Genomic DNA, 242,846 nt, shown 5'->3' with positions numbered 1-242,846 from the left:
TTTGGCAAACCACATCTCAGCTTTAGTCTGAAGCGTCTTTCGCTGGGGAAACGGCGTTGAGCCGAGCTGCCGGCACAATCCCAGCGTGGAGGGGAGCACAACACTGCCAGACATCCTGAACAGGACCTGCTGGTGCTGGGGTGCCCTGGCTGGGGGGCACTGGGACCACAGCTGGGCAGGGTGACTGGTGAGCAGTGAAAGGGCCAAAAAAAGGTGTTTCAAGGTGACTGTAAATGGTTTGTGAAATCAGGCTGAACAGGGAAAATTGTATTGACAAGAATAAGAAAACTCTGAAAAGTGATTTTTCAAGTCTCGATTTTGGCTTTTTGTTCTGAAATTGCCCTGCATTAAGAAGAGAATAAAAAAAAAAGGGAGGGGGGGGGGGAAAGGCAGCTCTAAGTAAACTAGAAATAAGGGGACTGTATTTTTTTTTTTACCAGCTCATTGGAAAAATGAAACATATTTGTTCTGGGTCAGACCAAAATGAGCAAAGCAATCAGTTATCCACAGAGCCACGCTGAAGGCTGGCTTTCCTTCTGCTCTCTCTCCTGGGCATCCTTGAAAGAATATCCAATACCTTTTTATGATGTTTGAAAGAAAATATCTCTGAGGAGAGGAAAAAAGAGCAAGGTGTGATCCCAAAAAGTCTGCTTTCACAGCTTGGACAGACCCATCTTTCCCTCCCGCAGCCGCTGCTCCTTCCTCCTGCCTGTCACGTTGTGTGGTTAGAGCACACGTACTCACAGCCCCAGCACCATGATGGGTTTTGAAAGCCTGAGAAATCCTCCCAAAAGTCTGGTTTCCGGCCAAAAAAACCCGAGGTTATGCAAACATACACAGAGCTTGCAAACAGGCTGTGTGTGTTGGATGGAGAGCAGCTTTGCAAAGCAGGTGTGAGCTGATGCGGGAAGAGCTGCGCTGCCTGATGTCTGTGCTGAAATCCAGTGTCAGCCCACAGACTGAAACCAGGGCTCTGGAATTAAAGGAAAAAACAACCAAGGAATAAAAATCCACCGTTGCCACAGCATCCCAAGCACAATCCCACTGGATCCCAGGCCAGTAGGCAGTGCAGTCCATGCAGGTTAGGGCTGCAGGGCCCCTTTTGGAAACTCCACCAGCCCACTTGGGAGCAGTGGGGTGACCTCTCCCCAACCCAGCTCACCCATCTGCATCCCGCAGCATGCTGCCACTACCCCTTGTTGTGCCCCTAGAGCTCTGCTTGTGCCTCTGTAGAGGTTTAAAGGTGAATGGCTCCTCAGCAAAGGCACCCCTGAAGTCTTGTGCACCAGTGAAACCTCCTAAAAAACCAGTTTCTGTCAGCTGCCAGTAAAAACCTTGTTTGGGTTTAAAATGTGTTCAGAAGAGTCATTCTCTTATGACAAACTGTGGCTGTCAAAGCACCAAGGTGGAGTTGCATTTATTACATATTAATGATTCCACATCAGCTGTGCTTGTTTTACAGTTCCCAAATATTGGAAATATCAATGTATGAGCATTCCCCAATGTGAATTGTCAGACATGCAAATCTTGGGGTCTGGAAGCCCAGCAGAGCCACTGCATTACCCACAGGAAATGCTCCCTGTGCTGGTGAATGCCATCATGGCAGGGGGAGATTGGGTCATCCTGGAGCTGGGCACCCATAACCATGTGAAAAGTGGGGAAGATGTGAGTCTGTCTTGCTCCATCCTGGAGCTGTGAGCTGCACCAACCTCCCATTTGGATACTTTTAACAAACACGGGATGGAGAGGCTCGAGCCAGTGTGATAACGTGGAGGGAGGCACGTGGTGTGAAAAGCTTTTGGGGAAAAGGGACAGAGGTGTTTGCTCTGTGGGATTTCTGACACCTGGTGTTGGAGGCTGGCATGGAGAGGGTCATCCTGAGTATATAAGCCTTTTCCTCATTGCTCCCTGGAGGGACTTGTTTGGGGGTTGAACCTTATCCCTTGGGTTGTTCAGTGGAGAGGGTCTGGGATTGTCCTGTGCAGGGACAGAGCCTGTACACAATGATCCTTGAGGGTCCTTTCCAGTTCAGGATATTCTATTCTATTCAGGATATTCTATTCTATTCTATTCTATTCTATTCTATTCTATTCTATTCTATTCTATTCTATTCTATTCTATTCTATTCTATTCTATTCTATTCTATTCTATTCTATTCTATTCTATTCTATTCTATTCTATTCTATTCTATTTCTCCAAGCCCCTGGGGGTTACCTGGCCAGAGTAACATCTTGCCCCTTCACCTCCCTCCTTCAGGGCAGGGAGGGATGCTGCTTGGTTTGGGTGAGTTCCAGGCAGAGCTGATCCCCCTGGGGCAGAAGCAGCAGAAATGGGACCAGGGAAGATGGAACCCTGCTGCTTGTGCCTTTCTCCAGTCTGATAAAGGAGACTGAAGCATCTCTTCTCACTCATTCCTTGGAGGGCAGGCATGAGGAATCATCCCTTGAGATGGCTTTCTGCAGCCTCCACTGTCCCCACCACCAGGCATCAGATTCTGAAGGAGCACAGTCCCAGTCTCTCCCAGACTGCTCCCAGAAGGAAAAACAGACAACCCAGAGTAGTTCATCAATAACGTGTGTTTCCCTCACTCATCTCTCCACAAGATCTTAGTGGGTGTGGACATGCTTCCCAGGCTCTCTGCTACTCCTGTGTTCATCGGGGAAACTGAGGCAGTATGGCAGGAATGTGAGCACAGGCATCTCCTCCAGAACAGGCAAGGCTGCAGCAGAGCTGGCACCACAACCCAGGGGGTTCAGTGCTTCACCTTGTGCCTCTGCTGTAAATCCACCTTCTTGCACCACTCACTGTGCTCAGCATTAGTGTGATATTAGCTTGAAGGAGACATTGACACTCCGTTGGGGTTTTTGTTTTTTTTAAAAGCACATCATGTGGTAGTTATTAAAAGAGCTGCCTACATTTTACAAATATTTCCAGGAAGAAATTTGCCAGTGTCTAGGGCTGCAGAAGAGGGAGTGTGAGGATGACCAGCACAAGGCTGGCTGCCAGACTGTGCTCTTTATCCATCCATCAGTCTGTCCCCAAAACCTCCCTTCCCCCAGTGAATTGGTAACAGCAATGAGCCAAGGTGCCAAAGCCTCTGTGTGTCCTGCTTTCCCCCTCCAGCCTGGCATGGGGGGCCAGTGGCCCCCTCCCTCAGTGTGCATCCAATCTGGGGCATTTGCAGCATCCCTCATCCTCAGGGAGGGTGGTGCCTAAATGAGGACTGCAAAGCCGCCAGGCTCCTGCCTGTGAGCTGCCGTTCCCCGGGGAGCTGAGCCTTCCTGGGGGCTGCCTGTGATCAGCAGCGCACTGACTGCTGAATCTGGGCAATGGCTGGGGCTGGAGGGCTCCTTCCAGGGCACTGCCAGGGAGAAGAGGGAAGAGAAGCTGTGCCTAGGGAAAGTGCTTGTTAAAAACCTGGGGGGAATCACAGACAAACAGGGGGAGTTGTGTGCAGGAGATCTCCAGGTAACACTGAAGAGTAATGGCAGCTCTTGGTGCCACTGAGAGCTCTGATCCCCCCGGCCATAACTTACACACTCATGACTCAGTGAAAAGTGCCTCCTGCACCTGCCTACCTCTATAACGGATAAACAATAATAGTTTGTGGTTAAAATATTGCCCTCAGATGATAATCTGTGGGACATGGTTTATACAGAACAGCTGCACTGGGAGCAGGGGTAACCTCTCTGTCCTTGGTGAGAAGTTTTTGCAGCCGTGGTGCTGGATCCAGGCGTAGGGAGAGGGATGCTGTCAGATGCAGGGGTTTGCAGTCACTGTATGTGGCTCTGCACTCCCCAAAGCAGGCAAGGTGCAGGGAAGGATCCTTTACCATTCACACTAAGAGTGGTCACTGTGCTTACAGATAGAAATGGTATCAGTGAAATCTCAGCAGAAGTCCCACCCAGAAAAACAGCAACATCAAATCCATGCAACACCGTTTTCCCAGGACTGTTACCTCCCTCCAGGATGGCGGCTGCTTGGGGCTGGGTGACTGGGGTAACACTGGAGCAGGATCTCAGCCTGGAGATCTCAGCAGGATCTCTTGAGGCTCAGAAGAGGTTTGGGGACAGACAAAAGTCTCCTGCAAGTGGGTGGCAGTGACGCAGGGCAGAGCATTGGTATTGCTGGTATGTCGAGCACCTTGTTTATTATACCTCAGACATGTCGCAACAGTCCTGGGTTGTGTAATGGTTTCCAGGAGATTTTCCTGCTTTCAGCTTTTGGAGCTCTCATTCCCAGGGCTTAGTTTCTGCCAGAGATGGGTTGTGGTAGAGAGAATGAGTTAAAATCAAATTCTCCTTAGGTGGGGTTTTGTGTTGAGATACCAAGTGTGTGATGGAGAGAGGGAGGAGACCTTTCTAAATTGTTTTCTCTTCTTTCTCAAGAGCTTACAGATATGGGGTGAAAGCTGGGTGCAGCTTCCCCTCTTGGTGGTCTGATGCTACTCTATTTCATGAAAATTGTAGGCCCTGACACCAGGAATTTCACTCACAGGGAATTAAATACTTCTTCCTAGCAGAAATAAGAGGTTGTATTTGACAAATGGCCTTGCCTTCCCACTCAGGAGGTTGAGGATCCCGTGATCCAGCCTGAGTATTTCTGTGGCACTTCTGGGGCACTCCTCTTGCCCCTGCCTCAACCAGGTTCTGGCACATTCCTCCATTTCCCCTGACACGTGCAGTTTTCCTCTCCCTTCTCTCCCTGCCTAGGATTTGGAGAGTTTGCACCACAGGATGGGAGTCACCTCAGCCTCTGCAAGGTGCAAGAGCAGAGAGAGCTCTGTTCTCCCAGCATCCAGTTTGGGGCTTGGGTAAATCCTCTGAGCTGTCAGTCAGCAAAGGCAAGCTCTTCATTTGGCACGGGTGACCCAGGAGTTTCAGAAGCTTAAAATATTGCACAACTTGGAAGAATTATCACTGGGAAAACTGCTGTAGCACCCCAGGGAAATTCAGAGCTTCACCACAAATGCAGAGGAATTCAAGCTTCTCCTTGAAGCGGCTGCAAGAATTTCTCAATTTGGCCATCTTTGTTTTCCAGAATCTCATTTGGCACATTGGCTGAAATCTTCCTGGCCTGGGTTATGCCCCAGCTCCAGGGGCTTTTCTTATTTTTGAAAATTAAATGCTGGCACGGTTATAAGGAGTTGAGGGAAGATCTTAAAACGGAAAATGTTGGGCAAGCCTGAATAGTTTTGCAGCATGCAGCGTGGTGAGTGGAACCTCCTTGCTGGGGAGGCTGGGTCCCTCGTGCTGCTGTGCTCAGCTGGACTGAGCAAGGATGGGCTCTGAGAGTGGGAGGATGCTCCTGTCCCCACGCCAAAGGAGTGCAGCAAATACCAGGGTACAGCAACGCCAAACCTGCTTCCCACTGCATTTCTCTGCAGGGAGGTGCTGGGCAGAGGCTGAGACCTCTCCAGCTCGCTGCCATGTCCAAGCTCCTTCCATATCCAGACTTGAGGCCTCAAAGGATGAGTTGCACCACGTTGCTAAGCCCACAGCAAGGTCCCCCTCTGCGCTTCCCTTGCAAAGAATGAAATAACCTGGAAGCTGTTGGCCTCTGGAAGCAATTTAGCATGGGACGTGGCTATTAATTTAAATAGATTACAGAAATTTGAACTAAGCTGCATATAAATCTTCTGACCAGCTCTTTGGGCTTTGGTCTCTGTTGTTTACACTTTTTTTTCTTTCTTTTTTTTTCTTTGAATTGTGTTTTATTGATTCCTGAAGCTGTGATGGTTGGGTCAGAGCTCACTGCTTGGATGGCAGGAGGCTTCTCTCTTCCACACATATTACCTTTCAGAGCTACTGTGAGTAGGACACAGATGTTGTTAGGTCTCAGGTAAAGCCATCAAAGGTGGACATTCAATCAAGTTTGACATCATCTTCAACCTGAAGGCAAAGGGGTTGGTTTTGATTAGCAGCTCACGGGGTTGAGCCTAACCCGTATCAGCGCTGCTGCTGCTACTTTACCTGAATGGCAAAACCACAGATGGTAATTATAACCATAAGTGCTTACAGATTTCCTAACAACAAAGATAATTTGTTTGCTCCATGCCTTGTTAGAAGGGGAATTTTGTTCTGGTGACTGGGTGGTTTGTGGATCAGTCGTTGCCCTTTCACCCCTCCGTCCCCAGCTCGGCTGTTCCCCCCAGCTGTGGCCATTAGATGTTGATCCAACCAGAAGGGTCTTGCCGAGTCTGGTCCCTGCAGTGGCCACAGAGACGCCAGCCCGGTGCAAGGAGCAGTCCTGGCCTGGTGGGGAGTGGGATGCTGTGCTGACACCCATGGGATGCCCTGGGATGCTGGGCAGTGAAGGTCCTCCTTGCTAAAGTCCCCCTTTTCTCATCCCAAGCACATAACTTCTAGGGCAATTGAGGTGAAGACTTGCTGTCAGGCTTCCCCTGACAGAGCTGAGCAGAGTAAAGCTTCAGCTGCATCCCCCCTGCTCACCCCACCGCCCTGCTGTGGGGAATGACAAGACAGCATGTGAACAGCCAGGCTTGCACCTCTATTCTGGGAACCACTGCCAAAATCCATGGCTTTCCTCCCATCTGAAGGTGACCCAGCACCTGAAATCTCCGGAGGAAACTGGGGGGAGCTTATCCCTGTTGATCCCTGACAACCAGAGGTCTCTCTGCACCCTGCGGCCGCTCTCTCTCAGGGTTACCTGCGAATTAAAGCAGCTGGTGCCTCGCTGGCAGCCCTGGCCCGTGTCCACAGCCATTCCTGAGGGCAGAAAGCCTATGGGTTCGGCTTGGACCCCGGCTTGGCAGCAACTGAGGGCAGCGTCTCGCCTGGCAGGCAGGCAGGCAGGCAGGCAGATAACAGCTTTGATTTCTGGGTCTCACTTTAATTATAATGGAAGGACGCGGCTCGTTAAGTGCCCGCTTTGCTTTCCAGCGATCCCTCCCGGCTGCCAAGAGCGCTGGGCTAACAAAAGCATTCCTCTCCCCGCCGGGGCCGGCCGCAGCAGCCCGTATGGCGAGCAGACGGAGGGGATTAATGCACACGAGAACAGTCTGCCCGGCTCCTGGTCCCTGCACACAACCCGAGACCTCTGAGCAGTCTCTCTGGGAGGAGAAACTCCCCTGGAAATGGAGAGACCTCCTCCAAAAAACACCCTTACGCCTTTACAAGGGCTCATCTCCACCTCTCTGCCTGATACCAGCAGAATACCTGCAAGGTCTTGCCCCAGAGTGTTTCTTCTCTCCCACTGCTCGGATCAGATGATTTTTTCGTGCCAATCATACCTGGAGTTGTTCAAGATGGTGATATTGATCTTGTTCATATTTGTTGCCTTAATGAGTCACAAATTCTGTCTGTGAGCAGAGGTGGTTTGGAGGTGCCGGCTGGCTGCTGCTAACCTGCCTTTCTGGAAGGGTAGGAATTTCAGCAGATTTGGAGAACTGGTGTTTTCCTAGATTCCTAGAGGAAATTACACTAATTGCAACAACCCCCATGTGCCTGCAGCAAGCAGAAGCGATAGGATCTCCCCAAATGTCTGCTCCTGAAGCCTGTAACCTTCCTAACAGCCCTTCTCCCCCCCTGCAGCACGGAAGGACCTGCGGCAGGTGATCTGCCAGACCCAAACACTTACGGCTGCTTTGAGGCTAAATTGTTCCTGTGCTGGTTCATCTTCTGTCTGCAAATGGTTCTTGGGGCTGAGCAGAGGTGTCAGCTCTCCACATGGGCAGGGGACTCGAGCTGCTGTCCACTGCCACTCTGATCTTGGCTGGGGCCAAGTTTTCCTTATTTTGAAATGATTTTAATATTCAGACTACACAAATATCCTCACATGGGCACGGTGCATGGGGTCACATCGCAGTGCTAGTGTGGAATTAATATAAATGCTCTATGGGGTATGTCTAAACAATGGACCCATATTAATCAAGCTTAATATTAATCAGCTTCCTCCTCCACTGAGATCTAGCAATTCCCCCCTCTCCAGACCCAGACTTGGAGCTGGTTTGGGGATGCAGGCTCTTTCCAGAGCAGGACAGTGTGCTTCTCACATCTCTCAGATGCTCCTCAATAGGCTTAATTTAAACATTAACTCACAATTTGCCTCTGGGCTCAGGGCATGGAAAAAATTAGAGCAAAAGGAGAATTTTTCAAGAAGCTCTGAGTGAGCAAAGCAGGGTTATAATAGAAATAGTTTTGGACCTTAATTATGGCTTCTAATGGAAATAGTTGTGCAACCTCAGCAGTGGGGTTTGGTATGTGCAGCAGATCTGAGCCGAGGATGTGACGGGAGGACAACGAGGGCTCGGCAGCCTTTGGTTTCCTTCTCATGGGAGGCTCTTGGAGAGCTGGGCTGAGGCTGGTGGGGGAAATGTTCCTCACTTCCACCAGCCACAGCTTTGGATTGCTCCAAACAGAGCTAAGGCTTTGCCCCTTTTCTGCTTCAGACAAAAACGTAGGCAGCCTCGAGTCCCTCACCAATGCCAGCAGAATGTACAGGCGGCACCCAGCCTAGCACCTCCGGACAGAGGAGCAGGGAGAGAGCCTGGAATTCCCTGCTGGGATCAGCACGGCTCGTCCTGCTCAGCTTCCCCCCAGGGCAGGGGCAAGCAGGCTGACTGCCTGCCCCTCTCAGCTCCTCCAGGAAAGTGATTCCCAGCTGTCAATGCCGATACAATGAACTCCAGCACTATCCTGATAAATGATAAATGATGCCGATGAGAGCAGAGATACTCGTTTGAAGGATCCAGATTGCAAAATAATGACACAGCATTTGCGAGGGGTGGGAGCAAGACGGGTCAATTACTTTAGAGGAAGCACATCACCTTTGGTGTAGGGTCAAACCTCCTCGCTCTGGAAATCTGCTGGTATTACCCTGCTCTAAGGGGTCACTTGGCACCCCCGGGAGCAGTGACGTGTGCAGCTAATGTGATTTGGAAACCTCTGGTTTGGGCCATCAGTGGATGCTGGCCCTTCAAGGGGGAAGGGATCACCTGGTCCATCTCTTTTCCTGCCATAAAGATCTTGGGGCAAAAGGTTTCCTTGTGGCTAGGGAAATTCAGGTGGGATGAGTGGCTGATTAGCATAGCTGCAGGGCTGGAGGATGCCAGCCAAAACCACTGCCATCAACTGGGCAGACTGGGATGATGGGAGATCCAGAGGGACTTGAGGAAGGCGTGACCTCCTCCTGTGCCTGCACACTGCCAGGAACAGTCTTGGAAAATGATGGTGACATCTTGCAAAGGACCGGTCTCCATCTCTGCAGTGGTGTCAGGGTGGGTGGGGAATGGCAGCCCCTCTTCCCCAGTGTGCTGTGCAGAGCTTCCTGTCACACTGTCCCCTTGCCAGACCACAGCCAGCTTTAGGCTGTCTCCAGGGGGAGCAAAGTCACTTCCCAAAGATATCCATATGTCTCTTCTGGATATAAATGCAGAAAATATGGGTTGGTTCCACAAACCCAGGGCCCAGCAGCCATTGCCAAGACACATGTCCTTGCATTTTCAGCTCTCAGTTCTTGAAAACTTGGGGAATCCTCACAATTTTGGTCCTCCAAAGAGTGCTGGAAAACCCTGGCCTCAGTGTGGGGGTTGAGTTGTTTGGAAAATTCAGGCTTTGTGCTGAAGACGCAAACATGTTAGTTCCCCTCCATTGCCCATGTCTCTGTGTAGGCTGCAGAAATAAAGCAAGTGTTAAACATGCAGGCATTTAACCCTTTCAGGATGCCGGTTTATTCATAGCATTAACTAACATAAAGAATCGCCCAGTGCGTTTTGACAGCTACTGTTTTAAAGCTCTTATCATAGTTATTTTTTTCCTTTTATCACAGTTTTTGTATTGTGTGGTGAAGATTCGTCTCTATCCTTGCCTAGTTTATCTATAATTCAGGACGTTTTTACACTTAGGTTATAATTGACTTTTCCATGCTGCAGCAACTCAAACAATAACTATTAATATTCAGCAGTCTATAGTGATAAAGATTTCCATTTACTTTCTTTTACTTAACCGTGTGAATATACGACATCCTATCTCACAGGGGTAATATTGAATTCATTCATATTTACTCTCCATTTTCCTGTATAACAATATTGAAAGAGTGAGCACTGCGGTTTTGGGGACATCTGACTCCCACTCTCAGCTGGCCAGCCCTGCTTCCATAGAAGGGAGCCAACACCTGCAGGTCCTGGTGAGGCTGTGACTCTGCCTGGCCATCACCCCTCAGGCCTTCCCAAGGCTGAGGAAGAAGGTGGAGCAGAGTACAAAGCGCAGTACCCCAGCCTTCCTCCCCTCAGGAGCAGGACCCTGGTCCTGATGAGGACACTGCATTTGCACCCAAGAAGTAGTTGCCTTAAAAACCCAAAATGGTGTTAGAGGGCTGTGAGCTGAAAGAGGGGAAAATGCCTCGGTACCCTGCCCCAGGTATCCCTCATGGTGTGGGGTAATGCCATAGATGGATGGGTGTGCAGGGTGGATTGATGGTGGAAGGAGATAGGAGCTGGGCTGGGAAAGCAAAACAGTTAATTCTTTAAGGGGATTATGCTGCAACACAGAACCAGGAGTCCCCTGCCCTGGGCTTTACAGTGTGACCTTACACAGGACAATGAAGGGAGCCTGAGGACACACGAGGCTGATATCCCATCCCTTTTTCTGCTGCAAAATACACGGTGGCAAGTTTGGTGGGGAGGCTCTGAACACCAGCACTGCAGCCTAGGCTCTGACCCACCACTGTCACCACCAGAGATAGCAAAGGTGTCCTAGCTCTGCCTCGGGGGCTTTATTCTGCTGCACAGCCTCCTCCTGTGGTGCAAAGACACCCTGTGACTGGGTGCTGCTGGGATCAGTGCCAGGCTGGAGAAGCAGCCAGGAGGGGAGCCAGCAGGAAACCCCAAACACACTCACCATGATTCTGGGCAGCAGATGATGAGCTGGCTCTCAGCAGAGAGAATGGAGGGGTGGGAGGGTGAACAGTCCCTTGTTGCTGGGGCTTGGGGATGGAGCCGTGTGCATTTCCTTTCTATTGCCCCTCGAAGGCTGCATGCCTGCCTGCCAGCCGTGTGTGGCACCCTACTGCAGAGCCTGGATGGTCACCAGGCCCCTGCCCGGGCTCCTGGCACACAGCTGGCACTGCCAGCATGGCAAGCACTGAGCGGGGAGATGCCCTCTCCTCCACTCATCCCCTAACGGAGGGTGGAGCAGGGACCGGCTGCAAAGCCAGCAGCAGGCAAGGTATTAACTGCAGCTGTGTCGAGCTGTTGTGACTGAGCTCTTCCTTGTAATTATGAAAAATGTCCTGCACAGAGGAGAAGTGGCAGAGCTGCTCCCCCCTGCTTGGAGAGAATTACTTTCCCAGGCAGCTTTCTTCCAAAAAAGAGGGGCTCTTCATCCTCTCCGTCCCAGCCACCCACAGAGCGGGACTGTTCCCACCGGTGCTGTTGGTGAGCTGTTCCTGTGCTTCACGGCTAGTTAAGGGCTAGTGGGGTTAAACGGAGAGTCCATTAATCTCGGCCCGCAGAGGTCACAGCCGAGGGACACACATGTGGCTGGTGATTTATGGGCAGCCTGGGCCCGTGCCCCTTCCTGGGGCTGCTGCCAGAGCTGCCCAGCACGGTGGGCACTTGCCAAGCCTGGCAGGAGGGCCAGCGAGCTGCTCTGGCTGTGGCCGGTGCTGCTTCCACCCTGGCTCAGACCTGGCAATAACTCACCTTGCAGAGACACCTCAGGAGCAGCGCTCCCCACGACAAAGCTCACACCCCCTCCACTGCCCCCCACCCCGCCTCAGTTTCCCCATCATTAGGAAGAGTCCCATCCTCTCCAGCCTCGCAGGACCCGATGCCCATCACACCCTGTGCAATTCCCAGCCCAGTGTGAGGAGGGCTCCGTGTCACCAGGGCAGCTGTCCCGGGGTGCAGCAGGTGGGATGGAGACAGGCAGCACTCCGGGGACACCGCAGCCTCTGGAGCTGGGGGCTGCCCCTGTGCCACGTGCGGAGATGGGATTCCCTCTTCTTTCATGTTCCTCTTGGCCTCTGATCAGAAGTGCGCACTATCTGCCTGCTATTAGCCTGCCTGCTGCTCTCTGCCCCGGGAGCAATCACAGGGTGAATGAATAAACACAACAGCATTTAGTGAGATCTGAAAGGAGATGTGATGATAATTTCTTCCCTGCAAATTGTAGGCGCTCATGTTTTCAGCTTGCTGAAGGCAATTAGAGAGGAACGGAGCTGGCAAGACCAGGGACAACGCTGCAGAAGCTGCGACTATGGAGCCGTAATAACAATTTAGATTCTATTTAGATACAAGTGGCTACAAGTCGTGTCTCAATATTGAATCAATCGACACAGACAAATGGTTTAATATGGAGGTTTTTGCTGGAGAGGAAGGGCTTTAGAGGCACCCAGATGGGATGGACATCAGGGACAGAACCAGAGCTTCTGGCTGCAAGAGGGGAGACAGAAAGGGGTGATCCTGTGGGGAACAAATGCCCTTTCTCGCAGCTCTTGGCGTTCTGGGCTGGCTTATGCTCGGCATCGATTGAGGAGGTATTTTTAGAGGCAGTCTGGTATTTGTTAACCTTCTTGTGCAGAGTGGAACTCACTTCTCTAAAGCATGTGTGCGCGCACGCGTGCGGGAGGCAGGAGAGATCCCGCCAGAGATAAAACCTGAGTAGCCAGCCCCAGCCAAAGGCCGGGCGCAGCTGTATAAATACGAGGTGGCCCCCCTCACCCCCCACCTCCTCACAGTCAGTGGGCCTGGTGACACTGGAGAATGCTTTGCTGTCATTAGTTAATTGAGCTGCCGATGTTAAGAAAAGGTTATGTATTTCTCCTGGTAGTTTTTCTTTGTAAAACTCTGACAGGGATCTCTTGCAATAGCAGTGGTAATGTCCCAGCTGGGGAGTCCAAGCAAATCTTCCCTATGGTGAGGATTTTTTTTCCTTTTCTTTCCCTTCTTGTCATATTTTCCCTCCCATAAGGAAGTTGCTCTGTGGAGGAGCAGAGAACCCCAAGCCACCCTGTGTGCCTGCCTCCTGTAAGTGATACCCCTCACTGCAGCCCCATGCAGGGTCTCCCCACCAGCCTGGGACCACCAGCAGCGTGGGCCCTCCACCCCCTTACCTGCCTCAGGAAACAGCCCAGGGATCCATGCACAGTGTCTGTTGTCCCCTCACAGCCGGGCACAGAGTACCTGAGAGGGAAAGGGGATTGGATCCTGTCTCTGGTGCTGGAAGCGCTGCAGAAGCATCGCAGTTCGCTCGTAGGGAATCTGAGAGGCTTCACTAAATTGGACCCATGTGCATGGCACTGTCAGAGGGGCCCCTGAGCATCCATGGCTTGGCTGATGCCATGAAACTCATTTCACTGCAAGCATTTTTAATGTGCACTTCTTGAGACCAAGTGCCAGGGACCTGGGAGACAGTCTCCTTCCTCTGCCTTGGCTCCAAGTTGTTCTGCTGGGAAGTTTTCCCAGCTGGAGGTGGGTCTCACCTGGGATGGCTGGGAGCAGTGAGGCAGGCTGCTCTGCAGGTTGGGTATGGGAGGGAAATGGGAATTCAGGGTCCTGGGAGCTGCAGCAGGTCTGGCTCAAGCAGCCTGTGTTTGCTGCTGCAACCTCCAGCACTTTGTTCCTGGCAGAGGGGAGCCCCTTGTGCTGCTCCCGCAGCAGGAGGGGGTGAGAGCTGTCTGTAGGTGCAAGGATGCGCTTGTTGGGACCGCAGTGAAGGTGCGTCTCGCATTCGTGCTTGATGATCACCCGAAGCTCCTGTGCCTGTGAAGCACCGCCCAGGTGTTCAGCTCTTCCTGGGGACAGCAGGACCGGCTTTTGTAATGATTCACCTTCCAGCTGCCGTCCCGCAGCAGCTCCCAGGCGTTCACATCCACATGAAACAGAGGGCTGTCATTATCCTCCCCCGGAGCACCGAGGCGGAGGAGCAGGCTGGGCGAGCTCCTGCCTGGGATGGCTTCACCCACGGTGAGAGCAGCTGCAGCCATGAAGTGCAGCGTGGCCCGGGGCCGGTGCTACGGCCATCCCCACCCCTCGCAGCAGGAGCATCCACCCCCATCCCGCCAGGACTCACTGCTCCTCACGGGGGGGATGCGTCCTCCCACTGGGACCAAGGGGGAATGACAGGGGATGGCAAGGTGGTGTGGAAACCCTGAGCAAGTAGGATTTCACCTGCACTTCTCTCATGGGTACCTTATACCAGTGTAGCACATCTTATTACAGCTTTTGCTGAAACTGCTGCCTTCCACCTCCTTCAGGTTTCCACTGACTCTGCCTAAGCCTCAGTGCTTTTATTCCCCAAAACATCTCCGTTCAGTACTCTCAGTTCCTGAACCAGGTGATGATTTGGCAATGGATCTGCCAGTGAGACAAACCTGCACCTGCCTAACAGCTGGCACTGCCCACTCGTGGCAAGCTCAGCTGAGCCAGCACAACTTGCCCCTGTCCTTGCAGCCACCCTGGTCAAGCAGCAGAGCCTGCTGCCACAGAGCCTTGCAAAATACTTGCCACAAACCCAGTACTGAGGTGGGGGGAGACCCGTAAGAAGTGTCCAGGTGAAACATGGGAGTGATGCACTGCTGTGCTCCTGCACACTGCCCTGGCATTGGGTCTCCACAGGATGAAATGTGACCCAAGCAGTCATCAGGTCAGCACAGCCAGGGTCAGAGCCTGGCCCAGCGGTGGCTGTGTCCATGGAGGAGGTCACTGACCCCAGCTTCCCACTACTGCCTGTGGTGAATGGTGAAGAGGTCACCAGGGCCCCCCCTGCACCAACACAGTGGTCGCTGGCTGATCCTTAATTAATCCCAGGCAAAATTAATCAGTTGACATCCGACAACTGAAGAGCGGATGGCAACCGTTCTGGGGCTGTGCCTCCTCTGAGCAGCAGCCCTGGGCCCGTCTGGGCGTCTCTGGCCCCAGTTCTGGGGGATACAATCAAGATTTCCTGGAATTGTGTCTGACAGTCTTCATTCCCAATAAAAAGATGCTTTCCCACTGCTGCAAAGCAAATCAGTCCTGGGACCACAGCAGCAGCTATTTCAGTGACAACACTGCATTCCCCCCATCATAGGGATGACCATGCCTTCCCATTTCCCACTGCCTCACTCCCTCCTCCTGGCCCAAGTCTTTAATCCTTACCTCACAGGCTCTGCCAGTTTGGGTTTTTAATCACGGTCAGTGCATGCTGGAATTAATGATCTGATCCAATCGACATCCAGGAATCCGTAACGAGACTCTGCTTTAGATTAATCAGTCATTAGGCCAAAATGCCAACACAGTGCCTGAAAACTATTTGTCTTTCCTGCCGCGCTTTCTTTTTATTTCTTTCATTTTAAATAACTCCAAAGGGCTCAGCTCTTCTCCCTTTCCTTCTCAGGAGAGGGAGCAGCTTCCCTGTCACAAGTGCCAGCCCCAGGTCCTGCCCCTCTCCTGTCCCTTATGTACAGTCTTGGATGCTCTGGCTCTGCTTCCCTGCAGATTAGCTAATTTGGCACATAAAAAGAGGAAAGTCTTAAATACAATGATGAGGGCTTGCCTCGGAAGCAGGCACACACCTTGCTGGTACGAGAGCTGCCGGAGGGTGCTCCAGCCCTCAGCCGTGCTCTGGCCATCTCCAGGTGTGGGGGATGCTGCACAGCCTGGGGCCTGTGGGGTTCCCACCCGCAGAGGTGATGGCAGTGCCGGCATGCGGGGCACGCACAGTGGATGCTGCTTCGGAGGAAAGAGGGAGAGCGGCGAGGGTCCAATTTTAGTGACCTCATTCCTGCAAAGGATATTGGAAAACAGTAACAAGATCAGAAACAGGCTGAGATACGTGGCAGGGCTGCTCCCCGAGACCTGCTTACCGTGAGAAATTTAAGGATCCCAATCAGTTGATCAAAGGAGAGGAGACCTGAGCTGCGCCAGGGGAAGATATCTGATAGCAGAGGCTTCTCCAGCTCAGCAGGTAAAGCAGGATGCCACAGCTGGAGGTTTCAAAGGAGGGGAAAAAAACTGAATCCAGGCACAAATATTTTTTGGGGAGAGGAATTATCTGCTGCAGCAAGGGAGTGCTGCAGGTCCCTCAGGTACGGGGTCCTTAAATCTGTGGGTGTCACTCAAATGCTGAGGTCTAATTTCCTCCACACACTAAGGGAACTGATGGGGTGTTTCCTTTGCCACGTGCAATGCAGTGCTAATGCCTGTGGCCTCTGCTGGCTCTGAGACATGAATAAAACAAAAGCAGTTCCCAGCTCCTTCATGCGCACCTCTTTGGAGTTGGAGGGGGCAGGAGCAGGGTTTGCAGAGCGTTTCTGTGGCTCATTGTATCCTCACCCCAGCACCCTCCTGCCAGAGAGCTGGCTAAATCTGATAAGTACCTGGGTTAGGCTTTATTCCACTTGAGTAACTTCTGAAACATGACATTTTTAGCCAGACCTGCACCTTTCCCTGGGGAGCTGCAAATGAACAGCACTGAGAGTACAGGGAATAGGTGCTGATCTGTCAAATGCTACCAGGAGCGCTGTGGTGGGCTAGGAGGGTGCAGGGGTCACACCAGGGAGAAAGCTGTGCCCAGCATCCTGGGACAGCGGCAGCAAAGCAGAGGGAGTGTGCAGCCTGCTCTGGGCCCCTGTCACCAGTTTAATTGCCTGATGCTGAGCATGGCTCAGCACTGCTTCTCCTCAGCTGCTTTAAAAAGCAGAGTTTTCTGTTCTGCAAGATCCAAGCATCCTTCAGGAGCAGGGCCACAGGCAGGGATGCAGGTGGGCACTCTCTCCCCAGCGTGATCCATGTTCAGCACCAGGGTGAGGCATTGCCAGGACAAAGCCTTTGTCCCGGACCTGGTAGCTGAAGGTGTCAGAGATACCCCCGGGGGCAGCACTGTGCTCATGGCCATGGGGCTGGACACCCTCTGGAAGCAGCAGACATCCCATGGCCATCCATAATGATGTGGGGAGAGGAGAAGGGGCTGTAACAGGCATAAACAGCATCCCCCCCTGAGAGGTTCATCTCCCACTCAAAACCTGTTCCATGGAATACCCCCTCCCATCACCCTGGGAGCCAGCCAGGCTGCAGAGAGGTAACCCCCAGAGCTGCCCTGCGCCCCTCAATCAGCAAAGCCCCCCTTTGCAGCATCAGCCCTGGCTCCCAGCCTATATTTTCAGCCTCAGCACTGAAGGCTGGGAGCAGGGGATGCCTCACTGCGTTGGTCACCCTGGGGGCCAGCCCCTTCCCTCTGGCTGCTCCGAGGGGGATGAGGGAACGAAAGGTGCCTGGAGCTTATTCAGTCTTCTCACTGGAGGAGGGGAGTTTATTGGAAAACACCTGGAATCTATTAGGCCTGGAATATGGAGTCAAGGTTTTGCCGCCTGCAGGCAGCCCAAGTATAAATAGCGGCAAAGGGTTTGTTTTGACTACTTTAAATTGTGCAGGTTTCGTGCCCTGAGAATTGGGAGTTTGAAGCTGCTCCTAACGTAATAATCCACCCGCTTCCCCCTCCTACCCCAGTGGCCAGGAATCTGCACCTTGTTCTCTTCTCCTTCTCATTCCTCTCTTTGTTTGACTATTTTCCCTATTTCCCATCTGTTTATCACAAACCTCTCTCTTCCTGGAGCCTTCGTGAGTCTCCAAGGAGGGGAGAGTTGGAAATGTTGTTGCACACAGGGAAGTGGAGGGGAAAGTTTGGAGCTTTACAATGAAAACCAGAGATGGGGAGGGAAAAAAAGGAAACAAAACCAAGTGCCAAAACACTGGGACAGACCCTCTGTGTGACAGGGTGACCCACCAGTGATGGCCATTTCCCCCCAGGTGATGACATGAGCATTGCCACTGCATCCTGGCTGGGAACAGAGCAGGAAGGTTTGGTGAGGAGCTGCTGCCTCACCACAGCCAACATCCTCTCCCATTCCCAGGGCTGCAGCAGCATTGTTCCTGTTAATGCCATAGTAATAGAGTGGTATGAGGCTCCTAATGGAAATGCTACATCACTGCCAGCACAGAGTCCTCAGTCCCAGCGCTAATGATTATTGCTACTGTCTCGTGCCGATGCCACCACGCTGATGTGTCTGGCAGTTCCAGGCAGAGACTGATGCAGCCTCCACGCAAAGGAGTTGCTGTTCCAAATTGGACCATATATCTGTGAGGAAAAGGAGGAAGGGAGCTCTGAGGGCTGCAGGCTTGTGGAGGAGAGGATGGCTGTCATCACTACTGCGTGGAGTAAAGGACAAGCTTCACCACTGAGGTTCCCCAAGCTGCTCCAGCCTTCTCCTGGCACAATGTCCCCTCAGCACCACTGTGCTCCCTGCCCAAAGTCAGCCCTCACATCTTGCTCTTGGCGTGGTGCCTGGCTGAATCGCTCTCAAAATGTTTTGGCATCACCTGGTGCAAACAGAGCAGCACAAGAGACAGCACACCAGGGCATTGTCACAGCATCACCCATACAGTGTGACAGCCACGTGAGTGGGGCCTCTTCTGAGCACACCATGGTGGGACTTACGAGACCCTGATGCTGAACCACGGCCCCTGACCTCGGAGGAGAAGCGCCCTGAGGGCTGGGAGCTGCCGCACACGATGGGTAGCAGCTCTTCCCCTGGCTTCAGAGCCATCTGTGCTGTAGACCTGAAAGTCAAACCCTGCTGACAAGCCATCTGGGGTGTCCAAACGACTGCACATGGTGCAATTTATTTTCCTACTTTTCCTTTTAATCATTGGTTTATTTCATTCATCTGGGGAGAAGACAGCCTTGAAAACCAAGGGTTTATATCCAGGAAAGAGCTTACAGTGGCCAGGGTGACTGGGTGCACCGTGAGCACAGATGTTGGCTTCTCAGCACCTCGTCACATGTGGCCAATGGCTGAAGTCACGCCTGGAGGCTTCGGGGTCCAGGAGCCCCAGCTGGGACCCCAGCATGGGGACTGGGGTCAGACTGCCTGCAGACAATAACAAAATGCTAATCCACAGGAATAACAGTAGCCACAAACCACCCAGAAACATCCTGGTGCTGTGCACGCCTGTGCAGGGGGACAGGGAGCACCACCGGATCAATCCGTGTTGCCTTGGAAATGGAAATTGGGGACTGTCACTTCAAAACATTCCACCACAAGGCTCAGGCTCACTGGGGGATTTCCCCAGGCTTGGTTTACCTCTTGTACACATTTCTGCTCTTCATGCTCTTTGTCCTAATCTCATTTAAGAAACAGATTTGGAAGAATGTGGTTGGATGTGAGCTGGGCGCTGGAAGATGCTCACGTTCCCCCTCAGTTTGTGAACATCCGTGCCCATCACTGGGGACATGACTGTGCCCCGGGCATAGCGTGTCCAGCTGCTGGGGTTTTCCCTGCTGGTGTTTGTCTGCAGCCATCCCATGGGTTGGCCTTGAGGTATGGGCACAGGGCTTCAGTGGTAGGCAAGGCTCAACAGCATCCTTCCCTGAGGCGCTGTGATCAAGGACAACGCTGTATCTTTGTACCGGGAATGTCCACGGAGCCCAGACAAACGCCAGCCACGGGCTATCCCTTCTGCACTGCCAGAACTCTGGCTTCACTCTACAGCTTCCCAAGCCGGCAGTGCTCCCTGACACGGACACTCCTGGCACAGGCACCTCAGGGTGCCCCGGAGCCGCGGAACTTCCCGCACGGGACAGCTCCGCCCGTCACTCCCTGAGCTCTGGAGCAGCCTCTGCCACTCACACCCGGGCTGAGCATCACGAGGCAGCCCCGCTGTGACCGGGCCATCGTGGGGAGGGGGACACTGCAGGCTGGGGTCCTGCACCCACCGTGACTGCGCACATGCTCAATCTTGTCTCCTTTTTCGTGGAATTAGCGTGACACAATTAAAGCATCTCGTTAGACGGCATTATTTACTCCAAAGGAAGCGTGGGGCCGGCCGCGGGGAGCTGGCAGCTCGGCGTTTCGCACATCATTATGTTCCCCTCACAGCTTTGAAGTCGGAGAGCCGAGGCAGCTCTGATTCCCTCGGCGGACTCCCGAGCGCCGGGGAGGAGGCGGTGGCAGCAGGGCCCCGGGGAAGTCGTGTGGCATCCGCGAGTTTCTCCTTTCCTGGGTCCTCATCCTGCGAGCATCTCCCGAGGCCATCACGGCAAGGTTTGGCACCCCAGCGGGGCGGCTTTTGACCGCTCCCCGGGGCTGCAGGAATGCAGACATCTCCCTCCAATCCTCAAATGCGTCCCTTTTCCAGGCACCCTTGACATGTCACCAGTTTATGCAGAAGCTTAACAAGCCTCCAAATCCCCGATGCCTCCTTGTGCTTCATCCCTGGGAGCACTGGTGTGCTCTCCCCGGAGTGGTGGGCTGGGATGGGTGCACAGGGGCTCCTTTGATGCCGCGGGTTTATTTACAAATGACGTGCGATATCCTGTTCCTCTTGGCGCAGTGGGAATTGAGCAGCCTGTGGGTTTTCTCAGCCTGCCAGGCCTCCCCAGGCAGCTGAACCCAAACGCTCCTTCACCTCTTCTTCTTCTCAGGACTTATTCCACCCCTTTTTCGATCTTCCTCTGCCTTTGCTGCTTCTCCATTTTTTTTTTTTCCCAGTGTGACTTACTGCTCTGTGCTGGCAGCATGAATCCTTTTATCCCTCCGTGCCCACGCAGCGGGGCTGGAGGAAGCTGCCTAGGCAGATGGGTCATCTCCAAGGTTAAGCAGCATCTCGGCGTCGCTCCCAGGCACCGCTTTCCTCCATCTTCGCTCTAAGGTTGGAGGATCTGCCAGCGTGCCTGGCTCTGTCCCGGCTGCAGGGATTTCACCAATCTTTTCTTTTAATAGGACTAGGGATAAAAACAAACCAAACTGAAACAAAATGTTATTTTCACACCTCTTTAACCAGCCGGCTCATCCTTTCTGCTGGGCACTGGCTGTGGGTTGCTTTCCCCATGGCATTCCTGCCTGGCGTGGCTCCCAGCCAGGGCTGGGCCCTGTGCACCCGCGGTGACCGCAGAGCTGCCGGGCAGGAGGGTCACAGCGAGGAGACAGCAGCACACCACGGGAGCAGAGCATCGCAGGGTGTCCACCCCTGTCCTGGGGTGCCCCGAGGGTCCCACCCCTCCAAAGGGACCCTCAGCAGGTTCCTGGGAGCGGCTCCAGTGCCGGCTGACCCTTGAGGGTTTCCACCAGCCACCGCGCCTGAGCCGCCTCTGCCAAATGTTTGGGGGAGAAGAGCCAAGTCAGGCAGTCGGGAGATAAATCTGAGCTCTCTGGCTGCACTGGGACTTTGCTCAGGATTAATTGGAGGCAGCGGATCTCTTCCTGCTCCTCTGCCCCCCACAGGGCCGGGGCAGCCGAGCTGGCAGGCCGGGCTGGCCCAGCTCCTCGCAGGAAGCTGCTGACATGTTTTCAGCATGAGGAAGGTGTGTGTGTGTTTGAGCTCAGGCACAATCACTTGTGGAGGTGGGAGGAGGCGAGGGATGTGCTAAACTATGAATGAGAGCAGATCGGAGACGTTCCCTGCAGCCCTGACAGACTCTCTCCCTGAAATATTTAGAGGTGCTTGCAAGACGTTGTTAGATCTGGCTGCTCAAGGGATTGTGTTTTTTTTCCTGAACAAAAGCCTGGCGTCCACCTGAAGTTAAAGCTAATCTAAACAATAGGGAAAAATAAACACCAGGATGTAAAAGATGGACAACAGCCCCAGCAATAAAAAAGCTGGAGTGGAAAAGGAGAGTGGGAATTGCCAGCGGCTGGTTTATTAGCCACACCACACCAAAAACATCTGACGCATGATACAAGATGCAAAACACAGCTTTAGTGCAGCAGGATAAGGCAGGGGGAGATGTCAATGCTTGTCATCCCAGAGCACTGCAACCCCACTCCTCACAGCCTGAATTAATCAGTCTGCCAGGAGCAGCCTTGCTTTGACCTCCGGCCTTCCCTCTGCCCTCCCCAGCAGCCGAGAATCTGGGAGTTAAACACAATTTAAGCACTACCCCTTCCCAAATGCAGAGCCTGGGCTAACTGCAACCATCCTGAGCCTCTGGCAACGCCCTCCTGCAAAATCCTGAGGGTGCCAGCACGCATCCAGCAGCGTCGCAGCCCGTGGCCGCCCAGCATCCTCCTCCGGCATGTTATGGCGAGGATGTAATTTCTAAAATAACACGTTACTCTTGCTTAATTATCCCACTTTATAGAAGTCACTTCCGGCGCCAAGCTCAAGTTATGAGATGCATTTCTGAGCTGTTGTCTGGGTGCCAGGAAAGGAAAAAAAAAAAAAGAGAGTCAGAGTTATGATTGTTATTGGAGTGTTTTATTTTGGTTTTTAGATGTCTGGATTTCTGTTATAAAATGTATGAACTGCAAAGGAACTGAAATCTTTATGCTCGCAATATTAGTTTCTCATTTCTAGACTGAAATGCTTATGGCTCTTCTTAATTCTCTCAGAAATATTCTGTGTGTTTATTTTTTTCCCCCAATATGTTTATGTAACTTCCTCTGGAAGCTCAATTTTTAGTTAATTAACTTTTTTTTTTTGTGTAGAAATTCCTTAGCTTGGTTTCTTTATTAATAAACCTGGCATTTCCAGTTAAGACCATGGATGTGCCTCTGCTAAGTTCCCTTGGTTTCTACCAGCTCAAATAGATTGCTTGAAGGGTTTTGGCTTTCCTCTGAGCAGACCCAGACCAGACAGAGCTTCAAAGATGCTCAAGCAGCCACAGGAGGTGCAAGTCCTCGGTGGTCCAGTGTGATTGGAGTTAACACAGCCATGGGGGCAGCGAGGCAGGAGGAGCAGGTGCCATTCCATGGTGATGATTTTGGCAGCACCAAAACCTGCTCAGACAGGAATCTGGGGGTCAAAGGATGCTGGGGACAGAGCTGGCAGGTTGAGGTCTCTCCCACATTCATCTCTGTGGATGCAGCATGAGGCAGAGGGGGAAAAAGGGGTGCCTAGAGAATGCAGCTTGCCCCAGGTCCTCCTCCTGAATGGCATCGCTGAGTCAGCCGGGCTCACTCCACCTCCTTCTGCTTTGCATGTCCCTGTAAGTGTCTAACACCTTTTCACTGTAATGTCATTTGAAGATTTAATTAAGGTGCTGTTTGTTCCCTCTCCCAGATAATTAATTGAAGGTGTTAGATAAAACCAGGCCTAACACCAATCCTTGCTGGGTCTGAACAGCACCTTCCAGCTCAAGATATTATTGTTCCCTTTTGTTTCAGATCCTTCTGCTTGTTCTCAGCCCTGTGAAAAGGCTTATATCCAAACCAATTTGAATTAATTTTTCAAGCAAGATACCACAGGACCAAGATACTATTAAAGGCTTTGCTAGAAATCAGGGTTCATTAGAACACACCCGGCTGCCGTTCCCTCCCCTGCGCATTCTGCCCTTCAATAAAAAGACAAAAGACAAAAAGAGTTTTACCTGCCAGTGCTTTGGTGTTTAAGCCAAAGGATGTGCGTGGCTGTAGGGAAACTGATCCCTCACATGCCACAGCAATGAGAAGGCTTTTGGTGGTGACCTTGAATGTCCTCAGCAGTGCTGAGCCTGGCACAGCCCAGGGCTGGTCCTGGCAGTGGGGGTTCCCTGGGGTGATGTGGGGATGTGGGAATGCTGACATTGCCTTGGGCAGTGAAAACCCAGCCTCCATGTATGCTGCCCCATTCCCATCACCCATGGCTTCAGTCAAGGCTGGGACCCAAATTTTGACATTTTTCAGCTTTGTTGAGCAAACTGCACAGGCTCCTCCAAGTATATTCCCCTGTACATCTCCTGTCCTTTCACCAGCTCGTCCCAGGGATCAGGGCCAACCAAACCTCACCAGTTGCACCAGCAATGCTGGGCTCTGGGAACATGTCTCTGATGGCAAGCAGTGCTCTGTGCATGGCTGAGGGATTTCTCCTTGGAGATGTGAGGAGACCCCAGTGCAGCCACCCCCACCGAGCACTTCCCTCAGCTCAGCACCGTTCCCTTTTTCTTCAAGTCAACGTCTCTCTCCCACACTGGAAAGGACCCTTAAAAATGATCAAAGGAGCCAGAAAGCTTTTGCAATTTCTCCTTTAAATGGAATTTTATAAAGCAAGAAAAATCCCACGCTTATTATTTAAAAAGAGGGCCCTATCAGCAATGGGGATTTTGTAATGAGTCGATTTGAGCATGTTCTTGCTGACCACCTGTGTGCCTTTACCCTCATCTCAGTGTGAGATTTTTAGTGCAATTAGTAGAAAGTGTTCAACAGAAAATGTACTTGCAGCACAGAGCCCCCTGGTTTGCTGCACTGCCTGCACCTTGCAGCCCACACGGGAAGATGGATGATGTCTGAAGAGGTTTGGTCCCTATTTCTTGCCTCTCTCCACCAGGATGAGGGTCACAGCATCAGTACAGTGCTGGACTGGGCTGCTCCAGCACTTGCAAAGTGTGGCAGCACGCAGGGCAGAGTGGGGCTGGGAGAGGGTGCCTGGTCTGTCCTGATAACCAGGAGGGAGCAGCTTGGACGACCCATGTCTGAGGTCACTTTCAATTCAAACACCTGGCAGAGCTGACAGCAAAATGACAAAAATCCTTATTTTTGGTGTTGGTGTATTCCAGCCATGCCCACAGCCTGCCTCTGCTGTCAGGGAAAATGCAAACCACCCTTCCCAGCTCCCCAAACCACTGCCAGGAGGCCAGGGGTATTCTCCCATTCCAGCTTATATCACTCGCACATTGCATTTAAATGGAACCCTTTCTGTCTCCTTAACAAGAACTGTACCGCTTTGCTTATTGCCTATTAACTTGAGAGGCAAACACATCGGCTGGCAGAATCAGAAACATTTACCATGAAAAAGAAAAGCTGAAATCCCATTTTCTTCCCGAAGCTCAGTGGGAAACAGCCTGTCAGGGCCAGGCAGGGCTGCGAGTAGCTGCGCTCCTTAGGCACCTCCTCCACAGACAGCACTGCTCAGCCATACTGGAGGCTCCCACCAGAGGCTCCCCATGAAGGACAAGCACCTCAGAGTGCCAGAGCTGAGGGACAAAGGGATGAACTGCTCCATATCTTCCCAGGTTCCACCCCCAGTGTTCCCATCCACCCACTGGTACCCTCACCCATGAATCCCCCCTCTTCTGAGGACAATGGCACCACACAGTGAAAGCCGGAGAAGGTCACACAAGTGTCCAGGGACAATGACACAGGAGACCTTTGCTCCCTTCCCTCTTCTCCAATCACAGCCCGTTAGTTCTGGGGATTTGGGTTTCCATTAGTGCCTGTCTGGTGGCCTTTCTCCTTTACACTGGCATTTCCATGGCTGCTTAACTTCAGTGCATTTCATTAGCACAGAGGTTTCTGTCGATATTAGAAAGTCACTGTAATCATCAGGGGGATTTGCATGGCTGTTAGCCCAGGAGCTTCACTCTTTGCAAGTATTTTCAGCAGCATTTTTGCAGAAAAGTGCCTTTGATATGCACCCTGTTGGCAGTCTCCATACCCGTGTCCCACTCTGCTCCAGCGTGCTGCACTCTTCTCCCCCAGCAGTGAAGATGCCAACCCCAGCCAGAAGCTGCACATGCTTACCAGGTTGGCCATTCATATTGGGACACTCTTGCCCCCTAAATTCTTCTGGGCTGCCCAGCAGGATGCCCATGCCCTTAGGGGTGACCATGCCCACCAGGGCACCTGTACACACCATGGCAATGATACCCCCATCACCAAGCACTGTTGCCTCTTCCCTTAGAGCCAGGTCATCCTTCCTCTGATCCATCGCTGTCACCCATCTCATTCCCCCAGCACCCATTTGTTCCTCATCCCCTCTTCCCTTGGCTGGTATTTTGTGAGCTGCAGGGGTGGAAGGACATGGCAGGGGCAGGGCAGTGGGACAGTGGAGATGGCCTCCCCTTCCTTTTCACTTCCCCGCGCACTTTGGGGCCGGCCAGCCTTTGGCGGACAGTGCAGTTCTGTTTTGCATCACTGCTTTGAAAAGCCCTTGGAGAGAGCAGTGATTTATGAGAGGTTTCTTGTACAAGGGGAAATAAACCTCTGACCAGACCCAACTGAAATCCACACTGCTTCATTTTCTGTGGAATCAGGATTTTACCCCTATCTGAGGATTTTGCTTCTTTCCAAGAAAAACAGCCAGTGACTTTCTCATAAACAGCCATGCTCTCTCCCTTTTCAAAAGCCAGGCTGGCTGGGAAGGGCTCCTTTCCCTGCCGGCCTGCATGTCCCGGTCCTCACTCCTCCACACCGGAGCCCTGCGGTTCACAAATCACCGCGTTTCCGACCAGTGCCGAAGCGAGAACATCTGCTGGGAAAGTCAAGAGTAATTAATTGGCTTTTAACTGGGAGATAGAGAAGCAGGAGAGAAGCACAGCCCCCTTTAATGAGAATAAAAGGTGTTTAAGTTTAGAGGAGTGCAGAGGCGCCCCGATTACTTTGTAATGTGATAAGGGGCTGGGAATTTAAACCAGAAATGGAGGGGCTAAGGGGGAGGGGGGTTGCGGGTGCTCCGGCAAAGTCGTGGAGCCTGGAAGGGAGATGGAGCCGATGAGCTGCGGTTGCTGGAGCAAAGGGGTTCCTGGTGGGAGCAAGAGCAGTTCAGCCCCTGCCTTGCCTCCAGCTGTTGCAGATGTGGTGCTGAGGGTGCGGGGCTCAGGGGCTGCCGGCAGCCAGGTGATGCTGGAGCGGGACCGAAGGTGCTAAAGGGCAGTGAGGGCGAGACTGGGGGAGGGCTGTTGGAGATGGTGGCAGCAGTGTCAGCCTTTCCTGAGTGTGACAGCGCCGGCGTGGCTTGTCTGTGTGAGACCGGGTTTGCTGGGACTGCGTGGCTGGGCTGGGGTGGCTCAGCAGAAACCCCTCACTGGCTTGGGGAGTTGAGTGTGGGTGCGAGGAATGTGCCTGGAATTTGACTTGGCTGAGCTGGAGAAGAGTCGCTGTGAGCTGCTGGAAGCAGAGACCTTGGCATCCTGGTAAAAATAGCAGCACCGGGAGGGATAGAAGAGAAGGCAGCAAGGGGAAGGGAGGAGAAAGAGGTGATGCTGGGAGCGATGGGGCTTTTGGGGGTGGAGGTGGAAAAAACCATGGGGGCCTGGGAGGGAGAGGCAGAAACTGCATCCAGAGATTGCTCTGCATGGGCTGTGGGTCAGTGGTGAGAAAAGGGTGCTGAGGCAGCAGCAGTTTTGGAGAAAAGGGGGCAGTTCTTTCTGGGACAAAAAAATTAGCGGCAGGTGTATAATTACAATTATGATATATAAGTGCTAGTGCAATATACCCTCTGCAAAGGCATGGCATTGAAACTGTGAGGAACAGGCTACTGTAGGAAGAAACTCAGTTAATTAGTTAAGCAGAGCTCTTTGGGAAGTGTTTCCTCAATTGCTTTTTTCACCCCTATATTTCCGTAACTACCAAATGGCTTGTTGCTCATCCTTATGGTGAAATCTTCCCTGAGCCTGCCAAGGGAGGCTGCTCTGTGTGGAGCAAAAGGAGGAAAACCAAAGAGTTCTGCTGTGGATAGGAATATTCATGCACAAGATTTTTAATTTCTTTGAAAACCCTGATTTTTAATTTTTTTTTTTTTTTTCTGATACTGAACTTTGGAGACTCCTGTGTATTTAAATCACCTCACCATCACCCCATCTCACTTCTTGTGCTGGAGTCTGTCCCAATGTGCCTCTTGAGCTGTCCCTGAACAGGAGGGGTGTGAGCTCCTGGCACCCCCAAACCAGCCCCAAGCCCCCAGCACTGCTGGCACTCAGGGCTGCCATAGTCCTGCCAGGGAAGCAGAGGGAGAGCATTACCCAGCTTTGCACAGGGGAAATTATATAATTGGAGCTGTTTGGATTTAGAAATTAAAATAATTTGAGTTTGCTCAGAAAGGTTCATGCAACGTCAGCTTCCATCAGGCAGATGAGAAGCAGAGGTGCCCCAGGAGTGAGCACTCTGACAGCTCTCCCAAATAACACCCGCTCTGCTGGGACTCCTTTTATTTGCCCTGCCCTGTTCAGGGTGATGGCAGGAGGGAGTTTCCTCCCATGCTGGGGAAATCTTTGTGCCCTTTCCCAGAGTGGGGATGTCATCTCTCTTGTGTGCGCATTTAGCCCTGGCCGTGCCACAGGGGAGAGCTGCCATCCCAGCTCCCTGGAGCTAAGGGAGTATCTTTCTCCTGGCCCCCAGAACTGCCCTTTCTACCCCAAAACCTGCTGGCAAAGCAGCAATCAGTGTCCTCCTTGTGTTGCAAAAGGCCTGGCTAAACCCTGCTATGCCACTCGTGATTTCAAGGGACCCTGACAACTTTCAGAGCTCTGATAGTGCAGGAGAGATTCATTGAGAAATCCCAATTAATCTCCTGTTTCCAGCCTCCTTCTGCTCCAGGGTTGTCTCCCAGCACTTCCCCTCCACCTACATTGAGGACACCTTCTCCCTGAGGTCCCTGCATCCTTCCAGGCTCATCACTCGCCCGGTTCCACCTGTGTTTCAAACCTTCCCAGTTCCTGTTGTGTTATTGCTGTTCGCAGCGTGACCTAATTAAGCATAATCTGCAAATGCAATTACTTTGCCATTTATCTTCTCAATCATTAATGTTCATCCCAAACAAGATCAAACCTAGTGCTGGTTCCTGCACTGGCCACTGTGCCACATGGGCTCCTATGCCAGCCTTGCTTTGGAACCAGTTAATTCCTCCAGGAACTGTCCATGAGACACAGGATGAAATGCTGTGTGTCCTGCCAGGCTTTATCCACCAGTGCCTGCCTCCAGAGAGGGTGCAAAGCTCTGTTTAATACCAACTGGCTTTGACCGCCCTAGTTTGTCCTTTAATAAATTCATCCTTGGCATTGCTTGTGGCTTTGCTCTCCTTCGAGAGCATCAAATGCCTTTTCCTTAATCCCCAATCTTTTTGGCATTCCTTGCTTGGCAGATGAAACAAATTTCCTGGCTACTAATTGTCAGTCTCCTTTTCCAGTCTCTTCCTTTTATTTTTTGTTTAAATTTTGTTTGTGTTTATTTCCTTTTCTGGCAGTTCCCACCATCACCACCCCCCGCCCCCCCCAGGTCCTTCACTAATTTGTTACGCCAGCTCAGAATTTGGCCAGCTGCAGTTTTATTTCAGTGCTGGTGGTGGGTTTTAAAGTGGTGGAGGCTCACTGAGCCTGTTAGTGAATTCCCTTAATAATTCAGAATGCATGTTGCTCACCCTGGCTGATTTGTGCACATTAGGCTTGTCAGGGCTTCCCTTACGTGCTTTTATCAGTAAGTGTATTTACAAGGTCTTCATTAGTTCCTAATTGACCATGCCTCTTCTCTTTAGTTATCACCTTAAAGAGCAATTTAAAAAAGCAATTCGACAACAGCCATTTTAAAGTTCTTCATTCCTTCCAGTCCCTTTCTCGTTTATTATGATCCTTCTGTCTCTCTAGTGCTTTTTTTCCCCAATGTCTTTAAAAGCCCTTCATATTCCCTGGAACATTTTGTAAGTTCCAACTTATTCTGCTGGCCAGCTGCTATCCCTGTGGCTTCACTCAATTCATGCCCCTGCCTTTGGTGCTTCCCAGCTCCTCACTGACCGTGTTTATTCTGGGATTTCTCAGCCCCAACCTGCCCCAGAATGAGGTATTTGGCAGAGGAATTTCTTAGTCTGTCTATGGGCATTAGGGAATGAGGACTGGTGCCACCTCTTCTGGTGTCCTGTGCTCCCATCTTGCATCTCCTTCTGGTCCCACTGGTCATGGGGCTGATCCTGGCCCAAAGCAAATATTCCCTCCTGCCCCAGCAACTGCTGCTCTTTCCCAGTGTCCTCTCACTTCTGTAATTCACTGCAGCAAATCCTTCTGTCCACCAGCTCCAAGGTCAGTCACACGTTGTGCAAAACCCAGCATCTTCATCTGTGGCTTTTAGGTTTTTCCAGTGCTTCTCCCTGAACCTCCCTCATCCCCTTCCTCACGCCAGTGCTGTGTCCACTGCCTGTCTCTAATTTCCCTCCCCTCCTGCTGCACCATAATTTTGCAGGCTGGGGGACTGGAACTAAACAAGTATTCCCCTGATTTATTCATACCTTCATAGGCTTTAAGGCCAGGAGAAACTATTAGCTCACTTAGCCCGACCTCCTGCCTATTACAGGCCATTAAACCTCATCCGGTTATCCCTGTGCCGAGCTCCATCATTTGCTTGGCTGGAGTGTATCTTTTTGGAAAGGCCCCCGGTCTGGATGTGAAGACAGCTTTATATAATAGTATTTTCTATCCCACCCTTTATGTATTCTATAATGTTTTATTTGAGTTTTGAATGCTGCTTCATTATGCATAGATGTGTTTGGGGGAATAGCTGCAGCGATATTCAGGCATTTTCTTTTCCACCTCAGCTGTGTTCAAGCCATTTGCTGTGCACATGAACAGGACATCCCCATGCCAGGCAGTGTGTCCCCTGCGGCGGGACCCAGCCGTGACAGGGCCTCATTGTGCCCTGCATCATGTTCACTGCCCTACATTAACCCACCCCAAAGAGTTTGCAAGTTTTCATGGCTTTAACTCTGACTTCCCAGCCCTGGTAAAGAGGAAGACAAGTCTGGTTCTGGTGGAGATCTCCAGGCACCCCATGGTTTAATGTTTTCTTTCCCTTTTCTCTTTGAAACTGGTATTTTTCCTTTTTTTTTCTTTTTTTTTTTCCCCTGTGTTTTGTCTTCTGTGGCTTATGTTCCTTGACATGTTGGCTGGTTTTGATCTTTTTTCTCTTTCTGCATTGCAAAATTGTCAGCTGTGTAACCTAGAAACGGGGCTGGCTGAATGATGCGTTTGCAAATAATGTTTGTTAGAAGTTTATCTCTCTATAGTTTGTGAATCATGCCTGCCCTAAACCTGGTTTCAGGGGAAGTTGCCACCAGCCAGCTGGGGAAAACAGGGGTTGCTCCCATTTCCTACATTGATTTCCTCCAGGACTTGGTGTGAATCTCATCATCATCCTCCTCCACAGCACTCCTGCCTTTCCAAGCCAAACACAGATGTGTCCCGTTCCCTTTTTCTTTGGGTTTTTTAGCAGGAGAGCCACAGAATGGCATGGCTCTCTGCATTGCACCCTCTGGGGCCTGAAGGCAGAAATTCACATGGGCACCACTCTTCTGCAGATCACTAATGCCCAGCTCTCCTGATCCTGCTGCAGTATCAGCTGCTTACAGCACATGCCAGCTGAGCCCCTATCTTAAAATGATCCTTGGGAGCTCAGCATGGAGCCAGGCACTTTCTTCATTCCCACTGCTGGTGTTTGGGGTAGAAGACCAGCTTTTCCTTTGGGCTTTCCTTTTGTAGTTCCTTCTCAGCTTTTCCCTTGACTCCTTTACATGGATTTTCAAAGCCTCCAGCTTTGCCATTGCAAGGCTGGTGTGTGCTCTTCCACCTGCCCAGTGCTCCCTGGAACTTCCCATCCTTCTCCTCTCTCCTCATGGCAGCATCCTGCAAAGCTGCTTCTGGATTTGGGCTGCAACTCTTGCCCCAGCTGTTCTTCCTCCCTCCCCTCACCCACAGAGACAATGGTGGCACTCTTGTAGGCACTTCCTCTCCTCCTGCAGCACACACCATCATCAGCCTCTGCCTTGTGCTAGGTTTGCAGTCCCAGGTGTTTCTGCCAAAGCCAGAGTATCTCTGTGTCCATCCTCATTTAATTTAAACACTGACAAATTCTCCTGGCCATGGTGTTCATTTATCTCCTAAGCTGTCCAGTTCCTGCAGCCGCCCCACAGCTCTCCCTGACTTTGCACTTAATATGTCCCTGGGTTGGCTGAGCATTGGAGCTGGCTGGCTATATTTATTTTTCTTGCAGCTGGCTCTGGTTCTCCAGAGCAGGCATCCACCTGTACCCCACCGTCTGCTTGTTCCTGGTGGTTCAAGCCTCTCCGGTTAGGTCTCGAGTTTCTAATTGCAAATATCATTCCTATGCCTTTCTTGGGATGTAATGGTGAGGACGTGCTATGGGCAACAGCCAGTGGCACCTTGGCAGTGATGCTGCCTGTCCTCAACCCCACCTTTGAGAAAACTCCAATATGCAAACTCCTGGGTGGAGGAACACGGTTTTCTTTTCTGTGCTTCCTCACATCTGGCCACCAAAGCCACGTTCCCTTCTATGGGTAAGAGGCAGTAGGCATTGGCCATTCAGTCCCTCTGGGGCTGTATGGCCCCCTCACCACACAAAAATAGCTCTGCCCCTCTCCACATCATCCCCACTTGGCTCTGTGGGTAACACTCGCATCTCAGTCAACACTTCATACTTCAAGTGCTCACCCTTCACTTGTTGGAGCCTGTTAATCTTGGCAATTAGCTGTTGCTCTGATGCAATTTTCATGCACGCCGTCCCTCTCCCAAATCCCTCTAAGACCCCCTCGGAGCGTGTTCCTGTGCTGCTGCAGCTGCCTCCTTGGCTCCACACCAGCCTTCCCCGGCAGAGCCCGAGCACCGTGGGGAAGCCAGGCATTTATTTAGGTGTTATGTGCACTTCGACGCCTGCTCCCTGACACTGCATTCTGCAAATCTGACAAGAGCAGTGTGTTGCCCTTCTACCTTTGCCCTCTCATCCTGCTGGGAAGCGGGGAGAGCCGAATGTCTCCTTTCAGTCTGCGCAGCCCGAAGGCCTGATAAAGATTCAGGGTGAGCTATCGCTGGAATGAGGAGCAGGAAGAAATCTGAGCTGCATAATTAGGTACTTTGGGAACTGTATCAAAATGCAGCTGACTATAGATTTCTGTACGGTACGTGCTCTTCTGCATTGACTCCTGCTCCTTCTTCCACTAACGCACCGGGAGGGGGTGAGAAGCCCCTTGTCCAGGCCCCTGGAGATGGAGCTCAGCATGATCCCATGAAAAAGCTGAGCAAGAAGTTGGAGGTGAAGGGCAGGTTGGATGTGCTTGGAGCCTGGAGTGAGGAAACTTCATACACTTGCTTCCCAGCATGCTGTGGGCTGTGACTTTGAACCCCCTCTGTAAATAACCGGGGTTCATGGAGGGACTGTCCAGTGCCACCATCAATGTCTGTTCCTGGCAGGAATAGCCCAGAGGACCTAGCTAATGGCTTAGGTTAAAAATATGTAATTACTTAAACTAGTTAAAAATTGCAGTGTTTTCCCTCTCAAATCAAGACAAAGTTGAAATATCAAAAATGTTCGTGGAATGGGAACAAAAAAGAGATTAGGAAATGTCAGATTTCACCGCCGACATTTTTGATGGAAATACTTTGACATTTGCAAACTCAAATGTTTAGTTTGTCAAACCAGATGGAAATGTCACACCGAGACAAGTTGAAACATTAATCTGTCAGCTCATGGGAGGCTGTGATCTCCCATGGGACCCCCTTCCCAGCTGCCCCCCGGGGTCCCAGGAGCTGTTTGTGCCCTCCAGCAGAGCAGGGCTGAGGTATGTCCCTCTGGATTGAAAGCTCCAGTGTGGCTGGGCAGGCAATAACATCCAAAACCTTGGTGGAGGAAGGCCATCCATGGGGATGGGGAGGAAACAGCATATTTGGTACTAAGATGCTAATCCTAGAGACAGAAAACCACATCCCTCTCACCTGCTTCGATACAAATTTCACCGTGGATTTGGGCAAGCCATCCCTGCTGTGTTGTGGTTTCCCCTCTGTAAACTGGAATAATAACTCTTCCCTGCTTCAGCTGGAGGTTGCAGGCTTAAATCCATTTCTGTTGGTGAAGTGCTCGAATGTCAGTAATGGGGGTCCTGTGAGCAGCACAGAGAGCTGAGCTGGCGGTGTGGAGATGGCACTACGTGATCCACGGTGGAGGGCGGCTGCAGCACTAAATCCTCACTGTGGGAGCAGCATTTGAAGTGCAGAAGTGAAACGTGAAGTGAAAGCACACAGCGTAGTGGGAACTTACAGGAGCATGACTGGACTCGCAGCTCAGGACTGGGTTTGTCTGGGAGAAGATGTTGAGGAGCCCTGGCCACCAGCATCCTGTGGCCATCAGGGTGCTGCTGTGCCCCAGTTGTGACACCAGCTGTAATCCTGGTGAGAGCTGGGGTTTGCCCATCCCACCCACCAACACCTGAGTACTTTGTTTTTATTATTATTTTTTAACCTTCCCTTCTGCTAGTTGCAGAAAGAGTCTGAGGAGAAAAGGCAGAAAGATGTGTTTGAATTAAGAAACGCTTCCTGGAAAAGAAATTCACAGAAGCAGCTTTTATTGTATTTTGCTATTGTCTGGCAAAAAAAGAAATTGCCAGTATTTTTTATCTGCTCTTACATTGCTAGACTGAAGGCTGTAGGTGAAACACAACCCATTGTGTGGACAAACCTCTCATCTTTTATTGCTTTGTGGACCAAAACTACAGGGTAAACCAGCAAAGCTGTCGCTGCTCTCCTACCCATACACATACCTCAGGCACTGGCCTCTGTTAGTGATGCCTTCCTGCTGTTGAGTTTTCTTGCCTATAATTATCAAAACCTTTGAACTATTTAAGCCTCCAATGGCTCTTTTGGGCTGGTGACCCCCAGAGCTGCCCTCACCTCGTGAAAGGGCAGCAAAAGTTGTGGCAGAGGCCGTGGGGTGAAGGCAGCCCGCGATGCTCTGTCCCCACTGCCGTGTGGGCTGTCTCATGGTGGTTATTAATCCCTCTGCTTTGCTTACCCAAGTGCTTAGATGGTTCAATACATTTTCAGACCTGTCCTTATACTATTGTTGGGAAAGATTCATTAGGACTTTGGCTGGAAATTATAGTGACAGAGCTGGGTAATTTATGGCTTTTCTTGAGGGTTGTGCAATTATTCAATAAGTCTTTCCTTCCTCTACCTCCCACCAGCCACTTGTTGGAAATAAATATTGAATTTATTTGCGGAAAAGTAACCATTGACAGAGCTGTGAATGGATGGGAAAAATCCAGCAAGGCTCTTGGGGTCTCTTTGCTTACTTTCCCCTGTGGGGGTGAGCACTCCCTCCCCTGCTCCTGGCTGTGTGTGCGTTGTTCCTTGGCACTGTTGCCCCCAGGTCTTTCCCATCTGCTCCTCACAAGGTCCCTGCTCACCCCAGTCTGCCCAGTGGTATCCAGTTTGGTCTATTTATTGCATTATTGATGGTAACCTCCCTAAAGCCAGTGCTGGAGTGCCCAGCTCTCAAAGCAAAGCTCCCACCAAAGCCTGGTGTCTCTCAAGTGTCAAAGCCACTTGTTAGGACCCTGGTGGCATCAGTCCCCCAGCCCTGGGGCCACCCCCTTCCCCCACAGTGCTCCCCTGTTCAGTGGCTGATGCCTCTCAACATCTGCATCTCTTTCAAAGGCACCTTAGATCTTTGTCACTTCCAAGCACCTGCTGATGGGACCTGCTAATGCTGATGGAGTCTAGCCCCAGCTCCACAGTTCCTCTCTGCTGGTTTGGGCAGCACCAGAGAGAGGGGAGAAGTGGGGAGCTGGGGCCATGCCCAGCTGAGCAAAGAAGCAGCTCACCCAGTCCCAGGAGAGTGACAGCATCAGGGTCAGGCACCACATGGACCTCACCAGACCGGCTGATCCTGCTGAACCTGGGCTCCACGTGGGACTTCCCACCTTCCCAGTCTGCTTCAGAGCAGCTGTCCTCTGGGACAGGTGATCCCTGCGGGGAGCAGCTACATGGTACTTCACCTTCCCTTGCTGTCAGGTTCTTCAGCTGGATAATGCCTGGCAGGCCTCGTGGGGCTGAGGAGAGTCCCTCTGAGGGCAATCCCAGACTGCAAAATTAGGCTCTTGCTCAGCAGTTCCTGACAGAGGAGATGCTTAGCCTCACCTGAAGACCTCGTTCAGCTGTACTGATACCGTGCCTAACCATGGGCAGGGCTCCTCTGTGCCTGTGCAGCCCCTGGGCTCCTTCGGGGGAAAGTGAGGCTGAAAAGTGCCTCTACCAAAGTGAAGCACCCAGGGCTGAGCATGGCACCCTCTAATCCCACTGCAAGAGGGATTTCTTTGAGGGGGTGCCATCGATGGAGGTATTGGCACCAGAGCATTTCCCCTGTTATCTCTCCTGCTCCTTTGTGCTTCAACATTCTGTTTGAATTAGTGGGGCCTGCTCCTCGCAGCGTGCATGACTACGCATTTGTCTACTTTGGATTTCATCCGCCATTGACTGGCCCATCCATCAAGCTCTTTTCAGGCCTTTTGAAGTTCCCTGTAGCCTTCGCTTATTCTGAACACTCTGTGCAGTTTGGGTCCTCTGCCAGGTTTTTCTTATGACATTTTTCATTCTCCTTTTCCAGATCATTAAGGCATCTCTTTAACACCCGTGGTATTGACACAAAAACTTGGGGAGCTTCCCCATGGGTACCATAGCCTTCTGGAAGGTAGCCCTAGTTAATATATGCTGTTTTGCCTCTTTGCTTCCAACCATTAGTGTTACTTTTTCCATTTGCTTTGCAAGCGTTTAATTCCCTTAATAGTCTCTCGTAAGGGACCCTTGTCAAAGAGTTTTGAAAGCCTAAACATATGATGTCAAGTAGTTCTCCTTAGTTTGCCCTCCTGACAGTGGAAGAAGGCATCCCAGCAGATAGAGGCATGAACCCCTTTCAGGAAGCCAGGACTGCTTGCTACTTCTTACTTAGTTAATTTACGGGTTTCAAAATTCAGCTTCTTACGAGCACCTTCATCTCTAACCACCGATTCAGTTCTCACAGGCCTAAAGAGAGTCACGTCTCCATGCCTGCCAGAGAGCAGGCTTTTTCCCTCACTGGCTCTTTTGTTAGCAGCCAGGTCACTTGGCAAGTGAGAGCCATCAGAGCCTTCGGGTATTTCGCTTTCAACTTCAGAAGCTTTGTGCCGGCCAGACTCAGACAATTTCTGCTCCTTTGGCATGGCTCTTTGTAGAAATATTTTGTTGTTATCACCTGAAAATAATGGGTATCTCTCTGCTATCCCTGCTAGGCATCAGCTGGTCTAAAAGAAAGCCCTCCTTGGCTCTCCTACAACACCTTAGCCTGCCCTGGCTCTTCCCATCACGCCCCAGTGATGACGATGCTGGCAAGTCAAGTCACGCAGCAGTGCCGAGGGAGCAGCACAGGGCTGATAAGATCCCTGCCGAAGCTGGGCTGGCTCTGCATTACAGGTACAGGGTAAAAACCTGTTTCACCCGCCGTGGGTGATTCATGCCTCTCCACTCCCATGAATCATCCTGGCTGTTGTGTAAGGCTGATGCTGCTAGTGTGGCAGGGATGTATTTTTTGTGGCTTTTATAAAGTTCTGCACAATTTATACATGCTGCTTCTGCCTAAAAACATTTACTCTCTTTATTCAAGGCTTTGGAACTTATGGTCCCTTTACCTGGGACCCTGGGAATGGTATCACCAGTGGGATAATCCTTGGACCAAGACACTGTTTATTGTTATCAAAAATAATCCTGCGCTGCGGAAATTCCTAACCACAAGGAAGGAAAAGCTGCTGTTTTTCTCTCCAACACCTATGCCCATGAATCTTTAAACAGGAGGAATTATTTCCCCGAATACTGCACATTGAAGACATTTAACTCTAAGAATATGTGACAGTTCATCAGACAAGGAAGCAAGATGGTTTTGGGGCTGTGGAGGGAACACCAAGTGCCTTTGCTGGGAACAACCCCTCTGCTGGGAATTTCTGCAACTGCCAGGCAGGAAAACCAACCATGTTTAGTAATGGGGTAATCCCCCTCCTACCCAGGGGTACCCTGTGCCCAAGCAGCCGAGGGAATTCCCTGGTGCAACCACTTGCAGTGGCCAGGGCTTGAGGTTTTGTGTTTTTTAAACAGTGTGTGGCGACTTTTGCCTAAACTTCTCCAGACAGACCTTTTGTGCCAGATTACCTGTCTAGCTGGGCTCTTATCGACGTGTTTATCACTACTGCCTCTCGCTGTCAGCACTGTTTATAGGCAGGGGAACCGAAACCCTATGCTAAGAAATTTCCTCCTCCTCTTTTCTTTCAAATCTGCATCTGTTCCAGACTCCCTTTCATTACAGACCACATGAAAGACAAAATAATCCCAGGCTATCAGGCACAGAAACCTTCGCAAGGTAAACTCCTCTCTGCTGGTAAATAAGGCACACCCTGGCTGGGGCTCTGCCCTGGCACTCAGGGAGGTCCTGTCCAGCTCCTGTCACCTGCATCCCTATTCCTGGGTACCTGCAGCACCTTCAACACCCACAGAGGCATTTGCAGACCCACAGTGAAAATTCAGAGTGCAAAGTAATATTAGACCCCAGGGATTTCTTCTTGCACCTGCATCCCTGTTGTTGTGGTGGTGCACAGCGAATGCCCCCAGGGAGGCTTGGGCAGGGGGTGGGGGAAGGAGTTCTGTGCCTTTTTTACCTGTTGTAAAAATATTTGTAGAGTTCCAGCAGGCTGTAAAGAGCAATTTTTAGGGAGGGAGGAGCAGGGCTGATACCGATTAGGCAGGAAATGGCTCAGTGTGGATGGCATCCATATGGGAGAGCTGATAGATTTGGCGTCTTGAAGGCATCCCTTGATGGATCCACTGATAACCTGGCAGCAAAACAGACCTGGGCTCTCTGATTCCCTGCCAGCAGCTGAGCTGCAGCCTGCTTGCTTGGCCTTTGTTAACACCTTTCTGCCATGAGAACTTGTTGCCCTGCCCTGGGGACCGGTGGCCCCATGGAATCCCTGGGGGGCTCAGCTGGCCAGTCCCCACTGTGCTGCCTGCCGGGGATGCTGCTCCAGCTCCTTCCCTTTGATGGCTCGGTGTGAAATCTGGTCGGAGTTTAGGGAGGCAGAAGGGCAGCTTGCAGAGCAGCCTGCGTCCTTGGGATGAAAACCGCTTCATTTTGCAGCTCTGGAAAGAATCAGCGCGTTTCCAGGCTGGACTCCTGCCTTCCATTGGAGACAGATGGAGAGTGCAAAACACGGGGAGGGCGTCCGGCTGCTCCCGCCACACAGGGGACCAGCTCTCAGGCATGGCTCCTGCTCCTTCTTTCTCTGGCCAGTTTAATTTCATGGCCCACCTTTTGTGCACATCCATAATGTTCAAAGCCAGCATGGAGGTGGTGGGAAGCCAATGGCCCAGATGTGTCACTGGAGACCCTCAGGGTGCCTGGGAGCCCAGTGAGGCCTTCCCGTGCCAAGGAAAGCTGTTGCATCCTACTCTGTGGTGGCTTTCCCTCTCTGGAAATTGGCAGCAAAAACAAGAGGATTTCAGAGAAAAACCAAGATGTAGCAGGATGATGACTGGAAAGGAAGCAAGATGGAGAAAATGGTCATGTAGCAGAGGGCAATGGTCCCTTGCAGAGATGAACTGGAGACTTGGGAGGCAGAAGCCATTTTGTGTGTCTGCTGGTGCTTAGTGCTGCTGAGGGTCTGCAGCCTCCTTCACCAGCCCCTACCAGGTTGATCAAATACAAAACATGAGACTGAATGGTTTGACAGGAAAGTTTTGTATGGTTTGGTAGGAAAGTTTTTTGCATGGGCATAATTGCCATCTGCATGACTCACTGGGTAATACTTTTGGGGAAAAAACCCTGTCAGCGAAGTTGTGCTTCATTCCATGCTTCCAAACAGGTCGAGATCAATGGATTGTCCTGACACCTCCTTGAACTCCCCATCCCTCCCTCCCTCAAGCACCCATGGGGTTCCCTGGTGAAGTGTGACTGGGCTCTCCTGTGCTGTTGACAAATTTGTGCTCAGATTAAAATGAAGCTCTTGTAGCAGAAGGTGAGCTGTGTGATGGCTGCCCTAAAGCTGCCCGAGGTTACGGCAAACCTGATGGTTAAAATAGATCCCCCAAAAGTGCAGGCAGCCCTCCCACTCACTGGCTGCATTAGCCACAGCAAAAGCTGCTCGCTCCTGCTCCAGGGTCGTGGCCTCCTCAGCTGTGAGTTGGGACAGTAATTTCCCTGTGGTTATTTCTGCAATAACTTATTTCAGGTTTTTATGATGCTTACAAATTGGACAACATCTTAAAACATAATTCTAGCCTTAACTGGCTTTAAATGTGTGTGATTTTACAGGGATGTGTAAAATATTTTTAAGTGTTGGTAAATTCCAGGGACTTCAACTGTGGGCAGATGGGGAGGGATGGAGGGTCCAGCCCAAAAATGTTTTTGGAGACACAGGCCAGGAACCAGCAATTGGGAGTTGTTTACGACCATGAGGAGCTATGTGGTTTGAGCAGGTTGTAGACCGCATAGCAAAATGTTTATGGGGAGTGAATCTGCACCTCCTCTTCCCCTTAAAATTGGCTTAATTTGTACAAATTAGCTGTGTAGCCAAGCACTTGAGACTGATACACGAGAATTGCTGTGGCAGGGAGATGGTTCCCAGGTGCTGGAAATAAAAGGGAGCAGATGAACTGGACTGAAGTTGTGTTCCTCAGGAACATCAATCAGCATGGCAGGAGCTGGCCATGTGAACTGTCTTGTTCCTTTGAACACTCCTCCACCAACTCCTTTCTGCTGGGAAGGTGGCTGCTGCACTCCTGCTGGTGTGGGTGGGAGGCAAACCCGACCCTGAGGATGGTTGGGTAGGGGATGGGTGTGCAGCAGTGAAATAGGGCTGCAGCCACCCCACCTCTTGCCTGGGGCAGGCACAGGATCTGGCAGAGCCCTGGTGGCTGCAGTCTCTCAGGCAAGTCGGTGGCCACACAGGGGACGGGTTTGCTGCCACACGTGTTACACAGCAGCTGAGTGAGGACAGCGTCCCCAGGGTGGCTTGCAGAGGTGGGTAGGGAGGGTTCTGTCAGCTACTACTCCCTTCCTTAATGAGCGGGAGGCACCGCTCCGGCTGGGATTGGATTTGCCAATACTGACAGAACCAGGGCTGCTAACACAGCGCATGGTCCTGGAGCAGAGGCAGCCAGGCGGATCACACTGGTGAGACCCAGCTGGGATTTGGTTCTTGTCCTTCACAAGCAAGGAGGTGCTTCGGGTAAGCAAACATCATCCCGCGGCAAGGAGTTGGAGCTGATCAGTGGGCAACGCTCCAGGAATGGTGCTGCTTCCAAGCAGGGAGGCAGGAGGACTGTCCCAGGCACACTGGCTGCTTCAGGTGAAATCTTGGTGAGCAGAACTTGGGAAGGTGGGAGCTGCACAGACATGGCACCAGCCTGTGTGCCCTCGTCTCCAGGAGGCAAGGAGCTCCGTGGGTGTTGGTGTTTGCAGAAATAACACCCTTGTCTTGCTCTTTCCTTTCGTGAGGGTGTGGGCATTTGACTGAAATGCAATCCCAGGAAAGGCCGAGGATTTTGGCTGTTGTTGCAGGCACATAAGGAAGATGTTATTGTCAAGTGCTCCCCTCCATCCAGGCAAGAGGTGTTGCGGAGGTGGCTGGAAGCTGCAGGAGGGCAGGGGGAGACAGGGGAACCCCTGGGCAAGGCAGGGTGGCAGCAGAGAATCCGGGGGAGCTCTTTGGCAGGTAGTCTGCCACCACAACAGCACCATGGCCAGGCTGGCCTGGCCGCCAAGCTCTCCTTCTGCCGGGCTCGGATGACTGCAGCCGCCAGTCTCATCACCAAAGCCCACGTGAGATTTCCTGCCTGCATCTCTTCCAAAAAAAGCAACTTCCAGCCCACGGGAGAAAACCGAGCGTAATGGTAGAGACGCTGTGATGATGCATCGTCTCACCGACACCTACCCACGTCTGCGGGAGGAGGGAGGGACCCGCCTGGGCAGCCCTGCACCCTGCTGCAGGGGATGGGGTGAGGGGGCAGCTGTGGCCCTCCGGGAGCTTTCAGAATCCCATCAGTGGAGCAGGAGAGAATGTGTGATTGACATCCCTCCAAAGAAGATTGCTCCGAGAGACATCCCAAGAAAGCTCTGTATGAAGCTCCCTGGGGACAGGCAGAGTTGGGGGATCCCATACTTCACGCACTGCTGATTCCCATGAAATGCACTGAACCCCTCCAAGGCTGCCCCAAAGATCAGTGAGTGGTTGGGGAGCAGTGAGACTGTTCTGGACTCTGGCCGTGTGCTGCCAGCAAGTGCAGAGTGTCCCAAACACAGCAGCTGGAGGGAGCCTGGGGGTGCACTGTGGATTTGGGGAGGGCTCCATCCCTGAGTTTCCTGCAGGGCAGGTTTGCAGGCAGAAGGGAGCATCTTAGGGATGTGACAAGGTGCTGAGAAGCACCGGATTGTTTTTCGGGATGGTATTTCACAGCTCCCTGTGGAGCTTTCAATGGGGACAGGGGAGCACCGAGGCAGGGGAGCACCCCACAGGGCTGGTCTCGCTCACAGGAAAGAGCGCAGGAGATGCTGGCTGTCGGTATGAACGCAGCCTGGCTCCGCCATAAGGAAGTGATTGAAGCTTTCACGATCTGTTTAAGCAGTGACATATGTTTCCTGCAGGCGCTGCGTGCTGCATGCCAGCGGATGAGATACGGCCCCGCGTCCCTGCCTGGCTCTGCCAGGGGTAGGGCTGGCCCCATCCCCACGGCCGCGTTTGATACCGCCACGGCCGGCGCTGCCTGTGTGGGAAGGGGAAATTGCTCCCAAGGCGAAGGGAAATAAACATGAGGAGACCGGCCCTGACAAAAAGCGTGTGTTTCTCTGGTCCCGGGCCCTGCTGCAGGCGAGAGCCACATGATGCACAGTGGGGCTGGGAATGAGGGAGGGGAAGCTGCGGAGTCTGCAAACCCCCTCTCGTTTACAGGGGATCCCTCCCTCCAGGTCTCTGCTTCCAGTGCTGAGACACCAGAGAAACCAGTGCCAGGGGAGTTGAGGGATGTGGAGAAGGTCTAACTGCCCAAACCATCGAGCCCAGGTGAGATGCTCTGCCAAATTTAGAAGCAGCCAAAGTGGGCTGAGTGATTTCCCTGGGGAGAGGACTCCTCTGGAAATTGCAGTGGCTGAACACCCAGGCACTGATACTCAGGCTTGCATGGATTCCAGATCCATCCTCACCTGCACAGCTCAGCTCTTTCTGCCCCATCCTTCAGCACAGGGGAAGTAATTCAGAAGATAAAAGACCAGCTGGGGACCTGGGGCCAGGAGTGTGCCAAGCTCATGGAGTGCTGGGGATGCCATGAACTAGGCAAGCTGGGGATGGCTGAGACATCAGGCAGCTGTGAAACCATAAGCAAGAGAATTTGGACATCATTCAGGAGCTGGAAGCAGGTGATGGTCCCCAGGTCTAAGAAGGGTGTAACCAGCCAGGGTCTGTGGGAACCTTTGCCAGTAACTGAGGCCATGCAGGGGGGCTTAGCTGGAGAAAGGGGAGAAGGCAAAGTGTTGGGAGAGATGCATGGCTGGGGGCTGCCAGAAGGAATGCAGGACCTGTTGTGGGGCAAGATCCATGGTGGCTGGTGAGGCTGAACCCCACCCAGACACCCATGTAGCCTCCAGCCTGTCCAGGACGAGCCTAAAGATGGGTTTGTGGCAGAGGTTGTAAACTTGGTGTGAAAGTGAGAGAGGGAAGGGATGAAGAGGCTTTACAGTTGAGCTGAAAGCCCCAAGTGCTTCTTTGTGATTCCTAAAGATCAGTGTCAGTAGTCTGTTGACTATACAGAAAAGAGACAGCCAGGGCTTCCCATCCCTTACTGGGGATTTGAGCTGTAAAACATAGCTTTCCTCTTTAGCTACAGGGCACAGTGCCCTGCAGCCTCCCTGTGCTGTAGGGCAGCACCAGCTCCCTAGTTCTCCCATGAGCTCCCACATCCTTCAGCAGTGAGGCACCAGGCCAGTGCTCACCTTCAGAGAGCAGTAGTCCATCCTCACCGTGTGCCTTTCCAACAAGGAGGCGCGATTTTATGAAAGGACTTCTGTCCTTCTAAAGTTTTCTTAGAGAGTACTTTTATCCCCTCGTTTCTCCACATTGGGTGCATTTATCTGCAGGATTAAAGGTATTTCTTGGAGCAGTTGGGAATATCTCCTTGCCTGGGGGTTCAGGAGCCTCCAGCTTGTGCCTGATAGTGCTAATGCCGGATGTCAAGTGGTACCTTGCTCCAGGAGGCTGCGCTGAGCCGATGAGACACTCTGAGCACATGTGTGTGTTGGCAGGACTTGTTTTGTCAGGGATTGGTGTCACCCTCATGAAGTTTCATGGCTGCAATCAGCAGCAGCCAGAGCTCTCCCGTCTGCACAGCCAGGGCTTTCTCTGCGGCTTTCAGACATGCCAGGCCCATGTTTGTTAGCAGGTAGCCAAGGTTTGCTGTGACTCAGTGCAGCAGTTTGCTCCAGCACTGGATTACCTTCACACATTACAAATCAGTGCCGAATTTCTCCACGGTTTTGGCACTGGGCAGGTGCCTGGAGCACGTCGCAGGGAGGAAAAGGCTGGGGGAGGCGGAGCAGGTGAACTTCAGTCTTCCAGCTCTGGAACAAAGCTCCTGCTCCTGGTTGTAGCCTTTGTAGGGAGAGATGACGTTCTTTGCCCTGCTGGCAGCACCACAGCGAGCTCTGCAGTGCCATGGCTCTGCTCAGGCACGTGGAGCCTCACAACAATGGGAATGCTTTCCCCAGAAGCTGCTCCCTGGCAGGCACTGAGGCAGCCCACACTGAGCAGTGGTTGATCGTTCTCCATGTAACTGCTAGAGATGCCTAAATAATTCATTAATGGCTTGGGGAAACAAAAATATTTTGCAGTGAGTAATTTCTTGCCAGTGATGTGCACAGCTGAAGCAACTCACAGGCTGCCACAATGGTGTGGTGTTTGTGGGACATCATAGGACCAGGTTTTTTTTCCTCTGACTTTTTATTCCTTTTTTTTTTTTTTTTTTCCCATGTGAATTGTCCTGACTCTGTCTCTGCACAAACATGAAGATTTATTATTTCTCAGGGGAGCGGGGTGAGGTGGTTGAAACAGAGTGAGGGCTGGCAGCAGGGAATGTGGGGAGCAGGCAGGGGCTCATGAGACCACCACAGCCTTGCTTGGCCTGGCTCTTTGCATTGCACACAGGAGCCAGGGGGACATCAGAAATTTCTACTCCCAAAACCTCATTTCCAGCAACGGGACTGGTGGCACCAAGCCAGGCAGAGCCCTCCCCAGCCAGTCCCCATGCACTGATGACAAAGAGCTCCAGGAAACCCGTCCCAGACCAAGCGTGGGCAGGGGAAGGGCCCAAGAGCTTCATGCTGATAGCAGTGACAAGGAACTTCTGTTTCTCCAAAGGCATCTGGGAAATGTCCCCAACTGTCTGTCCCTGGCATGTGGCAGTGCTGGAGGCGGCAGGCTAAAAGCAGGGCTCCTGCTCTCCGTGGGTGCCCCAGGGCAGGGGGCAGGAAGTTCCCTGAACTGCTCTGGGCAAGCATCAGTTTGGACATGGTGGGAAGTTCATGCTCCAGCCCTAAGCTGCGACTGGTGTGGGTTCCTGGAGGAAGCCCATGCTGCATCCCCTGCAGCTCCTGCTTGTCACTGTTAAATTTCCATTTCAATGTGGAAACAGCTGTTTTCATGGTACCTCTGTGTTATTTAGACAGTCATGCATTCAATCCTTGCTGAAAACCACATTATACACTCTAGCAGTGCCCCGTTGTCTTGCAGGTACCAAATGGGTGGATGGGGAAGTGATGCCAGCCCTGGGGTCAGGCCACCAGCCCTCCTCATGCCTTGCCCATGGCCACCCTGGCAGTTCATGGTGAAACTGGGATGATTCAAGGGGGAAAACCTGTCTCAGAGTGTCCCTGGTCCAGAGCAACGGCTGTGGATGAACCTGTCTCCTTCCCTGTGGACCGAGCCCTCCAAGCCTGAGAACGGGATGCTTGATGCACATCAAGGGACAGAGACAACAACTGTTGGCTGTGCTCAATAGTGCTTTGTTCTTGGCCCAGGAAGCAATGAAAATCCGCCTTCTTTGAAGCCTGAGGAGGCCTTTTTATTATATCCAGGGCTTCTGGAAAAGGAAACTCCAAGTGCTTTCCCATAACGTGATAAAAAGCTCTCCAGGCTGAGACCTTGGCAATTCCTTACACATGAGAGCAGTGAGTCAGTGCAGCATGAGGCTGAGCTCAGTGCTTGCCCAGCCACTGGAAATCACTGATTCTTGGTATGTACATAACTGGGATTTGAAAGAACCTTGGTGTGAGTCCTTCTGACCTTGCACTTCACCCCAGAGACCTGGCAGCTGTGATGCCTGGTCCATTTTAGTGCCTGGTCCTGCGGCCATAAAGCAGTGGGTGTTGAGCAGGCCCTGGACCCTCTGTGCTGTTTGGGAAGCACTGGGAAGGTTCAGGTCATGCAGCAGAAGAGAGTCCACAAGTCTCCCATGTCTGCACCTGAGAGCAGGCAGCTGTGGGCGAGTGCTGGGTTGTCTGGCAGGATCTACTGCGCTCATGCAGGGGTGCTCCTGGATCAGAACACTGCCAGAGTGCCTGTGGCTTCAGAGGGGGCCCTGGAGTTGCTCCCCATCCTTTCTCACAAGGCTGGGGCACAGTGGGTCCTCCTTGGCACAGCCCCCAGCCTGGGTGGGTAACTCCTAAATGGTAAAGCTGGCCTAATTAGTCTGTTTAATCTTCTCCCATAAATCACTCCTCCCCATCCCCTGCAGACTATCGGCAGCATCTGAAGTCATTAGTTAATTTAAACCTGGGAGTTCACACGTTGGCTTATCAGAGCCATCTCCTTTCCCCGCTAAGCGCTTGCTCGCTGCATCCCTGGCTGCTGCTAGATCCGATCTGCGCCCGCTTTGAAGCCGTGATGGGCTGCCAGCAGGCGAGGTGCTGCCTGTCTCCCTGCCTGCTTCACTGCCTGCATGCAGGTGGGAGGAGAGATGGAGATCCTGCTTCTCCCCTTCCCCACGCTCCCCGTTTTTTGAACTTCTCCTCTGACTCATCAATTTGATTTGATGCTTTCACCTTTGTTTTACAAATAGCAGTTTGCCCGAATGCTGGAAGGAGAAGGCAGCTCTGATGCTGCTGCAGCTTCCACGGCTGCCAGGGAAGTAATAGAATCTTAGAATCATCTGTGTTGGAAAAGATCATCTGTAAGATCATCGAGTCAGGTGAGTGGGGTCCTGGGGAGGGAGCTGGTGGGCACCCAGTCTGCCCTTGAACCTGGCAGGGGTGTGGGAAAGCTGGGATTACTGCAGGTTGACCATGGGGAAGTGCAGACTTGGCCAGGCATCCCACTAATGGCTTCTGTTGCCCATTGGTTGTGCTGTTACTTCTCCATCCTCTTCTCCTCTTCCTCCCTGCGTCTCCGGCCCGATGGGAGCAGGACTTCCCAAGTCTCCAGGGTGGGATGTCCCCATCTACATGGGAATCAGGCATTCCTAAAGTGAGCTCTGTTGGTTTGGAGGCAGTGCTGACAGCCTGGGCATACACCTGTCCTTCCTTCTGCATGGGCAGGTGGCAGACAGCCCGAGGGTTTTGGCAGGGCCAGCAACACAAATGCTCAGCTCCTGGTGCAAGATGGGAGGGGAAAGTGAGGGGCTTGGCAGCAGGAGTGAGATAGCTGGGCTGGGGAGACCTGACAGCAACAGGGTCTGGTGGCTCCCAGCTGTTTTTCCAGGGAGCGCTGTGAGGTGGGAGTCATACCAGGCACTTGGTGCCACGCTGCACCCATGGTCAGGAAGCACCCAGGCTGGGAAATGCCTGGCAGGGTGCCCTGCACAGGCAGAGCCCTGCTCACAGAGCAGCCCCCTCCCACAGCAGCATCCCCAGGGCAGCCCCACATGGGGCAGCAGCCAGGACAGCACCCAGTGGCACAGCACACATGACCCACTGCCCCCGAGGGGGCTCTGGCTGCTGCACGAGCTGGCACCTCGAGAGTGGGGTGATGCTGTGAATCCAGAGGGAGGGTACATGTCCTCCCAGTGCTTTCTCTGCACCTCTGGGCTCTGCTCCTGGTGCTCCCAGCTGGGGGAGGGACAGCTGCTCACCCTGTCAGTCCAGGCTGCTTCCAAGAATGCTCTGAGCATCCCTGCGGCACAGTGACTGACAGCACAAAAGAACCAGCACGTGCAGCTTTTTGGGGACACATTTTTGCCAGAGCACCCTGAAGCAGGCCCTTTAAAGCATCCTGGTGGTTTCAGGAGGGGACACGGTGCCTGTGCTCCTTGGCTGGCTTTGTGGCTACCCTCTTCCTCCCACTTTCCTGTTCCAAGGGGGAGCTGCAGCCGTGTTTGGTTTTGTAGTCCAAGCTCTGGATTTATTGCTTCCAGGTCTTCATGTGTTTGTTCATGAAATGAAAGACGGCTGGGTGAGCCTGCTTTCTACTCCTCTGGCCTGCCTTCTGCAGCCCACAGGGGATCTTTCTGTCTCGGGATGATGCCTCCCTTCACGTCTCACAGGCACCCACACCTGAGTGGGGGACACATCCGTGGTGGGAGGTGTCCTGGGCAGATGTTGAACCTGTGCCCTGGGTGTCAGGGATGACACGGGGGAAGGCGCTGGCAGGACCCTGCGTGTCACAGGCACTACAGACCATGCTGGGCACAGCATGGGGGGACACGGGGCCCTGTCTGGTGTGCTCGAGGTGTCCCCTGTCCCCAGGCTGCTGCTCCCCTTCTGCTGTGGCCAGAACACACGAGCTCCCCATTAAAGGATATTTCAACCAGACGGAGGGGCTGCGGCAGCCGGGGGATGGGGACAGGACGCGTGAGAGACCAGAGGAGAAGCTAATTTACACTGGAATGTAAATACAGCAGCAGCACGCTGCTCCACAGGGCCTGTCACCCCCCTCCTGGCTCTGGAGCACGGGTTATAGCTGCCCAGGATGGCTCAGGCCACGTCCCTGCTGTGACAGAACTTGCATCTCACCTGGGCACAGTGCAGAGGTGAGGAAGAGGAGGAGGAGAGTCAGGGGCTGTTGCAGCAGTCCAGTGCCACTGTTGCTGTTCCTGCTGTCTGCCTCGAGGTACCACAGGTTACACATCCGCTGCAGAGGGATGGAGTCTCAGCCTTCCCTAATAATCCTAAGAATCAATAGCAGTGTCATGGATGTGCAGAACTACAGCTCCGAGTTGAGAGGGGAACTTCTCAGCAGGATTAACTCTGAAACCTAGTGACAACACTTTAAGTATCCCTGCTATCTTCGTCCCCACTGCTCGTTCTAGCAGATAGTTCTTACTAATGAGCTTTACACAACAGCACTAGATTTGTCTGTAAGAGCAAATTCCAGGGATCAAAAAATAAGGTTTAAGATGCAAATATTCTGTGAGATATCCAGATTTAAATGTTGGGGTTTTTTGTTTGGTTATTTTTTTGGTTCTTTTTGTTCCTTACTCCAGGTATAATTTTTGAAGGAAGCATGGAGAGATCCTCTGGAATGTGAGACAGAGAAGTTTTTTTTTTTAAATAAAAGACCAAATAACATGAAATAACAGTTTTGGTTTGTCTGGGGTTTACTTAGCTTATAACCATGGAATTTAGAATAGCTCCCTTCTGTTCACCCAGGGCAGTGTAAGCAGGGATGTCCCTGTCTTGGGGAGCAGATCAGGCTTGTCCACTCCTCTCCAGTTACAGAATATCACTGGGGAAGCCATGGGCAAGCTGATGGGTGCCAGGACTGGTGGCACAGGGTGAACCCCAGCCAGCCACCTCCCTTCCCAGGGCAGAGGAAGCTCAGCACATGGGTGGTCTGTGGCAGATGACAAAAAGACTCAAATAAGTCCCTAAAATGTCCAGCCCAAGCTGGTAGTGGGCTCCTCCTCTGTCCCGAGGTTGGACCCCAGTGCAAGGACCTGATCTCAGACACAGATGCTGGGAGAATTCACACCCCAAGACAGGTTGTTTTTCAGTTTTCTTTAATCTTCCACATGGCTTTTTTCTTTTTTTCATTTTGAGGCAGGAGTACTAACTGCTAAGGATGCATATGGAATTTGAATATGAATGATAAGAACAGCTGTGTATATCTATTATGAATGAACATAAACAGAAATGTATAAACTGAGATTTTGGGGCTTTTGGAAGAATTAGTGCCTTTGTTCCTGGATTTTTTTCCTATCAAAGTTTGAACCAAAGCCCATTAGCCTGGACTTTCCCGCAGCCGACCAAGCCAGGAGCTTCATTTCGTCCTGGCTCTGAGCCATGCTGAATTCTCCTCAACAGCTCAGTGAGCCCTAATCCTAACAAATTTACCCAGAGAAGTGGGTCTCTTATTACACAGTCTAATTTGAATGCTTTCCAAGGTTAATTTCAGCTCCCTCTCCCTCTCCAAACACGCCTGCCCCTCCAGAGCCAGCTCCCCCCTTCCCCAGCTCCCCCCCGTTAGCGCCAGCCCAGGGGGAGCAGCCCCCTTCACCACCGAGATGGTTTTTAAACGAGAAAATAATGGGATGTGTGTCCCTGGGTCCGGACTCTGCCTGGGGGGTTTCTTAATGCCGAGCGACTTCCTCCGCAAATTAATTGCAACTTTCGTTGGGCGAAAATAGCCCTGGAAGCCCCTTCCCCACAGGCTCTTCCGCACGAGATATTGCTCAGTTCATAATCTGATTCCTATGACTCTATTCCTTCCTTCCTGTCCCCAGCGTGCCGGTGAGTGCCCAGGAGGGGCCAGCAGGGTGACCCGCCTGGCAGCCGTGCCACGGCCGGGGAGCATCGCTGCCACCCGGCCCAGACGGGCCTGGCTCTTGCTTTGCAACAGACTGTGCAAGAAAACCTCAGCGTGGGGAAACTGAAACCCGGCCCAGTGCAGGGAGCAGCTGTCAGATCCATTAGGGAAGGGATAGAGAAGGAACCAGCTATGCCTGGTGGACAGCAATTGCAGGAGAGGGGTGGTGGGGTGGCAGGGGTTCACAGCGGGGGGTTAAGAGGGACAGAACAAGGGGCAGTGGGTTTAGACTGAAAGAAGGTCAATTTAGACTAAATACAAAGAGTTTTTTTTACATTGGGGATGGTAAAACACTGGCACAGGCTGCCCAGAGAGGTGGTGAATGCCCTGTACCTGGAAGGCCTAGCTGGATGGGGCTCTGACTACCTGAATTGGCTGAAGATCCCTCTGCCCATGCAAGGGGGTTGGACTAGATGGCATTTAAAGGTCCAACCCAAATGATTCTATGATTCTATAAAAGGAAAGGTTAAGTGGAAAAAGTGTACAGAGAAGCCAGGACCCAACCTCACCCACCAGCCCACCTGGATGTGGCCCCAGGGGTAATTTCTGCTGGCTTTTACCTGCAAGAAGCAGAGACTTGCACCACCAGCTGGGCCTGGGGGGTTGTGCTGGGTCATGGTAGGTGTGGAATGGCAACTCTGCAGCTCTGGGACAGGGGTTTTCCACATGTCCTCAGGCAGGGAGGTCCCAGGTGCATGGGGCAGAGTGCCCTGCCTGTCTCCCAGCTGCCATAGAGCTGAGATTCACCCTGCTTCCTCTCCCCTTCTTTCCTCACATTTTTCTTCTTTATACTCAGTTAATGCTTTTATATTTGCTCACTCTGACCATCACAGGTAGTGCAATATTTCATCACCCTGGCAGGAGATGGGGCAGGGAAAGGGCTGGGGATGTGCCCTGTGCCATGCCAGGGCAGCCAAGCTGGAGTGCCAGTGGGATGAGAACAACGCTGGGCTCTTCCTGTCAGTGATTCCATGAAGATGTCCTCTCTGAAGTGCCTCCACAGGTCACATCTTTCCTGCTGCCAGGTGACCTCCTGTGCCTGCTCCCTGTCCCTCGAAGCCTTTCTGCCCAGCGGTCACCTCGCTGATCCATGAGTGGATACCCACGTCTGATGATTTTGCTCCAGGTGTACGAGCTGCACGCATGAAAGGTGAGCCACATCTTATCTCCTGGCTGCTCCTGCCTGCTCCCAGCCTGAGAATCCTGGCTGTGGGGTGTTTGCAGTGCTTCCCCAGCACTGTGTGTTGTGGTGGATTTGGGGTGTCAGCTCCAGGGTGAGGGGCAGCCTGGGGCAGGTCTCTGGGGTGCAGGTTGGAAGGGCCAGCACAGACACGGCCCTATCTGCTGGTCATTGCTGTAAGGTCAACCTTAAATAATGGGAATAATAAAAACAAAGCTGCCTGGAGGAAAGGAGAGAGCAAACTGAATCCTAATGAGGTTGCATGGAGACATCAGCATGACCATTTAACAGAACTTAAAAAAAAAAAAGCACCATGTTTAGATCAAAGGATTTGGGACACGGCAGTTAGGGCAACATCCCACAAGGACACCCTGGGAGAGGACATCCCCACTGAGATCCCACATACATGAGCTGCTCCTGTCCTGTTGTGCTAGGAAAGGTCCAGGGCAACCCTTGACTAGAGGGTGTGGGAAAAGAGCCCAAAGGACTGAGAGCAATGCTGCTTCATTCAGGATGGGGACTGGTATCTTGTCACCAGCTTTACTGCAACTGGATACAGTGCCTGGTGTGAAGGGGCAGAACATTTGCTTTCATGGATGGCCAAAATTTACCAAGTCGTGGTGGCAAACATTGAAAGAGGAAGTTTTAGAAGGGAAATAAAACATTAATATTTCAGGGCTTAAGGCAATTAGTGCAAAGGCAGGAAAGTAATTAGTGTTGTAGATGGGGAAATAACCAGCATTAAATGGAAGTGGGTAGAGCACAGGTTCAAGGGGCTGCAAGAAGGAGGATGGGCAAGGGCTCTCCAGGAGATGGCAAGGAATGAGCCTGGAGGCCCCCAGGAATCCCCCCAGCACACCAAGCCTCGGCAGCACCGCATTTCAGGGGGGGCTGTGCCTGCAATAACCCAGCCCTTCTCCTCCTCCTTGCCTCGGCTCCGCTGGCCACAGGCCAGGTGAAACGCTCCCCCGAGCACGGCGGGGACTGGTCCAACCCCGCACAGCTCCAATTATCCCTGGCTGGAGGCTTTCCAGGAATCCCATCCCCTCTCCCTCCGCCGACCCTGCCTCCCCCAGCCTCCCCCCCTCAAAGCAATTTGACTTTTATAGTAATAACTTCTGAACCCTGGACTGGGGCCGTGCCAAGGAAAGCAGCAGAAAACAATGTGATGGGCCTCGGCAGGCGCGGAAACTCCAGCGACCGAGACCAGCCCTAAAATAACTTTTGAGCGATGGTTATTTATTCTGGGAGAAAGTTCGTTCATTCACAATTTGGAGGGGAGATAAATGAGGGCGGGCTAGGGCTGCACAGCGGCAGCACGCCGTGGCTGCGGATGCAGGGCGCCTGCAGCGCCAGGGCAGCCAGCTCACCACGGTCCTCCTGCACATGTCCTGCTGGGAAACCCTTTTTAAAAGTATTTGGGTTCATCTGAAAGCCCTGGGCTCAGGTGGAGGAGTCCAGCTCGAGGCTGGGGGTCTGCATGTGCCACCAAGTGCAGGGGGCTGCACTTTGTGTGTTTGTGCCTGCACATCTTTCAGCTGCCCTGGGTATGCTGTTCAGCATGGTGGCTGTGCCCCGTGCACCTGGGCTCTTCACACTGAAGCCATCATTGTCCAAAGTACAGCAGGTGGTGCAGGCAAACTCCAGGCAGGAACAGACACCATCCTACTGCTGGTTCTGCTGAGTATCAGTGTGTGCATGGCAGCTGTCAGCCAACATCATCTGAGCAAACAAGTGGTGCAATCTCAGTAATTCTGCAGCTCTGAGCTGCCACAGCTTCCCTGCAATGCACAGGAGCTGAACCAGAGCTCCCAGAGGAGCCTTGAGCAACCTGGGCAACCCTGGACACTTCTGGATCAGGGACACTCCAAAGAAGGCAGGCAGCCAGCCCTCAGCACTGCCACACATCTGCTCGTGCAAGTGTTTTATGGTCCCTGTCACCATGGGCTGGGCACTCGCTGGATCTGGAGTGCAGTGGTGACTCTGCCAGACAAGGCTCAGGCTGCCTGTGTTATCCTCAGGGTGGATGGCTGGGCTTCCTTGGCAGAAAGGAATGGAGAAAAAATGCTGGGCAAACCTGGTCTCTGCTTGCTGGGTGACAGAGATGACAGACACCTCACGCTGTGGCTCTGTGGCCAGGAGAGGGACAGACAGTGACTTGACTGGATATGAGTGCCTTACCAGCTTTGTGTGCAGAATATCTCCAAGAATGACATCCAAGACTACCTGCCCATGAGCATCTCAGGGGCAAGGGTTGATCCTGGTGTCATGATGCTGAAGTGACAGGAGACAGCATCACCATCATCACCCACCCTGCACATCAGATCTTGGTCAGTGCACTGTTCTGGAGTGGGAAGATGCTGCCATATTCCCTCCCACCAAGAGAATAACTGCACTTGCCTGGGCCACCCCTCTCCTCCTATTGCTCCAGACTGGGGGACCTTGCTGAGTGCCACCTAACATTTTTGGTTTGGAATGACATGTGGACACGTTGGAGCTGGAGCTGCAAAAGGGCTGCCCTTTGCAGAGTGAGGAGGACACCACTTTATGTTCAGCAACACAGTTACTCTGGCACTGGATAAAATGTCACCCAGCTGCCCTTGCGTGGGGACAGCAGGGTTAATACAGGGTCACACACAGGGCAGCAGCAGCCCTTGGTGGCGTCCAGCACACGCAGCTTCCTCCATGGCACAGTGCCCGCGACGGTGAGACTGGCCCTGCTGGGCCACATCCCTCATCCTGCCAGGCAGGAAAGGCTCCGGCCCCACGCTCCTCCTCGCCTCTCCACATCCCCTGCCCTCTGCCCCGCCACCGCTGTGGACAGCCCCATGCTTGCCAGATGACTTCCAGCCTCGCTGCTCTTCAGGCTGTCTGAGCAGCTCGTGATCTTGGCAGGCAGCTCAGAGTCCTACCAGTCATCATTACTATGATTATTTGTGTCTTCCCAGCTCAAAAGGGCTTTCCTCTTACCTCACCCCTGGCTGGCCTTGAGCCAGGTGGGACTGTGGATGGAGAAAGGGGAGAGGGCAGCATCCTGCACTCAGAGCAGGGGTCTGCAGAGGGATGCAGGAGATGGGGCAGGGGGAAGGACAGCTCTTGTCCCTCCTCCTGAATGCTCAGATTGGAAATCAACACTCTCTTGGTTAATTCATTAGCTTTGATTAGCAGCTCTGAAGCTTGGACCAGCTAATAGGCTCCCTCCTGCTGGTTAATCTCCAAGAGGAGTTCAGCAAGGTTATCTGAACCAGGAATGGCAAGGGAAGGGTGGGGATGAGCGCAATTGAATTAGGGAGCTGTTAAATGAAGAAGCCAAACTGTGCCAGAACAGGGCCATTGCAAAATGTGCCCGTGGCTAAAACATGGGGTAGAGCATCATTAAAACATGGGGCAGAACACAGCACTATGCTTGCACTCATCTGGGTCAGGGCTGGGGGCAGAGGCAGTAAGTCCCTGTGGACACCAGCCCAGCCTGGGGCTTGGGGTCATGTTTGCCAGCTCCATCCCATGCAGATCCCTTCACCAACACCTTCATCTCCCTAAATGGGCTGCATCTTCCTCCAAGCGGGGGTTCCTCTGCAGCCTGGATTTTGTTGTTGGTTAAATTAGCTCAGCAGTAACCTATTTGTGATGATGATGTGAGGTAGCGACCTTCAGTGTTTTCATTAAAATATACATGTATATATTTGTTTTCTGTGGTTATGAATGTAATTCCACAATCCACTGAGGAGCCGGTAATTTTCTGGCTGAGGTGGGAAGTTGCTGACATCTTGTGATACATGACAAGATTGATTGTATTTGCTTACCCTTTAACCTAATAAAGAAAAATAATGTTCCTCAGCCTCACTAATTCTCTATAAACTTGGACACTGCTTTACATCGGCTGGAAGTGCAGGCACTGAACCATATCATTGCTGGGGCAGGAATCTTGCTCCCCAGGCCCTCCACAGTTCCCAGGTGAGGGGGACCAGCATGTCAGCATTGTCCCCAAGAGCACCCAGCACCTCTGGGTCTGAGAGGACTGTGGTGGTCATGGCAGGGAGGTGGCCTCTGCACCCTGTGCGTCCTGCTGGCTGGGAAAGCATTAACCAATTTACTGCTAATCGTGTTATCACCAGCACATCTGAGCAGCTGCTGGGGCAGCACAGGCCAAAGCAAACACAGCCCAGTGCCCTGAGGACACTGAGCAGTCAGAGGCAGCTGCGCCTGCTCTCAGTTTTCCAGGTCCCATCTCTCCCACCTCAGTGGTCCAGTTGACCTCTGGAAGGAAGGGGGCTCCACAGGACAAGCTCAGACAGTACTGCATTGCTGCAGGAGGGAGGGTGGGAGCTGCCCTGGTCAAAATTTGGGCTGGTGCCCTGACACGAGTGCCTGGGTGACCTTGGTTGTGCTGCACAGCGGGCACCGTGCCAGCAAAACATCTGCCTTCCTTCACTGGGAGATCAGATGTAGGAGGTGAAGGAGCAGGCTGGGTGTCAGGGTGCATGTGGCAGTGGGTCTGCCATCCCAACACACCATCTCCTCCATTCTCCCTTCCTGGGGACAGCCCGCTGCAGCAAAAGAAATTCCAGCAATGCCTGTACAATGCAGCTCCTCTCAGTTACCCATCCATCCTCTGGGAATCATCAGCCCTGAGATGTTCTTAGTCCTTCAGCCCTGCACTCTTGGCTTCTCCGACCTTCTCCACAGCACAGCACACAGCAAGCAGGGCACACGTGTGTCCCCAGGTCAACAGCATCGGGGCGTTGTGCTATCCCAAAGCAGTGGACTGTGCCCACGGCAGAGTGTGCCTGACCTGGCCATGTGTGGGTGAAAGTGCTGAAAGCCTGGGGAAAGCTTCTCCCTGCCCTGAAGCAGAGCTGGCAGGGGGCTGCTCACCTGCCCAGCGTGGTGGTTTGCCAGCCAGCTGCCAACCAGCTGGGAATTGCCTCTGCTGGTGTGCTTAAAAATAACCCGCTAGCTTGTCAAGGTTATAAAGAGAGAGAGAACAAATTGCTTTCTGAGTTGATTAAACTGCTCAGCGTGGCTGCGCACGTGGCGCTCTCCGTACGGCTGGGACAGAGTCTGGCGCGTTAATTTGCACTCGGCAGTTCCTGTGCTAATAAGGGCTTGATGAGCTGCCTCCTCATACCCTCATCATCGACCCCTCTGAGCACCAAGCAATGCTTGACTGGACCCTGAGGCAGTTGGGGCACTTTGTCTATTCAAAATACCTTTTTTTGTTGCCTTTCTGTTGCTTTTGAGCAGTGCCATGTCCGGAGCTGCCCTGGAGCCACTGGACCAAATCTCCGGAGGATTTCAGCAGGTCCCTGCTTCATCCTGGGACAAATGAGGGAGTACAGGCAGAAGCACACTCCAAAACTCAGCTGCAAGGAGAAAAACCCACCTGTGGCCACAAATTGCTGCCAGATATTTCTCCATGCCAGTGCAACAGCCGCCCTCACCGCTGCACCGCTCAGCATCACCCCACGATGCTGCTGCCACAACGGGGTCTCAATGCTTGAAAGAGGTTTCCAAATATAACCAGTCCCTTGCCTACCCCCACCCTCTCCCTGCTACTTTCTGGGAAAATCCCTTTCTGCCTAAAATTATCCAGATGTTCTTTACAGCTCGAGGGGAGTTTGTGGGAAAAATACGAGGTTCGCTGGATGAGATGTTTCCTGAAGTGTGGGGCTGGGAGCTGGTTCCACTTTGGAGCAGACCCCGCGCCACTCACGCGCCGCCACTGCCAGAGCTTGGCTTAGTTAGTTAAACCAGATTGAGTTTATCTCTTAATGAGAACTAGGGAATGAAAGCGCTTTTTCTTTTTTCTAACCTTTCTTAAATTCATACTCTGTGTTGGGGAAAGGCAGAAAAGGATTTACTAAGCAGATTGGTGCTTCCTAGCGCTCTGGCTCTGGTGTCCTTCTGGTAGGTGTCCCTTGTGGTTTATGTAGTTTATCAGCTCTGTGGGCTCCTACTCAAACCCTGCACCCCAAAGAGCATCCCGAGGAGCTGACATCAGGGATCCATCCAGGGGCCAAATTGGGGACCAAATTGTGCAAAGCAATCCAGGGGCTGCGTCCTTCAACTGATGAAGGAATTTTCAGTGACGACAAAGCAGCAGTGGGTACAGACCCTAGGGTAGGGGCTTCACATAAATCGTAGCAATTTGCTGGCTCTGCCACTCTAAATCCTGTCTAATTATACCAAGTGCAGCATCTGACATTAATTTGTTACAGTGTGTGTGTATAGAGCACCAGACATTTTGGGGACATATTTAAGAGCAGCCTTCAGATCTTTGCCCTTGCAATCCACTGCCAGTCACAAACGACTGCATTTGGCCTCCTAGTTACCTACCTACATTGGAAAATTGGTTATTTTGAAGTCTAAAATGTTATTATTACTTACACCTACAGTCGATTTACAGATGCAAAATTCAAGACTGCATTCAGGCACCTTTGGGGGGTGAAAAATAAAAAATAAAAAGAAATATTGGCCCTCTTTGCTCCTAGCTGCCCTTTTCAGTCTCTGAGCTGTAAAATAAGATTGACAGTGACTTCGAGACACCAGCAGCAGAGCACAGCCCAGGTCACAAGCCTGCAGAGCACTCTGGAGGGGAGGATGCCTGGGAACCAGGCTGAGCAGTAGCTGGTGGGGACTGAGCTGTGCGATGTCAGGTTTTTAACCAGCTTGCTGGAGCTCTTTGAGGATATTACTGCTTTGCTAGATAAGAGAAATTCAAGGGATGTGCTATACTTAGAGTTTCAAAACACACTTGGCATCAGTGCAGATCAAAGCCGAATGGTACAGGCAGCATCCCGGAATAGAAGGTGAAAGAGGGAAAAGATTTGGAATTTACTGGGAGGAAAAAAAAATAAAAATGCTGAAACCAACAGCACAAGGCTGCTGAGCTAAAAATAGCAAAGAAGGTATTAGCAGTGGCTCCACACACAAACTGACATTCGACTCCACTTTCCAGCTTGGGGAGAAACCTTCTGTCCAAATGGGAGATGCTCAAGGAAAGCACAGCAGTCCCTGAAGAGTCCATTGCCCCAGCCCAGCTCCCAGCTGAAACCAGCAGGAACCAGCAAGGTTTGGGCAAACCCCAGCAGGGTGTGCTCTGTGCCACTCTGTCACCTCCAGCAGCACATCATGTCCCTGCCATGTCAAGTTATCTGTGCCCCACCAGCAGCTGTTTCCAATCCCATAAACTGGAACAGCGCTGCTTTGTCAGCTCCCATGCCGGTGGCCAGACACAGCCAGCGGCTTTTATACAATCCTGCTCTGCCCTGGGACGTGGTGCACCATCACAGCAGGGCTGGGCATTCATGCCCTCCCCACAATGTCACACACCAAGTGCTTCTTCAGCCCTTCCCCTTCCTCACTGCCACTTGGCGCTCATGGCAACAGTGACAAGTCTGCCCCTTGCCACCTAGGCTGGCTCAGGGAGTCCAGGGAGGACAAGGTGACCACATCCCCCACATCTCTGTGTTGTACCCCTGGTCAGGGCTGTGCCTCAGGACAAGCTTTCCCTACAATGTCCAGCCAGCAAGGAGGAATCACATTCTTCAAACCTACTCTTGAAGCACCACAGTTGTATCACAAACCTGCAGCAGAGCCAGGAGTACTGGGAGAACCCCTCTAAAGCATCAGCTGCTGGGTGACAGGGTTCAGCTGGGGGAGATCAGAGGCAGGGAAAGTCCCATGGAGGGACACCTGTGAGTGATGGATGGCTGTGGCTCCTATAAACAGCTCACATGGCCCTGGCCGTGTGATGGAGTGTTCCTCGTAGAACAGAATGATTTGGCCTTGAAATTAAGGAGGGGTTTGTCTCCTGTGTGCTCTTCCTGACCCTCTTCTGCTTGTGGATTCAAAGATGAAAGTAATTCTGCCTTCTCTGGGAGGGAGGAGTATATCTGAAGCACCTCAAGCCATGGAGCCCCTCCTCTAGCTAATTGCCACTGAGCTAATTGCAGCTCTGCAGGAGCAGGCAGGCAGTCCCTGCCACACAGGACACTCTAATTCCTGCTATGCTGAAAGGGACAAGTCTGCTAGAGCAGAGCTGTCTGGGGCTGGTGACACATTCCCCATGGGTCCTGGCAACTCTTCTCATGGCTGGAAAGGACTTAATCCTGTACCCCTGCAGCAATGCAAACACCTCCCCGGGGATCCCAGGGTGCTGGTGTGTACTATTTCTGAGAATGGGCATCTTGGGGCACCCCTGAGCCAGACCCCATCCCGGGGGTGACAGTTCGCCCTGCCACGTGCCTGGCACTGGGGCCTGCCTGGAGCACAGGGACTGCTCCCTGGGCTAGGGGTGGGCGCTGGAGCGGTGCCGGGAGCCAGCCGTGCCGGCCCCACCACGCGCCGCCGGGTTTCCTCTCGGCCGTGCCAGGCTCCTGCCAGCCGAGTTTGAGGTGAGGCATTAACACTGGTATCTCTGTTAATATTGCTATAAAGCAATAAAGGTAACTTGATTGCGGAAAGGCAGGGAGACCAGTGGGTTTGGAGCCGTTCCACAGCACTGCTATTAGAAAGCTCAAAATGAGAGTTATTAAATTACTGCCAGGTACTGCAGGTTTTTCCTAACAGGGAGACTTCAGCTTGGCTCGGAAACTTAAGCTCTGGCTTGTTCAGGTTAATTAAAAGAGAGCTGGACATCTTCCAGGGCCTTGCTTCTCATTCCTGATGGCCACCCCCTCCCCTCCAAGGCATGGGCAGAGTGTGCCGCGAGCACCCATGACATTACCCCACTGAGGGATGCTGAGGGGGCATTGGCCATCAGCACTGGGCAGTGTTGACTGGCCAGGGAAGCCAGGATGGCTGTCCTGTAGGATGGTGACCTGAGTGTCACTTGCAGGTGCTGGGCCTGAGATCCCTGCCCTTTTCCACAGGTAGAGGCCTCAGGAACCCAACATGAGTAGCAGCCAGAGGTGTTTGTGATGCACTTGCCCGTTGCCCCTGGTCCCCAGCAAATTCCTGATTCCTTTATAGGGCAACAAGGGGCAAGTACAGCACAGTGAAAGAATGGCTGGTGGGAGGCAGGGGCCAGGCAGGCAAACAATGCCCACGCTGTGCCTCTTCCCACCCTTTTTATTGCATTGCTCTTGGCATCTGACATGTTCTTGCTGCTGCACAACTGGCACTTAGGGATTCATGTGGCCTCTCATCAGAGAAAGCAGGAAACACAGTGCAAACAGGGAAGAGAGGGTAATTTGGGTGGGTTTGGAGGGGATTGCCTTCTCTGACCGGGAGCAATTTTCCTTTCACCTGTGTTTAGTCATCCCCACTGCTGCTTTGACTCCTGCCTCAGCTTCTGCAGGTATTTTCCTGCTCCCTCACGGGGTGATGGAAAGTTTTCTGCAGCCCCTCTCCTTGCCCTGGAGCAGATCACCTGCAGAGTGGCCTTTGTGGGGCTGGGGGTGCAGGCAGGTGGCTGCTCTGCCTGTCCCCCTCTGGCTGGGAACTACAGACAGAGGGGCTGGGGACTCAGGGCTGCCCTGACCCTCCCTCCCCTTGCCTGTCTTTGATTCCCTGGTGCTGGGGAGAGAGAAGAGGGCTTACACAGCAGTTCAGGCCCAAAGAGCTCCCACTGTGTTCTCCCAGCACAGCTCTCACCTGCTCTGCCTGACCTCCAAAGCCAGTGACACACCTGAGAGGGGCTGAGCTGGATCCCCCCAGTTTGTCCTGCTGCCCCTGGGGAAACAAAAAGCAGCCAGGGACGTGTGGTGCAAGGAAGGTGCATCCCACTGCCGATTGAGCACTCCAGATAGAAGGGTGTGGACCCCCAAGCCAGGCTGCCATGGTGGGGAAGGATCCTGTCTCCATCTCCTCCCCAAAAACAGCTTTGGGAGAGCAGGGAAGACTCCCAACTCTGTGACTCCTCCACCCACCCCAAAACTTCCAGGTGGCAGAGGGCTGCCTGGACTTGGGACCAATACCGTGGAAGGGCTGGGGCCAGTTGCCCTGTGTCTGAGCACTCCCAGATCCCGGCAGGACAGTGGGAGGGGGTGGGTGAAGAGGGATGCTGTAGCTGCTTGCCAGCCCTGGGCAGCACCCGCCCCGCTCCTGCCCTGGCCAGGCTGCCGGAGGTGAGGATAAATGCTGCTCACAGCTCTGGTAGTGACTCAACCCCCCAAAACACTTCTTGGACTCATTTTCCCAGAGAGAGTTTAATGGGGTTTGTCGTGCCAAAACCCCAAGCTATGCCTCACTTTCATCCCCTAATGCAAGCCATATATCAAGAGACACTAACAGAACAGGGAGGGTTTCTGACAAGGGGATCCTGGGAACAATCAGCCTGCGCCCCCCTCCCCAGCCTGCGCCCCCCTGTTTTGTGCATTCCTAGTAATGTAAATAGAGAGGCGAGCGCTCGCAGCCCTCCTCGGACCCGAGGAGCCCGTCTGGGGACGGCGCCAGCAGCTCTGCTGTCAGTCTGCTCTCGGGGGCTTCGGCTGGTACCGTTTGAAGTGTCTCAAGTATCAGCGTCAGCGTTGTGTCCCTGGGGAGAGCATCCCCGGGGCCAGCAGTGCCCCGGCGCTTCCCTCTTGCATACAATCCGCAGATCCGAGGTGGGAAGATCCAGCTCAGCCTAAATAGTCCCTTTTCCCCCTTGAAAAGCCACCCATCCTGCCAAAATATCCCTGCCTCTAGCAAGCCATGAGATGAGGATGGAGGATGCAGCCCTGGCACTGACAGCACCCTGAGGGCCCTTGGGACCCTGAGCTCCGCTGGGGTAGCAGCTGCCGGCTCTGCCTCCTTCCATGAGCACCCTGGGGTGCCTCCATCCCCTGGCTCTCATGAGGGGAGAGATGCAGCTTCCTTGCTGAAGCAAGGTGGGGGTGGCTGATGCAGCAGGTCAGGGCTCTCACACCCTATTTAGTGCAGCATTGGGTCCTGGGGGGCAGGTGGTGGTTTGACACTGAGCACCATCTACAGGGTGGGTGGGGGCCCCTTCTGTGGTGATTAATGGGAAAATCTAGAAGATTAAAGTTTCTTAATTTAAACACCCATGCATTTGCTTGCTGTGCATGTCAGCAGTGCGGGATTAAGCTCTCCTGGAGGATGTTGGGCTGTGTATGGCATTGTGTCACTTGGAGGGGACCTGCATGCCAGCCTGGACATGCAGTTTTGTTCCCACAAACTTCACTCACCATCCCAGCAGCAACCCAAAGCTTCCTCAGGCAGGGCCAGGGAACCCAACCAGGCACACTTCATCCTTCTAAGGGAAAAAAAAAAAAAATCAAGCCAAAAAGCCTCCCCTGGGAGAGTTTCCAAAACAAATCCCAAGCCTTGGCTCACCACACAAAAGTAGGAAACCTCCTGAAGGTTTTCCTTCAGCTTGTCTGGATTAGAATCCTCAACAGCATTGCAGCCAAGGCAAGGGACATGAGACTCAAGGTGCCACCAGTACTAGTTCCTGACCCTCAGGGCAGGAGGAGCAGACACAGCTGGGAGCATCAGGATGTAGAGGAGGCTCATGTGCTCGGAGCAGGGCGGGCTCTGGCTGTGATACACTCACAAAGTCCCAGGTCAGCAGGAGAAATCCCTGAGCTGAGGGCCTTGGTGATCACAGGCAGCCCATGGGACCATGAGTGCCTGTGAGAAACTGAGGAGAGAAGGAGCTCAGATGGTGGCAAGCAAGTGGGCTCATGATGAGGAGGAGAGACCCCAGTGGAATTAGGGACCCCTCAGGGCCACCTTCCTGTTCCCCAGCCTGCCAGGCAATGGGGACAGAGACTCAGTGGAATGGAGCTGCTCCCTTCCATCATCCATGTGTCCCCAGCAAGGCTGGAAGGAGGTCTCCCAAAGCAGGGAAGGGATGACACCTCTGAGCTCCCTCCTGACTCTGTTGGGTTTCAGTAATTCAACCAAGGCTGGGGAGAACAGGAGGAGGAGGAGGGCTGCAAATTCCTCATGCAGTGATTGCTTAGGAAACATAGGAGAGGTTGCCCCTGGCTGCAGTCGAAGCACTCGTGGGGCAGGAATGGCACTGTACCAGCTCATGGCTGAACCAAAGCCGTTCTGAGGAAATGCCACTCAGCTCCATGCCAGTGAGGGGTGTCCCCATGTGGGTACCTCTGTGGGAGCCTTCCCCAGGGACCAGCCACCAGATCAGAGTGGCACTGATGTGGCTGTCCCTGGCCTGGCCCTCTCCCACGCGCCCACAGGGAATGCTGTGATGGGGCCAGTGATGCTGGGTGGCCCTGGGGGACCCCAGGGAGCACATGGAGTGGAGGGGATCTGTGAGGGGTTTATTTGCTGGGACCAGCCCTCGGCGGCCCTGAGCTTTACGAGGCAGCCGATGCGGCTGCTTCCTTGCGAGCTGCAGCAATAAAGCTTGCCGGGGGGTCAGAGGTGATACCGACTGCTCTTAAGTGGCCAAAACCAGTGGTCTGTGATGGAAACTGAACTTCTGGAGCCATAATCAGAACCAGAGGGGTTAAATTCCGATGGTTAAATACCAAGGACTTAGCCTAAACATCTCTCCCATCTTGCTCAGTCTGTCCCAAACAGGATCCTGCAGTGTGCGGTTGTTTGGGCAAGGTCAGGCTGCTGGCAAGCAAGGTGTGTGTGCCACATCTCCCAGCTGCCTTGGGATCAGACATCACCAGGGCCACTGAATTTCCTCCATCTCGGTGCGCTGTTGCACTGGGTAAACACCTCTGCAGTGCTTGGGAAATTCAGAGCAACTTGCAAATGGATGCAGAGTTAAGCATTTGCTGGTTTCAGAGGTCTCCAAAGAGCCAGGATGAGGCTGATGCTGGAAACCTGAGCCCTGTAATTGTATTGTTCTGCCTGAGTGGTATCTGAAGGGCTGGCTGGTTTGTTTGTGTGTTTGTTTGTAGTGCAACTATCAAAGGAGGTCTCAGAAGTGATGAACGCTGCTTCTAAAAAAGGGCCTGCCCCGGAGCCAGCACCAGCCCTTCTCCAGGTCGAGCCACTACATGTCCCCATAAGCATAACTCGTCCTACCAGTGGCGGCTCCAGAGGCATACCAGCATTCCTGTAGAAGTGGGGGATTGCCTGCCATGCCTGAAAACAGGTTCCAACATCGCTGAGCACTTCCAGGAGAACCCTGAGAGGAGCTCTCCACAGGGGCCAAGCAATGGTGAGAAAAGATATTGCCAAAATGTGGCTGTGAAGAGGCAGAGGGAGCAGGGAAGCTGACGGAAGCAGGGCTGAGCAGATGCACCATTGTATTTCCTCAGTTGTGGAAAGCTGGCAGGCACTTCCCTCCACCCTAGAAAAAGACACCAAAGAAATGCAAACACGACCATACATCCCAAGGTCTGTGTGGACCTCTCATGAGCTGATTTTCCTGTTGGCCAGCCCAGTGGGGAGGAGGGAAAGCCCTCAGCAGCATCCACTGCACAAAGGCACCCCCCTACCCCAGCGGCATGTCCAGAAATCCAGGCAGCTCCACCTCTCCAGGTCCTGGTTTCTACCTCCAGGCTGTGTGAACAGCCACTACTCCCTGTGGCAGGAGGTTAGCAGAGGGCCAGGCAGGCTGCTGAGCGTTAGCATCAGTGTGGTTTATTACGCTCATTAATGATGTGGAGAAGGCAGCATGTTAGCAAAAACGTGACATATTTAGGTTAGTTAAGGCTGAAGGACTTTGCTGCTGTGGGAAAGGATTGCACAAAGATATATGACATTCACCATGGGCCTGTGTGAGATGATGCATCTTGGATAGACTAATCAAGATAATTCACATATATTGTCCTAAATTAATTATAGCCACTAAGTACAAGCCCAACATGTCAATGCAGACAGCTCAATTAACAGCTCCTATTCGATATATGCTGATGGTCAAAAGAGCAAAGAAAAGATTACAATGCGCAGAGAGCATGGAGCAAAGCACTGGAAATATTGCAGTACCACTGCTTAAATAAACAGCTTTGCCAGCACGTGAGGGAGCAGAGGGTGAGAGTGACTGGCACAGGGCATTGTGGAGAGAGGTTAAAAGGGGACAACAAGGGACCTTCTTTAGCCCTCTCTTCCTGATAACCTCTTAAAAATGGAATAGATCAAGTATATGAAGCAGATTTTTAAATAGCAAGGGAGAGGGGAGGGAAGAAAAGAGCTATTTTAGAAAGCAAGTGCTGTTTGGGTGGAGCAGGAGCAGAAGTTCCCGTTCGTGCAGAGCAGTGACCCCAGGGCTCAATGCCCGTGTGCTGGCCAGGGTGTGACTGTCCAAGGAGAAAAGGTGGAAAGAGAAAGATGAGTCCAGCTCTGTGTACAGTGGGTGAGACAAGGACTGAGTGCTGCATCCTGGTTTGATAAAGGACGTGGAAAAGTTGGAGAGGGCTCAGGAATATGGGAAACTGCCTTTGAGTGGGAAGTTGAGTCAGGCCCCTGCCTATTTTTCTATGACAGCAGAGGTAACTCCATTGCAGTCAGCCCATGCTGAAAGGAAGGGATTTCTTTCAGTCAAAACCATGTAATGAAACCCAGCGACCAGGACTGGCGCAGGTCTTGCACCATGGCAGGAGCTCACTGGGGCTGGGAGACCTCTTTGTCACCCATTCCATGCAGCTGAGAGGCTTCCTGCAGCCTCACTTCAGTCAAGCTCCCTTTCCCTGGATTCTCATCAGGGAACCCTGACACAGGTGCCCTGTGCCCTGAGGCAAAGGGTTTCATATCTAAGCCCAGAAGTAGCTGTGGGAAATCTTTGGGCTGATTTCCCTCCTGTGAGGTTCCAGCCAGCATCATGCAATCTCTTTTCATTCCTATTTCATGAGATGTGAATAATTAATGAGAAACACAATGCAGGGAGGATAAGATGAATATATATATGTATACATATACTCACACACATGCATGTATAGTGCTAGAAATAATCAGGGCTCAAATATATAGGAAATGTTGTGGTACAGCAGCCATGAAAATGAGGGGTAAAGAGCAGGAGCACAACAGAGTCATAAAAAGCAGACAGAGGGGTTTGAGGGGTGTAGAGGATGGGATACAAGTGCTGTCTCCTATGGCAGCAGGAACCTCCAGCCTTCCCAAATAGCCCAGGAGCTCGTCACAGGCAGAGGCATCTCTCCCAGCTCCTCCCCAGAGCTGTGCAGTGCCAAAGGGAGGGCCATGCCAAGGGCTACTCCTGCATTGTCCTGGGGAAGGGGTGACATCCTGGTGGGCACCTGTGCTGCAGTGGGAGGCAAAGCCCAAGGAAGGCAGAGATGTAGCATCTCTGGGAGCTGGATTTTGCATCCCTGACCAAACCACCCTCCACAGCCTCTCGGCAGCCATCCAAGCCCATGCTGCCGTTGCTGTGTCTGCGTGCAGGTGAGTGTCTCGCCATCCACAGGCAACTGAATTGTATGTGTGAAACCCAGAGACTCTCCCTTCAACTGCACAGAAAATCCCATCACCTGCTGCATCCGGCTCCCAGCCACCAGCCAGGCCTGACTAGTGCTAATTGGCAGTCATTAATTAGCCTTCCAGCAGGCTCTCACCCTGTAGACTTGCTGGCAGAGCCCATTGCAACCTGCTGATGCAAGAAGAGAGCTGGTGTCCCCCTGCCCCATATGGACTGCTGGAGCCTGCCCTGAGGAGGGGAGAATCCCCCAGGCTCACTGCAGTCTGGGGGATGGGGACAAGGAAAGGGGTGTCTCCTGCTGCCCGCCCACAGCCCCAGCTCTCTGGGGTTAGGCACCAGAGTCATGGAAAACCAGCTGCCCTCCATGGAGCTTCTCTGAGCTAACCTGGAATGATCCTGTGGTGCAGCTCCTTGGCTGCTCTTCCAGCTCGGAGCTGAGCCATGGCAGAATGGAGGTGGGGCGAGGGGCAGACACAGGGGACAGGGAGAATTTAGAAGCTGGATGATGATGATGATGATGATGCTGCTGCTGCTGATGATGATGATGATGATGATGTAGCTGTGGGTGACAGAACTCAATCATCAGCATGGTCACACCTTCACTTGCTCTTGGGGGTCTCTTGGGAGACCCCCACAGCCCTGCCCCTCTAACATGAAATACATTTGAACGGCCTCTGCACCCCAGGAGTTTGCCCTCATGGCCCACAAGGATTCTGTTACAAGGATTGGCCCCTTGTAACAGAAGGGTCTGTGCTGGCAGTGTGTGTGGGGTCCCCACACAGGGACAGCAGCGATGCATGGCCACACGCTCACTGTCACCTGCACCCCAGCCAGGCCCTGTGTCCTGGTGGCACTTGGAGCAATGGACATGGGGATTCCATAGCCCTCTTGACAGCACATTCCCCAGGCAAAGCATGTGGGGCTGTGCCTCAGCCCCAGCCATGAGCTGGCTTCATGCTGGGACACAGACTGCATTTGCTCCCCCTCACAACCTGAGAGCTGGGTATTTTCTTCTTTGTCCCCACCCTGGATTTCCAACTTCTGAATTTGCTTCACCCCAAAACCTCCCTATTATAAATAAACTCCCAGGAGTCCTACAGTTTCCTACCCAGTGCCAGTTCCCTTTGCCACTAGCTCGTGCTCCCACCACAGCAGGGACCATGTGCCAGGTTGGCATGACCAGCAGGACAAGGTTTGTCACCCCTTGGGTTTGCCCAGCCTGGCTGTACCTGCACCGGGGCTGGGGACAGGCTGGGGCCGACGGCCAGTCCGGCCCATCCTGCCTTTTATCTACAGTCGGTGGCTCCCATTTCCCAGGTCTAATTTATCACCTCACTTTTTATAAACGGGTCATTTCCCATCCCCAGCCCGAGAGACAATTGCAATGGGCCCTGGCACCGCGCCACAAGCTCCTTTCAACTTCATAGCGAGTTCATCAAAGGCCCGAGACACCATTTCCCCAAACAGTAAAAGTGTCAGGGAAAGAGGCGTGTTGGGAAGCCTCAGTGACAGCCAAGTGCTTAATTAGTGGTAATGCAGAGTTTACAGCCCCCCTCACTGCCTCCCCCCGCCCCTTGTTTCTGGGAAGCGTGTGAAGGGTTAGACAGGTCTCTCTGCTGCTCGGTGACCCGTGATGTCCCTCCAGCGATACGGCGCTGGCGGAGGGGATGGGGACGTGCCAGCCTGGCTGCTGGGACGAGGAGGAAGACAGGGAGAGATTCGGCCACGTGGCACTCACTCAAGAGCATCCACGTCCCCTAGGTCCCACTTGTGCTACAACGCACCCCAGCACCCATGGGTGCCCTGCACCCGCAGGCATTCTCTTCTCCCTGGCTGCTGGGTGACTGGGGAATATGTGGGAAAGACCCACTGCAGTGGAAATGCTGTGCCCCACCCATCCACCCCCATCCCAGCCACAATCTCCTGGCTCCTGTGATGCCTTGCAGTCCCATGAGACCCAGTGGCAGAGCACTGAGCTGGTGCAGGAGACTGTGTACCATCCCTTTCACTCCTCTCCTTCCTCTCATTCTTTTTTCACAGAAATCACCTTCCTGCCTGTCACACTCCCTGCCCCTCTCTGGGCTGTTTTTAATGTATCCTTTTGGCAACAGAGCAGACAGAGCTGAGCATGGTGACTTTGGCGCTCAGAGACAGAGCATAAGTATTAACAGAGCTGATGGCATTACAATGTTGGCACTCACTCTCTCACAGCTTCCCTAATAAAGCTGAACATCAGCCAGGACTTTGAGCCACGATGGGGCATTTAGCAGGGACTTGTCTCTGTCTCCACAGCCGCCAGACCTATCCTCTCATTGTTGACTTTTCTGGGGGTCAAATTTTCCATCAGAAGTTGCCAAATACAGGTAAGGATCAGAAAGAAAATCAAGAGATTTGGTGATACGAGGCTTTATCTATTCCATACATGGGGGCCCAAGGCTCCCAGGGGAGTGGATCACCATGGGGAGTGAATCACCTTGGGGAGCACTGCTGTCACTGCAAAGCTGGTGGTACAGGGGGCAAGCACAGAGGCCTCTATGGTCATTCGGTCAACCAAGTACCACGTCCTGCACTAGGATGAAGCCAGTCCTAGCCAAAGCAGCACCTCTGTGCCATGGTTTTATGCTTGTGAAGGTGCCACATTACCCTCTGAGGACATGCATGTGGCTAGTGGAGATGAACAAGGTGATGGGCTGTATCATGGCACTGCTTGTTCTCCAGGTTCTTCCTCCCCCCAGGGCTGGAGCAGTGCTGCACTGATATAAAGCAGATATAAAGCTGATTTTCATTAGGGAGGAGCACCAGGTTTCATGGTGGGGCCCTGCTTGTACCCAGCAGGGCTCTGACGCCAGCAGCTCTGCCCACTCCCCAGGCATGTTCCCCATGCTGGGTGACAGTGGCATCTTCCCACAGCACACAAACAGGGCTGGCCCAGATCCACGCAGGGATGGGATGAGATCTGTGATGGACCTCATCCCCACATGCAGGACTGTACCATCCTCTGCACAGAACATTCCTGCCTGGATGAGCCCACAAAGTGCCCTGGCAGCTCCCTGGCACATCCCACCAAGCCACAGTTCCCTGCTTCGCCTCCCTGGCCTCGAGTTCCTGAGTGCTGGGCTCTCCCCCCGCCACCCTCCTCGGCACGGCTGGGGCCTTGCAGCTACAACCAGGAAACTATAAAACTTTACAGAGTGCGGCTGGAGAGAAACAGGAATTGCTGCAGTGACTGCCAGAAGGGCCAGCATTAGATTCACAAGATTTTCCAGGGCTTGGACTCGCCAGGAAGGGATTTATCCACCTAGGAGGAGCTGTAAAAACTAAAATTAAATTCTTCATCTTGGAAAGGGAGGGGGTATAGAATGAAGAAACTGCTTGACCTCCCCCCAAATGCTCTTCTGGAGGCCAGGAACCTGGGGGGATGTGGAGCACCCATGGCTGCACCTGCCCATCCCCTGGCTGAGGGGTGCTGGCACCGTAGAGCTCCGTGACAGTGCTTGTCCTCAGGGCTGCATTCAGCACCCCTCACCCTTTAGGGCATAATCTGGAGATGTGTGTGGGTGCCACAGGGGAGGACTGAAGTCAGTGTCTTCTCCCTGGTCCTGTTCCTCATTAGTCCACCCCATGTACTGCCATACCTGCTGCAAGTGGAAATGGTGCTGGGCATGATGTGGGAGCAGTTTGGGACTCCAGCAAGGAGTGAGCAGTGATGTTCCACCTGGCATCCCAGCAGCTTCATTGAGGTGGTTTTCCATGGTGTTCTGGCATTAGACTGGCATTAGTTCTGGCATTAGACTGGCATTAGTTCTGGCATACCTGACTTGGTCAGGAACTGCTGCTTTCTGATGTGGTGCAGCTGATTTGGGGACCACAACTGGCCCTCTCCTGCCAAAGGACAGCAGATCCCCTCCTGTGCCAGGGCCACCAGCTCTCAGCTGGGGGGTATTCTGGGACTCAGCATAGTCCCAGGTGCACCTTTCTGCCTGTCAGCCTTCCCTGACTTCTCCTCCTGGTGTGGAGTGGACAGATCCTCCCCCACCAGCCTTCTCCTTCCCATCCCATCAGGCTCACATGGAGATGGTGGGTAAAGGCACACCAGGGTCACCCAGCCACAGGCCTGCTGAACCAGCCCTGTCACCCACAGGCTGCTGGAGCAACACATCTCACATTCCTCTACATCTCCTCACTGGGTTTTCCTCAGTCTAATGCTGCACACTAATGCTTTTAGGAAAAGCTCACACTGCTGCAGGCTTTGAGGGCCATTTCCCATGTCAGGAGAGCTGGGATGGCCAGTACAGCATCCTGGTCAGTGTACTGCAGGGAGGTCTGTGCTGTGACAGGCTCTTTTCAGGAAGAATTTTTAGGGCTATAAATCTTATATCACAGCTCTCTTTACAACTAGCTGAATCCTTGGAGCCTCACTGCTGAGCAGCATGGGAAAGCATCCCAACACAGGGAGAAGTCAGGCTGCTCCTCCAGACGTGTGGAGGCAAAGATCAAACAGAGCTTACTTGGAAACCTCAGCAGAATTGTGCCAGAGGACACAAAGGATGTCCGGGTCATGCCAAAGCTGCAGCTCTGCCATTGCTGGCTCCCAGGGTGAGCCAGGCTGTGCTGGGGCCCCAGCAGGTCCATCTGCCTGGCTGGTGGAGTGAAGCATGGCATGCCAGCAATTTGTTTTGTACTCAACCTTTCAAGCTGGAAAGCCAAGGGAAACCTGAAGATGTGAAGTCTATGTGCAAAATCCCATCAGCTGAGTGCCTGGCAGTGCCATATTGCTGGCATCCTGCTCCACTGGGACACCCAGGTGCTGTTTTATGGAGGGGCTTTGAGGCAATTTTCCTTTTATTCCAATTTTTTTTCCCGCAGTAAATTCTACACCAAAAGCGTGGAAGCACTGCTGAGAAAGTATGTATCAGGGAATGCTCTTTTGTTGCTTATTCTGGTTTTCTTTCTATTTTCCGCTTGTCACTGCCAGTGCAGGCTCTTAAAATAACTGGCTACTTTAAACCATGCTCCTTTGTTCCCTGGCTGAGCACCGCTGGCTGCCAGCTGGAGAGAGAGTGAGGTGAAGTGTCAGGGCCCTGTGGAGAGTTTTAAAGGAGGTTTGTGGTGATGGGGACAGTGTGTTACACCCTGAGTCCTCTGAGCTGCTCTCTCCCTTGTTACCAGCAGGCTCATGTGTTGTGGGATTTCCCAGGGAAGCACTGAGGTTGCAGGTTCTCAGCTGCCCCCCTGTCTGCCACCACCCAAACTTCATGCAGGTTCCAAGAGGGCAGCCGTGGGTCTGCATCCCAGCTTTGCAGCCTGCAGACATCCCCTATGGACTCCTCACAGTGTCTGAAGCCACCCACTTCAGACCCCTGCCCTCAGGACTGCCCCTCTCCCACCCTCACACCATCTCCTTTGCAGCAAGTTGTTTAAACCATGAAAGCTCCTGAGCGCTGGAGGGAAGAGGTGGGATGGAGGCCACACAGCTCCCTTGACCCCAGTTAGTGTGGGAAAGGGCTACGGCAAAACTGGTTAGGAACTGGCAGCAAGCCCCAGGGGAAGCAACAGCTAAGCCTGGGCTTATCCCTCCCAAGCCAAGCGCCAGGGCAGCGGATGCAAATCCCAGGCAGGCCAGGAATTGCCTGGCACCTCTCCCAGGGTGTTTGCACCTCCATCCTCGGGCACCCTAGGAATGTGGTGTGACGGGGAGAGGGGATTCCTGCAGCCAGGGGGGAAACTGGGGCGGGGGTGCGGCCGGCCAGGGCGCTGCCAGCAGGCCGGGCTCCACCACCTGCAGGCACCGGGGCTGGGCCAGAGCCCGGCTTGGAAGTGCTACGTCGGAGGCTTGTGCCATGCCTGGGCACGTCCCCACTTTGTTTATTCCTTTGACTTATTATTTTATTTGACTATTTATTCCTGGCTGCCTTTTTCTCACGGTGGCTGTGTTTATTTAACACACCAGGCCTGGAGCCCGCCGGGCTCGTGCTGCTGCCGAGCGCAGCCATAACCCGGGTGCAGCAAGTGCCACGACAGCAACCCCAAGCTAAAGTTTCTCCCAAGGGCCTGGTGGGGTGTTTGCAACTGGATGGGACAGTGTTTGGAGGGGACAGCGGACAAGAGCGAGGTCACATATGCTTGCCACTGTTGATGCTGCCGGCATGCAGCCACACCAAAGGGCTCCAGCACCTGCCTGCCTGCCCACCAACACAACCCAGTGGGGCTGTGGCAGCTCCGCCAAGCAGAGAGACTCTAGGCTGGAAGGAGGCAGGTTTGGAAAGCACGAGGGTGGTCTGCAAAGTGATGCCATCCCCATGCCATCAATGATGTTCCCACCAGCCTCCCAAGGTCCCAGGTGGTCCAGAGCCCAAACCTCAGTGTGATGTGGAGATGCCAGCAAGCCATCAGTCCTCCTCCCTCCCAGGCCCTGTGTGGCTTCTCCCATGGTGACAGCCTCCAAGGACCCAACTCACTGGGTCCTCTTGATGCTGAGGATGTGGCTGCGGCTGGGGCCCAGGGAGCCATGGCAACCCAGCAATGATGGGGGTTGCCATGGCAATGAGAGGCACAGCATCCGGAGCTGGCTTTGGGCAAGGGATGTTCCAGGTGGGATGGGAAGCAGGATCAGGGCACTGCCCCAAGGTTGGGGAAGGCCAAAGCCTCACCTTAGAGTCCAGGAAAGCTGCTCTGCTCTGAGGGCTTCCCCTGGCCCACAGTGCCTGGTGAGGGTGGGCAGGTGGAAGCTGCTGGGGTTCAGGCTCTGTGCTTGGCCCTGCTGTGATCCCATTGTGCTCACTGCGACCATCACCTCTGGCTGTTCCCAGGCAGCCTCAGAAGGACATAGTGATAGTTCCTGTTCAGCCCAGAGGAACAACCATCTTTGCAGGGCATGCAGGGTCAGGAAAGGCCTCTTCGATTTTTGCAGCCAGGAGGTCTGCCAGCATCTCTTATTATGAGCATGAACCCCAAATATCTTGTCACCCCATTTGGGGGTCACTACTCCCCACCTGGGAATGTCTCTCTGGGGTCAGGCTGTGGCACAAAGCAGTTTCAGCCCCTAAATCTCTGGGTTTGGAGATTATCTGCTTCCTGTGACTAAGGCGGGCACCCAGCTGACCCCAGCTCAGGGCTGAGCATGCAAAGAGCTTCTGCACTGGCATTTCAGCTGCAGTCCCCTAAAATTTCCCTAATGGGAGACACATACAGGGACTAACAGGTTAATAGCCCTGTTAGCAAAGGTGCCTGAGAGAGCAGTGGGCTGGATGAAGGTGCTGCATCACCTGCCTTGTCCCCCCAGTCCCATGGCCACCCACTCACCAGCATGTCCCCATCCTGACGGCCCCGTCCTGCTGCAGGGCTGGGAGGCAGAGAGGGGAAGGGGGCGATGGGAGGAGGAAACGGACCTCCCAGCTGGGAGGCATGCGGGAGAGTGACATTTGCCAGACACTGATGCTGCTTTTGATAAAGAGCAGGGGGCACTTTGCTGCCCACAGGCACCCGTGTTTCCCACACCTCCCAGCAGCTGCGGGACAAACCTCGTCCCCCAGCTCTGGAGCCTTTGCCTCCCACAGAGCCAGAGTCACGCGAGGCTGGATGCCTTCCTTTCCCTTTCAGCCCCAATGGACTGCAGAGCAGGGAAGAAAAGGCAAAAATCATGATTTTTATTTATTTTTTGTGTGATATTTGTCAGCACCTGGATGAGAAAGGGCTGAACTGGACAGTGTCACTTGGACAGCATCAGTATAGTTGCAACATGCACCCTGCAGCACAAGGACAGGGCTTGCTCTGCAAACACACAAGCCTCATCAGATTTTCCCAAGGGCACATCCCTGGTTTAGGAATGAGCCCAGAAGCCAGGATGACAGCCACCCTTCCTTCTCATGCTGCCTCCCAGGGCTCCTGCACTTAGCAGGCCCTTTCCCCCTGCAGAAACAGTGGATGAGTTCTGCTGCAAGCGTGCGCCAGCGAAAGGGGCTGGCGGCCGCTGGCAGCCGCTTCCAGCGATTCCACCCTGGAGCTTGTGGCTGGGCTTTAGATCTGCTAAGCCTGCTTCAAACTTTGCACTGGGAGAAGTGATTTGTCTGCAAATGTTATGTGGTTAAAATAAATGCAGAGAATTTTAATCCTGGGAATTTGGAAAGTAGGAGATTTAAAATAACAAAACCCTTTCATATGGCACTTAATCCGAAATTAGCTGGGTTTTAAGTTTTACAGCAGTAGCTGATCATTCCTCGGCCACCTCCCGCTCAGCGTGGGAAGGGGGGGCTCCCCAGATTCCCGGAGCAGGGGGCAGTGGGGGCTGCAGGATGGGTTCTCTCGGCCATTCCTTGCCTCTCCGTGCCAGGGCGGTGCTGGGGTAGTGACGGCACTTTTTTTGTTGACGTGGAATGGATCTCCCACAGCTACTTAAGGTTTTAATTGCCCTGTGATTAAAGTTTTCATTACTAAGCAATTAGCACCTGAAATTTTAAGTGCTGAAGTGTTTAACTGCATCCTGAAGCTGCCAGAGGTGAGGGGTGGTGGATGTGGGTGGGACAGGAGAAGGTTTTGAAGTAGGGACCATGAGCAGCACAAGGTGGCTTCCTTGCTGGGCCCAACCGGGCTAGCACGAGTGCTGCCGGCCGCCCCGACCCGCTGGCAGCGCCAAACTCTTGGGAGCACAGGGAGGAGCTCCCGCAGGGGCAAGCGCCCAGGAAGCCTGGGAAGGAGACAGGCTGGAGCCGGTGCTGGTCTGGCGGGGAACACGCCGGCTAGGCGAGCTGGCACCCGGCAGTGCTCCCTGCCCTGAGAACGGGGCCCCGCGGGGCTCCCAATGCACTGGAAATGGCACAAGGGACCCCCCAGCAGCCACATGGCTGACCCAGGTGCCTGCTCAGTGTCGCCCCTCCGAGCGCAGCCCTTTGGACAGAGGACTTGGAGATGTCACTTGATGCCATGATGGCCCCTACTACAATGGTATCCAGCCCAGAAACATGGGGAAATTCCCACTCAGCTTCCCACATCCCCAGCACAGCTGTGCTCCAGGTGAGCAGACAACAGAGGCCTTTTGCAGGGCTTTTTCTTGCATTCATCCAGTTCCACCCTTCAAACACAAGTCCCCATACATACCTTATGGCAATGCACTCCTGGGACTGGCTGCCTGGTGAGGAATGTACTCCCTTCTGTTTGTTTTTAGACTCTTGCTGGGTAATTTCATTTGATGCCCCTTAGATCTTCTGAGAAAATAGGAATAAGTCTTCCCTAATCACCCTTCCTTATGAAATTGCAGCTGAGGTTGCCACATGCAAAGGAGGTGAGGGGCGGTGGCTGGCGCAGCAGGCAGGGTGTGTGGGTGCATCCGTGTGCGGGGCCATGGTCTGACACACACCGTGCGTGTGCCTGTGCGACACGGACCCGCCACTGGCGCACATCAGGGCTGTGTTTGGAAATGGGGAGTGAAAGTCAGGCTTGCTCCAGCAGGATGGAATCTCTGGGTGAGAAATTTCCTACGGAAAGAGGGCTGGGCTGGGAGGTTTGTCCTCTGAACCTTCTATGGCCGTTGCTGCTTTTCGAGGTTTTCCTTTCATGTCTGCCACTCCCTGTCTGCACAGGAATGCCTCCCAGGGACACCGTGGGCACCGCAGCTTTGCCGTGCAGGCTGGAGGCTATTCTAAGGCAGAGCATCACTAACTCAGCTCAGTGCTGCAAACGAAAAACTCCCCTGCCTATCCCACAGCCCCACATTTCATCTCTCAGCCCATCCCTGTCCACATCTTGCCAACACTGCTCGTTGCAGCCCTGTTCGTCTCCAGCTGTCACCCCGAGGTTCCAGGGAGGGCATCAGGGCTGAGTGTGTGTGCAGGGACATTGTGTGACTGGGAGCTGTCTGTGTTTACACAGACATGCCTATTCCCCGGCCACGCCATCACCCCGTCCCTCGGGGGCCACAGCAGCGCCATCCTCAGCATCGAGTCCGTGCCCAAGTAGGCGGGTTGGCACTAAACACCCAGCCCCTGCCAGCAAATACCACGCAGTTACCACAGTTATTTGGTATTGTGCAGGCATCGGAGCCCTGCCAGCACTGCTCCCCAGGCTGCCCACCAGCTGCAACACACAGGCAGCGACCGGGGCTCCCTGGCCAGCGAGCTGCCCTGAAATCCTCAGCCACCAGCCAGGAGCGCGGCGCTGCAGCCACCGGCACCAGGGAGCCTGAGGTCCTGGGCAGAGGCCGGCTGGCAGCACCAGCCCATGGGAGCGAGTGGAGGCTCATTAATTACAGCACGTGGGGAGCTACACGATCGTATGGAGCATCCTCCCCCGGCCCGCGAACCCCCGCTGCCTGCTCCAATTTCTCATCCTATTCTGAAATAAATTCCTTTTGGGCTGAAATTTGCCAGGCATGGCTTGGCTCCAAGGGGAATTCTTGGAGAAAGTTTAAGTAAAATTGGTTCAGCCATTTTTGAGTTATTCAAGTGTGAATAAGCAATTTCTCCATGTGCTCCGTTCAGAAATTTTGTGCTTGGGTAACTCAAACCTCTGGAATTGCAGAATAAACGAGGTTTCTGCATCTCACTAAGCCAGCAGGGAGGGATTTCCCGGGAGTGACTTCACAGGGAGACAGCAAATCTTCCCACCCTGAGCCTGGCCTTTGGTTAAGATTCTCAGCATTTGCATCAGTCCCTATCCCTCTCCTTCCCCACTGATGCTGCATTATATCCCCATGCACGTGTTAACAATGCCAGCTTCATCACTCACTTCTCTGCTGCTTATCTCCTTGAGTGGCAGCAAGTCCAAACCAACAACTTCTTCTGCTTTGCTCAAACTTTGGTGTTTTCCACAAGTGCAATCCCCTTACTGCTGCTTTGCTCCCTGGCCACTTCCCTTTACCTGGAGAGTGCAATGCCCCACTTGCTGCACCTCCTGTCCCTCACAGAAATTTATCACAGTCATATGTCATATGTCCTGTCTTAAATTAGCACCCTGGCTCTCTTGGGCATGAATTTTCCATCAGGAAATAAGTGCTGAGGCACTGTGGCAGTCCTCAGGGCACAGCATCCTGCCAAGGCTCCCCACAGCTCCTGGAGGATGCCAGCATTACTGCAGTAGGAATCGGTCATCTCCAAATTTTCAACTGCCCAGGCAGAGCTCAGGTCTATGCCAGCCTCTCCAGCCAAGACTTGGGAAGCCAAATCCTTCCAGGACATGGAAGGAAAATACCCATCCACAGCCGTGGTGGGACTGTACAGCAGAAGGCAGAGAGGATATGGATATGCTCTGCGTCTGTCCTCACAGAACAGAGGTCAACCATAGCCAGCCCTGATAACCTTCCAAATTCCTGCTCGTGCCAGCAGCCGTGGGGAAGGTGGCCAAGAGTGTGATCCTGCAGCCTCCCCGCTGCACCAGTGCAGGACCAGGGCTGGGGCTGTACAGCAAGGGAGTTTCTGGTTCAGGTTTCTGGGGCAGGAGCACTGTGGGGAGGTGCCACTTGCAGATGGCAGGTGTCTGCGGGGACAGCCCAGATGGCTCTGCCAGGGTGACGAGGCTGCCCCAGGGTGAAGCAAGCAGCCATGCACCCCACTGCCCCTGGACCTGCTAGAGTTCCAGCCACTCCCAGGGACCAGGGATATCAGCATTACCCAACATCAGGGACTTGGGGGATTTTGCTAATCTTTTAAGGTAAAGCCTCCCCAGGTATCTGAGGGGCAGATGCCGCGCAGAGGTCCAGGACAGGTCACAGCTCATGTCCCACACACATCACTGCAGATATGTGTCTGTCCTGAAGGATGTGGAAGTGCCAGCTCCAACCACCAGGACAGTGTGTGTGGATACACCATCCCAAGGGAGCAGAGTCTGTGCCAGACAGGGCCCCAAAACCTTCCCATAGCAAAGTCAGGACTGAGGGGAAAGAAGACTGAGCTACCCACAAGCTTGGAAGCTGTGGCTGCATGCACGGCAACCAGCACCTTCTCCCACAAGGAATGTGATGGGGAAGGCACCTTGCGGGGTAGGTGTAGGGGTCCTGGGAGAGGTCACTTCTCTCTGTATGATTTCAGCTTGGCCAGGATCACAGCATTCATCTCTGTGTGTGTGGTGGGAATCATGGTGTGGTGTGGATAGCATAGGGAGGCTTAGGATACAAAGAGATGGAACGAGTGAGGTAGGATGGGATGTATGGGATGGGCTGGGGGAGCATGAGGTGAGATGGGTTGGCAAAGGGTGGGATGCATGAGAGACAGGATGTGACTGTAGAGAACGGGATGGCAATGAGTGGCCAAGTAAACCAGGCTGCCAGTAGTGTGACACGGAGTGGCTCACGGTCCCGTCATCACACACGCTACCAGGCTCACGCACTCACCAACACCCGGAGGGGCGGGGGACAGGGCAGCGCGGGCCGGGGGTCTGCGGGGCAGGTCGGGAGCGCGGCCCCTTTAAGAGCCCAGTTCCGCGGGCGGCCGCTGGGTGGGGCGCGCTCCTCGCCCTGCGCCTCCCGCGCCAGGGGGCGGGGCCACGGGGGGCGCGCCGGAAAGTGCCCGCCCCCTCCAATTCATCTTTCCGCGGAGGCTCCGCCCCCCGATGCAGCACCGCCCAATCGGAGCCGCGCTCGCCGTCGCCAGGGGCGCCGGGTTGCCAGGGGCGGGGTGATTGGCGGACGGGCCCCGCCCCGCCCGGCTCAGCAGCGGCGGCGGCGGCGGCGGCGCCAGAGCGCGAGCGTGGCGCGGCGGCGAGAGGAGCCGCGCGTGGCGCCGAGCTCGGGACTGCCCGGCGGGGCCGCCCGCACCGCCCCCGCCATGGCCGCGGCCCGCCCGGGGGCCCCCCCGCCGCCGCCGCCGCTGCTCCCCCCCCTGCTGCTCCTGCTGCTCCCCGGTGGCCGCCGTGCTCTGGAGGGTGAGTACCGGGCGGGCGTGCCCGTCCGCCGCACCGGGGCCCGGGCGACCGCGCACGGGTGCACGCATCCTCCAGGATGTCCCAGGCCCGTCGTGGCTCAGCGCGACTCGTCGTCGCGCCGCGGATGCCCGGTTGTACCCGCGGAGAGCTCGCCGCCGCAGCCCCGCTCCCAGCGCTCAGCCGCCCTCAGTAGGTTTCAGAGTCAACGCCCCGTGGAACCGAGCCCGGCGCGGCAGAGCCGCGGCATCCGCGGCCGGCGGCTGCTGGCAGGGAGCGGCGCCTCTTTGGATACTCGGTTCACGTTTCGAGGCTTTTCGCCACGACCGAGAGGGCTGGAAAATTAATATTTCTTTCAGTGGAAGCTCACGGCGTGCCAGAACTGGTGGGGCCGCGGAAGGAGTGTCCGTGTGCCGTGTCCGGCTCCATCCCTTCCCCGGCAGGGCTCGCCGCGCCCGCTGCCTTAACCCCCGAGGCTCCAGCGTGGGACCTCCGGGGCGAGTGGCCACGCGTGCCGCATCTACCCCCGATCGGGTCTGCGCTCCGCGGCTCACCCACCCTCGAGCTCCGATGGAGTTGGGAATAGAACGGAGAGTAATTCTCTTCCCCTTGGAGAGAGAACCCAGGTCCGCGGGGCAGCGCCGTTGCACCCCCAGCTTTGAGCGAGGAAAGAGGCTTTTGGCCCCGCTGGGGTACCGGGGTTTCCCGGGCGGGCAAGGCGGGTCTCACCGGAGAGAAGAAGGAGAAGAGGGCCCGGACGGGTTTTTGTCTCTGCACAAAGTGTGCGGGGCTCCAGCCGGAGTGCCAGGGGCGGCGGCGTTCCGGTGTCCGGTAACCGAACCCGCTGCCGGAGCGGCGGGAGGGGGCTGGGAGGGCGGGAGGGGGCTGGGGAGGGCGGGAGGGACGAAAGGGAAGGGAGATCCCCCAGCAGAGCGGAGCTGTGGGTGCCCCCGCCCGGGCAGGGGGCGGCGGGGGCTGCTCGCAGGCGGTGTCGTGCTTCGGGCTCTGCTGCCGTCGCCCAGCGTTGCGAGGTTCGGGCCGCGGCGCCGGGGGTGGTCGTGGGCAGGAGCCCTCCCCCGCTGCGGTGGCTGGGGGACGTCTTTCCTTTAGCTTTGGGCTTTGTAGAAAGTTTTGGGGGGTGCTTGTTGTCCGCGTACCTTTTCATCCTTTCTCCGTGCGACGTTTTGGTTTTTTCTTTAAAAGGAAAAAAAAAATTTAAACCCCTCGCCCTTTGTACGCTGTAGGATTCAGAGCTGTGGGCCTGCCGGGTCTGGGAACTCCCGGCTAAGCGGGAACCCCGCAGCAGGAGGGAAAGGGAGAAGCCATCGGCACTCAGCCGTCGCAGGATGGAGGCTCCCGAGCACCCGCCCGGGGATCCCTGCCTTTTGGAGAGCTGCCGGAGGACGAAGTTGTGGGCAGGGAGCCCGGTGGGGCCCCACGCTTGTGGGTAGCCCCTCGCAACCTGCTTCCCATCAGCGCTTTAGGAATTTGGGAAGGATAGCTGGCGTGGGGGTTGGCAGCACCAGTGTCACCTGGGTATAGTCCTTCCAGTCCTCGGGGAGACAGGGAGCCCCAACATCTCCCCCACTACCATCCGAGGATGGAGCAGTGCGAAGTGTCAGATGGAGAGAAAATAAACAGCCCCTGCTGGGTTTTTTCAGCTTCCCGAATGTGTGGAGGGGTCAGGGGCTGAACACGCTGTCTGAGAGGTCAGGGCCCAGCTGGGTGCCAGCCCAGTGGGACCACTTCGGGGCCGGCTGGCAGCTGCCCAGCAGTTTTTGGGCTGGCCCCAATTCCCCGTGGGATTCTCTCTCTCTCTCTTTTTTTTTTTTCTTTTTTTTCGGTTTTTTTTTCCTCTTTTTTTTTTTAATTCCTTTTTGTTTTCCCTTTGCTCTTGCTGGAGCTGGAGAGAAAGTTGCAGCTGGCCTGGAGAAGCTTCTGCCTTGCCCAGCTTAGGGAAGCCACTGCTCACATCAGGATCAGTGAGCTCCCGCTCTTCTGCTACGTTTGGCATTTCTGTCCGCGCTCAATGCTGCTTCCTGACGGGGACTGGCGCGTTCCAGAGGTTACTGTAAATCTCATGTGCACGTTTGTTTGGATATTTTAGTGCTGATCATAAATCTGGCATGGCCATAAAGCTGTATGCACGTCCTGCAGACAACGGCAGCAAGCAGTCCCCAGACCCGGCCACTTTACCGTCCCCTCCGAGGTGCAACGGGCTGGGCTTGCGGCTGGTGCCGGGCTAGAAGGGCAGGGGGCTTTGGGGGTGGATGGCGCTCCCCATTCCCGAGGGGATGGCAGGGAGTTGGGTTTCTTTACAAGGCCCCACGGGGGTGGAGGAGAAAAGCCGCGCTCAGCAGCAGCTCAGTGAGGGCTTTGTGCTGCCGAGGAGAAAATGGTTTCTCTCCAGATCCTGTAAGTGCGCTGGGTCTGTTTGAAGTCACAATGTGTTTTTCTTCTCCGGTTCAGCAGTCCCTGGGCCGGCTGCAAAAGGAATGCTCTATCCGGGGGCAACAGCGGATCCTTTCTCCAGCGCAGGGGTTTGAGCCGAGAAGTTTGTTCCAGCGGGGCTGTGGGAGCAGAGGCCCTGTGGGGAGTGGATGCAGTGGAACAGCATGGGGAATGTGCTGCGTTCCAGGCCCTTGCCGACCATCCAGGGGTAAAATCCCAGGCTTCAAAACACCTTGTCCCAAGGGAGCATGGACAGCCACAGACTGGATCTGCCTGTCACCCTGGGGGTGCGGGTAGACTGGGACAAGGACCTGCTCTCCCTAGGAGCCACTCTCCCAGGCTGTTTCTGTCCTGAGCTGCCTCTCTGGATTCAGGACTCCATTTAAACTTGGAGTTTCCCATGTGCTTCCCCGTGAACTCCCATGCTGAAGCACTTTAGTTTGCTGCACGTAGTCCTGAGCAGACTTAGGCTCTAGTGACATAGCCAAACCCCGCAATACTGCAAGATTTCTAGGGGGGATTTTCTTAATCTGGGCTCTGCCCAGTGGCACCTCCCAGACCCCAGCTGGGTGTTACACAGATTGACTACACTCCGTTCTGTACCAGCAAACCCCTGCTTAATTGACCCTGTGCTGGAACTGCCAGGTATTTTCTTGGCAGAGAGATCTGCTTTCTGTTTAATTACTTTTCACAGAAATGGCGTGTTTCTTGGTGGGGCAACAAGTGAAGTTGGCCCTGCTGTTTTATGGATGCTTGGGGTATGGCTGTGAAGGAAAGTGGATTGTGGGGCTCCACAATGCTCGCTGGATTCATTAAATCTTCCTTTCCTTGGTAAACGCTGCATTCGAGGAAGTCTTCCTGTCCATGGTCTGAGGAGGGGAGGAGAAGGGCTTTCCTTTGTGTCAAGCAGAGCATGCGGAGAGCTGGCGTGAGGGAGAATTTAGAGTACCAGGGGCCATTTGCAGCCCCACATTTCTCCCTCAGCGTACAGCGAGGTTGTGGCTGCCAGGCCATGCCTGCCCAGACCTTGCAATTGGAAATAGCGGCCTCTGGTTTTTAAGGAATGAACCGAAACTCCTTGTTTTGTTATGATGACTTACTGCAAGAGATATTTGGGGAAACCAGTTTGTTGCATTTTCTTTCCGTGAGCCGTTTGCTGCTGCTGCTGGAGCAGGGGAGCTTGGCGTTTAATTAAAACAGCCCCAGCAATCTGAATCACAGACTTGCATGTTTTTAAAATTGTAGCTGTTCCTGTTGTGCTGAGTCAAACTGGTTTGTCAGGATTAAGCGTCTCCGCCTGGGAGCCGCGCTGGGGGAAGGGTGCTGGGGTGGCCCCGGGGTCGGAATCCCCATTCCCAGCTGGTGCAGACCACAGGGTGGGTGTCAGCCTCCCCCGGAGGAGAACCCTGGGAAAGGGGGACTATACCCAAGGGCTGCGGTGGAGCTGGTGGTTTCCATTGCCACAAGCTTCTCAGTGGTTGAAACCATAATGAGCTGCTGTTGTTTCTGGGTCCAGCATGTTCCCATGAAGCATTTGGGGGATGGTGGAGATGGGGGTGTCCCTCCACAGGCAGGAATCTCCTTGCAGAGCCAGGCAGAGCCCCATGCCCCAGGGGATGGACTGCCATCTTGAAGTCCAGGCAGCCTGTTGTAGTGACACTCCCACCCGACTGGGACGTCCCATTTGAAGTCATGTTCTGGTTTTTTTATTGCATTTTTGTTGTTGTTGTTGTGGCTCCAAACCCAGCCCTGTGCTCTGGCTGGGCGGTGCTGGCAGCGGGGCATGGGCCGTTCCCTCGCAGAGCTGAGCCCCAAGTGGGAGCCATTTTGTAGGGAGGGCAGGTGGGCATCCTGCCTGTGAAGGGACAGGCTTGGCACTCTGGTGAAGCCTCATCCTCCTGTGCTTGGGGACCATTATCACCCCCACTCAGCATGGTCGCAGAGGAGTCATGGACCTGAGCTTGGGAGTGGGGCAATGTCCCCTTTCCGCAGAGCCGCGTCCCTTTCCTACAGTGCCACCACTCTCAGAGGGGCTGCATGCCTCCCCCGGTGCCTGCTTTCCCCTCGGTGCAGCTCAGCCTTCCAGTCTGTGCTCCCTGAGTCAGGAGGTAGCGATCCCAGTGCTGTCTTCGCATGGCCACCCGCTGAAGAGGAACGGGAGCCATCTTGAGAGGAGGCTGGAGCGCAGCAGCAGGGCTGAGCACCGGCCCCATGGCCGCTCTCCATGCACGTGCCAGCATGTGCTGGCTGAGGGTCCCAGGCTGGGACGGGGGAGAATTTTGCTGGGGGGTTCTCTTTATTTTATTTTTGCCCATTGCTAAGCCCTGCTGCGCTGCGGGGCCTGGCGTTTCTCATGCATGTGGCAGGAGCTGTTGACAAACACCTGTTTCTCAGCTCCCTCCCCAGGAATGCCCCGGGGGCCCTGCGGGGGCTGCGGTGCTGCAGGGGTGGGCAGCAGGGATGTCCCCTCCTAGGGGAGCCCTCCCCCAGGATTCTCCTGCCCAGCAGCAGCTGCGGGGGGATTTGAGCCTTGCTGTTCCTCTGTGAGGTGTGGCTGTTGCGCAGGGCTGCCAAAATCCATCCCTGTCCCCGGGAAGGGACACTGCTGTCCCCATGTCCCCTGCACCCAGTCCAGCATCTCTCGGGTGCTGAGTGCCTGCCCAGCAAGGGCTGGGGCGCAGGGGGACCCCGCAGGGAGGGGGGGGCACACACACGGCGTGCTATCCAAGGCCTTTTTTTTATTAATGAGAAAAATGTGCAGGGCTTGAACGATCGCCAGGAACAGATTTATTCTAGTTCCCCAGAAATTAAACCGAAATGAAGGAGCGAGTCAGCCCGGCCCGGCACCCCCTCCTGACTCTGTGCTTGTTTTAACTTTGGAAGAATCTGAGTTTGGGGGTGGGGGAGGTGGAGGAGGGACGGGGGGGCAATATTTGGGTTTAAGCAGTTCCAGATGGGCTTGGTGCTCTCGGAGAGCTGAGGAAGCGAGCAGAGAGCAGCGTGGAGATTTGGGTAACTGCCCCAGGCAGTAGAGAGGAGGGATATCTTGGCAGAAGCTCCCACTCTGCGCTGCCGGGATGGGATGGAGCTTGGCAGCCAAGCTACCCGTCTGTGGGGCGAGCCTTTGGATGTGCACGGAGTAACCTTTTTTGGGGAAGGGGTGGGTTGTTTTGTTTTTTTTTTTTTCTTTTAAATATCATTACTCCTTCTCTGGGCACTTTCCAAAAGTACAACCTGGAAAAAAATGGAGCTGGAGGGGGAGAGGGGCCTTTTGGATCTCAGCCTGACGCAAACAGTTGCCCTGCGGAGGCAAGTCTGCAGTACCCACCGCCTTTTCTTCCTTCCCCTGGGGACTTTGGGGCTCTTCATCCACCCGCCCAGCTCAGCTTGGTGGCCCCATGGGGACTCTTGCCCCATGAAACCATGGCCACAGGACAGTGGGGTCACAAGAGAGAGGGGGCAGGAGTGTCCCCATCATAACATGTCCTGGAAACAAGCGTGGCTTTGCTGATTTGCTGCCTATGTCCTAGTCAATGGCATTTGTGGCTCTTAACAGGTCTGGTGTCTCCTGATCAGATGAGTTATTTCTGTGGCAGCAGAGGACGGTGGCATGGCCATTCCTGCTGGGAACGGCGACCTATAAATCTGTCCTGCCTGCTGGCCATAGAGCTCCTGCCTGCCTGGCACGGTTGGTCACGTTGTCCGTATGGCAGAGAGCTGCAATGGGCAACCCCTTCCCCTGGGCCAGGCAGGGACATTCCTGTCCCAAGTGGGCAGTCTGGCAGCAGGCAAGGATGAGAGTCTGTCTGTGGGAAATGTCCATTCCCCTTTGCACACAGCCTGGCACAGCAAAAGCATCTTTTCCCCCTGGACAAGCTGAAGCAGCAAGTACCGGGGCACATCCACCACACGGGCAGGGATGGCAGCTCTTCCTTGGCCAAGCTGACCCTGGCGTAGCACACTGGGCTCTGACATCCGAAATCCCCGTGGTATTAATAGAACAGTAATTGCAGTGCAGGGCTGGGCTCGGGCAGCTGGCTCCCATCCTCTCTCAGTGTCGGTACAGCCTTTCTGCAGGACCAGGGCCTGGCAGCAGGACCTGGCAGGCTTTGGACAGCAGGCTGCACGTGTCCGTAGCGTGCAGCTGGAGGGCAGAAGCTGCTGTCCTCCTAAAGTCCGAGGCTCCAAGTTCTGTGCTGTAGAAGGGGGTGCACACGGTGTGATGCTGGTGAGCGCTAAAGCCCAGCTTGGCATGGCTCTGCTCATAAAATGGCAGAAATATGCCCTTCCTGCCTTGATCCAGTGTGTGACCAGGCGGGAAGGAGCACCCATCCCTCCCTGCATCCCAGCCGCTGCCACTTGATCTGCCTTTTGCAGAGCTGGCACCTGTCCTCTCTCACATGCTTCAGTCTGTCTCGCAGCCGTCAGGAAACAGCTCCTGGTGAGGAGCACGTGGCCGGAAAACCCTCTTCAGCCAGTTAGCGGATGGTGGGTGAGCAACAGGGCAGGGCTGGATGGAGGGAGCATTCCTCTCCCCCTCCGCAGCTCCCAGTCATCTGGGATCTGGATCTGGCCAATGCAGAAGGTGCAGGACATTGGGATCGGATGAGGAAGGCTGTGAGAGAGATGCAGTAGGCCAGTGGCTCAGAGCCATGGGACTGTCTCCTGGCTTGAGGTTAATACTCCAATGTAGGTGTGGGATTGGGAAATGAAGGATGCATCCTTGGAGCATCATTGGAATTGGAGTTTTGGGCCCTGCTGTGAGCTTACCATGATGCTGGCAAGGCTGGAACTGGCAGTGGTGAATGATGCCAAGTCTGGCAGTGCTGCCCACCACTGGCTGGGTTCTCTGTGCAGAGACTGCCTGGCTTGGTGTGTGCATGCACCCTGTGTGCGCAGAGGGGCCTTAATCTCAGTTGGGGCCTCTGGGCCCTGCCATAATGCAGAAATAATGAGTCTATTATTAAGTGCCCACAGTACTTCTTCACTCCGGTGGCTCGCCTCCAGCAGCAGGCAGAACCTGCCCCGCTTGAAGTGGATGTGTCATCATTTGCCTCAGCAAATCCGATCCCCTTTGATGATGGGCCAAACGCCCTTGGCATGAAGGGCCACAGCTGTGATACAGGCCCCTTTTTTTTTTTTTCTTTCTTCCCCTCCTCTCTTCCCTTTGTTCCCAGTTCATTGACAAGTTGCTGGCTTGCCTTGGACCTGGGACAAGTGGCCAGGACGTTGGTGGTCATGAGCGGTCAGAGCCCCTGTGCCTCCCTGGAGAGGGATGAGGTGGGGGGCCAGCTCCCATGGCAGCCTCACGTCTCTCCCCTCGGCGCTGGGGAGCAGCAGGCGCCCTGCTCGTCATAAGGTTCCCAGCGTGGGCGGTGATAGGGAGTGCTCCAGCCCTTCCCTTGGGCTGAACCACACGGCCTGGCCTGCCCAGCCTGACAGTCGGGGAGAACAAGGGTGGGACCAGCACAGGCCCCTGGCCTTGCACCGGGCACTGGGGTAGCTGGGTGTGCAGGGGGTCCCTGGAAGAGATGGGATTCATGAAGGAGGATGAGGGCATGTGAGTTGTGCAGCATGCTGGCAGTGCTGCGAGCCCCATCTCTGCAGAGAGAACTAGCAGAGAGTGCCTGCCTGAACCTTCCCCAGGCTCCCAACCCCATGCCTGGCACCTCCACCTTGGGTAGCCCCTGACCACTGAGGGTGCCTGCTGGTGTTCTGCCTAATGCCTCCCACGCTGGCTGCAGCCTCCCTGCTCTCCTGGCTCTTGACTGCATCAGCAAGAGCCTCTCCTCCCTGCAGTGCAGCTCCGGCACAAGGGACTGCCAAGTGCCGAAACCTCCCAGCACGCCATCTCCTGTGCTCCAAAGCTGCTGTCTGTGGTGTGCTCCATCCACGGAGCACATGGGCTGAGCGGGATGAGAGAGCTTCCTAAATGCAGGCAGCATGTGGAGTCCCCTAGCAGGGACATTCCCTGCCTGGGAGGAGGATGGCTACAGGGTTTAGCTGGGGCCAGAGGGGGAAGAATCCTCCTGGAGGAGGAAGGATCTGGGTGAGCTGCACACTTCAAGAAAACGTGTTGCGGGGTCTCCCAGACCTGACACGCTCACAGGGCTCTCCTGTAGCTCAGCTTTTGTGTACAGAACGCTTGTCAGCAGGAAAAGTGCAACCTCAGGTTCTCTCCCACAGGCAGCTCTTTGTTCCCAGATAAAGGACCTTACACCAAAGGCCCTTTGTGCCGCTGCTCAGAACAGTGCTGGGATTAATTGTACCGATAGGTACTTGAATGGGGAGCACGCAAGGCCACTCACTCCTGGTGTAATTATCTTCAAAACTGAGAAAGAAATTAAAATATGCAGAGATGCCCCTTTTGGTGGCTTTTTGACTAGCAGGCAGTCTCCAAAATTAGAAGTGCATCTCTAAACAAGGTAGCTTTCCTTCCAGAAGAAAAAAGCATGGCAGTGAGAGGAAGAGGCATCTGGCGCCACTGTTAGCAGCCACCATGGTGGAAGCCAAGCCATGTCCTGGAGCAAATGACCATTGATGGTGTCTGCAGGAGCTAAGTGTGGGGCAAGTGGCCACATAAATTTGGTCTAGGCCACTTGCCCCATGCTGAGCTCCTGCAGACATGGTGCCATGGTGTGCATAGCTTATGGAGAGCATGGGCACGTTGCAGAACAGGTTCCTCTGTTTGCAGCGAGGCTGCGTGGGTGTCTTTACTAACTTTTCTCCCTTGCCTTCTTCCAGGATGCTCTGGACTTGCATGAGCTGCCTTCTCATCGGGGAAAAGAGTTGGCGTCCTATATTGCCAGTGTATCCTGATAAAAGCCATCAGTCCATGTATTCAAAGGAGAGAGTGTTCAAAGTGGAGCTTATTGGTGGAGACGATTGAGTCTTCCCCAGTGGCTTCATCTTGAAAGAATTTTGATATTTCCCCCCCTTTTCTGGCTCAGCCATCACTGCCGCGCGCGTCTGCCGCTCAACAGCGCGAGACGGGCTCTCTGGGCCTCTTAAGGGGGGAGTTCAAACGTTTTCACTGGCCTCAGACCATGCATGCTGCATTCCTGCGCCTCAGCACCGGGAGAAAGAGGTCCCCGGCTCCAGATGGGTCCTTGCCAGGGCTTCAAACACCTAGTGAACTGCTGGGGACTCCGTGGAGGTGATGGGAGGGCTGCTGGTAGGGGAATGCTCATCTTTGAAGCTCAGGGTGTGCTTGGAAGGAGAAATGCAGGGAAGGGAGGAGACAGCCAGAATGATGCTCACAGCCCTGTCCAAGGAGTAAGAATCTTCCCTGTTCTGAGGTCCCACTCTGCCATGGAACTCCTGCTTCTGTGTGGAGTCAACCCTGGCCAGCTGCACTTGCTGAGCATAGCGAGGCTCCTGCTCCATCCCTTGCTTTTGCCCAGCTGAAGGTAAGGAGAGGACAACTCCCAGAGCTGCAGACAGTGATAAAGCAAGCCTTAGGGTGACTTCCCCAAGCTGGCGAAATTGGGAGCCAATTTCCCGTTGACTAATGGAACCAGGCTCTTGCTGTGGTGTGCGGGATTGAAGTGGCTTTGACTCACTGTTCAGCCAGCCCTGACGCCGTTCACGTCCCTCCACAGCACCTGTAAACCTGAACCGCACCGGGAAATCACCAGTGACACCTCTCAACCCGCCTCTGGCACCATGGGCCAGAGGGAGAGAGTGGCTGCCTGATCCTGAACCACTGAAGCCCAGTGCTTGGGCTCCCCAGCCCAGGATGCTCTCACATGCCCTTTCATGGAGAGCCAGTGCTTGGTGTGCCCCAGTGGTTTTGGGAGAGAAGACCAGGTTCACAATGGAAGGCTGCAAGGGTCTGGGAGGCTCCACTGACCTCACATGGATCACTCCCGTGGCTGCAGGAAACCCCCTCTGCCCTCTGTGCTCAGCCTGTTTCCTTTAGCTGAGTTGCTCAGTGATTTTTTTTTTTTTTTATTATTATTTCCCCTCCCCACTCTCTCTGTGTGGTTTACGTGGCTCTCACACCAACAGCCAGCTTGGCTCTGTCAGTTTTTTTTCTCCTCTGCTGGTCAGATGGCAGATGCTGCCAAATTAGGATGCAGGCAGCAAGCCTCCTGTCCAAGCTGAGGTTCTGCCCACGGCCAGCACTCGAGGAGAAGGACGCTGCCGGAGGGGACAACTGCCTTGGCAAGGGCTTCCTGCATGGGGCCTGCTGCCATGCAGGAGAGTTCCCGCATACCCTGGACAGGTTTGGGAAGCAAACACCCACTGTGGTCTGGTCAGTCCAAGCTATGCTGTGGCTTGCCACAGCATCCTTGTGTCGTTCTATTTGCGGGCACACCCTGCCACCCAGATCCCCATCTCCCCAGCCTGACTCACTGCCACAGCCGCTCATCCATCAGCAGCCCCAGCCCTGAGAACACGGGGCATCCCTTCCCCGCTCCTCCTGCAGAAACACCCCCAGCTGGCCATGCTGGCAGCAGGGCCCTGCACTGGCTGGACCTGCACAGAGTATCTGCACCGGGAGTTGGCAGCCCCGCACTGTGAGCGCACGCTTGGCTCTGCTCACCGCCAGCACGGCGTGTCTGGGCCCTCACAGCACCGCTGTGCCCTTATTAGGGCAGCCAGTACAGGGCCTGTCCCTCAAAGAGGTGTGGGCAGCCCCCTTCTGGAACCTGCTCCCCTGTCATCTGGCACTGCCTGCCCGCCCTGGCAGCTACCCCATGCAGGGGTCTGGAAGCACAGCAGCATCTCCAGTGACTGGTCTTGTGGTTGTGCAGAGCCGTGCTTGGGATCCCGCCGGGGTTCAGTAAGTGATGGTGTGGGAAATGGGAAGGGAAAGAGCAACTTGCTGTGTTCCCTGGGCAGGTACTGCCATGGGACCAAACAGAGGCTGCCTTGTAGGTGCACAATGCCCATCCTGTGTCCCACCCCTCCTGCATTACCTGTGTGACAGAGGACTTCTTCCTTCTCTCCCTCTGTTTTTGCCAGATGCCCCTAGTTTGTGTTCTTGAGAAACAGCAAATAACCACTGCCCAGTAATCATCTCTGCACTGGTGTCTGTTGTAGATGCTGCCCCTCTGCATCTCTCCCGATGGGGAGCTGGCACCATGAGAGGTTTTCCTCCCTCTGTCTTCAGTGCCATGTCCACTGCTAGTGCCACCAGCCCACAGTGGGACTGTGTGTTTGCTTTAGGCAAACAGCTTGGGCAAGAAGCTGGCATGCTGGCCCAGCTAGGAACCTGGCGAGCCACGAGGCAGGTCAGAGAGCCCACGTGTCCTCAAATGTGCTTGTTTATCTGTGCCGCAGTGGCACCCACAGCCTGTGCTCCCAGCCTGCCTGTGGGTGCTGGCCTGGGAGCTGCTGGCGGGTCTCCCCAGGGTGGGACGCGGGAAGAAGGTGTTTACCTCCAGTCAGGCTTCATCCAAAACCCTGCAATGCGTGAATGCTTCCTTCCTCCTCCACACTTCCTCCCTGGCTGGGTCAGCCTGGGGTTTTCCTGGGGTGGAAGGAAAGAAGCTGAAACTGCCTCTTGCTGTGGTGCTGAGCCATGGTGCTGGTACAACTCAGCTGCCCTGGCACATCCTTGTGCCCCAGCTGGCGAGAGTGAGCAGTTCCCAGCCCGCTGCTGGGACTAGGAGAGCCATGGCTCCCTGCCCTTAGTCTTGAGCCTGGGTGGGCTGAGAAGTGGACAGATGGATGTCCTTGGGGAGCTGCATAAGGTTTGGGATGGGGCCATACTTGCAGCTGGGGAGGGACAGGCCCTCATCAGGGAGGTGTTTTGGTGCTGGTCCTGGATCCTGCTCAGTGCAGGCAGCAAAGCCCCCCTGAGCACACCAGGGTCTCCAGGCATCTGCACCCCTTTTCTTCCAAACCCCACCTAGGCAGAAGAAGGTCCAGAGGATGCCGGGATGCCTGTTCCCCTCCAAACAGCCTAAGGACCATCCCTGGAGCAGGGCTCACAGGGCCAGCTGCTCACAGAGGGGCCATTGGCCCCTGAGCATGTTGGTGTGCTCTCATCCTTGTGTTTCACTCCTGGTTTTTGTGTGTGGTGCTCTCGCGGAGCCACGCGGCTCTGCCTGGGATTAGCGACAGCTGCCTGCAATTGCAGCTCTTCCCAGACAAGCGTCTCGCTCCCCCAAGGCTGGGGCTGGGGCTGTTTGGGGAATGCTGCCGGGGTGGTTTGTCTTGTAGTCTGCTCCAGGAATGTTGGCCAGACGGTCAAATTCTTCTCCCCTCTTGTAAAATGAGTGATGTGGGGCGTCTCTGGGAGAGCAGCCTGCCAGTCCCTCCTCCTCTGGATAAACCTGCCTGGCCCGCACCACCCTGTCATGGGAACAGGCCCTTTCAACCCCAGCCACAGTAAATACGCGCCCTGCCAAAGCAGAGGGGGAGTGTGCGGACAGGGGCACCCCGTCTTCCTCCTTTGGCACCCCCTGCACTGCCTGGGGGCCAAGTTTGGCTGTGTTAGTGGCTGGGGATGGCAGCCTGTCCCCATCTCCCCCTTGCCACCTGGCCAGCTCTTCGTCCTGCTGCTTGCCTGCTCCAGCACAGCTCTCCAGGGACGCCTCGCTCTTCCTGTTCTCTTGACAGGAGAAGAGAAATCTGGAGTCTGTCTGCGCCGCTCCCCCCTCCTCCCACCATGTCTCACCCCCCAGGTTGCTGTTTTCCACAGAAATGTCAGGCTCAGCTCTCCTCTCCCCCACTCCTCCTGTTTTTTTTCCCCTCTAATCTTGGCCTTCATCTCCAATTACTTCTTTCTCTCCTTCCTTTCTCTACAGAGACCCTGATGGACACGAAGTGGGTGACCTCTGAGTTGTCATGGACAACTCATCCGGAGACAGGGGTAAGTTCTGAACCAGCCCTGGTCCTAACCTCCAAAGGGCAGAGCTGGCCCTGGCCCCATGGGAATCATGGTTGCTCACCAGTGCCTTTGTGAAGCTGGCTGCATCTTTCTCCTTCCCTTCTGTACATATCCTTGCCTCATGGAACGATCTCCTCTTGACTCCATGCCAGTGGAGTGGGAGTGCCATGGTCCCTGGCCTGGGTTGCTCTTAGTCACCTTGATAACCAGGAGGGTTGTGACGGGTGGAGGTGCAGCTGCTGCTCTTCCCTGTTGACTGGTGCCTGTTCCCCCTGCCCCTGTGCCATTCACAATGTGTCCATGGCAGTGATGTCCCTGGCTGGAGATCTAACCCTTTCCCTCTCAATCACAGTGGGAAGAAGTCAGTGGTTATGACGAGGCCATGAACCCTATCCGCACGTACCAGGTCTGCAATGTACGGGAGGCCAACCAGAACAACTGGCTTCGTACCAAATTCATCCAGCGCCAAGATGTCCAGCGTGTCTATGTGGAGCTGAAGTTCACTGTGCGGGACTGCAACAGCATCCCAAACATCCCTGGCTCCTGCAAAGAGACCTTCAACCTCTTCTATTATGAGTCAGATACGGATTCTGCCTCTGCAAACAGCCCTTTCTGGATGGAGAACCCCTATATCAAAGTGGATACAATTGCCCCAGATGAGAGCTTCTCCAAGCTGGAGTCTGGCCGCGTGAACACCAAGGTGCGCAGCTTTGGCCCTCTCTCCAAGAATGGTTTTTACCTTGCCTTCCAAGACCTGGGAGCCTGCATGTCCCTTATCTCTGTCCGGGCTTTCTACAAGAAATGCTCCAACACCATTGCTGGCTTTGCTGTCTTCCCGGAGACTTTAACGGGGGCTGAGCCCACTTCCCTGGTCATCGCACCAGGCACCTGCATCCCCAATGCGGTGGAGGTGTCTGTGCCCCTAAAGCTGTACTGCAACGGCGATGGAGAGTGGATGGTACCTGTGGGAGCGTGTACGTGTGCTGCTGGATATGAGCCCACCATGAAGGATACCCAGTGCCAAGGTATGTGCATGGCAGAGCGATCGTGGCTTTTGCCCCCATGGATAAGTTGATGTGAAGGAGGTGGTTTTGTGTTGAGCTCAGTCTGGTTTTGGAGGCTTTTCCCTGATGAGTGAGGAGGGTGTTATCTCAGAGGTCTGGTCTACAGTTTGACTCCGAAACCTTAAAACCTTTGTGGTCTGGACTCATGCAGTGTCTGCTGGGACACACTGGTGAGCAACCACCAGTGCTACCCTCTGTGGGATGCATCTCCTTGAACGGAGCTGCAGCTCAAGGCATGGTCGTCAGCAGGGATCCAACACATTTAAGCCCTTGAGAATTACCAAGTTCTCTCATCACTGCTGCCATATCCAGCATCTTCCCTCTCTCCCTCCTGCAGTGCTCATGGCTGGGGCGAGGGATTGTTCTTGGCAAGTGTGATTTCACGCTGCTTGTGCGGAGGCACTCGGAAGCCCTGGTGGTGAGCAGGGCTCCACTGTGGGAGAAGCCATGCTGGTGCATGTTCCCCCTGCTGATGCATGTTCCCCAGTGCTGGAAGCTTGCAGCAGGGATGGTAGGGAACAGCACAAAGGCAAGGGATCTGAAGCTCCTTGTTCTTGCTGGAAGGGAAAGAAACATATCGTGCAAATGGAGATACTGGGGATGGAGAGCCACCATAGGAGCAGGATAGCTCTGCGTGGGTCCTGCAGCTGCCATGTTCTCCCACGATAGCTTTGGTGTTGCTGTTTAACCCCAGTTCGGGTGTGTTGATAAGGAAAAATCTGTTTGGATGAATGTTGCACTCCCTTGGGGTGATTTTTTTCTTGGGAGCTGTCTCTGGCAAGCAGGACCCTGCCCGGGGGTGGCTGGGGTTTAGGGCAGAAAGGTTGCCATTCCCCTTGGCTGCAGGCATTGTACAGGAAGTGGGATGCTGGCTGGGCCCCCAGCACTGGATGCCTTGTCCTCGCCAATGACGGGATGCTTGGCGCCGGCCCTTTGCTCTTGGCAGGGGCCATATGATTTGGGATGGCCTGTGATGTGGGGCTCGGGTCAGGCTGGCTGCCCCGTTGGCTTTGGGAGCAGCTGACAGCCATGCTGCTGTGCCTAGTTAGGGAGAGGTCAGTCTCCATAGGGCCACAGCTCTGCCGAGTTCCAGAGCCTCCAGCACCATCAGTGCCAGCACAGCTCATCAGTGCCATGGCCCCCTGCATCAGTCTTGTGAGCAGCCAGTCTGGCTCCTCTTGAGCAGATGGACACCAGTGCCAGGCATCCATCCGCACTTCAAGCTGCACTGAGGTCCATGCTCCTGGGGAGCTGCTTTCCTTCTTGCTTGGACTGGGAGATCTTAGACCATGCACAATGTTGGCTCTTTCCCAACAGAGTGGGGTTTGGACACAAGGTGACACAGTTACCAGCCAGTACCAGGACTTTACTGAGAGGAGGCATCCCAAGGCAGGACAGAGCTCCTCAGATTAGGCTCAGGAGCCTGGGGCAAGGTCCCATCTCCACATCCCCAAGCTGGACAGACCCCCATGTGGCGGTTTTCCCAGCGCCTTTGATTTCCCACCAAGCCCCGGCTTCTGCTGCAACAGGCAGGGAAGCCACGCTGGGCCATGGGCACGTCTCCATCCGGCAGCCTGCCTTCTTGCTAGGCAGAAGCGGCGGTGTCCTCACGTTTCTCTGGGAAAGTTGCGCTACGCTTGTAGGATCAGATTTTCCGCCATATGATCGTGTGTTTTAAGTGGAAACAGCTGAAGAAGGGCTGGGAGAAGCCGGAGCTGTAGCTGTAGCTCCTTTTCTCCTCTTGACTGGATGTTCGCTTACCCCATTTCCACAGTCCAGCGCCACCAAGAAGTCTCTGAGCCCGTGTCATGGGCAGCAGTGTGGATGCAGCCCCCCAAAGCCAGGGTTTCATCACTCCCGCCCCAGGGAGCTCACAGGGGCTTCACCGTGCGGGCGAGCAACGCTCCAGAGTGCCAGATGGCATTTTAATAAATAACAATACCCAGTTACTGCTTAGAAGGGATAAGCCCTGTTGTAAATCTCCCCCTTTTCCCAGACTTCTAGTGGCCTTTGAAGACCTCCTCCTCCTCCTCCTCCTCCTCCTCCTCCTCCTCCTCCTCCTCCTCCTCCTCCTCTTTATCTCCATCCAGAGCCAAGATTAGAGCTCGCATTCAGACCTGTTACAATGCAGTTTGTATCCAGGTCCCTCGGGAGCAGAGGGCTCATCCTGCCTGACTGAAGGCAGTTTCTTTGGCATGCTTTGTAAGGCGATATGCCAGGCTGGTACCTGGCGCTCTACTCCTGAGTTGCCACAGCATTGATTTGGCATCTCATTCTCAGCCTCATTATCTTTATTTAATTAGCACATAGCCCTTCTGGGGGTTGTGCCGCTTCCCACACACTCCCTACCACGCAGAGCTGCAGAGGAAGCTCTTGGAGGACAAGGAGGAGCTGCTGGCCAGGGAGGGGGCCAAAGGCTCCCACATGCCTCCATGGGCTGGGGTGCACTGCCTTCACACCCCAAGCCCTGCAGCCCCTGGGGTTTAGCCTTTCCCCCAGCCCCATCCCTTCTCCTTTTGGTTAGGAGGCACCCAAACTGTTCAGGGGATTTGGTGTCAAGGGGCTCCCCAAAAATGCTCCTGGGCATGTGCTCCATGATGGATTGTTGGGATTTGCACCCCTTGTGTTGTTGGCTTCACACAAAGACAGAAAGGCTGATGTGCCGAGGTGGGCAGTGAGCCCCCTCCTTGCATGTCCCCTCTGCTCATGGGGGAGCCCTGGAGGAGGACCACAGTGCCCCCAGAGCCTGCAGCCCGCTTGGGAGGGAAACTGAGTCAGCGTGGCACAGTCCATGGACACCCAAACCATAGGAGCTAGGAGCATTGGAAATGATAGTGTCCAGCATGACAGCACACCTTCCTGTGACCCATTTCTCAGTCTTCTTGATGTTTCTTTCCTTGTGGCACCAGGCACTGAACATTTGGGCACGATCAGTAGGTGAGTGCAGGTCAGGCTGGGGCCGAAATCAGAACTTTTGCAAAAATAAAATTCCCTTGCAATCAGTGACTAATGAAAACATCACCCTGAATTAAATAAAAAAAAAATTGCCAAGCAAGCATTGCACTTGCCAACTGTTTGCAGCTTTGCATTGCAACATGGGCTTGCTGCATGAAACCCAGGAAGTGAAACTGCCTGGGATTAATTGCCCGGGATTCCAGATCAAAGGCAGCAGCAGGGAAGGCAGGGAGAGCTGCCGGTTTACAGCCAGGCAGCTCCACAATGGGTTACTTGTAACACAGTCGAGGAAATCTGCCCCTGCCGTCCTGCCTGTGACCCGCTGTGGCTCAAGAGGCAGCTTTACTTATTGAATTTTTTTTTCTTTTCTTAAAAAAAAAAAGGAAAAAAATTGTTTTCCTGCCTTTTCCTTGGATGCCACTTCAAACCCCCAAGGGCTCTTTCCCTTCTCTCCCTTCAGATTTACTCCATTCACTTTTGGACTGCGCTAGTGCGAAATATTTTCACCCAAAGGGTGATTATTTTACTTTTTTTTTAAATAACTGCCTTTTAAGAGAGACTTAAAAACAGAGTTACCGCCTCAGCTGTAGCCAGGCTGTTGCTTCCACAGCTCTGCTCCATCTGTAGCCACTTACAACAGCGAGAAGGGAGCGAGCTGTGCAGGTTCATAAAGCACAGATCGTCCTGAACAAACCTGACTGCTGCCTCTAAAGAAATTACAGGGTTGATGGGCAAGGGGATATGATCAGTTTAATTTATCTAGGTTCAGGCGAGGCATCCTGCTTCAGTCCTACAGGGAGAGAAATAACTGGAAGGATGCTGGAATATTGTAGTGTGAATGGAAAACAGTCGAAACATGAAACATGGTAGTTTGGGGCTGTTTTTTCCCAATGTGTCACAGGTATCCCTGCCTTCCCCAAGGGAGGGGACCCCAAAGTTTTGGGGATGCATGCGTGGTTCATTGCTGCTTGCCTGCATCCCATGCAATAATGGAGGCTGCCTACGGGATGAGTCATTGCTCTCTGCTGCTGCCAGAAGGGTTTTATTTCGGTGTTTTTTTCAGCTCCCTTCCTTGAACTTTGTTCACCAGGGTGGGGATTGTATTTGGGAATAGTATCCTCCTCTTCCCCCAGCTCTGTGCTGCAGCTCTTTGAGACAGGACCAGGCCCTGGAGGTGGGCAGCTGATGAAAATCCTGGAGGGGCTGCCAGAAGCAGCCGGGTGGCTGGGTGTGCCATGCCCCATAGAGGGTGCAGGGGCAGCTTTACAGCAGGGCTCTGTTACTGTCCTACTCCCTCCCACGCCCCACACAAATCCCCTCTGTGGCTGATCCCTGCTGTCAGGCCAGACTGCCTCTCCCTCCCATCAGCTCTTCTTCAGACCAGGGAGCTCCGCTTCGGTTCCCTGACCTGTTATCCTGTGGCTGTCACTGACTGTCATGTTCTCCCCAGAAGTGACCGCAACACAGCACCAGGAGATGTGATCTGTGTGCAGAGGTTCAGAGTTGTTATTTTATTTGAGGACACTTCAGCAGGAAAAGTGCTTATGCAAAGCTCTCGGCAGGGAGAAGGGAGCCTGGCTTCCCCGCTCCGGCTGGATGGAGTCACGTTCCCACTCCAGAGCTCCCAGGCTCGTTCCGCAGCGTGCCGGCCAAGACAGTGGTTGTTGTACAGGCAGTTTCTTGCAGAGAAGAGATGACACAGCGGCTTATCCACCAGGGACCTGGGATCAGCTTTCAGCTCGGTTACAGCCTTCAAATGTGGCGGCTGAGAGCTGTCACGCTGCCACCGAGGTCTTTATGCTCTGATTTATTAAGCAGAGTTGGAAACTTAAACACTGGAGTGCATCTGGGCCTCGGTCCCTCTGCTGCTCTTCCCCTTCTTAACAGAGCTGGTTCATGGCTCGTCCACCTCCTGCCAGGGTGGCATGAGGATGCAAGGAAAAAGCCTTCGTCCCTTGTGCCTGCACTGGGCACTACTTAGGGATGGCAGGCAGTAGCTGAAGGACAGCTCTGCCTGTCCCTTCCTCCTGTGTCTGGGAGGCCACGATCACCTCTGTGCCCATAACCCACTGGGCACCAGCTGGCACCTCGTGTGTGGGAGACCAAGTGCCCTCATCCCTCCTGCATCCTTTGCAAGCACCTGGCTGTCCTCGGCTGCCATGCCATGCTTGGGCTGTCACCTTCACACAAGCTCTGCTTGCTCCGGCTTCGCTCTCCCCGCAACAAGCCTGTTCAGGGGGTTTTGTCCCTGATGGATCTGGGCTCCTCTCCATAACCAAAGCATGTTTGGCAGCTTTCTGAGCCCAGAGCATTCCTGTCCAAGAGGTTTCAGTCATCTCTCATTCCTCAACAATCTGGTTCCTTATGTGTGAATCTGCATCCACCCAGTTTGAGCCGCCCGGGACTCCAGCCGGGGTGGGTCTGCCTATGCCAAGGCTGCTCTGCAACCTCTGGGCCTCTGCTGTCCACGTAAAGACACATTTTCTGGTGGCCCGATTGTCCCAGGCTGGGAAGATAAAAGCCCTGGACCTGCTGGCTTCCCATTGCTTGCCAAGGAGTAGATCTGTGCACTCCTTTGCCTTCCAGCCTGCACAGCCAGGACGGGCAAAGCTTTCCTTTCCAATGGGAAGGCCCAGAGGCTGGGTGAACTCAGGTCAAGGAGCTGGAGTCAGTTGAGCCATGTAGTCAGTCCTGTTTTGACCAAAGAAGAGTCTCATTGCCGGAAGGCTCGCACCCTGGGAGCAGGAAGCAGCTCCTGACACCCGTCCAGGCAGAGGGGCTGGAGAGCAGGCAGTTGTCTCTGCGAGGGGCTGATCTCACGTTCCCCTGGCCAGCAGCACTGCACTGGAGCAGGGCTTCTTCCTTGAGGTTCCTGGTGCCTGGACAAACCAGAGACCCAAGACAGCACCTGGAGCTGCGTGCAGGTCCCTGTGGGGCCGGCCTGGCTGCGTGTGACTCACAGCACTCCACGCCCCGTGTGGGGCTGCAACCAGCCAGAAAACTTCCACAGAGGGTGTTGGGAGATGCCTCATAGCAGGAAACTTCCACTTGCCACAGCCTGGTGAAGCACCAGAAAACATCCCCCTGTTTTCACTGTGATGTGTGACAGGCGTGGGAGGTGGAAGGGTTATGTGCCCTCAGAGCTTCCCTAACGTGGTGGAGTGAGGAGGATGTGCCCTCCTTTGGGGCCATCGGTGCTGATGCTGCCCCAGCTGTGGCAAACGGGGTGATGCCAAAGCAGAGCTGGCGCCAGTGGGTCTCTCACCTCATCCAGCTGCAAACACAGAGCACAGAATCTGCTTCCTTGGGCAGCAATGTGATAAATTGGGCTATTTTGAGGTGTGGGTCAGGTTCCCAAGGCCACTCTGCTCCTTGGCTCAAGTGCTGTTAATCCTTTCACGTGCCCCTCATTACAAATAAACACCTTGTGGTGCCAATCGGGCTGTATCCCAGGACTTGTGGCTCCTTGGAGGACCCTGATCGGAAGTGGAGGAGGGAGGTGGCAGTGATGCTGAAGCAGCTCTTCAGCCAAGGACCTGCAGGAATGTTTTCATCTTGCTCAGCGCTCCACTTGAGTCAACCTCATGAGGTGCCGCCGCCCCGGGACTGAGAAGTGGCTCAAGAGCCTGAGGCGGAAGGTTTGGGGCTGAGTGGCTGATTTTGTGTGGTGGAGGGGCTGCTGCCGACAGGGCTGAGGAATTCTTGCTTTCCCAGCCTTATTTCCCCAGAGGATGGACCTGGCACTGTGAAGGTTGCCAGGCCTGGAAACGAGCATGGCCATTCGCCATGGAAGGAAGCATGGTAATACCCTTCAAAAGGGCAGTGAAGAAACAGAACTGAGGAATGGAGCTCCTGGATGGACCCGCCCTGTCCCCTCATACTGCTGGTGGTGACCAACTCATCCCACCTCCAATTACCTCCAGCCTGCAGCTGGAGCACAGCATTTCCTGGCAGAGCTGTGCCTGAGCCATGTGGTGCTTCCAGCAGCCCACTCTTCTCACCCTTCCCAGCCATGTGTCCCTGGGCATGGCTGATGGTGGTGGAAAGGCCCATAGGAAGCCTGAGGTCTTCAAGCTGCTGATCAAAGATTTGGCAGGGCAGCGAGGAAGAGTCTGCCCAGCTGTGGTGGGAGCAGTGAATGTTTTTTGGGTTCACTTTCACTTTATAACTCAGGTCTGTTTTTCTTTCCTCCAGCATGCGGCCCAGGAACCTTCAAGTCTAAGCAGGGGGAAGGTCCCTGCTCTCCCTGCCCTCCCAATAGCCGGACCACCTCTGGAGCAGCAATGGTCTGCACTTGTCGAAACGGCTTTTTCCGGGCAGACACGGACCCCGCAGACAGCGCCTGCACCAGTGAGTCCTGCTCTGGGCAAGGAGGGGAGGCAAGGGAAGCTGTGGAGGTGATGGGGATCCTCTGTCTGGGACAGGGATATGTGCCGTGCCCATGCCAGGGGTGAGTTGGACATGAAGACGCCACCCCTGCCCCTCACACTTCCCTACAGGTGTCCCCTCAGCCCCCCGCAATGTCATCTCCAACGTGAACGAGACGTCGCTGGTGCTGGAGTGGAGCGAGCCGCAGGACACGGGCGGGCGGGATGACCTGCTCTACAACGTCATCTGCAAGAAGTGCAGCGTGGAGCGGCGCCTGTGCACCCGCTGCGACGACAACGTGGAGTTCGTGCCGCGCCAGCTCGGCCTCACTGAGCGACGCATCTACATCAGCAACCTGATGGCCCACACCCAGTACACCTTCGAGATTCAGGCTGTGAACGGCATCTCCAACAAGAGTCCCTACCCTCCCCATTTTGCCTCTGTCAACATCACCACCAACCAGGCAGGTCAGTGCAGCCACCAGGGAGCAGGGGCTGTATCTCCTCCTCAGAGTGCAGCGGAGCAGAGATTTCTTTCTGACAGCCTGGGAGGCTGTAGTCCTTTGTGGTGCTGCCTAACCGGCTCCCTGGGCCTGCATCTAATCCCCTGGGTAAACTGTCCTCTCTGTTTAAAGCATGTCCCTAGAGGAGATGAGATCAGAATGCATGCAAGTGGAGAAGACTAGGGCTGGCAGATGCTCCAGAGAGCTCTGGATCTCCTAGACCTACCCCAGAGATGCTGTGCCTGCTGCGAGGGGAGGAGGAAGGAAATGAGATTTCTCTCCTGTGTGCCTGGGAAGGCTCAGCACCAGCCCAAGCCTTTGCAGGCAGCCAAGTGCTCTGCCATTCCCTCCTTCCTCCCACTCTGGCCCTGCTCCAGCGTACTGGTAATCTCCAACCACTGCGCTCTGATCTGATTTCACGGGTCTTGCTGCTGGGGTGGAGCACAGAGTGCTGGTGAGTGGAGGAGGGGAGGGAGCCCCAGTTTGGGCTGGTAGGGCCCTTCCCCAGACCAGTTTGCAGTTAGGCATGGGGTGAAGCATGACCTCAGTGTTATTTCTGAGGCTCCCCTTGGTGCTGAGATCACACTTCCTTATAGAGACTTGGGGGAGACCAGTCTCAAAGCTTTTCCATGCCTTTCCACCAAGATTATCCAAGCAGGTCACAGGCAGAGCATCCCCTACACTGTGTGGGGTGGTGGAGGGGGAAACCTGGCACAGGTAGCTCATTCCTTCCCTTCCTTCCTAGCTCCGTCTGCCGTGCCAACGATGCACCTGCACAGCAGCACTGGGAACAGCATGACGCTGTCTTGGACTCCCCCAGAGAGACCCAACGGCATCATTCTGGACTATGAGATCAAGTACTCGGAGAAGGTAAAGCAGGAACAGCCTTCTCCCTCCTCCAGCCCCTCTAGCTGGCCATCTGCACCATGGTATAGGGGGTCCCTGCAGACTTGGTGCTTGGGGGATGTGGGAGCCAGCAAATGGAGGGTGGCTTCACGAAGGTGACACCCATGTCTCCCCTACAGCAAGGCCAGAGTGATGGCATCGCCAACACAGTCACCAGCCAGAAGAACTCGGTGCGGCTGGACGGGCTGAAGGCCAATGCTCGGTACATGGTGCAGGTCCGGGCACGCACCGTGGCAGGATACGGCCGCTACAGCCTCCCCACGGAGTTTCAGACAACTGCTGAGGGCGGTAGGTACCAACACTGGGCTGCCTCCATCACCCAGGCCTCCCTGTGTGTGCTCCTTTCCTGGCTTGACTTTGATTCCTACCTGTTCCTCCATCAGGTTCCACCAGCAAGACTTTCCAGGAGCTGCCTCTGATCGTGGGTTCGGCCACGGCAGGGCTGGTGTTCATCATCGTGGTGGTGGTGATTGCTATCGTCTGCTTCAGGTACTGGCTTTTCAGGGCAGAGGGCTTCAAATCTGGGTTTGGGGGTTGCTCATGTCTGCCACAGAGCTTTCCCCCTTACCTATGGGCAGAGCTCTGGCAGCTCCAGTCACAGAGTGAAGGGCTGGATCAGCCACACATGGGTCCCAGAGCACGGGTCCTGTGGGAGGATTGTGCCTCTGCTTCCCTGGCACGAGCTGGGCTCTGCCCAGGCTCCTGCCATGCACTCAGCACAACTAGGCCATCTCCTCCCATTGCACCTCGGGTGGAGGGATGGCTCTGCTCACAGGCTGCCAGAGGGAAGGCTCTCTGGCATAGGCTGTCTGTGCTGGGATTTGGAAATTGGCAGTGAATGTCTTTGCCCCATCAGGAAAGGGATGGTTACTGAACACCTCCTCTCGTCTCCTTTGGGCAGGAAGCAGCGCAACAACACCGACCCTGAGTACACAGAGAAGCTGCAGCAATATGGTGAGTGTGAGAGCCCAGCAAATGGACTCTGCCTGCCCTCTCCCAATTCCTGTCCCATGCAAAGGGGCAGCCTTTTCTAACAAGGGGTTACAAAGGGCTGACAGCCAGCCATGCAGCTTGACATTTGTCATCCTTGCTGTGTTCCATCCTGGTGATGACTTCTGCCCTTGCAGTTACCCCTGGGATGAAGGTATACATTGACCCCTTCACCTATGAGGACCCAAACGAAGCTGTCCGGGAATTCGCCAAAGAGATTGACATCTCCTGTGTGAAGATTGAGGAGGTCATTGGAGCAGGCAAGTCCTGGGACTGGGCACAGCAGGTGCTGCCTCTCACCCTGTCCTGTGGCTCACCTTTCTCCTTCCCACTACAGGGGAGTTTGGGGAGGTGTGCCGTGGGCGCCTGAAGCTGCCTGGCCGCCGCGAGATCTTCGTGGCCATCAAGACACTGAAGGTGGGCTACACGGAGCGGCAACGACGGGACTTCCTGAGTGAGGCCAGCATCATGGGCCAGTTTGACCACCCCAACATCATCCACCTGGAGGGGGTGGTGACCAAGAGCCGTCCTGTCATGATCATCACAGAATTCATGGAGAACTGTGCGCTTGACTCCTTCCTCCGGGTGAGCATCCATCCCTTTCTGCCCTGGGCTGGGAGCTGCAGTGCATGGAGGGCAGCAGTTCTGAGCCCTTCTCCATCTCTACATTGTCATACTGGTGTCCCCAGGGTTAAGCTCTTCACAGACATCATGAGTGGGAGAAGAGGGGTGGCCCTGGGGAGGATGAAGGTGATGGTTGCACATTGGGATCCTTCCTCAATCTGTTCAGGGTGTTGCAAACCCCTCTGATCTTTCCTCTGGCAGTTGAATGATGGGCAGTTCACAGTCATCCAGCTGGTGGGAATGATGCGAGGCATTGCCGCTGGCATGAAGTACCTTTCGGAGATGAACTATGTGCATCGGGATCTGGCTGCCCGCAACATCCTGGTCAACAGCAACTTGGTGTGCAAAGTGTCTGACTTCGGGCTCTCTCGCTTTCTGGAGGATGACCCAGCTGACCCTACCTACACCAGCTCCCTGGTATGGGGCACTCACGAGGGATCATTGATCTGGGGGTAGGGGGAGACATCTCAGGTATGCACTAAATCATGGAGCTGTGTATCCATGCAGGGGGGCAAGATCCCAATCAGATGGACAGCTCCTGAGGCCATCGCCTACCGCAAATTCACTTCAGCCAGCGACGTGTGGAGCTACGGCATCGTCATGTGGGAAGTGATGTCCTATGGGGAGCGACCTTACTGGGACATGTCCAACCAGGATGTAAGTGCTCTCTGGAGGGTGGGGAACTGGGAGCTGTAGGCTGCCTGTGGGAGCCCAGGTGGCTCATAACACACCTCTGCCTGTCTCTCTGCAGGTGATCAATGCCGTGGAGCAGGATTACCGCCTGCCACCCCCCATGGACTGCCCCACTGCACTGCACCAGCTGATGCTGGACTGCTGGGTGCGGGACCGCAACCTAAGGCCCAAATTTGCACAGATCGTCAACACGCTGGACAAGCTCATCCGCAATGCTGCCAGCCTTAAGGTCATCGCCAGCGTCCAGTCTGGGTCAGTGATGTCCTTGTTTCCGGCCAGCATTTACTGCAATTCCAGGGAACACTGGGGTGATTGGGAGTAGAGCTGTGGGAGGGTGGGGATAAGAAATGTCCCTTCCTTCCAGTTACACCTCTCCATCCCCTGCTCCCTGTGACTGTGGTTCTTTTGCCCTTTAGCATCTCCCAACCTCTCCTGGACCGCACTGTCCCAGATTACACCACCTTCACCACCGTGGGAGACTGGCTGGATGCCATCAAAATGGGACGGTACAAGGAGAACTTTGTCAATGCTGGGTTTGCCTCCTTTGACCTGGTGGCACAGATGACTGCGGAGTAAGTCCCTGCTTGGAAGGGAGGAGGGAGAAGACTGGGACTAGGGCTGCTGCACATTGTCCCTTGTCTGTCTGACAGCCATCTCCTCCCACCTGGGTGCGTGGTGGGCTGAATTAAGGACTGAGATTCAGCATCCAGTCCCCTTTGGTGTTAGAGGGAGCAGTGGAATTTGGCAGAGGGCTGTAATGATGGATGGGTCCCTTGCACCAGTGGGGCAGGGCCACATGTTGATGTTGCTGGTGGCTGGGGACTGAGTCTTCATCTTTTCCTTGCAGGGACCTGCTGAGGATAGGAGTGACGCTAGCAGGGCACCAGAAGAAGATCCTGAGCAGCATTCAGGACATGAGGCTGCAGATGAACCAGACGCTCCCAGTGCAGGTTTGACCACAGGGGACTCTGCATTGGAACGGACCAAGGGAACCTGCCAAAAAGGTTCAGTTTGCGGTGCAGCCCAGCTTCCTGTTTTCCCCTCCACATGGCGCTCCTCTGCCTCGGACGGTCGCCTGGGATGGGATGGGACGGGACACCCTTCCCTGGATCGAAGGCACTCATGCTGAGAGGGAGCCCAGCTTTTCGTCCCGTGTCCTGGAATGGCGAGGCAGCAACACATCTTCATATTGAAGATGGATTATGGGACAGAGATGGCACAACCCACTTCTCACCCTGTCTTGGTGCTCATCGGTTTGAAGAGTTGTTCTGCTTCTTGGATTTCTTTTCACCCTGTTTTTTCCCCCAGTCCTCACTTCTCTCACCTCCCCAAGGCCACAGACTGTTGACCCGTCCGCTGAGTCCATCAGACACATCCAAAGCCTTCCCTAACTCTGTTCCCAACACAGAAGCATCCGGGGGAGGCCGAGCCAACGACAGGGCTGGGGCCACCAGCCCCAGACAATCACTCCTCTCCTCCAGCCCTGGCAAGCCCTCCGCCCAAGGGTCTGCACTGGAACATGTCCGAAGGGAAGGCTTCGCTCCCTTTCTTGGCTTTGCACGCCAGAACCCGAACCCAATTTACTATGCAGGGAGTTAGGCAAAAAAAAAAAAAAAAAGGAAAAAAAACCCAGATATATTAAAAAAAGGTAAGAGGAGCAGAAAGGGGAGGAAGGGGGACCAGGTGCCCGGCTCCTCATCTCTTACCCTCTTGGTTCTCCTGGCCAGCTCTGGACTGCAGAGCAAGGCCATCAGCACGTTTGCACAGGGACCCTCCGCCCCCGGACCGACGGCAGCCACGCTCCCCCCAAGGGGCCGGAGAGCAGGGCTGGGGCGGGGGCTGCACCGGGGGCCGTGGCTCCCCCAGCCTCCTCTTTTATGCAGAAGGAGCAGGTGCCGCCGGCGCGGCTGCCCACTCCTGACACACGCTGTGATTGCTGCCAAAAGACTCACTCACCTTTCCCTGAGGATTCACTGCAGCCCGGTTCCTCCGAGCCGAGGGAGAGACTCCCAGCGTGCCTGAGTGTGCGTGAGTGTGTGCATGCGTGCGTGGGTGTGTGCTGGCCGCAGGACTGTGGGAGGCAATGGGCAGAATAAAGGCAATAAGAATTTTACCCGAGTTTCCTTTGCTCGATCGCGCTCTCATTGGATGGGCCCGGCTGCCTGCAGCTTCGCTGCACACCAGGGTCATCCTTCTCCTCCTCCTGGCTGACCCCAAGCTGGCTGTGTGCCCCTTTCTGCTCTCCCTTTCTCTTGCTGTCATGTTTTCAGGTTGTCTGACAGGGCAGTGATGCTGTACCAACCTTGTGGTGCTGGGAGACCCAGCATGCTCCCTCCCCATGGGGCACATAGAGTGGAGGCTCTGAGTCCCAGGTCAGAGCCAGTCAGGAAACTCTAATGTACTAGAGATACTCAACATTTTTTTACCCCATACCATCCTCAAGTCAGGCTGGAACTGTAGGAACCAAACAGGGAATGTGAAAGCCAAGCAGAAACAGCCATGCGCACTGCTCATCCAATGCCAGAGGGTCCCCACAGCCCCGGGGCTTCTCCATAGGGCTCTGCTCCTCCCCTGCTCCCTCTGGGCAGTCTGGCCCTCCGCAGGAGGGTTGCAGCAGCCCCTGGCACTTAAGGACTATTGGCTTCACTCCTCCTCTACAAAATGGCTCTTGAGCAGGAGGGAGCTCACCAGGGTGAACGGACCAGCTGCAGGTAACCCCCTGGGAGAGCAGATCTGGGGGAACCCATGCCCTCAGTCTAGGGGAGGTTTGTCCACAGTAACCAAGTGGAACCCCAGTTGCTCGTCCTGGGTTTCTCAGGTCCCCCTCAGCTGCAATACACCTTGCTAAGTGGCTTTTGGGGTGCTTTGCTGGCAGTCTAGAGGGGCAAATGGTCTCTCCCCAAAATGAGGGGGAGCACCCCTATGCTCCCCAGTGCTTGGCCCTGATCTCCTCCTCCCCAGGCTGACAGGGCAGGTACTGTTTTTCCCCTTTCCTCGGAACGGCCTGCCCTTGGGTTTCTCATTAACCCAGTCCTTCTCCACAGGGTAAACAACTCCAGGAGGGCAGGTGGCAGCAGGTCTTGCAGCAGGAATGGTCTCCCCACATCCCACTGTCTCCTGTGCAACATGTATCTGGGATGTTGGCTGACAGGGACACCACAGCCCCATTTTGCTGGGGTTCCCCATCCTGGCTTGCTCCCTACCTTGGCTGCTCCCCAGCCCTACTGTGGTGGGACCCCAAACAGCAGCACTGGGCAGATCTCACCCCTCTCCCAGATCAGGAGAAACCTGGCATTGAGGGGCTTTTAAGAACAAGTGGCTGAAGAGATAGGAGAGCCTGCTTGGGGCTTGCTAGCCCCCACAGCCCCCCCATGCAGAAGCACAATGGGGCACAGGGGCTGCCCCTGCCTCCCTTTCCCCCCAGCCCCTGCTGCTGCAAAGTTTGGGGTCCCACCAGCCCTAGAGCATCTCAAACATCCCCATCTCAGCCCTCCATCCTTGCCTGGCTTTGCTTTGAGGAGGAAGAGTTCTCATTTTAAACAACAAATTCCTTCTCACACCCTTCTCTATGCACACCCTGCTCCCATGGGGCAGGACACACCATCCCTGCAGCCAGCCCCGGGTCTCGCCCCAGCCCCAGGGGTGCACCCAAGGGTGCACCCAGCAGCTCTCCACATCCTGTACCTGCCTCCTCCCTTTCCATACAGATCTGGGGGAAAGCTGTGTACCGTGTTGAAAGAAAAGCAACAGCGAAAAACAGCAGCCAGGGAAATCAATGCGAGCGTGCGTTTGTAAAAATATTTTTTAACGGAAAGACTTTTTTTCAATTAAATTATTTAAGGAATTTTATGGAGGTCCGTGGTGCCTGCGTGGTTCTTGGGGGGCTCTGGGTGGCAGGGAGCCCCTATGCTGGGCAGGTGAGGGTGTGTTTGGGCACTGTGTGTGTTAAAGTGGGTCCGTGGCAGTGAGCAGGAGGCATTTGACCCCATGTGGGTGCAAGCCCAGTCCAGTTCCCCCCCACAAAAGATGCTCCCTTCCTCCTGGAACAGCCAATGGATGAGGACATTTTGAGCGGCTGAGTGGACCAGATGATGCTCCCAGGGTCGCCAGCCCTCGGGTGCCACTGTGGGAACGTTCTGGGGCCATGGGGATGGGAGCAGCGTGGGGTGGCCCTTGGGGAGCGCGGTGGCCAGGCTGGGCTGGGGGAAGGCAAGGCCTGCCTGCACCCCTGCCTGTGCTGTGCCTGCGCCCTGCGCTTCCCCCCTCCCAGCCCCTGCAAAAGAGCCTTTTGTGCTGCTGGGTTTTTTCCCCCCTTTTAATTCCTAACCAGGAGATTAAGGGAAGACAAAGGCTACGATTGTTCCCGCTCTGCAGAGAAGCTGGAAAGTTCGGGGAGGGGGGATCGTCCCTTTCCAGACAGACCCAGAGGAGGGGGACAGGCACCCCAGGTGGAGGGGCCGGGATGGGGGGAACACCCTGGGAGCGGCGGTGGGGGGTCCCAGGGGCAAAGCTGGGATGAAGGCACACTGGGTATTAAGGGGGAGCCCTGCTGGGGTGGCCCGGGGGCTCAGGGCTCCAGCGGGAGGCTGGGAGGATATCTGCAGCAGGGAAGGAGGAGGAAGTCTGAGGAGGATGGGTTGGCCGGCTCGCCGGCTGCTTGGCGTTTTCCCTGCTAACTCTTGGCTGACACCTCAACAACTTGGCAGGGAGAGGATCCCGCAGCCCCGTCAGCCGCCTGGGGCCGGCACAGCTGGAAGGGATCACGGCTCGGCATGGCTCGGCACAGCTTGGCACAGCGCATCCATGACCCAGCAGGCCAGCACGAGGCACGGGGCAGTGAGGGCACAGGCGTTTTCCACAACCTCCACCATGCCTTGTCCCCACCACCACCCTGTGCCCAAGGGAATGGCCAAGCACAGCCGTGCTGGGGGCCACATCCCAAACCCACTCAGCCAAGGACGGGCCGGACGCCGGCCAGGCGGGTCATTGCCTCATGGATGGAGCCAAGGACGCACCATGACCCGGGAAGGGGCTGTCCCCACAGCACAAGGGACAGGACCCAGCACATTTTCCCATGCTCACAAGAAGCCATGAAACACCCACTAACACCCCAGTTCTGCGCCTTCTGTTTCCCGTTAAGATTATTTATTGGTAATTTTTAAGACTACTTACAGACTCTGTTCACGTGCCAGGACCCTACACGGCTTTTTTCCCAGGGCTTTTTTTTTAATTATAAAAAAAAAAAAAATCCTGAATTGTTTTAATCATTTTCTTTCCATTCCTTCCTTCCAGTGTCCTTTGGTTGCTAGCAGAGGGCTTGCACATGGTGTAGCATCTGTCCTCATCTGCCATGACCACAGCCCGTCCTGCCTGCCCACTGCTGCTGGGGCTGCAGCCTCACCCCTCATAGGGCTGAGTGTCCCTACAGGGGGACCACGGGGGACAAGAGACCCGGAAGCTGCCAGCCAGCCTGGGATGTTCTGGAAAAGGGGATCTGAGGGCTGGGGGGCTGCCTTGGGGAGCAGGAGGCAGCTCTCTCACAGATTCCTGGGAGCTGACATCGTCTTTGGCAGCACAGCCAGCAAGCAAATGCACTCACATCGATCACCCCACGCCTGTCTGTCGTGTTTGGGGAGCAGAATCTGACCCAACACTGGACCAGGCAGCAAAAAGCAGCTTTAGGTTATTAAACAAGACCAGGGCAATGCCTTGACTCAATGCAGTCTGGGAAAGGCTGGATCTTCACGGGAAGTCAGATGGAAAGCAATGGTAGCCTCGCTGGTAAGGCTGGGGCTGGTGCCAGGGGCTGCATTGCTGCCACCAAGTGCTGCCATGGCTAGAAACGCTGGTTCCTTTGGGCACGAGGGGAGCAAAGGACTGCTGCATGGCTGGAAGCGAGAGGCAGAGATGCCTCTGTCCCTGCTAGCTTGCCTTACCCAGGTTTCGCTGGCCAACACCCCTGCCCAGTCCTGGATTATCACAGCTATTGATGCCTGTGTCCCATATGGCAACATTACCCATGCCACTGCCCACCCAGGCCTTCTTGCCACCTAAACCTGGCATCTTCAGACGAGGAGACCCTTCACCCTGCTCCAGACCCCCAACAACCACATCCCAAGGGCTGCTGAGTCCCCTTGTTGCCCCTCTCCCGCTTTGATCTCCCTCGGAGCCGGGGCCAGTATCGCCGCCGGGGCCGGGGGCCGCCCCGGGTGTCAGACTGGTTCAGCCACACATTTCTGGCTAATGAGAAATTTCCTCTCCCCGGCACCCGGCCAGGTTTTTTTTTAGCTCCGGTATCACTACCCCACCTCTGCCTCCGCCACGGCAGGCTGAGTCAGGGGGGCCCGGGCCACCTCCCGCACGCTGGCTTCAGCCACCGGCACGGTGCTTGCCAGGCCCTAGCAGCACCCTGTCCCCGTGCCTTCCTCTCAAAGGATGAGCGTGGCATGCCCAGGGGCCTGGTGAAACCAAAACTGCGATGACCCATGGTGTTGCAAGAGCCAGGCACCCGAGGGCGATGCCCTGAGCCCAGGCGCTGCTCTGAAGCCGGGGTGGGTGGGCTGAGCCTGGGGAGGGGGTCGGTGCAGCTGCGGCTGGGGAGTTCGGCTGGCACACCCTGCTGTGCCCCACCGTCCCTGCTGCCCTGGTCCGTGCTCGGGGAACCACAGCTCGGGACAGCTGGGGAAGTTCAAAGGGAAGAGGAAAAGCAGCAGTCCCCGCTGTGTGTGAGGGTTTGGGCTTGGATCCCCACTCCCCATGTCACAGCCTGAAGTAATTTCGTGCCATTAACGGGTTTTCTCGCTCTGAACTCACTAATGAGCCTGCGTGGGAAGCGGCAGGGACCGAGGGCCTCCAAACTGGGGCAGAGGAGGGAGCAAGTGGCTCCTAGCAGAACATATTGGGGGAGAGGCAGCCGTCATTCACCCTTAACTCCTCGCATTGAGTCCTGCTTGCTCCTGGTGCTCCCAGCCAGCCCCACTGACCCCCAGCACATCCCTGCCACCCGCGCAGCCCCACACTAGTGCCTGGAAAGAAGGGTGTCTCATGTCACCACCTACAGGATGGCTCAGCTTCTGCCACCTCCCTGATGCAGTTTCCCCCCATCCCACTGTCCCTATTGTCACCCAGGCGGGGAACCAGGACTGCGCCCCGGGAGGATGAAGCTGAAACCATGACCCATCCCCAGGGCGGTGAGTCAGGCTGTGCCAGGTGACTTCTGCTGGAAAGCACCTTTCAGCACCATACCCATTCCTGTCCCTGTCCCCGTGGCTGACCCCATCCCCACCCCACAATGCTGCAGAAGGACCCCACGGGAGGCACCAATAGAGAGGAGGGAGGTAAAAGCTCCATGGAGGTGGTGGACGTTTCTGTCCACAGCCCAGCCTTTCAGGAAGAGGAGCAGGAGAATGAGCCAAGCCTGGGGCAGGAACACTGGAGCAGGAGTGCCGAGGTGTGTGAGCCAGCATCATCAGACCTGTGCAAACAAACACGTGGGACTGCAGGGATGGGGGAGAGCTAGGCATAGGGCCGGGGAGGGCCCATCCCATAACACACTCAGCTCTGGGGCTCATGGGGTCAAGGACCCAGGTGACAGAGCTGTGGCACAGCATATCTGAGGGCTGGTGTGAGGCAGGAGCCATCCCTGACAGCGTGATGGCAGCGCTGCTGTGGTCCCAGCCACTGTCCTGTTGCCCCTTGGGCCCAGGTGGCAGGCAGGGGACAGGGTGCGCTGGCAGCAGGGCTCTGGGCTCCCGTTCACACCCTCCTGGCGGGTGGGCAGTGGGTGATGGACGAGGCATGGCCCGGCCTCCGTGCCGAGATAATCCTGTCCCTGCCGGCCCGCGGTCGGCATTTATCTCGCGCCAGGGCTGACGTCACCCTCCAAGACCCTGGCCAAGGAGGCCTCACTGCTCTTCCTGGCTTTTCCCAGGGACAAGGGGCCTTGGGCCCCTCGCCCCAGGCTGTGAGCAGGTGGATTTATGACCACAGCCATGCTCCGGCATCCAGGGGACAGGAGAGGCAACGAGACCTTTATAGCCTTAATACACCTTTCTGACAGTGAAGTTTAAATGGCCTCGTAAACCCCCTTGTCACCCACCCCCAGCAGAAGGCAGCAGTTTATTAGGGCTGTAATTCTTCTCCTGGCATTCCATCAGTGTCCTTTTAATCTGCACTTGGGGATTTTTTATTTCTGCTTAATACCAGCAGCTGTAAATGCTGTTAGGGATCGTCTTGTGCAGGGACCCTCCGGGGGAAGACTGGGCACCAGGGCACAGATACAGTGGAGCAGGGGGAGCTGGAGGCTGGGACAGCCCAGTTCCAACTGAGGGCTCAAAGTGCTGAAGAGGAGCCAAATTTTCCTGCTCCAAGCACATGCCTCCTCTGCAAAGCAGGCCAAGGCAGGATGCATCCATGATGCAAGGAAAGCCTTTCGAGGGAACCTTGGGATTTCAGCAGCAGAGCCGTCCGGGAGCTAATCCTTTGTGCCAGGCTTTCCATTTTCATCTCATTAACTCCCGCTCTCTGTGCCGCTGCCCTCTCGGTTTTTCTGGCGGAGAGATAAGTCTCCGTGCTCGGTGCGGTGAATCCTCCGCGCCTGCTCGCCCAACGCTCCCGGTTGCGCTGACGCTGGCAGGCAGCTTCCATCCAATTACAGCGGGGTGAAGCTCATTTTAATTGCATAGAGCAACTGGGATTACGCAGACTTTATCTCCTAATTCCCTCTTTATCTCTTAACTTCACACTCACTGCTTGCATTGAAGGCAGGACAGCTTGTGCCGGGGTTTGCAATTTCTCAAGTATCCTTTCCCCCTGTACCAACCCTTTGCCCACATGGGGTTGGCCCCAAAATGCCCCTAAATCCTGATGTTGGGGAACTCTCTGTGTCCCATGGAGCCACAGCCTCCAGATATCCCTGCAGCATTTGGGGAGTCAAGCCCAGCTGCCAGGGGATGGCACCCATTACACCAGGTGTTTGGGAGGAGGGCTCGTCCTTGAGCTCATGTCACACGTCACCTGGAGGCAGAGCCTCTCTAGGAGAGGCTGGGATGGGCACAGCATGAGTAAAGGGCTTTTCCTCTTTACAGCCCATGACAGTAGGTGCCCAGCACCACTGCTGAGGCTGCAGCAGAGTTCAGGGGATCCCTGTGAGGGAAGGATAGGGTGCTTGCCACCAAAAATGCACACTGAGGACAGCAAGCATCTCAGCCAGCTCCTTGAGGACTCTTTATCTTCTCTGTGCACTTAAACAGGATGAAAGCTTCTGCTGGGCCCTGGGAGCTTGTTAGTGGAGTCAAAAGATGTTTTTAATCTCTCCAGGTATGAATAGCACCCATGGGTCCCTGACTTCCCCTACAAAGGGCAGCCCCCACCGTTCCTCTCCACAGCAGGAGCAGACAGAACCAGGGTACTCTGCTCTTCCCACCTCTATTTATTCACCCCCTGAGACATCCCTGGGTACCCCCCAGCCACCCTGGCTTGGGCATCCAGCAACACCCTCTCGGTGTGCGGACATGTCCACCCCAACCCAGAGCTAGCTCTTGAGATAGTGAGATAGCCAGAGGCTGCCCCAGATGGGGCACTTGGCAGGGCTGGCCCAGATAACAAGCCAGCAGCTGGTCCCCTCTCCCTGCAACATTTCCCTGCTGGTTTGATGTCTCTTGGCTTCACAGAGCACCAAGTGCCAGGCTCACCCTGCTGCAGGTGGGTAAACTGAGGCACCAGGGCAGGGGTCAGGTGCCTGGCTTAGCAAGCTCTGCATCAGCACAGCTGGGTGTTAATTAGATACCATTAGCACACGCTAATTAATGTAATTCCAATGACCCACAATTCTGGAGCGTGAGAGCTGCTCCTCACCCTGTGCCATTGCTGTGAACAGCTGTGCCCCTGCCATGACTGGTGGCAGCAGGAAGGGGAACAACCCGACAGCCACTGATGCCAGTGTCACACTACCAATGCCCTCCCAGGGCTCCTTCCTGCAGGCTGGCACTCTCCTGGCCCCCACTCCCCAGGCACTGCCAGCACAAGCCAGACCCAACAGATCAGGCATTTCGGGTGCTGGCAGAGCCACACTAAACCTGTCAGTTTTGACTGCAGGAGTGCCCCAAATCGGCATCTCCTTGGCGTCCTGTTGGCTGCCCTCCCTCATGGATGGGGGGCTGAGCACACTGGGGGGGCAGGGCTTTTGCGCGGGGGCTGTGGCAGCGAAAGGGTGACTCTTAATCCGGCGGCAGCTGCGGGGCCCAGGCTTGCTTGTTCAAGGGATATGGCAGCTCGGTCAACAATCCCTGGCCCGTTTCGGGGGGGATTAGCAGCCCCCCGGGGAGGGAAGGGGCCCACATGAATATTGGGCGGGTGGGAACACAGCCCAATGGGAACAAAACCAGAGAGGGAGACAGCAGGGAGTAGGCACCCACCATCCCAAGGCATCCCCAGGTTGGGGGACAGGGGCTTAGGGACTGTCCCTGTCCCCATCCTGCTTTCACACTGTGGAGTGCTGACAGGAGGGAGCTCTGGTTATCATCCCACACCACCCCTGTACGATAACCCTGCACCAGCGTCCAGCCACCCCCTTGACCCCGTGTCCATCCTCATGTCCCACCATGGCAAGCCCCCAGAGGAAGGTGGCACAGGAAGTGCCTGAACGCCGGCACTTGGGAGCTCCTGGCTAACAAGGGCAAGTGTGTAAACTAGTCCTTGTTTGCCATGGGTTGGCCAGCTGGGGATAATCCAGGCCGGAGGAGGCCGTAGGGTATAATGTCAGCCAGGAAGGGAGCTGGGCTGTCTAGGGACCCCTGTGGTGGTGTGAGCCACCCACACACACAGGGGCAGTCTCAGATCACTAAAACACCTGTGGATTCAAACCGGGATGCTCCTGCCCCAGCAGCAGGTAGGAGCCATGAGAGAGGGAGAGGACAGTTTGCCTCAGTGACATCTAACCCTATGTTTCCCATGTGCTCAGCACCCCTCTGTTTCCTCTACAGCCTGCTGTCCCTCTCAGGACAATTCCCCTGGGAACTGAGAGGGTCCCCAGGGTGAGTACAGGTCTCTTTGATACATTAAGTTGGGGCCACAAAGGTAGGCAAGACAGGGAAAGGACTCCTGGGTGGTGGTATTGGGGAATAAGCCCCCACCCCTGGGGACGTGTGCTGGGGACGTGTGCTGGGGACGTGTGCTGGGTACACGTTTGGGTACATGTACACATGTAGCTGGGTGCTCCCTGGGGCCCCCTCACCCCGTTCCCCGCAGGGTCTGAGCAGGGGCCGCTTTTCTGCTCCGTTAGCCACGGCTGTGCCGGCATATAATGACATGGTAATTGTGAGCGGAGGCCCGGCCACACGCACTGCCCAGCACTCCCAAACCTGGGGTAGCTGCTGCCAGGGGGGTCCCACCATCTGCCCCCTCACCCCCATGTCTGGCTCCATCCGGGACCTGCACCAGTGGCAGTGTGGGGGGAAAACCCCCGGCAGGCTGCGGTCACCTCCTTGCCTGGGAGCCGGGAAACCTGTTCTTCCCCGTGGTGTTTACACGGGTAAGAGGGGTCCTCTGCCGCTGCACATCGCATTTTCTGCTTGGTCACTTCCATCTGTGTCCCCGCATAATGATTTTTTCTGCTACATTAATTTAACACACTGCGGCGAGCCGAGGCGCTGGGACCCTGGGCTGCTTAATTGTGTCAAAGGAAAGGCTCCTGCTCCCGCTTTCATTGGCAGCCAGGGCTGCTGCGGGGTGGGTGTCCCCGCGGGGGGGTGGGAAGGGGTCTCAGGGTGGTCGTAGGGGCTGGAGGGAGGCAGCGGTGGAAGGGTGCAGGATGTCAGAGGGGTTGGCGTGAGCCCCACAGTCCTGGGGCTGGCAGCAAGTCCTGGCTTAGGCTGTCTGCTGAGGGGTTCTGCGGACCCTAAACTCCCCTTCCGAAGAGCTTGGCCCCATGGGGTATCTCACATCATCCCTTCAGATGTTGCGGCAGGATGGCAGCGGCACATCCCGGTGCCCGATTCTCGGCTTGGGGCCGGCAGTCCCCGCCCGGGGCCGGCGGGAGCCAGAGGGTTAAGTGCTGTTTGTGTTGGCTGAATGAGGCGAGAGCCGAACAAGCCCCCACAAATGGAGGTGAAGGGCTGCCCAGACGGGATGTGACAACCCGATTTCAGGGCTGTCAGCTCCAGCATGGTGGGCATTGAGCGGAGACATTCCTCCCCGGCACTCCCCGCTCCCCTGGCTCCAGCACCGAGACACCGACAAAGGCATTGGGCAGCCCCTGCCCACCTCGCCCCACCATCTGGGGTGCCATGGGGCACTGCGGAGCTCGAGGAGCCCCCAGTCAGAGCGGGATGCTGGGACACCCCCCTCGCCCTCCCCGCTGGCGGCCCCGCCATAAGTGGCCTTTGGTATTTGCAAACATTGTGGCGAGGGGCTGGGAAGGTCTTGGCCCACCCCAGCGGGCGCCTTTGTGCTGTGCGGACCCCCGAGGGCTCATTTCCATCCCGCCCGGGCTCTCGCCTCGCTCCTTTCAGTGCCGGCAGCTCCCTGCTCCACCAGCGTGCCCGAGCCCGCAGCAGCGGTGCCAAGGTGTGGCTGTGTCCCGGGCCGGCACTGCCCCATCCCGGGGGGCCATGCCCGGTCCCGGTGTGCCGAGCTGTTGTGTATGCCACTGCCCCATGCTGAGCTGCTCTGTTCTTGTGCTTCCCACATGCACGGCTGCACCCTCTGGTGCGCACCTGCCCACCCACCTGCGGCCAGCTCCAGCCGTGTGTACTCACTCTGCTGTTTGCACACCCCCGTGCCCTCAGGGTCCCCCAAATCCCCCCATCCCAGCTGAGCAGGGAGCCCAGGGCTGGCAGGCAACTCCCTCCAGCCCAGCACAGCCAGACCCCATGGCACAGGGATACCACGAACAGCTCCGGGCTCCCCACAGCTCCCAGCCATCCTCCCTGCACACCCAGTTGAGGGGTCACCCCATCACCCCATCACAGTCACATCCCCCAGCAGACCCCAGGGACCCAGCCCAGTGCAGCTGCTTCTTCGGCAGTGCCCGTTTGCTGCAGCCGCTGTTTTATGACCCCACTCAACACCTGCGGATCAATGCCAATCCGCATTTTATTTGGTTTTGGAGTCATAAAGGTGAATTGACCCAGCTGCACCTCTGCAACTGCTCTCTCCTGCTGCCAGGTGCAGGGTGGAAGAGAAGGGCAGGGACAGGGGACCCCGGGACACAATGCCCATCCCTCACCGTGCCGGGGAGTGCCCAAGGGAGATGGGGTTGCTCTTTTCTCTTGCTTTTTGTGATTGGAAAATCTCCTCGGGGGCCCCCGGCGGTGACCTCTTCCTGGGCGCAGCGCTAAATCCTTTGTAATGGGATTTTGTGGCAGAACCGGCAAATTAGGGGCGAAGTGAATGTGTTAAGCTGCTGGCTTCTTTCTGGCGGTTCCCCCTCCCCAGCCCACGCCGGCCGGAGTTCGAACAAAGGCGACGAGCTCTGCTTTTATCTCGGGTCCTTAGAAGTCAGAGCTGTACAGGGTTGTGCTTCCCCCTCCGGAACAGGCAGGCTGGGACAGAGATGGGGACATGGACGGGCAGAGCTCGGGGCTCCGGGAAAGAAGCATGGGAGAAACGTGCTGCAAACGAGTTGTGCCAGCACATTGGCTATGGCAATAAATTTAGGGAAGGGGAACAAAAGGGCTCATCTCCAGGTCAGGGAGATATGGCACCGAGGAGTCCCTGTGGCGTGGGACCCCTCAGCATCCAAAACAAGGAACAGCAGTGGGAGAGCAGCTAGGGTGGGGAAATGTGTGGGTCTGGCCCGGCATGAAGACCGTCCCTGGGCCACGCTGGGGCTCAGCAGCGGTAGGACCCGCCTCTGCTTCAGAGTTAATATTGTTACAGCACAAAAGCTTCATAACACTGACAAATACAAGCCATAAATACTTGTTAAAATCCCACATCACTTTTGGGATTGGTAGCTGGTGTGTCCCCTTTCACTTCTTGTCCCCCAGCTATCCGGGGTCCCTTTGCCTTCCGAGAAAGGGCAGGGAGTTCTGTCTGCCCCTTGAAAGAGAAGAATGTGCAACCCCCAACCCGGGACATCTCCCCCAGGCACAGCCATCCCCACCAGGAGGTCTCCTTTCAAGGGTGCCCCACCATCCCTTCCACTTAGAGTGAGGGCTGATCCCCTGGGACCTGCCCCGCTGCCCCGGGTTTCTCTCAGCACCCTCAGGCAGGAACAAAGTACCGTGGGGCTGGGTGGAAGGATGTTGCTTTGATACCCCAGAAGCCCCCAAATGGAGGCAGGGGACAGTGTGCCGCCCCCAGGGCCCCCATAAGGGCCTGATTTATTGCTGTCTCTTGAAGGATGCCATTAAGACAGCGTCCGGAGCTGGGAGCACAGCTGCCGGAGCAGATCAGCGCCTGATTAATGTTGGGCAACTTGTTATATTGTCAGATAATTATCCCCAAACTGTATGACTTTTCTGTTAAGTGGCAGCGCTTAATTGCATTTTTAATTACACTGCCATCACTGCAACCCCTCCGCGGGATGCAGGGATGCTGGGATGGTGGGAGCCAGGCAGGAGCAGGGTAGGGGGCCAGGGACCCTTTGTAGAGGGCATGGCAGGGGCATCCCGCTCCCACAGCACCCTCCTGGCGTGGGGCACACAGCTGTGGCATCCCCAAGCTGTGAGTGCTCCAGGCAGCGAGGTTTTGGAGTGATCCTTCCTGGTGCTCCCCAAAATGGAGGCACATGGGGTCCAGAAAAAGGGGGAGTAAGGCAGGGTGCTCCCTTTGCACTCCATGAGCTTTGAGGGCTCACCATCCCCTGCAGCCCCCCATCCCCACTCAGCTGGGGGCAGCTCAAGGTCTGGCTTCCCCTCACAGGCAGGGATGGGTCAGGGGTCAATACATTTAAAATTCCTCCTCAATCTCAAACTCCAGAGAGCGGCCGGTGGGCAGTGGCTGCTCCGGGAGCACCCGCCGGCATCCCGGGCTGGCAGAACACATGTGGGCAGATGCAGGCAGCTGTGTCTGTGTGTGTGAGTTCATGTGTGTGCGTTTTTGGGGGGATGCATGTGCACAGGGACCACCTGTGTGTGTGCATGGGTCACATGTACAGCACATGCATGTGGATTTGGGTATGAGTGCACTTGTGTGCACACCCCCACATCTGCTGATGTGCACATCTGGCTGTGTCAGTGTGCATGTATCGGTGTACATGTGCTGCTGTGTGCAAGCATGGAGGTCTGTGCACACCTGTGAGCCTGTCTGTGCATGTCTGAGTGCCTGGGGGAGGAGGAGGTGCCTGTGTGTGTCCTTGCTGGGACATCAGTGTCCCATGTAGTCCTGTGTGTGTGTGTGCAAACGTGTGCCTGTGGCCGCCCCTGTGTCCTCACCCAGCCGGTTCTGCCAGCTGGGGTTGCTGCAGTGGGTCCTGACTCTGTCCCCCACCATAACCATGCCAGACCTCCCAGGGAGACTGCCCAGCTGATCCCATGTGGGCAGCAGGGACAGGACCCTCAGGGCTTCAGGTGCAAGAGGCACCTGCAGGTCACAGCAACTCCTCTCTCACCCATCCCTCCCTGGGACAGTGATGCTCACAGTGCTGCAAGGGATGCAGCCTGGGACCCCCAGCACTGCTGGACTGCCAGACCCCTCTGCTGTGTCCCCTAGAGCCAGGGACCACCTGGGACTGTTCCTGCCAGGGTACAGGGTTCTGCTGCTGGGCAACCCCCACACCACATCCCTCCTCACCAGCCGGACGCTGGGCAGTGCCGGGAGGAAATCCAGGCGTTATCGGGCAGCCGGCTGCAGCCCTTGCTGTGGCCTCTGGCCTGAAATTTCCTGGCATGGCCATCACAACAGAATTTATCCCGGGCTGTGCCTTCCTCACCAAGGTGGGGTCCAGCCAAGCTTCCCCTTGACACCTCAGGGGTGAGGGGATGTGGTAGATCAGGCCCCAGAGATCCCTGTCAAACCAGTGGAGAGGAAGAAACATGGATTTTGATGGGAAAGGAGCCAGTCCTAAGCCCCACCTCTGTGCTCCTCTGTACCCCCCACTCACACAGGATACATGGACTGGGGCGAGAATCAGGCTTGGAGGGGGGGTGGGTAATAAACCCCCTGAAAGGCATCCTGGCCCCCAGCAGCCCCCCTTCAAGCCACTCTTATCTTCATGGCAGCCAGATGGGGTCTCACCAGAGAGAGACTGAAATTTCCAGGAAAAAAATGTAAATAAAGGTCCCTGTCCCGCCTGTCCCCTTATCTCAGGAATCCGGAGCGCGCAGGGCCCTTCTCCCAGCCATGTTTCATCCCAGCTATCCCTGCTGGCCACGAACCAAAGCAACAATCCTGGGGATGTGTAAAAGACTTAAAGATCACAATTACCTTAAACACTGTCAAGGACACAGGATGGAGGGAGGCTGTGACTCAGGGCCCACCAGGACCCCAGGACCACGGAAGCCACAAAACACGGCAGACTGGGGTCACTTTCCTACCCCACATGGCTGGGGGTTCATAGGATCCTCAGAGAGGTTTGGTACTTCAGACCTCAACACATACCAGCCAGCCATGGGGGTTCCAGGATGGGAAAGCTTTGGGGTTCCCATTGCCCACCTGGTGTCCCCAAGCAGCAGGGTCGGGGCTCAGCCACTTCCCCTCCCTGCTCCCTAATCAGCTGCTAATGATGTCTCCTGACCCTGCTCGAAAAGAACGTAAATTATTCAGCTTCTCATCAAGGCAATTAAATTAGCTCGTCATTGCAGGCCATGAATATTTCAGGGGGGCAGGGGCTGGGGAGCTGGGGGAGCCAGGGGTGACAGGGCTGGGGCTGAGCTCCATTTCTTGGCCAGGAGGTGCAGTGAGTGCATCCATTCTCAGACCACAGGAATTCTCAGACCAGGGCTGGGAGTAGGGTTCGGGGGTCTCTGGGCAGAGGGCTTGAAGTCTGGTGCCCAGATGTCTGGGTCCCATGTGGCAATCTGTCCCATTGCCCCGTCTGTCTGGGTTACTTTCCCTGCTGCTGACAGAGGCCAGGTGCCAGCAGCCAGCCCCTGCCCCACTCCCAGAGCACCTCCTGCAGCCCACATTGCCCCCCTTTTTCAGGAGGGACACCTGGGGGTTGGTGGCACTGCAAGGGGCTGCCTCCACCCTAGAGATCCCAAATCCCCCCTGCCTTCCCCTTGCCCCAGGCTGTGCCAACTCCTGCTCGCTACCCTCCCCAGAGCCTGCGGGTTCTCCGTCAGGATTTCTCTTTCCTTTCTTCCTCGCACTGAACAATTAATAATTTATCCCATAATAAAAGAGGAAACAGTTAATGAGATGAAAACAAGCCAGAAACATCTGCTGGGGCTGCTTTCATCGCCTCCCCGGGCCGCCTGCGCAGGAAGCGGGGGCGGGAGGGGGACGGGGGTGCCGGGGGGGCTACGGCAGCAGGAGGCTGTCCCCGCACCCAGCCTTCCTTGCCATGGTCCCCTCCTCCTTGGGGACCCCCAGGCCAGGCACTCTTTCCCCACTGCACCATCAAAACCCAGCTGAGAGCTGCCAGGCTCAGGTCATGAATAGCACTGGGGATCCTGCCATGGGGGTGTCACCCTAAAAAGGGCAGCAAAGCTTGTTGGTCCGATGCTGCCCAGTGTCCCCAGAGATGTGCCTGGCTGCTGAAGCGGGGACAGGATTGTCCCCTCTGTTTCCTCTGTCCCCAGCCCCCATGCCCAGCTGTTGTTCATTACTGGTGATCTGATCTCCAGTGGCTGGGGCTGCCCTTAGGACCCGATACTATCGGGGTAGCAACACAACCCCAAACCCTCCTGGGGAGCCAGGGGGACACGTGGGGATGGGGCAGGGCACCCTGCCAGCAAAGGGGACTGCAGGACTGACCCCATGACTCGGTGCTTTGCTGAGATTTATGGAGTCCATGGAGGAAGCTTATTTTGGGACTGCTTATTTCAGAGCTGTGGCTTCATGGCATGTGAGGAGAGGTGTGAGGGGACATGGCTGGGATGCAGTGGGGTGCTGGGGAAAGAGAGGGCAGGGAGAGGGGGCACTGAGATCAGGAAGCGGACAGGCAGGAAAAGGGAAGGCTAAGGCAGCAATGCCCAGAGGCTGCTTACGTGGGGCCAAGACCCAGACTGGAAGAAAGAGCCAGCCCTGACCAGCCCCACCATCAGCTTGGTCATGGGAGGGGACTGTGAGAACCCCATAAAGGCACCCTGGGCTGTAGGGCGGGGGTTTGGGCAAGGGCAGTGGAGCTTGTGAAGGATGCTGCTGCCTGCCTCTGTTTCCAATTTAGCTGATCCTCGCCCCGATCCCTGCAGCTCCCTAATCTGTTTGTCTTCCAAAGCCGTTAAGTTAATTCCGATCCCAGCAAAATCCCACAGTTTTCATCCCAGCCCACCCTCCAGCTCGATGGGTCTGGCAGGGGCACGGTGGGCAGCTGCCAGACGCTGCCAGTGTCCAGCACGGAGCCCCTTCCATCATGAAGGAGCAGGAACTCACTCCTGCAGGCTCCCAGACCAGTCTCCAGCAGCCCCTAGGTCCCTCCTGGGGCCGGGTGCTGCTAAGGGCCATCATGGGGACAGGCAGCTGTGATGACAGCTGGGGAGATGGCCTGTCCCTCTGCCAGCCCGGACAGGCACCCGGCCCCGCTCCGAGAGGTGCCGCGGAAAAACTGACATCAGCATCAGCCCGGAGGAATTCGGCCTCCCTGGCCCATCCCAGCTGGGGACAGGGACAGAGACAGGGGCCTCTGCCATGCACTGCAGCAAACTTGAGCAAGGAGAAGTTGGGATGGGGTGGAGGGGGGGGTGAGGGGGTGGTGGTATAATCCTCCTTCTTTGCTGTACCTCTTCCTGGGGGCCAGGAGCAGCCCAGAGGGTCTGTGAGTATCCCCAGGGTACAAGTCACTGACTCTGCTTCCTGTGAGCGCAGCCCCCTTCAAGCTCTGACTGCAGAGGACAGCCAGCTCATGACACTGGTGACACCCCCTGTGCCAGCCAGGGGCGGTGGCTGGGGCTGAATTCCTCAGGACCTCAGTGAGGAGAAAGGAAGTTATAATCCCTTCCCAAATGCCTTGGAGTTTCTGGTATGGTTATGGCCTGGTCACCCCTTGGTCCCTTCTGTCCCCCACCCCACAGGATGTGCCTGGTGGCGATGAGGAAATTGCAGAGAGATGGTGACACCCCCCCAGTTGCATCCATGCTGGAGACCCCCACATCCTGCTCCCCTCCCCCAGTCATGCTCCATCATCTCCTCATTCCCAGCCAGGGTAATTGGTGGCCTGGTGACAGACAGGCTCATTAACAGCTTAATTTTGGCTTCATCTCTTCCTGCCTGACCCCCAGCCCAGGTGGGGACTGGCCCAGCAGGGTGCAGGGATGAGCACCCGGAGGCCACATTGCTGCACCCCATGGGGGCACCTGCAGAGCTGTTGGGAGGACAGAGGAATGCAGCACAACACGGGCTGGCAGCACCGCCCTCGGCAGCCCACATGGCCTTCGCTCCCCCACATCGGGGTGCACGGGGGACCCCCGTTCCTGGGCCTGGGGACAGTGCCTCCCTGCTCCTTGCCCCAGTGGGATGGGCAGGGATACCACCACGGCAGGTGCCAGCAGGTGCCAGCCGTTGCCCACCTTCCTGGCCTCACCCTGCCCTTGTTTGCTTCCCTAACGGTGGCAGCCTTTCGGCTCCTTTGTGGCGGTGGATAACAGGAATTGCCGCTGCCTCTGAAGTACCGGCCAGCAGCCCCAAACTGGGCAGCAGGACATGGGCATAAGAGCAAGGAGTCCAGGCCAGGCCACGGGCAGGAGTGCAGGCAGACCTACAAGCAGTAGGTGTGGGCATGGGGTGCAGGCAGGTTTCTCACCCCCGCCACTCTTCTGCTTTGCCTTCGGGTCCATATTGTAGCCCATGAGCCCATCCCCAGCACCCCAGCACCAGAGCAGTGCCCAAAACCCTGTCCCTGTCCCCCTCCAAGGAAAAGCAGCTGGCAGCAGCCCAGGATGGCTGGTGTGGGGCCCCCAAAGGCTGCCCCACCGGATGGAGGCCTGGCTGCCTTTCAAAGGCGCTTGTGTTGTATAATTTATCGGCAGGAGATAACAGACAAGCGGCTAACGAAGGAGGAGGCTGTACCCCTGCTCTGGGGAGTCTGGCACCACAGGCACTGGTGCTGCCAGGATTCATCACGCTGGGGGCACGCACACCTCCCTGGCTGAGGTGTAGGTCACATTTTGGTTTGGGGGTGCCCCAAGGTAGAGCCAGAGATAGTCCCACTCTGTGCCCTGCTTTGGAGCTGCTGCCTTCCTTGCACAGAGACCCCAGGGTACTGCATGACCAGAGCAAGGGGAGCCTGGGTCCAGAATTTGGGGGGTTCTTCACCCCAGGGACACATGGACTTCCCAGCTTGGGGGAAGGGCAGAAGGCATGGAGGGCCAAAGGGAAGGGCTGGTCCCACGGGCACAGGGGCAGCACCTGGCACCGGATCTGAGGAGAGTTTGTTTAATCCCAGATAAGGAGGAGACACCAGGCACCTGGCTGGCAAAGGGGCGCTCCCTGGGCAACAGCAGCGAAGGCAGTGCTGACCCCCCAGCCCCCACCAGCACCTGTGCCAGCACAGTCTGTTCAGCCCCGGCTGCACAACACTGGCGTTAGCTGGATACAAGTCCCTCTGGCCACCCACACTCCTGGGGCACAGCATGGCATGGCATGGCGTGGCACATGGCACGGGGTCAGAGAAGCAGCCGGCACACGGCACAGCCAGGGCAGATGGGCATGGAGTGCAGGGAAAAGCAGGGTGCCCCATCCTCTGCCAAGCCAGGTCAGATTTATGCCAGGGCAAACAACCCCCCCAGCCAATCCTGCCCCAAGGGTTGCACGGGCATGGGGCCAAGGAGGGGGCTTGGGGACAAGGATGGCTCTTGGCATCATGGTGCTGCTACACAGCCAGTGCCCAGGAGGTTCAGGGCTGTGCCAGTCTGCAGCTGCCACCCTGATCCTGTGGCGTCTGTGGGGCATCTGTAAATCCACCCCGCCTCTTCCCCATCTGGCCCTGCAGGTGGCTGCTTGCCCATGACCCTGGCCAGGGTGGGGACTCAGGTGTGCCCTGTCCCACAAGGGCAGGGAGGCAGACGGCAGTGCCGGCTGGCAGGGTCGCCGGACAGCAGCACCCCTGGGGGCTTCCTCACCGGCTGGTGAGCACAGTCCCAGCTGCCTGCTGGCCTGTACCGAGTGTGCCAGCTCTCAGCAGGGGCAGACAGGCACAGCCAGGTGGGATTAGCCCTTTGTGTCATCCCGCAGTGGCCCTGAGAGCACCCAGTCAGGAGGCACAGCGTGCCATGACCCTCCGGCCTGAATCACATCAGGATCCCAATGGGTACCCCTGATTACAGCGGGGGCTGGCACATGGACCCATTCCTGAAAAAAAGCCCTGGCCCCGGACAGCTGGTGTCCACCAAGCAGGTCAGGTCCCTCCAGGACAGCACCCTGAGGATTCTGGAAAGGGCAATTGGTCATTCTGGGGTGCCTGGCTGTGGAACTCCCTCCGTTCTGGCACACTCTGGGGCTGTCCTACCATGCTTGGTGTGCTGCTGCCACCCCCTGGCAACCTGCACAGCCCCGGCTGTCCCCCACGCAGCGCTGTCCAGGTCCCCTGCACCAGCCCAGTCCTGCACCCCAAACAAGCGGCCACGCGGGATGCAGGATGCCAGGAGGGCACAGAAACTTTGTGGAAGGGTCCACACCTCTCACCTTGCGCCAGAGGGGAACTTATCTACGGCCACCACATTCTTGCAGTGTGGAGGTTTCTGCCCCTCCCCTAGCCAGGGTGGACAGAATGGGGAGGGGGCTGTGGGGCTTGGGGGTGTTACCCACCCAGACGATGATTAGAAGGAGCCGAGGTTCCGTCCCATCGCATTAAGACTGTCCCCGCTGAGGCCCCACCGCCGCGGGGTGACCCCGCCGTGAACCGCCCACGCTGCCCCGACGAGCCACCAGACCCCTGGCACCAGCACCCCCCTTGACGGCAGTGTCCCCGCTGCGTGTCACCACACTGCCCCGTTCCGCTGCCTGCGCCTCAGGCATGCGTGAGGATGCGCTGGCACCGTGTCACGGAGGGGACATGCCATGGAGAGGTCACACCTGTGTGTCTCTGGGGACCACAGGCATCTTGTGACAGGCTTCCCGGTGCAGATGCTGGGGCACCCAGATACTCTGGGTGCCATCCCGGACCACGACCTGGAAATATCCAGTAGATGTCCCCGCTCACGACCTCGTGGTCCCTTGGGGAGATCGTGACGCACTCACCGCGCCGTGCCACCCGCCGTCCCCAGTCCCCATCACACCGGGACACCTGCCGGCTCCACCGCTCTGCTCTGTGCGGGCACACGCTGCCCAAACGAGGTGCAGGGTGCCCGCTGCCAGGCCTCTCCTGAGGCAGGGAAGAATTGTTCAGGCAGGCTGGCATTCGGAGAACAGGGAGGACAGGGCTGAACTCTTGAACCTGCACCGGCAGCTCCCGACCAGATGCCAAGCATGGAGCACCCCGTGGTGCCCAACGTGTGAGCAGCCCCCGGCCATGCCAGACCCCCGTGCTCCCCTCACGGTTCATCGGCAGGACACGGGAGACGGTGTCACCCGTCCCTCCCCGCCATAAGAGTGAGGAATAAGATGCCCGTAGGGACTGCAGTCCCGAAACCCATCTCTGGCTGAGTCCGCAAAGCTCATCATACCGATGTCCAGTTGCGATCGGGGGGGCGAGGGTGAAGCCCCTCTGTCCCAGGCGGCGGGTGTGGGACGAGGGCTGCAAGAGCCCCGCGGGACATCCCGGACCCCTCCCGGGATATCCCCGGACCCCTCCCGGGATATCCCCGGACCCCTCCCGGGACATCCCCGGACCCCTCCCGGGATATCCCCGGACCCCTCCCGGGACATCCCCGGGCCCCTCCCGGGACTCCCCGTCCCCGCCGCGAGGGGGCGCTGCCGTGCCCGCTCCGTGCCGGGGGCGGGGCCGCGGAGCGCGGGTCCATCTGCGGCCTTTCAGCGCCCCCTGCCGGGCGCGCGCGGGTGCGCGGGCACGAGGATCGCGCGCGCTCCCGCCGGTCCTGGCGGGGACGTGGCCCCGCCCACCGCGAAGCCGCTTCCGCCCCGTCTTGGCGGTGCGAGTGCGTAATCGCTGTGCGCCCGGCGGGAGCGGGAGCGGGAGCGGAGCCGCTGCCATGGCCGGGATCCTGTTCGAGGACATCTTCGACGTGAAGGACATCGACCCAGAGGGCAAGAAGTTCGACCGCGGTGAGTTGGGCCCCGGCCCGCTTCTCCCGGTCCCCCGTCCGCCCGTCCCGCCGGCGCTGGCCCCTCCGCGTGTTGCCAGCCCCCGGAGCGCCCCGCTTCGCCAGGGCTTCCCCAGCCCGGCTGCCGCGGGCCCCGTGCCTTGCGGTCCTCCCCACCGTGTTCCTCTCCCTGCCTGTGCACACCTCCGTCAGCTGCCGGGCTCCGGCATCCATCCCAAACCCATCCGAAAACGGCTCCGGTGCCAGCCGAGGATGGGAAGACGACCCTGTTCCAGCCCAGCCCTCGGGGGTCTTCTCTGTCCGGGTCCTTGACTGTGCTGCTCCCCCCAGTGTCGCGCCTGCACTGCGAGAGCGAGTCCTTCAAGATGGATCTCATCCTGGACGTGAACATCCAGATCTATCCCGTGGACCTCGGTAAGCCATCGTGCTCCTAGCACAGGGCGAGGTTAGGGAGGATGGAGCCCAGAATTGCTGTGATCAAGGAATAAGCTGCCTCTGACTTCCTTGTGCCCCTGTGTTGTCCCCAGGTGACAGGAGGTTCAGGGCACTCCCAGTGTACTGGGGCTGAGCTGGGTTTCTGGTTCACCTCCTTTTGTGCATTTGGGCTCACCTCTGTCCCTTTTTCCACAGATGCTGTCTGGGGAAGCTGCTTTAGCAGCTTTAAGGGAGACCTCCTAAAATTAACTTTTGCAGCTAAATACACTAAATGTGCAGAAAAGAGAATATTACCCTCAATGAAACACAGAAGGGCTGTCACTGGTGCTGCAGGGGGCTCATGTACCTGCCCAGGGTCCAGCCAAGTCCTCTGGGGGGATAGACGTGAATATCTTGTTGTGTCCCCTGAAAACACCAGCAGTGGCATCCTTGTGGCTCTGGTTTCCTCCGTGATGTGGGGAACAAGGAGACACAGGATCCAGCGTGACCTTTCACATGTTCCCCACAATCCTGTTGGAGGACTGGTAGCAGGGACAGAGCTTGTTTAGCCTCCCTTGCCAGGGTGGCCCTTTGCCACCACCCTGTGTTCTGGCTGTGTCTGCTGCTGCTCTGGTTGTGCTTTACTCTTCTCACTGCTCCTCTGGTCTCCTTGCAGGGGACAAATTCCGCCTGGTCATCGCCAGCACTTTGTATGAGGACGGCACGCTGGATGATGGCGAGTACAACCCCACAGATGACCGGCCGTCCAGGTACAGGGCCCAGCTGGGACCCACGTGGGCAGGGACGAGGGAAAAAGTGAAGTGCTGAGGTTGAATGTTTCAGGTTGGACACTAAGAGGAATTTCTTCACGGAGGGGGTGATTAAACATTGGAGTGGGCTGCCCAGGAGGATGGTGGAGTCACTATCCCTGGAACTGTCTAAAGAAAGACTGGATGTGGCACTAGCACTCTGGTCTAGTGGACAAGGTGGTTCTCAGTCACAGGTTGGACTTAATGATCTGAGAGGTCTTTTCCAATCTGTATTCATTCTGTAACTTCTCCCAGAGGACACTGTTTCCCTGGCTGGGGAAACAGCTAGGTTTGATTCCTTGCTGACCTGGGGCTGTGCTGTTGCAGGGCAGACCAGTTTGAGTACGTGATGTACGGCAAGGTGTATCGGATCGAGGGGGACGAGACCTCCACAGAGGCAGCCACACGCCTGTGAGTGCCTGTCGGGAGTGGGGGGATGCAGTGCCCCGGAGTGGGGAGCGCTGGGATCTCAGCACGGGTCTCCCATGGGCTTCCCTGCTCTCACTACTGCTCTCCTTTACCTCAGCTCTGCCTATGTGTCCTACGGAGGGCTGCTCATGCGGCTGCAGGGAGACGCAAACAACCTACACGGGTTTGAGGTGGACTCTCGCGTTTACCTGCTGATGAAGAAGTTGGCCTTCTAGCACGCCTCCGTGGGCTGCCCCACAGACATCCAGCTGGAGTCCTGAGAGCCCACATTCTGCTCCAGCATCCATGCTGCTCAGCCTCTTCAGAGCTGGGGAGGCAGAAGCAGTTCCCCTCCTCATCCCAGTGTCTTCCGACTCCTGCTGGGATCCACGTCTCTGTTTGCGAGGAGAGAGGTGCCTGACATCTGAGTGAAAACCACGCTGGGTGCTCCGGTCTTGGTTGATGGCATCGCCTCACCTTCACCTGTGCTCAACAGCCCTGGCTCTGGCCAGAATCATCGGGACTGGGACAGCTGCCTGCCTGCCTCTGGGGACTGGGGACCATTCTCTCAGGAACCATCCTGAGGCAGGCTGCCTTGGTTTTGATTAAACTGGGATGTTTTCTGCATCTGGCTCTGCTTGCTGAGAGATGAGGCTGGCAGGGAGTGGATACACTTGTGCAGGGGCAAAAGGGGGACCCTGCCACTTCACAAAGGAATGGGAAGTCCAAACCTGAGGTAGGTGGGTACAGAGAGGAGAAATGGCAGCTCAGGCACTGTGTGGGGCCGTGCTGGAGGATCCTGCAGCACTGGCAGCTGCTGCAGGTGGCAGTGGGCACTGGGCAGATCTGGGAGCATGTCTCAGAGGAGCTGGCTTCTTCCCTGAGCCTGGGCAGAAGGACACACACAACTCTTTAGAAAAATAGCTCTTTAATTGAAAAGCATTCACAGTAGAGGTGCCTGCCCGGATAGGAGCAGGGCCTGTGCCTGCTGGCACATGAGTGTCACTGTTTGCCTCCATGCGCTGCACGGTTGATAAAGACTTAAGGAACAGGTGCCAACCCTTTCCCTGTGAGCATCTTCCTGGGCACCCAAAGCACAGCTTAGTGTCCTGCAGGATTGCTCCAGCATCGCTTTGTGGCTGAACCCTGTGTGCCTCAGCCTCACTGGGCCCCGCATGGAGGGTCTCTGCTGTCCCCATGTCCTTGCTTGCACAAGACCTTGGCCAAGTCATAGAAGAAGAAGCGCAACTTGCCCTGTACCAGCTGCCGGTAGGTGAGGAAAATGCTGGTGATGTGGGTCTGCTCCATGGAGTGTGGGGAGCAGCTCGGCTCCCAGTGTCCTGCCTGAGGGGCAAGAGTGGGACAGAGGGGTGACAAACACCATTGCATCCAACCCAGCCCAGCTGGAACCTGTGCCAGGATGCTCTGGTTCATGTGGGGAGGTCTCACCTCCCAGCTGAAGGTCTGCAGGAGCAGGAAGAAGGAGTTGGCATGTCGGTAAAGCTGGCTCAGCTGCCTGGCCCCACACTTGTCGCTCACCTGGCCCTGGGCCCCTGCTGCAGCACCCACCAGCAGGGCCAGGTCACACAGGATCTCCCGACGCTTGGTCTCATTCTGAGGGGGCAGAGAGTGACCCCCAGGGCCTCATTGCTTCCTGTGGTCACCTTAGGTCTGGATGGGGTCCTCCACCCTCCCTGTGCCACCAGATATGCCTACAAGCATCTTGTTCAGCATTTCTGGTGGTTGAGCCAACCCAAGGTTCCTTCTCCAGTCCTGTTAGCACACCAGTGCCAGCACCCTCCTCCCAGCCCCTCTCACCGATTTGGATTTCCACTGCTGGAAAGTGAAGTCCACCAAGGGCAGCACTGCAGGGCAGCTGAGTGCAGGCAGGGCCTGGCACTGGTCCTGGTGAGGAGAGATGTCAAGGTGAGGTGCCAGGAACTGTGCATGTCCCTGGGCTTGGGTTTTGTGGGACACTGTATCCTCACCACTCTCTTTTCCATGTCCTTGGCCTCCACGATGTACTTCTGGATAAGCCTGTTGTCACAGACCAGCCGTGTTGGGCTGGCACGGTCCTCTTTCACGTGCAGGAGGAAGGATGTGAGGAGGAGCAGTCCTGGAGGAGATGGAGTTGCCTTGTGCGCTGTGCCAGCCTCCCTGGGCAGTGCCAGCCCAGAGCCAAGCCTGCAGTGGCAAGTCCTCTCCCCAGCCCTTTGGTGGTCTTGATGGCCCCGTGGTGGGATTGCAGGGGGAGGTGTGAGTGGCTGAGGAGGGCTCGGTGCTGCTCTCCTGTCAGCCAGCGAGGGGTGCCCAGTGCTCACGGGGGAGAGCCGGGGTTTCCATGCCAGTGGTGTGTGCCAAGGGGCCGCACAGCCATGTCTGCCAGGTTTTTTGGCCGCGCTCCAGGCAAGGAAGCAGGGCTGTACTCCCTGTGCAGACCAGGACCAGCCCTCCGGATCCCTGCCAAGAGCAGTTCCAGGCGTCATGTGCACTTCGGGGAATCCCAGCCTGCAGTGTCCCACAGGGAACATCTGCTCCTGGCCGCTGCCCTGGCTGAGTGCTCCCCTGCCAGCACTGCCTACCCCGGTGCTGCTGCACACCACTGTGCCCAGCAACTGCCCATCCTGACAGCTTCTCCAGTGCCCTTTGCATCCTCCTGCCTGCCTCACTGCCTGGCCTGGCACTACACCTGTCCCCAAAAATCCTCAGTGCAGCCTGTTTTCCTAGGATGGGCATGGAGAGATGCTTGGCTGCCCTTACATGCTGGCAGGGGCTGGATCCCACCAGCCCAGAGCCACCCTTGGGGTTTGATGCCCATCAGTGGGATTCATCGTGCAGGGGACACTCCGGCTGTGGGGCCACAGCATCCACTGTCCCTTCCTGCGCACCCAGTCCCCCCTTTTAGCCACACACTCACTGTTCAGCTCCATGCTCAGCTGGGGGCTTCGGCCCTGCATCTTCCACCCTGGGGCCAGCGGCTGCTCCCTGGCTCCCGTCCCCCTTCCATGGAGGGCAGTGGTGGCGCGGGTTCCCCGCGAGCCGCCCAGCCAGGACGGAGGGCCGGAGGCCGGGAGCGGCCCAGGACAGCACGGCGCGGCTCTGTGGCTCCGGCCTGGCCGCCCAGCCGAGGCAGCACGATTTCCTGTTGTGTCGCCGCTGACCTTCCAGCAAAGTCGCAGCAGGGGCCCCGGGCCCGGGGGAAGGCTTCCTGCCTCCGGCCGCTTCCTCCCTTGGCTCAGGGCACGGGAAGGGCGTCCCTGGGCGCCCTCCGTGGCTGCTCACCTGCCTCCAGGCCTGAGCACTCAGCAGCCAGCACCTCAGTGGTCAGTGCCTCAGCTGTGCCTGTCCAGGGGTGCAGGGTACCTGCAGAAGGGATGGCTTCAGTGACCCTGCACTGGACAGCCCTGAGAACATCAGCCCTAATGAGGTTCTGCTCCTGGCTGTGGCAGCCAGGTATGAAAGCCACCAAAAACCCTCTCCCAGAGGTGGACCATACTCCTTGTGACCCTCTCCCGGCGGTGGACTTCGTGCATGGTGACCTTTACCCAGTGAGACCCCGTCCCTGTTCACCCTCCCACAGAGGCATGCTCTGAACTCCTACATCCACCAGAGTTGACTTGAGGAGCTGGAGATTGCCGGGATGGCTATGGTTCACGGGATCCCCATGAGCTGGGGAGGGCGATGGATCACAGGGGTCATGGCTAGTCCATGTTTCACCAGGGGTATTGGTTGGGAGTGGGCTGGGTGAGGCACCCACAGATGCCCCCTCTCTGGGTAGGAGGAGCACCAGGGGCCTGTTCAGCACCATGCCCTGGCATGGCTCTGACATTCCCTGGCAAAGTCAGCTCTCACTGGTCACTTTGGCGTGGGGTGCACATCCCCATGCCCACGTGTATGTGTGTGTCCCCCCGTACTGCACACGTGTACACACCCACCACGTGCACCCTCAAACCTGCGTGTACACACGTGCGCTTCCCTGGCACGCACCGAGTGCCAGATAACCACGCTCAGATAACCCTCCCCCCCAGCAGCCCCCCAAGGCTTCCCTTCGGGGGACACCCGCCTCCCAGCACATATCCTCTCGCTCCCGATCTCCCTGCAGCGAGTGCGTTTCCTTCTCACACCCCGGCTCTCGCACACTCTCGCACGTTCCCACCCCTGTCTCTGTGGACAGCAGTTCCCGGCAGCGCCTGGCCGGGTGACAGCAGTTAAAGTAAACACCCCAGCCCCGCTCCACCTGCCCCGTGCCCTGCTCAGCCCACAGCAGCCCACCTTGCAGGGTGCCTGGATGGGGGGTCCAGCGGGTGCCACGACCCCAGGGACGAGACTGGCAGCCCCGGCTCAGCCGGGCACAGCTGGCAGCAATGGGACCCGTGAGCACCGGGGTCAAACGCCTCCAGGCTTCCCCCACACGGCCGTGGCCCTTCTGCGGACGTGACAAGCTGCAATCACGCCCGTCAGCCCCTCTGCCAGCGCTGGCCTCGGGCCCGCCGCCGTCCCCATGTCAGTCCCTGCCGTGCCCCCACCATGTCCATTCCCTGTCCCTCCCTGCGTGCAAAGTCATTGGCGATGCCAGGCTGGAGAGCTGCGGTGCCCTGCATTCCTTCTTGATTAGGCAAACAAACCCATCAGGGGAAACTGGAGAGCAACTGGAAACTGGAGGACTAATGGACCCCCCATGGGCAGCCTAAGGTGCCCACAATAGTCCCTTTACTCCAAAATATTCCTTTTCAACAATGCCAGAAGCTGGCAGGCAGCGTGAGCCTGTGCCCGTGGGCAGCCTGGTATTCCTCTGCTGGAAAGGGCAGTGCCAGCACTTGCTGCCCCTTGCCAGGGGGGCAGAGGAGGATGTGGGGCAGAGCCCCTGCTTCTGGCCCAGCCCAACCCCAGGGATGTTGCGCGCTGTAGAGGGAGAGAGTGTGGGGGCAGTAAGTGAGGCACAGGGACCCCAGAGGGACACGGGAGCTCCGGCCAGGCAAGGCCGGGCTCTGGCAGGGGACAGGAAGCCAGGCGGGGGCCGCGGGGCTGCACAGCTGGCCGGATCCCGGTGCCAAGATTCCCACCTCTCCTTACAGGGTGCAAAGTGCTGGGAATCCCGCTGTAGGGACAGCCGTTCGCACCCACTTTGCCAAGGTGCTGAAGACAGCAGGAGGTGCCAGAAGTCAGGGAGAGGGGGGGGGAAGAGGAGGAAGACGCCGGACCGGGAGGGGGAGGCTGTGGTTCGGTGGCACAGCTGCTGTCCCCGCAGGCCACCCAGATGTGCTCGGTGGGCACCCGCAGGATGTCAATGCTAGCATGGGAAGCAAACCTGGCCTTCCAGGGGCAGGGAAAGGGGAGGTCTCAGCCCCCTTTGAAGCCCCCATAAAAGGGTCTGGCATAAAGGAAAGAGAAAGTCAAAGGAACAAAGAGAGCGGCTAATCCCGGCGTGAGCAAACAGCCCCGTTTGCTCAGGGCACAGCTGGCTCCGGGGCCAGGGAAAGGAGCACAGCGGGGCTCTACGGGTGCCAGGCAGCGGGGGACCCTCTACCCGGGCTGCCCCTCCCCGAGCACGGGCAGTCCCCGAGAGCAGGGTCCCTCCTGGACCCTCCGGGCGTTTTTGCTACATATGCAAATTGCCAATAAACATCCGTGGGCAAATCCTATTCCCCGCGCAACCTGGTCCTTGTCCTGCTCCCAGACAGCCGTCCCAGGAGAACACCCACGCTGCCGGGACACGGACTTGCAAGGGGCACCTTGGTCGGGGTGCAGCAGCTTGGGGATGAAGGATGGCAGGGTTTTACCTTTCCCAATTTTCAGCAAGCCACATGCTGCCTAGCAGCCCAGCACAGAGCCCTCGGTGCTGCCCAGAGGATGTCCATGGGCAAACTCTCCTTGCCTTGGGCAAGGGCACCTAATGCCAGCGCCTCTGCTGGCATCTGGGGTGATTCCACTATGCCTCCCCTACCATCCCGCTTCTCAGCCAAGCTTCCCACTCCAACGGGGCACACGGAGCCTGCTGAGAGGGCACCTCGTCCCTCCACCTCCATCCCATGGAGAGGAGAAGGGGTTAATGCCAGGCAGCCGAGCCGCAGGTGGGCGCAAGAATGAAATTCCTTCTCGCTGTCCTGCGAAGTCTGGGCACAAATATTTGCCTGCATGTCCGGTGGGGAGGGGGGAGACCACCATCGCTTCTGGGAGCTTGCTAATCCCCATGCCAAACAAGGCCCCCACATGCCCCCCGCCTTCCTCCTGCTGGGGTCACCCTGCAAAGCTTTTGAGGAGGGGACATTTGGGGTCAGGGGGACACCAGCACCTCTGGGTGCTCCTGTGAGCAAGGAGCTCTGTGGGGTTGACTGGGCACTGGGAACAGGTATCTTGCTCTGGGACACTGCCAGGATCTGCTGGGCATGGCAGATGAGACTGTTTTGGGGTTTCCATTCCACTCCCTGAGCTGTGGCCACCACAGCAAGATGAGATGAAGGCAAGAGCCCCAGCCACCCCCACCATGTCAGCAACGCACCCTCCATAATAAATTCCATGTGTTCACATATATAAAATAGCCAACTTCCCCCGCTCCATTGCCCCCCCCCCAAACTGCATCCCCCTTTTGTACCTAGCACCCCTAAAACTCCCTCCATCCCCAGACCCCCCTGGCCTTCATCTGGGATGGCCCAGCCCTGCAAGTCGCCTACCAGTTGTGCAAATATTGCCGGAACGGCTGTAATCCCTGTGTCCAACGTGAATTATGAGATATTTCCACCCATTACGACAGCCCCCCCCGCCCCGCCGCGTGTGTGTGAGGCCGGGGGGATTAGACACGGCACAAGCCACGCTCGGCACAAAGCTTTGGGGTGGCTGACGGCTCTCTGCATCCCGCAACGGGGCGGGGCAGTCAAGGGGGGCTCTTTTTGGAGAGAGGGGGTGCCCCATATGCCTTCCCATCTTCAGGCTTATGCCTGGAGGGTGTGTTGGGGTGCCCAGAAGGCAGCGGGAGGCTGTGAGAAGGGGGGCCCAGGGCATCCAGTTTCACCACGACTCCATCCCTGGGGAACGGAGGCTCCTTCCTGTCGCCCTGAGCCGGGCTCATGTTCAAAGCCGCGAGCAGGCAGCAGCTAATGAGGGCAGACAATGGGAGCTGCGGAGGGCAGAGCTCGGGTGAGGGCCTGCTGAGACGCCCCCACGCCAGGCATGGCACAGCCCTGGCACCACGATCCTCTGGAATATTCCATGCAACCCTCACCACTGGGCAGGGCACGTGCCCACAAAGCCCCAGCAGAGCTACAGGCTGTTCTGTAGGGCATCACTGGGGCTTCCCACCTCTACTTTGATGGGACAGGAAACACCCCGTGGGACAAGCCAGTTCCCACCCTGGGAGAGATGGTGGAGGGTTGAAAGTGCCATGCTTGAGGCTGTCCATGGCCAGCCATCTCCATTGTGGTGCAGCTCCAGCTGCCCACAGCTGGCAGCCCCATTGGGGATGTGCTGGTGCCAGGCCCAGCTCTGGAGCCTCAGTGGTGCCTTTGTGCCGGGCTCTGCTCCTTGCACACATGTGTGAGTGCTGGGAAGCAGCTGGTGGGCTTTTCCCAGCACTGGCTGGCACCATCCCCTCTCCAAGAGCACAGGGACCCCCAAGGCTGTCAAGCCACTTCTGCCTACTGATGAGGGCACACCCTGGCTGTGGACGAGGGATGCCCAGGCAAGGCCCTTCCTGGGCAGGGATGCCCAGCACCCTCCTGACCTAACAGGCCCCATGCCAGCTTACCACCCTGCTCCCAGCCTGGCAGTGCCGGATACCCTTGCAGCCCCTCTCACTCTGGCACCCCGTGCCTCAGATTCCGCTGTGCTGAGGGGCTGCAGCCAGGCGGGTTCCCCGTCTCTCCTTCCTTTCCCCGGGAAAGGGGAGGGAGCTTCCCTCATCTCTTCCCCGTGTCCCGCAGACGAGCCAGGAGACTGTGACGAGCTCTGGGTGCACAGAGCCAGCACCGGATTCCTGGCACCGGCGGGACAGCTGGGAGCCATCGCCCGCCTCCTCCCTGCTCAGCCCCGCTCACGTCCCGCCGTCCCCAGAGCCGCTGCTGTGCCGCAGCGGGCACCGCGCAGCGACGCTGGCACAGCCACACAGACCCCAACCCTTCCCTGCCCTCCGCGTCGCCGGATCCTCGGCCAGCGAGGACGTCGGGAGAGAGGAGAGGGGACAGGTCAGTGACACCGCTGGGGACCGCGGGGAGGGCACGGGGCCAAGGGGTGCCATGCTGCCAGGCATGGTCGCTGCTCGCAGGACGTGCTTGAAAGCAGCAGGGTGTCAGGGACAGCCATGCCCGGGGGATGCCCCAGGTCCTGGCAGTGTGCCAGCCCTGGTGATGCCAGGGGGCTGTCCCACCGGGGTAAGCCTAGCTACTCCTTGCTGCCTTCTGCCAGCTCGTGCCACGGGCAGGTCCCCGGCAAGGCCAAGCCCCCTGTCCCACTGCCCTGCCCGGAAGAGGTGTCACACTGCGTGGAGACGTGTGCCAGACCAGCGCAGGGAATGGGATGGGGCAGCCATGGATAAGCTGGAGATGGGCAGCCCCATGCTGGCACTGGGGCACGGGGCGGTGGGCTGCAGCCCCCCCCCCAGCTGCTCTCTGGGCTGCGGGGAGGCCCAGGAGGAGCCTTCTGGGGAGGCAGGGGCCTGTTGTGCTCCAGCTGTGCAGTGTTTCCCTAGCTACACCGCGCAGCTGGCCGGGTGTTTGCACCGCCCGGAGTTGATTTTGGCAGTCCCGCGCTTCCCCCTCCTCCCCTCCCCACCCGCCTTCCCCCTGCCGGGCGCCCGCCTGCCACGCACCCACCACCTTCAGCCTCTCCCTGCCACCCTCGGGGGTGGCAACAGGGACAGGGGTGACATAAATTGCCCCCACTTCTCATAGACTCCCCCTCCCCTAAATTCATGCCTCAGTTTCCCCAGATGGATGATGCTTTCCCCCAAACTTTTCCGTGGTGCCTACTCGCTGCCAACCTCTGCCACCCTTACCAGCCCAGGTGTGGGTGAAGAATGGAACTGGTGCTGGGTGCTGCTCTCACTGCATCCCCCCACCAGGTGCCCCTTCTCTCCCTGGGCCGGGCCCCTGTTCCCCTGCAGCCCCTGTCACCGGTGGGCAGGAGCCCAGGGTCCAGGGAGCTGGCTGTTTTGGGATCCCATGCTCAGGGGTGCTGAGAGGATGGAGGAAGGGTTTGCTGCAGGGGAACAGTGGATGGACAGTGCCTTGCAGTGCCCTCTGTCCTGGGATGCCAAGAGGCCCCTAGGAGTGCACTGAATGGATGAAGTAGTTCCCCAGAATGTCTCATGTCTGAGGAGTGGGGGGCAATGAGCCTTGGAAGAGCTCGTGACTGCAGGTGAACTGTGGATGTGGGAACACCAGGATGCTCTGTGCCCAGGAGATGCCCGATGCCGTACACAGATTGAGGAGACTGCCATTTGAATGGGTGTGCCCTGCAGATGCCTCATTCCCGACGGGATTTATCTGGATGAGAAGACTTCCGTGGGGCTCATGCCCTTGAAAAGGGGAATGTGAATGGGGCATACCTGTGATGTCCAGTGCTCAGGAACACCCCAAGCTCTGTGGAAGGGGTGTGGATGGTGGTGGTGGTGGTGTCTCCACAGTGCCTTATATCCCAGAGGGTGCTTTGTGAACTGGGAGGGGATGTCCCCAGGATGATCAAAACCTGAGGATGCCCGAAGTTCTGAGGGAGGGTTATATCATAGAATCATATCATAGACTGGGCTAGGTTGCAAAGGACCGTAAACATCGTCTAGTTGCAACCTCCGTCCCTCAGGTTCCCCATGCCTGGCACGTGAGTAGCGGTACTTTGCACTTGGGGATACCGCATCCCCGGGGAGAGGGGGAGCAATGAATGGGGGGGATCCCCAGGACATCCCTAGTGTGGGGGTACCCCCGCCTGGCGGGGCAGCCGCGTGCCTCGGGTGCCGCAAGACGGGACAGGACAGGACGTCCCGTGCCAAGCGGGGGTGGCGGGGCCGGGGCCCGGGGGTATGTGGGGGGGGGTCGGGGCGCGGCGGGGGGCGCATCCCCCCCCCCGGCCGGCCGCTGCCTGCGCCTCATTAGCGGGGCCTTTGTTTGCACAGGGCTCGCAGCTCCCGCTTGCCCCTGCCGCCGCCTATAAAGCGGAGCCGGAGCCGGCAGCCGGGCAGAGACGGCGGCAGCGCCCGGCGGCCCCCGGCCCCCCCTCCCCGCCGCCGCCCCCGGTCCCGGTCCGCCCGCCCCGGCCGGCCGGCACCATGCGCGCCGCTGCGCTGTTGCTGCTCGCCCTGCTCCCGCTCCGGCCCCTGCCCGGCCGCGCCGCCCGCCCCAAGCTCGCCCTGCCCATCCGGCCCGACACGGAGCCGCTGCCCCCCGGCGGGGCGGCAGGTAGGAGCCCCCTGCCCTACACCCTTCCTTCCCCCGCTCCGCGTACCCCCGGTCCCGTACAAGCCGCTGCCGCACCCCCCGTCACGCATCCCGCGTCGGGCACCCCCTCCCTGCCACCCGTACCCCCGTCCGTGCACCGCATGCCTGCACCCCCCTTCCTCGGGCACCCCGCGTTCCGCCCCGGGCCCCCCGGCTGGCCGGGACCCTCACTGGGACCGGCACCGGGAGCGCAGCGGGCGGCGGGGCGGTGCCGGCCGGTCCGGGGCTGCGGCAGGGGGGTGCCCGCGGCCCGGCGGTGACCGAGGACGGCGGTGGGTGGTGGTGGGGTCTCCGCAGGCTGCGCCTTCGGGGGGCACTTCTATGCTCTGGAGGAGACGTGGCACCCGGACCTGGGGGAGCCCTTCGGTGTGATGCGCTGCGTTATCTGTCACTGCGAGCCGGTGAGTGCCCCACACACCCCTTTCCCTGGGAGACCCCCCAGGATCCGGGTCTGCTGGGGAGAGGGCTGGCAAGGGGGGAGTTCGACCCGTGTTCAATACACTCCTCTCCTTCCCAAGGAAGAGGGAAGCAGGATCCCTGCAGCCAGCCGGACACCTGGATGTCCTCCCCCGCGGCAGGGGGGAGGAGAGGGGGGATTTAAAGGATCAGGCTTCATTCTTCCTCCCCCTCCTCAGGGATGGCCTCCGGCCCCCTCCCTCCCTCCCTCCAAGCAGCCCCCCGAGGCTGGGGCTGGCGGGGCCACTCACAGCTGGTCAGAAGGCTGGGGGCTCTGGGGAGGGGGCCCGGGTTTGGCTGCTGTACAGGCATCTGGGGACTGTGCAAGGTGTCCAGGGCTCCAGATGGAAAAAGATGGGGGAAGCCAGGCTGTGCCGGGAGGGCATGACTTGGCAAACCTAGAAATGGCCTGGCACACCTTGGCACGGCTTTCCTGGGGTCTTCTTGCCCCCCCCCCCCCCCCCCCCCACAGCAGAGGAACCACCGGGGGAAGCCCGTGGGGAAAGTGAACTGCAAGAACATGAAGCAGGACTGCCCCGTGCCTGCCTGTCCCCGGGCCACACTGCTGCCTGGACACTGCTGCCACACCTGCCCCAAAGGTGAGGAGAGTGGGTGCTTTTCTGCAGGGATCCCCCACCAGTCCACCAGGATCCCCCAAAGGCCTGGGAAAAGGGGGCATTGCACACCCCCCTGAAAAGGGATAGTCAATTTATTATGAAAGTCATCAGTGCCCATGATATGATGGGCAGGGGAAAGCCCTGATGGGAACAGCCTGAAAGGAGCACAGGGAAGGCACACAGGGCTAAATGCCCTGCCCGTTGATGTGCCTGTGCACAGCATGCCCCAGCTAAGAGCCCCATAGTGATTCACAGGGCACATCTTGGTCTATCTCAAAAGGGGTGATTTATTATTGACCCCCACCCCAAGCTCTTGGGCACAAGCAGCCTGGTGTGATGGTCTCCTCCTGTGTCCACCCCATGCCAACCTTGCCAGGCCCCTCAGAGAAGAGCCCTGCACTCCGCTTCGACACCTTTGAGTACTTCCAGGACAAGGAGGATGACTTGGACAAGCCTTACAACGACCGCTCCTACCTCAGCTCTGAGGGCCTGGCTCGCGACGATGCCCGCACAGGTGAGCCACCCACCCAGACAGCAGCAGTGTGGGGTACCCCCCATGCACCCCCTCATCAGCAGCATCTCTTCCCCAGAGTTTGTGGCCTTGCTGACGAGTGGCCCAGAGCCATGGCACCCCACATCCAGCGCCGTGGCCAAGGCTCGCTTCACCCTGCTGCGCTCTTCCCTGCTCTTCTCCATCAGCTACGAGCGGTGAGTCCTGTCCCCTGTCCAGCCTGCACAGCAGGCAGCTCTCTGGAGAAGGGGGGATGCAAGAGTGCTTGTGCCCCAGTTTCCTTCCTGATGTTCCCCCATGGTGCCACAGCCTTGCACTGACAGTGAGAGATTTGGAGGAGGGGGGCGGCAATGTGCTGGGCTCCAGCCTAGGTCAGCGGCCAGAATTTCGGCACACCCACAGCGTCGGCCCAGCCTCACCCATTTGCCTCCAGATCTGGACTGGAAACAAACGGGAATGGTTCCAGGGCTCCCGTGGGTGCAGCTGGGAGAACTGCTGTGCCACCCTGCAGGCTCTGCCGGTGGGCAGTGCCTTGGCACTGCTGCCAGGGTTCCCCATCCTTGCCATGCCCTCCCCGGATGCCCGCCAGCAGCAGAGCCTCTCCTCTCCCTCCCTCTTTCCCGCTCCAGTTTCTTCTGCTGTTCCTTGCTTCCAGGCCCCTTTGCATAGTAAAGTGGTGACTAATTTCCAGCTCTGACAGGGGGAGCCAAGCAGAGCCGAAAACGCTCCTTATTTACAGCCAGAACACTCAGCTCCCAGTGGGTCCTGCCATGATGCCTTTCCCAGCAGAGACCCTCATCCTGCTTTGTGCCAGTTAGACACTGCTCCAGGGCAGGGGAGCCCAGAGAATCCATGCCAAGCTGGCATTTGGCAGGACAGCAGTGTTGGGCTAGTCCTGGAATGGGCGGGCAGAGCCTAGCACTTAGCACCCCAGGAGAATGTCATCCTTCTCCTGCCCACCCCAAAGCCCCGGGGACCCCCGTGTGCCCTTTCTGACACACCCCAGTGCCTGATGCTGAGTGAGGGCGGTGCCGGGGGAGGGGAAGGGCAGGTACATGGCCCTTGCTCACCCCTTGGATGCTCACAGGCTGGGGCGGCCGAGCCGGGTGCGTTTCAGTGACCCTGAGGGTAACGTGCTGTTTGAACACCCCGTGCAGAAGAGCGCTGCCCCCGAGGACGGCATGGTGAGAGGGGCTGGGAGGGCAGGGGGCACGGTGCCCCTTCCAACACCTGCGGGTGTGCTGTGCCCCCCAGCCACTGCCCAGCCCTTCCTTCCATCACCCACAGCTCTGCGGAATGTGGAGGACGGTGTCCAAAGCCAACATCCAGCTGCTGCGGGGGGAACAACTCCGTGTGTCCCTCATCACACGGACACAGCCCTCCGGAGAGGTCCATGGGCACATCCTCAAGCACCGGGCACTCTTCGCAGGTAAGTCCAGCTCCCGCATGCACACCCAGTGGGTGCCCATCAGAATGTCCCTCATGCCCCTGTCCCTGCACAGAGACATTCGGTGCCATCCTCACCTCGTCAGACCCCTCGCACTTGGGTGCTGGGGGCATGGCCATGCTGACACTGAGCGACACCGAGAACAACCTGCACTTCATCCTCATGGCCCGGGGACTGCTGGAGCCTGGAGCAAGGGGTGAGAGCGGGCAGGGAAGGGAGGCACTGCTCAGAGGGGGCTGCATAGACCTGAAGGGATGCATGGCATGTCTGCGGCTCAGGATGCATGGGTCAGCATCTGTGGGGTCGGGAGGGGAGGCTGGTCTGGGTGTGGGGCTCAGGTGGGTATAGAGGCTGTGTGTGGGGTGGAGTAGAGGGTGAAGTGTGCATACACTGTATGTTGTGTGATTTGGGGTGCACGTGGTGGGGAGGGGATGGTGTGCACCTGAGCAGGGGGGCTGGGGGTGCTGCAGAGCATATGGGGTGTGAGGGTCATTGTACAAGAAGGATAGGTTTGCAATGTGGGTTTGCAAGGATTTAGGGCATGCTGGAGGGAATTGTGAGGTTTCAGGCACACAGGAGCAGGCAAGTGCCTGGGGTTTGGAGGTGGTAGGCACAGAGGTGTGGGTTTGACAGTGGTTGCAGACCCCTGGTCCAGTGGGTCCACTCCCCTCTGCCATGTCCAGAATCCCCGTGGGTCCCACTGAGGGTCCGCATCCTGCACCAGGGCCAGATGCTACGGGAGGTCCACGCCAACATCACTGTGGAGGTAAAGCGTTCTCTTCCCCCACGTGTCCTGGCAGCCAAGGTGCCCAGAGCAGCAGGGCTGATCCATGGCACTCTAACCCCCTGCCAGGACCCCGACTTTGCAGAGGTGCTGAGTGATCTGTCTGCCCAGGAGCTGCAGTGGCTGGTGCAGGGGCAGCTCCGCATCGTGGCTGAGACGGAGGGCCGGCACGCACGCCAGCTGGCTGGCACCATCACCACCCGCCGCAGCTGTGACAGTGAGCACAGGGCAGGCAGCCTGGGCTGCAGGGGGATTGCTGTGCTCACCCCCGTGCCAATCTCACCCACCCTTGTGCCTCTTTCCCTGGGCTGAAGCCATCCAAAGTGTGCTATGCGGAGCGGACGCTTTGCTGCCGACCAAGACAGGGGCAGTGGGCTCAGCCAAACTGGCGCTGCATGAGAACGGCAGCCTGGAGTACCAGGTAAGTGGTGGTGGGCACCCATTTCCCTCTCAAGGGTTCCAGGCGTATCTACCACCCTGGCACTGCCCCCTGGCACCCCACCCACAGGTGCAGGTGGTGGGCACTGCCAGCGAGGTGGTGGGCATCACACTGGAGACCAAACCCCGGCGGAAAAGCAAGAGGAACATCCTGTTTGACATGACACCCAGCTACAAGGATGGGCTGGTAAGCACTAGTTGATGCTGGGAGTGATGGCACAGGGACTTTGGGTGAGTCCCTGTCCCAACCTGCCCGGTCTCCCACTGGTGGCAGGCCTGGGGTGCCTGGCAGAGCCCCAGCGCCCGCGATGCCCACATGCTCCTACAAAATGAGCTCTTCCTCAACGTGGCCACCAAAGACTGGGCAGAGGGTGAGCTGCGGGGCCAAATCATCTCCCTGCCCTACAGTGGACTGCTCGCCCGCTACACAGGTACCAGGGACACGGGGGGTGGTAACGGGGGGCAGTGGGGCAGCCCTCCCACACACCACCACACCCTCCCACGGTCCCTGTCTGTGTGCAGAGATGCCCGTGGCGCTGGCGGGGCAGCTGGTGTCCCCCCCAGTGCACAGTGGCGCTGGGGGGCACGCCTGGCTCTCGCTGGATGAGCACTGCCACCTGCACTACGAGATCTCGGTGGCGGGGCTGGGACGCCCGAGCGACGGCACCGTCAGTGCCCACATCCATGGGGTGGCTGAGCTGGGGGAGATGGGCACCCGCCCCCACCAGCACAAGCGCCTGCTCAAGGGCTTCTACAGCACTGAGGTGAGGTGGGAACCCGGTCAGGGCAGCACACAGCAGGGGCTGGGCCAGACCTTATCCCCACCCTGCTGCCCCTCTTGCCATGACAGGCTCAGGGGGTGGTGAAGGACCTGGATGCCGACCTGCTGCAGCACCTGGCCCAGGGCACTGCTTTCCTGCAAGTCAGCACCAAAGCACACCCCAATGGGGAGATGCGGGGACGGGTAGGTCCTTGTCGGGGCAGGGCACCCCTACCCATCTCCACTGCTGCCTGCAGCCAGGTGGCACTGCCTGCAGCAGGGTGGAAGGGCACAGGATCACTCTGTTATAAGGTCCCAGCAGTACAGCCTGATGTGTTTCGTGGTCATGGGTGGTTCCTTCACCAGCCCTGACCATGAAGGGCAGCCAGGCATTGGAATGGGAAGTGACCTCTTGCTCATTGCCCCCTCCAGGTGCACATTCCCAACCAGTGCCATGCAGGAGGGACCCGCCTGGCACCAGGGGAGTCCCTGGGGCAGGCTGAGCTCTCTGAGAGCACCAAGACCAGGGACCTGGAGCAGCTAAAGAAGGACCCCAACTCCTGCTTCTTTGAGGGTCAGCACCGGGCACATGGCACCCGCTGGGCACCTGACTATGACAAGAAGTGCTCCATCTGCAGCTGCCAGGTACAAGCTGGGGGTTGTGCTGAAGGGGCAGCAATCACCAGTAGGGCCCCTCTGTAATGAGCTCCATCCCTGCTGTCCCCAGAAGCGCACAGTGATCTGCGACCCCATCTTGTGCCAGCCCCTCAACTGTACCCACCAGGTGCATCCCGAAGAGCTGTGCTGCCCCATCTGTGAAGGTACCTGGGGGATGGGCTGGGTGGGGATCCCTCTCAGAGACTGCTGTTGGCATCATGTGCACCCCTTCATGGCCTTCCTCTGCCTTGTAGAGAAGAAGACAGAGCAGGAAGAGTTGAAGCTGGAGCGGGCACGAGACAGTAGCGAGGGTGAGTCCTTGTGGGCATGGGCTGAGAAGGCAGCTCTGCAAAGGCTGAGTCACAAGGACTGTGACTTACTCTTCTTTTTCCTCTCCCAGGCTGCTACTTCGATGGTGACAAGACATGGCGAGGCTCTGGCACTCGCTGGCACCCTGTCGTGCCCCCATTTGGCCTCATCAAATGTGCCATTTGTACCTGCAAGGTGGGTGTGGGTTCCAGACTTGCTCCCCAGCCTGGTCTGGCACCTATTGTTGCTCTCAGTTCCCAGTTCCCACTGGGCTCAAACCAGGGCATGGAGAGCTGACTGCCCTGTGCCTCCTGTGAGCCCCGTGCCCTCCCTGCAGGGTACCACAGGTGAAGTGCACTGCGAGAAGGTGCAGTGCCCACGGCTCACCTGTGCCAACCCCGTGCGTGCCAGCCCCTCTGACTGCTGCAAGCAGTGCCCAGGTACCTGCACCTCTCTTCTGCCCTGTGTTCTCCATGCATAGCACCTGTGTGCCCCCATTGGAAATGCCACAGGCTGCCCTGCCACAGGCAGCCATCCCAGTTCCATTTCCTGCAGCCCCAGAGAAGAGTGTCCCGGAGCTGGCTGACTCCATGCAGGCAGATGCACCGCGGGCGTGCCGCTTCGGGCGCCGCTGGTACCTCAACAATGAGAGCTGGCACCCGTCTGTGCCCCCCTTTGGAGAAATGAAGTGTATCCTGTGCTGGTGTGTGGTGAGTGTGCCAGCCTGGGCCAGCACCAGGGGAGTGGAAGGCACCACTATGCCCAGTCCCCAGGGCTTTGGGAATGGGTGGGAGAGCAGCACCCTGGACACCCACAGCACCCCGAGGAGCTGCTGCCCCCACACCCCGCTGCTCAGCCTCTCTTTCTGCTCCCTAGTCAGGGGAGACGCACTGCCAGCGCCAGGAGTGCCCCCCATCCGCCTGCGCTAGCCCTGCCACGCGGGACAACCCCTGCTGTGCCAAGTGCCGTGGTAAGTGCAGTGCTCACGCATAGGCACCGCTGCCCAAACACTCTGTGGCAGCCCCTGCACATCCCAGTCTCCCTGGTGCTGAGCCAAGGCTGGCACAACCACCCCAAGTGCCCTCCCGGCACCCACTGTGCCCATCTCTCAGCCCTGCTTTTCCCCTCCCAGCCCTGGATGCCCCCTCAGATGCACGGGAGAAGGTCCACGACGCCAAGGTGGAGTCACGGAGCCACTGAGCAGTGACTGCTGCCCAGAGCGGGGCAAGCACACAGCGACGCTGGGTGGCATGGGGGGGCCCCACTACTTATTGCCCCTGCCTGTGCTGGGCAGGGGGCACAGAGGAGCACAGTGGGGTGCACATGGCCAGGCCCCCAGCCTGGGCACCCCATCTCAGCACGACTGCAATGCCAGGACCGCCCCACCCACTCGCGCCAGTGGGCAACAGCCGGGCTCACGGAGGTTGGGGCACCCGCTGCCCTGCCGCTCCAAGCCCCCCTGGCCAGCGGGCATTGTGCCCATGGTGTACATAGTGTAAAGTCCCTCTGGCTCCTATTTGCTGCACTCACCCTGTCTCGGCCGGGTTTCTCACATAATTTATGGTGCCAGTGGATGGGAGTCAAGATGTATTTATTAAAACCAGAGCTATTGCCCTCCTGGTTCCTGTCTCTTCCTAGCGGTAACAGGCACAGGGCTGTGCCCCTACAGCCCATGGGGAACATGCAGGCCTTGACATTGCTGGGGTTGGGGATGGATATTTGGGGATATGGGGTGTGAAAGCCAATGCCAGGATGAGGACACCCCTATGGGCTGGGGGTGGCACTGGAGAAGACCAGTGTACAGTGCCCACAGCTGGAGCCATGATGCCAACCTCTGCCCACAGTGGAGGCTGCCAACACAGTGCTTGGCAATGGTGCCCACTAGCACAGGGACAGCAGGAGTCTGTTCCCCACACCTCCATGGTGGCACAAAGAGCCCAGCCTGGGGCCCCAGTCCAGCTGCCACCCATGGAGGCCCTCGTCCTGCAGCACCCATAACCAGCCACGTGCCCAGGGCTGGGCACAGCCACCCATGGTTGTGCAGGGCAGAGCCCTGTGCGTGCTCTGGGGCAGTACAACCCCCCAGTACAGCTGCACTGGACTAAGGCCTCATGGGGCCCATGGGATACCCCATGCTGCCACCTGCACTTTGATCCTAATGCAGAGGACTGAGGGATCTCTGGGGCCATTTTTACTGTGCTGGTATGCACTGGGACGACTGGGACAGTCAGAGCTATGCTGGGCCGTATTGGAACAGTGCCAGAGCTGTAGGGAGAGTAACACTGGGCTCTACTGGGATGGCAGTAAGGCACAGTGGCACAGCCACAACACTGTAGTGGGACAGTGTTAGCCAATACTGGGGCTGCAACCAAGGTGGCACTAGGCTAGACTGGAGTGGTGGTAGAGCCATAGAAGGATGGCACTGGGGCGCACTGGGCTGGGACAGAGCCCTGCATGCTAAGCTGGGTGTCCTGCCCAGCATGCACCCACAGCCACGCAGGCACCTGTGCCAGCAGGGTCACATCACCTGTGCTGGCCTTGCAGTGTGCTGGTGGCCCACAGCCAGGCACGCTGGTGGCAGTGGGCAGAGCATGTATCCTGGCACAGGGCTTCCCCTCCGGATGAACATCCCTGCTGCCATGGGGCAGTGCCAGGAGCTGACGAGCAAGGAGGGAGCTCCGTGCCTGGAGATACAATGAGTGAGCAACCCATTTTGTCACCTCCCTGCCTCAAACTGGTTCATGTTGGGCAATAAACCCTCCCAGACTGGCACAGGACATATCCCAGCCCCCAGCCCAGCCATCGTCACCCACCCTTGGGGGTGCCAACGTCAAACCAGAGGGTGGCACCTGGGCAGTGAGAACTAGCCCGTTCCTGATCCCGCAGCACCAGCCCAGCAGTGCCACAGCTCTGGCTTTCCCTGCACCCAGTTCTTGCCACAAAGGTGCAATCCTGTGCCCTGGGGAGGAGGGCGAGTGCGGCTCTGCCAGCTGCCTTGGTTGCCCCTGAGCCTGTGTCGGTGGTGAGACTGAGGTGCCGGCAGCCAGCCTGCCATGCCGGAGTGCCTTGCCCACGGATTGCCGGTGCCAAGCTCTACCCGTGTGCCTCTTTGGAGAGGATTGAGCCTCTACTGCCCAGCGAGTTCAGCAACGAAGAGTGGAGCCCACCTCTCTCCCTGGGAGCTGACAGTCCCGGGACACTGAGCAGCATCACGGTAAGGATGAGCTCCCTGACAGCTTTGCGGTGGTGAAGTCCCTGCAGTGCCAAGGTGCTCTGCCCTCCTTGGGCATTGACAGGTGCCCCCATGCCCTTCATGACAAGACAGACCTCAGGCACTATGCCCCCACCAATCTGTCCCCCAGCCAGGCATGGCCATGAGCCTGGAGGTGACCGTCTGCAGAGTCCCAGCACGGTCCTCCCACACCTCACCAGGGGGAACCCACAGGGGAGCAGCGCCCAGCCCCACGCCAACCCCTTGTACCTGTGGGAAGAGGGAGCAACGTGTCCCGGGGGAAGTTGGCCCTGGGTCACGTCACCCACGCCAGCTCTTACCCTCACCTGCACCCACTGGTTGCCCACGGGTGCCATCCCGGGCAAAGGCCACGGTGGACGGGGTCCCGCCATAGGACAGAGTTTCCGGCCGGACTCCCCTTGACCCAGCCGGGGACTGGGTGCCCAGCGCCGCCGGTGCCGGTACCGGGCGCCGCCGGTGCCGGGCGCTGCCGGCGGAGGCGGAGCGCGGCCGATCCCTCCCCCGGGCAGTGCCCCGGGCCCGCCCCGCGCGGTCCGGGAGGAGCCGCGGCCGCCGCGGGCACCGGCAGCGCCCCCGGCACCGGGACGGCGCGGAGCGGAGCGGCGGCAGCGGCGGCACCATGGCCTCCGAGAGCGAGGCGCAGCGAGCGCTGCAGTATGAGCAGACACTGGTGAGTACCGGGGGCACCGGGCGGGCACCGGGCACCGGTGTGGCACAGGACGCGACGGGGCGCGCTGGAACACCCGGGGATTTGGGGGGTCTGGGGGTGCTGCCCTGCTCAGGGAGGCAGAACTCCGCCCTGTTAGGGGTGCTGTCTCCTGTTTGGGATGTCGCCCCCAGCCCCCCCTCCAGCTGTGGAGAAGCCTAGCTGAGCCCCCACCCCCAGGGCAGGACTTCGGCACACACCTCACCAGCCCCTGGCAACACCCCTCCTCACTGCGAAGGGATGCCCACCCTGTGGGAGCTCCCAGAGGCGCCAGCCGGGCACACTTCTCTCCCCCACACGGCGTGTCCCCGGCCCTCTGCCCCCAAGATAAGGTATCTCCCCTGCCTGCAACCTTAGCCCCATGTTTACAACTCCTTTTCCTCAGAGGCCTCCCCACTGGCACCAGGGTGTCCCATTGTCCTGGGCTGTCCTCCTTCCCCGCTGCGTCCTCAGTCACTCCGCTGCTCTCCGCTGCCCGCGGCCCTCAAACATCACGGGCAAAGGTGCTTTTCCCCAGCCTCTGCTTGGGACGGTGCCCAAGGCGGACGGTACTTTGCCCTGGCATTTGGACAGGCAGGGCCAGGGAGGTGCGCAGGGAAGCAGGGACTGCGTGGCCACACAGTTGTCGTGCCCACGGCTGCCCAAGAGAGCCTGAGCCGGTTTCTGTGCGTGAAGCGGGCCCTGCTGAGCCTTACCCACCCAGCATGGGCTCACGGGGCAGCATCAGGGCACTGCTGCTCTGTGTACCCTCATCTCGCCTTTCCCAGCGCCCAAACCCTTCTTCTGGTGCTGCCCCTCGGTGCTCAGCCCAAGCTGCCCCTGTGCCGCTGTCAGGTGGCTGCAGGACACCAGCTGGCCACGGGAGCCCCGGCTGCGCCGTCATCTCCAGACCTTGTTGACCCCACACTCCTTCCCGGCAGGGCTGAGTCAGGGAGCAGTCGGGGGCAGGAACAGGGGTGAGCTGTGGCCGTGCCTCTCCCTGCCGCCAGCTCCGGACGGCCCCCCTGGGCGGCCTGGTCACGGTGGGTGAGCAGAGAGGCCATCCCAGCCGGGCACCGCGGGGCGGAGGAGCCTGCGGGCAGGCATGAGGGGAGAGGCACGCTGGGCTGGCATCAGGGCAGCCATGCTCGGCACCAGCAGACTTTGCCCTCCTTCTCTTTGGGCAGGATAGCACCCACGTCCTGAGTGCTCAGTGGTGCCCATCCCCATGGCCTCTGGGCTCAGAGAGGCTCATGGAAGTGCCTGGGGATGCTGGGTGAGGCTGGGTGTGGGCTCCTGTCCCATAGCCTCACACCTGCGTTTTGGGAGCTGCCTGGGCACGTGCTGGGCAGGAGGCATGCCCAGCCCTCCCCGGTGCATCTAAGCCACCACTAGCTCCTGCCAGCACCTGCCAGGAGGGTCAGGATCCAGCTGGAGCCTGACATGGGCTGGTCTGAGCTGGGCAGTCCAGGGACAGCTCTTGCTGCTTGTGCCCATAGACAGGCCATCACAGCCAGGCTGCAGGGTTGTGCCAACCATGTCCAAAGGCCTGTGTCCCTGCTCCATGCCCTTCCTCTCCCCAGATTTCAACAGCCCTGGGATGCCATGGGTCTTGGGACCCCAGACCTAAAGGTCTCCCCAGGTATCCCACCCTGGGGTCTCCATGCTGAAGAAGTGTCTGTGGGAACCCGTGGCATGCCAAGGGTGCTGGGGTGCACATCAGCCTCAGTGCCCCCCACATGCCAGGCTCTTGTGGCAGGGAGCAACGGGCCCCATGGGGGGGATTAAGCTTGACAAACTGCCCTTGTTCATTGCAGAGCTGCTCAGGGTGATTAGAGACTGGCTAAGACGGGCAGCGTGACACACACCCCCTGGCCCCTGCCTGCCTGCTGCCAGCCCAGAGGAACCCACAACCCCTTGCCTTTAAATATGTCCCCTAAGGGAAATTTGGGGGGGAAGGTTGGCTGGTATTGGCCATGAGGAGGTGGGCACCACTCCCAAGCAAGCTCAGTGCTGTGGGACAGGCTGGCACTGGGACACGGCAGCACCAGATGCCAGTTCCCCTCCCAGGCACAGCATTGCCCAGGCACTGCAGGCACCATGGGCTGGCAGTGCCCAAGGGGCTGTGGCACAGCCAGTGCCTGCAGTGCCCGAGCCCAGGACCAACACAGTGGCCTTGGCCCGTGCCCGTGTCCCCGAGTGCCCCCCACCAGCCCCCCCTGTGCCCGCTCCCTGCCCGCCCGGCACTGTGATTGTTCAGCTGCTTCACGGCAGAGGCCGGAGTCCCGGGGCTGTTTGTGTTTCAAAAGGCCTTTGTGGAAAAATAACCCAAGCAGAGGAGGAGGAGGAGGAGGAAGGAGAGAGCCCACCGCTGGCCTTCACAGCCATGCTAGGGCTGCGGGCACAGTAGCTGTGGCTGCTCAGCACTGGACACCCGTGGGGGTCCCATGTCCTGCTTGTGGGGCTGTGGCATGGGGCAGAGGGGTGGCATTGGATGGCACAGGGTGGCAGGTGGCAGCAGGGTGGCATGGCCCCTTTGCTTGCATCCCTGTTGTTACAAGTGGGGTTGGCTCCAAAGTGGGGCAGAGGGAGAGCAAATCCCACCACCATCAACCAGGCTGGAGCCCCTGGGACTGCACACCCCACCGTGTGTCCCAACACCTGGAGTGGTAGTGTGGCAGCCCCTGGCACAGCCCCAAGAGGTAGACACAGAGCTGGTTTGGGGGGCACTCAGCCTGGGGGTGCTTCCATCTTGGTTTGGGCTGGCCGTGGGTCAGCAGTGGGGCCAGGCAGGCAAGTGCTTGGCAGAGTGACAGCACTCCTGGGGTGCCGGCCCATTTCATCTTCCAGAGCAAACAAGCTTTTTCTGAAGGGAGCCTTTGAAATCAAGACCCCATGCAGGGCCGGGGTCGTCGTCTGGCAGCCAATGCTGGATTTGGCCCCTCAAGGTGGTTGTGCCTTTCCCCCCAGCTCTTTTCCACAGGGCAAGGAGCCACTGAGCCCATGCTGAGCAGGAGTTTGGGGGAAAATCCATGCTAGGACAGGGTCAGCAATGGAACTTAGTTCACCCTCTTCTCCCTGCCTACTTCCCCACCCTCCCTCCCACTGCTGGGCACAACCCGGGTATTAGACAGCAGGGAATCCACCCGGCGCCGCTCTGACTGCTTTCTGCTCTCTACCGAAGGGACCTGGGCAGGAGTGCTGCCCCGTGAGAAGCGCACCTTCACGCCATCCCCACGGGGAGTTGTCATGTGCCAGCAGGCCAGGGGGCTGTGAACGGTACCTGGGCATCCAGGGTGGGCACTGCCGCCAGCAGCTGGGGCTGGGCTGCCCACGTGCCGAGCACGGTGCCCACCCGTGGCGCTGCCCCTCTGCCGGGCGCTGGCACGGGCCATGCCGGGGAGGAGGGCGACTGTGCCCCGGCTGGGCAGCCACGCGCTGCGCTGGCACGGCACGGCGGGTGGGCACGCCATCAGCATGGGGCTCACGTTGTCCCGACGTGGGAGCCTGGCAGGGCCCCCACGGTCCTGAAGCCTTCCTTTGTGCCGGGCCAACCTCTGGCGCTTGGCATTCAGGTCGTGCGGGGGGGAGTGAGGCGGAAACCAAGCAACCGAGTCCTTGGCAGTGCCCGCCAGCACGGGACAAATGCCCCTGGCTCAGTGGGAAGGACGGGCACAAAGACCTCCTGGCCAGCATGAGGGGCACTGCCAGGGCCACCTCCTGCCGGTTCCAGGCCACGTGCCACAGCCAGGCAGGAGGCACCCGAGGAAAAGGGGGTGATCCCTATGTGGGCACAGAGCCACTCACACCCGTTTGATCCCTAAACCCCCTCTTCACAGCCCAGGGACCACCCTGAGCTTGATGTTGTGCTCCCCCTCTCCTGGAACTGGGGGTACATCCTGTCCCTCACTGTCCTCTTGCCTCCCTGCTGCCAGCTGAGACCAGCCAACTCATGTCACATATGACCAGCCAAGGCTGCTTTTGGAGGGGGCATCCCAGCCTTGCTCTTAGCAAAGTCAGGGTGTGGTGCCTGCAGAGTGCCAGCACAACCCCAATACCAGCCCTCAGAGAGTCTCCTGGCCAAGCTGGCCATGCTCCCATCACTGGAGGCCCTTCCCCTCCCTCCACCAGCTTAGTCCGCTGCCTGGGGCACCTGGGCAGGGCTGGAGACTGGTACCGACGTTTCAGCTGCCTGCTTTGGGCATGTGGGCAAAACAATCACTCACCATCGATCCACACTCACCTTATCTGCCTGGCTTCTTCCCACGCCCTGGAGGGCAGCCGGGCACTCCCACAGGGGCCTCCACCCCTTTGCCTCGGGATGCCATGCCTGTTCCCTCACCTGGCAGGCCATGCCAGTATGCCAACTGCTCCCCTGACTCAGTTTCCCCACTTGGGTGCAGGGGTTGGGGTGCCAGCTGCCCTGACACCGCTGCCTGCTCCTTCTCCCCCAGATGTATGGGCGTTACACGCAGGACTTGGGCACCTTCGCCAAGGATGAGGCAGCCCGGCTGCGGCTGCAGGAGGGGGACACGCCCCGGCCCCGCCGCCCCTCCGAGCTGCTGGAGTACACCCAGGGCCGCTGTGCCCCCTGTCGTGGTAAGAGTCACGGGTGGGCACAGCCCCACGATGGCACAGTCTGGACACGGCTGCCCATCCCACCACGGTGGTGCGGGTAGAATTTCTGTGGCTGTCATGGGACACCGGCGCCGAGGACAATGCCACCTGCCCGCCGGGCATCAGGGACACAATGGCCTGAAATAGCCGGGCTCGCTGCAGGGACCGGGGGGCCCCAGCCCGTCTACCTGGGGCCATGCCAGGAGGGCTGTGCTGGTGGGAGGTGCATGCCCAGTGGTGCTGTGTGTGACTGAGCAGTCAGCTGGCTGTGACAGCTGGACACATAGCAGTGCTCCAGAACCAGACAGTACCAGCTGGGTCAATGCTGCTGGTTGTGAGCCTTTCTGTTGCTGCTAGCCTGGCTCTGCCACCTCAGTGTGCCCATCCCTGGGGCATCCAGCCTTGAACCCGCCCTTGTGTCCACAGTCTGCGCCTTGCAGTGCCAGCGGTTCCTCATCTCCAAGGTGGGCGAGGACTGGGTCTTCCTCATACTGCTGGGACTGGTCATGGCACTGGTCAGCTGGGCCATGGATTTCGCCATTGCCACATGCCTCCAAGGTAAGCAGGTATCAGAGGGTTCCTGGGGCCATGGCAGGGCAGAGTGGCCGTGCCCCAGGGACATGCCATGTGCCCTGCCACCCACCACCCATCTGGCCGGCTGTTCCCACAGCTCAGAAGTGGATGTACGGGGGCCTGGACACCAACGTGCTGCTGCAGTACATGGCCTGGGTCACGTACCCCACTGTGCTCATCACCTTCTCAGCTGGCTTCACCCAGATCCTTGCCCCCCAGGCCGTGGGTAGGGCATCGAGGGTCTGCCTGCACCCTAAACAGGGTGTCCAATCCCTGGGGGTTGTGCACTGGGAGCTGCCTGGGTGTCTCCCTGGAGGTCCTGGGAGTCTTTCTAGGGATTTGGGCTGGTCTTCAGAGGGTCTGCTGGGGACTGTGGTTTGGATATCATCCTGAGCTATGGGGCTGGGGATCTCCTAAGGCCTGTGAGAGAGAGGTCTTCAGAGAGTCTCCTGTGAGTTAATGGGTGGATATCCTCCTGGGCTATGAGGCTAGGGCTAAGACCTGATCTTCAGAGGGTCTCCTGGGGGCTATGAGATTGGGGTCCCCATGGGGCTATGGGTTGAGCTGTGCCTACATCATCATGGGGCTGTTCTTGCAAATTGTAAGGTGGGAAGAGGTGTTGCTGGGATCTCCTCGTGGCAGTGGGGTGTGGCAGAGCATCAAGGGATACTCCCCAGAGCCATGGGGCAGTGTCCCACTTTATGGCTATTGGTCAAGGCTGTCTCCATGTCACCAGGCTCTGGGATCCCTGAGATGAAGACAATCCTGCGGGGTGTTGTGCTGAAGGAGTACCTCACCCTCAAGACTTTTGTGGCTAAGGTGATCGGACTGACATGTGCCCTGGGCAGTGGCATGCCCCTGGGCAAGGAGGTGAGGGCAGTGCTGGGGCAGGGCGAGCAGGGGGCCAGGGAGTGACACTGAGGGCAATGTCCTCAGTCCCCTATTGTTCTCTCAGGGTCCATTTGTCCACATCGCCAGCATGTGCGCAGCCCTGCTCAGCCGCTTCCTCTCCCTCTTTGGGGGCTTCTATGAGGTGAGCAGGGGCAGGCTGGCCCCAGGAGGATCAACCTCTGCCCACCAGCACGTTTGGCAGTGCCTAGGGTTGGGGGGGCAGTGCCCACTCACTCCTGTCTCCCTCACAGAATGAGGCAAGAAACATTGAAATGCTGGCAGCTGCCTGCGCTGTTGGTGTTGGCTGCTGCTTCGCCGCCCCCATCGGAGGTAGGGTCACCCCGGGCCTCCCCACACCCCCTACACCTCCCGCCCAGGCAGCAGGGTCCACCTGGAGAGGCAAGCAGGACCCCAGGACAGCTGGCATGGGAGAGGGCAGTGCTGCTCAGCAGGGAGGAGGAAGGGAGGAGCAGGCTCCATCCTCCCAGATGTGTAATGTCTGCTCTTGTCCTCTCCCTTGCCGCCCTGCGCTCCAGGGAGCTCCCCACTCCAGTCCCGCTGAGCCCTGCCCGTAGGTTGGTGATGTGTCTGACTCCTTGCCCTTTGCCTGCTGCCCTATCTGTCTGTCTATCTGTGTGCACCCCACTCCATCCCAGTGGCACCCCTCATCCCTGTGCTACCCTCTTGCTCATGCAGACTCGTGCTTGGCCCGCTGTGCTGTGTCCCTTGTGCCCAGCTGGCACCAGCCACGTGCTTTGCCAGGGAAGTCCTTGAACCACCCTGTAGTGTGTCCATGGGGCAGCCAGACCTCCATGGGCTGTGCACGAGTGTGGACTCAGGGTGGGAAGCATGCCAGGCACCGGGGGCCTGCCTAGGTTTCTCCACCTCCCTTGTGCACTTTCCCCCAATGCCAGGCGTCCTGTTCAGCATCGAGGTCACCTCCACCTTCTTTGCCGTCCGCAACTACTGGCGCGGCTTCTTCGCTGCCACCTTCAGTGCCTTCATCTTCCGTGTCCTTGCTGTCTGGAACAAGGATGAAGGTACCTCAGGCAGGGTGAGGGCACAGGGGTCCCCTGCCCAGCCCTACTGACCCCCACCATCCCCCAGAGACAATCACGGCACTGTTCAAAACCCGCTTCCGCCTCGACTTCCCCTTCGACCTGCAGGAGCTGCCTGCCTTTGCTGTCATTGGGTGAGTGCGACCATCCCAGCACCCATCCTGTGGCCCCAGGGGTGGCAGTGGCAGCACTGGTGGTGCTGGTGGTGGCAGCAGGACACCTCTTCCCTTGGCTCTGCCCAGGATCGCCAGCGGCTTCGGGGGCGCACTCTTTGTCTACCTCAACCGCAAGATTGTGCAGTTCATGCGCCGCCAGAAGACCATCAACCGCTTCCTCATGAAGAAGTAGGTGCCCAGCAGTCCCTAGCAGCAGGGTGGTGGACCTGGGACTGCACCAAAATCACCCCCTGCCCTGTGCTGCCCTGCCAGGCGCCTGCTCTTCCCTGCCCTGGTGACGCTGATCATCTCCACGCTGACCTTCCCACCTGGCTTTGGACAGTTCATGGCTGGCCAGGTACCTGCCATTGGGGTGGCACACCAGTCCCTACCCCAGGGCCTCCACAAGCCCCAGCTGACCCCTGCCCATCAACAGCTCACCCAGAAGGACACCTTGGTGACACTCTTTGACAACCAGACATGGGCCAAGCAGGGAATCAGTGATGAGTTCGAATACTTGGGCATCCTGGAGGCCTGGCGCCATCCCCGCTCCAACGTCTTCGTCACACTTGTTGTCTTCATCCTCATGAAGGTGGGTGCCTACTTCCCCTGTCATTCCCAAGGTACCACCAGGAGGTTATGGAGAAGATTTTCTGGTTGCCATCAGGGAGGTGCCAGATTGTTACCAGAAAGGTGGCACCAGAAGGCACTGGGTGGCTGCTCCAGGAGTTCACCAAGGTGTTTGCTGAGTGGTGCTGGCATGCCATCAAAGAGATCTTGGCTGGGAGCCACCAGTGTGCCACCAGGGAGGTTCTGGCTGCTTGCTCCTAGGTGCCACCAGGGAGGTGCTGGCAGAGTGCCCCTGGGAGGAACCCATGCCCCATTGCAGGGTGTGGTGCCCACATGCTGCTCCACAGCACCCAGCTGGGGGTCACAGCACGGGCAGGAGGCAGGGCTGGGTCAGGGAAGGCAACTAATGGGTGTCTGCCCCACAGTTCTGGATGTCAGCTTTGGCCACTACCATCCCAGTGCCCTGTGGAGCCTTCATGCCCGTCTTCGTCATTGGTGAGACCCTGCACGTTGTGTGAGCACAGTGGGAGGAGGGAGCCACCTCTCAGCCCACACTGGGCACCTATGGGTGCCTCCAGATGTCCCCTTCCCTGGCAGCACCAGGCAGGGGTGCGAGGCCCTGTGCCCGTTCCCAGCCACTCTTTGCCTGCAGGGGCAGCCTTTGGGCGCCTGGTGGGGGAGAGCATGGCAGCCTGGTTCCCTGATGGCATCCACACGGACAGCAACATCTACCGCATCGTGCCAGGGGGCTACGCCGTGGTGGGTAAGCACCGAGCTGGAATGGGGACACCATGGTGGGCATCGTTTGGAGATGCTGCCCCACAACTGAGGTGATGATCCCTGGAACTGGGAGTGATATCACCACTGGGGGTGAAGGGCCCCAGATGTGGTGGACGCCCTGGAGGGGGGAAGCCCGGGTAGGGACCAAGCCTGGTGGCAATACCTGACACCCCTCCCCCATCTCCTGGCGGTGGCCGCAGGGGCAGCTGCACTGTCAGGTGCTGTCACCCACACGGTGTCCACGGCCGTCATCGTCTTCGAGCTGACGGGGCAGATCTCGCACATCCTGCCTGTCATGATCGCTGTCATCCTGGCCAATGCTGTCGCCCAGAGCCTCCAGCCCTCCCTCTACGACAGCATCATCCGTATCAAGAAGCTTCCCTACCTCCCTGAGCTGGGATGGGGCCACCACGAGTGAGTTTGTGTCCCCTGTCCCATCCCCAAACCCCTCACCAGGCAAAAGGGGAGGGGGTGGCATTACTCTGAGGCCACTGTTCTTATCCCTGGGCAGGAAATACAACGTGCGGGTGGAGGACATCATGGTGCGGGATATCCGCTACGTCACCCTCAACTGCAAGTACCGGGACCTGCAGCAGGTCCTGCACAGCACCAAGATGAAGAACCTGCCACTGGTGGAGTCAGCTGGTGAGACACAGGCAGGGGCTCTGCCAGCATCCACAGCAGCCATGGAGTGTGCCAGGATAGGGGGTGGGTGGCAGAGGGAACATCAGGAGCCAGTGTGGTCCCTTGCTGTGTCTGGCAGAGTCCATGATCCTGCTGGGCTCCATTGAGCGGACGCAGGTGGGGGCCCTGCTCAGCAGCCAGCTCAGTCCCCAGCGCCGGCTCCTGGCACTGCGGCAGAAGGTGCTGTCCGAGGATGGGCACCGGCTCTCCGATTCCAGCATCCGCTTCCAGGTGAGGGGTGCAACCGTCTTGGGGGATGCCTGGTCAGAATGCCCCCCACCACTGTCACCCTACCACCCCATCCCCCACAGATCAGCACAGAGACCTCCTCGGGCACCCCTGCCCGCCCCGCACTCCGCAAGCCCCTGAAGCCGGCACTGAAGCGGGTGCCCAGCAGCCCAGCCGACGGCCCCCCAGGTGAGTCTGCATGCGGCCCCCTGGTCCCCCTGTGTCCCCACCACTGACACCCCCTCTCCACCCACAGCTGGCAGCGCTGACCACAGTGGCATTGCCCTCAAGAACCTCTTCTGTGCCAACGCCGCTACAGAGCCAACCGAGGTGAGAGCCTGGCCCTGCCCATCCCTTCTCATCCCTGAATGGCCTTTCCTGGCCCTGCCCAGCCCTGCCTGTTCTTTTCACATCCCTTTCATCCCTGTTCAACCCTATCTGTTGAACCCTGCCTGGAATGTCCCTTCCCATCCCTTTCCATAATTTTCTATCCCATCCCACCCCATCCCATTTCTACCCATGCCATGCCATCTAAATCTATCCCATCCAATCCCATCCCATCCATCCCATCCCATCCATCCCATCCCATCCCATCCCATCCCGTCCCATCCCGTCCCGTCCCGTCCCGTCCCATCCCATCCCATCCCATCCCATCCCATCCCATCCCATCCCATCCCATCCCATCCCTTAACTGCTGTATCTTCCACGGGCCAGGCTCAGGGCACAGCCCATCACAAGGCCAAACGCGTCCGCATTTCCATTGTGGTAAGCTGCAGCCAATCGCAGCCTGGGCACAGCTCCTTCCAGCCAATCAGAGCCTGGCAGGAGTTCTATGAACCAATCAGGGGCCTTGCAAGATTCTGCTTGGCCAATCCCGTTGGGTCTATATCTGTGCAGTCCCTCTTGGACAGTTACGATTCCCTCCAACCAATCCTGTGTGCAACTTCCCCATCCCAAACTTTGCCAGGAATTGGGACATGGAGCTTCCCAGCCATCACAACCACAGGATCTACCCCACTTTGCTCAGCCAATCATGGCACACCTTGCATTCTCTCTGCCAATCACAAGCTTGGCTTGTCCAACTGTGGCCAATCAGGGTGTGACCAAATGTCCTGTCAACCAATCATGCTACTTGACCTGCCCATGTGTTGCCTGCACCCTCGCTGCACCCTGCCTGCAGCCCGATGCGGCTGCACCGCCTGCCACCCTCATGGCTGCTCCAACACACCTCTCTTGCAGGAGGAGATGATTCTGGGTGACAAGATGACCCCAGCAGAGGTGAGGGGTTGGGCAGAGACAGGCAGGACCCTTCTGCTCAGAGGGATCCCAGACATCCCAAAGGGGTGCCAGAACATGGGGTGGGCATGGGGAGGTAGGGGGTGGGTAACCCAGATTTCTCCATAAAACTGGGGGTAAGGAGGACGGGAGGGCCCTTGCTGGCACTTGTGGGGATGCCATATCCCTTACCCTGCCCAATGGCACCTCCTCAGATCCTGGAGTGGGAAGAACAGCAGCTGGACCAGCTGGTGGACTTCAGCAGTGCCAAGATCGACCCTGCGCCCTTCCAGCTGGTGGAGCACACCTCGCTGCACAAGGTGCGCCCACACCCCACCCCAGGCCCCCACCCACAACCCCCAGACCCTCATTACAGCCCCCTCTTCCTGCAGACCCACACCATCTTCTCTCTGCTGGGCCTGGACCATGCATTCGTCACCAGCATTGGGCGGCTGGTGGGCATGGTGTCCCTCAAGGAGGTGAGCAGGGGACAGGGAGGCTGGAGGGGCACAGAGCAGCACCTGGAGCTGTTTGCCCATGGGTTTGGGGTCCCCGCAGCTCCGGAAGGCTATCGAGGGCTCGCTGACAGGCAAGGGGGTGAAGGTGCGCCCGCCACTCGCCAGCTTCCGTGACAGCACCGCCAGCACCACTGAGGCCGACACCACCGCCCTGCGCCAGCTCTGGGATCGCCACCAGCACCACCACATGCCCCGCGAGGCTGGTCCTGGGGGCGATGATGATGACGACACCCCCAGGGGCCAGTGAGACCCTTGAGATCCACCCCCACCGTGTCCCCAGAAACCACAAGGGCTCCCTGGCTGGTGCTGGGGGATGCCCACCCTGAGCCCACTGATGCCAGGCTCAGCACAGGAGTGGGCACTGTCAGTCCAGTGCCTCTGCCCCCTTGCTGGGCTGGGGACCAGCCAAATGTCCCTCAGCCAGCCCCTACTCCCCAACTACCTGCCAGCTCTTGGGGCTTCCCACTTTGCTACCTCTGTACCCCCGAGCCCCTGGTGCCCCCAGAATGGCCACTGCCCTCACACCTTCCATGAGCACCACAATGTCCCTTCTTGGGGTGGCAGGGGCAGAGAGGGGCATCAGGTTGGGGTGTCCACAGGAACATGGGTGGGCATTGCCTCCTGTGCTCAGCACCTCATGGCTGGGAAGAGAGGGTCCTGCTGCCTCTCTGCCATGCACCTCTTCCCATGTAAATACAGAGATTTTTATATTAATTTAATAAAAGGACTTTATAAACAGAGCTGAAGCACTATGGGGCTGAAGGTGGAGAGGAGCACAGCCAGTGGGCACCAGCTGAGCTTCACCACAGTGCTGGGGTTGGTATCACTCCAGGCAAGGAGCCTTTTGTCACCCAGAGCCGCTCACAGCATGGCCTCACTGCGGTACAGCAGCTGCGGGGGCTGCCCTGCAGCAGTGGCGCGGCGCTGGACAGTAATGACCAGCGTGCCAGCCTCGGTGAGGGTGCAGCTCACCGACAGTGGGTCTGTGTCTTCGGGCAGCTGGCACTTGTGCGTGAAGGTGTCACAGACAGTGCCATCCGCAGCCACCTGTGGGGAAGCAGCACCGGTGCAGTGGAACTCAGTGTGGCATGGTGAGGCCCACAGCACATTCCCAGTTACCCCAGTGCTTCTAATGGGGCAATTCCCAGTCACCCTGGCTCCAGCAGGGGGTTCAGTAGGGAAGATCCCAGTGACTCCAGGGCAATTCCCAGTTACCCCATTGCCAGCAGGAAGCAGGCCTCTGCTGCCCAAGTCTTGGCTTGTGGGGTAAATTCCAGCTACTCCAGTGCCAGCAGGGACTGTTCCCACATGCCACCTCCAGCAGAGAAGGCAATGGAGCAGGAGTTCCCAGTTGTCCCATTCTCAGTGAGGACAGTTCCCAGTTATGCCAGTACAGAACAGGAATGAGCAGGACCTATTACCCCGTCATTGGGGCACAGCTCCCATTTACCCCAGTGCTAGCAAGGGCTATTCCCAGTTACCACCCTGTCCCCACCACCTGCAGGAGGGGGTGTCACAGGACAGAACCCACACTGTGCCATGGCTGAGGGGGATGCTGCCCCCTCGGGTTCCTCACCTTTTCTGCCTGGATGGTGACATGGCAGTTGGAGGTGGTCACCACAATGTCAGGGGGCTCAAACTGGCTGACGTCGGCCACCACTTGGTAGGTGTCACCCTGGGCACGCACCCAGGTGCCCAGGCTGCAGGGGTACATGGCACCTGGGGACTCTGTGGGCATTGGAGGGCTGCTGGGCATGGGGCCACAGTGCTCAGGGGCTGGAGGACTGGGAGGTGTGGGAGAGTCTGGTGACACTGGGGGACTGGGAGGGCTGGGGCTAGCAGGAGGCAGTGGGAGTTTGGGGATATTGAAGGTGCTGGGGAATTGCAGGGGGTACTGGTGGCCTGGAGGCACCTGAGGGCCTGGGAGATTCCAGGGGCACTAGACAACCTGAGGCACAGGAAGGTGAAGACACTGGGGATGACCACGAGAGTCTGGGGAGGGTGAGCTGCGGGGGAAGAGGACACTGGAATTACTGGGGCTGTACAAGAAGTGGGGGCCTAGCAGGTGACATCAAAGGGTGTGAGGACAGGGGAGCTGAGGACATAAGGGCAGCTGGGATGGTCTGGATTGGGGAGGAAAAGCTGTAGGGGGTTCTGGGGACAAAAGGAGGATCAAAAGGGTCTGGGGAGGGGGAGGAGACAGCGTGGTGGTCCTGGGGACAGCAGGAACACTGGAGTTAGCAGGTGTACAAAAGCACTTGGGGAGTAAAAGCTGGAGGACAGACCAGAGAGCCATGGGGTACCCAGGGGGCAGTCAGGGCTCCCTTCTGATCCCTCCCAAGCTGAGGGGAGGGTCGTACGCTAGCCCCAGGCACAGGTGAGCTAGATAACCCCTGGGGGGCATCCCCAGGGTAGCAGAGCCGCCGCACCCTAGGGCTCCCCCTCCCTCCACACCCGGTACCTGGGTACCCAAACGCCTCCTGTCCCCGCGGCCCAGAGGGTCCGTGCCGCCGGTCGCCCTCGAAGCGGGGCTCGCTGTGCCCCTGCCCGTAGGCGCTGAGGAGCTCGGCGCGGTACGTGGAGGCTGAGCTGAGCGATGCCATGGTGCCTGCTGCCCGCGCCCCCCAAGGCCCTGCCGTGGGGAGGGTCCAGCCGCCCGCCCGCCAGCCACCACCGCTAGATGCCCATAATTAGGCACCCTGTCTGTAGGAATGCGAGATAAGGGACGAGGCCTCCGTCACCCTGTGGGGCCGCAGAAGGGGATGCATCCCTGCCACGGATGGCCTGCCACCCCCCAGCCCCCTGGGGAGGGGGTGCCCCGCACATGCAAGAAGAGGCACCCGGCGCAGTGCTCGCACAATTGACTTTATTCAAGACCTGGCAGGATGGAGGAGGGGGTGCCATGGTATGGGCACCCCACGGATACTCCACAGGTACCGCCACAGCGGGGCGGGGGGGGCTCAGGCAGCTCCCACGGATATGCACACGCGTGCACATGCCCATGCGCTCCCAGGTGTGCACATGCACACACACACAGAGCAAAGCCCCCCACCCATCCACAGGCAGCCTGCACCCCCCGGCCCATCCCAGTACCGTGGGGAGCATCCACTGCCCCCGGGAGCGAGCGGAAGCGGGTGGCAGGGAGCCATCAGCATGGTGTCGGGCCTGCTGGACCCTGCAGCCCCTCGGTGATGCAGGGCAGGGAGGACCAGCCCCACACCGGGCAGCCCATGGCAGGGCGGGAGAACAGGAGCTGTGCCCGGCAGGGGTCAGTGGGGGTGCTGGGGGATGCAGGGGAGCAGAGGTGCTAGGGTGCATCCCGGGGCATGGGGACAGGGAACAGTGACTGGGCTGGGTGAGGAGCAGCATGCAGGGGGAGAGTGGCCCCACGAGAACACGTGCCATGCAGGAAGGGGTGCGCAAGCGTTGGCAAAAACTGGCATTCCTCCCCCAAACGACGTGCCTGGAACCCCTCACGTGGGCTTGGGGGGTTCCCCGAGGGGGGGGTGCCACCCCCAGCCAGGACGGGGGGGGGCTGGCCGCCCTTCATGTAGGCACTTGGTTCCCTGCCAGGGGTGACTTGTGGACAGGGACATTGGTCCCACATCCTACCCCCTCTCTCCACCCTGCATTGCCACACAGCAGACTAGGGGACCCCTGGCTGGGCTGACCCCCTTGCCACAGGGCTGGACAGAGGCTGCTCTCCTGGTGGCCCAAAGCCCCCAGCCTGGGGGCCTGCACCCACCTGGTCCTGCAGTCTTCCTGTGTCAGCCCCATGCACGTACAAAAGTATAGAAAGTCCCAGCACCGCAGCACATCCACGGCCCCCCAGCACCCCTGGCACTCCCACAGCACCCCTCCAGCAGCTCCATGCTCCAAGGCAGCAGTTCACAGTTTTAAACTCGGTCCAATGAAAGTTGGCCAGGGAGAGAGGAGAAAAGCCCTTCCCACACCAAAACCCCCACCCCCACCCTGGCTTGGGGTGGTGGAGGCACCACAGGATGATTGGAGAGTTTCAGCCATGCCATTATGGGAGAGGGAACTGTGCCCAAAAGGGGAGCCCAGGATGGGTTGGGGGAGAACATGCGATCAACAAGCCCCACTTATTTAGTCTTGTCAGTTTTTGGGGGCACATCTGGGCATCAGGGCAGAGGACAGACCCCCCCAAGCCCTTCCCTGCACCCCTTCCCTGCTCTCATGCAAAAATCCAGGAGGGCAACGATGTGGCCAAGCAGGGCCGGGGCACAGTGGGGGCACACTGGCTGGGGGTGCTGCAGTCGCCCCCGGACCCCTCCTGCACCCAAATAGCGAGGGGGAGCAGTGGCAGGGCCTGTCCCTCACCCAGCATGGGGTCTGGCCAGAGGGCTTCAGCAGGGGACCTGGACCCCCACCAGGAGAGGCAGGGCACCCCAGGAGGCATCAGGGCTCTTCAGCCTCCTCCTCCTCCAGCGATGCCACCCCAGAGGAGGCGACGTCAGAGATTTTCCGGCGGAGTGGGAAGTCCTTGCTCAGCACCACCTCGTCCTCCGTGGGTGAGAGACAGGCTTCGGCGTAGGACACGGAGTAGAGGGAGTCCTGGCACCGGAGCCGTGCCAGGCCCCGCAAGGCACTTTGGCTGGCTGGGGGCGGCAGCTTGGGCAGCAGCAGGTCCTCGCCCCCCAGGGAGCCCAGCAGTTTGGCAGTGAGTTCAGAGGGGGACACCATCTCCAGGCTGCAGAGGCTGGAGCAGAGAGTCTCAGGGGAGAGGGTGTGCGAGGAGTCGCTCTCGGGCTCGCAGGAGCCGTGCCGCACGCCCAGTTGGCACAGGTGGCCCTGCAGCAGGTCTCGCAGCAGCGCGCTGGCGGGCATCGTGCCTGTCAGCTCTGTGGGAAACCAGGATGTCTGGGTCAGTCCAGGGCTGAGGGCACCAGGGATGGCAGCTGCACCCTGCCCTGTGCCTCACAGGTTGGGAGCAGTCCCGTACCTGCTTTGCCCACAAATTGCTGCATGCATGGCACTAGTCACCAGCAAAGGAAAAGCAAAACACTCTCTGGCACCACAGAGGTGTTGCATTTAAGGGCTTCCCCATCCCTGGCTCAGGCACTGTTTGCCAGGGTGCCAGGCAGGGGCACTGCCCTGTATGGGAATGGCCAGGCTGGGGAATGGACCAGGCAGCGAGCATCCTGTTCCTTTAACCCACAGTGGTGGGAAACCCACACCAGCAATGAGACAACTTGCCCACTCCCCACGGCACTTACCGGTGGGCTGGGAGCTCTCCGTGGAGGGCATGAAGTCCTCATCATAGGACTCATCATTGGAGTCGTTCCCATCCACTGAGGACCAGGCTCGCAGCTTGGCCTCAGCAATGGCAAACTGCTCTGCCACACCTGGCACAGGACAGGCACGGATTGAACACACACAGGGAGGCACTCCCAAAATCCCACTGCCCTGGGACCTCTCTGCCCATAGTGCCATGGGATGGATGGGTGGATGGATGGATGGGTGGATGGATGGATGGATGGATGGATGGATGGATGGATGGATGGATGGATGGATGGATGGATGGGGACAACCCACCCCACCACCCCTGCCCTGGGCTGCAGTGGGGACCACGCCCTCCAGCCGTGCCCACGGTGCCTACCAGCAGCGAATCGCGCCTCCTGCTCGCCCTCGCTCAGGTGGCAGTAGGAGCTGAAGGCGCTCTCCAGGGCAGAAGGTGACTCCACTGGCTTACACCAGCCCTTCCACTCAATGAGGTGGGCGACACGGCCCTGTGCCATGGCCGTTGGCTTTGTCACGTGCTCCTTCACCACCTGTGAGATGCCTATGGGATGTGCCCCAACGTCAGCGTGCCCTGAGGCACCCTAAGTTCCCACCACAGAGCCCATAACCTTGGGACCCAGCACTCCCTACCTCCAGTCCATGGGATCTGGCACCCCTATGTCCTCCTCTTGAGTGCCACCAGTAACCCCTGGGCTCCCTCAAAACTCCAGACAGGTGACACCCAGGCCCCCCACAAGAGGCCCAGACACCTCAGGACAGCCCCCTTTCCCAGATGAGCCCCTGGGTGAGCAGTTACCGTGCAGTGAGGAGCGGGCCAGGGCAGCAATCTCCTGGATGGTCAGCGCGCGCCGTGACTTGGGCAGCATCTCGACAGTGTCCTCAACATTGACCTGCCAGAGTGGCAGTGTGGTCACAGCCCTAGCACCATTCCCCTCCTGGGAGCCCCACGCTCCAGAAGAGGGCTTGGCCCTGCTCGGTGCCTACCCCAGGGGGCCTGGGGTGTTTGTGCACACACACATTACAGGCATACATGTGTGCAGAGCGGTGGGCACAGCAGGGCACACTCCCACAGTGTCAGTATGCTGACACTGTGTACACACCTGCACATGCCTGCTCAGGTCACCACACGTGCCCACACACACAGGCAGGTACTCAAACACACAAGCTGACCATAAACACACACCTGCACACTCACTCCTGAACTCCACTGTGCACACACGTGCACCTGCATGCTCGTGTGTGCTCACTTGTGTACGTGCCCCGTGCTAGATGGTGTCACACACACGTGTGCCCTCCCCAGCTTATGCACGCACACGTGCACGTGCAAGACCACCACAGCCTGGCTCCCCAGCACCCACTCCCTGGCAGCCCACACCACGCCAGGACATCCTGTTGTATGGCCCCATTGCTATCCCAGCCATGCCAGGCCCTGAGCCCATGGCCACGGGGGAAGTGATGTGGGATTTGGAGGCGCGCAACAAATTGCATTGCCATGGCAACGAGGCACCGTGGACTGATTTCTCCCAGGATACAGCCCGGCTCATGGCTGACGTCAGAGCAGCCCCGAGCCACTGAGAGCTGGCAGGGCCATGGCCAGGACGGGTGCCCCGCCATGGGGTACCAGCACATGGCTACCTCAGCCGGGCATGGCTGGGCTCGGTGGTACCTGGAGGAAGTCCTGGCTGTCGAAGGAGGCCTGGCGCACCAGCCGGGGCAGCGGGCGGGCAACACTCAGGGGTGACAGTGCCTTCACCTCCTTCCACTCCACACACAGCGTCGTGTCCACAGCCACTGCAGGAAGAGCCGAGGCCAACCTCAGCACCTCCATTTCCCCAGCAGACCTCTCTGTCACCCACCCACTGACCCTGTGGTAGCAGCTTCTTGTCCAGTCTGAGACCAGACACAACTCGTTGCTGCGGCACTGGTGACTCATGCCCGGGCAACCCTTCCGCCTGTGTCAGCGGTAACGCGCGTCCCCAGCCTGGCACTAGGGACCAGGCGCCTGTCCCAGCTTGGCAGCTGCTGTGGGAGAGGTGGACCAGGCTGGACTGTGCCAGGTGCTCAGTGTGTGAAGGGAGACAGCACTGGGCCATATTTGCAGGAGCTGCTGCTCCTACACTATCTCCAAAATCCCCCTCTCCTATCTCCTGCCACTGGGTCAGGAAGGAAAGAAGCAAGAAGGGATAGAGTCAGTAAAAGCACCCGCACCCATCTTTTGCCGCAACAGCTTGACCTCCTGGCACTGGCACCTCAACTGGATGGGTGCCCACACCTTCAGGCACTGACTCCCAAGCACTGGGGGTCTCCTATCAATGCAGTTGCCATGAAAGGCCAGTCCCAAACAGGCCAAGACAGGATATTCCTCAAGAGCTTAATTTCCCCTGCACCAAGGTGGGCCTGGCTGACGTAAACCAGCTGTGAGGTGGGATACAGGGAAGCTCAAAAGTGCTGCCTCCCACCCACATCTGAGGGTACACCCTGGCTTCCTTGGGAAATTGCAGAGAGGATCGCCCCCACTCCCAGCTGTGGGCAGGGGCACCCTGTGGTGACATCCTAGCAACAACACCCCCAGGGCCCCTCCAGCATGTCTGCAACACACTGTCCTAGCCCCCACGAACCCAGCCTCCAGAACACCCTCTGATCACAGCCCCCATCCCTCCTGCAGCACCCCCAGGACATCTGCAGCACCCCACACACTGCAGCAAACCCCAGCCTCCAACGGCCCCCCGAACAACTCTCTCACAGCTACCCCATAACCTCTCAGGGCTCTAACCAGGACCCCAGTCCCACACTCCTTTCCCAGCCCCCTTGCACCCCCACCCCTCAGCTCCCCCAGAGCTGCAGTCCAATCACTCCAATCGCCCCAGCCTCTACACATCCACACCCCCCCATATCTCCTTGCACTCCCTGGGTCACCCAGCTGCTCCAGAGCAGCAGCCCCAGCTTCCAAACCCCCAGCCATCTATAGCCCCCATCACCCTTTATGTACCAAAGTCCTCCAGAGCCCTCAAGCTCTCTGTATACACAACACACTTAGATACCCCAATTCTGCGTACACCCCCCCACCTCTGTAATTGCCTACCCTACAGCCCTCACAGCCTCCCATCGCTCCATTCCCTGGATCCCCCTCAGCTCCCTGCTCTTCACCTTCCCATATCCCCCAGCCTCCGTAGCCCCCCACAGCCCCATCGTATCACCTGCAGCCCCTCGGCCGCCCCCAGCAGCCCCAGCACACCCCCTTCCCCATCCTCAAGTTCCCTTAACACCCTCCATACCCTAGGACCCCCTACTCCCCCAAATCCCCGGTCCCATCCCGGTGTCGCTCACCCACCGATGGTGGTTTTGGAGCCGATGCAGCCCATGCTCCCGGGGGGGCCCCGGTGCGGGCACTACCGCCGGCTCCGCGCCGCCCACATCGCCCCCCGGCCGCATGGGCGGCCCCGGACAGCGCCCGTGCCCCGCCGGAGCCGCTGCCGAGCCGGGCCGGGCCGGGCCGCGGTACCGAAGCCCCCAGCAGCACCGGAGCCGCCAGCGGTGCCTGCGCCGGGCCGGGAGCAGCACGTCCAGAGACGTCACTGCTGGGGGAGGAAGAGGAGGGAGAGGGGGAGGCGGGAAGAAGAGGAGGAGGAAAAGGAGGAGAATGTGCGGGAGGAAGGCTGAGAAAGAGAAGTCGGAGGGGGATGAAGGATGAGGGAGAGGGAGGAAGGGGAGAACGGGGGAGAGGGAGGCCGGGAGGAAGAGGAGGAAGGGGAGATGAGGAGAGAGTGGAAGGGGGGATGAAGGCAGCCGGGGAGGATGAAGGAAGAGGGGGGCTGAAGGAAGAGGAAGAGGGGGATGGAGGAAGAGGAGGGGGCGCGGAGAGGAGGAGGATGTACGGAGGAAGAGGAGGGGGCTGAGGAGGAGGGGAAGAAGGCCGGCCACCGCGGAGAGCGCCGTGCCAGCACCGCGGACAGCGCCGCCCCGCCCGGCCCGGGTACACCCCCCGGGGGGGGGGACAAGAAACAGGGCACCCCTCAACCCCAGACCTGCCTGCCCCTACCCGCCCCCGAGGGTCTGGTGAGGCGGGAGGGAGCACACAGCCTCTGGCACAGCCTCCCACCCCCGTGGAGCTGGGATGGGGACAGGTGGGTGCAGGCTTCGGAGCATCACGTCTGACACAACGGCCCCTGCCGGAGATCCAGGCCAGCGCTGATGGCCAGGCTGATGGGTCAACCCGTGTTCATTCTGAAATCCACTGATGGCAATTAGTGCTGTGGTACCTTTTCCCTGGCACAGGAGGGCACTGCTGCTGTGCCACCCTCTCTGTCGCCTGGGAAGCAGGTTACCCAAACAGCTCAAAGGGTCTCCCTCCCTCCTTACTCATTCCCAGTCATGGGGAGTTCCTGCCCAGTCTCCATCCCAAGGCCTTTCGCTGCCAACTGCTTCCCAGCATTAGTGATGCCAGGGCTGCAGCTCAGACAGATCAGCCTCTAATCTGGGGAACAGCCTCCGGTTAATTACTCTGTACCCTCTGGGCCACGGCCAGGGTGACTCAGCAAGAGGCAGCCCAAGGAAGCAAAGACCAGCCTCCAGCCCCAAGGGGGACCAGCCTCTGTCCCCAGCAGGGATATCCCACAGGGGAACCCCAGGAGGAGCCAGCTGTGCCCCATCTCCACTCCAACTGCAAGACAAGGCCAGGAGGGGGCTGATGGAAAAATGCCCTCCCACACTGGAAGGTGTAGGGGGAACCTGGCACACATCTCCCATCTCCTCCCTGAGGAGACCACGGTGGTTCCACCACTCATGACTGTGGGAAAAGGGACAACTGGGGAGATCAGGGCTCTGCTCCACAGCGGGAAGGGCTGTCTGTTCCACCTCCAAAGACCCTGTGCCAGGTAGTGCCAGCAAGAGGAGTCCAGGGGGCCTGGCTCCAGGCACATCCAACCCCTTTGCCACCCTTCCAGCCCTGGAGTGGGGGGTACCTACCTGCCTTGCAGTGACAGGGGAGACTGGTCCTTGCCCATGCTCAAGGCTGGCACCCCCACACCAGCCCAGGCACAAGGGACATGGGAGGGTGGGGCGGCAACAGCGGCACACGGGGCATTATTTAGCAATGTTCTTTTATTTCCAGTTTTAAGGTGAAAAGATGCCTTTAAATCTTCAATTAAATACTCCATAAAGAAAAAAAAAAAAAAAGAAAAAAAAATTATTTACAAATTCACGTGACCAGTAATTGAATCCTTGTTTTAATAATTACACATGCGGCTCGTCACATCCGGCGCTCTATAAATACAGGGGACGCGGATGAGGGGGCCGCCCTGTCACTTGCCCAATTGTGGCCTTAAACGTTTGGGAAGAGGATGAGGGCTTTTGGGGTCATGAAGGGGACTCAGCCTGGCCCAGAGAGGAGGGGCCACCCCCCCTCCTCCCCGGCACCCTCCCCAGGTGTCAGAGCAGGAGCTGGGGGGGGGGGAATGATTTATATTTAAAATTTAAAAACCATACAGGGGAGTGGGTCCAGGCAGTGATGGAGGAATAGAGAGAGGACAGGGGAGGGGAAGAAATCACGCTCCTGTCCCCAAACCAAATTTAATAAGTTTATATATATATAATCTCTCTATATTTCATCAAGAAGGGGAGAGGAGAAAGAAGGAGGGAGAAGAGGGGAGAGTTATGTCCCCATCCCATCCCCCCCTCTCCATGACATGAATCCAGGGGTGCTCTGCCCCACTCCCAGAGACCCAGTGTGCCTGCGCTGGGAGGGGGGCGAGGAGGGTCCCCAAGGGGACCCATGGCAGCCACCGCCTCAGTCAGCATCTGTTTATTATCATCATGACAAACTCGTACAGGCCTTACAAACAGAACCAGGGCAGAGGAAGAAGAGAGAGGAGAACTGAAAAAAAGAGAGAGAGGGGCTGCAAGGGGCACAGCAGGTCCCTCTACCCTGGCATCAGCAAGTCCATGGGGGCCAGGGATGGGAAGGGATGGAGTCACTCCCTAGGGTGCCCCCGGCTCTCTCTCCCCTCTTCCTCCTCCTCCTCATAGCTGCTCAGTTGTTGTCCGACTCATCCTCAGCTTCCCGGAGCCAGGTGAAAAAGGCTGTCACCGATTTGAGAGCCACCCCTTTGCCCTGCTGCTCGGCTGGGTCCTTGCTGGACTCCCACTTGTAGAAAGCCTCCTCCTTGATGACGTCCTCATCGTAGAGGGCATCAAAGAACATCCGCAGCAGGTCTGGGTTGGGGGGGACAAAGGGGAATTTGCTATCCTCCAGGCACCAGCCACCCTGCTGGGGTGGGGACACATTTGCCACCTCCTCCTCAACCCACCCAGACCCACAATACTCACTGGGAGGCTGGTCCAACTTCACCACCAAGGCTTGCAGAGCATAGAGTGCCTGGAGCTCCTTCTGCTCATCCCGCAGGTATTTCTGGAGCAGCTTGGCTTGGTTGCGGATGACCATGGCATCCACACGGTACGGGTTCTCAACTGCAATGGACAGGGTGTGAGAGGGGCACTGTAGGCAGGGGAACCCCCATTGCTCCCACTTCGCCCTGGTACTCACAGACAATGGCCAAGTGGCACACAGACGTCATCAGGGCCCTGATAAACGTGTTGGACGAGACCTGCTGCTCACTCAGGTTGGCCTGGAGAGGGGAGGGTAAAGGAGTGTGAGCTGGAGAGTGAGCCAGGAGGGAGAATCCAGACACTCAGGCATTGTGCCCCCACCCTCACCTCAATCCAGTCATATATTCTTTGGTTGTTTGGGTTCTCCTTCAGCAGTTTGTCTATTTGCTTGCACAGCTCCTCAGAGGTCAGCTCCTTTCGGCTTGGCATGTCTGAGCTGTCCCCCATCGTGTACTCCAATTTCTGGGGAAGCAGGCAGAGAGCTGTTGAAAGGCAGCACAGCGGAGCGCCCCTCCTACCCTGCCCAAGGTCTGCCCGCAGCCCACCTTTGCCCCTCGCTGCCACCAAGACCCCACCTGCTCTGTGACAAATTTGTTGACATCCTGGTCCTCAGGCAGGAATTCCTTCCAGCTCAGGCCTCCATCCCGCCACAGCTTTCCTGCTGTCTTCTGGCCCTGCGGGACAGACAGTTGTTATCAGCACGCCATGCCCTCCATCGCCAAGGAGGAAGATACAGTGGTTTGGCCATGCCAGCCCCATGACCCAGACACTGAAAGGGATGCCCCTCACCATCCTCTCTGGTGGCAGGGGCGTTCAATCCCCACATGCCCACTTGGCCCACAGGCAGGATGCCAGTCCTTGAGACAGCAGCCAGCAACCACACAAGCTCCATGCACTTACCATGCCCTTGCACAACAAGCCCAGCACCTCGACCAGCAGTGTGGTGGCTTTCCCAATGGGCACCAGGGACTTTGTGATCTCCCTGTGGGGCACAAGAGACATGGGTGAGCTACCTGCCCCCGGGAGGCCCTCCATGCCACCCCTGCTGAGGAGCACAGCCCTCACCTGAACAGCTCCTCCATGGGGATGCCTTCCTCTTGCAGGATGGGGGTGATGAGCTCAGCCAAGTACAGCCAGATGTGTGGGATGTCAATCTCCATGTCCTCCGCAATCTCCAAGATCTCCCGCAGCCTGAAGAGCAGAGGGAGTTGTTGGGATCCAGTAGTCCCCATACCCTTGGCTAGGAGGGACTTTCAGGATGTCTCAGTGTTGAATCCTACCCAAGGCAGGGCCAAATTCAAAGCCAGGCTGCCCCAGCCCCTCACCCTTTGTAGTACTGCTCCTTGGAGAGCGTGCCTGCCTTCACCAGCTGGCAGAGCAGGGCTCCCATGTGCTCGCGGGAGATGGTGCTCCTCTCCAGCGTGGACTCGATGCCGTTTTGCACAAAGATGTAGAGTGAGGAGGGGCTGCCCAGCTCCTGCACACACTGCAGGGCCTCCTGCAGGGAAAAGAGGGGTCAGTACTGCCCTACAGCCAGCTCTGGCTCCCCCATCCAGGCACCACCAGAACCCTGCCCAACAGTGCTACCACACGGGGGGACGCATATGGCATGTCAGGGGAACATGTATGGTGTGTTAGGGTGCTTGGCCACTCCCTTCTCTCACCTTCATGTCATTGATGTGAAGGTACTCCTCTATGATCGCCTTGGATTTCTTCTCTAGTTCCTCTTCCGACAGCACAGGCTTGGTGGATGTTGCAGGAGGGGTTGGCTCTTGTTTAACTGCAACAAAAGAGCAAGGATCAGGCAGAGCTACAGGTACAGCCAGGCCCTGGGATATCGCTCCTCCCCAGCTCACTGGTCTCTCGGCTCCGGTCCCGTTCCTCCGTCATGCTCGCAGCCTTGCGCACGGCCTCGGGGCCTCCCTGCTTCTCCCGTTCTCGGCTCCTGTCCTCTGTCTCTTTGCTGAAGCTCCTCTTGGTGAGGGCAGACCTGTTCCTGTCTGCTCTCTCCCCCCGGTCAGGACGCTCTAGACGGTCACTGCCCTTCTCTGAACGTGACTCCCGGTCCCCTCTGTCCCCAGCCTTCTCTGACCTGTCACGGCTGGAGCTGCTCCTGGGTGAGAGAAAGATGCACACAGTGTGAAGAGCCCATCACCACCCTCCCTGACCCCAGACTATAGAACTTTGTAAGGTGAGGCTGTGCCACTCCAATCCCCACCTCTTTTAGCACTTGACCATTCTTGGAGGAAAACTTTCCATATTTCTCCCCCGCTCCAACTCATACGCTTTTCCTTTTATTCTGCTCCTTAGCATGGCTGAGCAGTGCCTGCCTTTGTCCTACCCACACCTTCCTTCTGATGCAAAAGCCTCCCTTTGTTTTCCTCTGCTCCTGAACAAATCCAAACTCCAGCCCTCTTGGGGTTCCTCACAATCCAGCTCTCTTTGGGGAATTCATACTCCCACCCATTAATGTCTATCCAAGGATCCCCAGGCCAGACCAAGCACCCAGGGGTAGTCACCCAAGTGCCAAACAGTAGGGAGGGCACTCAGGGTGAGGTCAATCTTCCTTGCCACAAAGATTCACCACTGACTCAGCTCCCTCAAGGCCCCATCTTGCCACAGGGCAAATCTAGATACTGTAACTTGCCTATACCCTGATCAATAACAAGCCTGAATCAGGGGCTCTCCCTCACCCCCTCCATCTACCAAGGCAGGGCTGGTCCCTCACCTCTGCACCACACGGCGGGACTCTGGGCTCTCGGCAGGCATTGACTGCTGGAGCGCTGAGAAGCGGTTCAAGGTGCTCGTGGCTGGTCGCCCTGAATCAGATGCTGGGCGTGAAAAGAGGGAAGTCTCAGAGTTCGGCAACTCCCTGGTAGAGGAACTGCCAGGGGAAGGATCACCTCCCACTCTGTCCCACAGCAACCAGCTAGACCCAAACTGCCTACCTGAATCTGTGGGCTTCGCGCCAGACCCTCCGCTGCTGCCTTTGCCCCAGCTCAGCCGCCCACCCGGTGCAAAGAGCTGGTTATTGGAGTCGATGGATCCAGGCTGCAGGTGGAGACAGAGTCAGACCTGATCCCCACACCAAGGCAGGATCTAGGCCAGGCAGCCTGCTCGGCTGCCACACCCACGCCCCCAGCCTCACCTTGGTGATCTTCGTTAGCCGGCTGGTGTCGATGGGCCGGTTGCCCTTGCTGATGGGCACTGTGTTCCAGCCATCATCTGCAACCAGGCTACTGCGCCCTGAGCACAAGAGGGACAGTCATAAGGTGCAGACCAACCTTGAGCAGAGTCCAGCAGGAGCAACCCACCCCTGGCAAACTCAAGTGCCCCCAAGCTCCAGGCACTCACCACCGGAGGATGGCCCAGGGGGTCCTCTCCTCTTGTCCTTTGACATGAGCTGCTGCACTTTGATGTGTTCCCGATGCTCCTCCATCTCTGCTTCCTTGTGGATCTGATCGATGGTTTTGGGGCCCTGGTCTCCTCGCCGCGGCACCCAGCTACTCTGCAGAGGGCAGGGAAGGAGGGAAGAGGGAACTGAGATGGCTGGAAGATGGAGGGAAAGGCATTCCCCCTTCCCAGCCATCCCACTCTCAAAGTCTCAGGTTCATCTTCTGTCTCAGCCATCACTGCTCTCCATGTGTTGTGGCAGCTTTTGGCACAAAAAGGCTCAGTTTCCAGAGCCCTCCTGCATTAAACAGCTGCCAGTTACTGTGTGCCCACTACCACTACCATGATAACCAAGGCCAAGGGCTAGCATGGTGTCTCTGGGGCTGGCCACAGCTCACATACCCACCTCTCCCCTAGAGGGGACACAAGGACTGCTGGAACAATAGGCCATACATAACAATATATAGGATATAGACCAGCAGCTCCAAAGGACCAAGCAGCGGATGGAAGACAGTTCCCAGGCAACTGCATTCCATGAATCTTACCCGTCTTAGGTCAATCACATCCTGCAGCATGAAACGGATTCGTGAAGATGTCTTTTTCTCTTTGATGATTTTCTCCATCTGATTGAAGTACTGGTCCATCCTGGGCTATAGAGGGACAGAGCCATGGTCACATTCCTCCCAAAGGCAATGGAAGGGCAAGGTAAGGCAGGGCAAGGAGTACCTTGGCTTTCTCGAAGTCCAAGTCCTTGCCGATAGTCGTAAGCAGGCGGCAAAGGCACTCAAGAGACTCCTCATCATGGTTTTTGAGCAGCTTCACCACACAGTCATGCATAATGGCCTCTGTCAACATCTTGAGTTTGAAGAGCTCTCCAATGAACTTGATGTTGCCCAGGGATCGTCGTCGGGCCTTGTCCCGCGCCTCCTCCAGCTCGTCTTTCATACGCGCCTTCTCCTCGGGCTGCATGAAAAGCCCGGCAGGCCAGTTCAGAGTCCAGAGCCAGCCCAAGGACACCCACACCAGCCCTCAGCCACACACTCCCACCCCAACTCACAGCACTGGCATCATCCATCTCCTTCTGCCGTTTCTCAAAGATCTCATCATCATCCTTGTCCTTCTCAAACTCCTTCTGGCAGCGGTTAAGCAGCAGCTTGCGGAAGTTCACAGTCACTGTGGGCTTGTCTGTTGTGGGCACTTTAAGCTGCAGGGAGAGGTACAACCCAGAGAAGGGGTATGAGTTGTGTCTCCCTCAAAAGCTGGGCAACTAAGGTGGTGCTTTCAAATCAAAGAAAAGACACCCTACAACACTGTGATGCTCTGCTGAGACTGAACTTGGTCCTCCATCCACACACCCCAGTTTCTCCACTCCATATAGAAGGACCTGCACACTACTAAGGTCAGCTGATATGGCCAAAAAAACCTTGCCCACTCAGCAGGAGACTGCCCAGCTTCTGCTCACCCCCATAAGGCAACGGCACATGTTAGCATAGGCAACAGAGAAGTTTGGCTCCGAGATGGCCTTCTCGAAGACGAGGTCGATGACACCCTTGAGCCGCTCCTCCGTGTCGATGGACAACTCCATCACCTGCTTCATCAGTTGCTGGAACATCTGGGGCGTCAGCTTGTTGAGGATGCTGCGGACACGGCGGAGCAGTTCCTGCAAGGGCAACAATGTCAGCAAGAGCTGGGCAGCCTTCCCCCAGGCCCTCCGACTGCCTGCCCACCCCAGCTCCCACCTGTGTCTTGATATTCTCAGGATCCTCCTCCTCGGAAGCACGTTTGCTGCTGGGTTTCCAGGCCTTCTCAGCCTTGTTCAGCTTGACATCCTCATTGAGGGACACTGTAGCAATGATTTTGCGGGGCTCCTTCCTCTGGCTCTGCTGGGAGCGGCGGGGACCCAACCCTGAAGGCTGACACACAGAGAAGAAACTCAGCTCTCTGCTCTGGGACCATGTGAGCTGGCTCCCAGAAGATCCCAGTCCGCCTACTCAGATCCTCAACTCCATCAAAGACATCAGTGGCCCAGACACAGCGGCTCAAAAGCTTGATCATCACAGAGAGGCAGAGCAGGATGGCAGGAATGAAGCGAGGAGACACTCACCAGGCCCCGGTTGCCCATGACAGGCCGGCCAAGGTTGGCGAAGGAGGGGGTGAAGTCAGGGCTGCAGTTCATGCCACTGAGGCGGATGGGGTCAATTGCCCGCAGTGGGGTCTTGTTGGCCTGTGAAGGTACACACGGCTGAGGATGCCCGGGGGCAGAGGAGCGGGACGGATCCATCCCCCAGCCTCAGCGCCGGGACAAGGAACTGGAAAAAAAGCCCCAGAGGTGCCCCCCCACAACCATCAAACCCAAGCTCAAGGGTCATTGCAGATGCTGCAACAGGACCCTGAGCACAAAATTAAGTCCCTGCCCCACCTTCACATGGCACAAAAAGGAGCCTGACCCCCACCCAACCGCCACCCACAATTCCCCGGTTTCCAGGGCCGCACCGACCTTGTCCAGCACCACATCTGTAATCTGTGGCAGCCCCTCAGGTTTCTGCATGCTGGCAAAGATGAACTGGAAGCCCAGCAGGAACTCCCGGTCGTATCGCTTCTTCTCCTCAGGGTTCAGTGGCTTCCATTGCTCTGCAGTGGAGGGCAAGAGGGAGACTGATACAGTCTGTCCCATATTCTCCACCCTGAGCTGTGGTGGGTCTGGGTCCACACAGGGACAAGCGAGGTGGGATGTAGACAACCACAGAACTGCCCCAGCCTGGTATACCATGAGCATAAACATGCATGCTTAGAAAACCTGATGCCACCAGCTCCCTGCCTCCTGCCAGGACCCTTGTGCTGGGAATTCTGTTCCTCACCCCATGCCAAGCTTGAGGACAAGATGGGAGGAGAATGTGAAATTCAGGACTGTGGGACCATGCCACCCACACCTTCCCCACTGCTGGGTCCAGAGTTGGTGGCTGCCAGCAGAGCACTGTGCCCAGGCACAGCTCACCTTCCTTGTAGCCGTACTTCTGGCCAGCAGCCTTGCCCTTCTCTGGGGCCAACTTGTCTTCCTTCTCCTCCCACGTCTCTTCTGACTCTTCCTGTGGACGGGCAGGAGCCACGTCCTCTGCTTCACTGGCAGGGGCAGACACGGGGGGCTTGTTCTCCGCCTCCGAGGCACTATCACCAGTCTGAGACTGCATCGGGGGGACAGGGACAGCAGTCACCCACGAGCCTGGTCCTGTCCCCTTCACCCCACACCTCAGTGTCCACCCCACCTCAGATCCTCATTACCATCACAGAGCATCAGTGGCCCAGACACGATGGCACAAAGCAGAGTTCATCACAGGAGCAGATGGGACACTAGGTGATCCCCAGACACCCCTGGGACACTCACCTCTTTAAAGGCATCCAGCAAATCACCTACTGCCTCCTTCTTGTTCAGCTCCTTCATCCTTCGTTTCTTCTTTGGCACCGACATGGCGACTGGGAGGAGAGGCAGGAAGGTGAAAGACAGGAACCCTCCCTGTCCCCAGTACCCTGACACCAGCTATGCGATCACCAGCAAAGCCCCAGTAAAACCAGACGAGCTTCAAGATGGAGCCACAGGGATGTGGTCCTGCCACCATATCACAGCCCCCATCCCCAAACACACCCCAGTTTACCATGTGCCTCATCAAAGCCTCCCATCCACACCACTGCCCTAGTGCGTGCTCCCCATCCTGTCAGAGGATCCCTGAACACACCCACACTGCTCTTACAGGGACAATCCCATACAAACCTGTTCCCATACACACTCCCCTCCCTGGCACCCCATACACCAGCCCATACAGATATGTGAAGTTAGATGTATCTAACTTCAGGCTGCCCTCCTACAGCACCCCTGTATCCCTGCCCAAGGCACTCTATATAAACACATCCTGTGAACTTATCTTCCCCATCACTCCTATGTAACTCCAACACTCCTATGCAGGAGTGCAAAAAATAAAAACCCCAACACATCCCAAGAGCACCCCACTTTCCTCAAGCACCCCTGTATACTTGCATACCCCTACACAGCATATCATACATCTTCCCTGCCAATCCTCCACCTCCCAGTGCCCTCAAGGACTGCAGACAATCCTCAGATACAACCCTGATACACCCACCCTACACCCCAGTGTAAGGCATCACATAAAATGCACTTCCATTCCCCATGACACACACACAGCCCTCTATACCCACCCCATACACCTCCACACAGATACACTCTCCAGACATCTCCCTGATCCCACATCAACAGGCACCTTGTCCCTCTCAGCATCCCATACCTATACATCCTGTATCTCTAACCACATCCCCCTCTCCAACACCCTCCCTGTACCTCATGCCTAGCATCACACCCATCTGATGCCCCCCACCACCCAACACCCACCCTGGGGCACTCTACAGCCCAGCATTCCCAACCTTGCGCGGTCGCCTCCGAGATCTGCGAGGGGGCAGGGGCTGGGCTCAAGCTCCGCTCCTGGGTCTCACCAGGGCCTTCACTCTCTTCCTCCTCCTCTTCTGCAGGTGGGGAGGCAGGGGTGCCAGGCTGGGCTGGCTCCTCAGGCTCTGAGATGGGGCTGACATCCGACTCAGGCTGCTCCTCACTTGGCTCCACTTTGCTGGTGCCCTCCACCCCATTGGGTAGGGGCAGCTCTTCAGGCTGGGCAATGGGGGAGTCCAGGGTGGGAACAGGCTCCGGCTCAGAGACCGGCACTGGCTGGCACACAGGCGCCTCAGGGACCATCTCAGGCGTCTCCTCCAAAACCCCATTGGCCTCAGCAGTGGGCTTGGGGCAGGGCTCTTCCCGGGGCGGTGGGGGGCTGGGGGAGGCGGGTTTGGCGGGCGCTTCAGGGGCCTGTGGTACAACAGGTGGCGGCGACGGCGCAGCCGGCACCAGGGGCACGGCTGGCATCGAGGGAACAACGGGCACCGGCGGCACCTCTGGGGGCACAGGCTCCTGTGGGGTGGGCTCCGGGAGGGGAATAGCAACCTCCTCTTCCTCTTCCTCTTCCTCCTCCTCCGCAGCCACCGTGTCCATGTTGGGCGCGGGCACAAGGGGCAACTCCGCAGCCCCTGGCACTGTAGTGATGGCGCTTAACGTCTTTTGCGGGTCAGGTGGCGCCTCGCCCTGCTCCGCTTTTGTGTCCGTGTCCACGGGAGGCTCCATTGGCACCAGCGTCACAGGTGAGAGCACCACGGGCTCCACCTCAGGGATCAGGGGAGGGGGAGGCGACGGGGATGCCGATTTGCTGGGCTCCAGGGAGACAGGCTTGCTCACCACCAGCGCAGGCTTCGGGCGGTCATCTGCAAAGTGGATGGCATTAATGGATGGCTCTCTGATCCCCTGCTCATCCCACATTCTTCCCCAGATCCCTCTATCTTCAGGAGAGAGAGGGACAGATTTGCCAAGTCACATCACAAATGGGTGATGGGGACAACGGGGCCCAGGGGACAGATGAGGTGAGTATACAGCCCCCATAAACATTCCTGGATCTATGAAGGGGACACTGGTCACCAGATATACAAGGACGGCCTCTGACCACACAAGCCTCAGGAGAGCCAAGAAACAGTGGATCTGGCATTTCAGATGCTGCAGTGCCAATACCAGGGAACCTTGCTGCATCCATACCAGTCCTGGCAGGGGCACTTACCAGGCCGGACAATAACTGCTACATGAGGGGTCTCTCCATTGGCCTGGGGCTCCAAACCGCTTCCAGCCTGAGGGGGAAAAGAGAGAGTTGAACAGGGCCATGTGCACTTCCCTCTGCACTAGCTGGGAAGTCAGAGGGTCCACTTACCTGTGGAGGGGTGGGGGTGGATGAGGTCCTTGCTCCAGACATAATTTCTTCTGTAATGTCTTTGCCGCCTTGGTTGGGGTCTCGTATTCGGATCTGTCCAAGAATCAGAGCAGAGTGGGGAAGCTGTTGGCAGGGTGCAGGACACAACACATGGGCCACCCTCTTTTCCTAAGCCAAACACCCCCAGGACACCATCCTCCAAAGGGAAAAGGGAGGTTCATTCACTGCAGTGCCTGTCCCGGCCACACACAGTTTGCGGACCAGTGGGTGCCACGTCCTCTCCCCACAGGGCATGATGTCCCAGACACTGGCCACTTCCAGTGCCTTGCAAGCCATCTCAACAGGCAGCTGGAGCCAGCAGGTCCCCAGGCCAGTGCCCATCTCCAGAAGTCAGGGGACCCCAAGGCATCACTGTGCTGGCACAGGGGCTGCAAGGACCACCCCCCTCATTTTGGGGACAATACAGGGGACTAGCCTCAGCATACAGAAACTGCAGTGAGCTCTATGTACACCCTATATGCCCACAGCCTCACCTGCACCATGTCTGCCATGGGTGCAGCAGAAGCTACAGGGCACCCCGTTGTGGGGTGACCGGAGGGGTACATGTGGGTATGGCTGGAACTACAGTGCAGGGCAAAGTGCAGCCAGGAGTCTTGTCCTCTCTACCTTCTGCTCCCAGAACACCAAGTGCAGAGCTCAAACCCATCACCGATGAAGAAATGCCAGCACCCCACTTCCCAGTGGCAACCCCTGCTCCCCGGGGCCATACCGGCAGCCACCCAGTTCCCTGCTATAAATAGGCCCCATACGAGGCCTCTGAGCACCGGCATCTCCGGGAGCAGACAGCAGTTGGCAGCCACGGCACCCCCGCCCTCTCGGGAGCCATGACTCAGCACAATGCTGCCCGCCGGGACGGCCAAGGTCGCCAGCACCCACCATGCACCCCAGTTCCCTTGCTAAGCTATCCAGCCTATGGGGACACAGCCCTGTGCCTTTTCCCTGGCATGCTGCACCACAACCCATCCCACACACCGACAGCACCTGGGGCTGACACCATCCCCCTCCTGCACACGAGCACACCCTCCTGCACATGAGTACCCCCATGCCTGGAGGCAGATGGTTCCTTACCGTCTTGCGTTCTCGTTTTGGGGGGATCGGTGGTTGCTGGCTCACAATGACCTGGGCAGCAGGGACCCCTGCTGAGAACTGCTGCACCCCCTGCGCTGGGTAATATGCACCCGCTGAAGGAGAGAAGAGAGCGTCAGACCAGCCAATACAGATCCTCCAAGCCTGTCCTGAAGCCTCCCTGATCTCCCAAACACAGGGGTCTGTCAGGAGCCCGGAGAGCCCTTGCTGCTCTGCAGCGAACCCCCATCGCATCCGGCCTGGATTGTCCCAACCCGCCTGACAGGCCTGACCGAATTCCTTCCCTGTGAAGCAGAGAGCGTCCCCGCGCCACCCCCACGCCCAGCCAGGCCCTGCAGGCATCCACCATGCCCACCAGCTCCACACCACCAACAGCCCTGCCTGGACACTCGGCCATGTCAGGTACAGGCGTCCTGGCTCTGCAGGCGGCCGCCTTCCTGCCTGCACCCTTATCTCCCCAGGGCCAACACCAGCCCAAGGGCGGCACCAGGAAGCCTCCATTCACACCCAGGCTGAGGGGCTCAGGCTTCCTGTGCAGCCCAAGCCCCCGGCAAGCCCAGCCCAGAGGAAGGAGCTGTGCTGAGGGCCAGAGGCAGAGCTGGACACCATCCAGGGTTGGCACAGCCCTCTAGAGGTGCTCCATTCCTCCCAGGGCATCTGTGAGCATCACCCCAGAGCAGTGCCACAGGCATACGGGTGTTGGGACAGGAACAGCTGGGTCCTGACCCCCTCTGGCTCCAGCACTGTCCCTGCTGGACTGACCCTGGAAGTCAACCAAGGTGCACTGGTGACTGCCTCATCCCTGAGTCAGGGACCCTCCCTTTGCTCAGGGGACACACAGGGACGCTGAACGGGCGTCACACATCAGGATGGGCTGGGCATGGGGGGAAGGAAGGAGACCCTGAGCTGCCTAGCCCTGAGGACCAGACAGGAGACACAATCTGATTCATTTGTCAAGAGGCACACCATGCTGGGTCACCACACCAGCCCTGTGGGCAAGAGGTGAGCTGCTGCCAGCTTCCCCAGGAAGAGCCACAGCAGCCCCAAAGCAGAGGCTGGTGGCATACCCATCCTGGAACCTCAAAGAGATACCCAGAGCATGTCCCAGGGCTGTGCCCAAAGGTGCAGCAGTGTCCTGGCACAAGCACAGGAAACAGCCACTGCCAGGGGCCACCTCCCTCCTCAGAGGAGCTGGCTGGGCCCTTAGACAAGAGGGAGGGAGGCCGGGCACGTACCTGGCTCAGGAGAAGCCCATCTCTGCCCCGGTTATGCTTTGCTGCTGTGCTGGGGCCAGGCCGGAGGCCTCGGCTCACATTTCTGTGTCTGCTGGGCCTCCCGGGACCAACCAAGCCTAAATATAGTCACAGCCCGGGTGGCCACATGCGAGGAGGGGGAAGGAGGAGGGGCTGCTCACATCACACTCCCAAGCACCGGGAGGGGGCAGGCTTAGAGTACCCCAGCTCAGCTCCTGAGGAGCAGGAGCTGAGGGGGGTCAGCAAGCACTGAACTGCTCACCACCTTGACAGCAAGTGAGGGGGTAGCAGGGGATAAAGTCTGCCCCAGCCCTCCGCCAGCAGAGTTAAATATTAAACAGCCCCAATTTGGAAAAGGACAGGGATGAGTGGACTGTGAATGGACCAGTGGGACTTGACCAGCTTGCTGCTGGGCAACAAGCAACTGTCCCCCAAAACAGCCTGCAATGGAATCAGAGTCAGCCACAGTGAGCCGTGTTTGGCTCAGTGGGATACACAGAGGCCAGAAGCAGGGGAGCGAAAAAACGGGGAAGTGCTGGGACTGAAAGAACACCAGGGAGTGGAGCAACCCCACTGTCTGTACCGTAAGTCCCGAACTCTGTGGGGCTGGCTCCAGGGTAAAAACTAGGGGCGCCAGGTTGGACCGGGTACTGTTGGGTCGGGACAACGTACGTGGAGCGACCCTGCAATGGGAGAGAAGAAGAAAAGTCAGTTATGTCCCCTGCAGGGCATGGATATACCCCCAAAACACTGATGTAACCCCAAACCTGCCTGTAAACTAGTTGTACACCGGGGCAGTGAGCAGGACACAGGCAGAGTAGACACCAGGTGACTCGGGGAACTGTTGGGGAGGGGACCAGTACTGCCTGCTGCCTCTCTACAGAGCCAGAAGCACCCTGCTCAAATCAGTGGGTGCTCAGAGTCTCAAGACCCCTTTCACCCTCCCAAAACAGACCTGGGCTCCAATCCCAGACAACACCTTCCACTGGTGCCCATCCCAACCCCCTCCCATAGAGCCCGAAGCACAGCCCTCACCTGTCCAGGAATGTAATAGGCTCCTTGGGAAGGTGTGTAGGATATCTGGGAGGGTATCATCATCACCTGGGAAGCAGCTGGATACACATGGGCAGGAGGGCCGGGCCGAGCCGTCGTGTTACTCTGCACGCGGGACGCACTGGCAGGAGGCTGTGCCCTGTTCTGGTAGAAATGCTTGGGGAGAGATGGGGCACAGCATCAGCAGGAGCTCCAGTACCTTCATCTGCCACTACCGCACACGGGGGGAGACACCAGCCCCCCCACTCTGCTGGGATGCAGCACCGCCTCGGCAGCCCCCAAGGCCACCCCCCACCCCGGTACTATCCTATCCCCACGCACCTGCGGGGCTGCCTGGGTCCACCCGACCCAGCTCATGCCCGGCACGGCCCCGGCCCAGCCCTCCCGGGGCCGGCAGCTCCAGCGCCCGGGGCCGGCCACGGCCGCACGCAGCTCAGCGGCGGCGGGTCCCAGCGTGCTCTGCACCGGCCGCCGGCGCTCGCGGGGGATGCTGGGACCTGTAGTCCCGCCATGCCGGAGCCGGACAACATGTGGAGCTCCCTATTCCCACCCCGGCCAATGCCGTTCATCCCGACCCAGCTTGTTTGCTGGGCAAGAGCAGCCCTGGGAGCAGCAGCTCCAGCCCAGCGACTAGTGGGCAAGGAAGGGTCCGCACACACACCCCCAGGGCAAGGAGAAAGTGTTACCTGAAGAGACCTGAATCCTCCCTGTTAGCAAGCGCACGCATACAGAGGGAAAAGGGGAAAGAGAGAGACAGGAGTTACTGGCACTGGGACAGGGATAGCAGAGAAAGGGACAAGAGGCCAGGGAGCCCTTTGCCCTGTGCCCACATCCCAAATATACTGAGGTCCCCTGTAGGGACCTCCCAAGGGGCAGGGATGGGTCTGATGAGCTCCAAGACAGCACAGCCAAGGATGTCACCAGATCTGTCCCCAGCAGCTCCTCCACACAAGAGGGCTGACGGAAGTCCAGAGCCTTGCACGCCACTGCAGGGCCTTGGGAGACCAAGCAAAGCAGGGAGGAAGAGGAAGATGAGGAAGGGCACAGGCAGAAGCAACAGCCCCAGCCAGAGTTAGCACAGGCACAGCCACATGCTGCAGGCTTCATGCAAGGAGGAAACTGGGGAGACACTGCAGAGAAACTTACCCGAATTCGAGCAGGCATCCCACATTTTCCCCAGACCAGCCTGTCCCCAGATTCCAGGGCCCCCACATGCTCCCCAGCCCCTTCATGCCCAAGGTGGGTGTTTCTGTGCAGTGTCGAGGAAGGGTGTTCAGCATGCAGGGCAGGGGAAGCGGGTTAGTACCTGCTGGTGAATAGCCCGAGGCCCTGCTGGAAACTGAGAGAGGAGGAAAAGGGAGGTTTGGGGCAGGGTAGGAAGGAGAGAAGAGCAGTCACTCCGTGGGCATCCTCGTTGGAGGTGCCTGCCCCCCCACCCCAGGGCCAGGAGGTCCTCAGGTGGCAGTTGTAGTCCAGATCATGGGCTCATTCCCCCTTCACAGGCACACACCAGTCCCGAGGGGCACCACAACGCTCCTAACACCCCTGGGCTCCATGATGGTGTGGGCTATTCGGCCAGGAAGCAGAAAGCTGCTGGATACCCCTGATCACCCTCTCCAGCTCTGGGCGAAATCCTTACCTGGCGCGGCTGAGAAGGCGTATTCATTTGTGAGGTCGGTGCCGGGTTAAAAACCACAGGTGCCGTCTGACCAGGTGGGAACGTCGGCTGGAAGAAGGCAGGGAGGGAAAAAGATGGTACTGCTGCCCCTGGCACCAACTGGGGAGGCAAAGCTGGGATCCCCAGCCCTGCAGGGGATGGTTACCTGCGGCAGTCCAGGAGAAGGGGCAGGGTGCGGGGCAGTCGGGGCTCCTCCTGTGGGCTGTGGAGCTTTGTTCATTTCATGGGGTTGTGCATAAGGATCCCCTCGCTATCTGTGGGAACAGGGATAGTGGGCATAAGCTGGAGATGGCAGCACCCCAGGCATCTGTCCCCTATCCACATCAGCCCTGAAATCTGCAAATCTCCAGCCCCACAGCCCTTCAGTGTAAAGCCAGGCATCAGCCATGCCCCACAGACAGCATCCCACAAAGGCACAGACCCCCAGCCGACCCCTCCAGCCCCACTGGGGAAATGGGATAGGTACTGCCAAGTCACCCAGCCTCAGCAAGTCCTCACACCCTTCAGAGCAGAGCCCTCCATCATGCCCCAAACCCAACCATGCCCACCAGCAGGACTGACCCACCCAAGGTGACCCCACAAAGACTGTCTGGGCTGTGCACAAAACGGGGCACCAGTGCCCATGATTTGCTGCCAGCACCTAGGCCACCACTAACTCCAGGGGGCTGGGTGGGCCGGCGGCACTCTGGCGTCAGCCGTGCCCAGCTCCACCCCGGCTGACCTACTAAGCGCTTCCCCTGGCCGGCCAAACCTGTTCCTGCTGGTGGCACCGGGTCCCCAGCATACACCACAAACGCCTACCAGGGAAGGCAGGGAGTAGCTCCCACGTCCCCCCGCGCCACCGACGCTCCTATCCACTGCCCTGGCCAAGAGAATCTACAGCCCCCCGCCACCGCCGGCACCCAGGCGGCCGGGACACCCTCCTGGCTGTCCCAGGAAGGACTTGGCAGCCAGTGCCGCTCTCCCCGCCCCAGTGCAAAGGCCGACGGGGCAGGAAAGAGAGGCGGTACCCTGCACGGTACAGGGGGTCCCCTGCACCCCATGGCACCCGACAAGCCCGTTGCCGGTCAGACACCCAAGGGAGCAGCCCTGGTGCCTCCTGTAATCTGACGCCTGGACGCGTCAGCAATGCCGGCCCCCGGCCCCGCTGCGGGCACTGCCAGGCACGTCCCACCAACACTGGGAAATGGGGCACCCCAATTCCCCCAGGGCTGCACCTTGGTATGGGGGTGCCACAGGAACCACAACCGAGCCACAACCCCAGTGGACAGGGGTCCTACCAAGGTTTCAGGAGGTGGCAGGGGCTGGGTTGCACCCCGCAGTGCTCCCCCCGGGCCCCTTCTCACCGGGGACCCAGGCGCCAGGCACGAACAGCCCGCACCTGAGCCAGCTTAGCTAGGCCTTAAGACAAATCACCCCAAAACGGAGGGGGAGGATTGTCTGACAGGGGACAGGGACACCCGGGGACAGCCAGACCTGGTGTCCTCCGCCAGACACAAGCCGGAGCGAGCAAGATACTCACCCCCCCGCGGAAAAAACCTGGGCCGGCTGAGCGGGCCTGCAGAGACCGTTCATCCGACTGACTGGGAGAGAGGAGGGAGGGGGGAGAGAGAGAGAGAGAAATCAAGCCGGGCCCCGCGAGGAGATACCGGCCCGACCCCGGCTTCGCACTGGCCCGGGTAGCCCAGCAGGACTGGAGAATGCGGGTTCCGTCCCGGGGGGACAACGGGGCATTGCCGCGGCTGTTTGTAATCGGAGTCGCAGCCGCCTCTTGCGCCGGGAGCGGCCGGGCCGCGGCCTGTGCTGGGCCCGCCGACGGGGCGGGGGGTCCCTGCCCGGGGGGAGTCCGGGAAGGCCCAGCTCGGTCCGAGTGAGGGGCCGGGAGCAGCAGTTTGGGGAGGAGAGAACGCACAGGGGAATGGGGGACAAGACGAGGATCACCGACGGCGGGGCTGGGACAGGCCGCGGCGGTGGCCCAAGAGCGGCCGGCCCCACCAGGCCCAAACGCGGCCTCGCCCCCAGGCCGAGGCGGCGGCCAAACCGGCGGCTGCGGCCGGCTCCGTCCCGGGGCGGCGGCACCACCATCGCGGCGGCGGGAGGGCGCGGTGCGGTGCCCGGTGCGGCATTCGGCGGCCCCGCTCCCCCCCGCGGCAGCGGTGGCCTCTGCCAAGGACACGTGTCACTGCCGGCCGCAACCGCGGCCCCGCGGGCACCGGCGGCGGCACGGGAGGACGGGCGCGGCGGGGCGGGGGCGGCAGGGCTCGCAACACATGCGGCGGCGGCGCAGGGCCTAGGCGCCGGGAGCACGTGTGCGGCGGTGGCGGCGGTGGCGGGGCGCCCCGGCCGGCACGTGGGCGCGGCCCGCCGCCGCCGCCGCGGGATCACCGGGACGTGGGGACCATCGGGACGAGTAGGGCCCGGCGCAGCAGCGGAGCGAAGCACGGGACAGGGCGTGGGAAGGGGGTGGCGGCGGCGGCGGCGGGGCGGCACCCACGTGGGGGCGGCGGGGGCGGCGCGACAAGGCCCGGCGGAGCGAAGCCCGGGGAAGGGGGGGGAATAGGGCGGCACGCGCGGCCCCGGCACCGGCGCCCCCCCCCCCCCCGCGGGGCGCGCGCCTGCCCCGCCCCCGCCCGTTACCTTCAGTCTCCTTCAGCGCGCGCGGCCCGACGCAGCCGCAGCGCAGCGCAGCACGACCATTTCCGGAGCCGCGCCGCGCGCAGGGGGCGGGGCCGTGGGGCCGCGCGCCCGCCGCCGCCGCGGGGGAGGGGCGCAAAGGGGCGGAGCCGCCACGCCCGCGGCCGCGCCGGGCCCCGCCCCCGCCCCGCACGTTGCGCCGGCGCCACGCCCGCCCCGCCGCCGCGGTCACGTGGCGGGGCGGGGGGGGGGGCGGCCCGCGCGTCCCAGAGGAGGTCGGGGTCCGCATGGCTACGCCCCGTCCCCGCAGCCACGCCCGCCGTCCCGGTCCGCCGCCGCGCATCCCGTGCACAGTCACGAGGTGAGTGGGCGCACCGGCACCGTTCGGGACGCACACTCACCCGGGGCCTGATACCACCCGGGTCCCACAGCCACCCAGAGACCGACACCAGCGCCACCCGCGACCGTTCGGCGCGTGGCACCGCCGGGACCCGGCCTCACCCAGGACCTTCCCCCAGCCAGAACTTGACGCTGCCCCGGCGTGCACCCACCCGTGCTCCGTCCAGCCTTGGCCACATCCGTGGCCGCACACTCCTGCACCAGCACCTTTCCGCGACCAGCATCCACCCCGGGTCTGCTCTCACGTGCGACTTGCATCCATCCAGCATCCACCCCTCTCCCGACCAGGAACTGCACCTGCCCACAACCCACCCAGCATGTCACACCCACAGGGGACATGGTCCCCACCCTGTACCCTGCAGGATGCAGCACTTTACCCCTACCTGCATCCATCCCACTCCTCTTGTGAGTCAGCACCCCACTTCCACCCAGACACAACCTTCCCTGTCCAACCAGCTGGAAGACAGCAGGGCCCAGACACTGTTTTGGAAACAGGGTAGGGCTTTCCTCTTCACTAAAAATACTTTCCATGTGGCTTCCATTCCCCCTCCCTGACCGCTTTTAACCTCAATACCAGCTCTGGAGCAGCACCAAATGATGGCAGAACCCAGCACATCTGGAACAGCAGTTTAAAGCTCAGAGCTGCCAGCCAAGATCCCCCAGGAGGGCAGTCCCAGCCAGGGACAGGCCATGCTGGGCTTAAGGGGAGTTGCACACTCTGAGCACATGTGGCTGTGCCAGGCGCACACACAGGGCACAGCTGGATACTGAAGTTTAGGAGTACCCATGGCACCCCACAACCCTTGTGTTCATGCCCTGCACCTTGGGGTCTGCACTGTGCAGAGACTCCATGGGCTACTGGCACACCCAAAAGGATGAGAGCCCAGCCCACACTCCCAGCACAAGGAGAGGATGGCAACACTAGTCCCTGCATAGTTTATTTCCTTGACTCCCAGTAACAAAAACAAACTAGGTTTTTTCCCTCCCCTCCCAAACCACCTACCCACCCCCCTAGCTTCCCCTTGGCTCAAACGTCGTAGTTGGGATTCTTGCGTAGGATAACAAATCCCTCCAGGATGGGCGTCACAGGCACGTGCTCCTCTGTGGCCAGCTCTGCCCGCTCTCCATGTGCCAGCAGCACTGGTGTTGTGTGAGTCTGGAAGCCAGTGATGGTTTTGGGCTTGCCAGCCTGGCCCACTACATCCACAGCCTGTGAGAGAAGAGCGAGGTCAATGCCAGGGACACAGAGGGACATCAGCACACCCCCTACCCAGCCCTGGCTGCCCCTTACCTGTCCTACCCGAACCGACACAGGCAGAGGCCGCAGCTCCTCATCGAAGGTGACCAGCATGCGGGGCTGCATGGCAGCAACAAGGCCATAGAGAACGTAGTGGGACTTGCCCAGGATAACTGAAGGGGAGACAGAAGTAAAGGGGCTGAGCAATGCCCACGCTGCAGGGCAGAGAGGGCTGGGGGGACAGAGTCCACACTACTCACTGTTGCGCACATCCAGGAAGGACACGAGGACGGTCAGCAACCCAGCCACAGCCACCTGGCTCATGAGCTGGCGATCACTGTGGTATGGGCACAGGGTGAGTGTCCCCTTGCCCAGATGAGTCAGGCCCTGGTGTGGCAGAGAAAGCACATGAAAGAGCGATGGGGTAACCTGGGACTCCCAGCCCTCCCTCAGGAGGGTGACATCCCCAGGACACCACTCTCCTCCTACATCCAGAGCAGGGACCCCAAACCTCCCCTTCCACACACAAGCAGTGAGCACAGTATCATCACCTGGGCCAACCGCACCATGAAGAGGTTGTTGGGGTCCTTGGCGTGGTACTGGGCCAGCTGCCGCAGCATTGCTGCCAGCCGGGCGTTGTTGGTACCTGGGGACAAGGAGGTGCAGGCAGAGTAGTGTGCAAGGCTCCCACCCTCCCCCCAAACCCCAAACCAGGCTGTCCCCAGGCTTACCACTGCCCACCATGCCCATGGCAAAGATGGAGTTGTAGGAGACCTCAGGGTCAGCGTCATGGGAGAACTTGCTGAGAGTATCGAGGATGTTCAGCCGGGGATTGGAGACTGAGATAAGAGCCAGGGCCAGGGGCACAGCACGGCGGAGGGTGGGCTCCCCATACCGCAGCTGCACAGAGAGGCAGGTGTTAGACCCAGGTCACCAAGCACAGCAAGGTCTACTGAGATGTGAGGCAACATGCAGTTTCTACTCTGAGGTCCCCTCCCAGCTCTGTGCTGTCTCCCTGTGTCACTCACCAGGTGGCCGAATGTGCGCAGGCCCATCTCCGCACCAATCTCCTCACCCATGGCAATGAGTGCGATCCCCAACACCGCTACACCCTGCAGGGACATAGGCACTGAGTGCCAGGCAGGGAACACCCAGCCCAACACACAACTTCTTAAGCCTCTGTACCCACCACAAGCCTAGGGGGACAGGGTGAGCAGGGGATCCTGCTAGGAGCTGTTTTCCTCCAGCTCTGACACCACAAGGGCCTTAGGGATCCCTCCAAAGCCAGTTCCTGCTCCAGGAACACAGATCCCAGCCCGCATTTCCCTACCTGGTGAGCACCCATGTCAGCTGAGCTTTCTTTCTTCTCCTTCTCTTTCTTGTCCTTTTTGTCCTTGTCCTCCTCTTTCTCCTTGGAATCAAAGTGCTCACTGCAGATATGCAGGAGCTGTTGCACCTTCAAGACATTCCCTGAGCCTGGGGAGAAAGTGGAGGGCCAGGATCAGCAAGCAGGCAGAGGGCTCTGGACCTGCTCCTGCCTCCCCCACCTTGACCAGCCCAACTCACCCGCATAAGCACAGATATCCACCAGCGTGTTGGCGAAGCTGCGGAATGGCTCCGACACTACTTCCAGTGCTGCCAAGATAGCCTCAATTGCCTCTCCCTTCCCTGTCAAGGAAAGCACAGTGATTAAAGGACAGCGGTGGAGGGATGCTCCCACCTCATTCCCCAACCCATGAGCCACTGGCACTGTCCAGCCTTACCCAAGTGGTTCAAGCCCAGGCCAAGTGGCAACCACCGGGCATACGTGTCCTTCAGTTCTGTCTCTGATTTCTCCATGATGGTCTGGAGGATAGTCGAGGTGACATCGCCATTGCAGGAGCCCACTGATATCATTCCACAGGCCAGGGCAGTCACACCAGCCACCTAGTAATAGGGGAAGGATCATGTCATACACAGGTATCCACCCTAAACAGAGACAGCTCAGGGTAAGCTGGCCTACAGCACTAGGTGTCTTTGGTCTCCACTTCCTATGGAAATCTGGGGTACTAGGAGACCTGATGGTTTCCTACCCTCCTAAATCTGCTGCAATCCCACTGTGGCAGCAGCTCAGATAAGGAAAATAGGGTCATGCTCTTCCGGCACAGCACAGTGCTGAGCAGGGACATGTAGCCTTGCTCTTGGAGCTCAAGCTGGCTACAGAATAGTGTCTACATTCCCAGGACCTGCAGGGCACTGGATGGGGAAGTAGGAATCACAGGCAAACCCCGCCCACCTCCATGCTGGACTTGGAGTCTCCCATCACAGGTAGCAGCAAAGTCAGGACATCCTCGCGGTTGGAGCCCGCATATGCCAGTCCCAGCCTGCAGAGAGACCAGAGGGGTGTGAGGGAGGAGCTGCACCACCCTGTGCAGCACGGGAGGCTGGGGCCACATCCTTACCCAAAAATGGCTCCAATCCTCATGGTGTTGCTGTTGTGGAGGACATAGTCAGACAGGAGGGCCAGGGCAGGGTCACACTCATTTTTCACCCCTGAGTTGACGATGCCACAGGCCAGGAGGGCTCCAGACTGCAAGAGAGAAGCACCATCACACACTAGACACCATCACACAAAGCCCCCTGCCAGCCAGTGACTGATGTCACCTCACACATCACACCCCCTCCCCAGAATGGGCAAGTTGGTACAAAGTGGGCAACGCCACTCTGGATCAAGCTGAGCAATCCAAAGCTCATAGCTCTGTGACAAGGGGAGCCCCTAAAGTGCTTCAGGCAGTCACCAAGAGATCCACATCTTGCTGTGAGCTGCTCAAAAGCCTGGGACACAGGGCATCCAACCCTTCTCTGTGCAGGAGGTGAGCTGCACAGGGGACCAAAGCAAGTACCATTCTCCAGCCAGCTGCACACTGGGCTCACAGCAGCACTGCCCCACACAGACACAGAGCAAGGACCTTGATGTAAGTCACTGACCTTGATGTAATCCTCTGAGGAGTACAGATACTTGTCAATCTGCGTGAGTCCCCCATCCACATCCCACAGCAGGATTGTGCCCAGCGAGGCTGCAGCACTCAGCATCCCTGCGGTTCCAGGGAAGAAAGGCCTGCATCAGGCCTGAACTGATGTGCCCTGCCTTGGGCTTGTGGTAGCCAGGGACACAGGCCAGCTCAGCCACCCTTACCCCAAAAGGGACAGGGTGGTAACCCCAAGCCTAGAGGCACCTCCAGCCCTGCCTAGCCAGCTAACTCACCATGGTCCTTGTTCTTGTATAACCATTTATTGCCATCATCTGTCAGCAGCTTGTCCTGTCCAAAAGCAGCATTCACAAAGCCGTTCACAAAGGAGGAGGCCAAATTCATCCGGGCTGAATCCACTTGGGAACCACTTCCCCCAAACCCTGTGGAACAACAACAGGGTGAGGAAAGCAGCAAGAGAAGCCCTGCCAGCCCTCCACCATGCAGCCATCCCACACCATACGGGAACGAGGACCTTTCCCATCACCAGCAGGAAGGCAAAGCCCAAATCCACAGGTCAGAGACTACGAGCAGGCTATCTGCCCACCTCAAATACACATCTGACCACACAGGCCCAGAGATGCTTGGCAGCCTCAAGAACTCCACACACATAGGGATGATAAAAGCCACAACACAAGCCCTTACGGTTATTTTCCAGATGGGTTTTGTAAATATCGTCTGGCACTTTAGGCTCCATGATGTCCAGCTGCAAAGACAAGGGATAAGGGGGTTACCTCCTGGCCAGCACATCCTAAAACGGCAACCTCTCCAGGAGGCATCTGTCCCAGATCATAGGGATGATGGATTTCTCCACAAATCTTGCCACAGAGCCTGGCAGCCAGGGCAGCCACAGCTGGAGGTAGCTCAGGCTGCTTTTCCCAGCTGGGACACTCACCTCTCTGGCTAAGGCCAGGAAATTGCTGTTGAGCTGGACATTGGACATGATCTCTGTTAAGTCCTCGTACTCCTCCACATCCTCATTCAGCTCCAGGAAGACTCCATGGCGGCCTAGCATAAAGGCCATCTGCTTCTGGACAACTCTGTACAGAGGGGAGGGGTTTCCTGAGTGCCCAGAACCCAGCAAGCCCCAGCACAAACACAAGTTCACCAAGCAAGTGAGCCAACCTGCCCTGCCCAGAGCATACAGACATGACCCACTCCTGCCCATCCTCATTTCAGGGACAAGTCTTAATCCAAACCCCCAGACACATCTCACAGCGGCAGATCCAACCTATCTCTACCCAGACGGGGAGCCTTGCCCCATCAGGATGAGCAAAGGCTGCAGAGGGCAGGGAACATCTCTGCTTACACATCTTTGCAGGAAGTGAAGATGTCCTCCACCAGCTCCACATCATTAAGCATCAGAGCCAGGCGCAGGGCTTCAGGGTAGCGATTGAACTTGCGGAAGATGCCCAGGGCACAGCGCAAGAGAGCCGAGTTCTCAGGCTCCGGGACATAGCTTACACAGCTTTAAGGAGGAGACAGACATGACAGTGACAACCAGATCAGGAAATCTTGGCCCAACAGGGACCAGGCCCCATCCAGCAGCTCAACCTGCCAAGCCCCCTCACCTGGTCAGGTAGAGGCACACTTTGGAGTAGGCATTGTCATCGATGTACTTCTCCAGCATGTCCATCTGCTCTATCTCCATAAGCAGGTCACAGGCCTCATGCTCTGCATTGTGGGCCATGTTGTAGGGGACAATCTCCTTGACCAGGGTGAGGAGTGTGTCCCTCTGAGCCTTGTCAGCTTCATCAATTTCCTGCCACTCCTTGGCTACCTCTCCTGCCAAGTGCCTGCAGGAACAAAGGGATATCAACACTACAAAAACCAGTTTCACTGAGCCATGAGAATGGGGAGCAGCTGCTCCCAGTTAGCCAGGGCTGTGTGCTGTTTATGGAGGCTCTGCATTCTGCAGAGCTTATGGGGCCCATAGGAGGATCAGGGTTAAGACCAGAGATTTCAGAGGCCACAGAAGCAAGACCTCTGCAGCTAGAAAACCACCATGAATAGAGCATGAAGTGACACATATGCAGGTGTGACAGGGGCAGCTAAACACATGACCAGCTAGTCAAGACACATCCCAGACAGGCCAGGCCTAAAGCACTCCATGAAATTTCACTGAACCCTTATCCTTCCCCAAGCTCTGGTCCCACTCAGGCTTACCTGACGTATTCATGCCCCCAAGATGCCAGCTCCTCTTGGGAGCCCACCAGCCGGTACTTCAGACACTCACGCTCCCCACTCATGGTCATGGCCAGGACAGAAATTATGTCTGCTGCAAAGCGCTGCAGAAAGAGTGCAGAGCTCTAAACACAGACTAGGCACAGGGAACCAGGGGCAGCCAGGGACACAACACCCTCGCTGTGCAAGCAAACCACCACAGGGGGCAAAAGTACTGTCCTGACAAGTTATAATCCTCTGGAGCAAGTCACAGAGACTGCTGTTAGATCCCAGGGTCCAGAGGGCTCTGCAATAGCCTGCCCCAGCACTGTCCCCTCAGTCACGTGGGATGGTGGGGCCAAGAGTTTCTACCTTATTCTCTCCCGGAGCCATGTTCTCATAGATCTCCTTCAGCTTGCCATAATGGGGCCGTAGAAACTTGAGAGGCTTGGGAACAGAGGTCATGGAGGTGGTGGAAGAGCGGATCTGCCTCCGCAGCTCCTCCAGGGCAGGGCGGTAAAGTGATGTGTCTTTCTCCTGCAGAGGGAAGCTGCTTGTCAGGGAGCAAGGGGCTGGTTTCTGAGGCAGCACCTCACTAGCCCTCCCCAAACAGAGTCATGGCTCTTAGCCGAACAGCCCCCCACCCTGGGCTGCCTCCTTCAGCCCAAGAGCTGGAGAAGGAGGGAACAGCAGGGCAGAAAGCCTCTCTCACACCAGGGACACAGAGGTCCCTTGGACACAGGTCAGACAAGAAGCAAGGCTGTGGGACAGATCACAGCAAACAAGCAGGGACCCCATCCAACTCAAGGTAAAATTCCCCCATCTCCATTGCACTAGGAACAGCCATAAGCAAGGGACAGACTGCACTGAATCCCAGCCAGGACTCCTTGCTGAGGGGCAGAGCACAGACTTACCCCCAGGCGCTCCACCAGCATCTCCAGCTCATCCTGCAGCTGCTTGTCCTCCTCAGACTGCCAAAATGCACAAGAGAAAGCAGAGTTAAGGGTGCAGAGCACAGTAAGTCTCAGTATAACAGAGGCAGGGCTGCAGGGGTACCAGGACAAAGTGATGCACTCATTGCTTAGGACACTATCCTGCCCTAGTGCTGCCAGGATGGAGCGATGCTCACATTACTGAGGAAGCCCTCCCAAAGAAACCACCCATTCCCGGGGTGTGAGATGCACCTCCCCCATTACTCCGTGCAGTAAACAACCCCACGGAGAGGGGCGCGTCAGGTCACAGCCCGACGGGGGGACGCTCCACTCACAGCAGCCTCTTCAGCAACAGGCTGTGTCGCCCAACCCACGGGGACCCCCAGAGCCAAAATCACCCCCGTGCTGAGCAAAGCGGGGATCCCTCCACAGTGCCCACTGTCACACACACCCCCTGGTTACACCGCAGCTTCCCTCACCAACACTGCCCTGAGGCCGCCGAGTCCCCCGCCCAGAAACGGGAGCCCTCAATTCCGTCAGGCGGGCACCCCATGACGTCCCGGCGCCCCGCCGAAGGGAACCCCTCGCGCCGCTGCCGTCACGCGCCCCCGCCGGAGGGAGTCCCCGGAGGGATGCTGGCCGTCCCCGTGACGTGGGATGACGTCCCGTTCCCGCAGGGATGCCGGCCAACCCCGTGACGCGGGATGACGTCCTGTCCTGCCCCGCCGGTGACGCGGGCCCGAATGGGCCGTGACTCAGCTGCGGCCCGCGGCGCGGCGGCACTCACCAGCTCCTGCTCCTTCTCGGGCCCGGCCGGCGGGTCCCGGCGGTCTCGGCCCCAAGGCGGCGTGGGCTTCTCGTCGCCGCCCGCCCCGGGGCCGCCCTGCACCCGGCTCTGCCCGCCGCCACCGCCCGCGTCCATGTTCGCCCGGCCGTGCTTCCGCCGCGCCTGCGCAACGCCGTGACGGCACCGGCGTGCGCCGGGGGCGGGGCCAGGGGCGGGCGGCCCCACGTGCGGGGACATCGGTACCGACACTGACACCGGTACCGACACTGACGCTGGTACCGACACCGGTTCCGACACTGACACCGCTACCGACACTGACACCGGCGTCGACACTCAGACCAGTACTGACATTGACACGGACACGGGCACCGATACTGACACTGAAACCGGTACCGACATTGACACGGACACTGACAGGGGCACCGACACTGACGCGGGCACCGGCACCTGCACCAGCACTGATCCTGAACCGGTACCGGCACTGACACTGACACACTGGCATTGTCACGGACACTGTCACCAATAGCGGCACCGGCACTGACGCTGACACCGGCAGCGGCACTGGCAGCTGGAGAGGCTCCACCACCCTGGCACGGGCAACGCTGCCACCCGAGCTGGGCAAGTGAAGTAGCATTGCTGGTAGCATTGTGGCCCCCACATGTCACAGACACCCGTGGGCACCGTGGTGTCCCTCCACCTGTGTTCACACGCACCCCTCCTGCTCACACGTACTCGCTGTGTCCCTGGCTCCACAGTTAGGGCAGGTGGCGCTGCCTCACCCTGTCCCAGGGACCCCGGGGAGAACTTTCACCCCCTGCGCAGCAGCACGCCGGGCACCGAGCGGGTGACCTGCGGTGACGCCCTGTCCTGGACAGGTGGTCACACAGGACTGGGAACTATCAAGGCAAGGTGTGAAGTTGTGCACAGCCACGGCCTTCTCCTCGCTCACCGCCAAGGCTCTGACCATGGCTGCACACCCCTGGGTGCGTGTGCTATGGGCCTAAGGGTGACATCGGGGTGCCGTCCTTTAGGTACCGGGGATGAGGTGTCAGTGTACGTGTGTGCATCCACCTGCGCGGGAGCTGCACTGGGGGGTGTCCCCAGGTACCGGACAGGGCGCTGCGGCTCTGCACCATTACTACGCGCTGCCAGTGACGGTACCGTGCGGCGCTGGTGTGCCCGCCTGAGCGCTGAAGACAGCAGCCGGTCCTTGTGTCCCTGCGTGCGTATGCCGGCGGGCGTTGCGGCCAGCCGGGTGTGAGCCCGAGTTCTGCTGCCCGAGCCGGTGCGAGTGCCGGTCCGAGTGCCGGTGTCGGTGAGGGAGACTGCGGGTGCCTTTGCGGTTCACCGTCTCGGCGCCTTTGCGGCTCTCTGGGGGTGCAAGCGGCGGTGCCGGTGCGTTACTCCTCCCGTGCGCAGGGCGGTCACCTTTGTGGGGGGGCCAGGCCGAGTGGAGCTGAGCGGTGCGACCGGGCTGGGCATCGGGGTCCCCGCTCCAGCCCCTCCCGGGCCGCCGGCCCCCGTCGCCCCCACCCGGTGCCTGCGGTCCGCGCGCCGCCGGTCTCAGCCCCTGCGGCTCCATCCCTCCCGCGCGGCCCCATCTCCACCCGGCCCCATCCCTGCCCAGCCCCGGTGCCGGTCTTGGCGGCAGCGCGGCGCCCGGTGCGGGCCATGGCGGCGGCGGAGGCAGGCGGCGCTGCGGCGGCGGCGGGGGCCCGGCGCGGCCCGGGCGGGGAGCGGAGCTAGGCGGGAGGCGGCCCGGGATGGCCAGGATGAACGTGGCCCTACAGGAGCTTGGACACGCCGTGAGTGCCCGGGGCAGCGGCGCCGCAGGGAGGGGGGCAAGAGGAGGGGGGACGGGGGGCACCAGCGAGGAGCTCGGCGAGGGGCACAGGAGGGGGTCGGGGCACAGGAGAGCCCGGGGGATGGAGAACTCGAGGAGCTGGATGGGCTGCGGGGTCTTCGGGAACAGGAGGGAGGAGGGAGGGCGGGGGTGACTGGTGGATTAGGGGGACGGCGAGAGCCTATGGGATGCAGGGGCTGCGTGGTGCCGGGACTAAAGGAACTGAGGTGGCTAGAGGACCCCCCCCCTCTAGCCTCCATGTCCCCCACGGTGGAGGAAGAAGGACCCCCTCCAAATCCTTGCCTCGGGTTGCACAGAGGGAACTGGGGTGGTTCAGACATGGCCCCACAAACCCCACTCCGCCGAGGCATGAATGTACCGTAATGCTGCTCATAGGGTGACCCCCAAGACAGCACCTCTGAAGAGGGCAAGGGGCCCTGTCCCCACGGATCTCAGCCCTACAGAGGGGGTAGGAGGAGCCCCAGAAATAGACTCCTGCCTTGAGGATGCCACAGAAGATGCTGGAGAGGGGGTGCTGGCTCTTGCCCAGGATGAGGACCACCCAGGAGGGGAAGGGAGCATTTTGAGGGGAGTTGAGGTGGTGGGGGTGCCAGGCTGGCCAAGCTCCTACAGTATGCTGAGCAATCCCTCCTAATGCCAGTATCTTCCAGGAGCCTGACTCGGTGCGGGGCTCCTGCAAACTCCTGCCAATCCCACTCTCCTGCTGCAGACCTTGGCGATGCCCCCTCCCCACCCCAGCAGTGTGGCAGTGGGCAGAGCTGGGCATGAGGCACTCTCTTTGCTTTCCCCCCCCTGCTCATCATCCATCCCACCCCAGCTCCTTCCTGGCCCATGACACCAGCCCTGCAGGCAGCCCGGGGCATTCACTTTAGTCTGCAGCACAGACTGGAGGGTGAGCTGCAACCCACCCATGTGTTGTTAACTCTGAAGCCTAAGGATAGGTCACAACCAGTGGCATTGCTGATTCTCTTCCACCAAAACCTCCAGCATCTTCTTCTAGCTTATCCCCCCCCCCCCCCCCCCCCCCATCCAATGCTGCTGGCTCAACTCCACCACCTCCCTCTTGGCTGAGTACTCAGCAGCCCTCACGGCTGGATCGGTGCAAGCTGCCTTGCGAGGCCAGGAGTAAGGGGACCCTGCCCTGCAGCTGACACACATTGCAGTGCCCCTTCTCCCCTCGCACACTTTGTCCTGCATCCTGGTCACCCCCGGAGACAGGATGGGACTGGAAGCACTTCCAGATGTTTCACACTGGTGCACATCTGCATGGAAAGTTCCAGTCAGGGGAGGAGGGGTGAGACAGCAGTACTAGGAAACCGTTGCTTGGTGACGAGGACCATGTCTCCGTGGCGATGTGTCACCTGTCGGCAGGGCTGATGCCATGGCTATGCAGGGAGATGCCCTGGTGACGGCCCTTAAGCCCCTCATTAGCAGCTCTCCTCGTCCTCTCCAGGGCCACGCAGGGCTGGGGACAACCTCTGGGGAGGCCCAGGCACACTGAGGGGAGTCAGGGGCTGCCTCAGCCCCACTGTGTACTCACTGAGCAGGCCCTGCCCAAAGAGCCAGAGGGTGTGGCAGGGCAGGGAACAGCTACCCCCTCGCCCCTGTCCCAGCCCGCTCTCTCCCTTAGCAGATGCCCAACTATAAGCGTGCCACGCTGCAGGATGAGGAGGGGCCGGAGCCAGCAGGGGATGGCAGCGCCTCTCCTGACAGCGTGGAGGTGAGGTCTGCCCCGGCTCCTCCATCTTTCCCCTCTCCATCCTCTCTAGCCCCTGTCCTCATCCTCTGGGGCCTGCCTGCAACCAAGTGGGCAGTGGGAACAGGGTTGGGAGCCAAGCCAGACCTGGCTGTCCCCAGGGATGTGCTGGGAGTCAGCCAAAATGCAGCACAGAATGTGCCTGGACGATCGTCCTTCCTTGTGGCTTGAAGTGGGGGGGCTGCCAGTATCCATCACCGGCTTGCCAGGGCTGGTGGGGAGGGATGCCCTGGTCCCCATCTCCTCGTGCAGCCACGCCAGGCACTGGGGAGTGGTGGGGAGGGAACGGGGGGGCAGTGATGTTTGGCCCCCCATGGTGCGATGGCAGGTCCTGCTCCTGCCCAGGTGGGGTTTCGGAAGGGGCCGGGGACGCTGCTGAGCCGCCTGGCCTCACGCAGCCAGCTGGAGCTGGTGCTCTGCGCTGTCGCCATCTCCCTGGCCCTGCTGCTCAGCGTCGCCATCGTCACTCTGGCCATTCAGTACCGCAGAGGTAGGGAGAGTTGGCAATGGTGTCCCCACACCCGGGAGGACACAGGGGGATGAGGAGTGATGGGTCAGCCCAGGGTACCTTCTCCAGGTGCTCTGCCCATCCTGGGGTACAGACAGGGCTTGGCCCCGCTCCGTGCCTCAGTTTCCCCCAGTACACTTGCCCAGCCCCAGGCATGCCTTCCCTGCCAGATCCCTCTCACAGCACGTGCCTGACGGATGCCTGTGTCCGGGTGGCCAGCAAGATCCTGGAGGCCCTGGATAGAGAGACGGACCCATGCCAGGACTTCTACCAGTACTCGTGCGGGGGCTGGATTAAGAGGAACCCGCTGCCCAACGGGCGCTCCAAGTGGAGCACCTTCAACAGCATCTGGGACCAGAATCAGGCCATCATGAAGCATCTTCTAGGTGGGCACCAAGGGGTCACAGACACTGAGGGGGTGACCCCTGTGTCACTTGGGCTGACCCACAGCCTCCCACAGAAAACGCCACCTTCAACTCCAGCAGCGAGGCAGAGCGGAAGACACAGCGGTACTACCTGTCCTGCCTCAAGGAGCAGAGGATAGAGGAGCTGGGCTCCCAGCCCCTTATGGAGCTCATCGACAAGGTGGGCAGACACCCACAGGTGAGCCGAGCCGTCAGGGCTCAGCCCAGCACACCTCCTGCTTAGCTCTTCACTTAACTGGGGAGGGAGGAGACCTCGGGGATGCACCCCATCCCTCCTTGAGGTGCCGAGTCTGTCTGCTGGCAGATTGGGGGATGGAACATCACTGGCTCCTGGAACCAAACCAGCTTCATGGAGGTACTCAAGAGCGTGTCAGGCACATACCGGGCAACCCCCTTCTTCACAGTGTATGTGGGTGCAGACTCCAAGAGTTCCAACAGCAACATCATCCAGGTTGGCACCTTGGCCCCCCGGGGTTGGCAGACACCAGGGGACACCAGAATGTCTATACTGCCCCTCTCTCCCCCCAGGTGGACCAGTCAGGGCTTTTCCTCCCATCCCGGGATTACTATCTGAACAAGACTGCCAACGAGAGGGTGAGGCTGGGTGCTGGGGCATGCTGCCAGCAGCAATCACGGGAAACCTACAGGGTGCGAGCAGCACTGGGACACACTTGGCCTCTCCATACTGCCTGTTGGGTGCCCACCCGAGGGAGCTGAGATGAGCTGTGGTTGGCACTGAGGCAGGGCTTGGGGTTCCACAGGTTCTGGCAGCGTACCTGGACTACATGGTGGAGCTGGGCACACTGCTGGGGGGTACCCCAGAGCCCACCCGCCTCCAGATGCAGCAGGTGCTGGACTTTGAAACCCAGCTGGCCAACATCACCGTGCCCCAGGCTGAGCGGCGGGACGATGAGAAGATCTATCACAAGATGAGCATCGCTGAGCTGCAGGTAGGCACGGCCCAGAGCAGACCTTCTGGGACAGCACCGAGGGGTGTCTTCACTCTGGCACACCCTGGGCAACCCCATCTGCTGTGGGACATGCACTGGGTGTTGAAGAGTAGTGCTCATCCCCCAGTTGTTACCATTTGGGGGAAGCTGCCACCTCATATTGTGGGGTCCAGGGGTCCCCTCCTTGTCCTGTAGCATTAAGAGCAGCAGGAGGGGTGCAGAGAAGGATCTGGAGTGTTGAGGGACTTTGGGTCCTTCCCAGAAAACAGTTCCTGACCCAGGAGAGCCCCTCCATGCTGAGTAGGATGCAGCAGAGCTATGCCAAGCCCCTGGTGCCACATTCCTGTGTCCTCTCCAGCTTCTGGCCCCTGCCATTGACTGGCTGGATTACCTGTCCTACGCCCTGGCCCCACTGGATCTGGCAGACACGGAGCCTGTGGTGGTGTATGGGGACACCTACCTCCAGCAGGTCTCTGAACTCATCAATGACACTGACAGGAGGTGAGGCTCCTTCATATCCCTGGCTGTGGCCCCCATAGCAGGGAAACATTTTGGGCTCATCAGTGTCTTGAAGTCATGGACCATAGTCAGCTGCAGCATCTCTCTGTCCCCGCAGCATCCTGAACAACTACCTAATCTGGAACCTGGTGCAGAAGACAGCCTCCAGTCTGGACCAGCGCTTTGAGACAGCCCAGGAGAGGCTGCTGGAGACACTCTATGGCACCAGGAAGGTAATGGAGGGCCCTGGGATCAGACCCTTCTGCCCTCAGCCTGGAAGCAGCAAGGACTTCCTCTGTCCTTCAGATGCCCTTGGGATGCTAAAACCTGGATGCTTCAACGGGAACCTAGGGATTATCTTTTGGGATGTGGGTTTTACTGCTGCTGTGTATCTCCTCCTCTGATGAGGAGGCAGAGCCAGGCTGCGTGAAGGCAGGGGAGCAGGGGAGGGAGCTGAAGGTCTCACAGATCCTCATCTCACTCCTACAGTCCTGCACACCCCGCTGGCAAACCTGCATCTCCAACACAGATGACACACTGGGCTTTGCGCTGGGCTCCCTCTTCGTCAAAGCCACCTTTGACCGGGACAGCAAGGCCATCGTGAGAATACTTCTGTCCCCATCCCCTCCCCATCACCAGTAGCGGGAATCCCAATTCCACCCAATCCCCAGGGCTGGAAGACAGAGAGCTGGGACATAGGACCCCCAACCCTGGGGAGGTTGTACCCTGTCCACCCTGTCCCCACCGAAGCATTGTGGGGGGTAGGGGGCCTTCATTCTTTCCCCTCCCCAGGCTGAAGAGATGATCAGCGAGATCCGTGCAGCCTTTGAGGTGTCCCTGGACCAGCTGGACTGGATGGATGAGAAGACCAGGCAGGCTGCAAAGGAGAAGGTGACCCCAGGGAGGGAAGTGGATGGGAAACCTCACCCTATCCATAAAAGCTCCCCCATCTCACTGCTTGGGCCTCTCCCTGTGCAGGCGGATGCCATCTATGACATGATTGGCTTCCCTGACTTCATTCTGGACAACAAGGAGCTGGACGATGTCTATGATGGGGTAGGGAGCACCCCACTTGTGGGGAGAGGCTTGGTCATGCCAAGCTCTGGGGGGGCCCCATGGTAAAGCAACGCCCATATTTGGGAGGTTATGCAAAGCCACCATGAGTTCATCCTGGCCAGGGTGTGGAGAACCACCCCAGTGGACCTGTCCTCATCCCTCCTCTTCCTCACCAGTACGAGGTCTCTGAAGACTCCTTCTTCCAAAACATGCTCAACTTCTACAACTTCTCTGCCAAAGTGATGGCTGACCAGCTCCGGAAACCCCCTAACCGTGACCAGTAAGGGGTGGGCTCAGGGGCTTTGGGGGGAGGATGTGATCCTGGGTGCCTGGATGGCACTGGTTCAGTGGGGAGGAGGTCACCCTCATGGGGTAGCACAGGTCACCTGTGGTAGCTGTAGCTAATCCCCAGGTAAGGTCCTTGGTAAGAGAATGGTGGCAAAAGTGTCAGCCTTGGGCAGGGCCCTGTGGTGGACAATGGCACGGGAAGGTGCCAGTGCTGGGGTGAAAGGGACACACCCCTGCCTGTCTCCTGTCCCACCTCCCTGCCCCAGGTGGAGCATGACCCCACAGACTGTCAATGCCTATTACCTGCCCACCAAGAATGGGATCGTCTTTCCTGCTGGGATCCTCCAGGCTCCCTTCTACGCCCGCAACCACCCCAAGTGAGTCTGGCATGGGGAGAACCTCCTGGAGGCATGGGTTGGATCAGGGACAACATGCCACAGAGCACCTCCACATTCACAAATAAAAGCCCTGAAGGGCTCAAGTGTCCCTCAAGGCTTTACATCCTGCAGTCAAGACAACCTGAGTCCCCTTAGGGCCACCAGTATCCCCAACAATAGTGATTCCCAGCTGAATCCCAGCTGGAGCAGTTTCACTGGGTGTCCAGACAGAGATGGGGTGGGCTGCAACAGCATCATTAACACATACTGTACTTACCTGGTTCTTTCCCATGGCCCCACAGAGCCCTTAATTTTGGTGGCATTGGCGTGGTGATGGGACACGAGCTAACCCATGCATTTGATGACCAAGGTGAGAGCCTACAGGCAGTGCTGGCCCCAACCCCTGTCACCTTCCTGTCCCCCCCCAGCCCCCGCCCTTGGCATGGAGAAGAGGTGCCCTGGGTGCACAGGGGTCCCGCTTTGCCATCCATTGCATCATGTGTGCTCGTGCCCCCCTGGCCACCCCCTTCTATCGTCCTGTCTCCCCAGGTGGCACCTGCCGATACCTTCCCCCGGCTTCTCTGTGCAGCTTTCGCTCCATCCGCTTGGTGAGGACACAGTGTCTGCAGCCCCAGCCTCCTTTTCATCCTCCCAGGGCATGGGACAGGTCCCGCTCACATCCACTCTGCTTTGCACCTTCACCACAGCCCCAGAGCTGACATGGGGTCAAAGAGGGAATTTGGGGTCATAGATCCGGGCTGGGATAGGGAGAATGCACTGGGGGATGCCTGGGGTCCCAAGTGCATGGCTGAGCCCCAGGCAGAGCCTGCCCACAGCAGGGCCTGGGGGACAACTTCCCCCACTGGGCGTGGACCCAAGGAGCTTGGTCCCCCAGGCATCCCTGGTGTCCATTCCCCATTCTGCCTTGGGAACCCCTGCAGCAGAGGGGCTGCAGGGGGACGGCTTCCCCTGGTCCCACCCCAACCCATGGCTCGGTTGTCCTGCAGGACGGGAGTACGACAAAGAGGGAAACCTGCGGCCATGGTGGCAGAACTCCTCCCTGGAGGCCTTCAAGAACCGGACAGCGTGCATGACGGAGCAGTACGGCCGCTACACCGTCCACAGTGAGAAGGTCAATGGACGGCAGACACTGGGCGAGAACATCGCTGACAACGGTGGGCTCAAGGCAGCCTACAACGTGAGTGCCGCCATCCCGAGGGGACACGGACCCCCGGGCCTGTCTGTCCCTTCCCGGAGCTTCAGCCCAGCTCTCCCGCAGGCTTACAAGTTGTGGCTGCAGAAGAACGGGGAGGAGAAGCGCCTGCCAGCCCTGGGGCTCACCAACCACCAGCTCTTCTTCGTGGGCTTTGCGCAGGTAGGGTGGAGTGAGATGATGGACATGCCATCCCTCCCTGGCTCCTCGGAGCCTCCCCACCCCGCACCGGGGAGTGCTCTGTCCCCATCCCTGAAGCTGCTACTGTTCCTCAGGTGTGGTGCTCCGTCCGGACGCCAGAGAGCTCCCACGAAGGGCTGGTGACCGACCCCCACAGCCCCGACAAGTACCGTGTCATCGGCACCCTCAGCAACTCCCGGGACTTTGTCGAACACTTCGGCTGCCCCCTGGGCTCCCCCATGAACCCCGGCAAGCACTGTGAGGTGTGGTAGGGACGGGGAGGGTGCTGGGGACAGAGGGGATGATGCTCTGCTGTTCCCCAGCTCCCCAGACCTCAGTGGCTGCCAGAGCTGGCCACGAGCAGAGAGCAGTCCCCCTCCTGTGCTCACACTGCACACCCCACCTCTGCATCCTCCCCGGCACACACGGCCCCACACCAGGCACCCACCGCAGCCCCATCCACAGCTTGGGGCTGGACACGGCCGGCAGAGAGGCTGTAGCACCCCCAAAACGCAGCTCTGCCCCCCAAACCCTGATGTGCTTGAGTCGGGCACAGCTCAGTGTCCCCTGCGCTGCGTCCGCCCCTCAGGCGGGCAGGTCAAAGGGGTCCCAGGGAAAGCACTAGAGCCAAGATCCCCCTGCTCCCGCCCCCCAACCTGCCGGAGATGGAGGCTGGGGACCCCCGGCTCCGCGCTTCCCTTGTCCCCTCCCACTCCTGCTTGGCTTCCCCATCCACCTCTGCTGGGACCAGCGGACGGCAGCGGGGACTCTGGTGCCTTCAGCTGTGGGTGGCTGTCGCCGAGTTTATTTAACAATTAAAAGCAGTTTCCACTTACTCCAGCAGCTCCGGGTCCTTGGCGGTGTCGGGGCGGGGGGAGAGGTGGGATCTGGGTGTGACTCCAAGGCTGGGGACGCGTGGGAGGTGAGACATCCCGAAGGAGGGGAGCGGGGAATGAGATGCCTGGATGGGCAATTCCCTGAATGAGGGAAGCAGAGGTGTGGGGAGGAACACAGCAACGGTGGTGGGGACGAGTCAGAGCCACGGGAGTCCTCGGTAAAGCTCAGCCCGGGGGTCCCGCTGCCTTCAGCGCGGGTGATCCCAGACAGCCAGCCCAAGGATCCGAGACTCCACTCCGAGCTTCCGGGGCCCGCCCCGGCCGGTCTCGGCCCGCACAGCGCGGCCCCAGCCCCACCCCGGCGTACGCCGAACTCCCCGGTACCGGGACCCCGCGGGACTCCTCGGCCACAGACAGAGGCGCTCGCAAAAGCTGCTGGGAGTCGTGGTTCTGCCTCGGACGACGCAGGGCATGACAGGAGCTGTAGTTCAGCGTGAGGGATGCTGGGAGGGGTAGTTCGGTCACAGAAGGCCCGCCGCCTCACCGCGAGGGCTGGACTACATTTCCCAGCAGGAAGCGCGGTAGGGCCAGGGCCCGGGCTTGGGCGCCTCAGGGGTACGGGGGCGTCGGGGCCGGGCGCGGCGGCGGGGCCAGGCCGGGACCGAGCCGGGGGCTGGGCCGGGACAGATCGGGGGGCCGGATCTGGGTGGGAGTCTAGGCCAGGCTCCGGGTTGGGTCACGGGTGTTGGGCCTCCGCCCGATCCCCGGTGCAAGACTGGGCCTCGGCTGGGCCTGGGATGCAGGGTCGAGCCGGGTGCCGGGCACCTGTGGGTGCTGGAGGTGAACTACCCCCACTGGAGCAGTGGAGCGGCAGAGCGTGAGGACAGGGGCGGAAAAGTATCCCTGCCTTGGGGTCAGGGGCAATGAGACAGCGCCGCCTTGGGGACAGGGATCCAGGGACACCCCTGTCTTCAGAGGGAGGGGCAGTGGGCTGTCCCTGTCAGGGGTGACAAGGATGACAAGGCCTCATTCCCCAGACAACATGCTCACCTTGCAGGCGTTGTTGCCCAAGCCTGGCACCATGGACAAGCCCATCACTCCAGGGGAGCTGCTGTGTCTGGGCTCCAGCCTCGCCTTCTCTGGCCTATTCTACTACCTGTACAGGAGGAAAGCCAGAGTCGTGGCACGCATACAGGTAGCCCTGTCTCTCAGATGCTCTTTCCTGCCTACTGTCCCTTCCTCACTGTCCCCTCCACACTTTGATTTGGGTGCACACACTGGTGCCTGCAGCCTGCTTCATCCTCTGGTGACTTCATGACACACAGAACTGAGCAGGCCACATCCTGCCAGAGATCTCCACAGATCCATTCTTGCCCTACTCACTGCCCATGCTTACACTCAGTCCATGCTCTTCCAGGAGGCCCCAAAGCTCCAGGTTGATGACGATTTGCCAGCCCTGGTGTCTGCTGCTGACGGGAGGTGCCTGCCTTATGTTGCCCTGGAAGGTAAGGACACCCTGTGGCCCTGCACAAGGGACGAAGGCCGAGATCTCTTTTGGCTGTGACACATTCCTTGTCCTTAGGCATAGTGCTGCCAGCCCAGGCTGCACTGACCAGCCACTACCATGAGGGGCTGCAGGGCGTGATCCAGAAATTGCTGCTGAAGGAGCATCGGCTGATCTGGAACAGCTTGGCCCGAAGCTGGTGAGTGATGGGAAGGGACCGTAGGAGGGGGCTTGCAGCAGTGAGTCCAGACCCCCATTGTTTGGGGCCACATGAGGCAGAAAATAACTTGGTTAAAGGCTTTAGTCCCTACACTTAGCTCAGCACCGAGAGCTCAGAGCTTCTCTGTGTTGTGGCCAGCAGGAACAGGGCACTGATCATACCCTTGTACGCAGCACACCTCAAATGACCTCGAGTCACACACACACACACACGCGCACACACACACATCGAGTCCTGTGTCTAGGTCTGGGTCCCTCAGCTCAGGAGGGTCATTGAGCTACTGGAACAAGTCCAGAGAAGGGCAGCAGAGCTGGTGAAGGGCTGGAGCACATGTCTGATGAGGAGCAGCTGAGAGAGCTGGGAATGTTTAGCCTGGAGAAGACTCTGGGGTGGCATTTATTGCTCTCTACAACCCCCTGAGAAGAAGTTGGAGCCAGGTGGGGATCAGCCTCTTCTCCCAGGAAACCAGTGACAAGACAAGAGGAAATGGCCTCAAGCTGTGCCAGGGGAGGTTTTCTGGCAGAGGTTAGGAGGAACTTCTTCACCTAGAGGATGATTAGACATTGGAATGAGCTGTCCAGGGAGCAGGAGGCTTCACCACGAGGAGGTGATGGAGTTGACATCCTTGGAGGTGTTTAAGGAAAGACTGGATATGGAATTTAGTGCCATGGTCTAGTGGACAGGCTGATACTCAGTCATAGGTTGAACAAGATGATTTCAGAGGTTAATCTAACTGATGCTGTGATTCTCCACAATCCAACCCTCTCCACTTGCAGGAGTGAGAGTGAGCGGGTGCTCTCAGAGCAGATCTACACTGTCCCCTTCCTGCTGGCCTCACCAGGCCCTGAGGCAGTGACACAGGTGAGTGTGGACAGCCCACTCCAAGCCGTCTGCCTGCCCCTGGAGATGGTGTACGAGCGGTTCCAGCAGCCAACCCACGGCTTCCGCGACCTGCTGGGCCAGTACCTGATGGGGGAGAAGCCCAAGGGCATCCTGGAGACGGAGGAGATGCTGCGGGTGGGGGCTGGGCTGACGGGCATCGGGGAGCTGTCCCTGCACCCCGACGGCTCCCTGCACCTCCAGCCGCCGACCCAGGGAGGCGAGTTTTTCCTGTGCCTGGGGGACTGGCAGACGGTGCTGTCGGAGCTGGAGTCGGCCAGCGGGCTCTGGAAGGGGGCAGCGTTGCTGTGCGCGGCAGCGGGACTGGCCGTCCTCCTGCATGCCCTGTGCCGTGCCTACCGCCGCTCCCGCCCCAAGCAGCAGCAGGAGGACAAGGAGCTGGATGGGGAGGAGGCTGGGGACCGGGCGCCCGAGGATTCCTGCGTGGTCTGCCTGTCACGGCCCCGCGAGTGCGTCCTCCTGGGCTGCGGCCACATCTGCTGCTGCTTCCGCTGCTTCCAAGCCTTGCCCACCCGTCTCTGCCCCATCTGCCGGGGGCCCATTGATCGTGTGGTGCCCCTCTACCAGGCCTGAGAGCATCTGAGGGTGCCCAGGAAGGGGTAGCCTGAACTGGGCCAAGCCTGGAGCCTGCAGAGATCTCAGCTGTCTTCTCATGTGCAGCTGTGCAATTCCTTTTGGGAGGGAGGGGTTTTGATGTGCCCTTCAATCTGTTTTGGCAAGGGGGGGAGTTACATCTTCCTCATCCTCCCTTTGTCTACCAGAGGGACCCCCCTAAACATGAAGACTTGGGGAAAATCTACACAGTGCTTCCTGAGCTGAGGAGCTGAGACCCCAACCCCACACTGGGGCATTACTTTGGCTGCCAGCTATTGGACTTGTGTCTCTTTCTGAGCCATGACCTCCCAAAAGCTACTCAGGATTTCTCCCTTGTGTTTATTTTCCAGTGTGTGGATTTAGGGGGAGGATTATGAGGGCAAGACCAGGGCTGGTGGGACACAGCAGGCACAGTGGAGTGGCAGAGACCCAAAGCCCCCTGACCCACTGCAGTGATATACCTTGGTGCCAACTTTGTCCTGCCACCCCAAACTGTGTGCCTATAGCCACTGGCCAGATGACACTGGGGACACCCAGGGGCTGGCAGTGATCAGTCCCTTTGCCAGCTGCTCTATCACCAAGAGGGGGGCTATGTCCCTCTGTCACTGTCTGCAGGGAGAACAGCTTTAGTGTGCCACAGAGCTTGCCCTCATGTCCAGCCCCACTGCACCCAGCTTTCCTGCTCACCTCCCGTAGAGGACCAGGTGTGGGAGTGACTTGCAGTGGTGTGTGGAGTGATAAAGCCAAGGAGCCAAGCTTGGCCTCACCTCTTCCTTTGCGCCGTTAAGCTGGGGGCTGGGTGGGTGCTGGGAGTCAAGGCTCTTCCCTTTGAGGGATGAGCATCACTGCCTCCCCGTCTTCCTTATCCAAGGAGCTGGCCCAGGTTCACAGTGGAGCCCAGGTGCATCTCCTCCAGATGCAGCCCTGGATGGGGGTGGCAGTACACACAGGACTGTTGCCAAGGTGATTGTGCTCCTCAGGTCTCCATGGCAACTGCTCCCCTGGACTGCTCCCCATCACTGCCTGGCTGCAGTTGCCCAGGCAACCCATGGGCTCTCCTGGCTCCTGCAGCTTTGGGGCACCCAGGCTTTGGGGGTGGGGGACAGTGCTGGCAGGCCACTGTCAGCCAGACAGCAGTGTTGGGATTGGAGGGGGATGATGTGCCACCTCCCCAGGTCGGTGGCCACAATTGCTTCCAGGCTGGGAGCTTGCTGGGGGCAAAGGTACCTTGGCAGGGTTGCCCCCAGGACACACACAAGACAGGAGGCCTCAGAGGACCAGTAAGGCCTCCTGGGACCCACGTGCATTTTTGGGGTGAGGATGTGTGGGTGAGTTCTCATCCTCCACCCCCCTTTTTCTCAGTCCAGCCTCTTCCCTGGGCTGCAGAGTGAGCAGTGGGGCCCAGATTCCCCCCCCTCACCACCCCCCCCCCCCAGCATCGGGCATCCCCCCCGCAGCAGGAGGGATTTCGGGAAGGAGATAAATACCAGATGGGAGAGGGCCGGGCTGCCAGGAACACACTCCCTGCATGCCAAGAGCTGCTGGCGCGAGTGGGTGCGTGGGCCGGGGAGGGCGGGGGGTGCCCCTGCTCCCGGAGACTGCTCACCTCGTTCCCCAGGGCCCAGCAGCCAACCAAGGATGGGACAACTAGAGAGGGGTCTGCACCCCCTCACTCCCCTTTGCCCCCCGAGGTGCCCAGGGCAGGGAACACATCCCTTGTGCTGATAGCATAGAGGGAGGCTGCCTCCCCCTCGCCCACCCCGTGCTGGGGCATAGCCTTACTCTAGCCCCACCCGGGTCTCTGCCACTCCCAGGAGGCCACCAGCCCAGCACTGGCCTGGCTGCAGACCCAGCTGCCAGTCCTGCCTGCCTGCCATGGCTACGGGCAGCAGCATGACTCACCCGCTCAGCTCACCACCAGCCAGAGCTTGCAGTGCCAAACCCGCGGCACAGGCTGGTACAGGGGCTGGCACAGGGGCTGGCACAGGGGCTGGCACAGGGGCTGGCACAGGGACTGCCCGGCCGTGCTGCAGTGCCTGCATCCCCAGACAAGCCTGCTGTGCACCTCCCATGGGTATTTGGTTGGGAGTAGGACAGTGGGGAGCTCACAGTGCCTTGGCTGAGCACGGCCCAGCCTCCTTCCGTATCACACAGGCCACGCATCCTAACAGCTGCCTCCTTTCACCAACAGGGCGCCCCTGTGTGCCAGCCCATGCCCATAGCCTCCACCCGCTCCCCCCAGGGCTGCCAGCCCGCTCCGCCTGCCTCCCTGTCTGTTGTCATGGTGACCAGATATGTGGTGACAGGCAAGGATGGAGCCTCACACCCCAGCGGGGCTCTTTGCCCGGCAGGGTTGGCTTCCCCCCATTCCTGCTCTTCCCCTGTCACCTCTGGGTATCGGCAGGGACCCTCCGTGAAGCCCCTGCCCCAGGCAATGTGCTGGGGGTGCTCCATCTGCTCAGATGCCAGGATCGCAGCTGTGTCCCAGGCAGCTCATGTGAGGAATGGGGACTGCGCCATCCTCCTTCAACCTGACAGGGCATCCCCTTCTCAAAGCCAGGCTGTGCACAGAGACAGACAAACTCATCTCAGTAATGACACCTGTCTTTCTTCCCAGGGAGAGCTCCCTCCAGGGACAGCCTCATCTTTGTACAGCAGCAGCTGCAGAAACATGCCACTCTTGCACACTTGCCTTGGGCTCGCCCACAGGACAGCTGCCAAGCAGGACTCCTGTCCCCCAACATCTCTGCACTATGGTGACAGTGTTCACCACAACCATTGTCTCACAAGGCCATCCCCACTGCCTGCACCCAGCCCAGTGTGTGTCTCTGCTCCCCCAAAACACCTGGACTGTGGCACTGACAGCACACAAAGCAGTATCCCCACCTGGGCTTTGGCTGCTGACAGCCAGCAGCAGCAGCCAGGGATGGGCACATCCCCAAGCTTACCAGTGACATAGTCCCTCGTGCTGGGATGGGGACTCAGGGAGAGCATCAGTGCCAACAGCAGGTGCTCAGTGAGGCCCCCAGTAGCTGCCACTGCTGTGAAACAGAAGTGCCATTTCACATTTCTTGGCAGCACTGGAAGCAACACAGATGGAGGCACCCGCACTGGCCTCCTGGCATGCCTTGGCAGTCCCCAGCCCTGTGGCACCAGCCCCAGGTGGTAGCACTGCCTCCCAGACATGAAGCAGAGAAAGCCCTGGGTCCTGTGGCTGATGACTCCTGCCTCCTTTCAGCTCCCTGACATCCAGTCACTGCCTGCCAGGCTACTGACCCCATTCCTGCCAGGTATTGGACTGGATGGGAGTGCCTGGTGGTTCCCAGCTCCAGCTGCCCAGGATCCCTGCAGAGCACCGTCAGGATGTGCTCCACCGCAAGCCACTCACGCACACACAAGGTGATTTTCCACCATAAAACCACTTGAACCATCAGTGACTGCAGGAAAAGCACTCACCTCCATCACAGCACCTGGAATAGGCACCCGAATTCCCACCAAGGGTACAGGGCTCAGGGGCAGTATCCGGGTGTGGAGCTAGGGCATGGCAGGGACTGGTGAGCTCCCAGAGCATTGCCTGAGTGAGGGCAATGCAGCACAACCTCTACTGCCAGCCCCACTGCAGCGGGGAGTCTGATGCTGTGCCTCCTACCCAGCTCCATATCCTGAGGGGGGGCATGGCTGGCCTCCAGCCCCTGCATCATCCCCAGGGTGTCCCAGCTCAGGGTCTGCTGCCCAGGCTGAAGGAGCCAGGGCAGGAAGAACCACTCACTTCCCACTCCCACAGCCCCTTCTTTCCGGTACAGTTGGCTTTGTGTTGGACAAAAGGCTGCAAACGAAGCAAGAAAGGAGATTACGTGGCTGCTAAAAGATGAAAAAGGAAGGTGGGATAAGAGCCAGGGGAAGGAGGGTGCGCATCTGGCACACCAGGGGAGATGCTACATGCAATGGCAGGGGATGAGAGGGGTCTCTTATGCACCCCACTGCCAACCCACCCACATTCAGGTCCTTGGTAGCTTCCCCTGCTACTCAGGGATGTGTGACAAGCAGCACCTTTGGGGAACCAGACACTAGAGCTGTCCCAAGGAGATGCAGAGCCCAGAGCCACAGCGTTGCCCTGTTCCACCCACAGCCCAGCTGTGCTGGCACAAATCCAGCCCTCCTCCTTCCTGGGATGGGCAGACAGTCCTTCCAACACCCCGAATCCCAGGCAGCCTCAGAGAGCTCCCCCCACCCCATAGCTAAGTCACGTAGCTCCCCTGGGTGTGAGGCACTGTAGAGATACAGGTGTATGTGGGGCCATTCCCAGGGTGACCCCTTTCCAGCCTCCCCCCAGCAGCCTGCCAGGCTGGAAACCCTCCTGGAGTGCTGCACCGATGCCACTCACATCCCACACAGCCCATCTGCTCCTCTTCTCGCTCACCCCCAGCCCTGCGTGTGCCACGGTCTGCCTGTCCCTGCCCACGGGCAGTGGCACGTGGGCTCAGCAATGGGAAAAGCAGGCCACATCTCAGCGTGGGCCTCTTGCCTATTTTCCCAGGCACTTTTCACAGGAGCAGAGGCTTTCACATGAAAAAGTTCAAGGTGGTTCCCCAGCAAAGGCATGAATTAAAGCATTGCTTTGCCAGGAGAACAGGTACCATTGCCCCAACCTGGCTCCGGTAGGGGACAGCAGGGACCAATATTCTGCAGATCCAGACACAAAGGTAAAAGCATGGCTGAGCCTTCCCAAAATAGAAGAACCTGTCTGCCCTTATGGACCACCCCAGCTGATGATCTTCTGCAGCACCTTTCAACAGGATCTCAGACTATGGAGATCTGGAATACCAAGATGGACCACAGGGCTATCTGGAAAACCCTGCCCTCACCCCCTCAAGATATTCTCATCAGGCTGTGGCCTGGCATGAATGAAGTGACATTTTCATTCAGGGATCTGTCTTAGCTGCAACCCGGGACCCCCACATGAGCAGCAGAACCTGCTCCAAGAAAGGATGGTTCTCTCCAACCAGCCATAGCCACTGCTGCTGCCACCATTATCCAAGATCCAGGGGTCATGGCTGTACCCACAGTTCGCTCAAGAAGCACCAACTTTATCCTGAGCTTAAAAAGCCCCCCAGCTGTCCCAGGTGACCTGAATGAGGGGGGGTCCTGGGTGAGTCTGCTCAGTACCACCAATGCAAATGAATGCAATCACTGGCCTGGCAGTGAACAACGTAGGAGGAAAGATCCAGGGTGGGTCTGGGGTAGAGGTGTGTAGATACCAATGGGGCTCTGGGGGGGATGCTGGGATCACCCCCTTGCTGCTACATTGCAGGTCCCCACAGGGGATAGCCATTCCCCTTTTCCACAGAGAGCCCCCAGGGAAGGGTCAGTGGGACAAGGGACATCCCAGGGCACAGCCCAGGTGGCCACACTTACAGACACCTGCAGAATTACACCTGTGCATCCGTGCGTTCCTGCAAAGATATGGAATGGGAGGATGTGTACAAGCACATGCACACATGGGGGTCAAGAGGGCTGGAAAGGGCTGAGGTAGGACTGGTGTGGCTCCAGGGGGGAATCCCAGCGCTGAGTGGGGCTACAAGAGTGGATGCCTGGATGGGTGTTGGACTAGAAACACAAGTGAGGGGCTGAGGAAGACCCAGGAATGGAGCTGGCCTGGAACTCTGAGGGTCGAGCTTTCTGGGCTGTGGGGGGCTGGGGGACTGGAGCAGGGTGTTTGGCGTCTGTTTGGTATCACCTCTACATGCCAGGGGAGGGCCCAGCTGTGTCTGGTAGCCCTCAGCTGTCTGACCCGACGCCACCCGGCTGTGACAGGGGTTCCCCTCTCCATAGGAGTTGGGGGCACCCCCGAGTCGAGGCGACCACCTCGGAAAGGCTGTGTCGGGGAGACCACCCTGCTCTTGGGCCGGGGCAGGGGCCGAGGCGGAGGTGTGCTAGGGTCCCCATCCCAAGCGGGGGGGCACCGGCCACCGCCCGAGGGGGTCCCCCGTCTCTGTCCTGGCCGGGCCGGGCCGGGCCGCGGCGCTCCGGAGCCGCCCCCCGCCGGGGGGGTCCCCGCTCCCCCCGGATGCATGACTTCATCCTTCCGCCCGGGTTTCCTCCCCGCCGCCGCCGCCGCCGCCGCAGACCGGCTCCCGGCTCGGCGCGGCGCGGCTCGGCCCGCTCGGCCCCGCCATGTCGCAGGTGCTGCCCTACGGCGAGGACAAGGTGGGCCGCTACGGCGCCGAGCCCGAGGCGGGGGAGCTGCCCTTCAGCTGCCGCCTGCAGGACACCAACGCCTTCTTCGGGGGCAACCAGGGCAAGCGGCCCCCCAAGCTGGGACAGATCGGCCGCGCCAAGAGAGGTACCGCCGACCCCCGCCTCTGCCCCCCCAACCCCGCCTCAGCCCCGCGGCATCCCCGGGACCCCCGCATCTGCCCTTCAGCATCCCCGGGTTTGTCCCGGGACCCTCGGATGTGCCCTGCAGCATCCCCGGCATCCCTGACTCTGGCTCCTGCATCCGCGGCGCTGCCCCACGGCATCCCCGAGACCCCCGGATCTGTCCTTTTATCCCTGGTGCTGACTCCTGCATCCCCGGCACTGCCCCACGGCATCCTCGGAACCCCCACATCTGTCCTCCAGCGTCCCCGGCACTGCCGCCTGCATCCCTGACGCTGCCCCACGGCATCCGCGGGACCCCCGCATCTGTCCTTGCATTCCCGACTCTGCCCTGGAATCCCCGGCTCTGCCCTGCAGTATCCCTGGCTTTGCCCTGCAGCGTCCCCGGCTCTGCCCTGCGGCATCCCTGGCACTGCCCCCCGGCATCTCTGGCACTAGCCCTTGCATCCCCACCACCTTCCCTAGCAACCCCAGGATCCACGATTCTGCCCTTGCTTCCCCGGCATCCCCAGCACCCCTAACATCGCCCCACGAGATCCCCAGACTCCCGATTCTGCCTTTGTATTCCCAGTTCTGCCCCATGGCAACCCCTGTCTCTGCCCTGCAGCATCCCCAGCACTGCCCCACAGCATTCCTGCGACTCCCGGCTCTGCCTTGCATTCCCAGTACTGTCCCCTGCCACCCCTGGCACAGCCCCCAGCATCCCCAGAATCTCCTTCTCTGCCCTGCATCAGTTCCAGCGCTGTCCCCCGGCAACCCTGAGACTCCCCAGCTCTGTGACTGACGCCCGCCCCCAAAACCACAGGCTCCCCCATCTCCTACTCCAGACACCACGCTGTTTCCCCAGTGCTGCCCTGCAACAGCCCCCGCCTCATCCCGGGACTACCCCTGGGATTACCCTGCAGCATCCCTGGGACTGCCCCTGGGACTATCCCCCATCACCTCCACGAGTGCCCCTGGGACCCCTCATAACTGCTCCTCAGCACCCCTGGGACTGCCCCCCTCTCATTCTGTATAAAGAAGCCTTTATCCGAGGATCACCAGGAACAGCCCCCCTGGCCCCTTAAACCTCTCTCCTTTCCCATTTCTGCCTGCCGCAGAGACCACCAGCAGCCTCTGGCCATGCTGATCAGCAAATCCCCCCCCCCACCATTTTACTGTTCCTCCAGGACTCCACGAGCCTGTGTCCTGCCCCCTCGTTTACCACCTGCCGCAGAGACCCCAGCAGCATCTCCCCTGCTTCCATCAGGACCCAAATAACTGCCCCCCTCTCCTGCCTGCACCCTGATCTGTCACCACTGATTCTCCCCAATGCCTTGGGGAACCCTTAAAAATGGTCCCCGCTTTTCCTGCAGCCCCCCCATCACACCTGCTCGGGGGTCCTCCATAGGCAAACAACCTTCCTTAAGCTGTAGGGACAAGGAGGGGGGGGAGAGTTGCTCCCCCGCTCAAATACACCCCAGCCCCACAGGGGTGAGTGCTGCGTGCTCCACTGCCCCCTTTTGCAGTGGTGGAGGCTGGGTCTAGCAGCACCCCCGGGGTGTTGGGGGGATGGTTCTCACTTGATAGTGTCAGAGGGGATCCATCTGCTCTCTCAGTGATTCTAGTGATGGGGGGGGGTGTCCTGGTTAATCCACCCCCAGGGGGGTGATGGGGGGCATCACTGACCACCCCAGTAGTAATATTAGGGTGGGGGTCTGTCCTCCACCCCCAGAGTGATGTCGATCGTTGGGGGGCACCTGCCCAGCCGGTCATGGTGTGGGGTAAGGGGAAGGTGTGTAGCTCCCTGGTGATGCTGATGGGGGTCTGTCCAGCCTCCCACCGCTGCTACTGCTGCTGCTGGGGAGGGGGCTGCCCAGTGGGTGATGCTGAGGGGGGGGTCTCTCTGGACGGTGACATGATGAGGGACTCTCCAGCCCCCATGGTGATGCCGATGTGGGTTCGTGCTGGTGGGGGGCTGTCCGGCTCCCCCAGCGGTGATGCCGATGGTGAGGGTGGGTGTTCTGCGCAGCGGGTGATGCTGATGGGGGTCTGGCTGCCACCCCCGCCGAGCAGGCGGTGCCCCCCCCGCTGGGTCATTACCCATTCCAGTCCTGTTGCTCTCATCAGCGCCTGCCGCAGAGAGGAGGGGGGGTCCTTCCTGGTCTATTCCTGCCCCCCCTTCCCTAATCACCCATCCAGAGGCAGCCGACTGGCTGCAGGGGGGGATGCTGCCCCTACCAAAGCCGAGCACGGGGGGTGATCCCCCACCCTTCACCCCGGTTGTACCCACCTGAACCCCCTTCATCCCGCTGCCCGGCACCTGGGGGCACAGCTGGAGCCTGAGCAGGGTGAGAGCCGGGGTAGAGGGGTAGAGGCTGTCGAGTCCCCTCGCCCACGCGCCCCCCGCCTGTCCCCGCAGTGGTGATCGAGGATGACCGGATAGACGAGGTGCTCAAGGGCATGACGGAGAAGTCGCCGCCGGGGGTGTAAGCCGGGACCCGCCGCCAGGACCCGCCGGCCGAGCCCCGCTCCAGCCCGCCGCCCCGCATGCTGGCTGGACCGCCGACGAGGAGGGGGAGGCCATGCCCGCTGCCCACCCCCCCGGCCCGGGGGGGGGGCCCTGCAGCCACCACCACCCCCCCCGAGCCATGCACTTTACCCCTCCGCCTCCCCCGGGGCTGGGACAAACCGCCGAGCCCCCCACCCTGGGCGAAGACCCCCCTCCCCGGGGAAGGGGTCCAGCCCCCTGCTCCGCGGCGCGTCCCCCCCATCCTCCTTGGCGGAGGGTCCCCGAATTCCGGGCCGACCCGGCCCCATGAGCAGGGGGGGAGCGCTGCTGTCCAGAGACATTTTTTGCTCCATCGTTTTTTGCATGAGCTTGGTGGCCCGGGCGGCCGGCCCGGGGGCCGAGGGTCAGCCCCACCACTCCGGCACGCTTCTTTTTAAACAGAAACTCCTCATATTTGTATTTTTATATCCGAATCTTTGTTAAAAACAATCTGCTGACGTTGAGATGTCGAAGTAACTGCATCGAGAAAACAAACGAAAACAACCAACCAACCGACAAAAAAAAAAAAAAAGGTTCATATTTTTTTCCATAAGAAAAAAAAAGACAAAAAAAGAAGAAAAAAACGAGGGCAAAAATGAAAGGGGGGCGAGAGTGATGGAGGGAGCATGAGGAAAGCCACAGGAGGAGGGAGGGGAGCAGGGACCCTTGGCCCGACCCCCCGCTGGCAGGCAGCAGGAGCACCGGAGGGTTTGGCAGCATCACCGGCCGCTGCAGTTCCCTCCCGGCAGCACCGGGGCAGAGCCCACCGGGGCCAGCTGCAGGTGCCAGGGGGGGTCCCAGCACTTGCTTGAGGGTGGTTGGGGTCAGGGGAGAGTGGGGAGGGCAGGGACCGGCCTGAGTCGTTGTTTTTAATTTTGTACTTTAATTTAATTTTATTTTTTAAATAGCTTCTCGGGGGGTTCTGATGTGCATGAGAAACTTGTCATCTTTTTCAATAACCTACGAGTGGCATTTCTGGAGACAACGACGCAAAAAAAAAAAAAAAATCCACAACAATAAAAAAAACCCAAACAAAAACCTGAGAAAAAAAAGAAAAAAAAAGAAAAAAAAAATATACTTGTGTCATGATGTTCTACGAATGATCCATTGTAAATTTAAATGCCATTTTTCACTGTACTGGTGAACAAAATGCAATGAATAAAATACATTCATGTACCCAGGTAAGCCGGCAGCCGCCTTCTCCTTTCTGTCCCTTCCTCGTGCCAGTTGGTTTTTGGGGCGTCTGTGGCATGGGGTGGCACGGCCAGGATGGCGGCTGACCCTGGGGCCTTTTGCTGGCTCCTGGTGCAGGGGGAGCTGCTGGCTGACCCACTTACACCTTCTGCCTGAAATAGCAGCCCAGCAGCGTGCGCCTCTGGGGTGTCACCGCCGTCCCGCCCAGGAAGAGTCCCCTTTGCCCACCCCAGAGGGAGTCGGTGCCCAAAGATCCTCTGGGGACACTGCCAGTGGCACCCATGTACCTGCCACACCAGCACACACACACTGCCACTCCCACCAGCACACACCTGTCACCCACCCTGGGACACATGTGTCACCGTGCTGCTGGCCCCAGGCACAGGGGGACACAGGCCAGCTGCATGTGATTGTCACCACAGGCAGGAACGGGGATGGGTGGGGACAGAGGCAGATGTGCTGCCCTTCCTGCCCTGTGGCACTCCCTGTCCCATGTGACACATTCCAGCCTGGACCCTCCACTACTTGGGTGGGGGTGACAAGGACACGGTGCCCTTGCACACCCCCATGGAAGGCTGGGGCAGGGGTCCTGGTGCAGAATGGGGTGGGAGGTGGAGCAGTGGGTACCCCCAATCCTGCCCCCCATACCCAGTGCCTGCACCCCCATTCTGCCCTCAGCCTGGCTGCCTGTGCCAAGGGGAAGGGATAGGGGGCTGGGAGCCGCTCCCCACAAGACGGATGGGTGAAATTAAACCCGATTTGGTTTCATTACTGGCTGCAAAGCCTGGACTCCTGACTGCTCTCCAGCTCAGCAAGGAAAGGCCAGGGTGGGGGCACAGAATCACCAGAGGATGTCTGTGCCCCCGAAGGAGGCCAAGTATCCCACTCTTTCCTCCCATTATCCACATCACTGGGCAGCTTGCAGGGGGATGCAGTGATTGCCTATCTCCCATCTGTGAGGATGGAGCATCTTAAGGCTTTATTGGGTGGGGGGAGGTTGGGAAAGCTCCCTGGGTCACAGCTGGATGGCAAGGAGATAGTCCTCATCGTCGTCCGGGGGGGCGGGGGGCGGTGGCGGGGCGGGGGGCGGGGGCGGCTGGTGCAGCCGGCGCCCCAAGGCCACATCACGGGGGTCCAGGGGCTGCCCCTTGCGCATGACGTAGAGGAAGTAGTGGAAGGCACCGGCGTCCCCATCCCCACAGGCAGCGTGGCGCAGGGACCAGCCGAAGGCCTCCTGGGCATAGTGGGGCTTGCGGAAGTGGGGCTGGGCGAAGGTGATGGAGATGAAGCAGCCCCCTGGGCGCAGCACCCGGCTCACCTGCGTCAGCAAAACCCCCAGGATGGGGTGGGGGAACACAGTGAGGCTCACTACTTCGGCCCTGTTCCCAGGGACCCCATCACCATCTGCTAAAGACCCCTCCCAGCCTTTCCCATCACAACCCCAAATATCTTATCCTAACCTTGATCCCCCCGAGAGACACCCTGGTTCTGCCCTGTCCCCAGACCACCCACAGAGCAGGGCAATCAGGGGTCCCCATGCCCCGTCTCTCCCTGCACCCCAAAATTCTTCATTTCCACCCACAGCAGACAGCATGGAAACCCAACCCTGGCACGGGGAAAAGCTCTACCCTTCTGAGCACAGGGTCCCTCAAGCACAGCATGGGACACCCATCCCACCCACCCCTCCCCAGACCACCCAGTACTACCCCCATCACCAACACCCAGAATCAGAGGGGGATGCGGGGGGGTTTGATAGGAAAGGACTCAATGCTTTTAATCACCATTTTCTCCCTGCTGGAATTAAGCCCCGCTAACAGGATGGAAAAGAACATCAATTTTCTTGCTTGGCTTTATCCAATGTCAAAAGGCTTTTACGGCCAGCACCCGCGTGCTCAGCATGCAAAGGCAGTGCCCGGGGCGGGCGGGCGTCCAGCCCCCTCCTCGGCACCCTGCCCCAGGCGGGGACACCCCCAGACCCGCCCTGGCAAGGGCAGAGTCACCACTGCAGGGGACAGGGCTGGGGGCCAAGTGGGGGGTTTCCCGAGCTCTGGTTTAATCCTACTGGGAAGCTCCAGCTGGGAAGCTCTGCCTGGGGCCAGCGGAGGGGACAGGCAGCTTGTGTGTCCTCCCCTGCTGCAGCGGTGGCTTTTGAACCAAACCTTACTGGTTTTGGCCAGGAAAAAGGGAAGGCAGGTCCCTGCATCCCTCTCTGGACACCCAGCTCAGTATCCCTCCTGCTAAGCAAATCTGCTCTGGGAAGACCCCACAGCTTCCCAACCCTCCCCCGGGGAGGGGGGTTCCCAGAGGTGGGGGCAGGCAGGGATCTCCGGCTGGAACTGAGCAAGGCATCCTGCATGTCCGCATCCCAACCCTCGTTAATAGAGCAATAATGGCCGTTGCTTAGAGACGAGCACAGGAAACCTTCCCATCCATCAGCTGGAGCAGGGGGGGAGGCTTCCCGCTCCGGCACCCGCCACACCCTCTGTCCCCAGTTCGCTGGGACAGGGTGTCCCTGGGGTGTCCCCACAGGCAGGGTGGATTTTCAGGTCCTTACATCCCCCCAGGGAGAGGAAGACAGAGGCTGTGAACCCCTCCAGTGAAGGGGGATGGGGGTGGGAAGGGAGGTACCATGGATAGACCCCTCTGAAGGGACCCCCAAAGCAGTGAGCAAGTGGGAACACCCAGCGAATCCCCCTGGGGGTGAGGACAGCAGGGAGCAGCTGCGGGTGGAAGTTGGTACCCAGCGATGCTGGGGGAGGGCAGGGATTGAGCAGAGGATTAAAAAAGGAAAAAAAAAAAGGGAAAATTAAATCCCTGCCGTTTTGGCAAAATGACAAGGACAGGCAGCAGCGCTGGCAAGGAGGGCAGGGCACGGATAGTGAGCCAGCCCCACTGCCCTGCTGGGAGTTGCACTCCCTCACAGGCTCAGCAAGGCAAGAGAGGACTGGGAGGGTTGTCAACAGCCATGAGCACCCTTCCAGCACCCCCTGCCTGCACCCCAGGGTGCCAGCGAGGTGCAGCAATTAATTATCCTGGCAGTTATTCCCGCAGGGTGGGAGAGGCTGCCAGGATCCGCACCCCCGCGCCGGGACAGGTTCAATCCGGTCCCGACACCGCCAATTAATGGGGCCCCGAGGCATCACCCGTCCCCGTGGCAACGCCATGGCCCTGTCGATGCTGATGGGAGTTGCCATGGCAACACCAGACCAGATGATGGGGACCCCGGTTAAGGCGATCGAAGCTGGGGGGGGTGCAGGGGGGGCCAGAGCTCTCCCAGCCCCACGGTCATCACCTTGCCCTGGGCAGGCAGGGCCACCTCGGTGTGCCCCCCTAGGTCCCTTACAGCCACCCACACTAGCACGGGGCCCATTTTTCCTGCCAACTCTTTGTATTTAGCATGCAAATAAAGAGAGGGGTCATCCAGTCCCCCAGCAGGACTCAGGGACACATCCTGCTCCATCCACCTCCCTGGGGAAGAAATTATGGGGTGTAAGAGGGGGCAGTCTCCCACCCCCAGGAGTGCTGGGAGCCCCCCAGATGCCCCCCTGCAGCATAGCCAAGGGGGTAGCACCAACTGGGAGGACAGAAACACTGGCTGGGGCACCCACAGGGAAGCAAGGTGGTGAGGAAGCACTCTGCACCTTCCCCCACCCCAAATGGGGATGGGGTCCACCCTCTGCACCCCTACTCAGGTCCCCCCACCCCGTACCTCTGCCAGCACCCGGCGCATCGCAGCGGCTGCCTGGGGCGAGACGTCCCAGGGGTCGGTTTCCTCCACCATAAGCACATCAAGGGTGCCCTTCTCCAGCACCACGTCGAAGGAGGCGTCGGGGAAGGCGAGGGCGCGGATGTCCATGACGGCCCAGCGCAGGCCAGGGCAGCGGGCGTAGCGGGCGCGCATGGCCGCGATGCAGGCGGGGGAGAAGTCGATGCTGGTGACGTCGGTGTAGCCCAGCTCGTGCAGGTCGTAGCTCAGGGAGCTGTTGCCACAGCCTGTGTGGGGCACAGCTCACACAGGGCTCGGGGTGCCAGTGGGGGTGCTGGCACCCCAGCTCTGTTCCTGTGGTCCAGGGGAGGGTGCGGGTGGGCTGGGGCTGCTGGGAGCGGCAGGTCATCGCTTTGATGCCAGTTAGCAAGTGTTGGGCTACTCATTAATTATCCCTGTCCTGCCAGGTAGGTGCTTTGGGCTCCTATCCTGGGTGGGGCAGCCCTGCACACCTGATCCCTCACCTTGGGGTGGGATGTGTGGGGATGCTGGAGGCAGGACAGAGGCAAGGGGCGTCCCCAGTTACCCCTCCCGCAGCGCTGTGGGACAGGAGCCGGCCGTGTCCCCAAGAGCCTGCTGGATAACTCCAGTGGGAAATTAGGGAACTTCGGCGGAGGGTTTAACTGGGTGCGATGAAGAGAGGGATGGAAGAACTGGTGTCTTAATAGGACACGGGGAGACACGGGGAGAGCCCCGCTGCCAAACTCTCCCCTCGGAGCCGCTCCACCGGAGCTCGGCCGCTCACCGGGGGGGCCGCGGGGGATCCCGGGGAGGGGGGCGGATTTGGGGGCTATTAAGCGCGGCTGGCAGCGGCTGATCCGCTAACAGGATCGGTGATTACACCCACTTAATCCCGCCGGCCCGGCGGCGGATCAAAGCGCAGGTGGGATTACGGGGCGGTTATACCCACCCCGCTGCCCGCCAGCACCCCCGGTACTGGGGCCATCCCCCGGGCCGGGCTGGGCGCAGCTCCCGGTACCGGCCCGGTGCCACACCGCCCCCTAGCGGCTAGCGCCAGTGCATCCACCGGCGGGACGCCGAGCCCCGCCCACCCGCCCTCCACCGGGCACGCCGGGCACGGGGCACGTACCGAGGACGAGAATGCGGTCACCGGGGCGCAGCTCGGGCTCCAACTGCGGGAGAAACCGGGAGAGACCCCCCAGCCACTCACGGGCCTCGGCGCCCTCCCGCCGGTACAGTGCGTCCCAGAATCGGCGCCGCCCGTACCGGGGGAGGGCGGCGGGCGCGCGCCGCCGCACCATGCCAGCGAGCGGGGCGGGAGCACCGGGCCCCACGTGCCGCCCGCGCCCCCACGTGCGGCTTCCGGTCCGGACGGGTGCGCCGCGCTAAGCGCTCCGGGCGGAAACACAGAGCGGAATGGCGGCGGGGCGGGGGGCGGCGGGGCTGCGGCGGGCATGGCGGGAGCGGCGGGCGGCGCTGCTGGAACCCCGCTACACCCCGCTGGTGGCCGCCTGCCTCTGCCTGGCCGAGGGCGGCGTCAACCTCTGGGTCATCCGCAGGGTCCCCTGTGAGTGCCGGGGCCCGGCCCGGCCCAGCGCTGCCTGGGGCTGCCCCCGGGGATAGCGGGGCCGGTCCAGGACAGCGCGGGGCGGTCTGGGGGCAGGGACAGCTCGGCCCCGGGGCGGGAGGTGATGGCGGGGATGGTCCTGGGGCAGCGCGGCGGGCGGGGATGCCGCGGGCAGGGGGACAGAGCTGCCCCGGCCCCTCGGGTGACAGCATCCCCCGGGCAGGGGGACAGGAGCGGGCGGGGGCGCCTGGATGGGGCAGGGGAGGGACACAGGGCTGGGCTGGGGGTCCTGGATGTGGCCGGCAGGGGAAGATCCTGTGCTGACAGCACGGCAGGGAGATACAGGGTCAGGCTGGCTGGTTCGGAGGTGGGTCAGCCCCCACGCCCCCTGCAGTGCCCTCCGAGCCCCAGCTGACCCCGCCGTCCCGCAGACACCGAGATCGACTGGAAGGCCTACATGCAGGAGGTGGAGGGTTTCGCCAACGGCACCCTCGACTACACCCAGCTGAAGGGTGACACCGGGCCACTGGTGTGAGTGACACGGACACGCAGCTCTCCGTGACCAGCGGCTCCCGGAGGGGCCGCAGGGCCCGGCCCCTCACTCCCGTCTCCCCACAGCTACCCCGCCGGCTTCGTTTACGTCTTCCTGGGGCTGTACCATGCCACGGGCCGCGGCTCCGACATCCGCCTGGCACAGTACCTCTTCGCCGGCCTCTACCTCCTCAACCTGCTCCTCGTCTTCCGCATCTACTGCCGAACCAACAAGGTACCCTGAGGCCAGGGCTCCTGCCGGCCGCCTCGGGTCTTCGCCTGGGGAGGGCTCTGCTGAGCCTCCAGCCCGGAGAAAAGGACACAGGGCTGAGGTTTGGAGGAGCTCAGTAGCAGCAGGGACTCCAGGACAGGCTGCTGCTGACCCCTCTGTGTCTCTGTCCCCTGCAAGGTCCCTCCGTATGTTTTCTTCTTCATGTGCTGTGCCTCATATCGCATCCACTCCATCTTTGTCCTGCGGCTCTTTAATGACCCTGTGGCCATGGCCATCCTCTTCCTCGCCATCAACCTCTTCCTGGAGGAGCGCTGGTCCTGGGGCTGCCTCCTCTTCAGGTGAGGGGCTGGGGGGTGCTCCCCATGGGGTGCTGGGTGTGTGAGCCAGCTCAGCCCCAGGAGGAGGCTGCACTTGGCTCAGGGGCTGCCTGGGCTCCCTTGTGGGGTCCACAGTGGTAATGCAGCTTCCTGCTCAGCCTGGCTGTGTCGGTGAAGATGAATATCCTGCTCTTCGCCCCTGGACTCCTCTTCCTCCTCCTGCAACGGTTTGGTCTCCTGGGCTGTATCCCCAAGCTCTTCATCTGTGCCCTGCTCCAGGTGGGTCCCTGTTCGGGCTGGCTGCAGTAGCAGGGAATTGTGGGCTGCCTTGCCAGGCTGCAGAGCCATGGGTGGAGACAGTGGTACCAGCATCTCTGGCTGTGAGCAGCAAGCTGGGTGTTGATAAATAATCTAACTCACATGACTTTCATCTTTGGCTGACTGTCCCTGTCACCACACGTGGCACTGGGCTTCTCAGGAGGTAGCCAGGGTAACTGTGACCTGGTGGAGGGCTCTCTGCTGATGCTGGTGTGTTCCTGGCAGGTGGTTCTGGGCCTGCCCTTCCTGCTGGTGAACCCTGTGGGGTACCTGACCCGCTCCTTTGACCTGGGCCGCCAGTTCCAGTTCAAATGGACAGTGAACTGGCGCTTCCTCCCAGAAGAGGTTTTCCAGAATCGAGTCTTCCATGCTGCTCTGCTCCTGGCTCACCTGGCAGGCCTGGGGCTCTTTGCACTGCACCGGTGGCACAGGTGAGACCTGGGGTTCCCCACAGGTGTTGATTCCTGCCAGTCCCATGTGCAGGATACAGATCCATGACTCCCCTGCCCCCACAGTGCTGCAGTCCTGGGATTGCAGGTGTGAGTTGGAGGGCAGTTACTGTTCCGTTTTGGGGAATGTGCAGCCCATGCATTGTGGCTCACAGTGGAACATTGGGGTGGGACTTTCAGCAGCTGAGATCAATGTTTGTTCTTTCTCCTCAGTTCCAAAGAGAATATCCTGACTCTGTTGAAGGATCCTGCCAAAAGGAAACCCGCATCCCCTCGCTTGACTGTCAACAATATCCTTTGGCAGGGTGGGCAGTGAGGAGAGAGGGAGAAGGCAGTGCAGGGCAGGGCAGGGCAGGGAGAAACCTGGTTGAGTTCCAGGTCATGCAGTGCTGTTGTACCAGCCTGCCCTGGGGAAAGGAGCTATGCTGGACAGCTGGGAGCTGTTGTGGAATCACACCTTTGGTCTCCTGTGTTTGCCCCCTTAATGCCAGTGCATGGATTGTCTTTATCCTCTTCTCCTCCAACTTCCTGGGTGTCTGCTGCAGCCGCTCCCTGCACTACCAGTTCTACGTTTGGTATTTCCACACACTGCCCTACTTACTCTGGTGCACCCCGACCACCAAGCTCGCCCACATGCCCAAGTATGTGCTGGCAGGGAGGGGAGCACCCATCTGCTGGGGGGCTGGGAGTGAGGATGGCTGGTGTGCCCCCCACGCTGACCCCCAGCTTTCCCCCCGCACAGGGTGCTGCTGCTGGGCGTGATCGAGCTCTGCTGGAACACTTACCCCTCCACAGTCTGCAGCTCCCTCTCCCTGCACATCTGCCATGGACTCATCCTGCTCCAACTCTGGTACGGCACAGCTCCCACACCGGTGTCACACACCCCTCCACCGGGCAGGAAACCCACAGCCGTGTCTAAGAAAGCCCAGTGAGAGTGGGGATGACTGGGAACTGGCCTCTGGAACTGCCCCATCTGCCTGCTCTTTTCCCACTTGACTCCCAGGCTGCCCACAGAGGGCCATGAGCCCTGGAACTGTGCAAAGGGGGCAGGGTGTGGGGACCCTGAAAAGGCAGGACTTCCCGAATAAAGGGAACTGTCCTTCCCCAAAATCCTTGTCCTGTGATGATGTCAGAACAGCTGTCCCTGGACTTGCCCCACCTGAGTGAAGGCAGAGCAGCTTGTAGAGCCATGGGCACTCTCGCTTCCCAGCTGTGGGAAGGGGATGCCCAGGGCTGAGAAGCAGCCTCTGGGGTAAGGTTAGAACAGAGGAGCTGCAAAACTGCTTTGCCTCAAGGTTTCATTTGCCTTGATGGAGCCCATGAATCCCTCCAGTACAGCTTTTCCTACACCCCTGCCCGCTCCCTCTCACCAGAGATGGCTGGGAAGGGGGTGACCCCCTGCTAGGATTCTGGTGAGTCCTGGCATGGCCTGAATGGAGCCAGCAGCTCTCTGCTGGAAACAGAAACACCAGTGCAGCTGGCTTGGAGCCAGGTGTCTTTATTGGCCCCTCGGGCGGCCGTCAGACGTTGTTGGGGTCGTAGCACAGCATGTTCAGCTTGATGTTCTCGTCCCAGTGACGCAGCAGCAAGAACAAGTGCCTGGCTGCCCCTTTGAGGCAGCCCACGTCCACCCCCTCAGGTAGGCGCTGTGCCTGCAGCCACGCATCCGCCTTGGCTGCCACCAGCTCCCACTCCTCGAAGAACCCAGCGCAGCGATGCTCCAGCCACGCCAAGGCCACTGCCGTGGCCCAGCTGGCACTCTCCAGATCCTCTGGCCCCATGTCCTGACAGCTCACACCGGCCTCAGAGGGGGCAGCAGAGTGGGGCCCGGTGTCGGACTCGGAGCCGTGCCCGCTGTCCGCCTGCGCCCACACGGCTGCGCTGGGCACCTCGGAGCAAGTGCTCTGGGATGTGGGCGAGCTGGGCTGCAGGGCTGCAATGGGCTCCTGAGCCTCCTCAGCTCCAGGTCTTGCCTCAGGCATGCTTCTGGCCCCTGGGGACACGGGGCTGAGGCTGGCACGGTGGGAGGCATAAGGGGAGGCCCGGCGCAGGCGGTCCAAGGGGATCTGCACCACTTCAGAGAAACTCTCGGTGAGCTGGAACGGCCCCCGGGCTTGCTGCAGCTGCACCTGCAAGGAGAGGGACAGACGAGTTGGGGGGCAGGCAAACACCGGGGGCTGCAGGAGTGTCCCTGGCACACAGGGACAGTCTAATGCCCCCCAAAAAGCCAGCCAGGATCCCCAGAGACATTTAAGGACACAGCAGGGCTGAGCAAGGACCTACTGGGAGCATCATCCACTGCTCATTCTGCCAGGCGTGACCTGGGTGGCTCAGCTGGCACCCAGCAGGACAGGTCCCCCTGCTGGGATGGGGACTGGGGACAGGGAGCAGGTCCTTACCAGCGGGAGGTAGTCATGGCTTGCGTGGTTGCTGGAACGCTCGCTTTCTGGGCTGAGGCACTGCGGGCGCAGCACCAGGCTGGGACCCCTGCGCCTGCTCAGGCTAAACCTGTGGGGTCACAGGCAAGATAACAGGATTGGGAGGAATTCCTGAATGGCAGCTGGACACCAAACTGCTGCAGGGAAGGGGCTGGAACACCAAACCCCCCCACTTAAGCTGCAGGAGCTTGCAGGTGACATGGGACCAGCAGCTCCAAAAAATGGCACTGTCCCCCTCGCCCCACAACGTGCCATTTTTGGTCCCTTGCATCCCCCCACCCCACAGTGTCACCTGGAGCCTGCAGTGCTCTCTGTGGATTTCTGGGAGCCCATGGAGGTGGTGGAGGGGCTGGATGGAGGCCCTGCAAGGGGGGAGAGTTAAGCACAGTGGGAACATGATGCACCCAGAGGTGTGTCCCACTGCCCAGTACCTAGCAGGGCAGCTCAGCCCACGTGCCCGGGGTATTTCAGGCACAGTGGATGCTCCAGCTGTGGCAGGGCATTGAGGTACCCCATCTCCCACCCTCATCCTTGGCCCCCTCCAGCATGGACACACCATTTGAGTAGTTCCGCTTTTCCCAGCCAAAGGTAGGGGAGGAGATGCTGCCTGGAGACCTGGGAATCTCGTCTCGCTCTGCAAAAGAGCAAAGTCTTGTGGGGCCCCAGGCTCCAGGGACCGTCACAGCTCACAGCTGCTCTCAGGAGCTGCTATGCTGTCATGCCACGTCCCCCTCCCCAGTATGGGGCAGATGCCTCTTTCTGGATATCCACAGCACCCTAGGCAGGCCCAGCCCCACACAGCTGTGGGTCTCTGTGCAGAACCCTGGGGAGCACAAATTGACATAAAGGTCTAAGTCAGTACCTGCAGCGCCAGGGGCCTCATCCTGCTCCTCTACATCCTGCTGCTGTCCCTGACCCGCTGAGGAGCTCCGGTGGTGCCAGTCCCCTGCTGCAGCGGCTCGTGTCCGGCTGGCTGAGCCAGCTGAAAGGGATGATGCCACCTCAACCCTCTGTCCCCTTGCTGCCCCCTCCCCATCCCACCAGGCCCTTGCCCGTACCTATGCCCCACACCTCGGGGGCTGTGGGTAGGGCTGCCTGTGTGGCACCGTCCACGGGCACCAGGCGGGTGTAGAGGGAAGGCACGTTGCAGGCTTTGCTGGTTTGCACGGCTTTCAGGCGGAACCGACGGGCAAAACCTGCCCGGAGCAATGCGGTTAGAGCGGGGGGGCTGCGGGAGCCGCCCCAGGCAGCCACCCCAGCACTCACCCTGCTCCAGCTTGGCTTCTCGCTGTGCCACGCTCTCATTGTCCTGGACGATGGAGCGCGCTGCCAGGCGGTGCAGCGGCTTGTCCCAGGCTTTGGCCACCCGCCGCGGCGGGTCCTCCCTGCCCGGCCCCTCCCGGGGCTGCAGCAGTGACTCCAGCGAGGCTGTCACTTCCCAGGACACCGGCTTGCCTGCTCGCAGTGCATGGATCACCACCTGGCAGCGCAGGGGCATGCTGGCATCGTCCAGGCTGGGCTGCCCCTGCTCGGGCGCTGGTGAGGCACTGAAGAGGTAGGAGGGCTCCACCAGCATGTCCCAGTCCAGGTGGGTGGGCGAGAGGAGGTTATCTGGGCAACAGCAAAGGGTGGGCTCAGCAAGGCAGGGGCACCTGGCTCCATCCTCACCAACCTCGTCCCCAGAGCCAGCACACACTTGACTCTCCTGCGCTGGGCTGCATTTGCCGTGGTTGGGGTCCCAGCTCATCCAGCCGCCCCTCCAGGGACTGGTTCGTCTTCTGTGACACCTTTTCCAAGGCCTGGCAGAGCCGATGGGCATCCAGCTCCCCGTGTGGCGTGGAAAAGCTGCGCCCAGCCAAGGCAGCACGTGCCAGTGCCTTCTTCTGCCGTGCCAGCTCCTCTGTGCTCAGGGCCACCGTGACCTGCGGTGGGGACGAGGCTGTTGGCAAGCCCAGCAGAGAGCCCAGATTGCTCTGAGCTGCGATGGGGCACCTGCGCCTCTCCGGCTGCTGGCTGGAGCCTTGGCTGTCATCAGCCCCAGTGCTCTGCAGGCTGGCACCAGCTGCCTCCCAGGGATGCTTGCCTGGCACCACAGACATGGGAAGCACCCACAGAGGAGTTTGCAAACATCCCTGGGGACTGACTCAGGCTAATGCTGGAGTTGCCAGGGATTTGTGTGTGTGCAGAAGTGAGGTTAAGTAGGATATTCAAGCTGGATGGTGTTACAATGGGATGCATTTCCCAGTGCAGAGTGATGTCCCTACATTGAGATGCTTCCCCTAAAAGACATGTCAGGGCAGTGGCACCCATGCCACCTCTCATCCCAGCAGCAGGGAGCTGGGAGGATCATTTACTCTGCAGGGAAATCACTTACGCTTGACATTTCAGCAGCAAAGGTCACCAGCTGTGCTGCTGTGTGACAGGAGTGAGTTACCTAAGCCGTGCCATTGGAAAGGAGTGTGTCCTGGTGCTGGGTGACAGCTGGCCTCACCAAACCTTGGGGCCATCGTCACCAGGGCAGCTGCCTTTCCCCATCCCGGTGACCCAGCTGGGCTCTAAAGCCAGGTATGAAGCAGCAGGGATGTGGCCCATTGCTAATGAAGTGTCTGGCAGTGTTGGCTGAGGGCTGAAGCCCAGCCAGCCAGCCCTTCCTCTCCAGCCCAACAGATTTGTTACATGATGCCAGCCCAGCTATTTCCCTTTGGTTTCTGCAGCTTTAAGGTGTCACTGAGCTGGCTCAGGGGTCTGTTAGACCCTCAGCTGACTGCTGGCCAGGGACACTAAGGGACCAGCTGCTTGGTCCCCAGCTGTCCCACTTCAATAGAGCAAAACCACCCAAGGAACATCATCCCCATGGCATCTATTCCTGATCCTTGCTTAAAATCCAGGCTACAGCACTCTGTTTCCCAGCCCAGTGGGCAGATGCCTGGGCACAACAGGGCAGCAAGGCTCCAGCTAAGCCATGAACAACCCCCACACCATGTGCCCCTGCACCCCATTGGTATCCTTACCTTGGTGCCAGCTGGGGCAGAGGGCAGCGGGGCAGATTTGGTGGAGGACTCACAGAGGGACAGGCTCTTCTGGCCCTGCTGGGAGGTGACATCAGCACCAGGAGCCAAGGAGCCACCCTCGGGGGCCACATCCCGGGAGCCAGTGGACTCGCTGCTGGTGGAGCTGCGGGAGAGCAGCCCCTGGCTGCGGTCAGTGCTGACAGAACAGTGTGTCAGGACATACTGCTCCTGGATGTAGGAGGGCTGGTAAATCCGCTTCCAGATGTCTCCCCCAGAAACAGGATCAATACCTGCCCGGTGAGTACACACCCTGTCAGCCCATGGCTCCCAGGACTGCCCCAGCCCCAGCTCTGGACCCCACTCACTCCTCTCTGACACCTCTGTACTTCCAGCAAAAAGCTCCAGGGAGGCATCCCCGGTTCCTGGGTTGCTCTGGGATGGCTGGTGGCTCTCCCCAGGACTGGGCACTTCCTGCTGGGAGAGAAAGGCTGAACCCCGGGAGCTCTGCCGAGCTCCTTCCTGGCCCTAGGGGAGAGAGAGGACACCATCAGCCCCCCAGTCAGGGGGACCATGCACTGGGACCACGCCATCCTCCCCAGGCCAGTGCCCGTCGTACCAGCGGGCGCCTGCCACCGAAGCGGGCGATGCTGTAGAGGACACAGTAGCTGATGAGGCGGTCACCAGGGTAGAGGGCCGGGAGCTCGGTGGGTGAGAGCAGAGCCTCCATACTGTCAGGGACGTACCAGTCGATGGTGATGTCGCTGATGGCTGGCTCGATCGCCTTCTTCAGGGACTTGATCAGCTGGGGTGGCGAGTGGAGACAGTGTCAGACACGGCAGTGTCCCCGGTGCCCCCCACGCCCCTGCCTGGGTCTTACCTTGGGCTGCAGCCTCTCGGCCGGACCCAGGAACTCGGCACGGCCCCGGCTCACCTTGGCCACGGCCTTCAGCAGCCGCCGGCACGGCCGCAGGCCCATGCCAAAGCTGAAGCACCTGCAGGAGAGCCAGGGGATGGAAAGCCACAGCTGGGCTGGGGCCGGCACACCCAGTGGGGAGCCCTTAGCAGGGATGGGCAGAGGTGTCTGACAGCCAGAGCGCTGCCCTGGCTCCGTGCTGGGCTGGGGCACCCCAGGAATAGCTGAGCCCATGGTCTGAGGGATGCGATGGGTGAAGGACACCCCTGGGGCAGGCGCAGGTAAGATTTGAGGCTGCACAAGGAGAAATCAGTGGGAACGGCGCGGGGGATTTAGAGAACACCGAGATCTGCCGCGGTGCCGCTGCCGTACCTGACGGTGCTGGCCTGCCTGCGCACCAGCCGCAGGATCCTGCTTGCGTTGCCCACTGCCACACCGGTGAAGAGGAATAGCTGGCGAGGGTAGCCGTGGTGGAGGGGCTGTGCCAGCGCCCAGCCCAGGGCTGCCAGCAGGTTGGTGCCGCCAGGGTCCGCCCGCAGCCCGCCGAGGTGCTCGCAGGCACGCCGCAAGGTCTCCTGTCAGCACAAAGCCGGCCTTGCAGCGGTACCCCGGCTCACCAGCCCTTACCCCAAGCCAAGGAGATGGGAGGAGGACAAAGAGGGGTTAGTGGATACCCAGGATTTGCCTGTGATACTCACGTTGCTGCAGAGGCGACTGGATGGGAAGAGCGGCTTGATGTCAGTGCCGAAGCTGGCGAGGTTGAGCAGTGTTCCTGAAGGGAGGCTCTTCAGGGCCACCAGCAAAGCCTCCTGAGGTGACAGCAGGGACCAGGGACAGCTGCTAAAGGCTGGCCACCCAGAGAGCACCCCTGGACCCATGGCCGTGCCTCACCTTGACCCTGTCAAGGTCAGGGCCACTGATGGTGTCGCTGCGGTCAATGAGGAAGAGGATCTCACGGGTGACGCTCTGCAGGTCCCCGGGGACGCCCTCCACAACCGGGCAGAAGTTCAGCATCAGCACGGGGTTGGGGAAGATGTCTTTGTGGAAACGCTTCTGCATGAAAGCCACCTGCGAGCCAGGCCAGTCAGAGGCTCTCTCACAGCCTCCAGAGCACACCAAGGTCTTCCTCACCCACATCCCACCACCTCCCCCTGTCCTCCTCCCGGCTGGGGCAGCAGTAGCTCTGCCCTGTCACCTGTCTCTCGCCACTGCTGTCCTTCCTGGCAATCCGCGCGTAATCCCGGCGGCTCCGGATGTGTGCCTCGTACTCAGGGTATGTCATGGTGCCATCCTCAATCACCAGGTGGGGGCTGTGGGGCTCTGGGGGGCACAGGAGAGTTTCAAGCTACCCTGTGCTGCAAGGGGCTGAGGGATGCTCTGGATGTTTCTGTGGTGATGTCTCGAACCCTCCAAGGGCACCGTCTCCCCTCACCACAAGGGTAGAGGATGATCTCCAGGTCCCTGTCATAGTGGTGGGGCTCAGCTAGGGTGACACAGGTGGTGGTGGCAGAACTGGCCCAGGGGTCAGCGTCAGCTCTCAGGGCATGTGATGGGCTCTCCAGCCCTGCAGAGAAGGGAAGGCAGCAGATAAGTCCCTCACAAACCCCCTCCTCAGCCTCCTACCCACCAGGCCCCACAGCAGTGGCTTGTTCCTGACAGAGCTAATGGGATTGACTGGGCCAGCAGCAAGGAGCACACCCCCACCAACCAACCAACCAACCAACCAACCAACCAACCATCCATCTTCCCCTCCTCACCCATCCTCTCCCCAGTGCATCATATCACCCCAGGGAAAGAGGCTGCTGACCTAGAACTGCCCAAAGGCACAGGCAGGGTGACTTTGTGGGGTCCCAGCCCCAGGGACGGAATGGGAAAAGGGCTTTTTTGCCTGGAGGGAGTTCATGAGGATGCCCAGGAACAGGCCCTCACTAGAAGGGAGGGACCAGGGAATATCACCCACATTTTGAGGAGGTTTTACACAACCAACTGGTAACACTCAAGCCACATCCCCTACCTGCCAGCAAGCAGGGGCCCTTCACCAGCAGCTCGAAGTTGAACTCGTAAGGAAAAGGGTTGTAGGGTCGTCCCCGAAAGACATCCACGCTCTCCACAGGTACCACAGTGGGTGACTGGCTCCGGGCACCTGGCCCCCCAAAACAGCTGGTGGGGCTGCAAGGGGAGAGGGGGTGATGGCTCCTGCCCCCCAGCCCTGCTGGCCCAGCATTGGCATTGCCCCCCTGGGATGGCAGAGACTGAGGAAGCCATGAAAATCACCATAGGGCCAACCTGTCGTCACACAAGCTTGCCGGCTCGCTCTCGGGGTCGGTGGGGACGTGGGGCGTGAGGATGGGGGGCAGGAGGAGGCGCAGGGCCCCATCTGGCAGCGTGGGCAGCTCCTGCACTGTGTTCAGGGTGATGGCCAGGCTCTCCGACGGGCACAGTGTGCCAGTGACAATGATGAAGGTGGAGCGCTCCACGTCCTCATCCAAGACAAGATGGCCTGGGCAGGAGAGGGATGAGGGATGGGGGCATGTCAGCAAGGCATGTGGGGTTGTAAAGGTCATTAGTGGCCCTAATTGCTCCCAAAGGTGACAGCAGAGCACAGGTGTAACAAAGCTGTGCGAATGATGGCAGAGCCTCAGAAGAGGTGCAGGGAGGGGAAAGGAGACATTGAGATCTCCAGCCCCAGAGACACACTAGGCACTGGGGTGGCCTGGTAGTGGCTCTCAGCCCCTCATATCCCCCCACACTTCCCCCCTGCCCGTTCTGAGCCTCCTGGCCAGGAACACCCAACAGCACCACCCATGCCATGGCACTTACCACTGGCACAGCGGCGCAGCCGGCCGGGGCTGGGGCTGCACTGGAGGCAGCAGTCCTGCACCCGGTGCCGGTTCTGGACCTGGAATGTCACCCGCCGGCTGCCCACTGCTGCCTCAAAGCCAGCCACCACCTCCGACTCCTCCAGTGGGTAGATGAAGATGCCTGCAGGCGGGAGAGAGCCCCAAGGCAGATCCAGGCATGGCCATTGCTGTGGCAGCAGCCCGCAGGAGCCCCCCTGAGAGCCCGTCTGACTCACTGAGACGCACGCGAGTGAGATACGGGAGCGACCAGAGCCTCACTAACCCAGAGGGAGGGTGAAATCCTCCCGTGCCTCTGTGATGGGACTCTGTTTGCTCAGCCTCACTCTCCTCCTGCCCACAGTGGGTGACAGTGGCCTCCATCTCTGCTCCCCAAACTGAGCAGTGTTTGGGGGCTGGGACACAGATGGGCTGGGATACTCTCCAGCACAGGGGCTTTTAGGGCACTGTGCAGGCAGCCCAGGTCCTTGCTAGACCTGATAGCCTTCCCTTACCTTCCACAGGCTCCTTGTGGGGGTTGGTGTAGGTGAGGTGAGCAGTGATGCTCAGGGAGTATCCGTTGGCACAAGCCTTCACCGTGGAGCTCTTCAGGGGCAGAGCCTCCCAGGACAAGAGGGTGTAGAGGCCTGGCATGGTCCCTCTGTGGGCAGCTGTGAGCACAGGGAAGGCAGGTACTGGATGTTCAGGGATGGATCAGCTGGAAGGGGCTTCTGCCCACAAGCCATTTCCATCTGCCCAGCCTGCAAGAGGGAGCAGGTCTCCAGCCCTCCCCCATCTAAGGCTGCTCTTCAGCATCCACAGAACACATAGACTTGGACCCAGGTCTCTCCTTGGACCCCAGCCCACCTGCAAACCAGGTCTGGAGCCACAAGAGCCCACAGAAAGGGCAACAAAATTCCTGTGGGCAGTGGTTACATGCAAGCCCCAAACCCTGGCATACAAGCTGAGACTCCTGGACAGAATGGATAATGCCCAACTGCATACAGCCATCTCTCAGCCGCCCCAGAGCAGCTCCAGAACCTCTCCAGGCCATCTCCTTTACTGGCTGTGATGCTCCCATCTCCATTCATCCACAGAGGTTACCAGGGTAATTTTAAAAAAAAAAAAAAAAAAAAAAAAGCCAACCAGAAGGGTGAGAAGCCCACAGTGTAACTAGGACAAAGCAGCAAGCAGTGTTTGCTGGGGGTTTAATAATTAACAACAAGGTCAGTGCTGCAGGGAAGAACAGCACAGGGGGGAATGCACTGCAGGGTGGAGCCTGACAAGTGGATGATCATCACCTTCTTTGCCCAGAATGGATGTGTCTGGGGTCCCACCTTTTGGCAGGAAGAGAGGTGGCTGGGGATGCCTTCCAGCCATGGCACTAACCCACTCTACACCTTTCTTCCCCTTGGGAAAAACACCCAGGAGCACCATCACAATTAATTGTCTGGAGTCAAGGCATCTCTCCCACATCAGCCCACCCTGTGCCATCAAATATTTGTAAAATATTCCTGTCAGCCTTAGCCCTGGCTGTGTGGGTCTGTGGACAGTGTGCATGGGGTCTGCACCTCTGCTCTGCCCCAAGCACCTGTGACCCAGCAGCAGCAAGGCCCCGGCCCCATACCATGTGCTGGTGCTCCAGCACACAATGTGCCCGGGGCAAGGACAAAGCCAGGTACAAGTAAGCCATCTGGTGCCCCCACTCCAGTGGCCTTCATCCTGCGAACAGCTCGTGAGAGCTTTGGTAACGGGAGGCTCAGGGTGTGGTCACAGAGCGCCTCTCACAGAGCATCCTTGAAAGCAGAGCAGGGCTACATCCTTGGAGGCAGCACCAGGACCAAAGTCTCAGCTGGCACAAAGCAGGGAGCCTTGGAGAAGCACAGAAGTGCATTAGCAACGTGGCTGCATCCCAGGAAAATCAGTCCATTACACCAGAGGAGAGCTCAACTGGCATTGCAGGGTTATGCTGGCAGATCCTGGCCATCCAACCACACCCCACCATCACCAACCCTCCACCCTCTGTGCAGGATGCTGCATGCACTGCTGCGCCCCCCAGACTGTGCTCCCAGCACACGAGGTGGCACAGGGTCCCTGCTCAGCCTGCTGTTCCTCCACACTTGCAGTTCCATAGTTGGAACTTCAACAGCTGGTTCCTGTCCTGACCCCAGCACCCAGATGGGATCTGGAGACCAGGATGCCTCCAACCCAGCCACACTGAGCCATTAAAGACATATTTCTCCCCAAAAGCTGTTCAATTTGTTCCCAAGGCACCCAGTTTAATGCTCAGCAACGTGCCCACTATTTACCGTGCCACCTGTCGGCCGGGTCACTGCCAGCTTGTTTACCAGGGACTTACTGGAGAAGCTGTCCCGGCTGCTTTTTATCACTTCTCTTTACATTTACTCTCACAGAGTAAACAGGCCCCATCTGGCCCTGCCACGCTTCGTGCTGGCTGCTCTAAGCCCCATGGTAATGAATAAAACCAGACATGATGCTCCTCACCCCAGCCTCTTCATCCTCTTTCCCTGGGGCAGCAACTTGTCCCCAGATGCCGATGTGGCATCACCAACAGGTCTCCCCAGCCCTCTCCCCATCCTCAGCATGATTTCCAGTACCTTCACAGCCTTCTCTTCTTCCTCCCCTCCACCTCCACCTGCAGGAGCTGCTTTGACCAGCAACAACCCCAATAAAAAAGGGCTACAGCAGGCTGGGGGTATCTCTTCACCATCTGTGAAGCCAAGAAGGAGCTGACTCTTCCCTAGGTCAGAATAAACCAATGTTTCTCTTCTTGCCTGTGGGCAGGCTGTGTTTTCCAGCAAGGCTGCTGCAGGGAGTCAGGTGCCTGAGCCCAGTGGACCCTCCTTAGCTGCCTGGGGAGTTGTCAGAGTTTCACCTGCTGCAGCAACAGCCACCCAAGCTGGGGTTCAGCACGGTCCAGGGGAAGGAAGAGGCCAAACCCAACACAGGCAAACCCAGAGGAAATTTCCATTGGTGACAGATGCATAGGCAGGTTCAAGAGAAAGGATGAAAGGAGAGGAGCCCAAGCCTCTACAAGAGTGCCTGGAGTGAGGAGCCATTGCTGCCCCTGCTGCTCAGCTGCGTTGCCCCCTGCTTCCCTGGCCTCCCCTCCCTGTGAGAAATCCCACGGGGCACAAAGGCAGGAGAGCAGGGTCCATCCCAGCTCCTGGAGCTTTGAGAAGGCCATGGAGCCCAGAGGTGATGGTGCTGTTGCCCTGTTCCCATGGGACACACCACTTCACAGAGCCCAAAGAGGAGTGAAGGGGAAAGGAATTGCTGGATGGGGCAAAGGACTGTCTCCAGCCTGTGGTGCCTCCTGCTTTGTCTGCTGAGGAGTGGGAACAGGGAGCAGAGTCCACTGCACACGCGCGTGCAAGCTGGCACTCACACCCTGACTCCGACACCGCATCCAGGACCACCAGGACCTGCACTCCTGCTCTTGCCTCCCAGAGACACTAAAACCCCTGGAAAACCCATCCTTGTGTCAGGGAACAGGAGTTACTTGCCCTCAATGCGCCGTAACACAGGCATCCCCCAAAAGAAAAGTCTCAGCCACACAGATTTCCCCTGACAAGGGCAAATCATGGCAGGGCAGCCCCACAGAAGGGTCCCAGTGTCCTCCAGCTCGGGACAGCTGTGGCGTGGCTCAGGGACCAGTTGCTGATAACCTGGAGCATGTTCCCAGCAGTTATTGGAGCCAGCCCTGTCCAGCCGCTGCTGGATGGTGATTTCAGCACTTTTGTGGCCCTGCTGTCTCACCTCCACCTCTCACCCCTCCTATGACCCAGAGCTGCCCTGACAGGAGATGTGCAACCCTGGGACACTGACGAATTGCGGGACACCCCCAGGGTCCCAGGCCACCATGATCCCTGCCCTGCCTGCCCCTGGCCCTGGTCCTTACCTGGAGGAGGAGGAGGAGGAGGAGAAGGAGGAGGAGGAGGATGACACAGAGGCTGCAGGCTCCTTTCAGTACCCGCTGGGTCCCTGCCTTCTGCAGAGCCCTCTTCCCTGCGGATGGGTTTCCCTGTCCCTCTGTCTGGGTGGCTGCGGTACCCGGGGGATGAGCGGTCCTTCCCCGCCTCTCCCTGCTGCAGGCTCCCTCTCTGGCACTGGCTCCTTCACCGCCCTCGCTCCATCCCTCACTCCCTGTGCCAGCAGCAGAGCTGCTCCAAGCCCAGCCTCATTAAAGAGACACACTCCCTATACCCGCACCCTGGGGGGAGGTGGGGGATGCTCTCACGGGGAACGCTGGGGGTCTCAGGGGACAGCCAACACCCTCAGAGAGTGACAGGCACTAGTCAAGAGCAGAGCTCATGGCTGTGGGCTGCTCTGTACCCACAGAATAACAATGTCCAGGCAAACTAGAGTGCTGGTGAGACCCCTGGTGATGCTGCAGCAAGGAAAACCACGGGCTTTGTCTGACTGGGACACGAAACCACCCCCCTGTGTGCCCCCACTACAGATCATGGGGCAAAATAGCCCCCATCAACCAGCTGAACTCTCTGGTACA

General features: G+C 58.3%; 15 protein-coding genes and 2 non-coding genes across 37 annotated transcripts; 8 read left to right on the top strand and 9 right to left on the bottom strand.

Annotated features, from left to right (window-relative positions):
* Positions 1-79,489: 79,489 nt before the first annotated feature.
* On the top strand, positions 79,490-107,099 carry EPHB3 (EPH receptor B3). Of its 5 annotated transcripts, none has more exons than XM_014254416.2 (16): positions 79,490-79,593; positions 92,802-92,866; positions 93,237-93,909; positions 101,098-101,253; positions 101,403-101,738; positions 102,519-102,643; positions 102,799-102,967; positions 103,063-103,168; positions 103,581-103,633; positions 103,807-103,929; positions 104,007-104,254; positions 104,495-104,710; positions 104,801-104,950; positions 105,045-105,238; positions 105,403-105,558; positions 105,834-107,099. In XM_014254416.2, the coding sequence occupies exons 1-16, from the start codon at positions 79,497-79,499 to the stop codon at positions 105,940-105,942; spliced, it is 2,976 nt and encodes a 991-aa protein (XP_014109891.2). In that variant the 5' UTR covers positions 79,490-79,496; the 3' UTR covers positions 105,943-107,099. The 5 variants fall into 5 exon arrangements, with proteins under 5 accessions (XP_014109891.2, XP_005525102.2, XP_087916896.1 ...); XM_005525045.3 differs by having other exon boundaries at positions 103,536-103,633; XM_088060770.1 differs by lacking the exon at positions 79,490-79,593 and adding an exon at positions 79,927-80,216 and having other exon boundaries at positions 103,536-103,633.
* Positions 107,100-128,107: 21,008 nt separating this feature from the next.
* POLR2H (RNA polymerase II, I and III subunit H) lies at positions 128,108-130,505 on the top strand. Its single transcript, XM_005525041.3, has 5 exons — positions 128,108-128,248; positions 128,578-128,661; positions 129,338-129,431; positions 129,798-129,881; positions 129,997-130,505. Exons 1-5 carry the CDS (start codon positions 128,176-128,178, stop codon positions 130,112-130,114), a joined length of 453 nt encoding a protein of 150 aa, XP_005525098.1. The 5' UTR covers positions 128,108-128,175; the 3' UTR covers positions 130,115-130,505.
* A 318-nt stretch (positions 130,506-130,823) lies between these two features.
* On the bottom strand, positions 130,824-132,922 carry THPO (thrombopoietin). Of its 2 annotated transcripts, XM_005525188.3 has the most exons (5): positions 132,796-132,922; positions 131,867-131,994; positions 131,697-131,783; positions 131,328-131,492; positions 130,824-131,222 (listed from the first exon to the last, which is right to left on the bottom strand). In XM_005525188.3, exons 1-5 carry the CDS (start codon positions 132,833-132,835, stop codon positions 131,040-131,042), a joined length of 603 nt encoding a protein of 200 aa, XP_005525245.2. In that variant the 5' UTR covers positions 132,836-132,922; the 3' UTR covers positions 130,824-131,039. The 2 variants fall into 2 exon arrangements, with proteins under 2 accessions (XP_005525245.2, XP_087917272.1); XM_088061146.1 differs by having other exon boundaries at positions 130,824-131,492.
* A 7,192-nt stretch (positions 132,923-140,114) lies between these two features.
* On the top strand, positions 140,115-147,891 carry CHRD (chordin). The gene is made up of 23 exons (XM_014254308.2): positions 140,115-140,260; positions 140,597-140,700; positions 141,228-141,354; positions 141,749-141,886; positions 141,963-142,080; positions 142,971-143,067; positions 143,171-143,312; positions 143,386-143,526; positions 144,014-144,096; positions 144,184-144,331; positions 144,429-144,535; positions 144,623-144,739; positions 144,827-144,983; positions 145,075-145,316; positions 145,403-145,516; positions 145,745-145,957; positions 146,040-146,133; positions 146,224-146,280; positions 146,370-146,473; positions 146,616-146,718; positions 146,834-146,988; positions 147,155-147,248; positions 147,411-147,891. Exons 1-23 carry the CDS (start codon positions 140,131-140,133, stop codon positions 147,476-147,478), a joined length of 2,853 nt encoding a protein of 950 aa, XP_014109783.1. The 5' UTR covers positions 140,115-140,130; the 3' UTR covers positions 147,479-147,891.
* A 2,182-nt stretch (positions 147,892-150,073) lies between these two features.
* CLCN2 (chloride voltage-gated channel 2) lies at positions 150,074-162,240 on the top strand. Of its 2 annotated transcripts, XM_088061104.1 has the most exons (24): positions 150,074-150,201; positions 154,671-154,815; positions 155,260-155,391; positions 155,504-155,632; positions 156,143-156,276; positions 156,362-156,439; positions 156,549-156,627; positions 157,212-157,337; positions 157,405-157,489; positions 157,598-157,699; positions 157,784-157,868; positions 157,947-158,102; positions 158,506-158,575; positions 158,733-158,843; positions 159,061-159,274; positions 159,372-159,505; positions 159,624-159,775; positions 159,856-159,961; positions 160,029-160,102; positions 160,487-160,537; positions 161,012-161,050; positions 161,263-161,367; positions 161,440-161,526; positions 161,606-162,240. In XM_088061104.1, exons 1-24 carry the CDS (start codon positions 150,151-150,153, stop codon positions 161,810-161,812), a joined length of 2,652 nt encoding a protein of 883 aa, XP_087917230.1. In that variant the 5' UTR covers positions 150,074-150,150; the 3' UTR covers positions 161,813-162,240. The 2 variants fall into 2 exon arrangements, with proteins under 2 accessions (XP_087917230.1, XP_014109769.1); XM_014254294.2 differs by lacking the exon at positions 160,487-160,537 and having other exon boundaries at positions 161,606-162,239.
* Positions 162,241-162,295: 55 nt separating this feature from the next.
* LOC102103250 (heat shock protein beta-7-like) lies at positions 162,296-164,227 on the bottom strand. The gene is made up of 3 exons (XM_005525186.2): positions 164,027-164,227; positions 163,142-163,293; positions 162,296-162,612 (listed from the first exon to the last, which is right to left on the bottom strand). The coding sequence occupies exons 1-3, from the start codon at positions 164,166-164,168 to the stop codon at positions 162,427-162,429; spliced, it is 480 nt and encodes a 159-aa protein (XP_005525243.1). The 5' UTR covers positions 164,169-164,227; the 3' UTR covers positions 162,296-162,426.
* A 190-nt stretch (positions 164,228-164,417) lies between these two features.
* Positions 164,418-170,280, bottom strand: FAM131A (family with sequence similarity 131 member A). The gene is made up of 6 exons (XM_005525039.3): positions 170,159-170,280; positions 168,494-168,618; positions 167,624-167,717; positions 167,186-167,368; positions 166,803-166,931; positions 164,418-166,427 (listed from the first exon to the last, which is right to left on the bottom strand). The coding sequence occupies exons 1-6, from the start codon at positions 170,187-170,189 to the stop codon at positions 165,985-165,987; spliced, it is 1,005 nt and encodes a 334-aa protein (XP_005525096.2). The 5' UTR covers positions 170,190-170,280; the 3' UTR covers positions 164,418-165,984.
* Positions 170,281-172,029: 1,749 nt separating this feature from the next.
* Positions 172,030-190,294, bottom strand: EIF4G1 (eukaryotic translation initiation factor 4 gamma 1). Of its 8 annotated transcripts, none has more exons than XM_088061291.1 (35): positions 190,182-190,294; positions 189,067-189,127; positions 187,690-187,798; positions 187,506-187,592; positions 187,173-187,205; positions 186,553-186,573; positions 185,849-186,022; positions 185,397-185,496; positions 183,543-183,655; positions 182,415-182,507; positions 182,268-182,334; positions 181,036-181,920; positions 179,987-180,075; positions 179,600-179,786; positions 179,102-179,235; positions 178,709-178,846; positions 178,344-178,517; positions 178,067-178,264; positions 177,662-177,808; positions 177,331-177,567; positions 177,150-177,254; positions 176,566-176,719; positions 176,360-176,457; positions 176,160-176,262; positions 175,940-176,042; positions 175,068-175,324; positions 174,876-174,991; positions 174,537-174,709; positions 174,277-174,402; positions 174,112-174,193; positions 173,787-173,885; positions 173,539-173,673; positions 173,369-173,450; positions 173,152-173,292; positions 172,030-173,037 (listed from the first exon to the last, which is right to left on the bottom strand). In XM_088061291.1, the coding sequence occupies exons 3-35, from the start codon at positions 187,762-187,764 to the stop codon at positions 172,856-172,858; spliced, it is 4,908 nt and encodes a 1,635-aa protein (XP_087917417.1). In that variant the 5' UTR covers positions 187,765-187,798; positions 189,067-189,127; positions 190,182-190,294; the 3' UTR covers positions 172,030-172,855. The 8 variants fall into 8 exon arrangements, with proteins under 8 accessions (XP_087917417.1, XP_087917419.1, XP_087917420.1 ...); XM_088061293.1 differs by having other exon boundaries at positions 175,940-176,030; XM_088061294.1 differs by having other exon boundaries at positions 178,709-178,828.
* LOC148183614 (small nucleolar RNA SNORD66) lies at positions 178,592-178,666 on the bottom strand. The gene has a single exon (XR_015773543.1). It is a non-coding gene; the product is annotated as a small nucleolar RNA SNORD66 (small nucleolar RNA).
* On the bottom strand, positions 179,865-179,941 carry LOC148183613 (small nucleolar RNA SNORD66). The gene has a single exon (XR_015773542.1). It is a non-coding gene; the product is annotated as a small nucleolar RNA SNORD66 (small nucleolar RNA).
* Positions 190,295-191,499: 1,205 nt separating the features above from the next.
* Positions 191,500-198,860, bottom strand: PSMD2 (proteasome 26S subunit ubiquitin receptor, non-ATPase 2). Its single transcript, XM_014254388.2, has 21 exons — positions 198,705-198,860; positions 197,900-197,956; positions 197,358-197,522; positions 196,989-197,110; positions 196,394-196,618; positions 196,132-196,290; positions 195,718-195,862; positions 195,468-195,528; positions 195,059-195,205; positions 194,782-194,888; positions 194,256-194,383; positions 194,090-194,177; positions 193,578-193,740; positions 193,381-193,482; positions 193,145-193,290; positions 192,843-192,926; positions 192,546-192,714; positions 192,366-192,460; positions 192,075-192,201; positions 191,869-191,987; positions 191,500-191,787 (listed from the first exon to the last, which is right to left on the bottom strand). Exons 1-21 carry the CDS (start codon positions 198,837-198,839, stop codon positions 191,605-191,607), a joined length of 2,727 nt encoding a protein of 908 aa, XP_014109863.1. The 5' UTR covers positions 198,840-198,860; the 3' UTR covers positions 191,500-191,604.
* A 1,568-nt stretch (positions 198,861-200,428) lies between these two features.
* Positions 200,429-208,654, top strand: ECE2 (endothelin converting enzyme 2). Of its 7 annotated transcripts, none has more exons than XR_015773509.1 (19): positions 200,429-200,509; positions 202,199-202,288; positions 202,670-202,814; positions 203,003-203,218; positions 203,293-203,417; positions 203,562-203,708; positions 203,786-203,851; positions 204,019-204,207; positions 204,566-204,708; positions 204,824-204,938; positions 205,195-205,305; positions 205,498-205,596; positions 205,684-205,761; positions 205,938-206,041; positions 206,316-206,426; positions 206,729-206,796; positions 206,976-207,034; positions 207,434-207,624; positions 207,706-207,801. XR_015773509.1 is itself a non-coding variant. In XM_088061300.1 (19 exons), the coding sequence occupies exons 1-19, from the start codon at positions 200,468-200,470 to the stop codon at positions 208,089-208,091; spliced, it is 2,313 nt and encodes a 770-aa protein (XP_087917426.1). In that variant the 5' UTR covers positions 200,429-200,467; the 3' UTR covers positions 208,092-208,654. The 7 variants fall into 7 exon arrangements, 5 of the variants coding, with proteins under 5 accessions (XP_087917426.1, XP_087917430.1, XP_087917424.1 ...); XM_088061300.1 differs by lacking the exon at positions 206,976-207,034 and adding an exon at positions 207,915-208,654; XM_014254387.2 differs by lacking the exon at positions 206,976-207,034 and adding an exon at positions 207,915-208,654 and having other exon boundaries at positions 200,430-200,509; positions 202,202-202,288.
* A 590-nt stretch (positions 208,655-209,244) lies between these two features.
* Positions 209,245-212,620, top strand: LOC102108088 (mitochondrial ubiquitin ligase activator of nfkb 1-A-like). 2 transcript variants are annotated; one of them, XM_005525035.2, is made up of 5 exons: positions 209,245-209,270; positions 209,713-209,850; positions 210,073-210,160; positions 210,238-210,358; positions 211,156-212,620. In XM_005525035.2, exons 2-5 carry the CDS (start codon positions 209,737-209,739, stop codon positions 211,850-211,852), a joined length of 1,020 nt encoding a protein of 339 aa, XP_005525092.2. In that variant the 5' UTR covers positions 209,245-209,270; positions 209,713-209,736; the 3' UTR covers positions 211,853-212,620. The 2 variants fall into 2 exon arrangements, with proteins under 2 accessions (XP_005525092.2, XP_014109861.2); XM_014254386.2 differs by lacking the exon at positions 209,245-209,270 and having other exon boundaries at positions 209,349-209,850.
* A 5,370-nt stretch (positions 212,621-217,990) lies between these two features.
* CAMK2N2 (calcium/calmodulin dependent protein kinase II inhibitor 2) lies at positions 217,991-220,851 on the top strand. The gene is made up of 2 exons (XM_005525032.2): positions 217,991-218,216; positions 220,653-220,851. Exons 1-2 carry the CDS (start codon positions 218,048-218,050, stop codon positions 220,721-220,723), a joined length of 240 nt encoding a protein of 79 aa, XP_005525089.1. The 5' UTR covers positions 217,991-218,047; the 3' UTR covers positions 220,724-220,851.
* An 825-nt stretch (positions 220,852-221,676) lies between these two features.
* EEF1AKMT4 (EEF1A lysine methyltransferase 4) lies at positions 221,677-227,090 on the bottom strand. Its single transcript, XM_088061305.1, has 3 exons — positions 226,832-227,090; positions 225,685-225,968; positions 221,677-223,293 (listed from the first exon to the last, which is right to left on the bottom strand). The coding sequence occupies exons 1-3, from the start codon at positions 227,001-227,003 to the stop codon at positions 222,991-222,993; spliced, it is 759 nt and encodes a 252-aa protein (XP_087917431.1). The 5' UTR covers positions 227,004-227,090; the 3' UTR covers positions 221,677-222,990.
* Positions 227,085-230,194, top strand: ALG3 (ALG3 alpha-1,3- mannosyltransferase). The gene is made up of 9 exons (XM_014254266.2): positions 227,085-227,269; positions 227,701-227,800; positions 227,888-228,035; positions 228,210-228,370; positions 228,508-228,628; positions 228,893-229,098; positions 229,330-229,406; positions 229,613-229,757; positions 229,859-230,194. The coding sequence occupies exons 1-9, from the start codon at positions 227,119-227,121 to the stop codon at positions 230,046-230,048; spliced, it is 1,299 nt and encodes a 432-aa protein (XP_014109741.2). The 5' UTR covers positions 227,085-227,118; the 3' UTR covers positions 230,049-230,194.
* A 442-nt stretch (positions 230,195-230,636) lies between these two features.
* On the bottom strand, positions 230,637-242,423 carry VWA5B2 (von Willebrand factor A domain containing 5B2). Its single transcript, XM_088061059.1, has 22 exons — positions 242,238-242,423; positions 238,831-238,986; positions 238,299-238,460; positions 237,765-237,978; positions 237,493-237,647; positions 236,911-237,042; positions 236,674-236,798; positions 236,370-236,546; positions 236,177-236,287; positions 235,851-236,053; positions 235,443-235,557; positions 235,182-235,367; positions 234,931-235,090; positions 234,566-234,855; positions 233,251-233,476; positions 232,821-233,165; positions 232,613-232,750; positions 232,417-232,536; positions 232,111-232,188; positions 231,847-231,916; positions 231,516-231,624; positions 230,637-231,245 (listed from the first exon to the last, which is right to left on the bottom strand). Exons 2-22 carry the CDS (start codon positions 238,967-238,969, stop codon positions 230,637-230,639), a joined length of 3,864 nt encoding a protein of 1,287 aa, XP_087917185.1. The 5' UTR covers positions 238,970-238,986; positions 242,238-242,423.
* Positions 242,424-242,846: the final 423 nt, after the last annotated feature.

The sequence above is a fragment of the Pseudopodoces humilis genome, chromosome 11 (assembly GCF_049639895.1).
Source record: "Pseudopodoces humilis isolate 2021_Gansu_Grassland_sample_001 chromosome 11, ASM4963989v1, whole genome shotgun sequence".
Classification (NCBI taxonomy): domain Eukaryota; kingdom Metazoa; phylum Chordata; class Aves; order Passeriformes; family Paridae; genus Pseudopodoces; species Pseudopodoces humilis.
This window is presented reverse-complemented; position numbering and strand designations above follow the sequence as displayed.

Coding starts and splice junctions, on each gene's coding strand:
- ECE2 (XM_088061298.1), top strand. CDS start 200,468: ATGGCCAGGATGAACGTGGCCCTACAGGAGCTTGGACACGCC. Junction 204,208..204,565: donor TGAGCATCGCTGAGCTGCAG/GTAGGCACGGCC, acceptor TGTCCTCTCCAG/CTTCTGGCCCCTGCCATTGA. Junction 207,625..207,705: donor GGCTCAAGGCAGCCTACAAC/GTGAGTGCCGCC, acceptor GCTCTCCCGCAG/GCTTACAAGTTGTGGCTGCA.
- FAM131A (XM_005525039.3), bottom strand. CDS start 170,189: ATGGGCTGCATCGGCTCCAAAACCACCATCG. Junction 167,369..167,623: donor GGCCCGCTCCTCACTGCACG/GTAACTGCTCAC, acceptor CACATCCCATAG/GCATCTCACAGGTGGTGAAG. Junction 166,428..166,802: donor GGAGAGCTCCCAGCCCACCG/GTAAGTGCCGTG, acceptor GGTTTCCCACAG/AGCTGACAGGCACGATGCCC.
- CHRD (XM_014254308.2), top strand. CDS start 140,131: ATGCGCGCCGCTGCGCTGTTGCTGCTCGCCCTGCTCCCGCTCCGGCCC. Junction 142,081..142,970: donor TTCTCCATCAGCTACGAGCG/GTGAGTCCTGTC, acceptor GGATGCTCACAG/GCTGGGGCGGCCGAGCCGGG. Junction 144,536..144,622: donor ACGGCAGCCTGGAGTACCAG/GTAAGTGGTGGT, acceptor CCCCACCCACAG/GTGCAGGTGGTGGGCACTGC.
- POLR2H (XM_005525041.3), top strand. CDS start 128,176: ATGGCCGGGATCCTGTTCGAGGACATCTTCGACGTGAAGGACATCGAC. Junction 128,662..129,337: donor GATCTATCCCGTGGACCTCG/GTAAGCCATCGT, acceptor GTCTCCTTGCAG/GGGACAAATTCCGCCTGGTC. Junction 129,432..129,797: donor ACAGATGACCGGCCGTCCAG/GTACAGGGCCCA, acceptor GTGCTGTTGCAG/GGCAGACCAGTTTGAGTACG.
- EIF4G1 (XM_088061291.1), bottom strand. CDS start 187,764: ATGAACAAAGCTCCACAGCCCACAGGAGGAGCCCCGACTGCCCCGCAC. Junction 186,023..186,552: donor GAGGATTCAGGTCTCTTCAG/GTAACACTTTCT, acceptor TCTCTCCCCAAG/CATTTCTACCAGAACAGGGC. Junction 180,076..181,035: donor CTCGGAGGCGACCGCGCAAG/GTTGGGAATGCT, acceptor CTCTCCTCCCAG/TCGCCATGTCGGTGCCAAAG.
- LOC102103250 (XM_005525186.2), bottom strand. CDS start 164,168: ATGGCATCGCTCAGCTCAGCCTCCACGTACCGCGCCGAGCTCCTCAGC. Junction 163,294..164,026: donor GGAGGCGTTTGGGTACCCAG/GTACCGGGTGTG, acceptor CAATGCCCACAG/AGTCCCCAGGTGCCATGTAC. Junction 162,613..163,141: donor TCACCATCCAGGCAGAAAAG/GTGAGGAACCCG, acceptor GCTTCCCCACAG/GTGGCTGCGGATGGCACTGT.
- CLCN2 (XM_088061104.1), top strand. CDS start 150,151: ATGGCCTCCGAGAGCGAGGCGCAGCGAGCGCTGCAGTATGAGCAGACA. Junction 156,277..156,361: donor GCATGCCCCTGGGCAAGGAG/GTGAGGGCAGTG, acceptor TTGTTCTCTCAG/GGTCCATTTGTCCACATCGC. Junction 159,275..159,371: donor CTGGGATGGGGCCACCACGA/GTGAGTTTGTGT, acceptor ATCCCTGGGCAG/GAAATACAACGTGCGGGTGG.
- PSMD2 (XM_014254388.2), bottom strand. CDS start 198,839: ATGGACGCGGGCGGTGGCGGCGGGCAGAGCCGGGTGCAGGGCGGCCCC. Junction 194,384..194,781: donor CCTCAGAGGATTACATCAAG/GTCAGTGACTTA, acceptor TCTCTCTTGCAG/TCTGGAGCCCTCCTGGCCTG. Junction 193,291..193,380: donor GGATATCTGTGCTTATGCGG/GTGAGTTGGGCT, acceptor CTTTCTCCCCAG/GCTCAGGGAATGTCTTGAAG.
- EPHB3 (XM_005525045.3), top strand. CDS start 79,497: ATGGCCGCGGCCCGCCCGGGGGCCCCCCCGCCGCCGCCGCCGCTGCTC. Junction 93,910..101,097: donor GAAGGATACCCAGTGCCAAG/GTATGTGCATGG, acceptor TCTTTCCTCCAG/CATGCGGCCCAGGAACCTTC. Junction 103,169..103,535: donor ATTGCTATCGTCTGCTTCAG/GTACTGGCTTTT, acceptor TTGCCCCATCAG/GAAAGGGATGGTTACTGAAC.
- THPO (XM_088061146.1), bottom strand. CDS start 132,835: ATGCAGGGCCGAAGCCCCCAGCTGAGCATGGAGCTGAACA. Junction 131,995..132,795: donor GCTGAGCATGGAGCTGAACA/GTGAGTGTGTGG, acceptor CATCTCCTCCAG/GACTGCTCCTCCTCACATCC. Junction 131,493..131,696: donor AGCAGTGGAAATCCAAATCG/GTGAGAGGGGCT, acceptor CTGCCCCCTCAG/AATGAGACCAAGCGTCGGGA.
- EEF1AKMT4 (XM_088061305.1), bottom strand. CDS start 227,003: ATGGTGCGGCGGCGCGCGCCCGCCGCCCTCCCCCGGTACGGGCGGCGC. Junction 225,969..226,831: donor TGACCGCATTCTCGTCCTCG/GTACGTGCCCCG, acceptor TGCCCCACACAG/GCTGTGGCAACAGCTCCCTG. Junction 223,294..225,684: donor TGCGCCGGGTGCTGGCAGAG/GTACGGGGTGGG, acceptor TTGCTGACGCAG/GTGAGCCGGGTGCTGCGCCC.
- CAMK2N2 (XM_005525032.2), top strand. CDS start 218,048: ATGTCGCAGGTGCTGCCCTACGGCGAGGACAAGGTGGGCCGCTACGGC. Junction 218,217..220,652: donor GATCGGCCGCGCCAAGAGAG/GTACCGCCGACC, acceptor CTGTCCCCGCAG/TGGTGATCGAGGATGACCGG.
- LOC102108088 (XM_014254386.2), top strand. CDS start 209,671: ATGACAAGGCCTCATTCCCCAGACAACATGCTCACCTTGCAGGCGTTG. Junction 209,851..210,072: donor GAGTCGTGGCACGCATACAG/GTAGCCCTGTCT, acceptor ATGCTCTTCCAG/GAGGCCCCAAAGCTCCAGGT. Junction 210,359..211,155: donor AACAGCTTGGCCCGAAGCTG/GTGAGTGATGGG, acceptor CTCCACTTGCAG/GAGTGAGAGTGAGCGGGTGC.
- ALG3 (XM_014254266.2), top strand. CDS start 227,119: ATGGCGGCGGGGCGGGGGGCGGCGGGGCTGCGGCGGGCATGGCGGGAG. Junction 228,629..228,892: donor TCATCTGTGCCCTGCTCCAG/GTGGGTCCCTGT, acceptor TGTTCCTGGCAG/GTGGTTCTGGGCCTGCCCTT. Junction 229,407..229,612: donor CCCTCGCTTGACTGTCAACA/ATATCCTTTGGC, acceptor ATGCCAGTGCAT/GGATTGTCTTTATCCTCTTC.
- VWA5B2 (XM_088061059.1), bottom strand. CDS start 238,969: ATGCCAGGCCTCTACACCCTCTTGTCCTGGGAGGCTCTGCCCCTGAAG. Junction 236,288..236,369: donor CTGACCTTGACAGGGTCAAG/GTGAGGCACGGC, acceptor CTGTCACCTCAG/GAGGCTTTGCTGGTGGCCCT. Junction 233,166..233,250: donor GCCCAGCGCAGGAGAGTCAA/GTGTGTGCTGGC, acceptor GCTGTTGCCCAG/ATAACCTCCTCTCGCCCACC.